At 41.1% G+C, this 242500-nt stretch overlaps 1 gene segment (V, D, J or C); it reads right to left on the bottom strand.

Moving 5' to 3' along the window:
• Positions 1-79202: 79202 nt before the first annotated feature.
• On the bottom strand, positions 79203-184321 carry LOC122800310. The segment is given in 3 exon segments: positions 79203-79552; positions 79774-79857; positions 184186-184321. Coding segments are annotated over 3 exon segments (570 nt in total).
• Between the last annotated feature and the right edge of the window lie 58179 nt (positions 184322-242500).

The following is a 242500-nucleotide window of genomic DNA, read 5'->3' as shown; positions in this document are numbered from 1 at the left end:
GTTACACACTGTGGACGTCACTGGTGTTACAGGATTGGTTGCAACATACCCATATGCAGGATTATAATGTCAAAAGTACAAGTGGACGTAGCTATGTAATGATAGCACTTAACAGAATGCCAGTGATATATCTGAGACAAGACCTGTGTGGTGCACAGAGAAAACCTAACAGGCAATCCTCTGGCCATCATGCGGATAGGCTCACAGTTGAGAGCTATGCAGACAGACTGCATGCAATGCTAAACTAGTATGTACACACAAACCCTGTAAGACCCGCAGTATACAATGCATATAACACTACTCACACTGTCTGTAGGTCTGGAACCTTGTACAAATATGTAGTTGGCCTGTGTCTGCAAGTCCTCTTGTAAGAGGTATTGCTACCTGCTGTCTGTAACACTGCTGCCCACACACAGGAAGAATGTCCTCCATAATTGAAAGGTTAAGGGACAACACTCACATGAGTCAGTAATTTATAGTAGTGGGTTGCCATGACAGTGCTAATTGGAAGTACTACACAGCAGGCTGCATGCAGGTAGCAAGTGTTGGCCACTGACTGGTGTAGAGGCCATCACCTGATCATGTGCATCACCTGCAAAAGCCATGCTGTAATCTATTCAAAGGAGTTCTATCCCTGTAGTGGAGTAAGACACAGAGAGAGACAGGGAAAGAGAAAAAATGACCAAAAAAAAGTAACAGCAAAGGACTACAGGAATTGGTATCCAGAAGAGACAACCATCCTACAGCAGGTATGTGAAATATAAATGCATGTGATTGGATATAGTACTTGGTCTATAATAATGGGATAGATAATGTGGAATGATTTATATGTGCCATCAGGAGTTGTTCTTGTAATGATGTCCTGCTGAACAACTGCTATGGACAATAGTGTCTGTCCCTGTGGGCAGTGGGACATACCTGTCAACTGTGCAGATCAGCTCACCACTTGCAGGACAGTCATGCCAATGTGTAATGTAGCATGCACAAACATCATAGGTGTGTAATAGTTTTACCTGCAATCTCTCCCCATATACACCCACCAAGGTTAGGCTGTGTCCACATGTGACACCTGTCTGAGTTGTAGCAAGGCAGAACAGTGCAGCTCTGCAGAAAGGAGAGTTAGAGAGTGTGGACCTGATGTCTGAATGCTCCCCATATATATGTATATATATATATATATATATATATATATATATATATATATATATATATATATATACACATATATATGTGTGTGTGTGTGTGTGTGTGTATATATATATATATATATATATATATATATATATATATATATATATATATATATATATATGTATACATATATACACATGTATGTCTACAGATATACAGACACCCATATGTATGTATGTATATATGTGTGTATATATATATATATATATATATATATATATATATATATATATATATATATATATACAACTCATAATATATATATATATATATCTATATATATATATATATATATATATATATATATATATATGTATGTAAACCAACAAAAAATAGTAGAACCAGCAAGGGGATAAGCGTTCCTGTGAGCAGAACAATATAAAATAGGAAAGTAAAACGCCAGAGCATACACAGGAACACAAATGGCAGATGTTCTCCAATAAAAAGCACAGGTCCAGATATGTATGCCAAAAATGTAGGTCAAGTCTCCAAGAGTTAGTATAAAACTTCTTTATTGCACATAAAGTAAGCGCTTTCACCCGTAGGCTTCTTCAGACTATTACACTCCATATAAAAAACAGTTCCTTTATATAACAGGAAATCACTGCTGATAGGTCAAAAACTTTCCCACACTTTTTCAAATTCCCAGAGCATTTAAAGCTAAACATTCCCAATAACTAAAAAATGATTCAAAAAAGGAACTATACTACAATATATCTCTTAGGACCCTAAAAATACATATATTTGAATACATTATATATATTCAGATAAACAAGACAATAATAAAATGGATTAAAACATAAATATATATATATGTAAAATAATTATAAAGGCTTAGTGATGTTTGGACTTGGGCAACTTTCTCTTACGTAAAATGGGCTGTAATTGAACCTTGTCATTAAGACCAGGGGACTTATCTGCTCTACAGCGAATGATCCATCTCAATTCGCATTCCTGTGTATAATTATCAATGTCCCCCCCTCTGACATTAGAAATTGTTCTGTGTATAACACAGAACTTAAAAGAATGGAAATTCCATACACATGACATGTTTAGCCAAGGCATTATGTTCAGAGCCTAGGCGTATATGGTACACATGCTCTCTAATGCGTTCCCTTAGTTGTCTACAAGTCTTTCCAATATAAAATGCTGTGCAAGATAAGCATCTAGCAAGATAGACCACATTGGTGCTCAAGCAGTTCGTCTTGGTGTGAAAGAAATACTCCTGCCCAGTAACAGGATGTATAAAACTCATATCAGTGTCAATATATTGACACTGATTACAATCATTACAAGGAGAGGTGTTATAATCACGGACATCAGGCATGCACTGACTGACCATTAAATTATGACACAACATGCGTTTTAGGTTAAGCTTATTCTTATAAACAAATTTGGGTACAGGTCCTACGACGTCACTGACATCATTATCAAGTAGGAGGGTATCCCAGTGTTTTCCTATTACCTCTGTAACCTGCTTCACATCTTTAGTAAAGTATAAAGGCAACCTTAATTCACTAGTTTTAATAGTTTTAGTGTCATATTCGATCTCATCCCACTCAGAAAAGTAAGGACGTGCCCTTGATTGTCTGAGTTCATTCACTTCAACGACAGTCTTATCAATGTCACTTTCATTATAACATCTCTCAGTTAACCTATGCTTAAGCTCAGATAACTCCTGTGAGAAACCTCCATGTGTAGGATTGAGTCTAGAAGCTCGCATCATCTGGCCTTTTACTACATTGTCAAAAACATACTTAGGGTGCATACTGTGCCTGTGTAACAAGGTGTTTCTATAACAAGCTTTCCTATGAACTGAGGTGTTCAAGAGCCCATTCTCAAGTCTAGTAATATTAACATCCAAAAAAGATATATCTGTAGAGGAAAAACAAAAAGAAAACCTAAGAAACCTCGTCAAACTATTTATAGTATGCACAAATCCCAAGAGGCTGGTTTCATCACCCTTCCAAATCAGGAAGAGGTCATCTAATCTTCTATAAAATCCAACATGCTGTTGGAAGCTCCCTAAAGGGAACAACAATTCTTCCTCCCAATCAGCCATTACAATGTTTGCGTAGCTATTGGCACAAGAAGTGCCCATAGCTACGCCATCCTTTTGCAAATAAACATTGTCATCAAAAACAAACAAGTTGTTAGAGAGCACCGTTTCCAAAAATAATGCTAGAAGATCTATAGTCTTATCATCCAATTCTGACCTATTCTTTAAATAATGTTGCACTCTAACCACACCTAGATCATTAGGTATAACAGTAAATAAACTGGTAACATCTAGAGTAACAAGAATGCTCTGGGAATTTGAAAAAGTGTGGGAAAGTTTTTGACCTATCAGCAGTGATTTCCTGTTATATAAAGGAACTGTTTTTTATATGGAGTGTAATAGTCTGAAGAAGCCTACGGGTGAAAGCGCTTTCTTTATGTGCAATAAAGAAGTTTTATACTAACTCTTGGAGACTTCGTACCTACATTTTTTGGCATACATATCTGGACCTGTGCTTTTTATTGGAGAACATCTGCCATTTGTGTTCCTGTGTATGCTCTGGCATTTTACTTTTATATATATATATATGTATGTCTACATATATACAAACACAAACACACACACACACATATGTATATAAATACATGTTCCCTACTTTTGCATGACAGTGCTGCATGATTCATGTGGGGGAACATCACGCATATCAATACACACACACACACACACACACACACACACACACACACACACACACACACACACACACACACACACATGTATATATATATATATATATATATATATAGAGAGAGAGAGAGAGAGAGAGAGAGAGCATTAAGTGTGTGCATAATGAATGGTTATGTCTGGTGTGAACCCCATGTTGGGAACACATTGCCCTTGTTTGCAAAGGTGGGATTGGGAAAATGGTGAAGGATAGCAGGTATATATGTGGAGGTACGTTGAGTTGGCAGATAGAGAAGACAGCCTATGGGGCAGTAAATGACACTTGGTGGGTAAACACCCTGGATGGGGAGTGGTGTCTGTGATGTGGAAGCCCCATGAGCCCCCATATGGAAACAATGGAACTAAGGCCCCCACCCATGGCCAGTCACTACATCAGCTTCATGGCCCTGAAGGTGCCTGGGCTGGAGGCTGAACAGGAGGGGCATGCGGACTACGTGAGTGTGTACAGAGGCCCTCAAGGTGCTGTAGCATATCCCTCATGTCTCTGTGGAGCTCCCGATGCACCAGACCCTGGACCTGACCTGGGTGACAGGATCATGTCTGTGTATGCTCCTGGGGGACACACCATCCCCTGAGGTGTTTCCACCTGAAGGTAGTGCAGGACGAGTAGATGCAGAAGCCCCAGGGTGGGTCACACATGTGATCTAGCCTGGTAACATGGCCAGATGAGGTGGGAGAGGTGGTACTGCAGGCAAATGTTCCCTAAACATGCTATTGTGTCACTGTTAAAGAACATATGTGGGTAGTAATAGTCCACACATTCCCGGATTATTATTGTAAGGATCTGAAGAAGCGTGTCTTGGTACACGTGAAAGCGCTTATCTGTTCATATTAAATACTTTTATCCATTCATTGTGGTGGTCGACTTCCAGTTTGTTTCTGCAATTTCACTTTATTTGTTTCTGGAGAAGACCTTTGGGCAGCAGCGACTGTGTGTTTCAGACATTCCCGGATTATGTCCAACAGCATGCATAGATATCCCCATAACACAAAATGACAGGCTTGCAGCAATCACATAGCAAACAGACCACATGCATATATGGAACCATAGTGGCCCTTACAATTGCATGCAGGTGACATTGTCTGTAACAGGCCACCAATGATAATGTCCCCACAGGGAATATGACTACAAACATATAGCACAAAGAGTTGTACAATACGATATATGTCCCAATGGTAGTTATTCTGTAGACATATCAATCGAGTTGTTTGATCAGATTGTTGTTGCAGATATGGGGAGGGGGCAGAGATTGTATTAAAAACTATGACAACCTTGCTGTATGAGGTCCTCAGACCTGTTTCCATTGTTATGTCTTTCAGGCAAGATGTCCAGGGAAAAGCTCCCCAGTTACATGGCAGGGGAGACAGATGTCATCATATCACAGCTGGTGCAGCACTACCAGGTGTTGTTCGGCAGAACAGCCCATGGCCAGCAGGAGCGGATTGCCCTGTGGAATGATCTTGTCCACAGGGTAAATGATGTCGGACTGCATAACCGTAGTTATGAGCAGGTCCGGCATTGTACCACTGACCTACTTCGCAATGCCCGTTGTCATGCTGCTGCAGTCAGGGGGGATCGGGGGGGGTCATGCCATCCTCCCTCCCCGACACATGTAGAGGAGCTCCTCGCCAGCCTCGGTGCACCTGCCTGCCAGCAAAGGCATGTTCCATCAGTTAGCATTGTGGAGGTGGGTGCTACCCACACAATGGATGAGGAGCATGCAGATAAGGTCCCAGGGCCTATCAGTAGACCACTGTTGCAGATCCATCTGCATCTGTAGAGTTTAATCATGCATATGTGACATACAAAATATGTACTCTGTTGCTGCATTGTAGTAATGAACAGATGTACATAATCCATAGTATTGTGGGCTTGTACTGCTGATGAACTGTAATGCTGCTCCCACCCTGTACCAAAGCCACAGGTGCAGCTACTGACATCACATCTCTCACACACCTATGTAGGTCCTTCTGGTATACCTCCATGGCAGCAACATGTAGCTGGTTAGTGTGGTGTTTGTTTGAGTTTGCCAATACACTGGTAATGTTATGGCCATGGTATATTCCATGCATACATTTAACACACCTACCCATAATGCATGCCATACATGTTCACATATTATTGCTGTTACCTTCACTGCATCACAAGGGTCACCATGATGATGTATCTGAGGGGAATGTCAGACACCTGCAGTATAACTAATATCCTGTTATTGCAAAATGTGTGCACAGAGATGAACATAATGATGGGACAAATGGCCTACAGTAGGGACATATGTAAAGCATCACCCTTATACAGTGCTAAAACACTGTGTATACCAGTATTAGAATGGTAACTGTTACAGGTCTACACTACAGCATATCACAATACTGCAGTCCACAAACCTTACCACATGCGATGTATTCCTAACACGAGCAATGAGTGTGTAATATGGAACCGTATGTTAGGACAGCAACTATGGGGAATACATACCTTCACAAACACTGTAAGCATATGTGTGCACACACCCCAGCTACAATATAGTGGAAGCAGCTGTCGAGGTACTGAGTGCTTCCAAGGGAAGGGGCATCACTTACTAACACAGCCCATGCATCACACATATGTATACTGTTGCTAGCATGGATTAACTATAGCTGCACTGCATGCTATTGAGTACCATATGTTATGCATGTTGACAGATGGGTAATGGGAGGAATGTGTGTAACACCTTCATGCAACTTCACCTGTAAGTGTGTGTGTGAGAGAGTGGGGGGTTTATTCTGTCTTTAAGTGCAATCTTGTGGAGTGGAGGGGGTTGATGTATGTAGGATGTGTGTGTGTGTGTGTGTGTGTGTGTGTGTGTGTGTGTGTGTGTGTGTGTGTGTGTGTGTGTGTGTGTGTGTGTGTGTGTGTGTGTGTGTGTGTGCATGCGTGTGTTTGTGCGTGTGTCCATCTATGCACATGTGTGATAGTGGGGTTGTTCATACATCCCGACTTCCTTTTGAAATCATGCAGTACATGGACATGGACTGACACATGAGACACCAGGAGTACTTGTCTGATATGTAATTTCAGGGCAGCTGATTGTATAATAAGGTCTGTAGCATGGAACATGCATTGGGAGTGTATCAAAACACTAGGTATACTGTTACAAGTGCAATCAGCAGAAAGGTGAAAGAATACCCACCTATGCAGCACTATAGGTGCATTGGGGAATTAGTAGACAACACCAGTGAGTGTATCCAATTATTACTGTTGTCCACATAATGGGTTAATAGAGCAACAGATCTTGCATCTACTGAGCAATAGTTACATATGACACTCCAGTGTGTGACATTATTGAGTGACTGTAGTAGCCCCTAACATATGGGGGCCATGCTCACAATGTATGGACAAACTCAGGGTGAACACTGGATGACAGCAGTAAGTCCTTGTAAAACCAACTCCAAACATGTCAAAGAGGTAATGGGGTAACAGCTCATGTTTTGTGATCACTTGTCTAGGCAATTAGAAGAATGATATGTTAATGATTGGTATTAATGAGTGTAAGTTTTCAAGTGTGATGCAGGATGGAGAACGCAAGTTAATAAACCCGGGACAGTCTGCAAACTCAGGGACAGGTAGGTATTATGGTGGAATGTCAGTGTGTGTGTGTGTGTGTGTGTGTGTGTGTGTGTGTGTGTGTGTGTGTGTGTGTGTGTGTGTGTGTGTGTGTGTGTCCATCTGTGTGCACGCGTGTGTGTGTGTCCGTGTGCACACGTGTGTGTGTGTGTGTGTATATGTGCATTGTTAAGCAATGATGTACAGGTCTTAAAGTGCATTTCTTGTTTCCCCCTCACAGGTGGTGAGGTGGGCCAGGGTCCCTCCTGCAGGCAATCAGATGTTGGTGTCCATACAGGCACTGACAATGATGATAGGTGTGTTGATGCACATGCGGGGCTGTCTGATGCCACAACTGCACCATTAGTTGACATTCCCCTTGTTATCCACCCGATCCCTGCACACAGTCACAGTGCCTATAGATACACCATCACCAGTGGCCATAGCAGAGAGACAGTTGGCTTTTGGTGGCAGTGCACAGGACAGTGTGGTATCTATGGTTGCTGTATCTGGACATAGCTGACATAGCTGGATGTCTGGCAGGGTACCACATAGGCAGATGTACAGGGGTGCTCATGGGAGGGCTGCTGGTCATCATGCCTCTGGTGGACATGCCACATCTGGTACCACCGGACGCATGTTTCAGGCTGTCATGGAGGTGCAGGCACATTTGGAATGGTACAGCAGACAGGGTCTGAGGCTGCAGAGGGCTGCTGTCTCGTCTGTAAGTGACAACATCCATGAACCTGCAGGTGCCCTCAGTGAATTTACACAAGTCATGCATAGACAGTGCGGTGAGATGGTGGGACTCCTCCACCGTGGAATGTCCGTGCTAGAGCATGTGGTGGGAGTGGTGTGACAGCCATGTGGATGTAGGCCAGGAACACCAGCATCTGGAGGTCTACGTGGACGTGCAAGGACATCAAGCCACTCCCGTAGTAGCAGTACCAGCCCCGGGGGGCGCTGTCTACACCATAACACAGCAGGCCACATGCACATAGCCCTGTCGAGTCTCAGGAGGGACCTGGTTCCAGCAGATATATGTCATCATCAGGGGAGAGTACCATATTGTGGCTTTTACCTGGCCATGCCCGTGGAACCCCTGGCATGCACAGTTCTTGTGTCCATGGCTGTAGGCGGTGAACTGCACACTCTGCCAGGTATGGTCTGCAGCTGTCCAACAAACATCTGTATAGGGCAGCAACATGGCAGAACTGTGTGCATGCATACTTACACACAATACAAACACACCTAAGGCAGCCCCATACCTACACACACCACATCACCATGGCCATATCTGTGATTAAAATCCCTCACTAACACACATGGTGTCAACTGTATGGCCCAGCCTAGGTCTCTGGAAAAACACCACCACACAGTCTGCATATGATGATACCTGTGCCACATCCCTGTCATTTATAACATTGATGCAGAGACAGGCTACTATGTTCCTGATGCACACCGTGATTGTTCTACAGTGTACCAATGTACTGCTGTGTAACATGTTGTCAGTAGTAATGTTTAATGCTTACATGTCAGGTAGGGTAGCTGTCCAGCCATGATGCGTTATAGCTGTTATTAACACTGAGTGATTGTAGTCTCCATAATGTTATCCATTTGTGTTGTAGGTGTCTGTGTCAGCAGGGGGATGGTCTGCTGCCAAATCCCACAAGGGGTATGACAGTGTGCTGACACCTTGGCTGTGCCATATCCTGGGTACAGGTGAACACATCACAGGTCTGTATAACAGTTACCACCTGTGCCACATGGCCGATAGGTCTCGGGGTGGTGTATACAGGTGAGTGCATTGTGCCTGCTGTTAGCAGCCCTTCTACATTGGACAATGGTAGTTGTACTGTGTGGTACACACACCATGTTTGTGTATGACACATGCAGAGGCTTAAGTGTTGATGCACTACACAGGGAATACTGTACACATGGATGCATGTATCTCTGCAGGGAACTCATTGTAGCCTATGCAATTTCACCAAGCCAGACTATGCAGAACAACACATTGTGGGATAAGCAGTCCACTACTCGTATGTCATTGATGATGGTACCGGCAGGGTATATGTTCCTTTCCCCAATGTGGTGCAGTCCTCAAGACAGTAAACATATGTGTGCTACTGTGGGTGGCACATCCCTACCCTTTGGAGGGTGAGAGGTGCTGTAGATCCACAGATAGTGTGATAGACAAATACCTAAACTGTTAACATAAACTGTACAGTATTATGGACAGCTAGATGGGTGGATACACTGAACATTAACAGCAATAATGTTCTCTGTGTCCCCAACAGCCACACCCAGCTACATATACCAACCCCTGTATTGCTGCACACCTATACAGTGAGTAGAGGCCATTTACACAACTAACCGTAGTTGAGATGGAATACGTGTCCACAGGATGATACCTGTGACATGTTAGCATATGCCACACAGTTCTTGGACAGATGACCCCCTGGGACATGTATATTCTGCAACCTGAAGTGGATCCCTCCACATACATGCACACTCTTACTCGGCAAAACCGGAACTACACCCCTATCTAGGTATGTAATGCTACTGATGTGTGTGGCTTTAATTGCACACACCACACAGCTTTTAGGATGATGTGTGTTCCAGGTTACATGTTACATGCAGAAAATCCCCAGGCATGTACTGTATGGTAATGGGGGATGTGATGGTTGCATATGGGCAATACATAGTGTGACATACCGTCATGTACACATTGACAAACACATAACAGTGAGAAACACATCTGAGAGACCTGGGCCTGTCAGTGCTAACTACCTTGTCAGTGTGTCCATTGTGTTACAGGTGGGTTGCACACAGCACATGCATAACTGGCCTGGATAGAGTTCTCAGTCACCTGTATGGTTGATGGTGACAGTGGTCACAATACAGTGGTACATGGAACATGTACCAGGGGTACCATGGTGTAATGACAGTATATCCAGCACCCACACCCCACTGTAGATATTGTTCGCACTGGTACCCATGATGACACTCTGACATACCCGCCATCACAAATTGACCATGGCTGCAATACAACGCATTGTCCATCCCAAGAGTGCTACTACAGGGATATGCATCTAATGCACATGCTATAGGCATAGTAGGGAGATGCATTGTCATGCCTCTCTTATGGGCAGCAACATCACTAACCCTCATACTGTGTGGCAATGAGTATTGTAATAAGTGTATGTGGCCTCGGAATGATGTACCCCACATATATACTCACATGCACACATACACACACTTGCCCCAGATCTCAGTGGGTATCCCATGCCTATCAACACATTTGTACAAACGTGTTGTGCTGGTACTGCAAGGCTGAGGTAGCCCTCAGGGAGAGGGGTGTAACAAGGTACATGTAATGTCCGGTACAACAGCAGCCACACCTAACTATGGCAATGGGAGGTGGGTTGTGTGTGAAGGGCCTCAGGGTATTCCCAACTACAGGTCTACAAACACACAGGCACTGATATTCTCAATAATGCACATGTACACATTTGTCAATACTGGGGTGCATCAGTGCAGATGTTCATAGGTGTGTACCAGGGTATTGCCCATGGAGAGATGTATGTATATACCGCGGTGGTGCAGTGGTAGCATTGTTGCCTCACAGCAACAGGTTTTCCCGTTTGATTCTCGGCTGGAGTGGGGGGAGTGCCTTCTGTGTGGAGTCTGCATGTCCTCCCCATGGTTGGGTGGGCATTCAAAAGACATGTGTAAATGGGCGTGCCTTCGTTGAAGGTTGAACGTCGAGCTGGCACCTCGGCGTTCCTGAAAATCTACTGCCAATCATTAGTAGACCGGAGTTCTGCTGTGTTGACCCCTAACCGGGAAAAGCCGAAAGACAACAACAACAACATATGTATGTACATCATATATGTTTATATATATCTATTTATGTTGATATATATCTAGATATATGTATCTATATGTCCAGATATATTTATATATCTGTATATGTGTAGACATATATAGATGTGTGTGTGTGTATATATATATATGTATATATTTGTACACACACACACACACACACACACACACACACACACACACACACACACACACACACACATATATATATATATCCATATATGTATGTAGATATGTATATGTGTATCTCTCTCTCTCTCTCTCTATATATATATATATATATATATATATATATATATAATATATATAAATATATATATATATATATACATATATATATATATATATATATATATATATATATATATATATATATATATATATATATATATATATATATATATATATATATATATATATATATATATATATATATATATATATATATATATATATATATATACACATATATATATATATATATATATATATATATATATATATATATATATATATATATATATATATATATGTGTACATATATATATATATATATATATATATATATATATGTACATATATATATATATATATGTTTACCATATGTCCAGAACATGGAGTGGAGTCATACCACAGCAGCAATAGTCTCAACCTCTTAGTGCAAGGGAATGTCATGTATCTATGGCAGGCATATATTTAGACTGTTGCTACTGTAACAGGAGTTGCCTTATCAGACATGTTGTGTGTGGGAGGTCACGTCTGCTATTGACATATATGCCATCAGTTACTGGCAGACATCCTAGGGTCATGAAAATACAGTACCACTGATATCACGGTAATGATCCTGTGCACTACAGCGGAGATATGACCGATACATGTGGACAGTCTGGAACACTCTGGTCAGTCCAGAGGTATGCATAGATCCCCTTAGTGCAAGGCATGTGGACCACGCCTGAATATGTGGATGTTATCAACCATGTAACTGGGTATATCACGTAAATACTGAACTACATATGCACACACAGTTCATGCATTCACACACTCCTGCCTGTCCTGACACATAATAACTGGTAGTGCAGAGGTCACATGGCCACATACTATCCACTAGTTAGTGACATACATCTGTACAGCATCCCACTGCTTTGTCAGACATACATGACAGTTATGGTGGCCTGGCAACAGTGCATCTGGCAAATTTCCGGACATAACATCACACTGGGTAATTACACTAAGCTGCTAGGCATGTAACACAGCACTGTGCAAACTACAGGCAGACTGCCACAGCAGTGGCCTACATTTCTTATGGGGGAATACACATGCACCTGCGCATATAGCAGGCTATACAGGCATGTCACAGCACAGAGTAATAGACACTTGTGTGAAAGTGCATACCCACAACAACTGTGAACACAGCCGCAGCCACATATAGTAAGCAAGGTTAATATTAAAGTATATGGACTGTGTGATCAACACCATACTCATATGTGCCACTCACACACTAACCCTACATGTTCTGGGGTGCAACACAGTGTGGTCTGATGCCTGTCTGTGGTATGGGACATGTGTGTGTTTGGCTCTACAAACATGTAAGCCAATAGGGTACCATACACTGGAGCAGCATGTAATATCAGATAGAACAGTACCAAGAACACTGACATCTACCACAGTATGTACACAGACCAAAGTACATATTCGCAATACACACACTGTCAATAGTCACCATAAGTACACAGACCTCACTATTGTACACATGACCACAGATTGCCCAGGTTATGTCCTGAAATATAACCCCTACTATACATGAATTGTCTCGCAGTCTGATATCTCACTGGCTTGTTATCAGGTATGATGTCAAAAAAATAATAGTGTATAGACCATATCCACCTCTTACTGCATGACATGTGTACAAAGGTTGACAGACTTGTGGCTGGAGGCACAGGCACAGGGCCAATATTAACATGTCGCTGTGATAACCTCATACATTTACTGTTATAACAGGGTTTGTTGTGACATATGTCTTATGAGGGATATGAAGTCAGTAACACTCATGGCTATCACCATGTACTGACTTCAATCCTCAGACTATGCCTCTGTAGTTCTGAGATAGTTAATATGTGAGTAACACATGGCACATAAGACTACAAACACTGGCCAGTCTGCAGATAACCCTACAGGTGGGAGTTTCCCCAAACACATTACACAATAATGACAGGTTTTAACTCATGTAGACCAGCTATATCCACACAAACTGTGTTAAACCAACATTACTTCACATGCAGAAGAGCAACACTTACATTCTGTAGTGATGTCTGGAACACCCCCCCTCCTCTTTGTTAGTCTGTCTCCAGAGTGTATGTTGTTAGAGTTATATCCCACTAACATCTCTGATGCTGTTTGTCAAACACCAACATGAAGTCCTGCTCACAGTGACTGAAAGGGCCAACACCCACATGATGTTCCTGGTTATAGGTGTGTGTTTTCATGCATTTGGCTATGGGAATGTTACCACAGCTGTTCCACATGCAATCAGCTAGTGGGGGACTGCAATTCATGCAGAGGCCATCAGCTGATCATGAGCATCACTTACAAAACACACACTGCTGCCTAAGCAAAGCAGGTATACTTTTCCACATACACCAGAGAGGGGTGAAAGAGACAGGCAGATACAAAGTAAGACAGGGAGGGCATGGGTGAGTAAAAACTAAGCATGTTTGTGTCACGCATGTACCAGCATAGGGTTTCAAACCCCTGCCTGACTATGTATTGCTATACTATGTCTATGCAGTCATTGCATGCGCCACATAGCTTACATGTTGGGGAGCTGTCCAAATGTACAATTGACGGTGAGTGACATCAGCAACAGTGATAAAGGAGGAATAAGGTAGGTGAAGTACACAGGCCTGTCCACATTTACAGGTGTCAAGGTCGACACAGCTACACTCTCTCAGGGACTCACACACATTATCACAGTTGGCAGGGTCAGGATTAGACCTCATAACTAGCTAGTGAGCCACAATACAGTAATACGCAGGTATCACATGCACCACAGGGGTTATCCCATTCAGCCACCCAATTCCCTTGAATGCTCACATCCATACCATACATACAACTAGCAGAACATACTACTCCATTAAGTGATTGATAGGGGGGTGACTTACCTTGTGTCTGTGCCAGTATTGAGGATAGTGCTGGAGGGCTGACTATGTCAGATGCACATAGTACAATCTCTATACATGGTAAAGTACAGGTAGTGTCATGTTTGGCATCCCTTTTACTGTATGTGCGAGTCAGAGAGAGTTTACATTCCCTGGGTTCCTACTGTGTCAGTGTATGTGCTATGCATTGCCTCTTTGCCAAAGCCTGGGCATACTGGGCATGCCTCCTTCTGCCTACAGGGCAGGCTCAGGTCATTCCACCTATGAGTCACTCTGTGCCTGTGCTGGCCTTGGCAATGGTGGGGGGCTGTGTGGCCTTGCCCCGTGCTGTTCCTGCTGCAGCTGTTTCTGCAGGATCATATTGTGTAGCATGGCACATATAATGAAAATGTGGGTACATATAGCTGGAGAGTACTGCAAGGCTCCACCGGATATGTCCAGGCACTGGAAATGTGACTTGAGCATCCTAAACACATGTTCTATTATGATTCTGGTTTGTGTGTGTGCCTCATTATGGAGTTCTTGTTCAGGTGTGTGTGCATTTCTGATGGGTATCATCAGCCACGGCACCAGTGCTTAACCAGCACCCCCCACTAGGTGGCCATATGGGATGTCCCCACTGGCAAATCTCTGGTACAGCTGCATCAGATGCCAGATGTGGGAGTAGTGATAGCTTCCAGGGCTGCCAGCACACACATTCATTATAATGTCCTGGGCATTGCACATGATCTGGCAGTTGATGGAGGGGAAGACCTTGCGGTTTATGAAGGCCCTACTCCACTTGCTGATTGGTGCTTTGATGTGTATGTGCGTGCAGTCCATAGCACCCACTACCTCAGGGTAGTCTGCTATTTGGTGTAAGAGACACATATTGCTGGTCAATGCCACATGGGTGTTGAGGAAATATATGTGCTCACCGGGATGTGCGGACATGGCATCCAAGTACTGATGGAGTACCCTGGGCGCTGATACCTGTGAGATCCCCATGATATCCCCAGTTGTCCTTTGGAAGGTACCTGTGGCTAGTTAAGCTCTTAAGCCTACACATACCTTGGTATCCACTGGGATGGGTTCCCCTCTGTTGGTTCTGTGTGTGAGATGTGGCTGGCACAGCTCAACTCTGCACACTCTTCTCCTTCTCCTCACTGTGGGTTGGTTGTCAGCATTCTCATCCTCACCAACCTCAGCCTCTTCCACATTTTGATTTATGAGAGCAAAAGCAGCCCCTATCATTTTCTCTTGCATTCGTTTGGTAAAATTTCCCCATTCATGTACACCGGTGGTGTAGAGTTTCTGGGAAAAAACAGAGGGAAAGGCGTTTGCATAGTTTATGGTGGTGTGGTGTGCTGGGCTGGCCTGCTGCCTGTGTAATTGGCTGGTTCTGATACATTTCACTTGCCAGTTATCCTAGTTCACCTTGATTACCATCCTACTGCCAGTTTCCTTTCCTATTGCCTTCCTGTTTAAGCCCCGAGGTGCACCACACAAACCCAGTGCTGAGATGTGCCAGAGCTGCTATTTCCTGTTGTTTTTTTTTTCTAGTTTAAAACCCAGTGCAAGGTGCACACACCCATTTAGGCACTGTACATAGTGCTAGGCAGCTGCAGACATACCCCCTTCCTTAGCTTTGCTGAGCTAAGGGCAAACCCTGGCCACAGAGCTCCAATAAGCTTACAACATGCCTGACACACCCCTTATGATGTCACCTAACTCTTAGGCTTGCACCATGGTTTTCCTATTCCTACACAGTTGGGTGCTGGCTAGCACTGAGGGGAAATCTGTGATTCAGTGTAATTCTCCTCATTTGCATAGGATTGCCTGCTAATGCCTAGTTACAAGTCTGACACTGAACCTTCCCCCTTAGCAATCACTATTCACTGGCCATGTTGTCTTCTACCTGCCATTGAGCATAATGGCAAAATTGTGATTTTGGATAGAATGCTTATTTTAAATTTCTTTTTTATTTTTGGGATTGTCCCATTTGCGCGCCACTGCTCTATGCTTAAACGGCTGACATCAGCCAAAAAAAAGTTAATTTTTTTTTTTTTGCAACCTTTTTCCATGCCTATTGCCATATATTTGGCCATTGGCATGCCTAACCCTTCTAATACATGCATTTGTATGAGCTGTCATGCCTCCATTTTGTAGTTTGCAGAAATGTATTCCGCTACTGGCTGAATACATTTCTGCAAGCTACACTATTCCTGCATGGACAACAGGCAACTTCCTGGATCACAGCTTCACCTCATTTGCATGGTTTTCACTTACAAATGGGGTAATTTGCATACAGGAGCTGTGTCCATGCAGGAATAATGCAGGAGCGCTCGTGCACATCCCGGGAGCTTGTTCCTGGATCTCTCGGTTTGCCATATTGCATCCAGCAGCTACTGCACTACTCCTGCATGCTGTGCAGAGCTTGCTGAATCCCGGGATCTGACTGTCATGGTTTTGAAATTTCATTTTTTTTTTAATGTTGGTTTTCCTGTCTCGAGATTTTGAAATTTGAGATTCTGGTTGTTAGGTATTTGAAAGTAGATCTATATATATATATATATATATATATATATATATATATATATATATATATATATATATATATATATATTTTTTTTTTTTTTTTATGAGTTTATTATGAAACATTGCATACACACTTTACCAAAATGTATTAATCTAACTAAACTGAGGCTAAACTGAACAAAAGCAATCAGCTAAGGAAAATAATTTAATCTTATTTTTGGTTCATTTTATTTAACATTGATTTACCAGGACAGTCCCATTGGGGCAAAGCCCACTTTCAGCAGAGGCCCAGGGAGAAATTCTCCAGACACATTTCTTCAGAATGTGGGAGGAAACCCACATGAACACACAAAGAGCATGCAGACTGCAGACAAGGCACCACAGCCAAGAAGTGAACTGGAGAACCTCTGGCTGGAAGGTGCCAACACTAATTGCTGCACCACTGGGCCACCCTTCATGCTACAAATGAAGTGACTCCAGGGCTAGGAAGTTGACAGAATAACAGTTCCATGTCAAATGAAAGGCAAGTACTTAAGAGGATTCTTGTATCTCATTTGTGAAATTGAAGCAAGTCAGGAGATATAATGTATTGGTTGGGAGTGTTGACTCAAACAGAACAAGTAATGCGGTGTTGAATCACGTACAGTGGCTACCATGACAGCTCAGAAGAAGAGATATTAGCTGATATATTCCTTGGATATCATAGTTGTGAAGAACATTTTATGTTATGTAGTCAGGTGAGTACTAATTTGTTCCAGTTCACAGAAACAATATAAGTGATATGTATAGATTAATATTCCACTTGCAATGTAATACTATCTATACATAAGAAACACAGGTGTAATCAATGCTGAAAGTCTATCTTCTCAATACAGAGAGCATCTGATGTTATCATAGAGAATGCCGATGTCTGTGTGGTCACTGAGACATGCCCCCAGATTCACTAACATTCCGTGCAGGGCTAGCTTAGTCCTGCATGGAAGTGGCCATGTAGGAGCAGGATGGCAGTGCGCCATGCATATTCATTAAGGCGCACTGCCTGAGCTCCTACACATACACGGAGCGTGTACGAGTGCAAGGGGTGTGTCTGAGGGTAGACCTCTCAGAATATACACGCCCCTGCAATGAAGAGAGCAGAAGGCATAAAACAAAGAGCGAGACCGCTCATAGGTGTCCGCATACCCCCAGCAACATCCCCTCAAGTGTACAAGAGCAAATAACAACTATAAAAATCTTTTCCTTTTTTTTTTTATGAAACCAAATAAATTTAACCGTAGGTGGGCGGGCTTGCCCATCACTTAGCTACAGTTAATGCAGCTTAAATAACAGAAGAGGATAACAAGCAAGATATATGCAAATGAAGCAGTACAGCAAGAGTGTAGTGGGCAGGGCATTCGCCTTACGAGCAGTCATTCCCGGTTCGAGTCCCCACTGCAGCACATACCATTTTCCATGTCAAATCACTTTATGACCAAAATTTTTAGTTGCATAACCTACTAAATAACATATTTCTGAACTGGAGTACTGCATGAAGTGCAGATGTGAAGTGTCAGTGTCATAATGTTGCAGAGTCCATAGATAATCACACGTGCCCCATACAGTATATGTACATAGGAATCAGGGATACAAATGGAAGCTAAAATGTGTAATGAATGATAACTCCATACAGCTTCCAAATTCCCCACCTCCCCAACAACCATTAGACATTACCGTCTAAATTAGTTTAGTGGTAAGCGAGAGTAAGCACTAGTAAGCAAAGCAAGTGTAAGCACTATTAAACAATAGTAAGCGGGTTTAAGTGTGTTTGCACTGGGGTAAGCAGTGTGCACACAGGTTAAGCAATGTAGAAGCTAACTGAGTGTAAGAGACTGTAACCGGTAGTTAGCAGTGCTTACAGTCATGCAAACCCATGCACAACTGCTTAAAAGTGTCTAAATCACTCTGTATCCAACGGTCCTTGTTCTGGCCAGGAACAAAATAAACAGCCTTTGCAAGTGTTGAATCCAGGACCATGCACCCTATAGGCCAAGTGGTTTACCACTAAACCAAGGTAGACATAAATAAATCTGATGTTTCCCAAACATATCATGCAGCACAGTCATTCAACATTAGGGAACATGTCTTTATATATGTAGCTGTATGTATATAGAAAGAAATATTAATATAAAGATATAAAAAAATAAATATATATATATATATATATATATATATATATATATATGTGTGTGTGTGTGTGTGTGTGTGTGTGTGTGTGTGTATATATATATATATATATATATATATATATATTATAGATATAGAGAGACACATGAATCAGGGATACTGGAGAACGTTATAGCAGGTAATGAATGCTAAACCAATGCCATACAGCAAGTAGTATGTACATTTTTTTATAAAAATTAAGCAACTCTATGTGATGCACACTTAGCTTACCAGGTGTAAGCAATGAGTTGCCTAGCTGAACATGTTTGCCCATTGTTAATACCCTTTTAGCACTGCCAACCTTAGTTAAGCAAGTTTTCCCATAGCTTAGCATTTTCAAAAGGGGCCAATCACAGCAAAGTGTGGGAAATCGGCCATATTTAAACCTGACAGGTGGGAATACATCTCATAACCGGTGGCAGCTTCCTCCTGTAGGCAGAATGGCAGGAGAAGGTACATGCTTTCGAGTGCAGTGCTAGGCCACCCAGGAGTTCAAGGTCATGGTAGGGATCCTGGTAATACACCATGATGAGAGACTGATGCAGGGCCAGTACCAGGGCTCCCAATATAAAGTGGAGGCCTGGGACCGTCTCACCCGTGACCTCACCAGTCTCACTGGAATCCCTCGAACTGGTGAGCAGGTCAGGCATCACCATGCTGACCTGAAGTGGAGAAAGAGGGAGCTATTGGATCACTGGATCCAAGAAGCCAGGCAAATCTCCTAGGTCCCAGCAGTGTGTAAGTAGTAACTTTACTAACTTTTTAAAAATTGCCTAGCTGGTGTATATAGTGGATAGGTATGGCTAAATATTTCACTATTCCTTCAACAGCTGCAGATGAGCGGGCTGTGAATATCAAAGTTCATGCATGTAGACTACTACGATTGCATCGCGAGGCAGGTTAGTAATAATCTTGCATGTACTGTCATAAGAAATAACTATAAAAGTAGTAGAAAGTTAATTACCAGTATACTAACTGTATATCTTAACTGATGCACTAAATAAAGAAGGATAATATGGCAGGAAGAGTGTCATATAGGTAGTATTGAAATAAAAGTGTAATAGCCTGTCAGTAATGGTCTAACTCCTAGACTGCTTTTGTGTAGACTTTGGTATCATATGGGAATGTATAAAAGTGTTGCAGTCTCCTAATAGTACTGTTGTACTAAGCACGTTTACCCACACTGTGCTACATAGACAAGAAATGTGTAGGACGTCTGTATAAGACTGTTGTAATCACAAGGTCATATTGTACAACTGAAGGAGATTTACAAAACTATGAAAGATACACAGCAATATTGAAATAGCACACTCTATGTTGTAAAGTGTCGTATTTTAGTACGGACACCCATGGTTTGGATCCTGGGAGTGATAGTAAGCTGTATGCATCATCATACCCCAAGCTGTACAGATATTGTAGACTGTCCTGATAATTGGCCTATATCTCCCTCCTGTCCCCCTGTCCCCCTGGCAAATCAGTGTGATGATCCCAGATGTTTAGTAGCCAAATAATGGCAGAAAACTGATTGTCAGTCCCCATAACTGTCAGACTATGGCAATGAGAACAAAGTGTTACTCTAGCAACTCACCAAAATGTTATGAGCGCACTATGCAAATTATCTCCCATCTCATTCCCCATGTTGTTAAGTTATAACCAGGGCATGTGCACTAATAGAGTGAGGCGTATGTGCTTAATAATAACCTGGGATCTGCCAATATGTGTGGCAACAGACAGGTAGTGTTGACAAACATCCCCTCCACAGGTCGGTCACAGAAGTACAATGTGCATGGAAATAAAGATTAACATCCTGGACTGTTACTGTTTATCCTGGTATTGTATGGTATTGTTAGTGTTGCAGTACCTTTGAATAATAATGTAGTAGTAATTACTGTCACTTGCACTGTGCTGCATAATAAAAATGTCTAGGAATGCCTGTATATGACTGTTGTAATCAGGAGAGGTCAGATTGCCAAACCATGGGAGATGTATAGACAGAAAACACTGAAGACAACAATATCTAAATACTACACACACCCGTGATGTAACCTGTGTTAATTATTAGTAGACACAGCCATGGTCTGCATCCTGGAAGTGGAAGTAAGCTGTATGCATAATCATACCCCTTAACTGTACAGAATGGCTCAGAATGTTAAGAGAATAGGCCCATATCTGCTGCCTGTTACCCTGTCCCCCTGGCAAATCAGTGTGATGATCACAGACATTTAGGCAGCTGTTAATGACACACTGATTCTGTGACTTGTAAACATTCAGAACATGTACATGAAAACAAAGCTGTCATTGTAGCAACTCATCACAATTGAATGAGAGCAATTGTCGACATATTTCCCAGTTCCACCTGTATGTTATCAAGTCTTGACCAGAATGTGTGCAATAAGAGATTGACAGGTATGTGCATAACATCAACCTGGAATCTGGGAATATGTGTTGAAACAGTCAGGTAGTTGTAACAAACACTCTCTCCACAGGTATACAAGGTAAGTGGTTTATAAACTTTTAGGTAAAGCACAATTTCACGTACATACCTGTTTACAAACTTTCCAAACTAAGCCTATAGGGTACTGTAATTATACCTGTAAGTCACAGAATACAGCAATTACTATGAAAGTTGTGAGAACTACAGAGATGTATAAGTTGTTAATTGAATCCACCCCCCCCCCCACCATATCTGCCACAATAATCTAAATACACAAATCAGTGGGTATGTTCTACATGAAACCACTGTAGGGACATATGTCCTTCTGGTTGATAAATATTGAAATATGTTTCTATGCATGTCCCATGTTAACATTTTTTGACATTGGTGTCCTGTTGCCATCAATATAACATGCATGCTGTTGTAAAGGCCACTGTGGTTCCATATATGCATGTGTTCTGTTTGCCTTGCAACTGTTCCTAATCTGGTATATGGGTTAATGGGAATATCTTTGCATGCTGTTATACCTAATCCTGGAATGTGTTAACTATTACTAACCCACATATGTTTTAAAATTGCATCACCATAGCACATTTGGGAAGGCTGGTCCCAGCGGACCCACCTCTCCCACCTCATCTGGCCATGGCACCGGGCACCAGCACATCTGGGGCCCAACCGAGGACCTCCTCATCCACTGGTCCTGCACCATCTTTGGGTGGAACCACCTCAGGGGACGGGGCTTACCCTCCCCTCTGGGAGTGGGCGCGGACAGGAACATGTCACCCGTAGTCAGGTCTGGGGCCTGATGCGTAGCGTGCTCCGCAGGGAGTTTGGTGAGATGCTATTCCAGCTTGAGGGCCGTGTGGTGCAATGAGAGGGTCAGCCTGCCCCTGCTACCCAGCCCCAAGCACAGCCACCTTCCGGGATGCGGAGGTGCAGTGGTGACTGCCCATGGGTGGGGATTTCAGTCCCTCTGTTTCCATTTGGGGGCTCATGGGCTTCAGAATTCTAAACATCCCTCCCCGTCCAAGGTGTTTACCCCCCCACATGTGTCATATACCGCCCCTGTATGCTGTCTTGTGTGTCTTGTCTGTTTTCCTACCCAAACTACCTCCCCAAATATACCTATTATCCTTCCCCAACATCCCACTCTCACCTTAAAAAGAAAAAAAAGGGCAATCTGTTCCAAAAAAAAAGTTCGCCCCATACATAGCTGCCCGCTTAGCACATGTCTACTGGACACATAATCTGGCGTAATTGGCTTCACAACATATTTTATTGTTGTCCTCACCCCTCTCTCAGAGGTTTGAGTGTCCAAATCTACCTCCAAATTCAGTGTATATGCACAGCTGTTGCTGTAGAAGAAATGGGAAGATATGGACCTTCCCTACACCCTTCATGCACATCCCTAACTATTTTCCCTATTGTCTTTCCCTCTTTGTGCCCCTTTTTCACCACTTTCCTATCAACCCTTTTTTCTTTTCTTTTAAAGAAACTAGCATAGGGGTAAGCAGGAGTAAGCACTTTTAAGCAGTAGTAAGCGGGTTTAAGTTCATTTGCACGACAGTAAGCAGTGCTTACACAGAGTAAGCAATACTGAGGCTAACTTTGTATAAGCAGATTTCACCAGCGGTTAGGAGTGCTTACCGTCATGCAAACCCGCGCAAACCTGCATACAACTGCTTAAAAGTGCCTTAATCACCCTGTATCCAAAGGCCCTTGTTCTGCCCAGCAACAAAAATACAGCAACTGCAAGACTCGAATCCAGAACCTCGCACACCACAGTGAATTACCACTACACCATATCAGATGTACATAAATCTGAGGTATTCTCAGACATATCATGCAGCACAGTCAATCTGCATTACAGGAAATGTACTAATATCATACCACTCAACCTCTTAATGCAAACATTCTGGACAAAGTGTGACAAAATGGGGGTACAAATAGGGATACATGTCAAATATTGTTCTTATACGCTTAAAACATTGCTAGTTAAATAGTTATATGTTTTAATACACATAATTCAAAGGATTTGAAGTCTGAAACTCAAATGTATCGTCATTCCTTAGTGACTTCGATCCTACGATAATCCACGTCATTTGCCAAGAAAAATGAGGGATAGGCCAAATTTATGAGCCAAACATGCATGGACATATGAACAGATATATATCTGTAAATGTAGACAGATAGTTACATATATATGTATGACTCACAAATAATCATATCACATCAATTGTATATAGATAGTTAAATATGTTTTATATATATATATATATATATATATATATATATATATATATATATATATAGAGAGAGAGAGAGAGAGAGAGATACATATATATACAGATAGACGTGTATTGCATTGCCACATTGTAACATCATGAACCTCTCACTACAAAATAACTGACCATTTGCACTGTTATTGGGGGTGGGGGCTCAAATGAGGGATACCTGGTAATCAGTGCTATTTTCCCCCCTCCACAGCCTTAACAGATATGCTGTGCAATGCAATATCCAGCACATGCAGTTCTCGACTCCAGGACCCTCCACAACACAGCTACAATGGTTTAACAGTAAGCCAATTCACCTGTAAAATGTCAGGGCAATATCTGTGACATATCATGCAGAAATGTCAGTCGACTGTTGGGAATGTCAGTGTGGAAGGACTACACATTACAATGCTGCAGATATGCACGCACATCTATACATATACATATATATTCAGGTATATATATATATATATATATATATATATATATATATATATATATATATATATATATATATATATATATATATATATATATATAGATATATGATATATATATATATATATATATATATATAGTGTATACACATATACACAGACAAAATATATTAGTAGCCATACATATGTAGAAGTACAGTAGATGTACTGGGTGCACAGTATATCCCACAACCATAACCCCTGTAACTGACACCTGTGAAAAGTGTAGCGTGGCAACCATTCCCACAAATGAGAATACTTAACAGTAAACATATACCCACTCATAATTCAAAGGTCATGACACCACACACAGGTTTGCATACTCAGAAAGCCTTTAATTTGTGTACAATACAATAATACCACAAGGAAAATCCAAAAATGCTGCAGGTACAGAGTCACCAGGAGTCGTTCATGTAAAAAGCTTTATTTTGATTTTATGAAGCTACTGATAAAGAAAAATTATGAGAAGCTTTGAATTTTAATGAATGAAGTTGAGATTTTAAACAATAGAATCGTTAATTATTTACTATTTATGCAATGGGAAAAACTGTATTGTAAACAGTATACTATGGCTGATAAGAAAGCAGAGGACATTTATTCTAAAAAATGTAAAAAGCTTAGGAGGGATTTGGAACATTATAAAAGTAATACAGTTTATCCATGGAGAGAAGAAGAAAAGATGGGGTATAATGATGAAGGGAAAGAGTATGATAGAGATAATGGTAACAGGTATCACAATGGAGGACAAACTAATTATAGGAATTCACATTTTCACAGGGATTGGGAACAATGGGAACCCAATATGGGATGGCAGAAAGACAGGACACGGAAATGGTACAGTCAATCTTGGGAAAAGAAACAGAATATAGGTCACAATTGGAAAGGGGGCACGAGGTATTAGCCCATATTGGTCACTTGAAAGAGCCTATTATTAAGAACTCCGATGGAATTGTGTTTAGTTTGGACAACTTTAATATTTACAACTATACTAGTATGGTTTTAAATAACAATCATTTTAAACTGTTTTCTAAAGGTATGAAATATATACCTAATGGAAAATTTCGGGTCGTAGCCTGTTTAACAGAGATCAAATTGTTTTTGAGGAAAATTAATTTGGCTCTTACATTTCAGAACAAAACCATAGTTAGTTGTAATGAAGGTTTGAAGAAAAAAAGCACCTACATTCCACCCAACCATCCTAATGTAGCCTTATATGAGAAATTGGTAACGAGAGATATTTATAAGTTACAAAATGGATTGAGATAAAGAAAATGTGTTAATAATTTATCCGAGGAAGAAACTAAATCTTTAGAACAAGTTCGAACTGATTCCAATGTTCGAATTATGAAGCCGGATAAGGGAGGGGTGTTGTGCTTTGTGATAACATGGATTATATTAATAAAATGTTCAAAACTTTACATGATTCTGGTAATTATGAGACAGTGGCTGTAAATGAAATTAACATAGGATAGAGGCAAACTGATATGTATCTCGAAGAGTATTTATTAGACAACAGAATATCCAGTGACCTATATATTTTTTTAAGAGTGGAGTATCCAGTATTAGCTACCATTGTAGGAATTCCAAAAGTTCACAAAAGTATAGTGGACCCACCCTTCCGTCCAATTGTTTCGGGTAGTCCTTCTAAGACTTTTCCTTTGGGTAAAACCATTGACCTTATAACACATATATACAAAAATTCCACATTTAATAAAAAACTCTTGGGTCTTTTTAAGTAAATTAACTCCTGATTTATGGAAAGAAGAATTAATATACATTACTATTGACGTAATTGATTTGTTCTCATGCATCCCAAAAATATTTGGATTGGAAGCATTTTGTAACAGTATAAGACAGTATTCGGATATGAAATTAATGTCTATAGTACTTGATCACAATTACATTTTTTTTTGAAGGAGAACATTATCGACAAACCAGGCTGATAGTCACCTATCTGGTACCTGCCTTTACTAACTAAAGTGCTTTAGCTACTTTAATGATTATTAAAACCACATATGGCACTACCTAGACTGCCTTAGTTCAGTATAACTGATGTATGGTCGATATATAGTGCTAACTCCTTGTATAAAGTGTTTTTATCTCGCTGTCCTTGGAGAACTATATAGCTGCGTTTTCCTTGTTTAAAGTAAATCAATAAGAATATAATACAATATGTACATATGTATAGCTGTAAATATATCTATGTGAACCAAATGGGTATGGTTAAACTGGTGAACTGCATCTGCCTAGGATCCTTACCTTTAGTAGATATTCAGTATATTTAGAAAAGTAACTGACTTTTTACCTGGCACTTTTGGGTTTATGTATTCTAGTATTTATCTACAGCTGTTATTATAGGAGTAAATGTGGTCAAATCCTTTCTGTTTTTTCTTTACCAGTCTTTTTTTGTTCCCCTCTATGTAACCAGCTCTCCAACCTGCCTGTCCTGTATAAGGAATTTGGGAACTTGCCCCATCTGAAAACCCAAAATCCTACTTTACCTAATACTAAGGGGATAATAATAGTGCAAAGCCTCTCCCTTAGCTTCTTTCCCCCAAGGAAACAAGGAAGTACATTTACCAGAACACTGTGTGTACTCAATTAGACTTGCCTAAACATATATCTGGAAGTAAATTGTAGGTTAGTGTACACTCCCTAGGCAGGACAGCCAGCAGCCAAAAGCCATCTCTTGCCCTACCTACCATACCCTTCCCTCTCACTATCTCTGTATATTTTTCTCCCATGTTTTCCCTCCTTTTACTTCTTGCCCTGTTAGCCCCTATGAGTAGCCAGATTTGCAATATATCCTATTGATCAGTAAGTGGTACCCTCTACCTTGACTAGTCGCCTTGAACACATATCTTACAACCTTAACTTATAACTCCCAGGCATTCCAGCTTCCCCTACACTTATCTCTCCTGCTGTCCCACTCTATTCCTTTTACTTTACTTTGCTCATTTTGCTACCAACCCGCCCAACCATCTCTCCCAAACTTACCTTAGCATTCATCACTCTACTGATTGTTCTCCTAGGGTTTAATCCCTCACTTGCTCTACCCGCTCCGTTTGCCCTGCGGACTCACTCCGCTCCTCTAACCTGCCCCCAAATTCCACCCGCCCCCAGTACCTCTACATTTATCCTCCCTAGACCACACCCTCATTAACACACTCCCTTATATGAGCCACCTCCTTAAAGTGATATAACCCATTACCATTTCTGTTAAACACAAACCTAAACAGATACCTTCCCTCTTCACTAAGTTATAACTACTACCTCATTATGCTACCTTCATCAAGCTCACCATTCCCAAAGGTGCTTCTCTTAATACTACTCTTACCTTTCCTTTCTATACCTTACTTACATTCTATGAATACCTTTACTGCCTAGGATTTTATAACTCCATAAGGCAAACCTCTATACCAACACTTGAAGTCCCTCTCAGCAATACATTTACACCCAGCACAGCTACCTACCTATCATCTAAGTATCATAGACTGACCCACATTAAATTCTATAGTCTAAGAACTAGGAAATTCCAGGAGTACACAAGTAGGTTCTTAAAACTTTCGATAAGAGTACAATTTCACCCCTTAATAGGTGGTGATATCCACCCAAACCCTGGACCAACCTATACCACTACTTCACTGCCCCACACCCCAATTCCTGTTAATTCACAATTGCTAGACAGACCCTTTAACTCACTCATGATTGCTCATTTTAACACACGAAGCATAAACAACAAAGTTGCCCACCTACATGCACTCATGGATGTAAATTAATTTGACATCCTATGTCTTACTGAAACATGGCTCAAGAACTCAACACAAGATAATGAGATTATTCCACCTGGCTATAATATCCTGAGGCTAGACCGTAAAGCTAAGAAGGGTGGGGGAGTAGCTATTCTATACAAAAGTGAATTACAGGTGACACCTATAGATTCTCAACCTCCACCTATAAATAAGGCTGAAATCCTTACTTCCAAATTACAACTTAATAAACATAAATCCATCTACATCATCTGTGTTTATCTTCCCCCAGGTAATAACTCCAGCACCATAGAGGATATCCTCAGTTGGCTATCTAATACTTACCCACAGGAAACCATAGTGCTTGGTGACTTCAGAGGAACAGCTCTTCCAATTAATATTGAACAACCACCTACTCATATTAACCTATATGGTTTTACCCAAACCATTAACTCCCCTACTAGGACCAGTAAATGTAATGGTAAGGAAAGCACCTTAGACTGGATTCTTAAAAACAGTCACCATCAAACTTACAACGTAGGAACCCTCCCTGAAGATGTAAGTGACCATTCACTGACCTTTATAATCAGATATAGAAGGGATATTCCAAACACAACAACCTACAGGACAATAACGACCAAAAAGAATTTTAACACTGATAGCTTTCAAAATGAACTCTTGGCATACGATTGGTCACCCCTAAAAAACCTACCTCTAGATGAAGCAGTGCAATACTTTAATTCAAAATTCTTAACTATTTTAGACTACTACGCCCCAACACGTTCAATTAGAGTCAAGACTAAACCAGCCCCATGGCTCTCAAAAACTACCAAACAAAAAATCCTCCATGGAAACAAATTACGGGCAAATTCGTGTTCAACTAAAAACCTTGTTGATCAATTAAAGTTTAGACAGCTTAGAAATGAAACAAAAAAGCCATATTGTTAGACAAAAGGAATTTTACTTTGAGCTCCAACAAACAAACCAAAAATAAACCACAAAGATTTTGGTCTGGCATTAATAAACTCTTACACCTCGGGCATTCAGTCACACCTATCCCTTTAGGCTCGGATCACAATAACCCTACTCAAATAGCGAATACCTTTAAGACTTTCTTCACAAAGACTATTCAATCTCTTGCTAATCAGCTATCCCTGATACATCATCATCAAGCACTTCCATCACAAATGCACCCCCTTCATTTCACTTTCAAACTGTTCCTACATCCCTTGTCTGTACACTCTTACATAAGCTTAAACCTACCACCCTCTCTGCATATCTATTACCTGCAGAATGCTTGCAAAAAGCTGCAAAAGCCATAGCCTTCCCAGTATCCATCCTGATAAGCAAAACCATTACAGAAGGAACTATCCCATCAATCTGGAAAATCTCTCACATTATCTCCTTGCATAAGGGAGGCAACTCGAATGAATTATCAAATTATAGACCTATAGCCATTTTATCTCCACTAGCTAAGATCACGGAGAAATGCATTCATAAACAGCTGTTAAACCAACTAATAGAAAACAATTTACTAGCCAACTGCCAACATGGTTTTAGACCATTTCATAGCACCATCTCTGCTCTTTTATCATTCACAGATTGTATTAATAAGAATCATAACAAAGATACGTTATCCTCAGCCCTCTTCATTGACCTTTCAAAAGCCTTCGATATGGTTAACCACCACCTACTCATTAATATACTCAAAACCCTGTCTCTAGACACACTAGCTATTCAATGGTTCCAATCATACTTAGATAACAGGCAACAGGCTGTCCTATGGGAAAACAACCTATCCTCCCACCTTCCAATTGCCCTTGGGGTCCCTCAAGGCTCCATATTAGATCCTCTCCTATTCTCTATTTTTATAAATGATCTATACTCTGTTATACCTAAGCTACTTGTATCCAATATGCAGACGATTCTACGCTACTATGCTCTGCCACCACACCATCTGTCTTACAGTCCATAACCCAAAATGTGTTTAACATAGTTGAAAAATGGCTTCTACATCGATGCCTCATTCTGAATCCCAAAAAAACAAAATTGCTTCTATTCATTATTTTACTGTCACATCAAGCAATGGCATTATTATACCTCCTGATTGCACTACTAAACTTCTTGGGGTTCTTATTGACAACAACCTCACCTTTAATTCTCATATTAATAGTACTATAAAAACAGTCAACAAAAAACTAGGATCCCTATATAGGATAAAAATCCTTTTTGTCACCACGAGCCAGGACCACCATTGCCTGTACCCACTTAATCTCTACCCTCCTCTATGCCTCACCTATATATACAAAACTGTGTAAAAACAACATCAACAAACTAGCAATATCCTATAATAACATTGCTAGATTTGAAACTGGATCTGCCTTTAGACCCACCATTGTGATAATCTTAAACAGCAAGGATGGCTAGAACTGCCAAATATAATACTATTTAATCAATAAACAGTTGCTCACAAAATCCTGTACCAACCTACTAACATACCTATACTTACTAACTTAATCACCCCCTATAACAACCTCAAGACCGTACGCTCAACAAATAAACCACTTGTACAAATAGGCAAAGCTAACAACTTGGCAGGTGACTCCTTGTTTGCCAACACAGTTGGAAAAATCTGGAACTCCCTCCCAAAAGACCTATCCACCATTACCTCTATAGCATTATTTAAAACCAAATTGAAGCCATACCTTAAATCACAATGGTTATGCCCTTGTTCTAACCCAGACTAACTACCCCTAATTTCTCAAGGCATTATTGTCATTACTGTACAAACTACCTACTTGTCTGTTAACTTCTAAGAGAGTGTATAACCTAGTTACTTTTTAAGTCAAATAAAACAAAAGTATTTCTCTTACACTATATTGTTAAGAAAATATTTGCATGGCTAACCATAGCTGAAATGTATCATGATTCTGTTTACAGAAATGTAACAAAATGCAATGTATAGGATGACTATCTGTACATTCACCTGTGCTTGTAAATGTCTCATATTATATATGATAGTGTGTTTATTTTGTTTCTTGGAGCTTTTCTCCCCGGGCCTCCACTGAAAATGGACATATATCCAGTTGGACTAGCCCGGTCAACAAATGTAAAATAAAAATAAAATAAATAAATGTTAACAAATCTAAGATTACATTTCAATATGGGACCTGCAACTCTAAAATATCATTTATTTAGCTAAGTGTATGGTATGCTCATGCTTCTACATAGGGAAAACAGAGAGAATGTTTAAAAAAAGAATCTATGACCATCTTTACTGTATAAGACGTAAAGATAAAAGTAACTCCTTATACAGACATATAGACAGACATGGCGATATGCATACAATTAAATTTTCCATAGTAGAACAAGATACTATAAGAGCTAGAGGAGGGAATTTTAAGGCAATTCTTGGGCAGAGAGAAATGAAATGACAGTTATTAATGGACGCATCAAATGAGCCCGGATTGAATGATTACATTACCATTAAGCCCACTTTACAACTTAGGGCTTAGTGTTTTGGTAACAAATACAATTTTTGACAGTGACAATTGTTCACAGGGAAAATTGAGTTAAAGGAACTATTTATTGAGCCACATGTTTTAAAATTTTTGAGACATTGTTTAGTATACATAAATATTCATTATTTTATCTTTTACATAACTTATTAACATTTTAAAATATGTTTTTTTACATATACTAATTATATTGATGTTTTTTACGAACTAGGGAAGATAGACTATATTTCATTGCGTATTTGTTTTTAATGAATTGAGTATATCTTTAAATGAAATGGTTATACTGTTCACGTAAAGTTGGCGCCAAAAGTACTATTTAAGGAATTAAATTAGTTATATTGTTGTTCTGATGAAGTCCAGTGTTATATGGATGAAAGCACTTAACCAGAGGTGTTTTACGGCTTAGTTTGTACCAAATAATGCTTTTTACACGGACCACTCCTGGTGACTCTGTACCTGCAGCATTTTTGGATTTTCCTTGTGGTATTGTTGCTGTGTTATGCTGCTTGGACTGTTTCTACAATACAATAATGTATGCCATTTGTTACAGCACATAGATTTCGAAATACATAATCCGTGATGAATGCAAGGCCCACACAAAACAGTAGATGCAAGCAATGTGGATATATAACATACTATGCTGTCCAAGCCAAGGCCTGCAATTAGTACAACAGTAAAAAATTAGCCTTCAAGATAAGAAACAATCAACAATTGCAGATGTTGTTCAGCAGCCTCCATTTATACCATGTAGTCAAGCCCTAGGCGGAAATGCAGTAATTGTGATATGTCAATGTATTTGTTACATAACATTTTGCCTAACTTAACATCTCACTATCACACTGACTAACTGAACTATGTGTAACAACTGTAAGCTGTAGCCCACCAGTGTTCCCATGGAGGAAAGTATGACAGTATATAGTCATATACCTCAACGTGTCTTAACAGTTATATCCCTGACATTGTCACAGTCTAGGTTAATAGCATTGAATACCCCTCCACCATAAAAGGCTGTACAAGGACAGAGAACACTGTGTACCACACACTGACTCTGGAATGGCTAAAGGCACACATGTGTTGTCCAGCTGTTGCCCCCATGTATATATATATATATGGACCCTGCCCCACATGTCTTGTGGGAGTCCACGACATGACTGGGATGATAGCAGGAATGCTATCAGTAAATAATGATAGGCTATTTCCTAACAACCCCTGACTGTTTCACAGCAGGACAAAGCCTGGCATATATGTGGAGGACAGAGTCTGGAATACAGGGCTATATTTGCAATAGTGATGTTACACACCCTGGAAATTGCCGGTGTTACAGGATTTGTTGGAACATACCCTTATGCAGAAATAAGACATCAGAAACACAAATGGATGTCGCCATGTACTGATAGCACTCAACAGACAGAACATCAGTGATATATCTGAGACAAGACCTGTGTGGTGCACAGACAAAACCTAATAGGCAATTCCCTGGCCATCATGTGGACAGGCCCACAGTTGAGAGCTATGCAGACAGACTGCATTCCATGCTAAACTACTATGTTCACACAAACCCTGTAAGACCAGCAGCATACAATGCATACAACAGCAGTACTCACACTGTCTGTAGGTCTGGAACCTTATATAAATGTGTAGTTGGCCTGTGTCTGCAAGTCCTGCTGTAAGAGATATTGCTACCTGCTGTCTGTAACACTGCTGTCTACACCTAGGAAGGATGTCCTCCATACTGGAAAGGTTAAGGGACAACTCCCACATTAGTCAGTAATTTATAGTACTGGGTTGCCATGACAGTGCTTATCTGAAGTACTACACAGCAGTCTGCATGCAGTTAGCAACTGGTGGACACTGACTGGTGCAGAGCCCATCACCTACAAAAGCCAGGCTGCAATCTATTCAAACCAGCTCAATCTCTCTAGTGGAGAGAGAGAAACAGAGAGAGAGAGAGAGAGACATACATATAAAAAAAAAAAAAAACAACAACATAACCAGCAACATCAAGCTGTCACAGCTTTCCAAAAAAAAGGTATGTGAAACATATATGTATTTAATTGAATGTAGTATTTGGTATAGAATAATAGGATATATGATTTTGAATGATTTATATGTGCCATCAGTACTTGTTCCTGTAATGATGTTCTGCTGAACAACTGCTCTGGACAATACTGTCTGTTCCTGTGGGCAGTGGGACATACTTGTCAACTGTGTAGATCAGCAATGAATGACAAAGATGTAAGACATAATATATGTGTTCTGTATATTACTGTGGCCAATAGCTGGTGGTGGAAGTAATGCTTTCATGATGGACACATGGGTGTCAGAGCACACCACTCACAGGACAGTCATGTTAATGTGTAATGTAGCATGCACAAATGTCATAGGTGTATAATAGGCTTACCTGCAATCTGTCACCATATATATCCCCCTAATGTTAGTCTGTGTTCACATGTATTGCAGCCAGGTAGAACAGTCCAGCTGTGAAGGAAAGAGAGTTAGACAGTGTGGACCAGATGTTTGTATGCACCCCCATATAGATAAATATATGTGTGATATATATTTACAGTCCTGTATGTATACCAATATACAGACACCCATATATATATATATATATATATATATATATATATATATATATATATATATATATATATATATATATATATATATATATATATATATATATATATATATATATATATATATATATATATATATATATATATATATACATATATATATATATATATATATAGACCCACACACACACACACACACACACACACACACACACACACACACACACACACACACACACACACACACACACACACACACACACACGCACATACACACATACATAATTTGTATACATATATGTATGTATGTAAATACATGTCCCCTTCCATATGTGTGAGAGAACATCACACATATCAATACACAACATATATATACAGCAGCAAATGGGTGCAAAATGGACTGTGATATGTGGTGTGTAAGCCATGTTGGGAACATATCAAACCTGTCTGTGAAGGTGGGATTTGTATGGTGGTTAAGGGTAGTAAGCAAATATTGGCATGTAGGTTTGGTCGGAAGACAGATAAAACAGCATACAGGGCTGGTATATGACACATTTGGGTAAACACTGTGGATGGGGAGTGTTGTTTGGAATGTGCAGGTCATTGAGCCCCCATATGGAAACATTGGGAGCAAGGTCCCCACCCATGGATAGTCACAACAGCATCTACATAGTAATAAAGGTGCCTTAGCCGTGGGCTGGGCAGAAGGAGGAGGTATGTGTACCCTGTTTATGTGTACTGCAGGCTACCAGGTGATGTAGCACACCCCCCATGTCTCTGTGGAGCTCCCATGCACCAGACCCTGGACCTGCCTTTGGGTGACAGGATTCTGTCTGTGTGTGCTTGTGGGGGGGTGAACACCATCTCCTGAAGTGGTTCCACCTGAAGGTAGTGCAGGACCAGTAGATAATGAGGTCCCATGGTGGTTCCCAGATGTGATGTGGCCTGGTAACATGGCCAGATGAGGTGGGAGATGTGGTTCTGCTGGCTACTATCCCCTACACATGCTATTGTGTCACTGTTATGGAACATATGTGGGTTGTAATAGTCCACACTATACCGAAACATGTCCAACAGCATGCATAGATATCCCCAATAACATAGAATGGCAGATGTGCAGCAATCACATAGCAAGCATACCTCATGCATATGTGGAAACATAGTGGCACTGACAATGGCATGCAGGTGAAATAGTCTGTAACAGGCCAGCAATGATAGTGTCCCTACAGGGTACATGGCTACAAAGACATAGCACAAAGTGTGGTACAATACAATATATGTCCCAATGGTATACAAGCTGTAGCCATACCAATTGCGTTGTGTGAACAGTTTGTTGTAGCTGATATGGTGGGGGGAGACAGACATATGCATTGAACTATGGTAGCCCTGCTGTATTCATTGCTCAGACCTTTTTCTATCTTTTTGTCTTTCAGAGAAGATGTTCCACAGCCATCCCCCAGCGTATAGTGAGGCAGAGAACAACATTGTCATCAATGAACTGATCCAGCACTACCAGCTGTTGTTCAGCAGGACAGGCCAGGATCTGCAGGAGCTTATCGCTCTGTGGAATGATGTAGTCCACTGGGTCAATGATGTTGGCCTGCATAACTGGACTTATGAGCAGGTCCGGCATCATTTCAGTGACCTGCTTCACAATGTCCGTCAGTGTGCTGCTGCCATATGGTGGGATCACCTCGCAACAGGGGGGTCCATAATATCCACCCCCCCCGACTCGTATGGAGAAGCTCCTTACCAGCCTTGTGGCACCTGCCCACCCCAAACAACTGCAACATTCATGGAACATTGTGGAGGTGGGTGCTACCCAGACTCCGGCTGAGGAGCGTGCAGGTAAGACCCCAGGGCACATCAGTAGACCACTGTTGCGTATGCATCTGCATCTGTACAGGTACATCATGCATATCTGAGTTGTCATATATAGAGTCTGTTGCTGTGTAGCAGTAATAAACAGTTGTGCATAAGCTGTAGTACTGTGGACTTGTACTGTTATTGAACTGTAATGCTGCACCCACCCTGTAGCAATGCTACAGCTGTGTCCACTGACATCAACTCTCTCTCATTCCTATATAGGTCCCTCCGGTATACTACTAAGGCAGCAGCTTGTAGCTGGTGAGTATGGTTTATGTTCATGCTTGCCAATACACCAGGCATGTAATAGCTATGGTATATTCCATGCACACATCTAACACACCTACCCATAATGCATGCTGTACATGTTCACTGACAGAACCCACACCTCACTAAAAGGATTACCAGCGTCAAACACATGCCATACACAGACCATATCAGAAAACTGCAGCTATACTCCATTGCATATTGCCCATTCAGAGGTGATATCTGCCTAACATACAAAGCTATGTGAAATTCATAACAGTTGGACATGCTACACTTAAAGAAATCCCAAACACATGTTCCAGGGACCTAAACCTTGTCACCAAAATAAACAGAACATACTGGAGGGATAGACTCCTGTCCCAGAGACTTCCCATACTCTGGAATAGACTACCCATTCATGTCAAGCAAAGCTCCTCATTGGCCCTCTTAACAAAACCTCTTGACAACTGGATGGAAAATGGGAAAGTCACCCTTGGGATTACTTCTGTACCACTGCTTGACAGGGGCATAGGAAAATAAAGTTCTTGGGTGGCGAACACCAGGGAACCTTTTTGGCTAGGCTTATATAGGCCCCAGGACCAATAGCCTAGTACCTACCCATGAACATATGTGTACAACAGGCAACATCAGCCAGGGCTCTCTACAGGTATTATCTGCATAACAGCAGAAGAGCGCCAAAGCCATGTGTTACAATGTGTTCTGATGTACCAGGACCATGTTTTGAACCTACAGACAGTAGCAGTTAAAATACATGTGCTGCACAATCAACACCTCACCCCAACCCAGGGATGACATCCCCATCTGTACCTTGCTGGTGTCACTGTACACCTGTATGTTTGCCATGCATTAGCATGGAATATCTCATTACACATGGTGTTTATAGTTTGGGACACTGCAATATGACGCACATGTGTAGGCCATAGATGTCAAGCATCTGCAATGAAGCTGGGGATGGTGAGGGGGTGTTATCCTGAAACACAACAGTGCACTGAGGCAGAGAGACAAAGTCCACTAAGAATGTCTGTATCTGGACACAGTCAAGGTCATGAAGTGTGGCAGACATAACCCTGACTCTACAGCAATTGTGATGGCAGTGTGTGACATCCAAGGGCTGTGCACATGAGTTGACCATGCAATCATGCAAGGATGGGGAACATTTGCAGGGATGATTGACTAAATACTGGCAGATGAAGAAGGGCCATGCTACTATACCCCTTCCAGGAATAGTGACCGCTGTAGTACACATAACAGTTGGTGCAACACACCATCATGATATGGGTGTGCACACATATGCACCCACAATTTGTATGCATTTCAGTCAGCATCTGCATAACTAAACATATGGCTCATACTGCATTTGATTGCACAGGTCATATGTCACATATCAGGTATATGTAACGTTGACATATGCAGTAATGTGGTGCCATGGCATATCAGGGAAGAGGATGCCATGTCAATAATGGTATGTACACTTACCATAGGTACGGTAAGGTGTGTCTGTTGTCAGTGTAATTGTTTTCTATCACCAATACATGCACCACTGATGATGACATCTGTAAATCAGACATCAGGCATTCACAAATGACATGTGTCCACATATCATCGAGAAACACATAGAGGCTGTGAGCAGCAGAGGAAATATAACTGACACACATATACACATCCTGCAATGGTGTGTACACCTGTGAGGTATGGTACACAGTACCTGTCAGGGTGCTGAACAGGTGCACAGCAATACTGTGTACATGGGTGCAGTGTGTTCCAGGGGAAGGGGCATCACCTACTAACACAACCCATGCATCACAGGCATGTATAATGTTGGTAACATGGATTGACTATAGTTGCACTGCATGCTGTTGAGCATCACATGTCATGCATTATGACATATGGGTAATTAGAGGTCTGTGTGTGATAATGTAGTGCGACATCACCTGTAATTGTGTGTGTTGGGGGGCCTGTATTTGTCTGTAGGTGCTTTCTGGTGGAGTGTAGGGGTTTTCATGTATGTAGAATGTGTGTGTGTATGTGTGTGTGTGTGTTTGTGTGTGTCCATGTATGCACATGTGTGGGTGTGGTGTTGTTCATACCTCTCAGCTTCCCTTAGGAATCATGCAGTAGATGGACATGGACAGACACATTAGACACCAGGAATACTTGTCTGAAATGTGATTGCAGGACAGCTGATAGTATATCATTGTCCACAGCAGGAAAGACACATTGGTAGGGAATAGTACACATCAGGGATACTGTTTTATCTGGACACAGCAGAAAGGTGAAGGTAAACCCATGTATGCTGCAGTAAGGATGCAATGGGGAATTAGTAGACAACACCAGAGAGTGTTTCCATATATTACTGTAGTCCACATAGAAAGTTGTTAGTGCAACAGATCATGCAGCTACTGAACAACAGTTAACTATGTCACCGCCGTACACGACATTATTGCCTGTAGTAGCCCATAACATATGGAAGCCATTCTCAACATGTCTGGACAACACCAGGGTGTAAAGTAGGTGACAGTTGGGTGCCCTGGATAAAATGACTCAATAAAGTTAAAGAGGTAATAGAGTAACAGGTCATGTTCTGTGATTACGTCTGAGTAATTAGAAGAATGATACTTGAGTGATTGCCATCATTGATTGTATTTATTCAAGTCTGATGCTGGATGGGGGATTTAAGACAATTAACTAGGGACAGTTTGTATACCCAGGTAAAGGTAAGTAGTGTGGTGGAATTCCAGGTTGTGTGCATGTCTGTGTGTGTGTGTGTGTGTGTGTGTGTGTGTGTGTGTGTGTGTGTGTGTGTGTGTGTGTGTATGTGTGTGTACTGTTAAACAATGATGTACTGGTCTTACAGACCATTTCCTGTTTTCCTCTCACAGGTGGTGAAGTGGGTCTTGGTCCCTCCTGCAGGGAATCTGATGTCAGTGTCGATACAGACACTGAAAATGATGATAGGTGTGTTAAGACACAGGCTGGGTTGTCAGGAGCTGAAGCTGGGCCATCATTTGACATCCCACAATTATCACCCCATCCCCGCACACAGTCACACTGCCCGTACATACCCCATTACTGTTGTCCATAGCTGAGGGACATTCTGCAGTTGGCATGGGACAGGACAGTCTGTTAACCATGGCGCATGTGTCTGGACACAGCAGCCATAGCCAAATTTCCAGCAGGGTACCACATAGGCAGATATTTAGGGGTGCTCATTGGAGCACTAATGGTCATCATGCCCCTGGCAGAAGTGCTGCATCTGCTACTACCAAATGCATGTTTAAGGCCATCATGGAGGCACAGACATGAATGGAACGGTACACCAGATAGGGTCTAATGGTGCAGAGGGCTATTCAAACCTCTCTTAATGACAACTTCCGTGACCTATCAGGTGCCATCTGTTATTTCACTGAGGTCATGGATAGATGGTGGGGTGAGACATTGGAACTCATCGACCATGGTATGTCCATGCTTCAAGACATGGTGGGAGTGATGTGATGTCTAGGTGGACATAGGCCAGCAACACCAGCAGCTGGAGGTCACCGTGGATGTCCCAGCAGTCAGAGCCACTCCCGTAGTGGCAGTACTAGCCCCAGCACTGTGGGGGGTGCTGTTGACACAACATCATAGCAAGCCACGTGCACATGGCCCTGGCCAGTCCCAAGAGGGACCTGGATCCAGTGGACAATTGTCATCCTTGGGGGAGAGTACCATGTCCTGGCTTGTACCTGCTCATGCTGGTGGGACCCCTGCCAGGTACAGTTCCTGTGTCCATGGCTAGAGATGGTGAACTGCAAACCCTTCCAGGTACAATCTGCAGCTGTCTAACAAATCCCCGTACAGGGCAGCCACATGGCAGAACTGTTTGCATGCATGCACACACACACACACACATCTACAACAAAGCTAGGGCAACCACATACTTGCACACACAACATCACAACAGGCCCATAACACTTGTCAACCCCCCCCCACACACACACACACACACGCGCACACACACACACACACACATACACACACACACACACACATGATGTCAAATGTATGGCTCTGCCTAGGACTCTGGCAAACCAACAACACACCCTGGTCATATGATGATACCTGTGCCACATCCTGTCATCTGTAACATTGATGCAGGGACAGGCTAACATGGTTCTGATGCACAGGGTGACTGTATAACAGTGTACTAATGGAATGCTGTGGAGCATGTTGTCAGCAGTAAAGTTCAATGCCAACATCTGTGATAGTGTAGCTGTACAGCCATGATGCAATATAGCTGTAATTAACACTGAGTTATTGTGGTCACCAAAATGTATTCTGTTTGTGTTGTGGGTGTTCATGTGCCACATGGCTGATGGGTGTGGTGGTGTATACAGGTGAGTGCATGCTGCAGGATGTCAGCAGGCCTTCTACCAAAGACAATGGTAAGTGTACTGGGTGGTACACACCACATGGCTGGATATAACACACAGAGGCTTTGGTGTGGATGCAGTACAGATACAATACTGTACACATGGAGGTATGTACCTGTGCAGGAAACACATCTGTTGCCTGTGTAATCCCACCAAGACAGGATAGGCACAACCATACATTGGGATATAAGCAGTCTGCTATTTTAATGACACTGATGATGGTAACAGCAGGGTATATGTCCCTTTCCCCACTCTACTGCATTCGTCACCTCAGTAAATATCAGTGTGCCAGTGTGGGTGGCACAGCCATACCCTTTGGAGGGTGTGAGGTGCTCTACTAATGCAAATGGTGTGATTGAGAACTACTTAACCTGTTAACATACACTGTACAGTATTACAGACAGCTAAGTGTGGAGATAGACTGAACAGTAACTGCAATGATGGTGACTGTGTCCACAACAGCCACACCCAGTGAGTTATAACAAACCCAGTATTGCTGTACACCTCTATAGTGGGGATGAGGGCATTTACACATCTACTAGTTGTGAAGAACTGCATGTCCATAGGATGGTACCTGTGGAATTTTGGCATTTGACAAGTAGTGCTGGGACAGACATATTCTGCAAATGGAGGTAGATCCTTCAACATGTACATGCACTCTTACATGGCAATACTCTGAATAGACCTCTACATAGGTAGGTAGCGCTACTGATGCATGTGACCTTGATTACTCATACCACACACTTTGTAGGATGATGTGTGCTCCAGGGTACATGTCACATGAAGAACATCCCTAAGCCCTGTACAATACGGTAATGGGGGATGCAGTGGGTGTTTCTGGACAATACCTAATGTGACATACTGTCTTGTATACATTGACAAACACATAACAGTCCTACATACATCTCAGACACACAGGCTTATCAGTGCTAACTACCTTGTTAGTGTGTCCATTCTGTAGCAGGTAGGTTGCATACAGCACATGCATAGCTGGGGTGCATAATGTTATCAGTTAGCTGTATGGTTGCAGGTGACACTGGACCCCATACAGTGGTACATGGGATATGTACTGGGGTACCGTGGACACAGTATACCCATCACCCACACCCCACAGTGGGTTTAGTATGGAGTGACACCCATGATAATAGTCTGCCAAGCCCACCATCATACATTGCTCTGGACTGCAATACAACCACATGTATATTCCAAGAGTGCAACTACAGGGATATGCATGTAACACACTTGCCACAGGGATTGCAGGGTGGTGCATTGTCATGGCTCTCCTACAGTCAGGACCATTGATATACCTAATACTGAGGGGCAAAGTGTATTGTATTAGGGGGCTGTGGCATGCAAATGCTGTATCCTACAAATATACACACTTGCACACATACACACACTTGTGGGAAGTCAGAGGGTATTCCGTGCCTATCAACCCTTTGGTACAACAGTGTAGTGCTGATACTACAAGCCCCAGCCAGCCCAGAGGGTAGATAGTGTAACACGGTACACATAATGTACCATACAGCACCAGCCACATCACACTATTGTAATGGGGTGTGTGGTGTGTGTGAAGGAAGCCAGGGTGTTATCACCTGCAGGTGTACAAACACACTGACACAGCAATTGTCAGTAATGCACACATACAGTTTTGCCAGTACTGGAGCTCATTGGTGTGGGTGTTCATAAGGGTGTACCAGGCTATTGTCCATGGAGAGAAGGAAAGTGTAGGGGATGTGTATACAGTGGTATCATGCCACCTGTCATGTGGCAGCAGACCATCTATTAACAGATACAATAGGTGTGTTCATCATGGTGAGAGTTACATGCAACATCCAATTATCTGGTTGCCTGTTGAAGAGGGCCACCAAGATGCTCCAGGAGACATGTATGCAACATGTGTTACAACACATGTTTAGCATCTGTGATTGAGACCTGTACACAAGCATGTTCTGTTGACTGTGGTAGGGTACTGGAGGTACCCATGGCATGTGGTGCGTACAGCATGTTGTCTCCTATATATGTGCTTGTTATTACACAGCTGGGCAGACATGTCAGTGTCAATCAAGCATAGGTTGCCTGTACGTATCCAAGCTAGGTACCTGCCATCTGCACATCTGTACAGGGACTGACAGACATCAGCTTGGCAAGTAGCTATGCAGTAGGAAGAATGCGTCAACAGACATTTGACAACAATATGTATGCCATTAGTACATGTTGGAAGCCCTGCACTAGGCTGCTAGGCATGTCACAAAGCACTGTGCAAACTGCAGGTAGACTTCCACAACACTGGACTACACTTGGTGTTGTGGAATACACATGTACCTATGATTATAGTGGGCTCTACATGCATGTCACAGCACAGAGTAATAGACACCTGTGAGAAAGTGCATACCCACAACCAATGTAAACACAACCACACATATGGTACACAAGCTGTCTGATAAACACCATCCTCATATGTGCCACTCACACACTAATCCTACATACACTGGGTCATGGCACAGTGTGGTCCGATGACTGTCTATGGTATGAGGCACGTGTGTGTCTGGCCCTACAGACATGTGAGCCAATAGGGTACCATACACTGGAGCAGCATGTAACATCAGATAGAACAGGACCAAGAACAATGGCATCTACCACAGTCTGTGCACAGCCCAAGGTACGTATGCACAATACACATACTGTTGACAATCACTCATATTACACAGACTCCAGTACTGTACACACAACCAGAGAATGGCCAAGTTATGTCCTTAGAAACAACCCCTACTATACATATCATGTCTAGCAGTCTGATATCTGACTGGCTTGTTATCAGGTATGATGTCAATAAATAATGGTGTACAGAACATATGCACCTCTTACTGCATGACATATGTACACAGGTTGACATAGTTGTGGCTGGGGCTATGAGCACTGGCCAATATTGGCATGTTGCTGTGATAACCTCCTACATTTACTGTCATACCAGGGTTTGTTTTGACATATGTCCTATCAGTTATATGAAGTCAGTAACTCTCATGGCTGTCAACGTGTACTGGCTGCAATCCTCGCACTGTACTTCTGCAGTTCTCAGATAGGTGTTCTGTGAGTAACACAGGACACAAAAGGCTCCACACACTGTCCAGTCTGCAGGTGACCCTACAGATGGAGTTTCCACAAAACATAGCACTGTCATGACAGGTAGTAAAACATGTAGACCAGCCATATCCACACACACCCTGTTAAACCGGCATTACTACAAATGCTGAATAGCAACACTTACATTTTGTAGTCATGTCTGGCACATCCCCTTCCTGTCTGTTGGCCTGTTTCCACAGTGTATGTTGTTAGAGGTAAATCCAAAACCATCTGTGATACTGTTTGCCAAACACCAGATCTAGGTCCTGCTCACAGTGAATGAAAAGGACCAACACCAACATGATTTCCTAGATATTGGAGTGTGTTTCCATGCAACTGGCTATGAGAATGTTACCACAGCTGTTCCATGTGCAATCAGCAAGAGGAGGACTGCAATTCATGCAGAAGCCATCAGCTGATCCTGAGCATCATTTACAAAACACAAGCTTCTGCCTAAGCAAAGCAGATGTACTTCTCCACATCCACCAAAGAGGTAGTGAGAGAGACAGACAGAAACAAAGTGAGTCAGGGAGGGTGTGGGAGAGTAAAGCCTAAGCATGTTTGTGTCACACACCTACCAGTACAGGGGTTTCAAACCCCTGACTGACTATGTACTACTAGCACACGTCTATGCAGTTATTGCACGCACCACATAGCCTACATGTTGTGGAGCTGTCCAAAGATATATGTGATGGTGAATGACATCTGCAACAGTGATATAGTAGCGATACAGGAGGTGTAGTACACGTGCCTGTCCACATGAACAGGTGTCAGCATCAACACAGCCACACTCTCTCAGGGACTCAAACACATTGACACACTTGACAGGGTCAGGAATACACTTCCTAACTATTTAGTTTGCCACAATACAGTAATGCTCAGGTATCACCTGCACCACAGGGGTTATCCAGAGATTAAATGGGCAAAGGGTATGTGAAAGCATCTGACAGCAGACAGCCTGCTTCAGTCTGCCAATGGGAGTTGTGGTTTGTGTGAATGTGGTCGACAGCATCATGCACCTCACACAAAGACACAGGGTGCCAGTACTGACATGCATGGGTGCATTACTTCATGGGTATGTAGTGGTTGACTGTGCCAGAAGGCTGTACAAGGCTGAGTAAAGGTTATACCTTGGCATCAGGCCACATGACAATGGTCTGCAGTGTGGCTCAGCGGTGTAGTATTTGGATTGGCCCACACAGGTGGGTATTGTAGTCACCATCCACTCACCAGGGTTACATTTGTGTTTAGCCAGTGCTGTGCAATGTTTGCCGTGTATGTGTTCTATATTCCATGACATGGGCGGTGCCTGGGATGTGCACACATCCCACATGCATGCACAGTGACATGTGGAGCTGTCCTTGGGGTGCCTGGCCCATGTTGGGTACACTGATTGCAATCATCAGATGTGCGAGACCTGACCTCATGTACTGGGAACTGGTAATGGACAACAGATTGACCATGCACCTACATTGATAGCATGATACAGGTATTCCCTTGTGTCATTGGCATCTGTCCATACTGGGCATGTGTTTAAGGCATGGTATGTCCTTTGTGGGTCACATTTGATGGCACCACAGTTGTTGCAGGTGTCCAGTGGGGAACATGGTGAAGGTGCCATTACGTGCCTATTGTACTGATGTACAAGGCGTCATGCCTATTGTAGTCCACTGCAATCACACCATGGTTAACATCTGTTGGCAATATGCAGGGTACTACCAACATAGCGGTTGTTGCCTAGGCAAGTGTGTTTGTGTATGAGACATGGGTTGGGAGTGTTCTCTGGGTAATAGAAGCGGTGCTTACTTTGTTCAGCAGGCCTTGATGTCATATGTAGGATTATGGATTGGCACCCCAGCCTCTTGCCTATTTGACATATATCATCCTTGTAGGGTGGACATTGTGACATATAATAGACCACCATATAACTAATTTGCAAAACCCACTCCACAGTGAGTCCAGTTGTTACACACTCACAGCCACCTTCCACACAGGAAACAAATGACAAACACAGACGCACAAACACACAGTTGCCATGTCTGGGATTTGAACTCCTACCTAACTACTGCATCACACTACAGCATTACACAGTTATAGGACGCGCCATAGAGATTGCTGGGCTATTCCTCTCCCAAAGCTGTATTTCAAATTGAGTGACATCAGCAGGCTTGCCAAAATAGGGCATTTGAATTGTAGTGAGTGTGACTAGCCTAAAAACATTGCTCTCTACACAGACAGAGACAGACATACACACACACACACACACACACGCACACAAAATTGCCATGTGGGGGATTAGAACTCCTACCAAACTAGTTTATCACACTACAGCATTACGCAGTTATAGGACATGCCACAGAGATTACTGGACTATTCTTCTCCCAAAGATGTATTTCAAAGTGAATGACATCAGCAGGCTTGCCAAAGTAAAGCATTTGTTTTGTAGTGAGTGTGACTAGCCTATAAAGCATTTCTCCCTACACACACACACACACACACACACACACACACACACACACACACACACACATACACACACACACACACACACACACAGTTGCCATGTCTGGGATTTTATCTCCTACCTAACTAGTTTATCACACTACAGCGTTATGCAGCTATAGGAGGCACCACAGAGATTACTGGGGTATTCCGCTCCCAAAAGTGTATTTCAAAGTGAATGACATCAGCAGGTTTGCCAAAGTAAAGCATTTGTTTTGTAGTGAGTGTGACTAGCCTAACAAGCATTTCTCGCTGCACAGACACACACACACACACACACACACACACACACACACAAAACACAGTTGCTTTGTCTGGGATTAGATCTCCTACCTAACTAGTTTATCACACTACAGCATTACGCAGTAATGGGATGCGCCACAGTGATTACTGGGCTATTCCTCTCCCAAAGTGTATTTCAAAGTTACTGTCATTAACAGGCCTGCCAAAGTAGGGCTATGGGGAGGGCAGTGTGTGTGCATAGGCCATAACCCCTTCATCTAGAGGTGGGCACACACAGGTTTATATTCCGCAGGTATGTGTATACAACTTCTAGATGACTACTACCTTGTACAGTCATGTTACACAGCTAGCACTAGCACCACAGAGTCTTTCATGTTGAGGGATACCAGTGGCTAATTTCTACAGTGATACAGTGAGTAACATTTACACATCATGTGGTTGTAGCCATTTGGCTGTGTACTGGGTGGGTCAGGCCTCATGATGGAAGGCTCTTTGTCACTGTCACTTTCTTCCACACATCTATGTATGCTTATTTTTGGCATATTATAGTGTGTTGTCCTTGGATATATGTGTGTATTCCTATCCAATGTGTGTGCAAGCCATGACTGCTTCATACTGAGAAGTGTATGCACTAACATCTGAAACTTTCAGATATGTATGGTCCACTGTTGTTGGCAGACATGGGCTTCATTTGTAAGTGTGTGAGCATGCCCAGTATGACCTTTCAGTATGTTGCTGTCTGAAATTGCCTTTGTTTCTCTAAGTGTGTGAGCATGCCCAGTATGGCCTTCTGTATTTCATGTGTGAATCCATTCCAGGTAGATTGTACTCCAGTGCAGACTTTTGTGTTTACACCCACAGCTAGCAAACTGTTTCTGCAGGATATTTGTGGATCATTTTGCAATTTGGGTTGAAACTGTGCAAGGGATAGTGTGTACTGCAGGTTATTGTGTCTGTGCTGCTTCTGATACATGGTACTGGTGTTAGCAGAGATATTCAAACATGTGTACTGTTATACACGGTCATGTTTTATGTCCTTAAGTACTGAGAGGTAGATATGTTTTCTCTTGGTGATGTCCTGAGGAACACAGGGTGAATTCAGGTGTGTCCAGTATTATGGTCAAACGCTGCCATATTCCTGGCAAGTTATGCCTTTCTGGAGGGGGAGCTGCAGATACTTGCTGCTGGGTCTGTGTATCCAGTTCAGCACCTTGGCACATTGATGGCAGAGGATCCCATATGTGTACATCTATCGTCATGACAATATGGCCTTATCCTGCTATGGCAATACCTCACAGCTGTACAGATTCATACAGGTTACCTAGAAACAGTGGTCCTACATCATGACATTACCCCTATTGTGATGTATGGGCAGGTTTGTAGCCACCCATTTTTGTGTTTGCAGCCAGAGATAGTATGTGCACACAACTGTCTGTCGGACTTTGGATATTCCATGCTGCCCATGCTCCCACCACCTCCCTCAATTATTCTACCCACTTCCATACATTATGCTAACATTCTCTGATACTTTCCCATAAGTTATCACCTCATCACAGCTCTGTTTTTGTGTTGGTCCACAGTTCATGCAGAGGGACATGGTGGACTTGTTACTGTGGTTTGCACATGGTCTTGCATATGGGTTATGTGGAGTGTGTTATACTGTTATTTGGGCGTCCAGAACATAACATGCATTGGCAGTACGGGTAAGATGCAGGCCTTTGGCAGAGGCCTGTAGGCCATTTGGTGGTGATGCAGTTGAGCTGTAGCAGGCCGTTGCACTCTGTCACTCCTACAGTCCCAAACTGCAATACAGTATATTCCCCTGGGGTGACAGGGTTAGGTGTGCTAGATGTTCACGCCAATAATTTTTATCAGTAGTGATCAGGTGGTGTGGATGCTTGCAGGGTGCTGCTTACAGCTAGGGACACACCTGCATGGGACACCTGCAGTGCATGCTGCATACCTTCGCTATTACTATACACAGGTGGGAGTCATATTGTACCCATTCCCAAAAGTAGGGATAGGACCGGTGAGGTACCTGTGGATGGTGTTTGGGTGCACTGGTTGCACATGTGCTATGGACACTACTTGCATCTGACACACAGATATGCATGGGGCATTCCAGTTATGCAGGCTTGTGCTGGGACATCAGCTGTTTCCCAATAAATCAGTTCTATCACCTTTGTGATCTGCAAGTGTTTGGCCAGACAACATCAGTATTGCTTATTACAAGCCCTGATCATGTGATGCATACCTGTATGTACAATTCCAAGGGTGTGTCCATTTCACGGTTACACATTGCACACTGTATGTCTGGGGTACTTTGCCCTGTGTACTGCTTGTATATGTAGCCCAACAGTCATGCCATGCCCATCTTTCAGATGTTGACACATATTACCGCCATACATTTGCAATGGCTTACTGCTAAAATGTGTTGTACTGGGGAGCGTTGTCTTTGGCACTGCAGCTGTGAGGACTTGGCACTGTCATCGGCATTAGTGGGCAATGGCCACCAGGTCAAACCTCAACATGCATACATACTGACCACTCTCACACAATTTGAAACACACACCAAACTAACACACACATACCTGCCTATTGTACAAATGCTACAATCTATCCTGCTATCTTGCCCACCTCATGTAATCTGTGCTCCACTGGTATTATATCTACACAGACATGTTACTACATGTCTACATCAGATTGGAGAGGGGGCACACCTGACTGTTACTACATTTCTACATAGGATTGTGGGGGCACACCTGACTGTTTCTACATTTCTACAAAAAATTGGAGGGGGCACACCTGACTGTTTCTACATTTCTACACAGGATTGGGGGGGACACACCTGACTGTTTCTACATTTCTACACAGGATTGAGGGGGCACACCTGACTGTTACTACATTTCTACAAAGGATTGGGGGGGCACACCTGACTGTTTCTACATTTCTACACAGGATTGGTGGGAGGACACCTGTCACTTGTACACATTTGCTATGACAGCACTTGTATTTCAGGTACTTTGTTGACTTCCATTTCATTCTGTATTCTGACGTATCCTGCAGACTACAGGCATATCAGTGTAGTACAGTTCTTAGGTTTTATTGAACTACATTTCCATTACAGACATCTTAGCCTTCAGGACAGACATCCCACATCCTGACCTTATGTAGTCTGTCTGTGTAGGTCTTTAGGGGGGCTGTTCTCCACTGCCATCAATTGGAGACCTTAGCACAGCCTTTCTTTGTGTTTGTCTACACCTGTCCTTCTAACTGGGACTGTTGTTGGGTATGTGAGCCTCACTGACATGCATGTGTGTGTCCTATGGACATAGATTTGGCCCACCACATGTCTTGCAGTGGTTTTTGCCACCTTGTCTTTTACTGCCTACTTTGTTGACACCAGTATTTGCTGTGGATTTCATGCTGCACATATAGGTGTCCACTATCTGCTGCCATCCGATTCAGCCATCCAATTCCCTTGCATGCTCACATCCATACCATAGATTCAACTAGCAGAACATACTAGTCTATTCAGTGAGTGATAGGAAGGGTGACTTACCTTGTGGCTGTGCCAGTATAGAGGACGGTGCTGGAGGGCTGACTATGTCAGATGAACATAGTACACTCCCTATACATGGTGTAGCATGAGTAGTGTCATATTTGGCATCCCTTTTACTGTATGTGCGAGTCAGAGAGAGGTTCCATTCCCTGGGTTCCTACCTTGTCAGTGTATGTGCTATGCATTGCCTCTTTGCCAAAGCCTGGGCATACTGGGAATGTCTCCTCCTGCCTACAGGGGCAGGCACAGGTCATTCCTCCTCAGAGTCACTCTGTGCCTGTGCTGGCCTTGGCAATGTTGGGGGGCTGTGTGGCCATGCCCCATGCTGTTCCTGCTGCAGCTGTTTCCACAGGATCATATTGTGTAGCATGATACATACAATGATCATTTGGGTACATGTAGCTGGAGAGTACTGCAAGGCTCTACCGGATATGTACAGGCACCGGAACCATGATTTGAGCATCCTGAACACACTCTCTAGTATAATTCTGGTTTGTGCATGTGCCTCATTATGGAGTTCTTGTTCCGGTGTGTGTGCATTTCTGATGGGTGTCATCAGCCATGGCTCCAGTGTGTAACCAGCATCTCCCACTAGGTGGCCATATGGAATGTCCCTACTGGCAAATGCCTGATACAGCTGTGACAGATGCCAGATGTGGGAGTCATGATAGTTTCCAGGGCTGCCAGCACACACTTTCATTATAATGAGCTGGGCATCGCACATGACCTGGCAGTTGATGGAGGGGAAGCCCCTGTGGTTTATAAAGACCCTACCCTGCTCACCGGGTGGTGCTTTGATGTGTATGTGCATGCAGTCTATAGCACTCACTACCTCAGGTTATTCTGCTATTTGGTGGAAGAGATGCATATTGATGGTCAATGCCTCACGGGTGTTGAGGAAATAGATGTGCTCACTGGCATGTGCTGACATGGAATCCAGGAACTGGTGGAGTACCCTGGATGCTGATGCCTGTGAGATCCCCATGATATCCCCAGTTGGCCTTTGGAAGGTACCTGTGGCTAGTATTCTTAAGCCTACACATACCTTGGTATCCACTAGGATGGGTTCCCATCTGTTGGTTCTGTGTGTGAGGTGTGGCCGGCACAGCTCAACAACTTGCTGTTGGAGGTCCCTGTCCATCCTATAGCGCTCCACTATCTTCAGCTCATGTAGCCCCTGGTAGGTTTCCCTGGGTCTGTACACTCTTCTCCTTCTCCTCACTGTGGGTGGGTTGTCAGCATTCACATCTTCACCACCCTCAACATGTTTTACATTTTCATTTATGAGAGCAAAAGCAGCCCATAGCATTTTTTCTCTTGCTTTTGTTTGTTAAAATTTCCCCGTTAGTTTACTCCGGTGGTGCAGAGTTTCTGGGAAAAAATAGAGGGAAGGGTGTTTGCATATAGTTTATAGTGGTGTGCTGGGCTGGGCTGCTTCCTGTGTAATTGGCTGTTTCTGATACATTTCACCAGCTAGCTATGCTAGCTCACCTTGATTAACTTCCTACTGCTAGTTTCTCTTCCTATTGCCTTCCTGTTTATGCCCCGAGGTGCACTGCACAAACACAGTGCTTAGATGTGCACAGAGCTGCTATTTCCTGGTTTACTTTGTTTTTTTCTCTTTAAAACCCAGTGCATGGCATGCACACCCACTTAGGCTATGTAAAGAGTACTAGGCAGCCTCAGACACACCCCCTTGCTTAGATCTGCTAAGCTAAGGGCAAACCCGTGCCACAGGGCTCCAGTGCACTTACAGTATGCCTGACACCCCCCATGATGTCTGCTGACTCCTAAGCTTGCACCGTGGTTTTCCTATTCCTACACAGGGTCTATATTAGAACACCGAACATTCAAAATGTCGAGTGTTCTAATATCAAACCCTAGCAATCGAAAAAAAAAAACATCAAACATTCGGAACAGAGAATTTTTTCCTAGGGAAAAAAGTTGCTGTTCCAAAACAAATACACAAAGCACAAGCACACAAAACAAACAGCAATCCACACATATACACCTAAACTCTTACACCTAACCCTAAACTAAACTATACATACACCACTAACTATCCACTTTCCTTAACCCAAACCCTAACCCTAAGGTCCATCACTATCGCACAGTCACCTCACCTGCACCGTAACCCTAACTCACCTAACCCACCCTAACCCACATGTCCACACAATCGCACACTTACCTGACCCGCACCCTAACTCACCTAACCCACCCTAACCCACACATCCACACAATCGCACACTTACCTGAACCCGACCCGTAACTTTCCACCAGGGAGCTGAAAATACCGAAGCAACAGAAATGGACAACCAAATTCTTTCCCTAGGAAAGAATTCAGTTTCCTGTTACTTCGATATTTTCAGCGTTCACTGAAAATGGGTCAATATTAGAACACTCGACATTTCAAATGTTCGGTGTTTTAATATAGACCCCCTACACGGTTGGGTGCAGGCTAGCACTGAGGGGAGATCTGTGATTCAGTATAGTTCTCATTTGCAAAGGATTGCCTGCTAATGCCTGGTTACAGTTCCCACACTCAGCCTCCCCCCTTAGCAACCACTATTCACTGGCCATGTTGTCTTCTGCCTGCTATTGAGTGTAATGGCAAAATACTGCTTTCGGTTAGAATGCTTATTTTATTTTATTTGTTTATTTTTCGCCTGATCCCGTTTGCGCGCCGCTGATCTATGCTTAAACTGCCGAGATCAGCTAAAAAACTAAAGTTCATTTCTTTATTTTTGCAACTGTTTTCCATGCCAATGGCCATATATTTGGCCACTGGCATGCTTTCTACATCATATCTACCCTTTATTTGGAGCTGTCATGGCTCCGTTTTGTAATTTGTAGAAATGTACTCGGTTACTAACAGAGTACATTTCTGCAGATTACACTAGTCCTGCACGGCCGGCTTCCTGGATTTCAGATTTACCTCATTTGCATGGTTTTCACCTGCAAATGGGGTAATTTGCATACAGGATCTGGATCCATGCAGGAATAGTGCAGGAGCCCTAGTGCACATCCCATGAGCTTGTTCCTGGATCTCTCATTGGCCATATTGCATGCAGGTGCTCCTGCAATATTCCTGCACGCAGTGAAGGGCTTGCTAAATCCAGGGGATGGTTTACAGCCATGGAGAGTACACCAACAGTTCAAGGTTATAATGCCTTCCACACATTTAGGCCAGCTACTTCACAGACAGGAATTAAAGCTGGAGGTATCTCTATTTACATAAAATATATATATATACTTAAAGGCTGGTCAAACGGGACAATGCACTTGAGCTGCTCCATGTTCAAGTAACCATAGGTAAAATCCAATACCACTTCCTTGCAAGCTATAGGTCCCCCTCTATAACCCAGGAAACCCATACCATGTATTTAAACTTATTAGAAACACAAACCTTCCAACCCAATACCATATTCATGGGTGGCTTTAATTGCCTCACTATTAACTCGGAATCCTATATAACACCAAATGCATAGACACAGAGATTCCTGGATTTTGTAAACACAAACTCTCAGAACCAGATAGTCAATACACCATCCAGGCATGCAACTATACTGGATCTGGTCCTCACTAATATGGGAGACTGCTGCACACCCCCTACTGTAATACCTTCCCTGGTAAGGTCAGACCACAGAATGGTCTCCTTTGAAGTAAAAATAAAACCTGGACCCCCAACTAAACCAGGAATATTCAGGAAGTACTGTAAGGTTAACCTCCTGCTATTAAGTGAGAACCTGGCAAAATGTCAAGCCCCAATAAACCCTGAGAACACTTCTACCTATGCAGAACTGTTCACAGAAACCCTGTACAACATGTTAATAGCTGCATAGATGCAGCTGTACCCACCAGGAAGAAGTACAAAACTAACTTAAAAAATAAGCCACCCTGGCGGATTCACAAAATCAATTGGCTGTATAACAGGAGGAAGAAAATCATGGCAAAAATTAGGAGGTGCAGCACCCAACAGGATAAAAGCACTCTCATCAATCTAAACAAACAGCTTAAAGGACAAATAAAGTTTACCAAAGCCAAATTTAAGGTAAGTTTAGCCTCCCAGACCAAGGGCACAAAGCATTCTTTAGCTATGTCCGCAACCTCAAAGGCAATACACAGTTGTGCAGAGCTCATTGTAAATGGAGCCACTTATACTGAGCCAGAAGATATAGCAAACCTCCAGGCTGATACATTCAGCTCCAATTTTCCTCCTCTCTCACCCTCAGCCTTCCTTCAGGAAGGATCATCAAATATGAATCCCTCTACTACCACTAGTAAACAGGTCCTTAATGCTCTCTCTAAGACCAAGAACACTGCATCAATGGGCCCAGACAACATCCCAGGATGCCTTCTAAATAGCATGAAACATGATCTATCAGGGCCTCTGGAATTACAATTTAATTGTAGCCTCCAAACAGGCTTTGTGCCTCCCTCTGCACAAAGGTGGGCCATCTACAGACCCTGGAAACTACAGACCCATAAGTCTCGCTAGTCTTATATGTAAAGCCATGGAAAGAATTATTATGGAGATGATCAACAGAGATATAGCAAACCTAAAGACACTGGACCCAAGCCAGTTTGGTTTCGTCAAGGGCAGATCATGCCTACTCAACCTGGTGGGCATTTTTAAGAAGGTCACCAAAGCAATTGATGAGGGAAAAATTGTTCACACTGCCTGCCTTGACCTGGCCAAGGCATTTGACACAATACCCCACTCGGGCATTGTTGGCAAACTCAAGAGGTTAGGTACAAATCCGTATGTCACCCCGTGGATAGCCGACTGACTCACAGACAGGACCCAGGAAATTAGAACTGGGGAGTACACATCTACAAAGAGGGCAGCCACAAGTGGAGTCCCTCAGGGATTAGTCCTTTGACCGCTACTTTTTGGCATTTACTTCTCGGACGTCAAGGCCAATGTCAGTGGTTTCTGGCTTACTAAATTTGTAGATGATTGTAAATTAGGAGCTGTCATTGAATCTCCCACTGGCATAAATGTTCTCCAGTAGGTTCTGACAGACAAACAACTGGTTTTAGAGCCATGGACTAAAACTAAATGCCAAGAAATCACTGCCAAAAAATGGAAAAACACAAACTACTAGGCGAAAAAATGAAAAATGGAAAAACACAAACTACTAGGTGAAAAAATTAAAAAAGAACAGCACATGGTGGTACAAAGAAATCCAAGGAAACATTAATGAAATAGAGTAAGTGCTTTCGTATAGAACAGTGGCAATATTCTCTTCAGACTTTAACCAAAGATATAAGAAACAGTGCCTTTAAATACCCACAGCATGTAGTCACATGGTACAATTGATTAATTAATTAAAACCATCCAGAAGTATTGACACTGTTCTGTACGAAAGTGCTTACTCTATTTCATTAAAGTTTCCTGGTAGTTTTTTCTACCACCGTGTGCTGTTCTTTTTTCATTTTTTCACTTAGTAAATGCCAAGAAATGCTTAAAAGTATCCTTTGGGAAGTCATCCATCCCCGTTAACTATCATATTGACAAGACACCCCTTAGAGTTGACCCAGTAGTCAGGGACTTAGGGACACACATAGATAGTAATCTAGCCTTTGATCATCATGTGTCTACAGTGGTGAGGAAATCATTCAATATTGCACAATTTATAAACAAAGGAATAGCATCTAAGTCCAAGGAAGTCATTGTTCCACTCTATTCAGCATTCATCAGACCTATCATTAAGTACAATGCTCCCTTTGGTATGTACCTAACAAGGCATATCCAACAATTGTAACGTCCACAGAGGTTCCTCACTAAAAGAATACAGGGCATGAGTAATATGTCCTATGCAAACTACCTCAAGACCCAGTGCCTGTATTCTGTCTCCTACAGGCTAGTGAGGGGAGATCTATGCCTGGCATAAAGGGCATTGTCAGACCCCACTCGGATGGACCTCCTGCATATCCACAAAACAGACAGCACCAGAATTACCCATTCTAAAGACTTAAATCTTGCCTATGATATAAATAGGACCTGCTGAATAGATAGGTATATATCCCAGAGACTACCATGTCTATGGAACAGGCTCCCTATCCATGTGAAGCAGAGTTCCTCCCTAATCCAATTCAAGTGCAACTTGGTCAATTGGATGGTACACCGTAAATTCATCCCTGGTTTGGCACCTTTGTCTCTAATGGACACAGTAACCTGTAAATGGTTCTTCTCCCAGGTCCATGCTTACACTTATCAAGGGTATCAGAACTTGTCAGAGATTAGGGATACATGGCTAGGCTTAAAGGGGTCCTTGTGGTCATTAGCCTAGTAAACACCTATGAACCTATGAACCTGTAAGAGTCAGCAGTATAAAAGTCATAAATTCAGAAAATTAATGAGTGAATGTAAATTTGGAATTTCGGATACATATATATATATTTACATTCAGAAACCACTACCTTCAGTCCAGTGGAAAAGTCTCATGAGACCGCCTTGTATAAAAGCCTATGAGGACTGTCATCTTCTGATTTCTGACTATAGGACTGTTCCACTGCAGGGATTCAGCCTCCCACTGGCTCATTTTTAATGGGCAGGAGGATAGGAAGCCAGTTACCTTATCTATGTGTTACTGATGCCTGTCAATCAATTAAAATGGGGTGTGTGTGAGAGAGAGAGAGGTTTCTAAGGCAGACACTACATGAGACTGTCAGACTTGCAATCTAGTTTAGGTGTAAAGAAAAAAAAAGAAAAGTCATGGGAAAAGTTTGCAGCCTGAAACTGAAATATTTGGTCAGGCAGCCAACTTTCGTTCTTATATTGTTCATGGTAAAGATCAAAAGATGATGTTTATATAAGATAAATATGTCAAAATCTATGGAAGATGACCAGCGAGAGCTCACAGACAGTCCTGATGCAAGAAGGAGAGTCTGAGAACAGATTGCCAAGGAATACAGAGAGAGAGAGAGAGGCAGAAAGGTTTCTGAAGTCTGTCCTTCATACAAAGCAGTAGTACATAAAGAACAGTGTCAAAAGGAAGTTCAGACATTCATAGCAAACAGTCCTGTTAACATGTTCTAGATCGGACAATCAATCAATCACTCAATCAATCAATCAATAAATAAATAAATAACTCGAGAAAACCACCCCCACACACACACACACACACACACACACACACACACACACACACACACACACACACACACACACACACACACACACACACACACACACACACACACACACACATACACACACACACACTTTTTGACAACTGATCCAAGATATCAAAAACTGATAAGTAGCAATTATTAAACTGTCTTTTGAGGGTTTACATAAATTATTTCTTTGCTGTAAAAAAGTCCACAGCATCTTTAGTTTAGAGTTATGGTTAATGTGTGAGGCATGGTACCTCAAAGAATGTACGTAGAATATTAAAAATACAATATATTGGGTTATGTAGTTTTAAATCCTGATGACCTAGCTTCATGCCAAATAATGTTTTGTTGTTGTTTCAGTTTGATTACATAGCTTATGAAGAATGAAAGCTTATACATGCTATATGTTTATTTACTTCCCATCATGAGGAGCACCTGCGCATCACTCACAGATCATCAGCTAAAAAATAATGTCTTTCTTTTTCTTGGAAACTGTTCTTATTTTTAAGACATTGGTTTTCATCTAGATCTATGCAGAAAAAATGATCCACAGACCACCACGCTAAAACCAAATATAATTTATTCACCAAAGGATGTGAGCGCTTTTAGGTACAAGACCCTTCTTCAGACGTAAAACACAAATCAACTCACTTGATATTTAAATACATACACACCAATCAGATCTTAGAACCAATAAAACTATTAAAAATCAATATTTCTGAATATAAGGTCTACACCTGCTCAAAATAGGTCTTAAAGGCACCACACCATTGAGTCCCAGGTATCTGGTAGCCCTCAGTTCAATGATCCATCTTGTTTCACTATATTCTGTATAACTAGCTATATGACCTTCCTGCCATCACCATTTATCTGTTGTAATACTTGAAATGAGAAGCAGTGACCTGGGTATTTATATGTAGGGAAAGTGCATTCCTCTTATCCTTCAATCTAACAGCTGACAGATGCCTCAGAATCCTGTCCTTGAATCTGCAATCTGTCTTCCCCATATAAAATGAGGTACAACAATTGCATGTCACTAAATAAACAATATTTGTGGTCAGGCATGTGGCCATGGTTCTAAAAGTATATTTCTTCCCTGTTGTAGGATGAATAAAGTTGGACTTCCTGCTAATGTATCTGCAAACCTTACATCGTTGGCATGGAAAGGTTCCAACTTTACTAAAATTATTAATGTTATTCACTTTGGGCTGCTTGTCACAGAGAATCTTCTTTAGATTTTTATTTCTCTTAAAGATAAAGTCTGGGTATTCACCCACTAAATCTTTCAAAGAGACATCAGTTTGCAGGATTTTCCAATTACTCCTAATCACATCTTGTACCCATCTTATGTCACTACTATAAGTGACATATAAAGGAACCTTACTCTTGTTCCTACTGACCACTTGTCTCCTATTACATTTCATATTGGACCTGTTCAGTATTCCTTTAGAGGAAAACCAAGTTGCTGCCTCTGTTTCCCTAGAGCCTACCACATCTTGCATAATATGATCAGTCACTGTTTGTTTGCAGCCCCTGGCCATTAATCTAGTGTTAAACAGATTAAGTTCATCATATAGTATATCATTATCTGTACATAACCTGGATAGATGCAGAGTTTGTCCCTTAACGATGTTACAAAATACATATCCTGGATGCATACTATATTTTGCCAGAAGGCCATTCTTCCAAAAGGGTTTCCTGTATACCTTAGAATGGAGGGTGCCAAGATCTCTCTGTTCTAACTGAATATCCAAAAATTCTATCTCAGTATAAGAATGGTTCACTGAGAACCTTAAAAAATCAGTAGATTGTTCAATGTAAGTGATAAATTGCATTAGGGACTCAATGGTTCCTGTCCACAACATAAAAACGTCATCTATAAAATGTGTGTAAAAGGCCACATATTCTAGCCACTGGTTATTAGCCTTAAAAATAATATCATCTTCCCATAGGGCAAGGACTAGATTGGCAGAAGAGTTGGTGCAGGGGGTGCCCATGGCTATCCCCCACTTCTGACAAAAATAATGCCCATTGAGTAAAAAAGCATTATGTCCTAGTACTAACTCTAAAAGACATTTAATTTGTATGGCTTCTTGCTTACAGATTGAACTATCTCTATGTAAGAGTTTGCTAATAGCCTCAAGGCCATACCTGTTAGGTATGATGGTAAACAAGTCCCTCCTTACATCTAGAGTAACCATTAAATACAAAGTATCTGAACTGTGTTCGTCTAAAAATGCATATAAACTAGTTAGAAAATGTGCATTGTCTTTCAATATCCTAGGTGCATCATTAACAACAGGTTTTAATTTAAACTCTATCCACATAGAACAATTATCAGTGACCCACCCTCTCCCCAACACAATGGGTCTAAAGGGCGGGTCATACAGATCTTTGCCTTAAGCAATGCCTTAAAGATGGGTACAACGGGATGCTCAACATAGACAAAATTGAAAATGTCTTCTGTAATAATAGCTGACTCCTTAAGTTCATTCAAAATATTTCTAACATACAAAATTATACAATTGATTTTATCTCCATCAATCTTAACATAAGTAGAACTGGTGTTAAGCATATGTTCAAATTTTATCTTTGTAGTAAACTGAGTCCATTAATACAATTGCCTCACCCTTGCCCACAGGCCGTATCACCAAGTTGGGGTTATCCTGTAATGCTTTGAAAGACAGCCTCTCATCTTGAGTAAGGTTATAAAAACAGTGGTTAGAGTTATAATTCACTAGACTGTGCAACTGGTCACCACAAGTCTTAATAAATACATCCACTGTGGAATCACCATTAGGGATAAACATACTCAGTTTCCTCAAACTGCTACCCGATGGGGTGGTCCTCTCACCCTCAACAAACATTTTCTTTAATAGTAAGTTCCTGCCAAACTGCTCTAATTCAATAATCAAATCAGTATAACTATGTTTAATTGCTGTAACAAAATTTAGGCCTCTGCTTAATACATGTAGTTGAATGTCAGATAACTCAAAACTGGATACATTAAAAACCAGATTATCAGTACCTGTAGTCATATCTAGGTTTTTCTTCATTTTCTTTCCCGACTGTTTGATCTCTTCTTGGACTCCTCCACCTGTATTTCTAAGTGTTTCTCTTTCTGTTTCCTAATGGGGACCTGCAGCGGGTGAAAAACCAGCTGCGAATAGAGTATTTTTGGTTGAGCTTCTGGTTCTACGGTAGAGTCCCTTCCCTCATGATCATTCAATGGTGTAGTTTCATCAGCATTAGGTGAGGGCTCATTCCTGCAAATGATAACATTATGCTGGCAAGTTTTAACTACCCCATTTAACAGCTCTTCTTTATCATTATCTGACAAAACAGCAAGCACTGATGCGTTTGCTGAAACTACTTGCTCCTCCTGAGGCAATTGTACAACCACCTGTTCAAATGGCGTCTCATTCCTGCTTAGCCCGGCAGGTGTAGACCTTACCCTCTGTACACCTGCCCAATTAGCTGAGCTCCTCATTGATTGGCTATCAATAGATGAAGGGCTTTGCGAACTACCCAGTTGTGGTTCATTCACAGTGGTTGCCATATTTGTAGTTCTCCTGGATGAGAAAGAACCATTCCGCAGCCATACAAAAATATTGCCGCGTTCAAAATCAGAGTAATCTCTCATTAATTTTTTAATTTTTACTTGTTGTAATTTAGTATCGTAGGCACTGACCGTACAATACAGAGCATCCATTTTAAGCACATAGTTCTCACTACGAAACTTGGTTTCAATCTCAAGTTGCTTTTGTTCTGCTAGTTTCACCAGTTCTGCTCTTCTGGTGAAAAGAACTTAACCAAGAGATGCATATATTGGAAACTCGTCTCAAGGTTTATTTCCTGCCATTGAGCCAATAGCTCAGGATAACGGTCCTCATATTTAGGCATGCCTCATGGGACTACATGGAAGTGCAGACAGATTTCTAAATGTAGCCATTGCCACTGCAACCATTTCAGTTGGTACAAGTCATTTTCTAATGAAGTAAACAGTTCTACGATAGACTCACTGTTTTCAACTTCAAGGGGTTCAAGCATCCCATTTGCATTGCCGGAAAAGACAGTTCTCAAAAGCGGATCGCTCTGTAGAGAAATCAAATTCTTCATTCTTTCACAAAAAGATTTAGCTACAGGTGTAGCTGGTCGATAGTCCAGTTCCACAGTATCAGTAAAATGTGTCATGTCTACCTCCACTCAAGAATATACTTAGCGAATGAAAAAAGTCCAAAAGTGGTAGGTAGCAAAGGTCTGTAGTCCAACAAATAACAAAATGCAGAAAAAAATGATCCACAGACCACCAGGCTAAAACCAAACATAATTTATTCACCAAAGTATGCGAGCGCTTTCAGGTACAAGATGCTTCTTCAGACATAAAACACAAATCAACTCACTTGATATTTAAATACACACACACAAATCAGATCTGTCTAAAGCAGAATCTAAAGCAGATTCTCTGTGATAAGCAGCCTAAAGTGAATAACAGTAATAATTTTAGTAAAGTTGGAACCTTTCCATGCCAAAGATGTAAGATTTGCAGATACATTAGCAGGAAGTCCAACTTTATTCATCCTACAACAGGGAAGGAATATACATTTAGAGCCATGGCCACATGCCTGACCACAAATATTGTTTATTTAGAAACATGCAATGGTTGTACCTCATTTTATGTGGGGAAGACGAATTGCAGATTCAAGGACAGGATTCTGAGGCATCTGTCAGCTGTTAGATTGAAGGATAAGAGGAATGCACTTTCCCTACATATAGAGAAATACCCAGGTCACTGCTTTTCATTTCAATTATTACAACAGATAAATGGTGATGGCAGGAAGGGCAATATATCTAGTTATACAGAATATAGTGAAACAAGATGGATCCTTGAATTGGGGGCTAACAGATACCCGTGACTCAATTGTGTGGTGCCTTTAAGACCTTTTTTGAGCAGGTGTAGACCTTATATTCAGAAAGATTGATTTTTAATTGTTTTATTGGTTCTAAGATCTGATTGGTGTGTGTGTATTTAAATATCAAGTGAGTTGATTTGTGTTTTATGTCTGAAGAAGGGTCTTGTACCTGAAAGCACTCGCATCCTTTGGTGAATAAATTATATTTGGTTTTAGCCTGGTGGTCTATGGATCATTTTTTCTGCATTTTGTTATTTGTTGGACTACAGACTTTTGCTACCTACCACTTTTGGACTTTTTTTGATTAATCTAGACCTAGTCTGGTTATCTAAGCACATTTCACCATAGCTCCCCCAAAAAAGCAAAAGAGACTTGGGGTCCTATACCGAACCAAAACTTAGATACCATTGACACCAAATGCAGTGTAGCCAGGGCAGCCTTTGTGTTCCTTTGTGTTGCCTTGAAGTAGTGGTTCTGAATTCTCTAAATAAATGGTGCATTCAAACGATGGAGGTCACATACCATTGCATTGTCAAGTTCCTTGCTTTCCTTCCTGCCACAGCTTGATATTATCTGTGAAATAGCCAATGCCACCAGCAGGTCAGCACTATTGATAGATATAATACCAGAGATAGCTGTTACTACCAGCTGGTCAGTATCATCACTATGTATCATCTATAATCACTATATACCATCCCTGAAATAGCCAATGCTACCAGCAGGTCAGCACTATTGATAGATATAATACTGGAGACAACTGTTACTACCAGCTGGTCAGTATCATCACTAGGTATCATCTATTATCACTATATACCATCCCTGAGATAGCTGATGCCACCAGCTGGACAGCACTATTGATAGATATAATACTGGAGTTAGCTGTTACTACCAGCTGGTCAGTATCATCACTAGGTATCATCCATTATAACTATGTACCATCCCTGAAATAGCTGATGTCAGCAGCTGGTCAGCATTATCAGCAGGTATCATCCATGAAATGGCTATTGCTACCGGCTGGTCAACACTGTTGCTAGTTATCTAACCTGAAATAGGTGTAATAGCCAATGCCACTACCTAGTCAACACTGTCACTAGTTATCATACCTGAAATAGCTGCTGTCACCAGATGGTCAGAATTATCACCAAGTATCATTCCTGAAATAGACAATACCACAACCTGGTCATCCTTCAAACAGCTGATTCCACCAGCTGGTTAGTATTATTGCTAGGCTCCATCCCTGATATATACAATACCACCAGCCTGTTAGCATTATCACAAGGTAGTATCACTGAAATTGCTGATAGTACCAGGTAGTCAACCAATTTCTGTCTCAGCCTGGGTGAAATACAAACATTTCCCAAAAAATATAGGAATATATAGTATAGTTCAGACTAATTACATAGAAAAATGTGTCTATATATATATATATATATATATATATATATATATATATATATATATATATATATATATATATATATTCCAGTGAACAAGCAAAGTGCAATGCACAATCAAATAGCGTGTAATGTACAAAATATACATTAGTTTCCAGAGTGGGTCAATCTTCAGTGAGTCTTGAGAGAGGAGAAGAGACTCAGGCAGGAGATGGGTTAGATAATATGTCTTGTATTGAAGCAGAAGAATTTAGCCTGAATGAAGTGTTTTTTTTTTTTTATTTTTATCCTGAATTTGGAATAAGTGTTAATTTTCTTAGTGTCGATGGGAAGAGCTTGCCAAAGAGTAGGTGCCTCAGAGGAGAAAGTACATGTAGTGCTGTGGAGTTTGGTTCTAGGGGTAATGAGAGCTGGTGTGACAGAGCATGTGCAGTGCTGTGGAGTTTGGTTCTAGGGGTAATGAGAGTTGGTGTGACAGAGCATGTGCAGTGCTGTGGAGTTTGGCTCTAGGGATAGATAATAGGAGTTGGTATGACATAGGATGTGCAGTGCTATGGAGCTTGGTTCTAGTGATAGTGAGAGTTGCCATGGCTTGTGAGTAGTGTCTCACCATCCCTGAAGCAGCTGGTGCTACCATCTGGTCAGTATTATCACTAAGTACATCTGGAAGTCCCCATCAGCCAAGCACACAGTATGTAGTGCCAGGACTCTAGACCAAAGTCTCATAATAAAGGACATCTCATTTAAACCATTCCATTTAAAAAAAAATCTAACCATTCAGCTCACAAAAAATCAGTGAAATGCTTTATATAAACATGTAAAATAATTTTAAGGTCATCAGTTCAGTTTTCATTTCTTAGATAAAGTTGTTGTTGACCATGGGGTACAGTGGGGTAAATGGTTAGAATTTTGTGAACTCAAATGGTGAGTAGTTACTAACATTGAAAACACCCCAGGTTTAAATGAAATGTCCTCTAGTATGGGTGTTTTAAAATTGTGAACACTTAGATTGTAAGAGTGGATCATCTATGAGTTATTTGTGTGATGTCTATATGTAAATGTTATTAAATGTAGATGTATATGTTAGCATTATTGCAGAATGCATGTGGTATGCCTTTAATTTATTCCTTAGGGCTACATTTAATAATGATTAATTGATGTTCATTATTTAATTGCAGTTTCAGTTTGCATTTACTTGGTTCTGATAAAGTCCTGCTTGTTATTAGGGATGGACTGCTTAACAAGGATTAATTTTATTGAAGGATATGTATTATTTTTATGCCTAATTCATTAAATTTTGCTTTTTTTCACCATTTGTGGTGTATGATGTCTCTGTTTCCCCTCTGTGGACTACTTCAGTTGTTCTTTTTATTCAGTCTCTTTGGTTGTTGGAGTCTATAGAAAAGTCAGAATGATCTATATTTACAGATGGCATGTTGTCTCTCCTCCTTCTGGGAGTAGCATAATTTTGCAGATCAGGAACAGAACTCTTTTCTCAAAGTGAAGATCTGGTTGCTTTGTCAGCCAGTTGGAGTCCAATAAAAACATAACATCACTGACTCATTAAAATAACTGAAGAAGTCATTCGCACTGACAGAGCATATACATTCCACATCGAGGCTTGTGGGACAGAGTAAATGAAGACTGTGTGAAGGGAGACAGGACATGGACTACTTTCAGGGCCAAAGGCAATAAGAAAGCAAGGAATGTTCTGCTCTTAACAGGCTTTTTGACTGCCTACTATGTGGTTTCTTTGGCTTCATACATGCCTGCACTGAGAGTGGTAGCTTTCCCAGTGTTTCTTTGTAAATCCAACAACATCCTGTCTGTATTTTACCAGCTCCCAGGTCATACTTACTATAGGTTCATAGGTAAATACTAGGCTAGCTGCCCTTGCAGGCCATTTTAAGTCTAGCCAAATTCCATTTTTTTGTGCTTGAATTGCCCTCTCTCATTTGGTGTTACATTGGCCTATATTACCCCTAGTGAAGATAACTGGGATTATACCATAGATAATTTGAGGGGATCTAAGCATGGGATAAAGCATTTAAGAGCTGCCTCTATCCATTAGTAGTTCAGGAGGTAGCCTTGGAGTAAATTTTCTGTTTCCCATTCATAGATCCAAGCTATGTCTGAATATGGACAGGGATGAGCTTCAATTTACATAGATAGGGTGTCTGTCCCAGAGCAGAGGTATCTTCTGTGAGATAAACCTGTCCCTCCAAAACATTTTTTTGATGCTGCAGAAGAGGTTTAGATCTCTAGGCTGAATATTTCTGATGCAAGTAAAACCATAAGTACCAACCCGTAATAAAAGAAGAAAAGGAAAGCATCTTCAGAGTTGAGTGCCGCAAAAAGCCTTTATTTACAATAACCCACATTGAGCACTTTCGTCCACAGGTAACAGGGCTTCTGCAGAACAATACAAGTTACGATAGACTGAATTTTTATACCTGTAGGTTGCAGCCTTAAATAATTAATGACATCCTCACCTAAGTAACTGTTTAACCCCTCCCTTTCACAAACAAGTGTCACCTTTAAAATCTCTTTAAAAACTAGTCAAGACAACATAGAACATTTTCATTTGAAATAATGTGTTGGCAATTCACAATAACATTATGCAACTATAAAACCCCTTGAAAATAAAATGCTTTGTCTTTCAACTAAGCATTATGAACAGAAGAAATATTTTCAGACGATTGGTGACCGTCTCATTCAAAATAGTAAGATGCCTTCAGTCTAAGTAAGCTAGAGATGGAAACACAGTTCATTGAGTCCTTGGGGTTGAGTGGCATTGGTTTTAAGTTGCCACTTCAATTCTAGGAATTCGAGGTAGTCATCCAGAGGATCACCTCATTTCCCTAGTTGTGCCTGGTCAGTAACAGTAAATTTAAATGTGTGTCCTGGGTTTTCTTTGACATGTTTTGCCAAGGCATTGCGTTCATCCCCTTTCTAATGTCATATTGAGACTCATAGACTCTCTGCCTAAAGGTTCTCTTAGTTTCCTAATATAGAATACAGAGCAATCAGAGCAGAGCTAAATAAATCACTCCCCTACTGTTACACGTAAATCTATTTTGGAAATAAATCTTTCCAAAACCAGGCACTGTGACAAAGGGCCCTTCCATCATGAACTTAACAATAGTTGCAGCTCCCACATCTAGCCATCTTCCCCATTTGTTTAGTAAAATTTGATCCTTCCAATAACACCTTAAAGCAAGGGGCTTTTTATAGACCAGCCTGGGTTTTGGTCCTACTAACTCATGATGTTCACTATCAACAGGAAAAACAAATCAGATTCTTTCTACTATTTCTTTCAGACCATCAAATTGATTGGTAAAGGGCAGTACCAACCCATGCTCAAAGCCCCTTTGTCACAGTGCCCAGTTTTGGAAAGGTTTAACTAGCAAGCTCTTTGGTAGCCTAATATGGAGCTTTCTAGGTTTCCTACAATCCTGGACCGAGATTGGTAGGTTTCCCAGGGTTTTCTTTCAGTCTAACCATATTCTGCCTAAAGTTTAACTGTTCCCAGCTCATCAGTGCTCCCTAGCTGGGTTACAGCATTTATTATACTCAACTTTAGTGTTCAATGTTCAATGTTAGGACGATGAAACTCACGAGTCACTAAGGTCCATTTAAGAGTTTGTTAAAAGATAGTCTGCAATCAAAAACTCAGTTATTAAATGGAGAATTTAGAGAATTCTTAAAATACTCAACACTTTCAGTACTTCTAATTTATAAAGGAAAGGTATTCTATAATCTGCCAACCTTATGTTTTAAAAATGAACTCAGAAATGAAGTATTAAAATTTCTTATTTTTGCACACTCATTCCTTGTAGCAGTGGTATGTTTGGAAAAAATACCTCATGCCATAGCAAAATCTTCATTATGAAGATATTTGAATCTGATAATTAACTCATCCATCAGCAATCTATATCTAACAGAGTACAATGCTGAATGTTTCAAGCACCTCTTATAAGAAAGATGAGAAATCCTTGAGGTAGACTTGTGGATATTTTTTGCACATGTTCTAGTTTATTCAACTGACCTGAACGGCATGAGCAAAAAGATCCAGAATATTCAATAAAAAGCCTAAAATCAGATTTATATACTGAGACAAGAACTTTTTGATGTCTGCTAGATACACTCTACAGGATATCTTTTGACCCATAACATCTTAATATTCCTTTTAAATGTTCCTTAAATTTAAAACAAGATTCAACATAACCTCCATGTTTCACATATGGGTAGCTGATATAGAAAGATGGTTATTCAATGCATATGTGCATTCAATATTATGTCTACCATATTGTACTGCAACAGGCACCAACACTTTCTTAGTCTCTCTACTAGACAAACCCTTGCAACTACTTTTTTATTACCCTCTCTCCTTTATGGTGCCCCTCTCCTCACTAATATCCGAAATTCTAAAAAATCCAAACTTGCTATGTATTACAACAGAATAGCAAAATTTGCTACCAAGGCCACATTCTCATCGCACCATTGTAAGTCACTGAAACAATTGGGGTGGCTGGAACTCCCCCACCATCTCTCATTCACCCAACTAACTACTGTGCACAAAATAATCTACAGACCCACAGTCTGTCCTGCTCTCTCAACTCTACTTGCCAAATACCATTCCAGCAGGCATCTAAGATCTGAAAATCATCTACTTCTAAAAGTAGATAAGCCCACCTTACCTGCTGGTCAACTCCTCTATGCCTTCACCGTCGCCAAACTATGGAAATCACTTCCGCCTTCTATAAGAAACACAGGCAGCACCACCACCTTCAAACAAATGCTGAAAAATCATCTCACCCTTTCCTGGCTATGTTCCTGCTCTATAACCTAACCTCTTCACTCTCCTTATATGATTACTAAACTCCTATGTCTTTTGCTACTAGTGACTGATGATATTTTCTCCATATTTATGTTTATCTTCACTTATTGATTCTGGTACAATAATACTGATCTCTGTTTATACCAATCTGATTGAATTCATTGAATTCTGCTTTAATGTATATTTTCTGTATATATCGCTGTAATCAAACAAACTAGATTCCTGCTTTTACGTATATATTCTGTATATGTTACTATATTTACTATCTGTAACACTGCTTCTGTACTAATTAATGTTAATATTTTTTCTGTATCTCGTTGGAGCTTTTCTCCCCGGGCCTCCACTGAAAATGGGCTCTTTTAGGCCCAGTGGACTTATCCCGGTAAACAAATGCAATAAATAAATAAATAAATAAATAAATAACTAAAATACATTTTTGGCATTAAATTGTATACCTCCTTTTTTTCTCTCACCATTGAATAAGGGTGTCTTGATAACCTTGAAGGATACCATGGCCATTGATATTCATTACTACATCCCAGTGTTGGCATCATCTGCAAATTTCCTGAGCAAAAGCTTCTTGTGAGTTAGAAACTATGACATAAATTGGCCAAATAACAACAGGCCCAAAACAGAATGCTGGTGTAAACTTCTACCAATAATTTTACTCATAGAGAAATATTTCTCGATTCTCACTGTACATTTTATATATCTTAGCCAATCAGCTACTCATCTTGTAATATGATTTTTTTCTACTTGCTGCACTGTTTTTAATATTAAAGTAAAAATACAATTCCTAGGCACATCAAAGGTCCAAACCCACATGAACCAGATGAACCAAAATCAAAAATAAAATCGGGTCGGACCACCATGGTAAAAATAATAAAAACTCTAATATAAAAAATCATAAAAAAACCACAAGACGATGGCCCTTCATCAGATCTATTACACTAAACCATTCACTCAGCTTAAAAATAACAACCATCCAATCAAATTCACATTATGGGCCTATGCCCCATCAGCACTGGTTTCAGCGGGAAAAAAACATTCAGTCCAGGGGGCAGTCTGCTCATAATTCCAGTATCCATCTAACCTCACTTAATTCCATGGAATTGGGTAAATCTCCACTCCTTGGACTGGGATTCTGAATCTGTAGCACCATATGTCCAAGAAACTTCTCAATATGCTGAGCGAGAGCATTACTCTTTACCATATGTTTAATATCATTCAGATGCTGTAAAATCTGCTGTTTAAACCTCTGATTCATCTTGCCAGTGTAAAAATTACAGCAGAATACACAAGTAGCAGCATATTTCACATTCATCGTACAACAGTTTGCATACACCTTAAGTTCATATTTCTTCTTAGTAACAGGATGTTCAAAATATTTAGCAGTGGCTATGCTAGAGCATGCCTTACACCCGTGGCAAGGAAATATTCCGCTCTTATTTATAATCATTCTGTCAGGACCTTGGGTAAAATCTCTACATATCAGTCTCTTCAGGTTCAAGCTGTTATTATAACAAAACCTTGGAACTTCCCCAACATTTTTACAGGTTATCATCTGTCAATAAGATCTTCCAATTATTTCTAATCACCTGACATATCTTCTTCATGTTATTGTTGTACCTTAAAACAACTCTAGGAGGATCTGCTCTACCAGCTAAATGCACCATGTTACAGATATCTCATTCACACATTATACTGGTAAGCAAAGGTTGCCCTCGCTTATCTCTTAAGGGCTTATGTCCCTTGTTTACATTCTTTAAATCAACTTACTTATAACCTCAAGCCTCAAAACAGAAAAAAAGTATTTCAATCTCTCGTTACCCCAGGTTCTGACAGAATGATTATTAATAAGAGTGGAACATTTCCATGCCACAGGTGTAAGACATGTTCTAGCATAGCCATGACCAAATATTTTGGTCATCCTATTACTGTTGTATGATGAATGTGATATATTCTGCTACATGTGTATTTTGCTGTAGTTTTTACATTGGCAAGATGAACTGGATATTTAAACAGTGGATTTTACAGCATCTGAATGATATTAAACATATGGTAAAGAGTAATGCTCTCACTCAGAATATTGAGAAGTTTCCTGAACATAAATTTGTTTTTTATTCAACATCCCAGTCCAAGGGGTGGAGATTTATCAACTTACGTGGAATTAAGTGAGGTTAAATGGATACTGGAATTATGAGCAGCCCACCCCCTGGACTGAACAGGGTTTTACTGCTGAAACTGGTGCTGAAGGGGCGTAGGCCCATAATGTGAATTTGATTGGATGGTTGATATTTTTAAGATGAATTAATGGTTTGGTGTAATAGATCTCATGAAGGTCCATCGCCCTGAAAGCACTTATCATCTTGTGTCTTTTATGATTTGTTATATTAAATTTTCTTTTTAATTTTTACCGTGGTGGTCCATCCCAATTTTATTTTTTATTTTGTTTTTAATATTACATTATGAGGCACTGTAATCAAAGGCTTTTGCAAAGCAAAGCTCAAGCACACCACAATGGGTACAATACCTAGATCTAGACTAATACTTAAGGTAAAAATGAATTACACTCTTTAGACTCGATCAATCTGTTAGAAAAGCATCTTGGAAAATATCTAGTCCTTGCTCATAAACTTACTGGAAAAGATGACAAGTCGAATGCTCATAACATTTTACATGGATGCAAGTTAGACTGATGATTCTATAATGATCAACCCTGTTATGAGCTTGGCCTTCAAGGACAGGTACTGCCACTGCTTCCTTCCAAATGACTGGTACATACCTGCCAGTTAAGCTTCATTAATACAGGTTGGTTATATAAGATGTCAAATTAGCAACTTCCTCTAAAGGTTCTTTTTTTGTTTATATATGAGGGAATTTTTTTAGATCATGATGGGGTAACCGTTTCCTTCTAACATTTGTTCTGCAGGAATGAACAAACTTGTCAATCAGTTTATTAATAAACTAATTTTTTAACAGCTGTTCATGAGGGTGTTCCTTTACTAGCAAACTTTTGGTAGTCTGCTGTGGGGTTTCATAGGCTTCATACAAGCAGACATGGTCCCAAGATGTTGTGTCCCCTGTATGTGATGCAAAGATGTCACCGCATATCCTGACATCGCTTCTTGATGTGTACAACAGGTGCGGATGCGAGGGAGTAAGAGCCACATTCTACCATTTTCAGTTGTATTTTTTAGTCATCGAGGGATTGTAGTGACTTCTAATATGGTTAAATTAGCTCAGCCTTGGTTATCATCCCTACTTGAGGAAAATGCTATTTGCAGCTACTGTAAATTGTTTTACGTACAGCACCAAGAAAGTAGCTTTTCTGAATTTTCATATGATCATTTGTAGCAAATGTGCTAACCTAGAAGACTGCAAAAATGAACTGATAAGCCTGATAAGAGAAATCTAACAAAAGCTTATATTTTATTCAAGTATTAATGTGTCCAAACAGATTGGATTCTAATTGCACTATCAGGTTAGTGAGTTCATAATAGCCTAGCTGCCCTGAAGGGCCATCTTAAGCCTAGTCAATAACATGAGATCAAGATTAAACCTTGTACCTTGAGTCTATGAGATGAAGACTTTAACCATTATGCCAAACCCAAACATGTCCCCTTATCCTTCCATCAGTTTGATTTGTCGCTCCACTCAGACTGAACTTGAAATCAGTGGTGTACCCAACTGCCCTAGCTCTGATGGATCTGGAGTAAGTATCTTGCTGGTACATCAGAGATTTTGGACAATGCTGTTCATGTAACTAAACCTATAGTCCCTTGTAACTTTACTAAAATAATCACAGATGTTATACATACCAATCAAGATGCAATGTTTCAAAGTTTATTTGTGGATACTATATGTACAAATTAGGATAGGTGATCAAAAAGACAAAGTATTAACGATAATGACATTCAAGATTCAAGGAAACTTAAGAGATGAGCGGTGGGAGGCAATTTTGTTATTCACAATTTCAGTCCAGTCAGGAGTGGTCTGCTTTCTGACCTCATTTCCCTAAGGATTGTACTTTTTCTTGGGGACTCCATATTTAAGAAATTGACCAGACTTATTTCTTCTCTTGACAAGTCAAAAATTATAATCTGCAGTCTGGGATGCCTAAAAGGGACTGAGATTCCTAACATGCTAAAAAATGTTAAAGAATTGATGTTCATTTGACACACTAGCTACTCATGCAGGTGTAAATTGTCTGTTCAGAACTGCATTATTCCATTTACAAAAAGCAGTTTCTGTGATATCTGATAGTTGTATAGAGCTAGTGCAGCAGTCTGTTTTACTCAAATTTTCACCTTCCAAACTGACAGACTATCAATATGCAAATGCTGTTTTTTCAACAGCTGGCTTGCTGATTTCATGTAATATGATGCTAGTACCAGGTTGGGAAGGTTTCTTATAACACCCTGAATTCTGTTCCCCTAATGGACTCCATTTGCATTATTCTGATGATAAACAATTTACAAAGCATCTTTCAGCCATTACAGAGCATTTTGTAGACCTGTCAATAAATTAACTTATATCAGTATAAAAGCCAGGGAAGCTAATGACCCTTCAAAGGTTCATTATGCAAGTGCCTGAAGTCTAAATAAGAAAGCAGTCAAGCTTCAGATTATTGCTCATGTATTTAACTTCAAAATTCTGGTTATTTCTTAAGGCTGGCAATATAACAGCATCATTATTCCAAAATATTTTCCATAATCTTTATTTATTTTATACAATAAAGTGCATTTTTCAATAAAGGTTGACAATAACAGTAACCTGCAAGAATAATTAATAACATAATAAACCTATTACATATATTTACAAAAGTGTCATTCACCTTAATAAACAGAAAAAGCAAAAAATATCTGTGAGAATTAATAAAGATACGAAGGGAGGACCTTAGTTAACAGAAAGGAGAGGGATCAGTAAATCTAGAAAATGACTTATTAATGTACCTTTGAAATAAGTAGTTAGTTATTTAAGAGTTAATTAAAGTGTGGGGAGATTGGAGGAAACTTGGGAAGAAATAAGTTTGGAATACTCTGGGTTAGATAATTATTGCAGAATCTGTTTGAATAATGAGTCCCAGTATTCAGTGAATGGAGAATATACTTTATGGTTAAACACCACAAGTTTATGATCTGTCAGATGTCTGATTCCCATTTGTTTAAACCCTCCCCATGTAACAGATGATCTTTCTACCCAATTTAATGTGGTATATAATTTAACTAAAGATAAGCAGGCACAGCACCAAAAGGTAAAGAATCCTGTGGAACAATTCAAAATAAAAGTTCATCCACAGGAGTCAAGCAGAACAATCCAAATTTAAATTCAACAAGGATGTAACACAGGAATCAAGCAGAACAATCCAAATTTGAATTCAACGAAGATGTAATAAGAACGCGGACAGTTCATATAGCCCAAATTTATTAACAATTGTAAGCGCTTTCACCTTTCGGCTTCGTCAGACATAGTATAAAGTAAAATAAAATTCATAAAACTTTTAAATACTCAGCACTTGAACTTCATTGGTTCAACAATAATGACATCATTTTAATTTAAATAAATAAATTATAAAAATCTAATATAAAACATCTACTGAATACATTTGTATAAAATGATGTAAAATAAATACAAATAAAAATAAAAAATTAATTCAGCCTTACATAATATTAATAAAACATGAACATATAATTACTTAATATTTAAATATTTAAATTTTAGTCAATTAATATGCACCAAATTCAACATTATATGTGTGCATATATCAAAAAGCAAAGGCATAGTCTCTGCATACATTTAAACAGAAACAATAGCCCTTCTTTTCCGTAACAATGGTTTAAGGGATGCTTTGTCATTTAACCCAGGTTCCTTGTCTGCTTGACATCTAATAATCCACCTTAATTCATTCTCTTCGGTTAATGTTTCTATGTCCCCACCTCTTATATTTGGTTTAAAAGATTGCATTACAAGAAAAATAAATGTGTGATTTGGGCCTTTCTCTTTATAGTGTTTTGCTAATGCATAAGTTTGAGTTCCAACACGCATGTGATATAGATGTTCCCTGACACGTTCCCGGAGTCTTCTATTAGTCTTGCCTATATAGAAAGACTCACAGGAGATGCACCTAGCCAAATATACTAAATGCTCACTCTGACAGTTGGTTTCAGTGTGAAATGTGTATTCATGGTTGGTGACAGGGTGTATAAACGAAACTCTTTCATCTATATAGGGACATTGTTTACACTTCTTACAAGGTGTAGTGTTGACTGTGTCAATATTATGGTAGTTGCATGGCTTATTCAAAGGTCGTTGGCAAAGGATGCGTTTCAAGTTCTTCCTATTCCTGTAAACATATCCTGGTTTTAATCCTACAACTTCCTTAATATTGTCATCTAATAAAAGTACATCCCAATGCTTCTCAAATACTTTCTGGATCTTTACTATGTCCGTAGTATAAAACAACGGGACTTGGTTTAAAAGATTGCATTACAAGAAAAATAAATGTGTGATTTGGGCCTTTCTCTTTATAGTGTTTTGCTAATGCATAAGTTTGAGTTCCAACACGCATGTGATATAGATGTTCCCTGACACGTTCCCGGAGTCTTCTATTAGTCTTGCCTATATAGAAAGACTCACAGGAGATGCACCTAGCCAACTTGACCACTTTTCTTGATTTCACTGTTAATTATTCTAGAGATAGAATTTCATTTTTAGATATAGATTTAGTAAGGTTAGAAAGTGGCCTACTAAATACGTCGGTACATCGTAAGTTATGCCATAGGAACACCTTACTTCACAGGGAAAGCATGCATCCTTCATATGTCTTTGGAAACGTGGTAAAGGGACAAGCAATGAGAGCCTCGAGGCTTAATCCCACTCAGAATGGATATACAATGGAAGTTTTAAAACTTAAAGAAAGACTTCTTGATAGACACTACAAAGAACATGAAGTGGATGCTGCCATTAATTATGTAGACTCCCTTAGATTAACTAGGGCAAAACCATATTTTTCTGATGGTGATGTAAATGGGGAACAACAACAAGGTTCCTGGGGTACAGGACCTCTGACAGTCCCGTTGTTTTATACTACGGACATAGTAAAGATCCAGAAAGTATTTGAGAAGCATTGGGATGTACTTTTATTAGATGACAATATTAAGGAAGTTGTAGGATTAAAACCAGGATATGTTTACAGGAATAGGAAGAACTTGAAACGCATCCTTGAATAAGCCATGCAACTACCATAATATTGACACAGTCAACACTACACCTTGTAAGAAGTGTAAACAATGTCCCTATATAGATGAAAGAGTTTCGTTTATACACCCTGTCACCAACCATGAATACACATTTCACACTGAAACCAACTGTCAGAGTGAGCATTTAGTATATTTGGCTAGGTGCATCTCCTGTGAGTCTTTCTATATAGGCAAGACTAATAGAAGACTCCGGGAACGTGTCAGGGAACATCTATATCACATGCGTGTTGGAACTCAAACTTATGCATTAGCAAAACACTATAAAGAGAAAGGCCCAAATCACACATTTATTTTTCTTGTAATGCAATCTTTTAAACCAAATATAAGAGGTGGGGACATAGAAACATTAACCGAAGAGAATGAATTAAGGTGGATTATTAGATGTCAAGCAGACAAGGAACCTGGGTTAAATGACAAAGCATCCCTTAAACCATTGTTACGGAAAAGAAGGGCTATTGTTTCTGTTTAAATGTATGCAGAGACTATGCCTTTGCTTTTTGATATATGCACACATATAATGTTGAATTTGGTGCATATTAATTGACTAAAATTTAAATATTTAAATATTAAGTAATTATATGTTCATGTTTTATTAATATTATGTAAGGCTGAATTAATTTTTTATTTTTATTTGTATTTATTTTACATCATTTTATACAAATGTATTCAGTAGATGTTTTATATTAGATTTTTATAATTTATTTATTTAAATTAAAATGATGTCATTATTGTTGAACCAATGAAGTTCAAGTGCTGAGTATTTAAAAGTTTTATGAATTTTATTTTACTTTATACTATGTCTGAACAATTGTTAATAAATTTGGGCTATATGAACTGTCTTATTACATCTTCGTTGAATTCAAATTTGTTGATTCCTGTGTTACATCCTTGTTGAATTTAAATTTGGATTGTTCTGCTTGACTCCTGTGGATGAACTTTTTATTCGCTTTGCGGAACACTGTGACGAGATATAATTTAACTAATATAAAAAGAGTAATCAAAATGCAGATTTGTACTGCAATCAGACCAGGGGGAGGAATGTGAAGCATGGTAACTTCCCATGACAGGGTTGATTTTTCACACCCCATCTTCTGTAGTTGTACCACTAAAAAATTCCAAAACTTATAAACACACTTGCAGCTCCAGAATATATGGAGGATATCAGCTCTTTGAGAATCACAGTAAGAACTAAAGAGTTAAATTGAGGGGTTAAATTTATATAAAACTGTAGGAGTGAGGTATGCATTATTTAGAATCATGAGTTGTGTATATGAACGTTTTTTCAGGGGAATTCATTTGGAGGTTTATTTTATAGATTGTGTTATTTAATAAGTAGAGACAGTAGGGCTTGTTTTAACCCAATAGTTTGAAAATAGGATATTATTCTGGCATTTGATTGCTACAGTCAGGTTGTATGTACTTGAGATCATTTTTCCAGAGGGTTTTACAAGTCTCTATATCTTTATCTGCTAGGTTATTATTAGATAAGAAACCAGAGTACAATTCTATTACCTGTCTTAAGATAATAATATAGCTGTTAAGTAAATTTAGTTTGGATCTTATCTCAGTGATGGTAGACTTATGAAAAGGAAAGAAGTCAAGCACTTGTTTTTCTTTTAACAGCAGAAATTTGAGAAAAGTGAGAAAGTTAAATGTGATAGGCAAGTAGATTATAGAGTATCGATGCAAATTGCAAATAGTGTTGATGCTGAGGCCATTAAAATAATTATTAGTGTTAACTGGAATTTATTGAAGTGTCACTCTGAAGTTAATAAAGCAGTAGGTGATGCTCCAGTGTTTGTACAAAAAAGAGGGAAGAGTTTAAAAAATCCTTTCCAGAGTAAACTGAAGCTTGTGGATAATAAGTGTTAATACAGGCATGTATAAGTGTCACAATTGTAATTTATGCCACCCTTTATTAACAGATATTAACAAAGTATGTATCGATGGTTTTAGTATAGAAATGAAGGGGAGATATAATTGCAAATCAAGGTTTGTTGTTTATTTAATGATTTGTTTCTCTTGCAATCCATTTTATGTAGGGTGTACTACTTGGAACTTATATACGAGAATATATGAGCACAAACATGCTGTAATAATGAAGGGTGAAAGAAATGCACTTGGGAAACATTATAAATTTAGTATGTGTAAAGTGGATCTTAAATTATTAGTGTTGGATGAAATCAAAAATGTTGAAAGTATATTTAATGCTGAGGTTGAAGTAAGGTGGCTTGTGTATTCCTGGCAAGTAAGGTAGCATGCCTGCCACCCACCTGGTCTTAATGATAGGGAAGACTTTGTTCCCTTCCTTAAAAGGAAAGGATTAAAGCATTAATTTGTAGGTCATGTTATGTTACTAATTAGTATTTAAATGTATGTATTTTAGAGCATTTTACAGTCTGATGAAGTCTTATGTTACAAAACGAATGCGCTTACTCTTTAATGTTTTAAGAATAATTTTTTTTGCTTGTTTCTCTTTCCGGATTTTTATTTTATAAAAAAATAAAACCTTTAAGGTTGCACTACCTCATGACAGATTAGTGAATTTTGCTTAAGCTTGTTTGCTTAGACAGTTTTTCAATTTTATAAAAGTTAGCATCTAATCCATGCATCTGTCAGAAGCCCTGTTCCAATTATTTTATACCGTATACATTTATAAGGCTTGAATAACTAATGTTTCACTTTATTTTTATCCACATTGACTCAAGCCCTTTGCATTTTGTCCCAAATGCCGCATTTTCACTGTTCTGTAATAAAACTTTTAGAATCTCAGTTCTATATGGGTGTTTATAACAGATCTTTTTAGCAGACATTTCTTTGTAACTTTTCCTGTAACTTGACGTTAGTTACTTGCTCCTTCTACATCTTTTTATTTATAGCCTCTATTTAATCTCAGCTTTATAAGCTTTTTTTTCCATTTCATACTTATTCATTATAACTGTCTAGACTTTATTATGAGCTATGATATATTCAGTTTAATTGCACTGAATAGTTTACCTTTGGGCTGTTTATGTGTTCATACTAATCTTTTGGAGCATGCTTATAACTCTGATTACATTTAATTTTTATATCCCAGTTATGTGATTTACTTAACAGTTAATAATCTGTGTATAAGGTATATGGTATTTGCGATCATACACATTATATCTGCAGCATTAGTTACAGATGCCTATTCCCTGCTCATTGTTTAGTGTGCGCTGTTCCTGTTAGCCATGGGCACTACTGTAGGGAATATTCTGTCACTCTTTGGCCTGGATCATGGTTGTAAAGGATTCTGGAATAAGTCTGCAAATGTTGTTATTAAAACTAAAAACTTCATGGTATCTCCTGCTATGATAGTGCAGCTCTGTTTAAGTAGTACTGCCATACACACAGATCCAGTGATGCGGAAAGTTTATGTTTCAGTTCCCCATGTAATGATATCACTGTGTGCATTGTTGTACCAGATGGCACAGTAATAATCGGCCTCATCATCTGTCTGGACACCAGAAATTGTTAAATACCAAACATTCTGAGAATTGTCCTTGGATCCAGTGAACCGATCAGGGACCCCGGAGCCCATGTTTGCAGAGCTGTAGTAGTACAAAAGGTAGCGAGGTGCATTACCAGGTCGCTGTTGGTACCAGGACTGGCTATAGCTTGTCACTGTGTAACCACTGCTCATTGTGCAGGAGAGTTTGACTGTTTGTCCCAGAGACACTGACTCTGAGGGAGGCTGAGACAGACTGGGCTGGGACTGGCAACCTGAGAAGAAAAATTTCATATCAGCAGCATTTAATACAAAACCATTTATACATTAATCTATTATGTAGACACGGTTAAAATTACATAGACCTGCTTGAATAATAATAATAATAATAATAATAATAATAATAATAATAATAATAAATAAATGAAAAAGATGACACTACAAGTCTAATAATTGTTTACTTAAAGAAAAAGCATTTTGTGAAAAAGCCTCTTACATGCCCAGAAGTTTGCAATCAAGATTAGTACTACAGCCCAGTACATTGTGGGAATAACACAACCAGTTAAGAGTAGTGCACAGCCTGGATGAACTTTTATATGTTATTAATGTTCAGCTGTTTCCTTAAAATCTTATAAATCACTAAAGCCTGCCCTTCATGCAAATGCAGGTTTCTGGTGATTCAGTCTCCTATCCTACTTCTGTCAATTTCATACGACTGTGAACAAATGTCATGGTCTCCCTCTTATAAGTAAAGTATGCCATCTTGTGAAATATTCATTCTACTGCATTCAACTAAGAAGCTACCATTCAGATCAAAACTTCCTGAGCTGCATAATAAATGCATATATCTATTTCACAGATTACAACCTAACTGAATGATATAGGATTGTGGGCTTATAGATCATCATAGAAGTAACAGCTCAGGATTCATTTTTGCATCCCAGTCATCAACAACAGTTGATGGTGATCTTTACTCTTGGAAACTTGGCAATTTTTCTTAACAAAACATTACTTGTTTTTTTTTTTTTTTTATTCTTTCATGTTTATGCTGATGATTAAATGTTTTCTAGCTTTAAGTTTATTCCTGTACCCTGCATAACTGCATTGTGACTTTAAACACTACAAAAATCCTAAGTGTTTTGGGGGGGCATAGGAAGTGGGGAGATTCAACAACAGACATACTTGTGACTTTGTGTTTGCTGGGACCACAATTTATCCTCCCCAAGGCCACTATTATGAGGACTGAAACAGTTGTATTAACCACACCCAGTCTGGCCAAGCCAGACAGGATTCAGAGGGGCCACAGTGTAACAGAGCCCAGGGGAGTAGTTGATGTTGTTATAACCATATTAATATTCTGTCTGCCTTCAGTACACTAAAGTGTGGGGTAAAGGCACCTTCCCTCTGCACTGCCATTCTTATTCAGTATCATGAAGACCCGTCTCACTTGAAGCATCCTGACTGACTTACTGCACACTGTCTGGAGTCACTGACAATAGGATGTTTTCTGTGTCACTTGCCATTTTCATAGTCATTCTGTCAGAAATACATGGATTTTATACTGGGATGTAACCATAGCAACCATACGTCTCAACTGCTCCACATTTGGTGGTTCCTTCCAATTTAGCAGCCTAAGGAGTATTTGCTTCTCTGCTCCACTTTAATATTAGATGGCTCCACTTTGCAATCTCACAGTTGCTGAGTGATAGCACCACTAAGAGAGACATCCTGGAGCTCTTCATGTTCAAAATTCACATGTTGCATATGATTAAAAAAAATGGCTGTCCAAAGTGCAGACACTTTGATCTTTCAACTTTTCAGACTTCATCAGAGTTGCTCATTTGAATGTTTGTTATTCCAATAAAAGTGTCTGCTCTTTTGTTTACCATTTGTTACTGTTTTATTTAAAGGCTCTTTCAATCTTTTATACCTAATGTAAGTTTCTCTGAAGCAGATGATGAAATAGGTTCCTTAGTGGTTACTGGGCTATTGACCCAAAGGTCTTTATAAGCCTAGTCATGTTTACCCAGTATAATACTACAGAAACCCAATATAAAGGAACTTGCCAAAACCTGAGATCTTAGTTAGCAATGACTGCCTATATCGTTTCCCATCCAATCATCTAGGCTACCGTTAAACAATGTCACAGAGGGGCTCTATTTGATGTGAACTGGTAGTCTATTCCAGAGGAGTGGCAACCTCTAAGAGACATATCTGTCTCTTCAGCAGGTCCTATTTATATCACAGGCCAGGTTAAGATCCCTGGAGTGGGTGACACTTCTCCCATTTGACTTGCAGATGTGCAGCCTCGCCATTAGGGTTGGATTCAAGTTTGCTGTGTAGGCCAGGCACAAGTATCCTCTAAGTAGTCCATATGCTAATGAATACAGTGACAGTGACTTCAATCTGTCAATGTATGACGTGCAGGAGACCATGAATTTTCTTGGTTAGAAATCTATGAGGTCTTTTAAGCTGCTGCAGGTGTCTGGTAAGGTACATACCAAAGGGAGCATTATACTCAACTATTGGCCTGATGAGGGTTGAATACTGCAAAATTATGACCTCTTTCACTCAAGAAGCAACGCCTTTGCTAATGAGGTATGCAACATAGAATGCTTTCCTTACCACAGCAGACACATGATGGTCAAAGTCTGGGCTACAGTCAACTTGCATTCTCAAATCTCTCACTACTGAGTTGTTATTTAGGGTATTATTATTTATATGATAGTCCTCAGGTTCATAATTTTTACCAAAGGGAGTAATAATGCTTTTTTTACCATTGAGTTTGAGTCCATGACTTTGGCACCAATCATTGGTTTGTGTAAGTCCCTCTTGAAGTATAGTGACATTGTTTGGGGATTCAATGATTGCACCTAATTTGCAGCCATTAGCAAACTTAGTCAGCCACAGCCCCTCTGTTTTGGTCTGAACTTCTGAGAAGTATATTGCAGACAATAGGGGCCCAGCATTGACCCCTGTGGAACCCCACTGCTGACAGGTCTGCTGGTTGAGGTAAAGTCTCCATGTTTGACTGAGTGGGATCTGTCGGTGAGCCATTTAGCAACACACCTGATGACATAAGGGCTGATATTCAATTGGGATAATTTGTCAATGATGCCTGAATGCGGGATTGTGTCGAAGACCTTGGCTAAGTCAAGGTGGGCTGTATGCATAGATTTGCCTTTGTCTATGGATCTGATGATGTTTTCAAAGTAGTCCACCAGGTTTAACAGGCATGACATGCATTTGAAAAAAACAAACTATGTTGGATCAAGGATTTGGAGATCACCTATATTCTTATTTATAAGGTCCATGATGATTCATCCCATGGTTATTACAGATAAGGCTGGTTAAGCTTATGGGTTTGTAGTTCCCAGGGTCTGTTGCTTTACTCCCTATATAAAGGGGGTGTTGATTGCTGTTTTCCATTCAGCAAGGACAATACCAGTACTCAGGCAGTGGCTAAAGAAAGTACCTAATGGAGTTGCTAACTCATGTTTTAGACCATTTAAAACACAACCTGGAATGCCATCCAATCCCATAAAGACTGTGTTTTTGGCCTTGGAGAGATCATTAATGACTTGCTCTTTGGATATGCAAGTTGGGGGAGATGTAGAGGGAATGCTTTGTGTAGTGTTTGAAGGGGACAGGTGAAATTTTCACCATACCTATCAGTTAATAGGTTAGCTATTTTTGCGGGGTCAATGGGTGTGATGCCATCCACAGGATATAGCTGAAGAATGCCTTATGGTTATCTGTAGCTATGGTTGCTGTTTTTTTTTTTGAAGTTGCCCTTAGAGGATTTTATAAGTTGTCTTATTTGCTTGTTCAAGCAAAGGAGGGTATTCTTTCAGTGCTGGGACCTCTCTTCTTTATTCTTAGGCAGAAACTTCTTCCTCTTGGTGTATATCTTATTAATGCTAGATACCCATCAAGGAGGTTTGTTTTTTCTTGAGGATCTTGTTTTGATCCTATTAGGTACAGCAGTGTCAATACATTTGTATAAGTGATTGTACAAGGCATTTGTATCTACCTTAGTATAGCTGACAATGCCCTTTGTGGAAACAGGAGCTTGGAAATTATTTATGCCAACCCTTAGGAGAGTATAATTAGGTTTGGTGAGCTTTTTTAGCCTGATTTCACCTAAAAGAAGTTCAGGTGTTATGGCTACTTTAAATGTGACTGATTTGTGATCAGATTTAACCAGTGAAGGTCCTATATTTGTTATGGTACAAAAGTCATCCATGTTGGTGAGCACCAGATCGAGAATATTTGAGGCCCTTGTGGGGTTGCATACTACTTGTTCCAGGGCATTAGTGTTAAAACAAAGTCCAGGAACCTTTGTGTGAGTATGTTGGTACTCCTATAAGTTTCCCAGTCAATGGAGGGATAGTTAAAATCTCCCTTGACTGGAGTGTTTGGTTGTAATTTGATTGACTCAAGTAGGTATCATGGTTCATTAAATGGGGCCTATAGCCAATGATGACTTGAAGTGGAGTCATACCCACTGTTAGTTGAACTTGGAGTAGCTCCATGGAGTTTTTCTGTCTAACTAGTCTAGCGGTGTAGTTAACTTTGATGAACATAGATACTCCTCCTTTGGTTCTCATATGTTCAGTTTGTGGTCTGAAAGTATGGAAGGCATTGTAGCCTTGTAAGGCCAGTGTACTCTCTGCAGCCCTGAAACAAGTTTCTGTGAATTCACAGATGGCAACATCCTCCAGGGAGAGGAGTGTTTCCAGAGACTGCAGTTTCTGATTTAAACTCCTAGCATTTAGCAGCACAACATTTAATTTATTTGTGAATGATATTTTCACAATGAAAATTTTGTTCTTGAGACCTTACCAAAAAAAAAAAAAGGCAAGTGCCTTAGCCAGTAACAGAAAGCCTAGAGCTGACAGGTGAAGACCATCTCTGGGAAAGCAGTGTGGTTTCTCAACCACTTCATCCTAGGCTGACAGGAACTAGACCACCTTAGAATGACACTGAAAATTAAGCCAATTGTTGAAGTCAACAATTTTTTGTTTATATTGTGGTATCATCCTAGGTGAGTTTACAATGCTGCTCAAGCTTTGGGACATACCTGCCTGGGACACATATTCAGAGAGCTCAATCATGTCTCTCTTCATATAATCCAGAGAGATACATCTCAAGTCATTCACACCAACAGGAATTATGGCAGAGTCATAACGGTACTTCTTGCTGAGAGACCTGAGTGCATGCATGATCTGACGGATCCTGGCACCCGATAGACAGCTGAAATGGAGGGAAACTGACCATCCATAATGCTACTTTAAATCCTGTTTTCACAGTGGGGAGAGAAAATGAAGGGGTGTGACATAGCTGGGTGCTGTAAGTGGGGTCTATACTAATAGGTGCTCTATGAAGGGTTTATACTAGCTTGGGTTCTCTAAATGGGATGAGACTAACACTCAACACAGGTGTTCTTCAGGGTTGCGTTCTCATCCCTCTATTATTTACTATCCTAACCCATGACTGCACAGCAAATGTCAGTACAAATCATATCATCAAGTTTGCTGATGACACCACAGTCGTGGGTCTCCTCAGGAAAGAGGAAGAAAATGCATACACAGAAAGAGGTTAACACACTGATTGCCTGGTGTGCAAGAAACAACCCTGACCTGAATTTAAGTAAAATAAAAGAGACCATCATAGACTACAGGAAGAGGCAAACACCCCATACATCACTCCTGATCAACGTCGAGATGGTGGAAAGGGTATGCAGTACCAAATTCCTTGGAGTTCATATCTCTGATGATCTCTCCTGGTCAGGGAACACCTGCCACATAGTAAAAAAAGCACACCAATGTCTCCACTTTTTGAGAAGACTCAAAAAGGCGAAATTACCATTGTTAGCACTTTCCATCTTCTATAGAGTAGCAATAGAAAGCATCCTAACACCCAGTTTTTCGGTACGGTATGGGAGCTGTTCAGTCACAGATAAGAAATTCCTGCAGAGAGTGGTGAGAGTTGCCAAGAGGATAATTGGCATTAATCTGCCCACAATCCAGGATCTTTATACATCGAGGAGCCAGAAGAGAGCCACCAAAATACTAAATGATGCAACTCATCCTGCAAACAGTCTGTTTATGAACCTGTCATTGGGTAAAAGATACCACACTATTCGATTCAGGACAACTAGATTCAAAGACAGTTTTTATCCGAAGGTGATCAGACTTCTAAATTCCAATACTAGGTCTGAGACAGGTCAGGAATTTGGGACATTCCATTCACTTTGCAATATCATTTTATCTATTATTTATTAAGCCTAGCCAACCTTTATAATTTATACTACTAACCCAGGTGCAATATTTTTTCTTTCTTCAGCTGCTACTGATATGTGCTAGTTCACCTGTAATGTCATACATAGTTTCTGTGCAATACTATTACCTGGGCTTTGCTGCTAGATGTGTATTTTTTGTATCTTAACAAGTGTGTGTTTCTAGGACTATATACAGCTATATACTTAAGTGTACAGTTGATTTCTAAGATGGTGGTAGTATTATTATATGGTGTTTTAAATTATGTCTTTCTATGTATGTGATTTCTTTTTTGCCTGTTCTATGATGAGCTGATTGCATGGAATTTCATTTAATCTACACTTGTGTAGATCTAAATGACAATAAAGTTAATTTGGACTTTTGAGTTTTAACTTTTGACTACTGTAGATTTGGTGGTTTTGGGAATGCTTAAGGGGCAAAAGTACATCTGAGGTGCTCTCTGAGCAGGTAAGCACAATTTAAGGACATCCTGGCTGGATCACAGGCAACTACTTTGGGAAAATTTATTTACTGAAGCTTTTGTGTCTTTAACAGACAATGGTTACCCCCACTGTGAGGTAGTGCGCGATATTGCACTGTGATGCACTGTACGTAAACAAATGAATACAGCAGAGCAGTGGCTGGTTGCCAAACTCTGTGGAGTTGTATAAAAACAAGAGCAAACCCACACAAATGTGGGGCTTATGCAGCAGCATTGAACACACTGAATTAAACAATTTAACCAATAAAAAAAATTCAAAACTGAGCCTTGTGCCAGCAACCGTCAATCAGATGAGTCCTAACTGCACTCTCCTGCCACAAGGTTGCAGGGGGAAAACAGCTGAATTTCAGCTTTAATCTTATCTCTCAACTGTATACATTTTCATAGAATGTCCAGATTTTTTTCCTCATATTTTTGGTCTGTTCCTCATAAAATTTGTTTTTTTCCTCTACCAAATCACTGACAACGGAAGTCACTAAATAATGACATACTACATTTGAGTTTTCAGACTCCATGTCCTTCAGAAAATGCATGCTAACAAAAATCATGTTATTGTAGTAACTTTCCAAGTTTATAAGAACAACACTTAAAATCGGTGCCTATTGTTTGAGCCTTTGCCCTCCCCCTCCCCATTATTTTAGGTTTTGTCCAGATTTTTTGTGCTAAGAGATTGAAAGGTATGGTTTCAATTTCCTAGAACAGACTGTACTAAATCTTATTTACTTCTTTTTGGCACCTGCATGAACAATGTGATACCACAGTGCAAGCTTTCAAGCTGGCAGGCTGAATAACTATGTTGTGGGCCTGTAGAGGATTAATATGTTTCATTAGGTTCCTTCTAATTTAATTATATTTTATTTTTTAAGTGTTAATTGCAAAGGTCTACTCAGCACATCTCTTCATGGTAGTGCTGGACAACAGTATTTTTAAATGACTTTATCTCTGTCATCTGCATCTAATGCCTCCACATTCTTCCTAGTCGTAGCTGCTGCCACTCACTTCCCTTTGCATTGTCTTTCTGAAGCCATCAGAATATTTCAACTTTCTTACTTTCTGGTAGAGGAAAAAAATGATTACCACAGGGAAAACCTGTAAAACAAGTATTATTGACAGTCTCAGGAAATATTGATGTTATAAAGCCTAACATTGCTCAGGAAAGCAACTCTTTTAACAGTCCAAGTGAAAGACTAAAACCAGAAAAATTCACAGAGCACATAAAAAATATATAAACGATAAAATCAAGGTAGTTCACTGAAATAAGTGCTTTTATCCTATCTTTTTCAGAACTTCATCAGATGGAATAACCATTTTTACAACTGTTTAATTAACCCCTTGACTCACATGATCCACAACCAATTATTTGGTCACTAGAAGCTTGTAAAGTCAAAAAGTGTTTTCACTGGATCAGAAAAATAGAGCTGTGTCTTTCTATAATCACACCATACCATTTTAAACATGTTAAAAATATATCCACATCCATAAAAAACCTTCATCCTTTTCGTAAATAAAATAAAATGAAACTGGACTTCACCTAGTCAGTGATTTCAGTTTTGCTACACATGTCATAGAGCATATCTAATTTAGTCAAGGCCAACTATCAGAGTTAACCATTAACTGCCAATATAGTTATTGCCTTTCTGAATATAAGTGCCATGAACCTCCCCTTGCCTTGGAGGGACATCAACTGGCAATGAACAAACCACTTGTTGCTTGGAATATTAGTCTTATCCTTCAAATCTTGAAAAGAAAGACATTTTCTGTGGGTCGAATGCTGGAAAACATTCCCATCACATAACTGCAACCAAGTACCCCTTTTCAGCCAAGTTTTTTTTATCTTCTTTGGAAACTATATAAGCTACCCATGCATCTTTCCAGATTTGATCACCTGCTAATATGCCCCATCTCTTAGGTTTATAGGGTCATAGATTGTTACTATCCTAATGACTACTAGGGCCCTTATAAGCCTAGCTGAGCAACTCCAACCATTTGGGTCCCAAGTGTCATATGGGGGCATGTTAGTAGGCAGGTAGCTAAGGATTTGTAAGAGGGTGCTAGTTAGGATAATACTTTTCTTATTAACAGCTTCTGTTCGTAAGGGACGTGGGGGCCAGACCAGGGGTAAATTTATGATTTCACATCCAATTGTCAAGGTATTGTTTGAACAGGGTCAGGGATGAACTCTGTTTTATGTGGATGGGGAGCCTATTTCATAGCATGGGGATCCTTTGGGACACATACCTGTATCTCCAGCACATTCTCTTTCTGTCACAAACAAAGTTCATATCCCTGTATCTAGTGTTTCTGGTTCTGTTTTTTTTTTTTGCATATGTGCAACAGATCCATTAGGTCTGGGTCTTCGGAAGCCCTGTAAGCCATGCAGAGAACCCCCTCTCATTAGCCTGTAGAAGACTGAATACAGAAACAAATCCTTTAGGCAATCAGTGTAGTTCAGGGTATTCATGCCCAGAATTCTCCTGGTGAGAAACATTTGTGGGCATTCTAACTGTTGCAAGTGTCTGGTTAGATACATGCCAAAGCAGGCATTGTATTCAGTGGCAGATCTGACGAAGGATGAGTAGTGTGGTACTATAACTTCCATAACATCTTTATTTATATGCTGTATGACATAGAATTATTTTCATATTATCTTAACTACATGTTGGTCAAAGGCCAGATTGCTGTCTACATGTGTTCCCAGATCCCTTACTACTGGGTCAATTCTTAGGGGCATTTTATCTATGGAGTAATTAATTTGTGTTGGCAGTTTTCTAAAGGACAGGGTCTATATCACTTCATCAAAATACTTATTTATCAAATCACCATTCCTCAACCTCAAATTGTGGAATCCTCCCTTTGTCAAACAGTCATCTCAATTAACTTTTTCACAGGGAAAAGAAATGGCCATCCAACCTAGCACCCATCACTAAACTCAAAAAATATTAAACCAACCCAAGTGGGAGTGGTTTGCCCTCCCACAACCCCCAATGTAGGGGGGGCTACACTCCCCATACACCCCCTAACTAAATATACCAACTCCAAGATTGCTCTACAGTGGAGAAAGGGGGGAATTCCCAATGATGACCAACCATTTCTTTTCTCTGTGTTAAAGTTCACTGAAACAGCCATTCAACAAAGAGAGGATTCAACAATTTGGGGTTGACAGATAGTGATTCGATAATTATGTATTTCAATGAAGTGATATAGACCCTGTAGGACATTATAATAGATTTTTTGGCCATGGCTTTGGCACCAGTCATTTGTCTGTGTTAAACTCACTTACAAGATACTTATGTCTGGGAGATACCTATAATAACTTTCATTTTGCATTCATCTGTGAACTTGGTGAGCCACAGGCCTTTATCATTAGCCTTGAATTCTGTATAGTAGATGCCAAACAGGAGCAAGCCCAGCACATAGCCCTTGGGTTCTCCACTGGTGACCAGTCTCTTGGTGGAAGTGGTCCCACCTATCCTGACTTCTTGGGTCCCATCTGTGAGCCAGTCAGCAATCTAGTGAGTTATGCAAGGGTTTACATCTTGCCTAGAGAGCTTGTCAACAATGCTTGAGTGGAGTATTGTATCAAATACTTTAGACAGGTTAAGATATGCTGTATGCACTGCTTTACCCTCATCCATTGCCTTGGTAACCCCCTCAGAGAAGTCTACAAGGTTAGGTAGGCATGGCTTTACCTTAACAAAGCCATATTGGGATGGGTCGAGTGTCTGTAGGTTGCTAATGTGCTTGTTTATCATTTCCATTATAAAATGTTTGATCCTCTGGTTGGAGCATGCATTATCTGTTCCAGGGAGTTTGTGTTAATAAAGTCCATGAAATGCTGTACTTGTGAGTTTGAGACAGTGTATATTTTCCAGTCAATAGAGGGGTAGTTAAAATCACCCATGAATAGGGTGTTTGGTTGGATAGTGAGTGCCTCTAGTAGATTTAAATAAGAGTTGTAAGACTCTGTGGATATAGATGGTAACCCATAGCTAGCCATGATATGGTGAGGGACTTTATCTATGGTGACTTACACATGGATCAGCTCCATGGTATCATCCTGTTTAACTAACCTGGAATTATGTTTGCTGCTAGCATAGATCAAAGCACCTCCACGTTTTGGCCCCAGTCTCTGCTGTTGTTGGTCTAAACTTCCTGAGTACTTTTTACAGCTTTAAATCCAGTCTTGGTCATGGCACAGAAGTCTGCATTCTCCAGAGTGAGGAGGGTTTGAAGGGTGTGGAGTTTTTTGTTTTGGCTCTGAGCATTGAGTAATAACACCTAAATATTGCTTGTAGACTTTTTCACCATGTTGGTAGTTTTGTCTTCTTGGCATACCCTACAAAAGGGTGGATGACATTTTAGCCAATATCCAAAAGTCTAGGGAGGGAACAGGTGTAACCCATCTTTGGCAAAGCAGACTGGTCTTTTGACCATGTTCTACCATGCTGACAGACATGGGATTCTCCTGGAATGACACCAAAAGTTAAGCCAATTATTAAAATCAATCATTTTATGTTCATACTGTCACATCATGCTTGGTGAAGGTAGAAATCTGCTCAATGCAAGACTTATAACCTATCTTTGACACATATTCTGAAAGATTCATTATATCTCTTTTCATATAGTACAGTGAGATGTGTCTGAGATAATTTGCACCCACATGGACTATGATAAAATTATTCTGGTACCTGGGGTGCAGTAACTTGACTCTGTGCATGTTATTGCAAATCCTGGCTCCAGACAGGCAACTAACTGTTATCTTCTTCTAGTCCAGTCTGGTATGTAGGGCTTCTGTGTGTCTCGCAATGGAGTTCCCAATGACAACAGTACTAGGTAAATTGTATGCTTGCCTTATGGGCTTTGCACTTTGGGACCATTAGATGTAGGCTTATGTGACATGTTTGGTGTTGCTTTTGGTGTGTGCTTTAGTGATTGCTGAGGATTAGTACTGCCATTAGGTGGATTTTGAGGTCTTTGAGATTTGGGAATGCTTCTTTTTAGTGCTTCAGCATAAGACAATCTGTGGATGTGGTTATCAGTATGTGTAAGTAATGTAGCAATGGTATTCCTGACAACCTCATTTGTATGTGAGTTTTTTTTCTTCCAAGGGAGTTGTGTGTGTTTATATCTCCCACATGCCATGTTATTTTCTTTAATGATCAACTGGTTGTCTGACAACATTGCTACATTGCCATAGGATGCCCAATCAACCAAGCTGGCCACAGAGACATTTGGAAACTGCCTGTCCATATTGCTTGGTCCTGTAATAGGGTTGATTGTTTATGATTAAGGACTGGGTTTTAAAAGGGGTCTCCTAGGGTAGTTTTTGGGGGTTAAGAGCAAGATGTTATATAATGCTAGGCTATGCTAGTGCTATTCAATGCACACTCTAGATGCTTTAAGCATATTTCTGCACAATTCAATACTGTTTAGCAGGCTTTGGATCTAATCATAACTTTACAGGTAAATTTTACTGTCTAGGTGTTTCCTGCTATACATGGCACTGCTAACCACTATGGCCCAGTAGAAAGCTTCGCACAGGGAAACAAACTTGAAAACTGACTTCTATGCCCTCTAACAAATAAACAAACACACTTTGAGCTTCCTGCAGTGATTCCCAACGCAGAGAGACCAAGTAAATACCTTCTGCCACAAGATGTCTTATTCTGGAATTTCTTAATATAAAAGTATAGCAAAAAAAGCTCACAAGCACTGATTAAACAACAAACACCTACCAAACAACTAAATCCCTGGCTGATTCACCCTTCTGCAAGTGGATTTGGAGGAACACAGAATTAGAAAAGCCAGCAAACAGACAAATGACTATTTTTGCCACAAAATTAAATAAATGCTTTAAAATGCTCAAAAAGAATAGCAATTACAGTTTAAACAAGTACAAGTGCAGTTAATTAAGAAAATATTCTTGTCTTAGTTTGGATGGCACTGGATTCAGTTGAAGCACTGGAAAAGTGTTGCAGATATTTCTGTAAGTGAACAAAGAGCATTGCAACTTATTTGATATGTAGTAGAGAAAAATGCTTGTAAACTGACTCCTATGCCCCCTAGACAATAAACAACCACACTTTGGTCTTCGTCCAGTGCTTCCCAACTCAGAGAACTCAGGTAAACACCTTCTGCTACAATATATCTGACCCTGGAATCTGTTAATGTATAAGCACAGCAAAAGCATCTCTCAAGTGCAGATTAAACAACAAACAATTAGCAGTGCTTCCCATCTTAGAGAGACCAAGTAAACACCTCCTGCCACACAATATCTGACCCTGGTATCTCTTAATGCAAAAGCACCTACCCCACAACTTAGTCTTACTATCTGCACCTATCCTGCAACTTAGTCTTACTATCTGCACCTATCCCACAACTTAGTTTTACTTAAGTTACATCCTAACTTAGATGCATTTTTAAACTTATTGAAAACACCCAGAACAACAGGGAGGGCTTTGTCTGCATTATCAACCTGGAAATGCAGTCATCCTCAAACAAGTTAAATTTTCCATTGTCTATTGGCTGTTGTTATGACTTTAGTTCCTTTCTAGTCCTAACTGGAAGCTACTCTGTGGCCAGTAAAAATAGGGGAGAGGGTGCAACCTTGTATATTACCTCTGCATATATTACCTGCCTCTGAGGATCCCCATTGATCAATACTTCATAAATTGGGTGACTATAGAGTATTTTATCCATTTTAAGAAAGATCTGCCCACCTTATACCCAGCCAAGACATCCAACAAGTAACTCTGGCTGACTGAGTTAAATACTTTATGAATGTTAGACATATCAACCCCAGATGACTCACCTTGACCTAATGCCTAAATATAAAACCCATTAATTCCCATCAGTTATCCACTGATTATCGGGAATGAATAAAGCCAGTCTGGCCAGGCTGTATCAAAGAAGGGAGAATCCAGTCCAATCTTCTTGCCAGCACCTTGGCCAAAATTATTAAATTAGTATTCTATAAGTAATATATGAGATAATTAACCTGATCTGAACTGAATGCCTCAGCCATGGGAATGGCAATTGCCTTGGCGTGATTCATAGATGGCAACAAATCTCCCACTACTCTAACCATATTAAATAAGCATGCTAAAGTATCACAGTATTAAAATATTCCACCCCATCTGTAAAATTCAGTAGGGAATATGTCTGGGCTTGGAGCCCTTGATTGACCCAGAAATTTTTAATTATGTCAATCTGTTGTGAAAAAACACCCATATTAAGCTTCTCCTTATAGTAACAGTTGAGCACCTTAAATATGGGAAGCACAGAGTTGAAAACTGAAATCCCTGTGACTGCACGGTTTTATATAACTCATCACAGAACTACATAAAGACCAACCTGAGCTCGTTAACCTCCACCCAGGGTTCTCATAGCTTATCTTTCACCACCAGGACCTACTGTTTCTAGTTTGTCTTTTCAGCTTTTCCCGGTTAGAGGTCACCACAGTGGAACTCCAGTCTGCTAATGATTGGAAGTAGATTTTTTTAGGGTGCCGAGTTGCCAGCCCGATGACCAACCTTCAGCGAAGGCACACCCATTCACGCATGTCTTTCGGAGGCCACTCGACCGCGAGGAGGACATGCAGACTCCACACAGAAGGCACTCTAGCCATGAATTGAACAGGAGAACCTCTTGTTGTGAAGCAACAACACTACCGCTGTACCACCGTGGCTTCTATTAGCCACCAATAATCCCCTTTGTTCATACTCTTGGCCTCTACTTGAGATGTCACCATACCACTAACTCACACTAAAGTATATTGATTACTATTTTTAATAGATAGCATATCCTGATCTGATGAGGGAAGAATATTTTTCAAGTATTGCAATCTCTTTTCCTTGGCTGACTATGGGGAGCATGTGGTTTTCCTTTCCTTTCCCTCTTCCGCCATCAAGTTGGCTCAAAAAGCTGCCTTAGTACCATCCCACTGGAAAGACTTAATTCCTCCTACATTCTTTAGGATTACCTTCTTGACAATGTTTGACAAATGTTGTCTCCTTTCTGGGGAGCACAACTTGTAATGTGCCCACCTCCAGCCCCTGGACTTATTAAAAAAAAAAAATCTGGACAAGAGCAATATCCAACGAGACCAAATAATGATCTGATATATATCTCACTTTAATTTCACATGAATAAACACGCAAAAGGTCACTTTCCATAATGAGGAAAAAATATCTGACTGACTTCCCTGAAGAGGTTCATTCCATGAGAAACAGTACACAATGTCCTCATCATGAAGGGACCCCAAACATCAACCCACACCTCCTCCAACAATTCCTTGCAAATAACATTCTGACTCTGATATTATATTATTTCCCTCTATGTAAGTCTTATTGTATTTGATTTTAAGCTAGTAATAGTTTTGCAACTGCTCCTTGTGATTTATTTCAACATTTCTTTTTAACTCAATAGATGATTTTCCAGCATCAAAAGTGGTGACAGTAATAGAACATAAATTTACAAATCTGGGAGATACTGGCCAGAAGCACTGTAACTCTTGCATATTCTAGCCAGATTTGCTCTGTAATGTGGTTATAATTCTGTAATGTTGGAGAGAGGCATCATGTAGAGAGAAATATCTTCCAACAGTGCAGTAAGGATACATTTCTGCTACAGCTATGTACTTAGGCAGCTGTTAGCACCACAACAGCCTTAATACTAAAGGTCATTCTTCCCCAAAAAGGCAAATTTATGCATTATGTCCCTAGCCTCAAAGACATGAACTCACACATAAGAAAATTTGGGATGCTATGATTTTGAACCCTCTGCTACTATTTGTGATGATTTGTCTGCTGTAATATTGAAGGATAAGCTGTTGAGAAGGTATGGCTTCACCTAACTGCAAAGTGATAAAAACATTTATGCAAAAAAGGTTAGTCTCCTATTATGAAAATAAAATAAAATGTGCTGCACTCTTGTAAACTGCTACAATAAGATGAACCTGAACCTCACAATCTAAGTACATATATAATGACATGAATAAGGTATAGCAAGGAGGTGAGAAAACTGTATTTACAGAGGACAATTGCTAAAAAGTGTTATCAAAATATGAATAAAATATGTTTATTTACTACTTTTATGGAACTCTGATTCAAAATGCAAATGATTCCACTGTTATCTGCACTTCTCCCACACTACCCCATCTTCTCTCCATCACAAAACACACATTTTCCACCTTTAAATCCTGGTTCACTAATTTTTGATTTTATAACACACCATGCCTTTATTTCACATTTCAACTTATTACTGACTCTGTTCTTATTTTTCACAATTCTTTTCATTATGTAATTCCTTCATCAGTGCACTGTTTATTTCACTTCCTCTGGAAATATCCACACCTCATGATTAAGTCAGATCTGTTTCTCTTGTTAGCCATATCCTTGTTTCACAGTTTTGTATACCACAAACTATTCTATATCTTTGTAAAGAATCAAACAGCTCACCAGATTCCGTCTTTGGCTTTGTTCTTCACATAAGTAATATAGCTATATTCTCTGTAAAATCGTATGTTCATATAAAGAACCAATGTCTAATAAATGGTAATTTTTTTCTGGTCTGACAAGACTTGCAGAGTTTATCTCTTAAGTACAGCTGCTTTGACTTTTTTTTTCATCAAGGGAAAGTGAAATGCCTAAATACTTAAACTGTTTCCTCTCTAGCAACTTGTAGGAATGTGGCACACTGAAGCTCTTCGAAATTTTCAACTAATCCTCTGCCATGCTAATCGTATTAAGATTAACTAAGAAATATTCAAGGAGCAAGGGGTGGTGTATCAGTATGTTTAATAATTTAGAATATCAATCCACAGATAGACAAGCCTATGGAAATTCAGAGTGTGGCCTGAAGAATATGCACACACAATTATAAATCTCACACACCCATACTCTTCGTGAATAGTGGGCAGTCAAAAGAGTTGTAATCAATTTGATATTTTCTTTAAGTTATTAATATGCATGAAAGATACCAGGAATAACAATACAATAAACATGACATTTGTTCCTTTACTAGAAAGGAAAAGTAATGAATTTTGCAAACTATATGTACCAGAGTAACTTTTAAAAAAACATATGTTTTGTGACTGAATACTGTGTGTATGTGTGTGTACTGTATGTGTAGATATAGAAATAGCTATAGATATGTATATGTAAAGCAAGAGACATTGGGGCTTGGTAATGCAGAAGGTTTTGTCTCAGTTCCCTTTTATAAATGTAACACCATGTACGAGCTTAGGGTTTTGTCACATGTTCTACAGTAATAATCAGCAGTATCCTCAGCTATGACCCCAGAGACACTTCACCAGTATATGATGACGTGCATCTTTGTAACCAGAAAGCATTTCTGAGACTCTGGAGGATCTGCTTTTGCTAGAAGTAAGGAATCTGGGAGCGCTCCCAAGTTTCTGTTGGTACCAGCTTAGATAGTAGCTGCTAATGATACTGCTGTCTCAGCACAAAAACTTAACCTTCTGTCCCACAGAAATGGTCATAGGTGAACCCCAAGTCAAATCAGCCCCAGCTATGTTCCCGGAGAGAATTATAAGCAACAAATGTCAGCATTAAGTTATTTTTTTGAGCTAGTTCTGTTAATTGTTATACTGTCTAAAGTACATTTTTTGAAAATGCACTAAAATAACTGTTATTGGGATTGGGAGGGTAGCCTATTAGTTGAGGTGTTTGCCTTCCAAACACAGGGTGCAGCGTTTGAGTCTCACAAGGGATAATTGTCTAGGCTTAAAATGGCCTTGCAAGGGCAGTTAACCTAGAACTAATCTATGACATATTCAAATCTATGAATCCATTATTGTGCTTATGTCTTATACTTTTATAAGGCAAATAAAAAAAAAACAGTTACATGTCCAGCTTGTCAAAATTAGGGTAATATGAGAAGCCTAATACATGTTGTGAAAACAGCTGAAAAGATCTGAATCAGGATACCTGCACATAAATATCCATCCTTCTCTGTTCATGAATGAACTTTTTTCTTTTGAAGCAGTGACTCTTTCCTTTCATGCAAAATCCATCTCATTTTATCCGTTCAGCTCTTCCCTTTCTGACCAGCTTACAATTTGTGCTTGAGAGGAAAGCATAATATCTTTGTACTTTTATTGCCCTCCATGGATGTTTCAAAAATGAAAAAAGGAACCATTGTCTTCATTTTAGGTTCATAGGTGTGTACTAGGCTAATGGCCCTAGAGCCTTTACAAGCCTAGCTCTTAGGATTACCCTGGCATCATGCCACCCAACCTTAATTCACAGTGCCTCTGTCAAGTAGAGCCACTGGAGTGATCCCCGGGGTGAATTTTCTATTTCCCATCCACTCGTCAAGATTTCTCTTGAAGATGGCCAGTGAGGTTCTCTGCTTGACATGTATGGAAGTCTATTCCATAGCATGGGCAGTCTCTGGGTTATGAACCTGCCCCTCCAGCTTGCTCTGTTGATTGTGGTAATGAGGTTGAGGTCTCTGGAGTGTGTAGTGTGGAGGGATTGGGATTTCTTTAGATGTAGCATTTCTAACAGAGCTGGGTCAGACATGGCTTTGTAAGTCAGGCAGAGATCACCTCTAAGTAGGCGATATGAGACAGAGAATAGTTGGAGTTTTTTGAGTCTGTCCATATAGGACAAGTGTTTAAGGCCTAAGATCCTCTTTGTGAGGTATTTTTGTGGCCTCTCCAGTTGTTGTAGGTGTCTAATGAGGTACATGCCAAATGTGGCATCGTACTCGATGATTGGCCTAATGAAGGAAGAGTAGAGGGAGACAATGACCTCTTTCTTCCTGAATGCAAAACCCTTAGTAATGAGATGTGCCACATAGAAGGACTTTCTCACCACAGTGGCACTGTGGTAGTCAAAAGAGAAGTTGCTGTCAACCTGTGTTCCCAGATATCTTATGGCACCTTCTGTGTTCAGTGGACTACCATTGATGTGGTAATTCATGGGAACCGGGTTTTCCCAAAAGGGATGATGACACATTTTTTGGCATGGAGCTTAAGGCCATGGTTCTGACACCAGTCATTGGTCTCAGTGAGGCCTTTCTGTAGGATGTCAACATCATTTGGGGAGTTAATTATGGCTCCCAACTTGCAATCGTCTGCAAACTTTGTCAGCCAGAGTCCCTTCGTGTTGGCCTGGACTTCAGAGAAGTAGATATCAAACAGGATAGGACCCAGGACCGAACCCTGTGGGACTCCACTCGTGACTGGTCGACAGTCTGACTTAGAGTCAGTTGCTTTCACACTGTGGGTTCTATCTGTGAGTCAGTTTGCAACCCACATAGTGATATAGGGGTTGATGCCTAGCTTAGTGAGTTTTTCTATGATTCCTGAGTGGGGAATGGTATCAAAGGCCTTGGCCAGATCAAGGTAGGCTGTATGAACCACCTTGCCTTCATCCACAGCTCTGGTGACTGACTCAAAGAAGTTGACCAGGTTGAGCAGGCATGATCTACCTTTCACAAAACCAAACAGTGTGGGATCCAGAGTTTGGAGGTTCCCTATATCTTTGTTTATTAGGTCCATGATGATGAGTTCCATAGCTTTGCATATCGGACTTGTCAGACTAATGGGGCAATAGTTTCCAAGGTCTGTAGTCACTCCTCCTTTGTGGAGAGGGATGACTGTAGCAGTATGCCATTCGATAGAGACAAAGCCTGAGATGAAGCTGTGATTGAACAGAGCACACAGGTGAGTTGCCAGTTCACTCTGTAGTTCATGTAGAACACAGCCAGGGATATTGTCAGGTACTATAGAAGCTGTATTCTTGGCCTTGGACATAGCTGTTTTAACCTGTGCAGCAGTAATATTGGGTGCCTGCCAATCTACTGGTATTGTGATTGGTCATTTGGTGAGAGAGAGGGATAAAGTTTGCACTGAATCTGTCGGACAGTATATTGGCAATATCTGTTGGCTCGGTATAGGAGGTGCCATTGTGCAACAGCTCCGAGCAAATCTGGGTATTGCCATGGAGATTCTTTACATAACTGTAGAAAGCCTTGTGGTTATCTTTACTATCTGCTGCAATTCAGTTTTCATAGATAGCTTTAGAGGATTTGATGAGGGATCTCAACCTTTTGTTGAGGCTGATAAGGGAGATTTTCCAGTCTTGGGACTTCACCTTATTTCTCATCAGTTTCCTCCTTCTGTTGTAGAGTTTATTTATGGCAGGGGACTACCAGATCATCTTCCTTTTTTTGGAGGAGAGCGTCATGGTTCTATTGGGTATGGCAAGATCCATGCATTTGTGTACGTGTTCGTACAGAGTATTAGTGTAGGATTTGGCGGTCATGCAACTGTTCTCCAATTGCATTGGTGGTGTGAAGTTAGCCACCTCTGTTTTTAGGAGCCCAAAGTTATCTTTGGAGAAGTTTTCCATGGTGGTTACCTTTGCGGGGTGGGAGGGATGTGGATTTTCTAGGTGATTAGTTTGTGGTCTGATCTAACCAGGGAGGAGATGACTACTGGTACAGAGCAACAGTCACCTATGTTAGTATTTTATCAGAGAAATGTTCACCCCAAAACGACAAATACATTTTATGAAGTACAGCTTTCACAGATTCATAAATTGTTACCAGGCTAATCCTCTGGGGGGAGGGGGGGGCTTTTTAATTCTAGCCAAGTTTTCCTAAAAGAATAATGATGTCCTGTTTACAAATAGGACATTGAGAGCCAGGCACTTAAAAGCTACCTTTGTCCATAAGGTACATGGGTGCCAGGCCTGGTGTGAATTTCCTACTCCCCATTCACTGGTCTAGGTTGTGCTTAAACTGGATAATAACTGAACTCAGCTTCACATGGATACAAAGTCTGTTCCATAGGAGGGGCATTCTCTGGGGCATGTATCTGTCTCTCCAGCATGTTCTGTTTAAGACACAATCAAAATGCAGGTCCACAGACCTTGTATTTCTGAACTGTATGACTTAGGAATATGCAGGAGATTCATAAGCATGAGGTTTGATAATGCCTTGTAAGCCAGGTGTAGATCACCCCTCAGTAATCCATAGGAGACTGAGTGGAAGGAGAGGACTTCAAGGCACTCTGATCAAGGCAGGTTTGTTATGCCTTGTATTCTTTTTGTAAGAAACCTCTGAGGTCATTTTAGTTGCTGCATATGCCTCTTCAGGTGCATACCAAAGGGAGCATTGTGCTCTATGATTGGCCTGATAAGGTAGAGTACAGTGGAATAATGACCTCTTTGGACCTAGATGCCATACCCTTACTTATAATTTGCACTACATAAAAGGATTCCCTCTCCTCTGTGGCACCCTGATGGTTGATGGTAAGGCTACTGTCTTAGTGAGCACCCAGATCCCAGACCACTGGGTCATCTCTTAGGGGCATATATCAACATGGTAATTAGCTTGGATGGTTGACTTCCCAAAGGGTTCATTTATGCATTTCTTAGCATTGAGTTTAAGACCATAGCTTTGGCACCATTTGTCAGTCAGATATAGGCCTTCTTGAAGAAAGCTAGTGTCTGCAGGGGAGCCAATTGTACCACCAGCTTGCAAACATCTGCAAACTTAGTCAGCCATAAACCTTCAGCATTTGCTTCCTTTTCATTGAAATGGATGCCAAAAAGGAGTGGCATAGTACCAAGCCCTGAGGGACACTGCTAGTGACTGGCCTGTGGTGGAGGTGGCCTAAACTATTTTGACCTCCTTGGTCTTGTCATTGAACTGGTTGGCTATCCACTGGTTGATAAAAAGGTTTACACCTAAATTAGTGAGATTGTCTATAATTCCTGAATGAGGTATTATATCAAAAGCCTTGGCCAGGTAAAAGTAATCTATGTGGATAGTCTTGCCCTTATCCATTACTTTGGTGACCCTCTCAAAAAAGTCCCATAAATTTAATAGGCATGACATTCCTTTAACTAAGCCAAACTGTGATGAGTCCAGCATTTGAAGGTTACCTATGTCCTCATGTATTATGACTATGATGATTCTTTACATGGCCTCACATTTAAGGCTGATCAGAATTATGGGCCTGTAGTTACCCGGGTCAGTGGTTGGACCTCCTTTGTGAAGGGGAATGACTGTAGCCATCTTCCATTCCTTGGGCACAAAACCTGACTGTAGGCTCTAGCTGATCACTGATTAAACTGGACCAAAGAAGTCATGTTTCATGCTATTTATTAAGTACCCGTGATGTTATTGGAGCCCACTGATGCAGTTTTTTGGCTTTGGAAAGTGCATTAATGACTTGCTCCCTAGTAATGGTTAGGGGGCTATTGTGTTATGCAGTATTTCTTTTGGACTACTGGGGGGAAGTGGGGGAGAAATTTCAGCTGAACCTGTCATTCAAAAGGTTGGTAATGGTCTACAGTTCAGTGTGGGTGATGCCATTTACAATGCATTTTGTGCATTGTTGTGTATTTCCCCTGGGGTTAAGGACAAAGCTGTAGAAAGATTTGTGTATGTCCTTTGCCTGAAAAGTTATTTTTAATTGAAATTTAGCATTTGAAGTATTAAGTAGCCCTCTTAACTGCCTGTTTAGATTGGTCAGGTGGGCTTTTAGTATGTATTGGTTTGTTCCTCCTACTCTTGGCCAAGATTTTTTAGTTTTGTTGTATAACCAGTTGATATTGTGATTCCACAAAGAGTGGCCTGTCTTTCGAGTTTGTCTTATTATTAATATGAGTGGGCACAGCTTGCTCTATACAACTGTCAATATGTCTGTACAGAGATTTTATAAATAGCTCAGCATATACTATGGTTGTTTAGTGGGTTTATGTGTCCTTGGAATTTAGCCAAGGTGTCACTTAGTAGAGAGAGATTAGCCTTGGAATACTTCCAAAAGGTTTTTGGTTTTGCTGGATCCCAGCATTTAATTTTTATTTCAAGCAATACTGCCTTATGGTCAAATCTGATCAGAGAGACATTACACTGGGTGAGGAACATTGCCCCCCCACCCCCATTCATGAGTATAAAGTCAAGGATGTTTGTACCCCTAGTAGAAGAATGGACTAACTGTTCCAGGATGTTGGTCTAAACAAAGTTTAGGAATCCCTGGGATTTTTCTTTATAAGTGTGTAGGATTCCCAATCTATAGAGGGGTAGTTGAGATCCTCCATGAATATTATTTTGGGTTGGATGGTGAGGGACTCTAGCACATTCAGATAGTTAGTATGGGTTTCCAGGGACATGCAGGGGGACCTGTACATTGATAGGATATGGTATGAGTCCATGTTTCTGGTGAATTGTACATGTATGAGTTCCAGTGGGTCATACACTTTAACTAGTCTGAATGTGAGGCTGGTTTTAATATTGACTGAAACTCCTCCACATTTAGTCTCCTCTTGTGCAGTAGCTGGTTTAAAGGTGTAAAAGGCATTATAATTGTGCATTGCTGTGGTGCTGTCCATGACTTTAAGCCATGTCTCCATTACTACACAGATGTCTACACTCTCCAGGGAGAGGAAGGCTTGCAGGGAGTAGTGTTTCTTCTAACACTGAGCAGTGCCACCTTCGGATAATACTTCATAGGTACAGTTAAGTTGGAAAGTTTATCAGTCTGGCATTGCCTAAAAACAGGCACTATGTGGGTGGAAAATGTCTTTGCTAATATCTGAAAGCGTAGAGAGTTTAAGTGTAGACCATCCCTGGCAAAGCAACATGGTCAGTCAACCATGTCCTCCCAGGCCATCGAATATTGTACCCCCTTGGAATGACACCAGAAGCTAAGCCAATTGTTAAAATCAATCATTTTCTGTTGGTAATGTGGCATCATATTTGGAGAAGGTAGTATGCTGCTCAGTGCTAGGCTCATATCTGCCTGAGACACATAATCAGTGAGCTCAATCATGTCTCACTTCATATAGTCAGGGGAGGTATGTTGTAGGTCATTACCACCCACATGGACTATGACAGGTCATACTGGTATCTGTAGTTCAATGACCTGAGTGCCTGTGTGACTTGATGGATCCTAGCCCTGGAAAGGCAGCTGACTGTTACTCTTTCCTTACTCAGTCTGGCGAGGGGGATATTGGTGTGCCTTAGCATAGAATCACCAATGACCAGGAAGTTTGGCTGTGTACTGGTTTGCCTTAAGGGCTTAGCAGTAGAGGCAATGAAAACAGTGTTACTATGTGTAGCTGTGGGTGGTGTTTTAACGGATTGTTTACATGATGGCTTTTTTAATTGTGCTGTGCAGGAGGTCTTAGTGTTTTAGGAAGGTTACCTGTAAGTGCCTCAGCATAATATATGTAGGATCTTTACCTTATGCAGTAGGTGTGGTGCAAGTGTCACTGGAAACCTCTGTAGGATTAGTTTTGGTTGTATGAGAGAATTTTGCCTTCAGCATTAAAGTGTATTTACACCTCTGTCATACTTTATCTATTTTATTGTGAATAAGTTAGTTGTCAGTGTACATGTCCTTTGATCCTATACCTCACTGACCCTCTTCAAGCACAACCTTGATGAGTGGATGGGAAACCACAAATTTGTCCCAGGGGTTCCACCTTTATCCCTCATTGACAGGGGCAGCAGGTGCTGACTGAGGTTTCTTTTTGGGGAGAAACTCCTGGCTAGGCTTGTAAGGACCCCAGGACCATTAGCCTAGTAACCTCCTATGATCCTATGAGGCAACTGTTACAATGCCTCAGAATATCATATCAGCGGGACAGGCCAAAGAGAGAGAGAGTCATGAAGTGCCTATTAATGACTACTGATCTACCAGGGAGGAGTGAGGGAAATTTAAATATTGAATAGCTCAATAAGACGAGGAACTTGATAAGAAGCTCTCAGCTATGCACAAACCAGATGATCTAGTAGTTTATAAATTTGTCTAGACAGTAAGGGTATAATTAAGGGAAACATACAATGTGAGAGATTGGCATCTATGTAGATTACAAGTGGGAATACATTATGAGACATCGGCGACTTAACAGACCATTACTGGGTGCTACTGTACTGAGAGCAGCAGTTCTAACTAAATTCTGTAAAAATGTAAACAAATATCAAAAAAGTGCAGATATTCAACACAGAAACAATTAATGCAGCTGTGACAAAACAATGTGAAAAACAAGTCTGAAAACAATGGTCATGGTGATGTAAATCTTAGCTTAGTAGTAGGTTATAAGCCAAGCATTGTGCAACTGTGGCACTTAAATAACAGGGGAGATTTGATAAAAAAACAAAAACAAGGCTTTATGACCAGTCAAAAACAGCACATTCTTCTTTCCTTTACACAATCCTGCACTAGAAAATAACTGGGACACTCCTCTACTTTCACTAAAGTTGAACCAAGGCAGGTATAACTAAAGACTATAGAAAAGGCCAAAAAGTGCAGATCTTCAAAACAGAAACACAGATTTTCAAAACATAAAAACTCAATTAATGCAGCTAATGCATGCACTCAAGTCACTCCACAACAAGTACAAATATGACTCTGTCATTGTCTATGTTGGAGTGAATGACTTGAGACGTACCTCACTTGACTACATGAAAAGAGACATGGAAGAGCTTTCAGATTGTGTGACCCAGGCAGGAATGACCCTAGCCCTGAGTAGCATCCTGCCTTCACCCAGAATACCACACTATAAGGGCAAAATGATTGAGTTCAACAATTGGCTAAGCTTCTGGTGTCATGCAGAGGGGATCCAGTATCTGTCTGCCTGGGACGATATGATCGACAGACCACGAGGCCTTGCCAGAGATGGTCTGCACCAGTCGCCCCTGGGATTCAGATTACTGGCTAAGGCTCTTGCCACCCCTATAGTGCCTTTTTTAGTCAAAGTTCAAAGGACAAAACCACCACCATAACAGATACAAGCATGCAAAATCTGAAGATAATGCTACTTAATGCTAGAAGTCTAAACCTCAAAATGCACTCTCTCGAGGCACTCCTAAAAATGGAGAACATCAATATCTGTGCAGTAACTTAGACCTGGTTCAAGGCTCCAAAGAGCAGCCCTGCAATATCAGGCTACAACTCTTACCACACTTTTCGGCCAGCAAACCAGGACCAAAACACTAAAGGTGGAGGAGTGTCCATATTCACCAAGGATATTCACACCACCAGGCTAGTTGCCCAACACAATGCGTCTGAAATTCTCCAGGTTTAACTAACACTAGGTAAGACTGTAATCCAAATTGTAGCTTGCTACAGATCCCCCACCATACCCCAAGATTCACACTACACCTTTCTAAACATACTGTAAAATATTAAGATACAACCAAACACCCTAATAGTGGGTGATTTCAACTACCCTGCCATTAACTGGGGAAACTACTCGTGTACCATCACCTTTGCCCAATGGTTCTTGGAATTCATAAATTCCAATGCCCTGGATCAACTAATCCATAGCCCCACCAAGGGCTCCAATATCCTAGACCTGGTCATTACCAACATGGGAAATCGATGCTCCACACCTATGGTCACACCCTCGTTGGTTAGGACTGACCATATGCTAATCACCTTTAACATCCACATCCCACCCCCACCCCCCAGTAAGGAAACCTCCATAAAAACCTTCTCCAAAGCCAACTTAATGCTATTCAAGTCAGAAGTGACAAACGTCATGACACCCATGCAGACGGGAACTGAAAGTTTGACTGCTGAATTCTACACTAAGGCACTGTACGAGCATATCCACTCATGCATGAATCGTGCCATCCCAAATAGAACCAAGATGCTATACTTCAAAAAAAGGAAGCCAATCTGGTGGTCCCCTGCCATAAACAAAATTTACAACAAAAGGAATAAACTGTTGCAGAAAAGAGAAAAATCAGAGGATGCAAACAACTCCCTTACCAGCCTCAGTAAGAAGCTGAGATCCCTCATAAAATCCTCCAAAGGGAGTTATGAAAATAAAATTGCCAAGGATTCCAAAGACAACTGCAAGGCATTCTATAACTATGTCAAGAATCTAAATGGCAATGCTCAGATCTGCTCTGAGCTGCAACAGAATGGCATTAAATATACTGATCCCAAGGATATTGTCAATATCCTGGCAGATCAATTCAGTGCCAACTTCATCCCCTCTCACCCCCTAAACAGCCCATCTCAATACCGAAAGATTGCCAAATTCTGGTAATAATGGCCACACAGGTAAAAAGCGCACTCTCCAAAGCTAAGAATACAGCATCCATGGGACCAGATGACATCCTGGGCTTTGTACTACATGAACTACAAAATAAACTGGCACCTCACCTAAGGGTCATCTTTAATCATATCCTCATCTCAGGCTTCATGCTCACTGAGTGGCGCACAGCTACAGTTATCCACAAGGGGGGATCCACCTTGGATCCAGGGAACTACCGCCCCATCAGTCTGACGAGCCTGATCTGCATGGCCATGGAACGTATTATCATGGAACGTATAAACAAAGACATTGGCAACTTTCAAACACTGGACCCCACTCAGTTTGGGTTTGTAAAGGGATGATCTTGTCTCCTGAACCTGACTGACTTATTTGAATCAGTATCCAGAGCCATGGACAAGGGTAAGGTGGTCCACACAGCCTATCTGGACCTCGCCATGGCCTTTGACACCATCCCCCACTATGGAATCATAGATAGACTTACTAAACTGGGAATTAATCCCTACGTCACTCGATGGGTTGCCAACTAGCTTACTGACAGAACCCACACTGTAAAAGTAGCCAACTCCAAATCCAGCTCCAGACAAGTGACAAGTGGAGTACCTCAGGGTTCAGTCCTGGGACTGCTCTTGTTTGGCATCTACTTCTCTGAAGTACAGGGCAACACTAAGGGACTCTGGCTAACAAAGTTCACAGATGACTGTAAATTGGGAGCCATTATTGAATCCCCAAATTACGTGGATACTCTACAAAAGGGCCTTACAGAAACAGATGCTTGGTGCCAGAGCCATGGGCTCAAGCTCAATGCCAAGAAATGTATAGTTATCCCCTTTGGGAAAAAAAACATGTACCCGTGAATTACCACATAGGTGGCAGTACACTAAACACTGAAAGTGTGATAAGAGACTTAGGGACACAGGTGGACAGTGGCCTCACCTTCACTAACCACATCACCACAACAGTCAGGAAATCCTTCTATGTGGCACACCTCATCATTAAAGGCTTTTCATCCAGAAGAAAGGAGGTCATTGTCCCACTGTACTCATCCCTCATTAGACCCATTATAGAATACAATGCCCCATTTGGTATGTACCTCTCAAGGCATCTGCAACAACTGGAAAGGCCGCAGAAATACCTCACTAAAAGAATCACAGGCCTAAAGATGATGCCCTATGCTGACCACCTTAAAAAACTCCAGCTATACTCTGTCGCATATCGCATACTCAGAGAAGATCTCTGCTTAACATACAAGGCCATGTCAAGCCCAGAGGTGTTGGACATGTTACACTTAAAGAAATCCCAATCCCTCATAACCACATGCTCCAGGGATCTAAACCTTGTCATCACAATAAACAAAACATGCTGGAGGGATAGGTTCCTGACCCAGAGACTCCACAGACTATGGAATAGACTGCCCATACATGCCAAGCAGATCGCCTCTTTGGCCCTCTTCAAAAGAAACATTGATGATTTGATGGGAGAAAGGAAATTCACCCGGGGATCACATCAGTCGCCCTGCTAGACAGAGGTCCAGGGAAGTAAACAGTGTGGGAAGAAATAGCCAGGGAATTGTTATGGCTAGGCTTGTATAAGCCCTAGGGCCAATAGCCTAGTACCAACCTATGAACCTATGACAAAACAATGCAAGAAACAAGCACTGAAACAGTGGATATGGTAAGTCTTAGCTTTTGTAGAGTTTAGCAGAAACCAGCAACATGCTTCTTCTCAAGTAGTTTTATTGCAAAATGCCTTAGAGCTCATAGGTTATGAGCCAAGCACTCTGCAACTATGATGCTTAAATAGCAGTGGAGATTTGATACAAAAAAACCCACAAACAAGGTCCTGTGGCCAATCAAAAACAGCACACTCTTCTTTCCTTTATACTATCCTGGGCCATAAAATAAATCAGGTCCATTCTACTCTCACTAAAGTGGAACCGAGGCAGTACTGAAGACTATAAAAAGTGTCAAAAAGTGCTGATATTCAAAACAGAAACTCATGTAATGCAAATGTTATAAAAATAATACAAGAAACAAGTACTGAAAGAGTGAATAGGATAATGTAAGTCTTAGCTTTTGTAGTTAGCAGAAATCAGCAACACTTTTCTCAAGTAGCATGGTTGCCAAACATTTTCAAACACCCTTTGTGCTTGTCCCTGTAGGCACATCACCATTTTTTAGTATAGGCCATGTTTACAAAGACACACAAAATTTTAATGGTTGTTTTTAAAACTACACCACATGTTAACTTCATAGTTAAGGGTTCTAACATTGTATAGTTTAATACTTTTGCTGAATACAGCCTGTTTCTAAGAAGTGCTTTGCTAGACATGGTATTACCAAACATATCTTTAATCGTGACATGCACAGTTGGCAATTTCCTATATCTGCATATGGTAAATAGCACCACTGAGTAATTACATATGTGATAGAAACTTGCAGCTTGAAGGAAGCCATAAACTGCACTCTGGATTGTTGTGTCATTGCCAACACAAAGCTGATTATATGTGAAAATATATAAATATATAATCCCTCAATAAATATTAACATATCATACCTGCACAGACTGCTACTAATTTATGATTAAACAGCATTTTCCAGTGTTTCTGAAACACACAATAGTTCCAAGTTATAACTTATGAAACCATAACCATCACCACCGTGTTCTGACCTCATGAAAATGCTGTAAATCTAATATGTGTAAACAGGGTATTGTAAAAGGTTGTGGTACTGTCTTTGCTGGCAACAAGGGCTTTGATTTGTTTGGGCAGTTTCTCTTTCTGCTGTATTTTTCTATGTAGTTATCATTAATGCTACAGACATTTGCATAGCCTATTATAAATACTTGAAACTTGCCACTAAATTAGGTGACCTGTCACATGTATGCCTTTCCTGGGTCCTTATCAGAAGTTTGAGTTTTCAGAAACTTGAAATTCAAATGGTGCAGACCATATGAGCAATTTTCTGAAAATTCAGACTTCATAAAACAATAAAAATCTACTTTTTTTCTACATTTTTGAAGGAAGGCAAGCCCCTTGTGTGCTCCCACCCCTTGAACATTATGTACACCAACTGCGAGATACCACTACAGTGGGGAAAAGGGTAAATTCCCTGATCATCACTGTACGGCAATCTCCATTCAAAAGTTTTGAGGTTTTGGAAAATTGAAAACTCACTCATATGGTCTTATTAATTTTGAGTTTCTGAAAACTCAAGCTTCTGATAGGGATCCCCTCTCCCAAAGGTATCATGGTCAGCTGTATGCAGAGTCTTATATCTACCTGAGAGAAAGGTTGCTTCACAAAGGCCTTTTAAAACAGGACATGGGATGGCTGAATTCTTGATATATAGGTTGAGTTCTCACTCAGCTAGAACCAGAAGCTGTTCTTGTGAATATGTGTGGTCTTTATAAGTACTGAAACAACACCATATGATACAAAGTTAAGAGTTAAGGTGCAGAGGTTAATCCCTAGGAAATAAAAGTATGGATAGGACCCATAACCAGACGACAGCCCAAGCACAGATCATTAGCAAAGCCAGGAGATTAGCATTCTTAGGAGTCACATGACTCACAGTACCTCTACACCTAGGCCCATAAAGCATACCACCACACAATCCAACATTTTGGTCATAGGAGACTCCATTGTGAGAAACACTGATGTCTTGCTCACCTGTCTGAGCAATGAGAGAGTTATGATTCACTGCCTGTTGGGGCCAGGATCGTGGCTGGTCTTAGGCCAGTTGGACCAGCTTGTTCCAATAAGCCCCCACTCCCTCAAGGGGGACCACAGTAGGCTATGACAGAATCAATATGATTTACATGATCCAGAGATTAGCCTAAGAGACATTACAGCAAAGTATTTTCTTACTGCAATCTTGCTCCCATAATACATATGAGCCCAGTATTATTAGGTACCGTATTTTTAGTAACTTCATCTCCATCACTCTTGTATGGCTCAAAGTGTTAGCTGTTTGCACTCCCATAGTAGCCAACTGCTGTTACTGAGTGCAAAACAGGGTTTTTAACTCACAACTGGTCAGATTAACTTTCTGGTTTTGTGTAGCACTCCTGTTACTGTATCAAAAGATAAGACCAAGTTTATTTTGAAGACTGATAGAGCAGTACTGTTTTCTTTTGCTTCTCTTGTTGATATTGGGTTTAGGAATGGTGATTAATGAATAAAGTTACAAGAAACAACTGTGGAATAGTCAGTCTCAGACTGCATGAAAACAATTACGTACCAAGCATAAAAAATGTAGATGTTGCAATTTGAGGTGACTTCTGATCACTAAGACTTCTTACAGAATGTTACCAATTCAGCACTATGGCAGAAAAATGCTTGTTGCAGTCGCACATAGCATTAATATTATGAAACATGAGGTGTATGTGCCGAGTGGTAGGAGGCAGGCATGGACGGAAAAAATGGTTCATTTTGCTGAAAGTGTTAAAACAGTAACATAGTGGAAAACAACCAAAGAAATAAACTTTAATCAATATCAGTGCAACACTAGTAAAGGAAAAGCTAGCATGCAAAGAAGTAAATTCGGGACAGTATGTAGCATAAATGATCACAATCATAAGTAGACATGACACAAAAATTCAGTCTGTAAAATAAGTAGCAAAATAAATAAGAGTAGAACATGTATACTTGTCAGCATAATGCAGGATAATCTTTCTATGCAGAAAATAATTTACAAAGAACAAAGCAGTTGCAGTATGTAGAATTGTTGGGCATGAGATGTGAAGGAAAGTAATGCACGAGTCAAATGAGGGGAAGATATGAAAAAAGAGAGAGACAGAAAATAAAGAATGTGGGGGGGGGGGATGTGCATATAGCTCATACTTAAGTTCAGGAGATCTAGGCAGTAATATGGAATTTAGGAGCATGTTTACTACTAAGCCAGAGTGCAGACATTTTGGGACACATCATGTAGACCATGACCTCAGTAGCCTATCAAATATTTCCCTTACAATGTGCCTAAGTGCATTACACAACCCTGCGAGAGGAACTCTGGAAAAAAGTAGAAATGGGGTGTGTGTGTGTGTGTGTGTGTGGGGGGGGGTAATCCAGGAGTTTAGTAGTTCCTATTTTAGCATGTCTTATGACAAAATACTGATTAATAAATAAGCACGCCATTTTGTTTTTACACATGGTAATAGGATACATTCTTGATATCTAATCTGAAATAGTCTTAAGCTCAAGAAACCAGCAAGTGGAGGAAGGGTTGGGGTGGTACCTAGGTGGTCAAGTGAGGGGGTCCCACCAAAGTGTTCCATATTGAGGCCCGCAATTATTAAGGCCAACCCTGGCCAAGATTCACCAGGTCAAACATGCATTCTGGTCACTGAACCATAAATACCAGAATGGCTCAGTGATAATCTAAGCAGGAGTAGATGATATGAGACATACCTCTCTGAACCATATGAAGAGGGACACTATGGAGCTCTTGGACTATATGTTCCAGGCCAGTATAAGCTGAGCATAAAGCAGCATTCTCCCTTAGCCAAGGATGACACCACAGTATTTACAAAAAATAATTGATTTTAATAATAGGAGTAGTTTCTGGTATCATTCAAAGGGGGTACAATATTTGTCAGCCTGGGAGAATACAGTTGACAGACCATGATGCTTTGCTAGGGATGGTCTGCACCTGTCCCTTCTAGGCTTTTGAATACTGGCTAAAACCTTGTCTATCCCATAAAGCCTTTTCTAAATATTGCCAACGTAAAAAAAAAAAAAAAAAACATCCAACATATCTAAACCAACCCAGAAGTACCAAAAGGTGATACTGCTCAATGCCAGGAGTCTAAACAAAAATCTTCACTGCTTGTAAGCTCTCCCCACCCTGGAGAATATATACTTCTGTGTAGTTACTGAAACATGGCTTAAAACTATGAAGAGCATCCTGGCACTGCAGGGCTATAATGCCTCCCATATATTTAGACCAGTTACTATATCTCTCAACCTCTTAACAAAAAAATCTGGACAAACCCAAAAGTAATGGAGATACAAAGCTCTCAAAATTGCGACAAATCTTAAATATTGCTCTTATAATTTTAAAAGGTTGCTAGAATAAAAGGCCTTGTGTTTGAAACTCAAAGGCCTGCCATTATTTAATTAATTCAATTCTCACTAATTTGCCAGAAAAATCCAGAAAAACACAAATTTATCAGGAATAGACTAAAATTACAAGGCAAAGATCTAGACATTCTGCAAAAATCTAGACAATTAAGAGGTATGCCAGCTACTGCATAGAAAGGGACAAAAGGTGGACATTTCTCAATTTACATCAAAAACAATCTCACCTCAAGGCTGGTCAGGCCATAGGATGTACTTGACCTCCTCCATGTACAGCTCACCATAAGCAAAGTCCCCAACTATATTTTTGTGAGCTATATATCCCTCTCTGTGACCCGGAAAATCCATGCCACTTACTTAAATGAATGTCAGTCACTTTCCATTCAACCCAACGCCATACTCATGGGTGACTTCTACTACCCCTCCCCAAATTAGGAATCAGACACAACCTCAAACTTGCAGACACAAAGATTCATGAACTTTGTCAACAAGAATGCCCTAGACCAGCTAGTCTGTATAAGCAATAAGACAGCAACACCCTATACTTAATCTGCATCAACAAGGGTGTATGTCGCATGCCCACAAATGTAATGTCCTTGCAGGTCAGGTCAAACCATAATACTCTCTCCTTCAAAATAAAAATAAACTGGATACCGCGGATCACCCTGGATTTTTTAGGAAATATTCCAGGAAAAACGTCTTACTTTTAAGTGACACACTGGCAAAATGTCAAGCTCCTTCTAACCCAGGGAACACTGCTGGTTATGTAGAGGCATTCACAAATTTTTTTACAACCATGTATATAGCTGCATAGAAGCAGTGGTACCTACCAGTAATAAGAACAGAACAAACCCAGAAAACAAGCTACCCTGCTGGAATTTCAGCATCAATAGGTTGTTTAACAAAAGGAAGAAAACTATTGCCAAAAATATGAAATGCAATAACAATGTAAGAACTCCCTCATCTAACTAAACAACTCAGAGGAATAATTAAGTCTTCTAATGTCAAATTTGTGGTAAAATTAGTCTCCTAAGCTAAGGGCAACCTCAAGATATTCTTCAGTCGTAGCCTCAAAAGCAGTACACAGCAATGTGCTAAGGTAATTGTAAATGGAGACACTTATTGTAAACCAGAGGACATAAATCTACTGGCTGAAAATCCAGCTCCTATTTTACCCCACTTTCTGTCCCAGACACCTCTCAAGTATTACCCCCAGCTATCACTCAGGGACAGGGCCTCAATGCACTGTCCAAGGCCAAAAACACTGCATCAATGGACTTGGCAATATTCCAGGATGCCTCCTTAACAGCATGAAACAAGACCTATCAGGGTCACTAGAAGAACTATTCACTCATAGCCTTCAAACATGCTTCTTACAAGTGAATGGAGGATTGAAACCATTATCCCTTTGCACAAGGGTTGGCCATCCATGGACCCTGGAAACTATTGACCCATAAGCCTGACTAAGGTCATATGTAAGGCCATGGAAAGAATAATCATCAACATGAAAAATAGTGATACAGGAAACCTTCAGACATTGAATCTAACCTAGTTTGGTTTTGTCAGGGGCAGATCATGCCTACCCAGCCTGGTGGACTTTTCTGAGAAGGTCACCAAAGCAATGGATGAGGACAAAATGGTGTATACTGCTTACCTTGACCTGGCCAAATCATTCAATGCATTGTAGACAAGCTCAATAGATTTAAACCCTTACATCAACCTCTGGATAGACAGTTAAAACATAAGATACACAAAGTCTGGACAGGGGAGTCTACCTCCACAAAATGGCCAGTCACTGACAAAGTACCCTAGGGTTCAGTGCTAGGGTTACTTCCTTTTGGCATCTACTTCTCTGAAGTCAAGGCCAACATCAAAGACATCTGACAGACCGAGTTCACAGATGATTGCAAGCTAGGTACAGTCATATAATCCCTAAAAGGCACACACATCCTCCAAGAAGGCCTAACAAACTAGTAGTTGGTACCAGAGTCACAGTCTAAAAAATGCATAACAGTATCTCTTAGGTTCATAGATTCATAGGTTCATACTAGGCTATCTGCCCTAGGGCATTTATAAGCCTAGCCAGAATGTGTTTGGCTTTCGCCACCCATTTTAAATTTATTTTGCTATGCCCTTTTTCGAGGTTAGTATACTATGCCTCTATCTAACAGTGACACAGAAGTGATACCCGGGGTAAACCTACGATCTCCCATCCACTTATCAAGATTCCTCTTGAAGAGAGTCAATGAGGGACTCTGCCTAACCTGGACTGGGATTTTATTCCAGAGTGAAGGGAGCCTCTGGGTTATGAATCTGTCCTCCAGCATGTCCTATTTATTTCAGTGCTGAGGTTCAAGTCTCTCAAGCCGTAGCTCGATGGGATTTGGATTTTCTGAGGTGCAGCATGTCCATTAATTCGGGTTGGACATGGCTTTATCGCCAGGCACAGATCTCCTCTGAACAGGCGGTATGCCACTGAGTAGAGCTGGAGTTTCTTTAACCGGCAGCATATGGCATCTGTTTGAGCCCTTTGATCCTCTTGGTGAGGTACTTTTGGGGTCTTTCCAGTTGCTGCAGGTGTCTGGTAAGGTACATCCCAAAAGGGGCATTGTACTCAATTATGGGCCTGATGAGGGATGAGTAAAGAGGCACGATGACCTCCCTGATCTAGATGTGAATCCCTTCATGATTAGGTGGGCTATATAAAATGTTTTTCTAACCACTTTGGCCACGTGGTTGTCAAATGAGAAATTGCTATCAACTTGGGTCCCCAGGTCCTAATTACTTCTTCTGTACTTAATGGATTTCCACCTATGTGGTAATTTGTGGGCACTTTGTTTTTGACAAAGGGGATGACTATACACTTTTTGGCATTTAGCTTGAGGCCATGGCTCTGGCACCAGTTGTCTGTTTCTATGAGGCCCTTTTGGAGGATGCTTGTGTCGGCTGGAGAGTCGATTATGGCACCCAGTTTGCAGTCATCTGCGAACTTGGTCAGCCACAGTCCTTCCGTGTTGGCCTGTACCTCCGAGAAATATATACCGAACAAGAGAGGTCCCAGGACTGAGCCTTGTGGGACACCACTTGTAACTGGTTTGGAGTCTGACATGGCTCCAGCAATTCTAACCATGTGGGTTCTGTCCTTGAGCCAGTTTGCAATCCATCTAGTGACATAGGGGTTTATATTTAAGCTGGTGAGCTTATCTATAATGTTAGAGTGGGGTATTGTATCGAAGGCTTTTGCGAGGTCCAGGTAGGCTGTGTGGACCACCTTCCCCTCGTCAATGGCCTTGGTGACTGTTTCAAAGAAATCAACCAGGTTTAAGAGGCAGGATCTGCCCTTAACAAAGCCAAACTGGGTAGGATCCAGTGTTTGTAGGTCCCCAATATCTTTATTTATGAGGTCCATGATGATCCTTTCCATAGCTTTGCAGACCAAGCTAGTCAGGCTTATGGGGCGATAGTTTCCAGGATCCGTTGAGGCACCACCTTTATGGAGAGGGACCACTGTTGCTGTACGCCACTCTTTGGGCACATATCATGTAGTAAGGCTGAGATTGAACAGTAGTTTTATGTTTGGGTTTAGCTCTTCTTTGAGTTCATGTAGGATGCAGCCCGGGACACCATCTGGTCCCATTGATGCTGTGTTTTTTGCTTTGGAGAGGGCGGCTCTTACCTGAGCATCTGAGATGTCAGGGGGGCAGCACTCTGCTGGGATAGATATTTGCCCTTTTGGTGGAGAAGTTTGCGCTGAACCTGTCAGCTAGGATGTTGGCAATGTCTGTGGGTTCGGTGTATTTTTTGTCATTTTGGACTAATTCTGAGCATATCTGAGAATTACCACCCAGGTTCCTAACATAACTAAAGAAAGCCTTGTGATTATCCTTAGTGTCCTGTGCAATTTTTCTCTCAAGCTGGCCTTAGACAATTTTATGTGTGCCTGTATTTTTGCTAATACTGATCAGTGATGCCTTCCCTTTTGGGATTTTGCTTTATCATTTAGTAGCTTCCTCCTTCTATTGTATAGTTTGTTTATGGCTGGGGTCCACCAGACAGGATGTCTGCCTTTGGAGGATTGGGTCTTGGTTTTATTTGGGATCGATGATCCATGCATTCCTGAAGGTGTTCATAGAATGCGTTTATAAAGGATTCTGCGGTCTGGGCTGTATTTTCCACAGGCCCGGGGCTTTGAAGGATTCCACCTCAGTTTTGAGGAGTGTAAAATTTGCTTTAGAGAAGTTTTTCACTGTGGTTTTCTGGGCAGGGTGGGGTCGGGATGTGAATATCCAGTGAGATTAGTTTATGGTCTGATCTTACCAGTGAGGGATACACTTCTGGTCTGGAGCATAGAGTCCCATGTTGGTGATGATCAGGTCCAGTATGTTTTCCCCTCTTGTGGGAGTGGTAACAAGTTGTTCCATAGCATTTGAGTTTATAAATTCTAGGAACCTTTGGGCTAGGGTGTTGGAGCTAGAGTAATGCTCCCAGTCTATGTTTGGGTAGTTGAAGTCGCCCAATATAATGGTGTTTGGAGAGACCTTCATATTTTCCAGTGTTCTCAGGAAGGCGGAGTGGGGTTCCTGGTTTTGGGAGGGTGGTCTGTAGCAGGCTATAAACTGGAAGGCAGTTTTACCCACTGTTAGTTGCACATGGATAGTCTCTGATGCTTCGTGCTTTGCCACCAACCTGGAGGTGTGGGTATCTTTGATGAATATCGATACTCCCTCCTTTTGTGGTTCGGTCCAAGTTTTGGGGCCGAAAAGCATGGTATGAGGTATAACCTGGTAGTGCTGGGGTGCTCTCGGGAGCCCTGAACCAGGTTTCTGTTACTGCACAGATATCGATGTTCTCCATGCTAAGGAGAGTTTCGAGTGCGTGCATCTTGAGGTTTAGACTTCTGGCGTTGAGTAGCATTACTCTTAGTTTCTTATCCCTTGTGATACCTATGGAGGTGGGTTTGTCTTTTGAGCCTTGCCTAAAAAGGCACTATGGGGGTAGCAAGAGCCTTTGCCAATATCCGAAAGCCCAGGGTGACAGGTGCAAGCCGTCCCTAGCGAAGCATCGTGGCTTGTCGAGCATATCATCCCAAGCTGACAGGCATTGGATCCCCTTTGAATGACACCAGTACTTAAGCCAATTGTTGAAATTGATCATCTTGTCTTCATATTGTGGCATCATTCTTGGTGAGGGTAAGATGCTACTCAAGGTCAGGGTCATACCGGCCTGGGCTACATGCTCAGAGAGCTCCTTTATGTCTCTTTTCATGTAGTCCAGGGAGGTACGTCTCAGGTCATTCACACCAGCATGGACAATGACTGAGTCATATTTGTACTTGCCTTGGAGTGACCTGAGTGCTTGTGTTATGTGGCGGATCCTAGCACCCGACAGGCTGCTCACCGTGACCCTCTCCTTGTTCAGCCTGGTGAGTGGGACGCCAGTGTGCCTGACGACAGAGTCACCTATTACAAGTGTATCAGGTGTGTTGTTTAGTCTTAAGGGCTGTGACTGTTTGGCACACTGGCTTTGTGAGATATGTGTTGCACGTGTTTTGTTTTGGGGTAGCGGCTGCTTGGGCGTCTGCTTTGGAGGTCTTTGCTGCTTGCAGATCTTTATTTAGAGCCTCGAGTATGTTTTTGTGTGATTATGTGTTTGGTTTGCTGTCGTGGTAGGTCTATGAGACTGGAATTGTAGTGAGTATGGTTTCCTTCTCCTCCTGACTGGTTATGCCAGTCCTGAGTTGAGAGAGCTTAGCCTCCAGTTTGGCTATATGGTTGCATCTCTCACATGTGTTGGAATTTGTTGGGAGGAGGAGAGGGTTGTCTGTGTACATGAGGCAGTTGTAACATTGCCTCAAGATTCCCAGATTCACCAGCTGGACCGGAAAGGAGATTGACAACTGACCTTTGGACATGCTAGAATAATATTGGGAATTCCTTAATAATTGAAAACCAGGGCCAGTGGGGAGTGAGGGTGTAGTGCTTTTAATTTTTAGTGCTGACTTATATAATTGCTTTAGTGAGCAAGTGCCAGGTAACTTAAGTGCAATGTGTTACAGGTAACTTAAATGCAAAAACGACAAACAGTAACTTTCTTTCAAGTGAAACAAGGAAATAAGTACAGTAAGCAATGCAGATATCACTAGTGAGCCACAGAAGCACTGAGAAGCCAGACAGGGTGGAATTAGCGTTCCAGGGAAATAACAAGCAAACAAACAATCATCCATGGAAATTACTGCATAGATAATAAACCCCAATGAATTGACTCTGTGGTCAGAGATTTGGGAACGCATGTAGACAGTGACTTGGTCCTTGGTAATCATGTGCCTGCTGTAGTAAGAAAATCATATTACATTGCACAGCTTATAAGCAAGTATATGGCATATAGGTTCAAAGACTTTTTTGTTCCATTGTATTCAGCCTTCATTAGACCAATCATTGAGTACAATGCCTGTATCAGTATATACCTGACCAGGCATATGCAACAACTGGAGCATCCACAGAAGCTACTCACAAATAAACAAACAAACAAAACAAAAAAAAAAATACATGGTGTAAACAACATGTCCTATGCAGACCACCTCAAACCTTATCAATGTACTAAGAATTGTACAGACTACTGAAAGGCGATATATGCCTGGCCTTCAAAGTATCTTCTGATCCAGCGCTTATGGACCTATTGCACATCCACAAAACAAATGGCATTAGAAACACCCAATCTAGGGCCCTAAACCTCATCTGCAACATAATGGAGGGACCAGTATGTGTCTCAAAGATCACGACTTCTCTGGAATAGGCTTCCCATCCACATGAAACAGATATCCCTCCTGCACTTATCCAAGCACAGCTTGGATCATTGGATGGGGAATCATAAATTTACTCATGGTCTGCCACCTATGGCCCTGTTAGAAAGTGGAAGCTTGTAAGTGCTCAATCACCCATACCCAAACTATAGCCTATTAGCCCCCAATAAAAATGAGTGCTATAAAAACTTGCAAAATACATTTGGGAAGCATGGCTAGGCTTAAAAAGGCCCTTTAGGGTCATTACCCTAGTAATTACCTATGGTCGTACAAATTTATAACACTGCTGTGTACAATGCGCATATATTCATTAAGCAGGGACCATGACAGTGTTGTGCATATAGTTCACATGCAGGGTCACATGACCATGACACATATGTACAATGCATATATTCTGTAAGTAGAGTCACATGACAATGACACTTCTGTGTATGATGTGTGCATTCTCTAAGCAGGTTGATGTGCTGTAGCCAGTATTCTTTGTTACCATCCTACCACCATCCCTTCATTTTACACAAACTAGTCCTTAATTCTGTTTGGTAGAATAATGTAAAGATTTTTACTTCTGGTTAGTGCCCCTAATCCACAACCCAGTAGGTAGATGTATATTTCTGAAATACTGGAACAACATTATCCTTTTCACAATGGAAAAGTACCCATCTTGTACTTTTTATTGATTTCCAACAAGGGTAGGGGGTTAGCATAATGGTTAGGGTACTTACCTTACAGACAAGAAGTACAGGGTTTAATTTTTTCACTAAGGAAAATTGAATAGGTTTAGCAAAAGACTACATGGGCAGCTAACCCAGTACTTATCTATGGAGGTATGAAGAAGGGGCACATTCATAAAGGTGTGTTAACTATTCCTATCTGGAGCATGGTACAGTTGTAAGATCAAAAGCAAATGTCTCTCAGGACCTTCTGGTATGAGGAGCATGTCAGGTCACCAAAGGTCATTTCAGTGAACACCTAAAATGCAAAGTAATCTCCACTGTTATGTGACCTCAGAATTAATACACATAAATTCAGAGGATGTGGGATGGGTGTCTGTCCACATGGTGGGTACAAAGGAGCTTGCCTCTCCTCAAAATACTTTCCTCAGTGTGTTCACTGAAGGCAGTTTTGGCAAACATTGTTGTGTTTTTACATGCACTGGAACTGACTTCAGTAGCTCGACATGAATTAGTGGTATGGAGGTACATTTCAGTATCAGCTAGTCTGTAAAACTCCCTGTGTGATTAATCAAATAATGAAGCAGAAAAGAAATGTGCCAGAAATAAAAGGGATAATAAGACACTGACTGCTAAGGCCACTGAATGTCCCCCAAACCAGCAAGGAAAAGACAGCCTGAAAAAGAGAAATGAATAAATAAAACCCTGAGGATGTGAGCTGAAGGTGAACCAGACATGCCAATTAAGCTAATGGCAATATGGCATGAGATAAAACATCTAAAAAAACTTGTAAGGATAACTTGAAAAGCAGGAAGAAAAGTTGGAAGAAATGCAGCTGGGGTTGAATAAATGGGACTGTATTACTATGTTTAAAGGCCTTTACATCAAACATCTTTCATCAGCATGAAATCATCATAATTCACTTCCACAACTTTGCCCTTTTCCACACTGTAGTGTGATCTCGGAGCTGGACTATATAGTTAGTAAGGGTGTGGGGCATAGCCCCCCACCTGAGTGGGTTTGATTAAGTGTAGTGTGTGTTCTATTGCGGTATGAGGCAATTGTTTCATTGCCCTGGGAAAAATTCTGCACTTCGCAGAGGTGAATTTCAATGTTTTCATGTCAATGGAGAATTGTTCAACGTAAAGGTCTTTCGAAGTAGTAATATAGACCAGAATAAACATGCAAATATATATAGTCACTGCTGTCTGAGAATAAGGAACTAAAAGTAAAAACGTGGTGGAGGTGAGACTGGACTATGCATAATTGAAGTTAATTGATCTGGAAGATAGAACCAGTCAAAAAAATTTAAAGATAGTGGGGGTTCAAGAGAAATTTAAGAAACAGGACTTTAGAAAAGCAGTAAAAAATGTATTGGCATAACTGACTGGTATACAGGAAGGGGATGAAAACTGAATGGGCACACAAGCCAACATGGAGGCCAGAGGTAGAAAAGGCAAGACCAATCATAGTAAAGCTGCAAACGTCAGCAAAAGGAAGTAATATTGGGAATGGTCTAGATACTGGAAAAAAAGTAATGACTGCAGACAAAAGAGTATTAATAGATCATGATTTTTCACATAAAAGAAGAAAGCAGAGAAGGGCATGCATTCCTGTAATAAGAGTTTCCAATATCTGACTGCTATCAGGATAATTATGCATGGAAATATGAAGGCTTTTGACAGTCCAAATGAGGGAATACTATGCTCCAAAAGCCAGAAAATCATAGGAGGGGGCAATGCAGGAGGAAAAGAAGAAAGGAACCATAGCAGAAAAGAAAGTTCTGAAACAGAGTAATAAAGATGGAATGAAGAGAGAATATGTTCCACTCCTCAGAATGCAGCAATGGCTGAGCAAGACAGTGGCAATTATTGGAGGGGAAGTGCCAGAAAGAAAGAGACATTGAAAGAATGATCATTCTATGGTGATAGTCAGATACTTTGAAGATATGGAGTGCCCCAGTGACTCTAAATGATACTTGAAAAAACTTGAAAAGAAAGATGGACTTTTTCATGCTAAGAAGCATAGACACATAGCCTTAAGTAAGTTGAACAAATGTACCATTTAAATGGTGGAAATGTTTTTGGGTTCTGCTTCATCCATACCTCTCAACTTCTTAGCAAAATAAATCTGGACAAGTCCATAAATAAAAAAATGCCCAGAACTAGTGTTAATTTCTAAATATTGCTCTTACAAATATAGAAAGTTGATGAAATAACAGGTTTTTATTATTTTGAATTTTCTGAAGGGTATGAAGTCTGAAACTCAAATGTCTGTAATTATTTTCTGACTTCAATCTTCAGAAAGGCAAACATTTATGAGGGATAGACCAGGAATATGAGGCAAAAATCTGTCCATTTTGCAAAAAGAGAGTAATGGCTTCAAATTTATTTTTACATGGATATTGAGATGCTAAAAATGTAACTTGTGGGCAATGAAAAAGTTTGAACAGAGGCGCTTTCCTTCACTGTACTTCAGTTGGTGAGCTGAGCTTAAACACTTGCAGATAGATATGAGAAGGACTAGAAATGTGGCCAATAGGGGGAGGAGCATTAATTATGCCCCCCCACCCCCCCACACACACACCCTTTATGTTCTTCTCTTTCTTTGGTTTCTTCTTGTTATTGTTGAAAGGGGAATAGGCCTGAAAAATGGACTGAGTAGCATAGGCCAACACATGTGTAAGGTGGGACCACTACATGTGGAATTAAGCTAGTAGGATGTTTGGGCAATTTTTAGGACTTTGGAGATGGGGATACGATTAGTAAAATTAAAGAGAGGAGTTACAAGGGAAGAAGTAACAGCTTTAGAACATAACTAAACATGCACTGACAGTTAGATGAGGAAAGCTAAATAACTTCAACAAAACTAAGACCAAGACAATGTATGAAGAAATTAAGCAAGATAGACCACAAAGTGTAGTGCAGATGAGTCCTCTAGAAGAACTTAGAATAATGTGGGTAAAGAGCCTAAAATATGGCAAATGGTCATTCAGATACTTCCTTCTGGTGGTGAAGTATATATATACTAGTACACAGGAGGACCTGACAATCACTGCCACACTATTTTTCCAAGGGAGGCCTATATACAAGGTTGGATAGTCTTCCATTGGTCCTTTCTTTTTAAAGGATTTACGGGGGAGGGACAAACCATGTGTTTGGCAGTAAGTGTAAGGAAACCTACAGTCAGCAAACTAAGCAAAGCAACTAGAAGGAATTAGATAGGGTGAAGCTTCTGGATATTGAGAGATAGCATGCAGAGCAAGAAAGAAAGCAAACAAAAGTTGTGGCAATGGCCATTTAGGAATTTAGAAACATTGAAATAAGCAATTCACGTGACACGAAAACACACAAGGCTGAAGTCCAAGCACCTCTGTAACAATGTTCAAATGTTGAAATGAAAGGAACCACAAGTTGAAAAATATAAAAACACCAACCCCCGGATTCATGAATTTTGCGCCAGGCGCAGGCGTAGCATGGACGGAATAACGCCAAATATGTCCACCAAGTGATTCAGGTACGAACCAATCCCACGTGCACTACCGGCATACGCCAGAGCTACGCAGCCCTCAGCATAGGTATGCAAATCACCCCATGCACAGTGTCGCACCATGCTAATGAAGCATACAGCAATTCACAAAGTGGTGCAGGCATAGCGCAAGCCCATGGAAATGTAAACCAAAAAACACGGTTTACATTTTCCCAAACAGAACATCGGAGTTATGAAAGCAGACCAGACGCATGTATTACAAAGTTAACATATGCCAATGGCCAAATACACAGCCAATGGCACAAGAAAAGATGCACAACACCTAAAAAACAACATTTAATGTCATGTCCACAGTAACGCACAGTACAACCACAGGGCATGTGTGTGCAAACAGGAATACAAAGGAAATATATAAAAATGGCAGAAAATCGCAATGAAAGACAAATTAGGACTGCACCATAATATGCAATGGTAGGCATGGCACACCACAAGCAAGACGCAAGGGTTGCCAGGGGCCAGCAACAGTGTTTGGTGCTGTAACTATGAATTAGTAGTCAATGCCATGCAAATGAGGCAGGTAATACTGAATCGCAAACGTCCCACCGGATTAAGGATGTACCTGACGGCACAGAGCTATAACACCGAGGAGTGTATCAAAGGTGATACATGACATCAGCAGAGGGGTGTGCCACTGTATCAGTAAGCACATTGGAGCAATGCAAATCTGGCCTGGCCATTGCTAAGCAAAGCTGAAGGACAGGGGTGGGGAGGAGGGTATAGAACCGTTTAGCTGAGAGCACACATGGTGCCCAAAAGTGCATGTGTACGGGGATGAACTCGTGCCCGAAACCCGGTAAGTGGATGCATGTGCCGCGAACAATAGCACAAACAGGAAGGTCAGGGGAAGAAAAGAAGGAAATGCCGAAGCAGGGTAATTGGCGTACTAATGAGCAATTAACACCAATCAACTCACGGCGGCCAATCGACGGCAGTAGACAAGCCTGCATGCAGAAACCTGCAAAACAGGATAGGGGAGGCATAGAATTGCAAAGAAAGGTGGGAGGACCTGGAATGCAAAGATAGGAGAACTGTCATAGCAGAGCAAAGCAAACCCACAGTAGATTGGCAATAGCACACATTACGCAAGATAAGCCAGGTCAAGGAAAGTACAAATGAAAGCAGGCAGCTGGATGCATGCCAGCAAATGGTAGGTGTAACGTGCACAAATGTAAAGGGAAGGGCAGGAGGTAATTCACGTCATCCAAATGTAATGCAACACCAAAGGCAGCACAATAGTGGTTCCGTTAATAAAACACAGAAGATACCCTGTAGCCACGATCGTACATACACACCCTATGACATCATCAGTGTTCACAACAAAACAGTATAAAGTGGGAAAGCACCCAACACACACCTGTGTATTCCCAAACACAGCCCATAGGTGTAAACAGACGGGGAACTTTTAAAATGTATATGTTGGGAGCTGCCATAGCTGTGATTCATCAACATGTGTTACAGACTGACGGTGTTGTGGAGGATGATGCTGACAACCACCGTAGGCCTCAGAGGAGGAGAAGAGTGTTCAGACCACGGGTAACCTACCAGGGGCTACATGATCTGGAGATAGTAGAGCATTACAGGGTGGACAGAGACATCTTACAGAAAATAGTAGAGCTGTGCCGGCCACGCCTGAGAACCAGAAACAACAGAGGGGAACCCATCCCAGTGGACACGAGGGTATGTGTAAGCCTGCGAATACTAGCCACAGGTACCTTTCAAAGGCCAGCTGGAGATATAATGGGGATCTCACAGGCATCGGCATCCAGGGTACTACACCAGTTCCTGGATGCTATGTTACCACATGCCAATGAGCATATAAACTTCCCTCGAACTCAGGAGGAGTTGGCCAGCAATATGCGTCACTTCCACCATGTGGCAAACTACCCGGAGGTACTGGGTGTGATAGACTGCACGCACATACAAATTAAGTCACCACCCGGTGAGTATGGTAGGCGCTACATAAACCGCAAGGGATTCCACTCCATCAACTGCCAAGTCATGTGCAATGCCCAGGGCATTATCATGGATGTGTGTGCTGGCAGCCCTGGAAGCTACCACGACTCCCATATCTGGCATACCTCACAGCTGTATCAGGTATTTGTCAGGGGGGACATCCCACAAGGTCACCTTGTGGGGAATGCTGGCTATGCACTGGAGCTGTGGATGATGAGCCCCATCAGAAATGCACACACACCAATGCAAGAACGCCATAATGAGGCACATGCACAAACCAGAATCATCATAGAGCGTGTGTTCGGGATGCTGAAATCACGGTTCCGGTGCTTGGACACATCTGGTGGAGCCTTGCAGTACTCTCCAGGCACGTGTGCCCACATCTTCATAATATGTGCCATGCTACATAATATGATCCTGCAGAAACAGATGCAGCAGGGTCAAAATGGGGGAGGGCCTCACAACCCACCACAAGTGCCAAGGCCAACACAGGCACAGAGGGATCCAGACCGTGGACACACTGTGCCAGCCCCAGTAGGCAGACAGAGGCGTGCCCAATAGGTTCATAGGTTCATAGGTTCATACTAGGCTATCTGCCCTGGGGCAATTATAAGCCTAGCCCGATTCTGTATGGCTTACGCCACCCCTTGATTTGAGTTTACTGTGCCCTTTTTTAAGGTTTAGTTTACTGTGCCTCTGTCTAATAGTGACACAGGAGTAATCCCTGGGACAAACCTACGATCCCCCATCCACTTATCGAGATTCTTCTTGAAGAGATTCAGTGAGGTGCTCTGCCTCACATGAACTGGAATTCTATTCCAGAGCGAAGGGAGCCTCTGGGTTATGAACCTGTCCCTCCAGCAAGTTCTATTTATTTCTGTGCTGAGGTTCAAGTCCCTCAGTGTGGCTCTAAGGGATCTAGATTTACTGAGGTGGAGCATGTCCATTAATTCTGGATTTGACATAGCTTTGTATGTCAGGCATAGATTGCCTCAAGTAGGCGGTATGCAACTGAGTAGAGCTGGAGTTTTTAACCGAGCAGTATATGGCATCTGTTTGAGACCCTTGATCCTCTTGGTGAGATACTTTTGGGGTCTTTCTAATTGCTGCAGGTGTCGGGTAAGGTACATCCCAAAAGGGGCATTGTATTCTATGATGGGCCTGATGAGGGATGAATAAAGGGGCACGATTACCTCTCTTGATCTAGATGTGAAACCCTTCGTGATGAGGTGGGCTATGTAGAAGGTCTTTCTAACCACTTTGGCAATGTGGTTTTCAAAGGAGAGATTGCTATCAACTTAGGTCCCCAGGTCTCTAATAACTTTCTCTGTACTTAATGGGTTTCCGCCTATGTGGTAATTTGTAGGCACATTGTTTTTGCCAAAGGGTATGACTATACATTTTTTGGCATTTAGCTTTAAACCATGGTGCTGGCACCAGTTATCTGTCTCTGTGAGACCTTTTTGAAGGATGTTTGTGTCAGCTGGAGAGTTGATTATGGCGCCCAGTTTGCAGTCGTCTGCGAACTTGGTGAGCCATAGTCCTCCCACGTTTGCCTGTACCTCGGAAAAGTATATACCGAACAAGAGTGGTCCCAGGACAGAACCCTGTGGGACGCCACTTGTAACCGGTTTTGAGTCTGACATGGCTCCAGCAACTCTCACTCAGTGGGTTCTGTCTTTGAGCCAGTTTGCGACCCATCTTGTGACATAGGGGTTTATATTTAAGCTGGATAGCTTATCTATGATGCCCGAGTGGGGTATTGTGTCAAATGCCTTTGCAAGGTCCAGATAGGCTGTGTGGACTACCTTTCCTTCATCTATGGCTTTGGTGACTGTTTCAAAGAAGTCAACCAGGTTCAAAAGGCAGGATCTGCCCTTGACAAAGCCGAACTGGGTAGGATCTAGTGTCTGTAGGTCCCCAATGTCTTTGTTTATGAGCTCCATGATGATCCTCTCCATAGCCTTGCAGACTAAGCTAGTCAGGCTTATGGGGCGATAGTTTCCAGGGTCCGTAGATGCTCCACCTTTGTGGAGTGGGACCACTGTTGCTGTACGCCATTCTGTGGGCACATATCCTGTAGTGAGGCTGAGATTGTATAGCTGTTTTATTTGAGGGATTAGTTCCTCTTGTAGTTCATGTAGGATGCAACCTGGGACGCCATCTGGTCCCATGGAAGCAGTGTTTTTTGCTTTGGAGAGGGCAGCTTTCACCTGAGCATCTGAGATGTTTGGGAGGCAGCCCTCTGCCGGGATAGATATTTGCTCTTTGGGGAGGGGTGGAGAAGTTCGACTGAACCTGTCTGCCAGGATATTGGCGATGTCTGTGGGTTCAGTGTATTTTTTGTCATTTAGAATCAACTAAGAACAAGTCTGGGAGTTGCATCCCAAGTTTCTAACATAACTGAAAAAAGCCTTATGATTGTCTTTGGTGTCCTGTGCAATTTTTCTCTCGAAGCTGGCCTTGGAGGATTTTATGAGGGATTGTAATTTTTTGCTAGTACTGATCAGAGATGCCTTCCCTATTAGGGATTTTGCTCTATCATGTAGTAGCTTCTTCCTTCTGTTGTACAGTTTATTTATGGCTGGGGTCCACCAGACTGGACGCCTGCCTTTGGATGATTGGGTCTTGGTTTTGTTTGGGATAGCATGATCCATGCATTCCTGGAGATGTCTGTAGAATGCATTTATATAGGATTCTGCAGTTTGGGCTGTAGTTTCCACTGGCCCTGTGGCCTTGAAGGATTCCACTTCGGTTTTGAGAAGTGAGAAGTTCGCTTTTGAGAAGTTTTTCACTGTGGTTTTCTGGGTTGGGGGTGGAGTCGGGATGTGGACATGCAGTGAAATTAATTTATGGTCTGATCTTAACAATGAGGGATATACTTCTGGTGTGGAGCATAGAGTCCCCATGTTGGTAATGATCAGGTCTAGTATGTTGTCCCCTCTTGTGGGAGTGGTGACTAGTTGTTCCATAGCATTTGAGTTTATAATTTCCAGGAATCTTTGGGCTAAGGTGCTGGGGCTTGAGTAGTGCTTCCAGTCAATGTTTGGGTAGTTGAAGTCGCCCAATATAATGGTGTTCGGAGAGATCTTCATGTTCTCCAATGTTTTCAGGAAAGCCGAATGGGATTCCTGACTTTGAGAGGGTGGTCTGTAGGATGCTATAAACTGAAAAGCAGTCTTGCCCACTGTTAGTTGCACATGGATGGTCTCCAATACTTCATGCAATGTCACTAACCTGGAGGTGTGGATATCCTTGATAAATATGGAAACTCCCCCTCCTTTTGTGGTTCGGTCCGGGTTTTGGGGCCAAAAAGCATGATATGAGGTATAGCCTGGTAGTGCTGGGGTGCTCTCTGGAGCCTTGAACCAGGTTTCTGTCACTGCACAGATATCGATGTTCTCCATACTGAGGAGAGCTTCGAGTGCGTGCATCTTGAGGTTAAAACTTCTGGCGTTTAGCAGCATTACCCATAGTTTCTTGTTCCTTGTGCTCTCTATGGGGGTGGGTTTGACTTTTGAGCCTTGCCTAAAAAAGGCACTATGGGGGTGGCAAGAGCCTTTGCCAATATCCGAAAGCCCAGTGGTGACAGGTGCAAGCCGTCCCTAGCGAAGCAACGTGGCTTGTCGAGCATGTCATCCCAGGCTGACAGACACTGGATCCCCTTTGAATGACACCAAAATTTTAGCCAATTGTTAAAATTGATCATTTTGTCTTTGTACTGTGGCATCATTCTAGGTGAGGGTAAGATGCTGCTCAAGGTCAGGGTCATACCAGCCTGGGCTACATGATCAGAGAGCTCCTCTATGTCCCTTTTCATGTAGTCCAGGGAGGTACGCCTCAGGTCATTCACACCAGCATGTACAATGACTGAGTCATATTTGTATTTGCTTTGGAGTGACCTGAGTGCTTGCGTTATGTGGCGGATCCTAGCGCCCGACAGGCAGCTCACTGTGACCTTCTCTTTATTCAGCCTGGTGAGCGGACGTCAGTGTGTCTGACAATAGAGTCACCTATAACAAGAGTATCAGGTGTGTTATTCAGCCTTAAGGGCTGTGGCTGCTTGGCACACTGACTTTGTGGGTTATGTGTTGTATGTGTTTTGTTTTGAGGTAGCGTTTGCTTGGATGTCTGCTTTGGAGGTCTCTGTTGCTTAGGTAGATTTTTATTTAGAGCCTCCGAGTATGTTTTTGTGTATTTATGTGTTTGGTTCGCTGCTGTGGTGGGACTATGTGATACTGGAATTGTGTTGTGTGAGGTTACCTTCTCCTCCTGACTGGTTACACCAGTTTTGAGATGAGAGAGCTCAGCCTCCAGTTTGGCTAAATAGTTGCATCTCTCACATATATTTGAACCTGTTTGGAAGAGGAGAGGGTTGTCCGTGTACATGAGACAGTTGTAACATTGCCTCAGAATTCCCAGATTCACCAGCTGGACTGGAGAGGAAACCATTGACTGACCTTTGGACATGCTAGAGTAATAGGGAAACTGAATTTGAGATGGACCAATAGAGGACAGGGTAATCGTAGAGATTATAAGAGTAAGTAGTGCTTATGGTTTAATACTGCTAACTTGTAGGATTACTTAATTGGACCAGTGAAGGGCCTTAGAATGAGAATATGGTGTTTAAATTGAGAGATAGAGCAGATCTAAGGCCAAAGTGAAGTGCAGACTTTGTGGGGCCAGGAATAGTTTAAACCCAATTAGGCGGCGCTGCCCGTTGTTGCGCTTATGCTCAAAACGCAAAAACCAAGAAAAGAGGGTTTTAAGAGAGGAAGATGAAGGAGTTTTGGAATTGACCCAGAATGGCCAATAAAACTACAGTTTCAAGTCAGTAACCACTCCCACTGGGGCAGACAGGCTGCTCAATGTTTTTCACTGCCACTGATCAACAGAGAGACTTTCCTTTAGCCCAAGCAAAAAATGGCCTCACAGAAACTTACAAACAGTTCAAGAACAGCAAGCCTGTAAATGAACTTTTTTAAATCTCAGAAAAGTGGGAAAAAAGCTAGATTTTTTTTGTTTTTTTGTTTCAGAAATAGCAGAGGTTAACAAGTATCAGCAAGTTATAACAGTGCAGTAAATGACCCCACACAAGAGTGCTAGGCCAAAGACAGATAAAATGCAAGTTTTGAGAAAAAACGATTTTAAAAATAAGTGCAAACAGGAAATTCAGTAAACAGCTCTAGGTAGTGCTCTAAATACAGTTACTAATGCAGAAATCAAATTTAACAAGCCAGAAAATGCTCAAAATAGGCGGCTATGCAGAAAAACTTAGCAAATAAACAGAGGAAAAATACTTAAAGTCTCAAAAGTGGCTCCTTTCTTCTCTCAGCATTTTCTCCTCTTGGTGGGTGCTTCCCCAACAGCCAACAAGCCTGAAAAGACGCCAAAACCACGAGGCAACCAGGTTTTAAGAGAGGAAGATGAAGGAGTTTTGGAATTGACCCAGAATGGCCAATAAAACTACAGTTTCAAGTCAGTAACCACTCCCCCAGGGGCAGACAGGCTGCTCAATGTTTTTCACTGCCACTGATCAACAGAGAGACTTTCCTTTAGCCCAAGCAAAAAATGGCCTCACAGAAACTTACAAACAGTTCAAGAAAAGCAAGCCTGTAAATGAACTTTTTTAAATCTCAGAAAAGTGGGAAAAAAGCAAGATTTTTTTTTTTTTTTTTTTTTTCAGAGATAGCAGAGGTTAACAAGTATCAGCAAGTTATAACAGTGCAGTAAATGACCCCACACAAGAGTGCTAGGCCAAAGACAGATAAAATGCAAGTTTTGAGAAAAAAACGATTTTAAAAATAAGTGCAAACAGGAAATTCAGTAAACAGCTCTAGGTTGTGCTCTAAATACAGTTACTAATGCAGAAATCAAATTTAACAAGCCAGAAATTGCTCAAAATAGGCGGCTATGGAGAAAAACTTAGCAAATAAACAGAGGAAAAATACTTAAAGTCTCAAAAGTGGCTCATTTCTTCTCTCAGCATTTTCTCCTCTTGGTGGGTGCTTCCCCAACAGCCAACAAGCCTGAAAAGATGCCAAAACCACGAGGCAACCAGGTTTTAAGAGAGGAAGATGAAGGAGTTTTGGAATTGACCCAGAATGGCCAATAAAACTACAGTTTCAAGTCAGTAACCACTCCCACGGGGGCAGACAGGCTGCTCAATGTTTTTCACTGCCACTGATCAACAGATAAACTTTCCTTTAGCCCAAGCAAAAAATGGCCTCACAGAAACTTACAAACAGTTCAAGAACAGCAAGCCTGTAAATGAACTTTTTTAAATCTCAGAAAAGTGGGAAAAAAGCAAGATTTTTTTTTGTTTTTTTGTTTTTTCAGAGATAGCAGAGGTTAACAAGTATCAGCAAGTTATAACAGTGCAGTAAATGACCCCACACAAGAGTGCTAGGCCAAAGACAGATAAAATGCAAGTTTTGAGGCCTTTTGCCAATAGGCCTATGCCTTGGCAAAGATGGAATGTATAGCACATACCTTGACAGTGTAGGCTCCCACGGACTGACACCCCTCCCCACCTGCACACACTGTGACATGGATGGCACACAAACACGACTACCTGTAAATTGTGATGTATAGGTGGCCCACTGTGTAATCCTACATAGGCAGCCCTCAAACATTGTACACGCAACAGCCATGGGAACACGGAAATGTGAACACCTGACCAGTAGATGCGCCCATCAGCATCTGTCGGTGCTGTGTGTATAGGTTCCCAGGTACATCGGTAGGTACATGCCCGATTGTCAGAGGCAAAACACCAAACGGGTCAAACAGTGAATCCCGTCACCACAACATCGAGTAAGCAACTGTCGCGTACTGGAGCAGAGGCAATCGATGGAGCACATGTGTGTAAGCACTGTCCTACACACAGTCATTGCAGATTACTCACTGCGTTACTGAGGGGCTCCACAAAATGTAATCATGGATGTTGTGTCAAGGCAGGGGATGTACCCATGACAGGCATTCGTCACCCTAGCATGCTGCATCCATGGTCGTATGAAGGTGTAGCAAATTATCGGGTGTAGCTAATTGTGATATACATACCCAGTGCCGGAGTACAGCCAGTAAACATCACATGGACATACCATTAACTGGACCCATCAAGTTGTAAACTAACGGAGTCATCCATGTGAGTGTAGTGTGGAGTAACTGCTGTAGTGTACTGCACATACAAATTGACATAATTCATGTATAACCCCCAGATGTCCAAGTGGTACATGCAGTGACTGTCATGCATGTTCCCGGTCCCATGTCCCGCAAGGGATGTAACTTAATCCCGACAGCACGGGTAATGCATTCCGGATGCAGGTCATCAGAATATGTGTAGCACACGTTAGCAGGAATAAGCGTTGCCCACAGCTGGTAAGCGATGTTTAAATATGACTATACGGATATGCGCAAAACAGGGCTAAGCGTCACCAACCACTGCGCAGATCACGGTCAATGATGTACAGAACAGATGACACCAGCATTAGTCACCCCTGAACAAATAGCACCTGCTCTGAAGGGTAAAATGACCACTGCCAGAAGTGGAACAGGCAGTCATGTACACAATCACCCAACACTATTGCTAGGCAAGATGTACATACTGTAGGGTTGCCACAGTTCAAATGAACAATGTGGGACATACGCCAGATGTCAGCAGGATGACACACACTCGGCCAGGATGAAAATCAGAATGTCAGTGTTTTGCATAGATAAAAAGCTTAGTCTAGTAATGGTCGCAGATACGTGTTTCGTGTCCTGTAACATGTAGGTGGGTGAGATACAGAATAAGTGTGTTATGCAACTATGACATAAACTATATGGAATATGTTTGTCCCAAAGTTGCAGGACATTTGCTATGTTCACAAATATTTCGCAGGACACAACTGCACAAAGAGGGACTGTCACTCGCAAGGTGGGATGGGAGGTAATCTTAACCTATGGCAGGTGTGTAATGTGACAGATACAGACACAAATGTGCGGAGTCCAGGAAACACAGTATACACTGACAAACACACAATGAAAGGCGTAGCATGCCTGTCACCACCCCTGTCCGATATATGTGTATGTATATATATATATATATATATATATATATATATATATATATATATATATATATATATATATATATATATATATATATATATATATATATATATATATATATATATATATATATATATATATATCTACACATATATAATACAGATAGAAAGGGCGATAGTGTGATATATGTTGGCATACAAGGGGTCACTGGCATCTGCAAATATATAGATATGTCGACGACATTCCAAACACCTTTGAGGTACAAATAAACAGGATACCGCCAACTATGGAACGTGTCACACACCGACACGCGTAACCGTGATTTCTCCTGTCCACCTGGTGAATCTGGGCATACTGGGGCAATGCAGCAATTGCCTCATGTACACAGACAACCCTCTCCTCCTACCACCCAACACTACAACCTGTGAGAGATGCACTTACATAGCCAAAATGGAAGCAAAGCTCTCTCCACCCAAGATTGTGCTAAACAGTCAAGAGGAGAAGGTTAACACCCACACTACATCTCAAGCAACACATAGCCCTTCTAAACCCGCACCACCAACACCCACATATAGCAACACTAAATCCACATATGCAGAGGCCCTTAACTGTAACCTGCCCAAGCAACAAAGACCTCTGAAGCTGAAACGCAAACAAACACCAATCACAACCAATGTGTCACATAGTTCACAACACCACTGTGCCACCCAGCAACAGCCCTAAGGCAAGACAATGTACCTAACACTTTAGTCATAGGTGACTCTATAGTCCGGCACACTGATGTCCCTCTCACCAGGTTGAATAAGGAGAAAATTACAGTCAGCTGCCTGTCGGGTGCCAGGATCTGCCACATAGCACGATGCACTCAAGTCACTCCACAACAAGTACAAATATGACTCTGTCATTGTCCATGTTGGAGTGAATGACTTGAGACACTCCCTGGACTACATGAAAAGAGACATGGAAGAGCTCTCGGATCATGTGGCCCAGGCAGGTATGACCCTAGCCCTGAGTAGCATCCTGCCTTTACCCAGAATGATGCCACAATATAAGGATAAAATGATTGACTTCAACAATTGGCTAAGCTTATGGTGTCATTCAAAGGGGATCCAGTATCTGTCTGCCTGGGATGACATGATTGACAGACCACGAGGCTTTGCCAGAGATGGTCTGCACCTGTTGCCCCTGGGATTCAGGTAACTGGCTAAGGCTCTTGCCACCCCTATAGTGCCTTTTTTAGGCAAACTTCAAAGGACAAAACCACCACCGTAACAGGTACAAGCATGCAAAATCTGAAGGTAATGCTACTCAATGCTAGAAGTCTAAACCTCAAAATGCACTCTCTCGAGGCACTCCTAAAAATGGAGAACATCGATATCTGTGCAGTAACTGAGACCTGGTTCAAGGCTCCAGAGAGCACCCCTGCAATACCAGGCTACAACTCTTACCACACTTTTTGGCCACCAAACCAGGACCGAAACACTAAAGGTGGAGGAGTGTCAATATTCACCAACGACATTCACACCACCAGGCTAGTTGGCCAACACAATGTGTCTGAAATTCTCCAAGTGTAACTAACACTAGGTAAGACTGCAATCCAAATTGTAGCTTGCTACAGATCCCCCACCATACCCCAAGATTCTCACTACACCTTTCTAAACATACTGGAAAATATTAAGATAGAACCAAACACCCTAATACTGGGTGATTTTAACTACCCTGCCATTAACTGGGAAAACTACTCATGTCCCAACACCTTTAAGAACGGTTCTTGGAATTCATAAATTCCAATGCCCTGGATCAACTAATCCATAGTCCCACCAGGGGCTCCAATATCCTAGACCTGGTCATTACCAACATGGGAAATCAATGCTCCATACCTATGGTCACCCCCTCGTTAGTCAGGTCTGACCATAAGCTAATCACCCTTAACATCCACATCCCACCCCCACCCCCCCAGTAAAGAAACCACCATAAAAAACTTCTCCAAAGCCAACTTCATGCTACTCAAGTCAGAAGTGACAAACTTCATAACACCCATGCAGATGGGAACTGAAAGTTCAACTGCTGAATCCTACACTAAGGCACTGTACGAGCACATCCACTCATGCATGAATCATGCCATCCCAAATAGAACCAAAATGCTCTCATCCAAAAAAGGAAGCCAATCTGGTGGTCCCCTGCCATAAACAAACTTTACAACAAAAGGAAGAAACTTTTGCAGAAAAGAGGAAAATCCCAGGATGCAAAAAACTCCCTTACTAGCCTCAGTAAGAAACTGAGATGCCTCATAAAATCCTCCAAAGCTAGTTACGAAAATAAAATTGCCAAAGATTCCAAAGACAACCACAAAGCATTCTATAACTATGTCAAGAATCTAAATGGCAATGCTCAGATCTGCTCTGAGCTAAAACAGAATGGCATTAAATATACTGATCACAAAGGATATTGCCAATATCCTGGCAGATCGATTCAGTGCCAACTTCACCCCCCTCTCACCCCTAAATGGCCCATCTCAATACCGGAAGATTGCCAAATTCCAGTAATAACGGCCACACAGGTACAAAACGCACTCTCTAAAGCCAAGAATACAGCATCCATGGGACCAGATGACATCCCGGGCTGTGTACTACATAAACTACAATATGAACTGGCACCTCACCTAAGTGTCATGTTTAATCATAGCCTCACCTCAGGTTTCATGCCCACTGAGTGGCGCAGAGCTACAGTTATCCCAATCCACAAGGGAGGATCCACCTTGGATCCCGGAAACTACCGTCCCATCAGTCTGACAAGCCTTATCTGCAAGGCCATGGAGCGTATTATCATGGAACTTATAAACAAAGACATTGGCAACCTTCAAACACTGGACCCCACCCAGTTTGGGTTTGTGAAGGGCCGATATTGTCTCCTGAACCTGATTGACTTCTTTGAATCAGTCTCCAGAGCCATGGACAAGGGTAAGGTGGTCCACACAGTCTATCTAGACCTTGCCAAGGCCTTTGACACCATCCCCCACTCTGGAATCATAGATAAACTTACTAAGTTGGGCATTAATCCCTATGTCACCCAATGGGTTGTTAAATGGCTTACTGATAGAACCCACACTGTAAAAGTAGCCGACTCCAAATCCAGCTCCAGACAAGTGACAAGTGCAGTACCTCAGGGTTCAGTCCTGGGGCCACTCTTGTTTGGCATCTACTTCTCTGAAGTACAGGTCAACACTAAGGGACTCTGGCTAACAAAGTTTGCAGATGACTGCAAACTGGGAGCCATTATTGAATCCCCAAATGATGTGGATACTCTACAAAAGGGCCTTACAGAAACAGATGCTTGGTGCCAGAGCCATGGGCTCAAGCTCAATGCCAAGAAATGTATTGTTATCCCTTTGGGAAAAACATGTATCCATGAATTACCATATAGGTGGCAGTACACTAAATGCAGAAAGTGTGATAAGAGACTTAGGGACACAGGTGGACAGTGGTCTCACCTTCGATAACCACATCACCACAACAGTCAGGAAATCCTTCTATGTGGCACACCTCATCACGAAGGGCTTTTCATCCAGAAAGAAGGAGGTCATTGTCCCACTGTACTCATCCCTCATTAGACCCATTATAGAATACAATGCCCCATTTGGTATGTACCTCTCAAGACATCTGCAACAACTGGAAAGGCCTCAGAAATACCTCACTAAAAGAATCACAGGCCTAAAGCAGATGCCCTATGCTGACCTTTAAAAACTCCAGCTATACTCTGCATATCGTCTACTCAGAGGCGATCTCTGCTTAACATACAAGGCCATGTCAAACCCAGAGCTGTTGGACATGCTACACTTAAAGAAATCCCAATCCCTCAGAGCTACACGCTCCAGGGATCTAAACCTTGTCATCACAATAAACAAAACATGCTGGAGGGATAGGTTCCTGACCCAGAGACTCCCCAGACTCTGGAATAGATTGCCCATACATGTCAAGCAGAGTGCCTCTTTGGACCTCTTCAAGAGGAACCTTGACAATTGGATGGGAGAAAGGAAATTCACCCCAGGGATCACATCAGTCACCCTGCTAGACAGGGGTCCAGGAAAGTAAATAATGTTGGAAGAAATAGCCAGGGAATTGTTATGGCTAGGCTTGTATAGGCCCTAGGGCTGATAGCCTAGTACCAACCTATGAACCTATGAACCTATGAACGATATCAAGGTATGTAGAACACTAACTGTATAGTATGTTCTGTATTACGTAATGTCAGTGTATGCATAGCCTGGTTTGCAGTAATTAAAAGTGTCCGCCATGCATAAAGTGGGGAATGGGATTTATGTAGTGATGTCTCGCTGATCGTACTAATGCTTGTAGAAGATGTGCGTCCAGCAGTGGGCCACGCAGTAAACAACACAGACACCACAAGGGATGCAACATGACGGCGTTAAACAGAACAATGTCATACAACCTGCCATCAGTGGCAGGGTATGTCCAATAAGTACGTGCCATAGCAGGGGATAGTATATGTAGATATACTGTAACAGTACGCATGTGTATGGGCATATAATGTCAATGACATGTCTAAGGTGGACCCTCTGTGCAAGTATGCGTTGAATTATGGGATACCATGTAAAACATGTGTAATGTATAGTACAGTAGATTGATATGTCAGATATGTTACACAGGAGAACAGGCATATGATGCATAACAAAGGTATCATATAGTGATGTGAGTAGTATGTAATTAAGATATGTATAACCAGTTATGATGAAATAACTATGTACTCCACTCTGTGCAAAGGATGCAAACATTACTCACATACTAGAATAGCAAAAGAGATGTGACAGACAAACATGAACATGATTGGCGTGTACAATAACAGTATACATATGGCCCAATCTAACTGGAAGGGCTATACCAGTAACCATGCACAAAGGACATGTAATAGCTCCACAGGTTCATAGTGTGGTATCATGCAGTCTGGCAAGTCAATGTGTAACAACAACTACAGTGTGCACACCAGTGGCACCTCTCTAGGGTAGTGTCCTGTGAACAGAAGAGCCATGTGTAACCTGCATCACTGCACAGTACAGCCACTGCAGTGATCCCTGGTGTACGTGTCCACCATCCACCAAGCGAGGTATCACGTGAACACTGCTACTGACTGTCCCAAAGCATGGTGAGTGTCCGGTCTGGGAATGCAACCCCCAAGCACATGCCACACACTGTCACGTGTGTGCACATATCCATGAGTATCATGGTCATAGTGGCTATTGTGTATGTCGTGTATGCGGAGTATATCCATAAACATATTTGCAGACATGGGCCCTGTCCTTGCAGAAGACATCACCCCTGAGTATGTAGTCTGCAAATGTGTACAGATGTGGTGTCTGTACATAAGCCACATACTTTAACAGTTGTAGCTCAATAAACATCATGGCGTTTTAATGTTGGGTTATGTAAAGCTGTTGTGTAAATTACACCCTACGCGGAGTGTTGTACCCATGGATATGTGTATATGTCTGGTGTTCAGAGGTACAATGGGTGCCTATGTACCAGCTACACACCCAGTACAGACATGTGTGGACACGTAGAAGGATATCCATGCCACAGTGGCAATGTGGTAATCACAGGAATGTGTGCGACATACATGTGTCTTACAAACATGTACAATGCAACATGTATGTAGGGGACTAACACCTATGTGATAACCAGTGGGTGGATGGTGTACTGCAAACGTGATGTTCACAACAAGTGTCAGGCAGGTAGAGGCCATGATGTTCATATCGGTATCTGTCACAGTGACACCTGTATGGATGGGGTCTGTATCAGCTGGTGGAGCAACAATGGTGCTGGGTATGCAGTGGTCTGTAAAGCTAGGCAGGGAAGTCCCCTCAGTGGTAGCCTGTACCTCAGGGAAGCATATACCAAACATGAGGGCCCTATGACTGAGGACTGTGGTAAGCCAAGTGTAACTGGATTGCAGTATGTAATATGGTATGCCACCCTCAGTGTGTGTGTGTCCCATCCATTAGCCACATTGCATAACATCCGGAGACATATGTTGTGATGTGCAGGTGGATGTGTACGTAGTCAATACCAGAATGGAGAACGGTGATGAATGGCAGTGAGAGGACAATGCAGGCTGTGTGGAAACCCGTGTCGTCATCAACTACTCTGGCGACTATAGGAAAGGTGTTCAACAGGTGTAGGAGGCATGCTGTGGCCCCAACAAGACCAACCCAGCTGGCATCAAAGGACTGGAGCACAACAAAGACTCAACAAATGATGTCCATGATGATGTGTCCTATAGCTGTGCATAACAGTCCAGTGAGGTGTGTAGGGCAATAGTCCCAGTCATGCAGTCTGGTGCCACCTGTGTGGAGTGTTACTGTCGCTGTGTGCCAGTCAGGGGCCACAATGTCTGGTACAAGGCTATTACTGAATATGGTGTCCCAGTGGGGAGACATGCTGTTCAGAGTTCTGTGGACATCACAGCCTGGGATATTGCAGGGTGACAAGGGGCCTGTATCCTAGGACATATAGAGCGCAGGTCAGTAATGTGTAGGTGTGACTGCAGGTACACCGCAATGTACCTGCAAGGAATGTGGACCTGCAGGGAATGAGAGGGTGTAATGTTAGCAATGAAGCCATCAGACAGCATGTTGCCAACATCACCTGTTACTGTCATGTTCCAGAGTGACAGTTGTATGATTTAGCAGATGTGGGTATTGCATAGGACAACTGACAAACCACCATAATACCTTGTGGTACATCTTGGAATGTGTCGCAGTAATGTGTATGTAGCTAGTTATGGAGTATGTGATGAGGGATCCTGTGGCCCTACCGAGGCTGACCAATGAGTCACCCCACCCATGGGAATGTACACCACTGTGTAACAGCCCCCACCTGTTGTTGTAAAGTATGTCTGTGGGACCGCACCCCCAGAGTGTCGTCTGTAATCTGGTGTGTACCATCATGGCTCTGTGTGGAATAGCATGAACCACATTGTCGTGTACGTGCTATTGAAGTGCACTGGGGTATGTCTCAGCGTTTGCATGTGCATTGTCCACCTGCATGTGTGTCACGACAACAACTACCCCTGTCATACGAAATCTGTAGTTGGTGTTGTAGTACTCATCTTCTGTGTAAGCTGTGAAGTGTGTGGTGCTGGTATGTGTCTAACAAGGGTGGGTAGCAGATGTTCGGATTCCACCAATGAGGGGATAACCCCAGGTGTGGAACAGCAGTCACATGTTGGTAGTGTCCATGTCAAGGATACTGTTGGTCTTGGAGGTGGTGTATGGGTTGAACCAGCTGACCGGAGGTTATGACTCATGCACAGTGTACACCTAATGTGTCAGTACATGTGCGGCTATCACAGTGAAGTGTGGGTTACTGTCAGTCTCACATTAGTAGCAGCAGTAGTTCTGGACACAGTTATATGCACGTGGAGCACCTGTGATGCATTGTGTGAAGTAACTAGCCGGGATGTGTGTACAACATAGTGGAATATGGGGACACCTCAGCTGTGGGTGTGCCAGTCCAGGTACGTGCCTGAGAGGTACGGTCTGTCTATAACCAGTCATTCCAGGTGTGCTCTGCAGAGCCAAGAGGCAGGTCCCAGTCACTGCAGTGATATAGCAGTGGTGCACTATCAGATGTGCCTTGCCTGCGTGCATCACAGAGGATGATGTCAAGTATTGTGTGACATGACCACATGCTTCGCTAGCCAGTTCCCATTCTGGTGGTGACTGTTATTGGACACTGTGCAAGACAGGCAGTATAAAAGCAGCAAGAGTCCAACATGTGATCCGTACTCCCAGGACTGACAGGTACAGGTAAACTGTGCCACAGCATCATGTTGTTTGACCAGGTCTGTCAAAGTGGACGTATACTAGATGCTTGTGGAATGACAGCAGAAGCATGGACAACTGTTGAGAGTGCACAGTCGTTCGTAGTACAGTGGCAACAGGTCCGGATGACCGCAAAATGCTTCCCAGGGCGTGGACCTCACCATCAGGGCGACAACACTGGTGAGCTATTGCATGTCCCTGCACACATAGTCTGTGCCCTGAGTGACAACTTCAGTCACACAAACATGGAAGATGAGTCACATCGTACCTGCTGACTTGTGACATGTGTGCATAGGTTATGTTGCAGAACCAGTTACTGGACAGCAGGATGTAAGTGACTATCGCCTTGTGTAGCCTGCTGAGTGGAACAGCAGTGTGACTGCTGACAGTCACCCAAGACAGGTGTGTTGTGTATGTTATGACACGCTATTGGCTGTATGTGATGGGCACACGTGTCTGTGGGATATAGGTTGGTGTGGTTGTGTTTGGCGATGTGGGCTGTCATTGGTGCCCACACAGAGTATGCAGGGGTACTGTACAAGGTGTCTCCGTATGTGTGGCCTGTGGTGGGGATCATGTGGGACTATGTGATGTGTGGGGTGCGTTGCCAATGTTGCACAACCCCACATGATTGTCAGGTGCAGTCAGGGTTGGTGACAGTATAACCCCCAGCAGGGCTGCATATGTGCTTTCCCCACAAGTTGTACTGTTGTATGTTGGGAGGTGTGCATTGACTGTGTACATGACAATAGCTCTATTGCCACATGTGCAACATAGTCATCATAGTGACAGGCAATAGCACTGGTACATGCCAGTTGGACATGCCTGTATATAAGTGGTACATGGCAGGTGGACAGGCCATAGAAACCACCATGTCTCACGAGGTATGTGAGTGACGTGTGTACGAAAGCTGTTGTACAGTTATCAGGCTGGAAATGTATGGACAGACAGTGTACCTGTGAGGACTGGTGTGAAATGGGTGCTAAACAAAGCAGTAGCTCATAACGTGCCAAGAAGCTCTGAACAAGTGCTGAGCATGCCCATACATTACAGATAGGGTTCATAGGTTCATAGGTTCATACTAGGCTATCTGCCCTAGGGCATTTATAAGCCTAGCCAGAGTGTGTTTGGCTTTCACCACCCATTTTAAAATGAATTTTGCTATGCCCTTTTTCTAGGTTAGTATACTGTGCATCTGTCTAACAGTGACACAGAAGTGATACCCAGAGTAAATCTACGATCACCCATCCACTCATCAAGATTCTTCTTGAAGAGAGTCAATGAGGTACTCTGCCTAACCTGGACTGGGATTTTATTCCAGAGTGAAGGGAGCCTTTGGGTTATGAATCTGTCCCTCCAGCATGTCCTATTTATTTCAGTGCTGAGGTTCAAGTCTCTTGAGCATGTAGCTCGATGGGATTTGGATTTTCTGAGGTGCAGCATGTCCATTAATTCCGGGTTGGACATGGCTTTATACGTCAGGCACAGATCGCCTCTGAGCAGGTGGTATGCCACTAAGTAGAGCTGGAGTTCTTTAACCGGGCAGCATATGGCATCTGTTTGAGCCCTTTGATCCTCTTGGTGAGGTACTTTTGGGGTCTTTCCAGTTGCTGCAGGTGTCTGGTAGGTACATCCTAAAAGGGGCATTGTACTCAATTATGGGCCTGATGAGGGATGAGTAAAGAGGCACGATGAACTCCCCTGATCTAGATGTGAATCCCTTCATGATTAGGTGGGCTATATAAAATGATTTTCTAACCACTTTCGCCACGTGGTTGTCGAATGAGAGATTGCTATCAACTTGGGTCCCCAGGTCCCTAATTACTTCTTCCGTACTTAATGGATTACCATCTATGTGGTAATTTGTGGGCACTTTGTTTTTGCCGAAGGGGATGACTATACACTTTTTGGTGTTTAGCTTGAGGCCATGGCTCTGGCACCAGTTGTCTGTTTCTATGAGGCCCTTTTGGAAGATGCTTGTGTCAGATGGAGAGTCAATTATGGCGCCCAGTTTACAGCCATCTGCGAACTTGGTCAGCCACAGTCCTTCCGTGTTGGCCTGTACCTCCGAGAAATATATACCAAACAAGAGAGGTCCCAGGACTGAGCCTTGTGGGACGCCACTTGTAACTGGTTTGGAGTCTGACATGGCTCCAGCAATTCTAACCATGTGGGTTCTGTCCTTGAACCAGTTTGCAACCCATCTAGTGACATAGGGGTTTATATTTAAGCTGGTGAGCTTATCTATAATGCCTGAGTGAGGTATTGTATCGAAGGCTTTTGCGAGGTCCAGGTAGGCTGTGTGGACTACCTTCTCCTCGTCAATGGCCTTGGTTACTGTTTCAAAGAAATCGACCAGGTTTAAGAGGCAGGATCTGCCCTTAACAAAGCCGAACTGGGTAGGGTCCAGTGTCTGTAGGTCCCCAATATCTTTATTTATGAGGTCCATGATGATCCTTTCCATAGCTTTGCAGACCAAGCTAGTCAGGCTTATAGGGCAATAGTTTCCAGGATTCGGTGAGGCACCACCTTTGTGGAGAGGGACCACTGTTGCTGTACGCCACTCCTTGGGTACATATCCTGTAGTAAGGCTGAGACGGAACAGTAGTTTTATGTTTGGGTTTAGTTCTTCTTGCAGTTCATGTAGGACGCAGCCCAGGATACCATCTGGTCCCATTGATGCTGTTTTTTGCTTTGGAGAGGGCGGCTCTTACCTGAGCATCTGAGATGTCAGGGGGGCAGCACTCTGCTGGGATAGATATTTGTCCTTTTGGTGGGAAAGGGGGGGAGAAGTTTGCGCTGAACCTGTCAGCTAGGATGTTGGCAATGTCTGTGGGTTTGGTGTATTTTTTGTCATTTTGGACTAATTCTGAGCATATCTGGGAATTCCCACCCAGGTTTCTAACATAACTAAAGAAAGCCTTGTGATTATCCTTAGTGTCCTGTGCAATTTTTCTCTTGAAGCTGGCCTTAGACGATTTTATGAGTGCCCGTAGTTTTTTGCTAATACTGATCAGAGATGCCTTCCCTTTTTGGGATTTTGCTCTATCATGTAGTAGCTTCCTCCTTCTGTTGTATAGTTTGTTTATGGCTGGGGTCCACCAGACAGGACGCCTGCCTTTGGAGGATTGGGTCTTGGTTTTGTTTGGGATTGCATGATCCATGCATTTCTGAAGGTGTTCATAGAATGCGTTTATAAAGGATTCTTTGGTCTGGGCTGTATTTTCCACAGGCCCAGGGGCTTTGAAGGATTCCACCTCGATTTTGAGGAGTGTGAAATTTGCTTTAGAGAAGTTTTTCACTGTGGTTTTCTGGGCGGGGGCTGGGGTCTGGATGTGAATATCTAGTGAGATTAGTTTATGGTCTGATCTTACCAGTGAGGGATACACTTCTGGTCTGGAGCATAGAGTCCCCATGTTGGTGATGATCAGGTCCAGTATGTTTTCCCCTCTTGTGGGAGTGGTAACAAGCTGTTCCATAGCATTTGAGTTTATAAATTCTAGGAACCTTTGGGCTAGGGTGTTGGAGCTAGAGTAATGCTCCCAGTCTATGTTTGGGTAGTTGAAGTCGCCCAATATAATGGTGTTTGGAGAGACCTTCATATTTTCCAGTGTTCTCAGGAAGGCCGAGTTGGGTTCCTGGGTTTGGGAGGGTGGTCTGTAGCAGGCTATAAACTGGAAGGCAGTTTTACCCACTGTTAGTTGCACATGGATAGTCTCTGATGCTTCATGCTGTGCCACCAACCTGGAGGTGTGGGTATCTTTGATGAATATTGATACTCCCTCTCCTTTTGTGGTTCGGTCAAGGTTTTGGGGCCGAAAAACATGGCATGAGGTATAACCTGGTAGTGCTGGGGTGTTCTCGAGAGCCTTGAACCAGGTTTCTGTTACTGCACAGATATCGATGTTCTCCATGCTAAGGAGAGTTTCGAAGTGCATCTTGAGGTTTAGACTTCTGGCATTGAGTAGCATTACTCTTAGTTTCTTATCCCTTGTGATACCTATGGAGGTGGGTTTGTCTTTTGAGCCTTACCTAAAAAAGGCACTATGGGGGTGGCAAGAGCCTTTGCCAATATCCAAAAGCCCAGGGGTGACAGGTGCAAGCTGTCCCTAGCGAAGCATCGTGGCTTGTCGAGCATGTCATCCCAGGCTGACAGGCATTGGATCCCCTTTGAATGACACCAATACTTAAGCCAATTGTTGAAATTGATCATCTTGTCTTCATATTGTGGCATCATTCTTGGTGAGGGTAAGATTCTACTCAAGGTCAGGGTCATACTGGCCTGGGCCACATGCTCAGAGAGCTCCTCTATGTCTCGTTTCATGTAGTCCAGGGAGGAGTGCCTCAGGTCATTCACACCAGCATGGACAATGACGGAGTCATATTTGTACTTGCCTTGGAGTGACCTGAGTGCTTGTGTTATGTGGCGGATCCTAGCGCCCGACAGGCAGCTCACCGTAACCTTCTCCTTGTTCAGCCTGGTGAGCGGGACGTCAGTGTGCCTGAGGATAGAGTCACCTATTACAAGTGTATCAGGTGTGTTGTTTAGCCTTAAGGGCTGTGACTGTTCGGCACACTGGCTTTGTGAGCTATGTGTTGCACGTGTTTTGTTTTGGGGTAGCGGTTGCTTGGGTGTCTGCTTTGGAGGTCTCTGTTGCTTAGGCAGATTTTTATTTAGAGCCTCTGAGTATGTTTTTGTGTGTTTATGTGTTTGGTTTGCTGTCGTGGTAGGTCTATGTGAGACTGGAATTGTAGTGAGTGTGGTTTCCTTCTCCTCCTGACTGGTTATGCCAGTACTGACTTGAGAGAGCTTAGCTTCCAGTTTGGCTATATGGTTGCATTTCTCACATGTGTTGAAATTTGTTGGGAGCAGGAGAGGGTTGTCTGTGTACATGAGGCAGTTGTAACATTGCCTCAAGATTCCCATATTCACCAGCTGGACCGGAGAGGAGATTGACAACTGACCTTTGGACATGCTAGAATAGTATTGGGAATTCCTTTATAATTGAAAAAAGGGCCAATGGGGGAACAAGGTACTCAAGGGGAGTTTGTGAGGATGTAGTGCTTTTAATTTTTTAGTGCTGACTTATATAATTGCTTTAGTGAGCAAGTGCCAGGCTTTAGAGTAGGAATAGGGTGTTTATTATGAGAACTAGATCAGTTGTAAGGGAAAAAGTGAAGAGCAGACTTTGTGGAGCCGAGAATGGTTTAAACCCAATTAAGCGGCTTTGCCTGATGCTGCGCTATGCACAAAATCACGCAAAGCCGCGCTAAAGCGGGTTTTATACAGGGGGAACTTGAAAGAGCTAGAAATTGGCCCAAAACGGCCAATAGACTGCCAGATTATTGTGCTGGGAACACTCTTCCAGGGATAGATAGGCTGCTCCAAGCTCCCCACTGCCACTGGTGAACAAAGAAGCCTCCCTCTATCCAAGAAAGGAAATGGGCAACACAGGAACTTTCAACAACAACACAGGAAGGGTGTTGTATAATATCAACCCACTTGTTTTGACAACAGCCGTGATTGGTTGACCGCATCAGAACACTGCCGGGTATGGTCTGCAGGTCCATGAACCATTATCAATGTAGATGTTAGCAGTACAGATGTACAAGACAGTACGGATGTTTGGCTACAGATGCCTGTGTATGTCACAGGAGTGTTCTACTAGTGGCCTGTTGACAGACTCACAACTACCAAAGGTGCTACAGTGACATGTGCATATCACACGGTGTCAGCTACAGTAAACCAGGGTTAATGTGTTGTACCCCACCTGCATTGTAGCCCATACCACACAGACAAATGTCAGCCATCTGTGTATGTGAGGATGTGAATGGCCATGACCTATGAGCAATTGCTGTCACAGTATTGTGAACAACATACAGTATGGGCTGTGTGTGAGATGTGTGTGACATATGTGCACATTCTGGTGGATGATATCAGCAATGACACCACTAGGGGAATACCCCCATACCCATTAAGAAACACCTAGGCTGTGGTCAACAGTATGGACACTCTGTTAGGGATGGAGTAGTATAATACACTTCCCTGAGCTGGAGACATCTCCCTGGCCCTTTAGGTAGTCATTTGAGGTACCCATGACATGACAGGGTGGTATCCATGAGCACGGAGATCATTGGCAGGCATACACAGCACCTGTATGACCAATATTGGAATACACATCACCCTCCAGGGGTAGGGCCCATGCGTGGATGGCTGATACCAGCCTCCACAATACTCACCTCCAGTATGCAGCATGCTATCCACCTTGCATACAGACATATGCCACACTATGCTGTTAGACATGCTACATAGGTTCATAGGTTCATAGGTTCATAGGTTCATACTAGGCTATCTGCCCTAGGGCATTTATAAGCCTAGCCAGAGTATGTTTGGCTTTCACCACCCATTTTAAATTAATTTTGCTATGCCCTTTTTCGAGGTTAGTATACTGTGCCTCTGTCTAACAGTGACACAGAATTGATACCCGGGGTAAACCTATGATCTCCCATCCACTCATCAAGATTCCTCTTGAAGAGAGTCAATGAGGGACTCTGCCTAACCTGGACTGGGATTTTATTCCATAGTGAAGGGAGCCTCTGGGTTATGAATCTGTCCCTCCAGCATGTCCTATTTATTTCAGTGCTGAGGTTCAAGTCTCCGAGCGTGTAGCTCGATGGGATTTGGATTTTGAGGTGCAGCATGTCCCTTTAATCCGGGTTGGACATGGCCTTATACGTCAGGCACAGGTCACCTCTGAGCAGGCGGTATGCCACTGAGTAGAGCTGGAGTTTCTTTAACCGGGCAGCATATGGCATCTGTTTGAGCCCTTTGATCCTCTTGGTGAGGTACTTTTGGCGTCTTTCGAGTTGCTGCAGGTGTCTGGTAAGGTACATCCCAAAAGGGCATTGTACTCGATTATGGGCCTGATGAGGGATGAGTAAAGAGGCACGATGACCGTCTCTAATCTAGATGTGAATCCCTTTATGATTAGGTGGGCTATATAAAATGTTTTTCTAACCACTTTGGCCACGTGGTTGTCAAATGAGAGATTGCTATCAACTTGGGTCCCCAGGTCCCTAATTACTTCTTCTGTACTTAATGGATTACCACCTATGTGGTAATTTGTGGGCACTGTTTTTGCCAAAGGGATGACTATACACTTTTGCTTAGCTTGAGGCCATGGCTCTGGCACCAGTTGTCTGTTTCTATGAGGCCCTTTGGTGATGCTTGTGTCGGCTGGACAGTCGATTATGGCACCCAGTTTGCAGTCATCTGCGAACTTGGTTAGCCACAGTCCTTCCGTGTTGGCCTGTACCAAAAAATATATACCAAACAAGAGAGGTCCCAGGACTGAGCCTTGTGGGATGCCACTTGTAACTGGTTTGGAGTCTGACATGGCTCCAGCAATTCTAACCATGTGGGTTCTGTCCTTGAGCCAGTTTGCAATCCATCTAGTGACATAGGGGTTTATATTTAAGCTGGTGATCTTATCTATAATGCCTGAGTGGGTATTGTATCGAAGGCTTTGCGAGGTCCAGATAGGCTGTGTGGACCACCTTCCTTCACAATGGCCTTGTGACTGTTTCAAAGAAGTCAACCAGGTTTAAGAGGCAGGATCTGCCCTTAACAAAGCCAAACTGGGTAGGATCCAGTGTCTGTAGGTCCCCAATATCTTTATTTATGAGGTCCATGATGATCATTTCCATAGCTTTGCAGACCAAGCTAGTCAGGCTTATGGGCGATAGTTTCCAGGGTCCGTTGAGGCACCACCTTTGTGGAGAGGGACCACTGTTGCTGTATGCCACTCTTTGGGTACATATCCTGTAGTAAGGCTGAGATTGAACAGTAGTTTTATGTTTGGGTTTAGCTCTTCTTGGAGTTCATGTAGGATGCAGCCTGGGACACCGCCTGGTCCCATTGATGCTGTGTTTTTGCTTTGGAGAGGGCTGTCACCTGAGCATCTGAGATGTCGGGGCAGCACTCTGCTGGATAGATATTTGCCCTTTTGGTGGGAGGGGAGAAGTTTGTGCTGAACCTGTCAGCTAGGATGTTGGCAATGTCTGTGGATCAGTGTATTTTGTCATTTTGGACTAATTCTGAGCATATCTGGGAATTCCACCCAGGTTCCTAACATAACTAAAGAAAGCCTTGTGATTATCTTTAGTGTCCTGTGCAATTTTTCTCGAAGCTGGCCTTGACGATTTTATGAGTGCCCTAGTTTTTGCTAATACTGATCAGAGATGCCTTCCCTTTTTGGGATTTTGCTATCATGTAGTAGCTTCCTCCTTCTATTGTATAGTTTGTTTATGGCTGGGGTCCACCAGACAGGTTGTCTGCCTTTGGAGGACTGGGTCTTGGTTTTATTTGGGATTGCATGATCCATGCATTCCTGAAGGTGTTCATAGAATGCATTTATAAAGGATTCTGCGGTCTGGGCCGTATTTTCCACAGGCCCGGGGGCTTTGAAGGATTCCACCTCGGTTTTGAGGAGTGTGAAATTTGCTTTAGAGAAGTTTTCACTGTGGTTTTCTGGGCAGGGGGTGGGGTGGGATGTGAATATCCAGTGAGATCAGTTTATGGTCTGATCTTACCAGTGAGGGATACACTTCTGGTCTGGAGCATAGAGTCCCCATGTTGGTGATGATCAGGTCCAGTATGTTTTCCCTCTTGTAGGAGTGGTAACAAGTTGTTCCATAGCATTTGAGTTTATGAATTCTAGGAACCTTTGGGCAAGGGTGTTGGAGCTAGAGTAATGCTCCCAATCTATGTTTGGGTAGTTGAAGCGCCAGTATAATGGTGTCTGGAGAGACCTTCATATTTTCCAGTGTTCTCAGGAAGGCCGAGTGGGGTTCCTGGGTTTGGGAGGGTGGTCTGTAGCAGGCTATAAACTGGAAGGCAGTTTTACCCACTGTTAGTTGCACATGGATAGTCTCTGATGCTTCGTGCTTTGCCACCAACCTGGAGGTGTGGGTATCTTTGATGAATATCGATACTCCCCTCCTTTGTGGTTCGTCCAAGTTTTGGGGCTGAAAAGCATGGTATGAGGTATAACCTGGTAGTGCTGGGGTGCTCTCGGGGAGTCCTGAACCAGGTTTCTGTTACTGCACAGATATCGATGTTCTCCATGCTAAGGAGAGTTTCGAAAAGTGCATCTTGAGGTTTAGACTTCTAGCTGAGTAGCATTACTCTTAGTTTCTTATCCCTTGTGATACCTATGGAGGTGGGTTTGTCTTTTGAGCCTTGCCTAAAAAGGCACTATGGGGGTAGCAAGAGCCTTGCCAATATCCGAAAGCCCAGGGGTGACCCGCAAGCCGTCCCTAGCAAAGCATCGTGGGCTTGTGCATATCATCCCAAGCTGACAGGCATTGGATCCCCTTTGAATGACACCAATACTTAAGCCAATTGTTGAAACTGATCATCTTGTCTTCATATTGTGGCACCATTCTTGGTGAGGGTAAGATGCTACTCAAGGTCAGGGTCATACCAGCCTGGGCTACATGCTCAGAGAGCTCCCATGTCTCTTTCATGTAGTCCAGGGAGGTAAGTCTCAGGTCATTCACACCAGCATGGACAATGACTGAGTCATATTTGTACTTGCCTTGGAGTGACCTGAGTGCTTGTGTTATGTGGCGGATCCTAGCGCCAGACAGGCTGCTCACCGTGACCTTCTCCTTGTTCAGCCTGGTGAGCGGGACATCAGTGTGCCTGATGATAGAGTCACCTATTACAAGTGTATCAGGTGTGTTGTTTAGCCTTAAGGGCTGTGACTGTTCGCACACTGGCTTTGTGAGATATGTGTTGCACGTGTTTTGTTTTGGGGTAGCGGTTGCTTGGGTGTCTGCTTTGAGGTCTCTGCTTAGGCAGATCTTTATTTAGAGCTCTGTATGTTTTTGTGTGATTATGTGTTTGGTTTGCTGTCGTAGTAGGTCTATGTGAGACTGGAATTGTAGTGAGTGTGGCTTCCTTCTCCTCCTGACTGGTTATGCCAGTACTGAGTTGAGAGAGCTTAGCCTCCAGTTTGGCTATATGGTTGCATCTCTCACATGTGTTGGAATTTTTTGGGAGGAGGAGAGGGTTGTCTGTGTACATGAGGCAGTTGTAACATTGCCTCAAGATTCCCATATTCATCCATAGCCTGATCTGAAAGACATACGTCATGGACAGCCACGGTCCTACGACTAGGATGGCCACATGCTGGACAGATCCCTGTGCCATACCTGTGACATACTTCCACCATACCATGCAGCCCTGTCCACATAGCTGCACATATCATCCCTGTCATACATGGTGTGATGGCCGTATGGTAGATGTAGTATCATCTATCTGGATCAGTAATGTGTCACTGATGCCCCTCGTGGTGGTGTAATGGGTGTCAGATACAGCTAGGAAACCCAGCCCGTACATGCTATAGCCGATAACCTTACCTGCGAATGACGTCCGACTAGCCATTGTCCCATGTCTATCACATGTGCAACACAAGAGATCCGTGGCAGGATGTTGAATAGCTGTACAGTGCAGTGTAGATGTCTATGGAAAAACAGATGCATGTACAGGTTTCCATGCGTACTTGGTGCATTGTGACTGCCCAAGTCCAGTAAGGCTGTGTCTGTGTTGATATGTGACATATCCACAGCATCAAGGTCAACAGCATTACCGTGGATACATCAGGCATGAGTAGATAGGTAAGACCAGTGCAGTTAAACAGACATGCCCACATGGAGACTGACGTCACATGCAGTAGGAACACTAATGAGGTGACACACATATATGGGGATGATATCCAATGCATACTGGGTGTTACATGTCTGTGACACATTCATGCCAGTCGTGTTAGTGTCATGTTGATTTGCAAAGATAACTGTGTGAATGTACTAGAATGTTTGTGCAGCAGTATCACTGTACATGTCTGTAAATGTGACCTGTCACCTCCATCATGTCTTACAGATAATGCCGCGTCCACGCCTACCAGCATATAGCCGACAGGAGGATGATGTCATAATCCCGTACCTCCATGAGAACTACGAGGTGTTATTTAGCCATGTGCCACAGCATGCACAGCAGTGGGATGACCTGTGGCAGGATCTTCACAGGAGGGTCAATGAAGTGGGTGGCCATAACCGCACCTACCAGCAGGTGTGCATACACTGCACGGACCTGATATGTCATGCAAAACAGCGTGCCACTGCAATCACCAGGGAACACGGTGGAACGGGTGGTGGGCCACCAACCCAGCCTCCACTCGCACACACAGAGGAGCTACTGGCCAGTCTGGGAACACCCTTGGAACAGCCCCCACAAACACTAGCTGCCATCGTGGAGGTGGGTGTCTCCCAACCAATGAGCCTGGAGTTGCCTGGTAAGTCAGTACTGAACATATGGCCAGTATATCCCACATACGTGCATGTGTCAGTGTACATCATGTAATGTAACAACATATGCAAGGTATGTGGACACACATGCTTTATGCTACCCTGTGTATGCACCATACCTCTGAACTGTACGGGTATTTACAGGATGTCCAGATGTCTGCCTCATATTGTCGGTGTGTTCCCCTTAATATCTGTCCCTTTCTGGCAAATAGCTGAGGAATGGAGTCATTAAATGATGACATACAGTTGTGTTTACTACTGCATATTCCGTGTCAAACCCATGTGCATGCAAACCTATTGGTCTAGCATATTTCTAAGTTAGTAAGAACAATATGTCACAGTTGTCCCTATATGTCCCCCATCATAGTAGGCTTTGTCCACATTTATTGTTCTAAGAGGTTGAGAGGTATGGTATGCACACATGTGCTGACAGCATGCTATTGTACAGGCGAATGTGTTAACCTGCACTGTGCACCCTGTGGCTGTCATACAGTCATGGATAATGTTCATACTGCTGTGTCACCTTATACAGGTTCCTCTGGCATGCCACATAGACAAGAGTCCGTTGCAGGTGGGACTATCATTGGTATCAGGCATGTCACAGCATAGATCTATTCGCCATGTGGCCAGTTAATACATGGATATACAGGTCGCATCACCCATCATCCACACAGGCCACCCATGTGCAATATATACAACTGAAATGATACACAGACATGAAACTACAGTATTTGTCATTGCTACATGTGTGTCCAGCTGTGCATACAACGGTGGAGGTGTTCTACAATGGAGGCATATGTACTACACAGTGGAATAAAATGTGTGGTACACAAACCAGTACCGCACAGTGAGCAGTGATTTGGGCAGACCACAGGCATCACCAATGCGTTACATGCCCTGCAATGGTTTCACACATTGTGATGTTCCATCCGACATGTCTGAGACACGTAGCGTTTTGGTTGCAATATTGTCACAATTTCCCATAACCCATACCCCACATACCACACATACACCTGTTGTCTGCATAGCCCTGTGGATGGTGACATAACCAACATCTATGGGTGTATGTCATATGGGACAACACAGACATGTGTGATAGATGGCCATCACATACATGACCAACACATGTGCACACATGGCCATGGGGGATGTCCAGAGACACGTAGCCACACAGAAGATGGGATGTGGATACACCCTGTCCCACTTTGTCCACACATGGTCCAAGTACAGCCATACTAGACTGATTGTACAGGTGATGTGGTACGCTGCACATCGTAAATGTCTGTGCACAGCTAGTGGAGGTGTCAGTGACATGTACCTCATAAGATGTATTGAACATGATGTCTGTGTCATAGCATGATGGTAGTCACCTTCCCAGATTCCACTGACAGTGACACCAGACCACAGAAACTGTACTTTTCCCCCCTGCTGTAGGACATCACTGTTAGCTGTGCAACTTGTGTGCGTGGTACATCAATGTCATGTGTGAAATGGTGACGTGACAGGTCCGCTATGTGTGGACATGGTTGCCAGGCAGCTAACACTCTGTAGTCATCATGCAGGGATGTCATCTGTACGTCCTCCAGTGACCAGTCACATGACACAACATGGTTGGGTTTGTATACACCTCAGCATCGTAGGTCACAATCCACAGGTATGTCATGGGTATGCATGCAGGTCTGGATATGCAATGTGTACATAACATGCACTGTTTAGCAATATAGACACCTCATGATGCCATGCAATGGCACAGTGTCTGTACATCACACTGTACATCAATGTAGACGGCTCAGTCCCCTACCATGCCCATGCGCATTTGCTCAACATGCATTCTATCAGTAGGGCATATGGACAACACCGCAATGTGATACCCAGTACGATGCTGTACATGTGTCAGGACAACATTGTGTCAGGCATGCATGCATGTTAATGCACACATCAGCAGATTACATGTCAAGGTCACATCAGCCATGTGTACTGTTATCCCGCTCTGGTCCACATGGTGTATCACGGGGATGCATGCATACTATCATGATCGTGTGAATTGCATGGATAATGATATGACACCTGCCTGCTGCAGTGTGCATTCCAGGGGGTATGCTTACAAACACTATTGATGTCTGAGCTGCATGCTGACAGCTGTATCACAAGCATGCTGCATGCCATCTGTCATCTCACATGCATGGTGTGTCAGTGTGTGTGTCCGTGTGTGTGTCAGTGTGTCAGTGTGTGTGTGTCAGTGTGTGTGTGGGTGTGTGTGGGTGTGTGTGTGTGTGTGTGTGTGTGTGTGTGTGTGTGTGTGTGTGTCAGTATGTGTGTGTCTATTGTAATTTAGAGTCTTTCTTTGCATTCACAGGTGATGTAGGTGCGTTACACTCCTGCAGTCCATCTGATAGTGTCTGCACAGATGCTAGCAGTGATGAACATATGCACGAGGTGCAGGCAGGGATGTCAGGGGTGGAATCTTTGCCAATGGTTGCCATCCCAGCTATGTCCCCCTCTTCCCTGCACACAGTTCAGCTGCCAACACATACCGCATCTACAGTGGCCATAGAGGAAGGACAGTCATCATTTGTTAGCATTGAACAGGAACGTGTGATGGCTACAGAAGGTGTGTCTCCACACCATGGTGGCAGTATACTGACTGCAGATGTGCCACACAGGCATGTGGCTGGTGCTGCCCATAGGAGGACCTCTGGCAGACATGCACCTGCAGGACATAGTGCAGCAGCTGGGATCACCAGACGCATGTTCCAGACTGTAATGGTGGCACAGGCATGTGCCGAACGGCAGAACAGAGAAGGGCTGAGGCTGCAGAGGGCTGCTATCAGTACCCTAAACAACAACATCCAGGCATTGGCAGGTGCTCAACAGCAGCTTGCTGATGTTCTGGACAGGTGATTGGGTGACATGGTCAGAATCCTCGACCGTGGCATGGCAATCCGCGAGTGTGAGCTGTCTGTGCTGGAACATCTGGTAGGGGTGAGGCATAGAACACATGGACATAGGCCAGCTACACCACCTAGTGCAGGTCAACGTGAGCGTGCCATCTCACATGGCTGCTCCCATAGTGCCAGTAGCAGTAGCAGTGCAGCTGGTGCTGCGATGTCCACACCAGGTCACAGCAGGCCATGTGGACATGGCCCTGGACATCCCCGGTGGGGACATGGTTCCAGTGGCCATGTGTCGTCGGACAGTAGCCATTCTGTACCTCTGCTTGGTAGTGCCCATGCAACCCCTGGCAGGCACAGGACACATGGCCGTGTCCGGTCACAGTGAGATGTACAACCCGGTCTGTACAATCTGGAGCTGTCCATAATACCCTTGTGTAGGCCTCACAAATGACAGAACTGTGTGCACACATACATGCACACAGCAAACACAACTGTAGAGCCTCACAACACCCACATGCATACAGAACAGACATGTCCATTCAAATCACTGGCCCTTACCTGCACACATGATGTCATCCATTGGTACAGCCCATGCCCTTGGCAAACAGTATCACCCTGTGCATATGATGAAGCCTCTGCTGCATCCCTGTCATCCACACCATCGGTACAGGGATATGCTCATATGGTCTGATGCACAGGGTGAACAGAATAGTGAGAGGTGTATCTAGCATTACTTGTGTATGCATATTGCAGGATGTGTATGTTGTATTGGTCGTGTGTGAATACTGAGATGTGAGAGGTGTATCTAGCATTAATTGTGTATGCATATTGAGGGATGTGTATGTTGCATTGGACGTGTGTGAATACTGAGAGATGTGTATGTGACATCAGTGGTGTACTGTCGACGTGCACCAGTCATACCATGTAGTCCAGGTGCAGCATGCATTGTGATATGTTCACAGTATGTGTCTCGGTTACAACGGTAACAGCATGTTGGTAATGATGCCCTGGTTCCCTCCTATGGTGTACTGGCATGTGCCTACAGGTAGCAGTGTTTGCAGTCCCCCATGTGTAACTGTGGAGTACTCACAGGCACATATGGCAATATCAGCATGCTAAACTTACCCTTAACCTGACTGTTGGACAGTCGAACATGACACAGATGTCCGCACATATACTGCACCTGAAGCATGTGGTCAGTTGAACAGGCTACAGCAGACAGAGATGTGACATACATTCCGGGAAACATTACAGGTATGTTGACATGGTGCAGGGGTTGTACACAGTGGTCTGGCCAATGATGACGTTAGAGGCCACCTGATAGCATGAGGCCACACTGTGTAGCAGTAATACCCTGTCACAGTACAGGAACATGGCCACATTCATGGGGTCTACAGCACTGTAACGTACACCCCATAATGGTGAGGTGTGGACCCTTGCCTATGTGGTCATCACCCTCGCAGTACTTTGCACCCACACGATGTGCCACAGAGAAGGGACATGCACAGGCAGCCAGTATGGCTGGGACTGATGGCATCAACTGGGTAGTAGACTGCATCACCATGAGGGGTTAGTGATCCTGTTTCCACAGTATGGTAGCATACACCCTCACACCAAGCACCAGACAGCCATACATACATACATACACACACACACACACTGTGGTGACCAGATATGTGTGTACGGATAGCCGATGTGTGTGATGCACCGCACCTGCCGACGTCATGCTTTCCACACTGCAGTATGTACAGATCTCTACAACGGTGTACAGGGATGTGTTACATCTGGGATGTAATCCCCACCATATGTGGCATGTGTGGTCACACAAGCGGACACACATGGCAGTGCTGGGAATGATACACCTGCCATATGATGAGCCATTTGATAGACATGCAGGTGTAATGTCCACAGTATGTGTACCAATGCTATGTCTGGCAATTGTGTGGCTATATGCACACGGGAGGATGTCAGTGATACAGGTGTCACATGACATACAGTTGGTTACACCTGACCACTGTTTATGCGTTAAGTCATCACCATTAAGTAACAGTAACATAGCGTATTGTTTGCACATGGCATGGTAGGATGGTGTGTGACACACCTGTGAGCCATCCCCGGCACACAAACATCTACACAGGTGGATCACCACTTTATGTACACACATCCCTCCATATGTGATGTACAACCAACCGTACTGTCTGTATGTCACCATATACTTGTGTCAATGATGGGGCTGCATTGCGACTGCATGTTGTAGTTAGGCACAGCTGTGTTATGGACATTGGCCACTGCACATGCATGGCTGCTGTATGCACAGTACAGATTGTACATGTGCGTTGGTCCTACATGTGTTTCCTGTAGCCATGTTTGTATGCATTGCTATTGGTGGACATGTGTGTTGACATACATAACACATGGACTGTGGTATGATATCACGGGTGTCATGGGCGACTACTACAGGGGAATGTGTCCTCCATCAACACTGCTACCTCCTGTACTGTGAGCATTCAACAGACATGGACCTACCTTCCATTTGCATGCGTATGATTGCTTAGGCCACTGTTCTGCACAGGGGACAGCAAAAGCTTAGCTATGTACATATGTGTTGTGTGTGTGTGGTCCATGCACACATCCACTACAATCACATGTTTGACATATCCAAACATGTGAGTTCGTTGGTTTACAGCAACACTCATCTGTCACAGCTGTGTAAGACCCGGGGCCCCTGGTATGTGTTGAGCTGACCTGGTCATGTATAGTGGTATACTTACAATGCATAACACCTGTTGGAACCCTATCAGTACATGTGTACTCTGCACAGTTGTTGTAGACCTCTGTACAGTCCACTGGTCATGTGTCACATGGTGTTGTGGTAATGTATGGCTGTGTTTTGCTGCAGCAATGACATGGTGATGTCTCGAGGGCTACAGCGTAGACTGCGGTGTGTACGTCTGGGATCTGCACCTGTGACAGCTGTGATGGCAGCTGAGTGTGCACTGGTCACTGCATGTGTGTGATCGCTCTGTGCGTGGGGACAGTTATACCTTTCTGTGCCCTTCCGTGTCTAGACTCAGTCTGCATGCAAGATGGCCCTTTGCAACTGCTAAGTGTGTGAGCATGCCCAGTATGCTGTTGTGTAGATGGACACACATGACAGTCCAAACTGAGCCCTTGCGAGTTGAGACTCTGTCTGCATGCAAAACAGCCCTTTGCAACTGTTAAGTGTGTGAGTATGCCCAGTACACTGTTGTGTAGATGGACACACATGACAGTCCAAACTGAGCCCTTGCGAGTTGAGACTCCATCTGCATGCAAGACGGCTCTTTGCAACTGCTAAGTGTGTGAGCATGCCCAGTACGCTGTTGTGTAGATGGACACACATGACAGTCCAAACTGAGCCCTTGTGAGTTGAGACTCCGTCTGCATGCAAGACGGCCCTTTGCAACTGCTGTGTGTGAGCATGCCCAGTACACCATTGTGTAGACTGACACACAGTACAGTCCGAATGGACGTATATTACTAAGCGTGTGGCCATGCCCAGTGACACCTTGTGTCGGTGATGTCCCTCTGTGCATGGCCGTTGACATCCTGTATAGCCATGGTGGTCATCCAGGCAACAGATGTCCATTTTCAACGTCACGATGGATGCCTACTGAGTACACACTGGTCGACTATCTTGATGGGTGTACTGTCTGTGGCGCGTCCCGTGACTATGTCATGTTGTCACGGTGCACCATAAATCTCACATTGCCCCGATCACACCACTGCCGTGTGTTCGTCTACATGTACCGTGGGACAGTAATATGTCTGTATGCTTTCAGAGTGATCACTCTCTATACAATCCCTGTCGGCATCCTTGTCAGTGTGGATGATGACACACGCCTAGAAGTATGCCTCTGGGACAGCTGTGTTTAGTAACCTTGGTAGCGCGTTCTGTAAATGTGTCATACTGTAGTGTGTTAGGGTAGTTAGGTGTATGTTCAACTCGCAGCCCTGCCAAGTGTGTGTGTGTGTGTGTTTGAGTGTGTGTGTGTTTGTGTGTGTGTGTGTGTTTGTGCACATGCCCCCGTCCACCTGGGGACTCACTCTTGCTTTTAGATGCCTCACACCACGGAAATTTCGTACCGACGTCTTTGCCTTTACGGATGATGACACGCACCTAGATGTCTGCCCCTGGGACTGCTGTGCTTAGTAATCTCAGTAGCATGTTCTGTAAATGTGTCATGCTGTAGTGTGTTAGGGTAGTTAGGTGTATGTTCGACTCCCAGCCCTGCCAAGTGTGTGTGTTTGCCCGCAGCTCCCGTCCGCCTGGGAACTCAGTCTTGCTTTTAGACACCTCACACCACAGAAATTTCCAACCGATGTCTTTGCCTTTGCGGATGATGACACGCACCTAGATGTCTGCCTCTGGGACTGCTGTGCTTAGTGATCTTGGTAGCACGTTCTGTAAATGCGTCATGCTGTAGTGTGTTAGGGTAGTTAGGTGTATCTTCGACTCCCAGCCCTGCCAAGTGGGTGTGTGTGTTTGCGCGCATGCTCCCGTCCGCCTGGGGACTCAGTCTTGCTTTTAGATGCCTCACACCACAGAAATTTCCTACCGACGACTTTGCCTTTGCGGATGATGACACGCACTTAGATGCCTGCCTCTGGGACTGCTGTGCTTAATAATCTCGGTAGTGCGTTCTGTAAATGCGTCATGCTGTAGTGTGTTAGGGTAGTTAGGTGTATCTTCGACTCCCAGCCCTGCCGTGTGTGTGTGTGTGTGTGTGTGTGTGTGTGTGTGTGTGTGTGTGTGTGTGTGTGTGTGTGTGTTTGCGCGCATGCTCCCATCCACCTGGGGACTCAGTCTTGCTTTTAGACGCCTCACACCACAGAAATTTCCTACCATCGTCTTTGCCTTTGGAGATGATGACACGCACCTAGATGTCTGCCTCTGGGACTGCTGTGCTTAGTAATCTCGGTAGTGCGTTCTGTAAATGCGTCATGCTGTAGTGTGTTAGGGTAGTTAGGTGTATGTTCGACTCCAAGCCCTGCCAAGTGTGTGTGTGTTTGCGCGCATGCTCCCGTCCGCCTGGGGACTCAGTCTTGCTTTTAGATGCCTCACACCACATAAATTTCCTACCATCGTCTTTGCCTTTGGAGATGATGACATGCACCTAGATGTCTGCCTCTGGGACTGCTGTGCTTAGTAATCTTGGTAGTGCGTTCTGTAAATGCGTCATGCTGTAGTGTGTTAGGGTAGTTAGGTGTATGTTTGACTCCCAGCCCTGCCAAGTGTGTTTGTGTGTGTGTGTGTGTGTGTGTGTGTGTGTGTGTGTGTGTGTGTGTGTGTGTGTGTATGTGTGTGTGTGTGTTTGCGCGCATGCTCCCATCCACCTGGGGACTCAGTCTTGCTTTTAGACGCCTCACACCACAGAAATTTCCTACCATCGTCTTTGCCTTTGGAGATGATGAGACGCACCTAGATGTCTGCCTCTGGGACTGTTGTGCTTAGTAATCTCGGTAGCACATTCTGTAAATGTGTCATGCTGTAGTGTGTTAGGGTAGTTAGGTGTATGTTCGACTCCCAGCCCTGCCAAGTGTGTGTGTGCTTGCGCGCATGCTCCGTCTGCCTGGGGACTCAGTCTTGCTTTTAGACGCCTCACACCACAGAAATTTCCTACCGACGTCTTTGCCTTTGCGGATGATGACACACACCTAGATGTCTGCCTCTGGGACTGCTGTGCTTAGTAATCTCGGTAGCTCATTCTGTAAATGCATCATGCTGTAGTGTGATAGAGTAGTTAGGTGTATGTTCGACCCCCAGTCCTGCCAAGTGTGTGTGTGTGTTTCCAGCTGCATGACAACAGTACATTGCTTTTACAGTATTCACTCTCCATAACATCCGTGTGGTGTCTTTGCCTTTGATGCTGCTGACTGCTGGCTAGACGTATGCCTGTGTAAATCATGTGATCCAATAATCATGGTAGCACGTTCTGTAACTGCTAACACTGTTGTGTGGTACAGTGGTTACGTTTGTGTTCTGCTCCCAGCCCTGCCACGTGTGTTGTGTGTGTGTGTGTGTGTGTGTGTGTGTGTGTGTGTGTGTGTGTGTGTGTGTGTGTATCTATATATATATATATATATATATATATATATATATATATATATATATATATATATATATATATATATATATATATATATATATATATATATATATATATATATATATATATATATATATATATATATATATATATATATATATATATATATATATATATATATATATATATATATATATATATATATATATATATATTATATATATATATATATATATATATATATATATCTATATATACACACATGCAGAATCTTTATAAACGATTCTATGAACACCTTCAGGAATGCATGGATCATGCAATCCCAACTAAAACCAAGACCCAATCCTCCAAAGGCAGATGTCCTGTCTGGTGGACCCCAGCCATAAACAAACAAACTGTACAATAGAAGGAGGAAGCTACTACATGATAGAGCAAAATCCCAAAAGGAAGGCATCTCTGATCAGTATTAGCAAAACTACGGCACTCATAAAATCGCCTAAGGCCAGCTTCGAGAAAAATTGCACAGGACACTAAGGATAATCACAAGGCTTTCTTTAGTTATGTTAGGAACCTGGGTGGGAATTCCCAGATATGCTCAGAATTAGTCCAAAATGACAAAAAATATACCGAACCCACAGACATTGCTAACATCCTAGCTGACAGGTTCAGTGCAAACTTCTCCCCCCCTCCCCACCAAAAGGGCAAATATCTATCCCAGCATAGTGCTGCCCCCCTGACATCTCAGATGCTCAGGTAAGAGCTGCCCTCTCCAAAGCAAAAAACACAGCATCAATGGGACCAGACAGTGTCCCGGGCTGCATCCTACATGAACTCCAAGAACAGCTAAACCTAAACATAAAACTACTGTTCAATCTCAGCCTTACTACAGGATATGTACCCAAAGAGTGGCGTACAGCAACAGTGGTCCCTCTCCACAAAGGTGGTGCTTCAACGGATCCTGGAAACTTTCGCCCCATAAGCTTGACTAGCTTGGTCTGCAAAACTATGGAAAGGATCATCATGGACCTCATAAATAAAGATATTGGGGACCTACAGACACTGGATCCTACCCAGTTTGGCTTTGTTAAGGGCAGATTCTGCCTCTTAAACCTGGTTGATTTCTTTGAAACAGTCACCAAGGCCATTGACGAGGGGAAGGTGGTCCACACAGCCTACCTGGACCTCGCAAAAGCCTTCGATGCAATACCCCACTCGGGCATTATAGATAAGCTCACCAGCTTAAATATAAACCCCTATATCCCTAGATGGGTTGCAAACTGGCTCAAGGACAGAACCAACATGGTTAGAATTGCTGGAGCCATGTCAGACTCCAAACCAGTTACAAGTGGCGTCCCACAAGGCTCAGTCCTGAGACCTATCTTGTTCGGTATATATTTCTCGGAGGTACAGGCCAACACAGAAGGACTGTGGCTGACCAAGTTCGCAGATGACTGCAAACTGGGTGCCATAATCGACTCTCCAGCCAACACAAGCATCCTCCAAAAGGGCCTCATAGAAACAGACAATTGGTGCCAGAGCCATGGCCTCAAGCTAAATGCCAAAAGTGTATAGTCATCCCTTTGGCAAAAACAAAATTACCACATAGGTGGTAATCCATTAAGTACAGAAGAAGTAATTAGGGACCTGGGGACCCAAGTTGATAGCAATCTCTCATTTGACAACCACATGGCCAAAGTGGTTAGAAAAACGTTGTATATAGCCCACCTAATATGAAGGGATTCACATCTAGATCAGGGGAGGTCATCGTGCCTCTTTACTCATCTCTCATCAGGCCCATAATTGAGTACAATGCCCCTTTTGGGATGTACCTTACCAGACACCTGCAGCAACTGGAAAGACCCCAAAAGTACCTCACCAAGAGGATCAAAGGGCTCAAACAGATGCCATATGCTGCACGGTTAAAGAAACTCCAGCTCTACTCAGTGGCATACTGCCTGCTCAGAGGCGATCTTTGCCTGATGTATAAAGCCATGTCCAACCCGGAATTAATGGACATGCTGCACCTCAGACAATCCAAATCCCATCGAACTAAGCGCTCGAGAGACTTGAACCTCAGCACTGAAATAAATAGGACATGCTGGAGGGACAGATTCATAACCCAGAGGCTCCCTTCACTCTGGAATAAAATCCCAGTCCAGGTTAGGCAGAGTCCCTCATTGACTCTCTTCAAGAGGAATCTTGATGAGTGGATGGGAGATCGTAGGTTTACCCCGGGTATCACTTCTGTGTCACTGTTAGACAGAAGCACAGTATACTAACCTTGAAAAAGGGCATAGCAAAATTAATTTAAAATGGGTGGCGAAAGCCAAACACACTCTAGCTAGGCTTATAAATGCCCTAGGGCAGATAGCCTAGTATGAACCTATGAATCTATGAACCTATATATATATATATATATATATATATATATATATATATATATATATATATATATATATATATATATATATATATATATATATATATATATATATGCATATTGTATATAGATATGTATGTTGGGATTATCACTCTTGAATGTGCTGCATTATCTGTACGTGAGCACCTTGGATGTATGTACATCTGCTATGGCTCTGTGATAGTGCACATACTGTGTGCTGTAGTGATCATGGGTTATACTTGTGTAGTGACCGGTTATTGTGTTGCTGGGTATTACACGGGCATTGGAAACAATGTTAGTACAGCACCTTTGAATTGTCGTATACACATCTCGGCAACAGTCAGCAGTGGTTATTACATTGGAGTGTGAGTATGTCACGTATCCGTCTGTAGTAACAGACAATTCTATGCACCTCAGGTTAACATTACAGACTCACATTTATCCACAGGCTGTGGTACAGATCATAGGACTGTATGTGTATACATTGACAGGTGCAGGACTGGGTTGTGTTGGATCCATGGAGGGGTATCCATGGCCAGTAATGGGGATCTCTACAGCCTGGCAGGTACGGTCTGTGACTGTCCCACAACCTCCTGTATATGACTGACACATGCTGTACCTGTGTATATGCAGACACACACACTTACCACAAACAGCTACGGCTATCACATACACAAACCCATTGCACCACCACTGGGCCATGTAATAACCGTTGTCCCTCACACACACACACCTACGTGTACATTGGATGGCTCAATGACAGCTCTGGAAATGTTAACACCACACCCTGTGCATATGATGTCACCTGTGCCACCACCTGTGATGTGTAACATTGATGCAGGATCTGACTAACCTGGTGCTGATGCACACGGTGGCTTTATTCCACTGTATTGATGTTAGCATGCTGTTAACACACAGTGTGTTACTTCTAGGTGTATATCAGCAGGCATGATGCATTGCAGCTATGACCATCACTGTAGCATAGTTTACAGCACTGTTAATTCTGATGATGTACTCTCCATCCATGTGCCATTTCACTGATGTGTGTAGTATTGGCAGCATGTGTGTCTGAGTGTGCAGTATGTGTGTGATGTGTGTAGTACACATGTATACATGCTTACAAACGCATACACGACATTACACGGGCTTCACCATTCGTACACTAGCTTACTCGTTGTTCCACACTCCACACACGCACATGGGCTAACACACACGCACACATGCTTACTCGGGCTTACTGGCATGCACGGGCACAGACACACTGTGGGGAGGTTTGCAGGTCACATCAGTGGTATCCATGGCGTATGCCGTCAGTCTCCTGACGTTCCCTAGGATAGCTCATAACACGCCTCTTCCACTGAGTACTGACAGCAAACATGTGACACTGCTCTGGTGAGGTTACAGTGTTTTATACGTACACACTCAGGTTGTCACCTATCTTCTACTCTAATAGTCCCCTTAACCTACACTACATTGTAGAGGCTTGGCCCATATGGCATGAAATGTTGTGATTCACTATCCTCAGCCTCACTTGCATCACATTGGCTACAAATGCTTCATTACATCTCTGACAGAGCGCTTCCACACATAAGAACCAGTACGCAGTAGCCATGTTGTCTCCAGCTTGCCATTCATCTGCATGGCGTACTAACATCTAACTAAACCTACATTTTGTATGTATATTATGCATATATGTCTTGTTTTGAAGCACAGCGCGTTCTCGTGGCGCTGCGCTACGCTTCCACACCAGAGATCGGGAGAGGACAACTACTGGTTTATTGATATCCAATGGACAAAGCTGCCACTGGCCTTGGACTTGGACATTGACATGCTTCTTCGACTGTATTCATACTGTATTTGCAGCTGTCATTGCTCCATTTAGCAACGTGCAGAACGTTAGTTGCATAACATCTGGGTACATTTCTACACATAACTCTGCTCTTGCACGGATAGCTTACTGTTTCACGTATCGTGTAATTACATCATTTGCATAGCTTACACATACAAATGGGGTATGTTGCAAATCCCAACATTGTCCGTGCAATGTTCGTGTTATGGGCGGTCTTGCATGCCCCTACGGGTGTTTGCTGAATACCCTGGCAGTCATCTTTCCTTGCTGTACTCTCACTCAATCCATACACGCCGGAGGGTCCGTGTATTATGGCCTAGGCTTTGCTGTGTGCTATGTCTATTTGTGGTGTATGCATGGCTGTGGGTATGTCCCACTGTCATCACTGGTAAAGGTGACGCCCTATAGGTACTTCATGTAGACCGCTGTGTCATTTGACATGTCAGCACATACCTGCGGCCAATACTGAACTTCCTACTGCAGCGCTTTTCATACCTTCTGAGTTATCTTGCAGTCGATAATGCTGTTTCCTCAGACATGTATCTGTTTCTGATCATACCTTTCAACCTCATAGAGCAAAACATCTGTACAAAGCCGAACATGATGGGGGGACATATAGGGGAACATTCTACATATTGCTCTTACAAACGTAGATAGTTGACAGTATAACAGGTTTTGCATTAGTATGACCTTTCTGAGAGATTTGGGGTCTTAAAATCATATGTTTGTCATTATTTAATGACGTCATTTCTCAGGTATTTGGCAGACAGGTACAGATTGTAAGAGGAACACACTAAACATATGAGGCATACATCTGCACATCCGCATTGTGCAGGTATGTTTCTGATACTGGGAATCAATTTTCTTACACCAATACACACAATATATGGCGCCATCACAGGCCAGTTGCCATTACATTCCTATTGCAGGACACACCCACCCAGAGGGTTATATTCCTCACACAGGCCAACAGGTGCTTATCCACACTAATTATTCTATCATGTACCTTATGTGTACGCCAGTATTTGCGCTTTCCATCAGTGGCAGAGCTCAAGTACGAGTATGGGGGACTGGACACTGTATCGGTGACACTGCATGACACCCTGAGGGACACATGTCTTTTGAGTCTATTAACCTTCCACATTGACTTTCACAGGGCATACGTTGTCATTCACATTTGTGGAAATACATGCTTTTGACTTGTACATATTTTGTCATTTGTCCTGACGTCTTTCTTCTCACCTGTCCACCTACTATCACTAGTTCTGTACATTTATTTAGGACGGGTTACCTTCATACCTCTCACCTGTACACATTATGGGTAAACACCCCTAGGTCTGACCTATGATTCTGTTACATTTGTCATGATAATGTGCCTTTCTGGTAGATTGCTGGCAAGGCATGACGGACTGTGCGGTTAGGTAATAATGACTGACATTTCTATTTCATGATTACTAGCTCTCATAACATTCATATTCCTGACTACGCAATTATTCTATCAATGTTCTGACTTTGTCTGGGGTATATTTAGTATAGTCCCTATTTGTATTTCATGTACTATGCCTTAGTCCAGCTGTCTTATTCTGACATTTTGGCAGGTATGGTTACCATCTTGGTCGTACGCATGTCCATCCATGATAATTGTCTACATGACACTGATATAGGTCCCTACGTCTTCCTCCAATGGTTTACACAATATCCAGTAGATGGGTTGCACCTTTTTGGAGAATATAGGCGTGTGCTACACCCACATAGGTATATTGATCACTCCCATGGGGCGTACCTAATAGATCTGTGCCAACCAACACCTAGGCCCATTTCTGCATACTAATGATTCCCATACCTGACACCCCTCCACAGTACCCATTAGACATGTTTAATGTGAGCGATAATAAAGTGTGAGGACACTTCTGAGCACTCCCCACTCTGCGGATATCAGGTCGTACGTCATACATTCTATCGACCCATGTGTTATTACCCTTACACCTGTTACTGTTGCATGTACACCTATATCGTAGTTGCACTTGTGACGTCTTTTGCATCAATGATGGTTCGCCCTTCATACAGGATCAATTTTTGGGGTCCTGCAAAGGACACCTATATTCATGTTTAACGTGTAAAACTTGCAGGCCCTGTCACACTGGTACTTTCCGGGCAATGGTTTGGAAAGCAACTGTGTATTCTCCTTTCATGCATGTCTGTCTGTCTATCCATAATAGCTATACCGTGACCTATTTATGTACATGTGTTATATGTACAGGGACATATGTTTGTTGTGTATATATCTATTCATGTATCGTGTGTGTGTATATATATATATATATATATATATATATATATATATATATATATATATATATATATGTACATATATACATATGTCTGTACATTCCTCAGCTCATAATTTGCTTTGGTTTATGTCTGTGGGTATATGTGTATATATATCTCCATATCATACCTTTCAACTGTACAGATTTCCACTGCATGTACAGCTGTTTGCCTCTTATCTTTGGTCCATTTTTCATAACCTTGTGTCTATCTGGCAAGTTAGTGGCATATCATTAAAGACTGACGTTGGTAAATAATGACAGACATTTCAGGTTACGACTTCATACCCTTCAGAGAATCCATGCTAGTGACACACCTGTTATTCTATCCACTTTCTATGTTTGTTAGGGCAATATCTGGGGATTGTCCCTATTTGTACCAGTTGTTTTCATGGCTTTGTCCGGTTTCGTACTTTATGGGGTTAACAGGTATGAGCCATGTACATAGAACGTGGGGAAAACAGCATTCATTTTCTATTCTGTGAGCGGATTACACACGCGCAGGCGCACTTGCATATCCTTATTGTGGGTTACATATGTTTCATAGATAATTGTGCTTACGTGAACTTTCATAATTCTGACCGTAACAGTTGCATATCTTTATTCCGGTTTACGGACTGCTGCAAAACACATGTTCACCTTTACATATTTAAATGTGTGTACAGCACGAACGCATTCATTACACTTTCAAGTTATATGTGCAGTGGTCGTAGGTCAACCGGGAATGCATTCACATTGGCCGGATGCCGGAACCACTATTCTGTTGGTGTTCTCCCTCATTGATATGCATACCCATAGTACTTAGCCACATCAACATATGCCTCACCGCTTCACCTACAACACAGGCATCCATTCTCCTGCTGGGAAAAATGCGGTACTACATATTACACATTCCCTATTGCCTACTGCTGTGGACTCCAACTGCATTGTTAATCACTCCGAGGATATGCAGAACAGCAAGGCATATAGTCCAGGCACATGCAGGTCTTTGATTGTCAGGGTGTTCATGTAGTGATTTGGGTTTAGGCTTGTCCACCTGGTGAACGGAACTTCCCTGGCCGACTTCAAATGTCAGATGAAGCATATGGACAGGGATTTTCTCCCTATTTTGAAGTTTTACCTGTGTTTATAGACACAGGTGTTTGGGCACCTGTCAGCAGCTTATTCTGTTGGCAATACATATTATGGGTGGGGTTGTTACAGTCCATACTCCACGGTGAGGGGTGTCCCCATTCACATTTGACTATTGCCTGTATACAGTCATACGGGGATTATTATTTTGGACATGAAGTGACTACAGGTATGCAGTTGTACATTACACAAGTGTGAAGGGTTGTTACTGTAAATATGTACGGACCATACCTCTCAACCTCTTAGAGCACCAAACCTGCGCAAAATCTACATGATGGGGGGACAATTAGGGACACATTTTAACGATTGCTCTTACAAGCTTAGAACGTTGATAGAATACTACGTTTTGCATTAGCATGACTTTTCTGAAGGATGTGGAGTCTTAAACTCAGGATATTTCTCATTATTTAGTGACGTCAATCCTCAGCTATTTACCACACTGGTGCAGATTGTCAGAGGCACACAACAACAATATGGGGAAATCCTCTGGTCATTCTTAGGGTCGCCACCTTTTCAAATGCCCAAAGTGGGACATGTTCTGTAGAGATGTCAGATTTTCCAGGACAACACATACCTACAGCCATGCATAGTACAGAACTTAACCTTTTTTGCACATATAATAGCTTATTCTAGTAACATTTGAATTGCTTATGCTACTTCACATAACATATAGAAGTTTCATATATAAAATAACTGTTTTATGCGACTATTAAAGGAAATTAGGAAATAACTTTGTCCTAAACTCTCAGGACATTTGCTATGGCTTGATTTTTTTCACAGGACACAACTGCCTACAGAGGGACTGTTACTCGCAAAGTGGGACAGGTGGTAACCCTAGTCATTCTGCGAATATCTGGATAGTTGAGTGGTATGGCATGGACCTCTGTAATACGCTGTTGTGTTCTGGCACAGCAGTAGCTCAGCATTAAAGACTGCAGTAGGAACGTGCTGACAGACAGTTGGGTTTCAGACTTCATACTCCGGACATTAATGCCAATGTGCAAACTGTTATTCTATCAAATGTCTCTGTTTCTAAGAGCTATCTTTACAGATTGTCCCTGTTTTTTGGACCTTTGTCACACTTGTATTCACGGCTCTGTCCAGATATCTTGCTCACACAGGTTGACAGGTATGGTCGGTCATGCATGCACACAGTCAGTGTCCCTCACACTTGATCAGGGTTGACCTGTTTACGTCAGTGTCTTCCTCACCCTCATGTCATTTTCCACTTTGCAAATGTGTGCATTATATTCTCCCTCCTATTCGTGTCTGGACATGTGCATCACGGGAAGGTATTTTATCCTGGGTGGTAGGTTATGCATGCCCACTTAGGGCTGGACAGTGTCATGGACCTCCACTGCACGTTCTGACTTGTGTCCAGATATCTACAGGATTGGACATCATGTCGTCATACCCATTCTACTATTTACACAAGTTGGTAATCCCATGAGGGATATCCCAAAAATTGGACTAGACAAAAACAAGTTAGATAACGGAGAATTTTGTGGCTTTACGAAAATGTGCAGGGGGTTTTACATGCAGGGGATACATGGTTTGCAATCCTGACACTGCCTAGGGTGACAATACCTACTACATATGTGTAGGGGTCACTGTGTGTAGCTGTGTCTGCAACAAACCAGTGGACCAAGTACGGCTGGATTTGGTGGACGTTCTGGTATAGAGGCAGGTTTTGTGTTGTGGAGGGTATGCTGGGTAGGCCATTATGCATCCAGGTGTGTTGCGTTTGTTATGGCCAGTTCCATCAGGACCCATCTGTGGGTATGTGATGGTGCCGTATGTATACATTTGTCTCGCACATTTCCATATTCATATGTTTGTGGGATTGTGTTCTACACTATGGCCTGTCTGCTTATCTTGCAGCTGTTTCTACATATGGTTGTGTTTCTTTCCACTTCACCCGCTGCCCCCTCATACACCTCCGGTTCACCTTTTCTGCATATGACACAGTATCGCCTTTGAGGAATTTACCATTAAACACCCACCTCTCACACGTGAATATCATCACACCCCATAGAGCACTACTTTGGTTGTTGGCCCATGACACGGCCAGAGTTGCACATTGACTACCCTACATGTGTCGGGTACCTTTATGGTTGAGTGGACTACCCTGCCATGTTTCCTTTCCACAGGCTATACCTCACGCACATAGGTACACACCCATACTTCACTTTCATTACTTGGTTGGTGTATCTGGGTACTACCCTTTCGACTGTGTCACATACACGTTCGAATTATACAGCTGCCTTCTGGATTTTGCCAGCCTGTTGTACTCATTGGTAGGATGGCACCTTTTCCTATGTCCAAGCTATTCCTTACACATGTCCGACTGTTGTGGACAATGCCTCCTCACAGTCGACGGTTGTGTTTCCACCTTTTCAATTGGCCACAGTGTGACATAGGGTTGCCACCTGTCCCACTTTGCGAGGGACAGTCCCTCTTTGGGCAGTTGTGTCCTGACATGTAATTGCAAACATGGCAAATGTCCTGAGATTTTAGGACAAAATTATTTCTTATATTTTATGTAATAGTTGCATAAAACAGTTATTCTGTATCTGAAATACCTAAATGCTATGAGAAACAGAATAAGCAACTAAAATGCTACAAGAATACACTTTTATTTAGGCAAAACAGTTAAGTTCTGTCCTTTGTACTGGCCGTGGGTATGTATCGGCCTGTAAAATCTGATGTCTGTACCAAACTTGTCCCACTTTGGCCATTTGAAAAGGTAGCAACCCTAGTGTGACATTTGCGGTGAGCACAGCATATTTTACAGGCCGACACATACCCACGGTCAGTTCGGCAGATAGAACTTACAATTCTTGCCTATATCTAAGCTTATTCTTGTAGCATTTCAGTGTCTTATTCTGTTTCTTATAACATTTATGTAATATACGTTCAGTGAAATATGTTTAATGCAACTATTACATGACGTCTACGGAATAATTATGTCCTATATTCTCTGGACATTTGCCAGTTTTACATGTTTGTGTCAGGACACATCTGCCCACAGAGGGACTGTCACTCGCAAAGTGGGACAGGTGTTAATCTTGGTCAACGGCATGGATCATACTGTTCCTTTCGGCCTACATGTGTCCGTATTGTTATGGCTGTTTATATGCTCCTTCTGTTTCGTTTACATGTGTATGCTATTTCCTATCACATTTGGTATGTGAAATACGGACATACCTTTTGTATGTGACTATTACATGCCTTGTGGGATATGATTCAGACATACGGTCACTACATATATCTACATTTCTCCTCGTGTATTTTATTATGGACACATCTGCACAGCTATGTTCCCTCCCTCACATTATGGGTCAGCTGGTGACCCTCTCCGTTGGACTGGACGTACCTACTGGTGGCGCGCTAACATATGATATGTTTCACTTCCACATGGTATAGCTATCAACACTACATTGGACTACAGGCACACGGTTTTCATGTCATTTGTTCAAGGGTAGGGACCTGTTATTCCCTACCGTGCATTTGTTTGACTCTTCATTTTCTGTTCGCAGGGACTATGCTTTGCATACATTTCAGTATCCATGGACTCTGATAGGTGCGATTACTATTGCTGGTGGAATATAATATTCAGCAGTTTAGGTTGCTCCTCAACAGCTGACATTGACACACCTCCCTGCGCAACTTCGATACGCCCCTTGCACTCGCGCATGTTTCCTATGCACGTGGCTGTGGTGGCTGCGTGCCTTCATTAATATGCATATGGCATGACTACTCCATATATACGCCACAAGGCCAGCGCAAGCCTTACGCCGGCCTTGAATCCGGGGGCAAGTATTTAATGCTTCCAGTAACAAAAAAACAGCACTTTCGTTTGAACAAGTTTCAAATTTCATCAGAGAAACTATTCTACATGCCTTCACCTTAAATACCCTAACATTTACTTCTATTAGTTAAAAACAGTGTAGTCATCATAATATACAGCTGAACATAAAACTGTTGCCTCATATAAACCAAAAACTGTCAACACTACATTAAAAAAAATTTAATACAACTAATATTCAAAAAGAGTATATATATGTATGTATATTTAAATATATTTGAATACTCATGTGGGTGATAAAGGATAATGACGGAAATGTACTCACAAGCAAGGAGAGTGTGTTGAGCAGATGGAAAGAGTACTTTGAGGGGCTGATGAATGAAGACAATGAGAGGGAGAGAAGGTTGGATGATGTGCGGATAGTGAATCATGAAGTGCAGTGCATTAGCAAGGAGGAAGTAAGGATAGCTATGAAGAGGATGCAGAACGGAAAGGCTGCTGGTCCAGATGACATACCTGTGGAAACATGGAGGTGTTTAGGTGAAATGGCAGTGGAGATTTTAACTAGATTGTTTAATGAAATCTTGGAAACTGAGAGGATGCCTGAGGAATGGAGAAAAAGTGTTTTGATACTGATTTTTAAGAATAAGGGTGATGTGCAGAGCTGTAGTAACTACAGAGGTATTAAATTGATCAGTCACAGCATGAAGTTATGGGAAAGAGTAGTGGAAGCTAGGTTAAGAAGGGAGGTGATGATTAGTGATCAACAGTATGGTTTCATGCCAGGAAAGAGCACTACAGATGCAATGTTTGCTTTGAGAGTGTTGATGGGGAGGTACAGAGAATGTCAGAAGGAGTTGCATTGTGTCTTTGTGGATTTAGAGAAAGCATATGACAGGGTGCCTAGAGAGGAGTTGTGGTATTGTATGAGGAAGTCGGGAGTGTCAGAGAAGTATGTAAAAGTGGTACAGGATATGTAACAGGGTAGTGTGCCAGCGGTGAGGTCTACGGTGGGGGTGACAGATGCGTTTAAGGTGGAGGTGAGATTACATCAAGGTTCAGCTCTGAGCCCTTTCTTATGTGTAATGGTGATGGACAGGTTGACAGACGAGATCAGACAGGAGTCCCCGTGGACTATGATGTTTGCAGATGACATTGTGATCTGTAGTGAGAGTAGGGAACAGGTGAAGGAGACCCTGGAGAGGTGGAGATATGCTCTAGAGAGAAGAGGAATGAAGGTCAGCAGGACTAAGACAGAATATATGTGTGTGAATGAGAGGGAGGATAGAGGAATGGTGAGGATGCAGGGAGTAGAGGTGGCAAAGGTGGATGAGTTTAAATACTTGGGATCAACAGTTCAGAGTAACAGTGAGTGTGGAAGAAAGGTGAAGAAGAGAGTACAGGCAGGATGGAGTGGGTGGAGAAGAGTGTCAGGAGTGATTTGTGACAGACGAGTACCAGTAAGAGTGAAAGGGAAGGTCTACAAGAGGGTAGTGAGACCAGCTATGTTATATGGGTTGGAGACAGTGGCATTGACAAAAAGGCAGGAGTCAGAGCTTGATGTGACAGAGTTGAAGATGTTAAGATTTGCACTGGGTGTGACGAGTATGGACAGGATTAGGAATAAGTATATTAGAGGGTCAGCCCAGGTTGGAAGGTTTGGAGACAAAGCCAGAGAGGCAAGATTATGTTGGTTTGGACATGTGATGAGGAGGGATGCAGAGTATATTGGGAAAAAGATGCTAAGGATGAAGCTGCCAGGTAACAGGAAAAGAGGAAGGCCTAAGATAAGGTTTATAGATGTGGTGAGGGAGGATATGCAGGTGGTTGGTGTGATAGAGCAAGATGCAGATGACAGGAAGAAATGGAAACAGTTGATCTGCTGTGGCGACACCTGATGGGAGCAGCTGAAAGAAGAAGAAGAAGTCTCATGTATTTTTGGAATCCCAAAAAATACTGGTATTCGTGGGGTAATGATGTTCAGATAGTTATATAGATCAATGTCAATTCTTCTCTCTAAGAATATATCAGTTAACTGTGCATGAATCTTTCTGTATGCCCCATTTAATTCATTTAGAGACACTTCACTATATGTGTCAGTTTCTAATAAAAGTTGTAACCTTTCATTGTAACTGTCTATATCCATAATAGCTACCCCGCCCCCCTTGTCTGGTTTCATTATTCTAATGTTGTTACCTTGCAAGTGCTCCGTGGCTGCTATTTCAGTCTCTGTCAAAGTAAAATTGCGAGACTTGTTCTTGTTCTTTTGTAAGTTTTTTAAGTCAAGTTCACATAATTTTTCATATATGACTAAGTTTGGATGGAAGCTTTCAAGCAGACAGTTGACCTGGCATCAATGATCGCACTTCTATCTCGGCCATATTGAAACTAAAAGCACTTGAAAGAAAAAAGATTTTAAAACAACAAAAATAAGGTTGTTTGACAACTGGCAACAACATGCAGTCTTATACATTAATTTATACATTATTACACATATTTAAATATACATACATATATACTCTTTTTGAATATTGTTGTTTGTCTTTCGGCTTTTCTCGGTTAGGGGTTGCCACAGCGGAACTCCAGTCTGCTAATGATTGGCAGTAGATTTTTTCACGAACACCGAGGTGCCAGCTTGACGTCCAACCTACAACGAAGGCACATCCATTTACGCATGTCTTTCGAACACCCACCCAACCATGGGGAGGACATGCAGACTCCACACAGAAAGCACTCCCCGCACTTCAGCCGAGAATCGAACAGGAGAACCTGTTGCTGTGAGGCAACAACAATACCGCTGCACCACCGCGGATTACTCTTTTTGAATATTAATTGTATTAAATTGTTTTTAATGTATTGTTGACAGTTTTTGGTTTATGTGAGGCAACAGTTTTATGTTCAGCTGTATATCATGATGACTGACACTGTTTTTAACTGATAGAAGTAAATGTTAGGGTATTTAAGGTGAATGCATGTAGAATTGTTTGTCTGATGAAGTTTGAAACTTGTTCAAATGAAAGCGCTGTTTGTTTGTTACTGGAACCATTCAATACTTGGTGTTTTTATATTTCTCAACTTGTGGTTCCTTTCATTTCAACATTTGAACATTGTTCCAGAGGTGCTTGGACTTCAGCCTTGTGTGTTTTCGTATTAGTTTGGTGACTTTGTGTTTTATCAATTCACTTGATAGATTGCTCTAGGGGAGAACTTTGCCCTTGACAAATCTAAGGAGAACTAAGAGCTTTATAAAGAGAGAGGGAGTAAGAACAAGCTAGGACAATCATGATAGCTATGAGATAAATGAGCTTTAGAAGAAAGACAAGAAATACAGGAGGGGAATAATAATAAGGATAAAATGGACATAAACATCAAAAGTGAGATAATGGGGGATGAGAGGGACAAGTCATTGAAAGTGAGTTGGTACCAGATAGACTTAAGGGAAGATGCACAGGAAGAGAAGTGGGGAAGTAAAGTAAAGATGAAGCAAAAGAAGAAAGATCAGGCAAAGAATTAAAAAGGACAGAGAAGGGAAGGAAGAGAGAGAGTGAGAAAGGAGAAAAGGAAATAAAGCACATTAGGCACAATGTAGAAGGAAGTAGACAGGGGAGTCCAGCGGTGGGCCCATATTGCTGGAAGTACACTGTCATGGTTATGACAGAAGTGTGGGTTGCAAGACAAAACATGCAAAACAACTATGTATATAGTTAACGTTAGTCTTGTGGGGCATGGGGAATGAGGTATATCACTACCTGATGCAATTGTCTAGTGAACTATTGGGAGTGTTTCCCTTCTCCTTCTGTTTAGCTAATATGCAGCCGGTGACTCCTGTACTGTTTTCTTAGACCTGCATGCTATATTCTATGTACCATGTGCGCATACTAATGTTAGTATAGCGTATGTGGGCAGTTTATCACGTATTAGTATTGCTTTGATCTGTTTGTGCAGCATTTATTCACTGGTATGCTTTAAACTTCTACTAAATGTTAGAATTGCACTCTTCCCCGATAGTAATGATTTTGTTTCACATTTTATGCTTGCATGTCTCACCTATGGTATTCTTTCTCTTCTGTACTTCCCTCCAGCTTCTTCAATGACCCTACTAACTGCAGCTTTAGATTTCCACAGCCCCTGTGAATGGGTTGCTCAGCCATTCCCCTCCTACTGGTCCATGGCAGTTTTTACCTGTTCTAGCAACTTCATGAACCTGGCCACTAAACAATAAAAGGAAACAATCATCCTGAAAGAAAAAGGACTAAAAAAGCATTGAAGGTGCACCTGACTTCCACAATATTTTGGGCTTATCCCCGTATTAAGTGCATAGTGTAATTTGTTAACTATAGGCTAGAGAAGGCAGCTGACTCCTCCCCCATTCACAAGCTAGCATTTCTTGTAATCTGTAATTACAAAACTCCTCAATATACAGTCACATACCCTTTTAGTAGTTGTTCCTGACTCCCAGCTAAGCCAAACACACTAAAGTTAAAATACATACAAATACACAGCACAAGATTTCTGAATTGGCTAAACAGCACATTGTAAGCAGTAAAGATATTACTTTTGTTCTGTAAGGTCCTGCATATATTCAAAAGAAAACAAATAAAAAAAAAAACAGGCAAGGTACATTTTCTCCAAATAAACATATCTACAACCAGTCTGTGGATTGAGTGATATTTTTTTGTCTGACTCACTCCTACCCAAGGCCAACGTACTCCACTCCCCCTTGCTTCACATGGGCTCACTCCACTCCCCTACCTTACCCCATTCCCAACCACCCCATCTCATTTTCTTTATACCTAAGCTAACCACACCCCCTGTACAATTCTCCAGTCCATGTCTCTCCCACCTCAACTAACCACAACCTCTAACTTCAGCTCTTATACACAACTTCCCCACTAATCCCACCTAGACTCAACCTCTCACAATACCATACTACACTCTACTTTCCTATACTTCACTTCCTGATTCCACACCCAATCTCCAATCAGAATGAAAGTCCAAAATTGCTTGCTCTACAACACTCTATTATCAGACATCCTCCTCCTTGCTTACTATGCTACCAACCCCGATAACTTCAAGCTCACCAAACACCCATCCCCAACACTCACATACACCTCACCACACCTTCCATGCAAACCTTATCATTATATCATCACCAAAATTTACCCTAGATTTAATACTAATGTCTTCCTTTCAAGACGAATACAAAAAAAACAACACTCAGTTGTCCTTCTATAGGTATAAACAACTTATAACCAAACTGAAGCACCTAATTTTGTACTCTCTAACAAAGACAAAACTAAAATCAGATATCCATCCCTATCCTGGGCCCATATGTACCTCTCATGTAACCTATCCATTACTCCAAGCTCCTGTTCTCCACATACACCCAAAATCTTACAGACACCGCTACCTATACATCTTTACCTATTACCAGAAACTCTGACCTTCTCGTTACATGCTTGCAAACAAATTACCTGAATTCCATGCCACCCTTGTCTCCTGCTCCACAGACATTGCAGTGATAACTGAAACCTGGTTAAAGCCTCACATCAAAGACTCTGAAATTACTACAAATGGTGACAATATTATAAGACATGACAGGATAGACAAAAGTGGTGGGGGTGTAGCAATTATCTTTAAAGAATCACTTAATCTAGAAAAACTAAACTATTCCCCACCAGACATCTCTCATGCTGAACTCCTTATCACTTGCCTCCAAATTAATCCTCACAAATCCATTAACATCATAGCCATCTACCTACCACCAGGCAACAACCTACACAACATAGAATCCCTCCTATCCTGGTAATCCTTTACTCCATCCCAAGAAGCCATCATGCTAGGTGATTTCAACCTAGAATGGTTCTCCTGCTCCTCCAACTCCCCTACCTCATTTATAAACTTATACAACTTCACCCAAATTATTAACTACCCTGCCTGCATTGACAAGCACTCGAATAAAAAATCACTTCTAGACTGGATTTTAACCAAAAAAACAAACCACGGGTACCAGGCAGGCTGTCTACCAGTCACGATAAGTGACCATGCCCCTACATTTCTAGTTAGGAAGAAAATACATATCCAAACCAGCACCTCATACAAATACACCCGCAGCAAAAAATATTTTTCCTCTGACACCTTCAATTTACTACTACAAAACTGTGACTGGTCCCCATTAAAAAAACTGTAACTAGACCTAGCTGTAGAATACTTCAATAGCAAATTCCTTGAAATACTAAATAATCTTGCCCCCCCCCCTCAGGAAAATTTGTCAAAAAAAAACAGCTACCATGGCTTTCTAAAGAACCAAAAAACTAATGAAACAAAGAGATAAGGCCTGGTCAATATATCATATGAACAAAAATAACAACTATCTCACCCTTTACAAACAACTTGGAAACCATGCTAAGAAAAACATCATCAAGGATAATAGAACATATTTCCTCACCTGCCAACAAAAATAGAAGCACTATCCACAAAAAGTATGGCAGAATATCAACCACCTCCTTAACCCCAGTAAACCCCCTACCCCTGCCCCCCTCACTACTAGCTCCTCTGTGCCCTTAGCCTCATAATTCAATTCCCACTTCAACTATCACTTCTCTCCAAGACAACAAAACAATCCCACCACTCACTGCCCCCTCCCCTACCTCTAATGACACAAACTCCTTCTGCTTTATTCCCATTTCAACTTCCTACATAAAAAAACTGTCATGTAAATTAAAACCCTGCTGCTTAGCTGCTGACCAACTTCCAAATGAATACCTAAAACTAGCAGTCCCATCCATTGCCTACCCCATATAATTACTAATAAACTGCTCTTTCTCCGAACATTAGGTTTCCTAAATTATGGAAAATCTCTCATATTTATTTATTTTATTTTACATTTGTTAACCGGGAAATTCCGACTGGACCAGGTCCATTTTCAGCGGAGGCCCGGGGAGAAAAGCTCCAACATCAAGTTATACAAATACAGTACATCCAGCATAATACACAAAAACAGGTTACATCATGTATACTGAGCATAGTAATATAACAAGAATTAATAAAAACACTCCAGGTAAAAGATATAGAACATGGGTAAAAAGACAATGTCAGTCATACTTTTGTAAGAAAAGAAAATATATCAAGTAGGATTCTACAGTTAAAAGTACCCTTTCAGATGACCAAGCCTACAGGGATCAGAGCTCCAGCATGTGATCAGAGAGGAATTTGGGGAGTTAATAGTAGTATGGGTAGGGTTATGTGATACAAGGGCATAACCATGTACTAAGAAGGTGCGATTTGAGGGAGTTTTGAATATGGATGTGGAGGGGCAGTGGACACAGATAGGGAAGAGAGTTCCAATTTCTGGCAACGGTGTGGGAGTAGAGCTTTCCTGCATTATTGTTAGCCTTGGTGATGGAGAGGAGAGATTTTTCACTGGATCTTAGGTATCGGTTTGTAGTATAGATAGTAAGTAGGTTGGATAATGAGGGTTTTCAGGATATTTGAGAATATTGTAGGCTGTGCCCAGCTGGTGATAGTTAAGTAGCTGTGGTAGCTCAAGCCATTTTAGTTCTTTTAGTGCAGCACAGTGATGGGTTCTATAGGTTGAGTTAGTAGCAAACTTGGCTATTTTATTGTAGCATGATTCTAGTTTGTCTAGGTCACATTGTCTGATTTGGGTAAAGATTGGTGCTGCGTATAATAGAGTTGAGAGGAGGTGGCTTTGTGCAAGAGTGACTCTTGCTTTTGTGAGAGAAAGGACTTATGCCTGTATAGGGAGCCTAGTTTTTTGTGTACTAGTTTTATGGTATGTGAGATATGAACATCAAAGTGGAGATTATTGTCTATTTCAATGCCCAGAAGTTTGGTGTGGTTAGAAGGGGAGATGGTGGTGCCATCATTAGAGGTTATGGTAAAGGAGAGGGTTTTTTTTGATCTATTAGGGGTAAATAGTAGCAGTTTTGTCTTTTTGGGATTTAGAATTAGTTGGATCCCAGATATCCATTTTTCTACTGAGATAAAGGTATCTTGAGTGAGTGTACGTAGGGTGGTGGGAGATGAGGCGGAGCAGATCAGAGTTCCATACCATATCATACCACTTCATAAGGGCAGCCCATCTAGAGACATAACTAACTACCATCCCATCAGCATTCTATCTCCCCTTGACAAAATTCTAGAGAAATGTATCCACCAGCAACTCATGAATCACCTCACTACCAACAACCTACCCTACAGCACCCAGCATGGCTTCAGGCCTAAACACAGTTCTAACTCAGACCTCATAATCTTTACAGAGATCATTCACCGCCTCAAAAATGAAGGACTTCTAGTCTCAGCCATTTTCTTAGATATGTCAAAAGCTTTTTTCACAGTGTCCTATCAGCTGCTCCTCAACAAACTTACCACTTACAATCTCAATATCACACCCCTAACATGGATTTACAGTTATCTATCCAACCATCAACAGGCCAGTAAATGGGCAAACAGCCTCTCCCTACTATTACCAGTCACCACAGGGTACCACAGGGCTCCATACTTGGGCCCCTACTTTTCATAATATTTACCAACAACATATATATTGCCACCCAACATGCCACCATCATCCAATATGCAGATGCCTCCTCCCTTACCTGCTCAGCCCACTCCCCACAAGAACTCCAACACAAAATGCAATCATTCCAAGACATTGAAAAGTATCTCACCAGCCACCAGCTCTTCCTAAATCCAAATAAGACCAAGCTCATAATTTTCTCTAATAAATATTCCAAACCCAGTACCCAACCCCTCTCCATACTATATAACAACGGTACAAAAATCAACCCCATCAATCAGATCAAGCTGCTAGGGTAACCATAGATGAGTCACTAAAATTTGATAAACACATCTATCTGACCATCAAAAAAATCCACTCTAAACTATGCGCTCTATACAGGGTTAAACCTTACCTTATACAACAAGCTAGACTGGCCAGCGCAAGATACCACTTGCTATCCACCATCCAATACTGCTCTGAGGTCTTTACTAACCTATCAAAAACTGACCTAAAAAAACTAGACTCCTGCTGTAATAGAAAAGCTAAGTTTGTCACCAACCAACCCCACAAAACACACCACTGCACTGCTCTCTGACAGCTTAACTGGCTAGAACTTTCCAACTTATTATTACTAAAACAGCTTTTCCTTGCCCATAAAATCATATTCAACCCTACCGAATGCCCAGCTCTATCAAACCTACTCCAGTGAAACACAAACCGTAGACTCCTCAGGTCATCCAACAACTAATGCTAAAAGTAACCCAGTCTCACAACTAGCATGGAGACTCCCTCTACTCCCATAAAATAGCCAAAGATTGGAACACTTTTCCTCAACTGATAACTAAAAGCCCCACAGTGCAATAAATCAGGATGAAGACAATGAACACCAAAGCTGTATGAACACTGTTTTAATAACAACTAATAAGCGCTTTCATGAAACACTTTATCAGACCATGACTCATAGTAAAAAACAGTTTATTTAAATATAAAACAATTAACAAATAAGCTCTTAAAATCTATTAGTGCAACAATCTTCTAGTTTTTAAGTATGGTTTTAAAGGGACACTGTCATTCAAACCAAAGTTCTTGATTGCCTGCAACTTCAGATTCCATTTCAGTTCTTCATATTCTATTTTATTAATCAGGCTCCCTCCCCTGACATTTTCATATAAAATACATAATACCATAAATTCAAAAGTATGCCCTTCCATAGCTTTATTGTGCTTATTTAGACTGTGAGAACATCCCTTCCGGTGTCTCCTATATGTTCCAGCACCCTGTCATTTAATTTTCTACCTGTCATACCCACGTAAAACATGGGCATAATTTACATGTAGCCAAACAGACTAAATTAGCAGTGGCACAATCAGCATAGAAATTAATCTCATATTTTACCTCAGTAGTTGGATGAACAAAAAATTACTTTTTAAAATGTGGGGACAGGCTTTACAGCTGCGACAGGGGAATGTGCCTATTCTATATGAAACATTAGCTCTTGACAACTTTTTCCCATAGCATAGTCTCTGTTTTAATGATAAACCATTCTTAAAGGCAAACGAGGGACTTGCGCCAACAATACCTCTAATTTTATCATCCACTAGCAGTACCTGCCAATTACATTTAATTATTTCACATACTGCACCGATATTGCTCACATATGTCAAAGAAATTTTGAGTTTCATGTCCGAAGCACCTATACTGGTAAATCTGGCCACACCTTGCTCAGAGTAAAAAGGTCTTCCTGTATTGTCCCTCAAACCTTTCATTTCTCTTAAGACTTCCAACACCTCTTTTTCTTTATGTCCCCTTCCAACAAATACCTTACTTAAATTATCAATAACCTCATCTAATTCTTTTTGATCTGTATGCAGCCTAGAGAATCTCAAAAACGGACTTTTCATGGAACTTTTAAATACATGCTGGTTGTACATACTCGAACGGTGAAGCTTGCTGTTCTTCCAGCAAGATTTTTCTGAACAATCTCATTCCAAACCCACCCACTGGATCTTTAAATATGTTGACATCCAAAAACTCTGTATTTAAAGCTGAATAAGTGGCTGTGAACCTTAAAAAAATCTGTTGTTGCGTTAAGAAACTGGACAAAGTCTAGTAGACCCATTTTTTCTCTATCTCATAATAAAAACAAATCATCTACAAATCATTTATAGAAAACTACCTTCTTTCCATAAACCTTATTTTTATATATGTAAATATCCTCCCAATATGCCATTGTCAAGTTGGCATAGCTATTGTCACATGCTGTGCCCATAGCTATGCCCAAATTTTGAAGGAAGTAACTATCCTGAAAGAGAAAAACATTGTTATCTAATACCATACTCAATAAAGAGATAAAAAAATCCACTTGCATTCTATCAATACCATCTTCTAACATTAAAAAATGTTGCACTGCTTGTAGACCATATTCACTTGGGATCACCGTAAATAATGTCTGCACATCCAAAGTCATTAACCACAAGTCTGCCTTACATGGAAAACTTTCTGCAAATTTAAATAAGATAGCCAAAAATATTCTGTGTCTTTAAGAACTGCTGGAGCTTTATTCAAGGCCCTCTGTAGTCTATCTTCCACATAAATCGATCTGGATTCGATTATCCAACCTTGCCCAGCTACGATTGGCCTCACTGGGGGATATGTGCTATGTTTGTGAATTTTAGGCAGTCAGTTCATAGTTGGAATGACAGGGTCCTCTACAGAAAAATAAGAATACAGCTCATAACCTAATCTACCTGTAACTAACAATTCAAATAACTCACTGTTAATAGAGTTCATAATCCTCTTAACAGCCAACAAATCAATTCTTAAATACACATCACTCTCAGATAAATGTTTCACCATGGAATCAACATAGAAATCTTCATCCATCACTATAATTGCACCGCCTTTATCAGCAGGGCCTATGTGAATTAAATCCTGTTCACTCAAATGTTTCAAAGCTAAATGCTCATAGAATGTTAAATTGTAAAAAACATTTTTCTTTTCATGTCTTGAGTTATAAGGTCATTTTCGCACAAATTCAAAAATGCTATTAGCAAGGGGTGCAAAACTGGATTCATTAGGTTAGGCTTCTTAAATTTACTTACAATAGTCACACAGCCATCAAACAAGATTTTGAGCATTATATTCCTAACAAAATAATGCAGTTCGAGGAGTACATCTGTGTATACATACTTGCTAGAAGGGACAAAAGCTAAACTCTTTTCTAAGAGTTTCAGTTGCTGTTCCATTAACTTACAGGAAGAAATGTTAAAAACAAGGGAGTTCACTGCTTTCCTTTCTTCCTCCCTTGCAATACAGTCTATTTGTTGCTGTACGATGCTCATCTCTTGGACCTCCCTTGACTGGCTGATCTCTGTGGTTTCCTTTGCCACTTCAAAGGGGCAGTGAGAACTGGAAGTGCACCGTTTTTTGATGTTTTGAAACTTAAAGGAGCCTTAAACTCCAACTGTTTTGGTCTCACATCTCCCATGCCCTTGCTACTACCCTCTAATGGGGAGCTAGCATCAGGCACAATATTATCAGTCAAAACTTTAACAGGAGCATTCATATCCACAATTGGAATGTTTCGCTTAACAGTCCCAATGGTTGCCAAAGTAGATTTCACACCTTGTGCATCTTTTTTCATTCCTATAATCTGCTCACTATTCATATTGGTACTGTTCACCAGATTGTTTGTAAAATTATTCCTTGGCCATACAAAGACATTGCCCATACTGAAGTCATTATAATCTCTCATCAATTTGCATTTTTTCTGCTGCTGCATTTTTTGGCCAAATTCTGCTACATTGTTCAGTACTCGATTAATTTCTATAATACAAGGTTCTTGTTTAAAAGTTTGCTTAATGTCATTAAGTTCTTTTTCCACCTCATTAGGTAACCCAGTCTCTACTGGCTTAAAGAAATCCAACAGTAGATGTATATAGCTGAAGCTAAGCTCCGGATTCAGAGATTGCCAGAGTTGCAAGAGTTCGGGATACTGATCTCCGTAAATTGGCATGCAAAAGACACCTAGACCCCTGGGAATTAACTTACGGTGCAGGCAGGCTTCTAAATGAAACCTCTGCCGTTGAAGTTTCTTCAATTTGAACATTTTAATTTCTAGACCATTAAGTCGAGTTATAAATGCTGGCATATCAATAATAGTGTATTCTAATAGCACAGGTGTTTGTGAGAGGTTCAACGAGATTAAAGGATTAATGTCCATAGACAGAGTCTTCTCTTGGTATTCTTTACTCACTTGAGTTGTAGAGTTCATAGGTTAATAGGTAGGTACTAGGCTATTGGTCCTAGGGCCTAGATAAGCCTAGCCAAATGTTACCCTGGCTTTTGCCACCTAAGAAAATTATTTTCCTGTGCCCCTGTCAAGCAGAGCCACAGAAGTGATCCCCGGGGTGAATTTCCTATCTCCCATCCAACCATCAAGATTTTTCTTGAAGAGTGCTAATGAGGAGCTTTGTTTGATATAGATAGGTAGTTTGTTCCAGAGCATGGGAAGTCTCTTGGACAGGAATCTATCCCTCCATCATGTTCTGTTTATTGGGGTGACAATGTTTATGTCCCTAGAGCATGTAGCTTGGAGGGATTGGGATTTTTTTAGGTGCAACATGTCCAACAGCTCTGGGTTTGACATAGCTTTGTATGTTAGGCAGAGATCACCTCTGAGTAGGCGATATGCGACAGAGTAAAGCTGGAGTTTTTTGAGACGGTCTGCATAGGGCATCTTTTTGAGGGTAGTAATCCTCTTTGTGAGGTATTCTGTGGCCTTTCCAGTTGTTGTAGATGTCTTGTGAGATACATACCAAAAGGGGTGTTGTACTCTATAATGGGTCTAATGAGTGATGAGTAGAGGGGAACAATGACCTCTTTTTTCCTGGATGAGAAACCTTTTGTGATGAGGTGTTGGAGTTAAATTCCAGGTTCAGACTAAACCCTTCAGCATTGACTGAAAGCACACCAAACCACCAAGTATATCAAAAAGAGTATTTCAACAAACAGTCAGCCTCCTTCTACAAACATAGCAATAATTCAGGATGAAGACAACAACCACCAAAGCTGTAACAACACTCTTTAATAACAACTGATAAGCACTTTCATGAAACACTTCATCAGACCTTGACTCATAGCAAAAAACAGCTCATTTAAATATAAAACAGTAAAACATTTAAATCAGCTCTTAAAATCTATTAGTGCAACAATCTACTAGTTTTTAAGTATGGTTTTAAAGGGACACTGTCATTCAAACTAAAGTTCTTGCCTGCCTACAACGTCAGATTCCATTTCAGTTCTTCATATTCTATTCTATTAATCAGGCTCCCTCCCCTGACATTTTCGTATAAAATACTTAATACCATAAATTCAGAAGTATGCCCTTCCATAGCTTTATTGTGCTTATTTAGTGTGTTTGTGTGAACATTCCTTCCAGTGTCTCCTATATGTTCCAGCACCCTGTCTTTTAATTTTCTGCCTGTCATACCCACGTAAACCACGGGCATAATTTACATGTAGCCAAATAGACTAAATTAGCAGTGGCACAATCAGCGTAGAAATTAATTTCATATTTTACCTCAGTAGTTGGATGAACAAAAAAATCTTTTTTTGAAATGTGAGGACATGCTTTACAGCTGCAACAGGGGAATGTGCCTATTCTATCTGAAACATTAGCTCTTGTCAACTTTTTCCAATAGCAGAGTCTCTGTTTTAATGATAAACCATTCTTAAAGGCAAATGAGGGACTTAGGCCAACAATACCTCTAATTTTATCATCCACTACCAGTACCTGCCAATTACATTTAATTATTTCACATACTGTAGCAATATTGCTCACATATATCAAAGAAATTCTGAGTTTCATGTCAGAAGCAATTATACTGGTAACACTATCCATATCTTGCTCAGAGTAAAAAGGTCTTCCTGTATTGTCCCTCAAACCTTTAATTTCTCTTAAAACTTCCAACATCTCTTTTTCTTTATATTCCCTTCCTACAAATTTCTTACTTAAATTATCAAAACCATCATCTAATTCTTTTTGTTCTGTATTCAGCCTGGAGACTCTCAAAAACTGACTTTTCATGAAACTTTTAAATACATTCTGGTTGTACATACTCGAATGGTGAAGCTTGCTGTTCTTCAAGCAAGATTTTCTGAACAATCTCGTTCCAAACCCACCCACTGGATTCTTAAATATGTTGACATCCAAGAACTCTATATATGAAGCTAGAATATATATGGCATACTGGGAGGATACTTTCATCTTTAAAAATAAGGTTTATGGAAAGAAGGTAGTTTTCTATAAAAGATTTGTAGATAATTTGTTTTTATTGTGGGATGGAGAAAAACTGGGTCTACTAAACTTTGTTCAGTTTCTTAACACAACAGATTTTTTAAGGTTCACAGCCATTTATTCATGACTTATGTACCTCATATATATTGTAAAAAATAGTATTCCTGTATGCCTGAAACATGCATGTTTATATTGTATTTTGCTATGATATTTTTGTTAAGCTCATTTGCATATTGTCAGCAATGTACTACTTAAACTAAGTTTACTGCTTGTACCTTAATAATGTTCTTTTTGTTGTGGAGCTTTTCTCCGTAGGTCTCCACTGAAAACGGGTTTTTTTCAACCCAGTCGAACACTACCCGGTTAACAAATGTAAATATATAAATAATTACTTGGAAGGAAAATAAAAGAATTAGAGAGGCAGAAAGAGAAGAAAGGGAGGAAAAAGAGCAGAACACAGGTAAAGAACAGTGGAAAGAAGCAGGAAATTGGAGAAACAGACTTAATAAATGGGATATGAAGTGATAAAAATCAGATCATGGCATGTTAATGAACTATGGGCCAGGATAAAGAAACAGTGATGGGATACATAAGGAGGACTAAAGCACAATTCCTCGACCTGCAGGAAACACATGTAACACAAGGACAGCATAAAGCACTAAGAAGAGATCATTATAACTTAGTATCAAGTTCATCATGGGAGATCATGAAGCAAAGAAAGACAATGATGTTAATACAGAAGACACTTTCCTTTAAAATGTAGAATGGATCAGAAGATGGAACAAGTGACAGAGGAATTAGAGGAGTAATGGAGGAAAGACGATATACAATAATAGCAATGTACATATATTTACAACCAAAAGACTGATGCTGAATGAAATAGCAGAAAATTGTAAGATTTCAGGAATGGGTTGGTGTAGTGGTAGGTGATTGGAACATTACTTTTAATAAATAAGAAGTAGACAGAAGCTGAGCAAAAGAAAATTAACAAAATAAGGAACATTTCTTAAGAACTACTACAAGTTACTGGAGTGGGTGGATACATGGAAAGTAGTCAGAGATGGGATAGTAGGAGAATGTAGATACTATTCCTCAAGGCATAACTATTGGTCAAGAGTTATCTGGGACATCTCATGATAAAACATAAACAGTAAGCAGAGAAAGCTGAGCTAGATCCCATCACTTTGAGAGATCATGTCATGATAGGGTTGACTTTACACAAAAGGGGGCAATTAATGTTGGGGAGGCATTGAAGATTCCTGCATACTTGATAATGAATGAGGAGGAAGGAAGGAAGGATAGCAAAACTAATAAGAGGGTTCATTGCTAAAGATATGGAAGCAAAAGGGAAGCAGTGGAATGAGATGAAAATGTGGATAAGAGAAAAAAATTCAAGGATACGTAAGAAAGGAGCAGAAATGTAGGGAATGAAACAAAAGGGAGATGATGAAGGAACTGAAGGGCATACAAAGAGAGAAGAGAAGTGGGGATGTAAGTCAAAACAGCATGGAGAAGGAGAAAAAATTTCAGACATAGGAAGATGATATGAGAATATAGTAGAAATAAATGACAGTAGAAGAACATGTTCTAGTCATAACTTTAAAGTGCCTAAGGCTTTAGCAGTAAGGTTAAGACAACAACAGATTGACAGAGCAGTATGCAAGATCAATGTAAAAGTATTTACAAGCACTGCACCTATGAGGAAAAATACAGGCAGTTAGAAGAACAAGAAAAATAAATGATCAGCAAAGCAAGGCATCCCAGGGTCATTACAGTTTTTAGTATTCCTTGACTAGCTAATTTGGCTGACTGGCTCTCTGATCATGTATCTGACTTGGTTTACTGACAAAATACACCAATGAGTACAGGACTTTTATGCAGTTCTTGACAAATGCAGTCCTGCCTCTTTAGGTATACATTGTGTCCTAAGGTGGTCATGCAATGTGTCCTAAGTTGGTCATGCAGCTATTTTAAAAGTTGTTTTACAATTACAACAGACTATTTCTGTAGAATTTCTATACAAAAAGTTTTCCTTTTTAGTAACAAGTACAGATTAATCATTTCTTGCTTCAGCCTGCTTTGTCATCATATGTTCTTACTGCTTAATTGTCTTATCAGAACATTTCTAATGAGAAAGAGTATTTATTATTGTTACAGCTGCAGTTTACATTATTGCTACTGTTGAATAATTCAGAATTAATGAAAATTTGCAACTTACAAAGTAATATAATACAAAAGCCTAATAAAATCTTCATATAAAGTCTGCAGCGTTTATATGCAATGCACAACTGATTCTGCCATTCATTCTATAGATAATGTATGAAATAGAATAATATACATTTCCTGATTCTTTGATATTTATGGCATATATGTACAGTTTACAAATCATATATTTTACATTATTTGCATTCTTTACACATATAGTTTAGGAATGTTTTGATAGAAGTAGAACAATACTGATTAATACATATTTTATACAACTTCTAATAGAAGAGCCATTCCTGCTGTTACAATACATCAGTGTGCGACCCTTGTTTCAGGCTGCTGTGACCTTTCCATTCTATTTTTTTCCTAACAAGTAGCTGAGCTAACAATTCTAAAAAAAAAAACTGTGAAGTCTTATAGCTAACTTGCATCTGATGTCTGACATTTGATTATTAGAGGAATTCTTTTCAACATAAATATTTTCTTATATTAATAATTATGCCTTGATAAAGAGAGGAATTATTCATAAGCACTATCTTATCTTGGCTGATGCTCTTTTAGCCAGGCATTGTATTTTTATGTAGCTTTACTTTATTTTCAGTCACTGGCATTCACATAAAAGATTGTTCACACATGCTGCTCAGATAAGATTTCTGTAAGCTGCTGTCCCAACATTGCTTGAGATCCCAGTGCTATAACAGTTCCCCCTGAACAGATATGAGAACTCATGTTTGTTGATTTCGTTTAGTGCATATTATCAAGCTTTATTGGTTCAGAGTACTTCATAAATCGTACAATGTCTTGGACCTGATGCATTTGGTCCACTGTCAAAACCTGTACTGCTTGCCATCTTACACATTTGATTCCACACTTGATGACAACGATTACTAGGCTTATACATCTTAAAATGCCAACTATGACCAGTATAAGCTGCATTATTTTTCCTCCCCAACTACTGATAGAACCACTCAGCCAAGAGAACCATGTTTCTTTTTCTAGTTGTGCTTTTTGAGCAACTTCCTTAATTAGCTTAAGGTGACTCCTGATTTCTGTTTCATTATCAGGAATATAAGTACAACATTCCCCTCCTAGTAATGCACAAAATTTAATGCCATGTTGTTTTGTAAGACCATAGTTTTTATGGCAGTCATTTTTATGGTAACTTTTAATTCCTCCAATAGACCTGCCAGTTTTTTTATTTTCCAAATAGCTTTTCCTGCTCCATAGAATGGAAAGACTGATGGTTCTGCAAGGACATTATTTCATACATTGATTTTTTTACTATGTCAATATATCTTTTTAATCTAACATTTTTAATATTAGAATTAAGCAATGTAGCAGTATGTCTAATGGATGGAATTGCATGTCCCAAATAACACAATCCAGTCCAGTTCTCAGGAAGCCATTTGTAGGCTTTATTACCACATATGTAATATATGCCTGTTAAAATTGGAACCATCCATGCTGTAACCCAATGTTTAGTTTTTGCTTTTTTAAATGTCCAGCAAGTTTCAGTACTAAAACGCTCAAAACATTGTTCACTGGTATTTCAGGTAGCATAAATAATACTACAAGAACTTTTCTTGATAAATGGGTGATTACTTGTTTCTTCTCCTCATACACAAACATCAGCAGTCACATTTGTATGGACAAGACTCAAAAAAATTGTGACTTTGGGGAAAAGTTATTTCTTGGAACCCAGTCTTGGTTTGTGAGCTTCAACATTTCCAGAAGGGTAGATGGAATAATTCATATGGAATTCCTACTGTTTGTGTCTTGTGGTATCTCAGCACATATCCAGCATTATTTAGTATTCAAGATTTCTGAGTACATTTGCAGTGATTTGGTAAAGGTATTGAAGTTTATCTTTCCTTGTATGAAGGAGTAAAAACTTGTCAGGATCACGATTGATATCAGGATTTTCATGATTCGATATTTTCTGGAAGAGAAAAGAATTGTGTTCTTATAAGTTGTATCTGATATTATGTCCCTTTATACAAGTTAATACATTTATAAGTTATTCAGTTTTCTCCCCTCCATTTTAATCTTTTAACATGACCTTTATGAACCCAGACATTTTTTGGTGGCTGATTTTTATATGGCTGGATTTGTACAGCCACTAACCCCACTTTGGTAACAATGCAGGGTTCTATCCATTTTGAATCCCATTTACTTGTGTTTCCAAATTGGCAGAACATTACAAGACCTCCTTGTTCCAATTGTACCTACCTCAATTCCCAAATCTCATTTAGTTTACAGAGTTCTAGGTTATGGGATTGTCCAGCTTCCCAGACTCACCCTTTTGCCCAACTGATTTGGTCTTGGAGCTGGTCCCACAATTTTGTTTCTTCTAATGGTATCCCATAAGGGATTTCTCCTGTTTGTAAATTAATAGGTCAACCTGTCATTAGTTCATGTGGAGTTAACCTACATCCCTGAGGAGAATTTTGCATCTTAATCAAAATGTTAGGTAAATGTTTTACCCAATGATTCCCATACTCAGAAATCATTTTCTTTAATCCTTCCTTCAGAGATCTGTTAGCTCTTTTGACTTTTCCAGAACTCTGAGGATGGCAAGGAGTATGAAACCTTTGCTTGATTCCTCAAGTTTTACACATTTGTTTTGTCACCTTTCCAGTAAAGTGAGTCCCTTGATCACTATGTATTTCTTGAGGCACTCCCCATGTTGGAATGATCCTTTCATTTATTATTCTAACTACTGAGTTTGCATCTTCCTTTTCTGTTGGATAAGCTTCCACCCATCCAGTATATTCATCAAAGTAAATAAGATACAAAACCCTCCTGGTGCTGTTGGAATAGGTCCTACAAAATCCATTTTTACCTTTTCCCAGGGTCCCAATACTTGTGGGAGTCTATATTGTTTTCTCCTATTTCATTTTCCCACATTGTACATGGCACATGTGACACATCTATCTATATGATTTTGGATATCTGTTGTCATTCCTTCCCATTTAAATCTAAAAACTAAAACAAAGAGTGAGAAGGTCATTGTAAAACCAATCAGTAAAAACAAAATGAAAACTCCAGCAAAGCTTGACCTTCCACCGAGTGACCTCCCAAACCTCTTGTATCAGAGCCACATGGGATCTGGGTACATAATCATTATGAATATCAGGTGTTTCAGTTAATTGGTGATTCTGAATGGCTATGACTTGTTTCATCATTTTAATGGACAATTTCAGGCCAATAAAGCCAAACCCCACTAACTGTGGATATGCATATTTCAGCCTTGTTATGACCTCATCAGCAAAGCACAAGCAGAGTGTTTGACTAAGCATTAGAAACACAGGGCTGTTATACCCAGCTGATGTCCATTATCATTAGGGTCACTGCAAAAATATCCCAAACAACAAAGTAAAACAATGAGTGAGAAGGCCACTGAGAAACCAATCAGTAAAAAGAAAATGAAAACTCCAGCAAATCTAGATCTTCCACTGAGTGACCTCCCAAACCTCTTGTATCAGAGGCACATGGGATATATGCAAATGATCCTTAGGAACATTGGGTATTTCAGCTAACTGGCGATTCTGAATGTCCATGACTTGTTTTGTCATTTTAATGGACAATTTCAAGCCAATAAATCCAAACCCCCACTAGTTGCTGATATGCATATTTTGGCCTTGTTATGACCTCATCAGCACAGCACAAGCAGAGTGTTTGACTAAGATTAGAAACACAAGGCTGTTATACCCAGCTGATGTCCATTATCATTAGGGTCACTGCAAAAATATCCCAAACAACAAAGTAAAACAATGAGTGAGAAGGCCACTGAGAAACCAATCAGTAAAAAGAAAATGAAAACTCCAGCAAAGCTAGATCTTCCACTGAGTGACCTCCCAAACCTCTTATATCATAGGCACATGGGCTATATGCAAATGATCCTTATGAACATCAGGTGCTTCAGCTAACTGGCAATTCTGAATGTCCATGACTTGTTTCTTCATTTTAATGGACAATTTCAGGCCAATAAAGCCAAACCCCACTAGCTGTGGATATGCATATTATGGACTAATGATAATGGACATCAGCTGGGTATAACAGCTCTGTCTTTCTAATGCTTAGTCAAACACTCTGCTTGTGCTGTGCTGATGAGGTCATAACAAGGCTGAAATATGCATATCCACAGCTAGTGGGGTTTGGCTTTATTGGCCTGAAATTGTCCATTAAAATGACAAAACCAGTCATGGGCATTCAGAATCGCCAATTAGCTGAAACACCTGATGTTCATAAGGATCATTTGGATATATCCAATGTGCCTCTGATACAAGAGGTTTGGGAGGTCACTCAGTGGAAGGTCTAGCTTTGCTGGAGTTTTCATTTTATTTTTACTGATTGGTTTTCAGTGACCTTCTCACTCATTATTTTAATTTGTTGTTTGGGATATTTTTGCAGTGACCCTAATAATAATGGACATCCACATGGTATAGCAGCCCTGTATTTCTAATGCTTAGTCAAACACTCTGCTTGTGCTATGCTGATGAGGTCATAACAAGGCCAAAATATGCATATCCACAGCTAGTGGGGTTTCGTTTTATTGGCCTGAAATTGTCCATTAAAATGACTAAACAAGTCAGGGGCATTCAGAATCACCAATTAACTGAAATACCTGATGTTCATAAGGATCATTCCCATTTAAATCTAGAACTAACAATTTGTCGTAGTCTTTCCCTTCCTGGATGACCTAGAAAATTATGATAATAAGTTAAGAACATTTTTCCCTTTTTCAGGTTCAGTTGTTTGTTACTCTATGTAAAGGACCTTTTTTGAATTCTCCTGGTAGCGACCAAAGTTCTGGAAATCTAACCCATTTCCATTCATTTCTTTGCATTATTTCAAATTCTTCTATTTTCTTTTTCTTAATGATGTCTGGCTATTCTCTTAAGATTTTACTAAGCTTCCTAACTGCTGATTATCTTTGTTTGTTTTTGCATTTAAGGTCATATGAGCACCTTGTTCAAATTCAGGACTCCATAACGGCTTCATTTCATCTGTTCCTGTTACTGTTAATCCACATACAGTAGGTGTTAGGATGATCTCATCACACTGGATTTGGGTAATTTTACCTACCTCACTTTCCTCTCTATGTTCATGCTCTGTACGCTGATCTTTACAAAAGTAAGCTGTACAATGTAAAGGTAAATAATTTAGAGGTAAGTCCATTTGTATTTGGCACTTATTCAAAATATTTGTACCATTTGCCTTATTTGTTTTTCTTCCATGTCATTTGTTTCACATGCCCAGTATTGAGGAACATTTTGTATTGGATAAGTTTCTTTGGAGTCAAGGGCACCTTCTTTTGCTAGCTGATCTGCTATTTTATTAGCCTGACTGTGTACCTCATTTTTGATGTGAGCTTTGACCTTATTTATACTCACTGTAGAATTGTCATCTTTCATCAAACTTTAAATTTCTGTCAACACTTCTGATAACTGATTGGTTTACCATCAGCTGTAATCAAACCTCTCCTTGCCCAAATGGGAAGAGATGATGTTAAGACACGGACTACGTATTTACTGTCTGTATAAATGTTTACAGGTCTGGGCAATAACAAGGCTTGTTTAACTGCTTTTAGTTCATCTCTTTGTGCTGAGCATCCCCCTGGGAGACCACCCTTCTTGTGTTCTTATGTCTCTCCATTGTAAATTCCCCATCCTGTCACAAAACACCCTCTTTCAGAGCTCCAGAATCTGGATCCATCTGTATACAATTCTGACGCTCCTTCAATAGTTTTGGAGCCCACCCTTAAGTGTTCTTCATTTTCCAAGTCAGGACACTCATGAGATTCCCCTTGGTAATTAAACAGTTCTGGTAAAAACTTAATCCAAGGGATTTCTACTATGATTCCTCCTTCCTGACTTGCAAGACTTGCAGTGATTCTACCAAGTTGTGCATTATTCATGCCCTTTGGTTTTCCTTCTAGCATGTATTTCACTGGAGTATGTTTGGTCTGTAGCAGGATTTGAGAGCCCTGAATCATATGGCATGTTACTTCAGTACACCATTCTGCTATGATGGCTTGCTTCTCACATTCTCTCATTCCTTTCTCAACTGGAATCATAGCTCCGGAATAATAACCCAAAACCAGATATTGAGATCCTCTTTTTTGTAACACTATGGCCATCATAGTTAGACCATTGTGTCCAAACTGTATGAGGAACTCTATCACTTTCTGGGACACCCAAAGCAGGTGCAGAAATTAGTTCTTCCTTGACCTTAGAGAAAGCTGCTAGTGATTCATCATTCTGGTTGAGAAGTTCATCTCCCTTTTTGTTTCCTTTAAGCATATTAGTCAAGGGTTTTGCTTTTCCAGTATAATCTGGTATCCATTCCCTTGAGAATCCAAAGATTCCTAGGGCTTGCCCTATTCCTGTGACAGTAACTGGAATTGGTAACTGTCTGATTAGTTGTTTTTTGTCTTTACTAATGCTTCTTTGTCCTGCTGATACAGTGACACCCAAGAAGGTAACAGAATCTTTCATAAACTGACTTTTTTTAGGGTTCAGTTTTGATCCTGATTGTCTTATTGCTTGGAAAATTTCTGCTAATGCATTTAAGTGCTGCTTTTCAGTTTCTGTTCCTACAAGGATGTCATCCACATATTGAATAATAGAAGGTATACATTCTAGTGGTTTTAATATTTCCTGCATTACATGATGAAAAACTGTTGGAGCATTATGAAAGCCCTGATGCATTCTTGTCCAAGTATATTGTTGGCCTTCTACAGTAAAATCAAATTTCTATTGTGAGTCTTTATCTAGAGTAATACTCCAGAAACCATTACTCACATCTAATGTGGAGAAAAGTTTCATTTTTTTCCTGAATCTGAGCAATAAGATCAGTCATGCTTCCTACTATTGGCAAAAAAAAGAGGTATCACCTTATTAAGTTCTCTGTAATCAACCGTAAGATGATAACTTTCATCTGGCTTTTGTACAGGCTAATATGGACTATTAGGCTGTGAACTAACGTTTCTCACTACCCCTTGAGCTACTAAAGCTTTCCCATTATTTAGTATTGCCTGTTCTGCCTCTTTCTTTACTGGATATTGTTTTATAGGTTTTTTGGGACTGCCTCTTACTTTGGGAATAAAGTCAGGGACTTATCCACAATCATTCCTATGTTTGGCAAAAACATCTTGATAGCAATAAATTAGCTGAGCCAACTCTTGCTTTGGTGTTTTTAATAACTCGACTAAGTCATACTGTCCTGGGTCTTTGACACTGTATTTGCATAATGCTTCAGATATGATTAATATTTAATTTAATGGTCCCTTAATCAATTCTCTGATACACAAATCTATAATGTAACCTCTTTGTTTTAAGATATCATTTCCAATGATGTTTTGTAGATGAGGACCTGATACCCATGCATGCTGGAAGGTATTTTCCCTATCTTTGTTTTTACAGGGAGACTTACTTGAGCTTGAAAGATTTTTCCTCCCAACCCTTGTAAGTTTATAACTCTTGTTCCTGGGAATGTTATTGTAGTAATGCTAACTGCAGCTCCTGTAACTTATAAAAAACGTATCTAAGTGGTTTCTTATCCAAATTTGAGAAGTTGGCCTTAGTGTTCTTTTTCTTTAATTTCATTATGGAAAGCTGTTAGTTCATCTGCTGTCCCTTTTACTTGTCTGTTTGATCCTTTTACACTTTCCTGTAAGTGAGAACATATTTTTTTACAAAGCTTCTATAGCCATGTATTGTTCTAATGTATCCAAAAACAGTTGTAACAGAGCTGGAATGAATGTTTTCTTAACAAAAATCTCTTTTATTTTGATTTGGTTTTCCCTACTCTGTAAACTAATAGATCAAAGAAGGCAGTTTATAAATAGGACATCTCTTTTTCCATCCTTCGGGTATCTCTTTTCCCCTTAACCTTTGTTGCTTCTGACTGACCCATTCATGAATAATATCTAATAAAAATTGTGGATCTCCTGTTTGTAAATTCTCACTACCTTCACTATCTGCTTAGTTTATAACTTCTTCAAATCTGGGAAAATTAGGAGATAAAATTAACCTTGATGCCATAGCTTTCTCTGAGGTATTCTTTTTAGAATCTGACATCTCTATTCCTTCAGAGAATTAAACAAAACTGTCAGATTTTTCTTGAGACCTTTCTTCAGTAACACTTTCCTGAGACTTTTTTTTCTTGATATGGTTTAGTAAATCTTAATAAACATCTGCTTCTAGTTCTGGTTACAGGTACTTTTCCTAGTATAAAATCCTGGTATAAGTCTCTAATACTGTTACTTTTAAAATTCAGTTTCTCAGGTCTAATAGTTTCTGGTTGCAGTAACATCTGTGATGCCTTAACCCTACCACATTTAAAAATCTTATTACCATGCAAATTCCTTTAACTGCATGCCTCAGAAATTACAGATTACACATGTAACTGTAGGAGAACAAAGCTTTAGTGCATTCTACAAACAACAGAAAGACTAGAGTCTCACCCTATTTCAGCAGTGTTGGGAGTTAGCTGCGCAGCCTTTAATTTCCACCTTCCTTTTCCTGTAGATGAGACTCCACGGAGGAAAACGGATCCAACATTTTTGATTCTCTTTGTTCTTCCTTCACCCACTGACTTTTAATAGCCAAGACCTTTCTGCAATATTTCAACTTTACTTCAAGTTTCCAACCTCTGCACTTTCTGCTTTTGCTTCCTTCTAGGTTTCAGCACCAAAAACTGTAAAAGCAGCTACAAGCACTGCACCTATGAGGGCAAAATACAGGCAGTTAGAAGAACAAGAAAAATAAATGATCAGCAAAGCAAGGCATCCCAGGGTCAGTACAGTTTTCATTATTCCTTGACTAGCTAATTCGGCTGACTGACTAACTGATCATGTATCTGACTTAGTTTACTGACAAAATACACCGGTGAGTACAGGATGTTTATACAGTTCTTGACAAATGCAACCTGCCTCTTTCGATATACATTGTGTCCTAAGTTGGTCATGCAATGTGTCCTAAGTTGGTCATGCAGCTATTTTAAAAGTTGTTTTACAATTACAACAGACTATTTCTGTAGAATTGTTATACAACAAGTTTTCCTCTTTCGGTAACAAGTACAGAGTAATCATTTCTTGCTTCAGCTTGCTTTGTCATCATATGTTCTTACTGCTTAATTGTCTTAGAACGTTTCTAATGAGAAAGAGTATTTATTATTGTTACAGCTGCAGTTTATATTATTGCTACTGTTGAATAATTTAGAATTAATGAAAATTTGCAACTTACAAAGTAATATAATACAAAAGCTTAATAAAAACTTCATATAAAGTCTGCAGCATGTACATGCAAGGCACAACTGCTCCTGTCATTCATTCATTCTATAAATAATGTATGAAATAGAATAATATACATTTCCTGATTCTTTGATATTTATAGCATATATGTACATTTTACAAATCATGTATTTTACATTATTTGCATTCTTGTTTTGATAGAAGTAGAAAAGTACTTATTAATACATGTTTTATACAACTTCTAATAGAAGAGCCATTCCTACTGTTACAATACATCAGTGTGTGTCAGTGTGTGACCCTTGTTTCAGGCTGCTGTGACCTTTCCATTCTATTTTTCCTAACAAGTAGCTGAGCTAACAATTCTAAAAAAAATACCCTGCGAAGTCTTATAGCTAACTTGCATCTGTTGTCTAACATTTGATTATTAGAGGAATTATTTTCAACATAAATATTTGCTTATATTAATTATGCCTTGATAAAGAGAGGAATTATGCATAAGCGCTATCTTGTCTTGGCTGATGCTCTTTTAGCCAGGCATTGTATTTTTATGCAGCTTTACTTTATTTTATGTCACTGGCATTTACATAAAATATTGTTCACACATGCTGCTCAGAGAAGATTTCTGTCAGCTGGTGTCCTAACACTGCTTGAGATCCCAGTGCTATAACAATCAATATTAGAGAAGAAGGATTAGAGGAGACATGGCTGGAGGGAATCATGGAGAAACTTAGGAGATACTATCAGGAGCTATAAACAGATGAAGCACAGCAGGAAAGGAGGGAAAGTGAGGACTGGAGTAACAGGGGGAAGTCTTTGAAAAGCGTAGAATGGAAGAGGCAGAATGGAAGTGTTTGATGAGAGTAATAGAGAAAAAGTAATGAGTGAGTGGGAAGTCTCTGGGTAGTAATGGAGTACCCACAGAGGTATAGGATTTGTAAGAAGGGAGTGCTAGAAGAAAAGTGAGTGCATATCTTTAACAATATAATGAGAGGAGACCATCACCCCTTCAGAGTCATGCACGGAAGCAGTGACAATGGTGATACATAAGGAAGGGGAAGGGAAAGATCCACTATCTCTGTCCTTTTACTGGCCAATATAAATTTTAAATCATAACTCTAAAAGTTTTATACAGATACTGGTAGATATACTGGGGAAGATACTGCCCAGAGTTATACATAATGATCAGACAGGGTTTGTGGGACAATGGAGGACAGCAGATATTCTAGTAAGAACAATGCTGATACCGCAAAATGCACAAGAAATAAGGAAAGTGATAACCCAGATGTCTTTTGATGCAGAAAATACATTTGAAAGACCTGGGTGGGCATATCTCTTTGAGACTATGAGTAAGTGGGTCCTAAAGAATGGTTGAGAAGAGTTAGAGCTATGCATGAGAGGATCTCAGCTAGGATGAAAATTAGAGCTAAATTATTAACAAAAATAAAAATGCAGAGAGGGATTATACAAGGGTGTCCTCTGCTCCTGTTGCTCTTCGTCATGAAAATTGATCCACTGGCAGAAAAGATAAGGGGTTCAAAGCTGAGAGGAGATAGGTGTGAGGAAAAAGACAAAGACAGAAAAAGATTACACTATATGCAAACAAATTACTATATTCTATGGCACACCCAGTTGAAGATTTAGAAAGACTTTGGGATATCATAGACAGGCTTGTAAGGATATCTACATACAAACTTAACTAGACAACAATTCAGGCATTTGGGATAAAGAGTGAAAAGGAGAGAAGAGTGGAAATGTGGAAAAAAAATGAAATCAAGTATTTGGAAATATGGTTGGATGATAAAGTAGACAAAATTATGACAAGTAAATAAACGAGTATATATGAGAAAATTAGAAACCAGAGAGAGAAATGGAAAGGATTATGATGGATATAGACTAGAGTACAAAAGTACTGAATATATTTATAGCACTACAATTTTTATATCCAGGCAGGACTTCTGGAGAATACAGGAAATTCAGATCTTGAAGAAGGTAAATAAGCTGTAGAGAGAATTCATCTGGAATAGAGGAAGGCCAAGAATGCTATGGCAAGAGTTAACAGATGTGGTAGAAGGGAATGGTAAATGAAAATGAAGAAGACTGGAGAAGAACGAAAGATACAATAGAAACTATATGGGAAACACCAGGAAAGAATTTAAGGCAGGCATGGTCAAAAGAAGTCCAAAAACTGTTTAACATTTGGTTGTATAAACTGGAGTGGAGAATATGGAGGGATAGACTAACACTGATAGAAAGAGCATAGAGGAAAGATGAGAGAGAATCAACATTTTTCAAGTGGAAGAGAAAACAAGATAGAGTAGGGTTTTGGTATCAAATTTGGGAGGAAAAAGGAATACAATGTGGTAGAACTGAATTAAGAATTTCACTTAGATGATAGACTAGAATGACATTATCAAACAGATTTAGCAGGGTGGCTGAATATTTGATAGAAGGATAGAAACTGGGCAGTAGGAACCAAAAATTGTAAGAGTGATAGATGCGCAAAGAATACAGGAAATGCTAATAAAAGGCCTTTTGAAGATAGGAAAAAATGGTTAAACAAAGTAGAGTGTTTAAGGAAAAATGAAAAGATACAAAAATAGAAAAAAGGAGCTACAGGAACAAGTTCAGAAGAGGAATAAGAGCAGATTCAGAGACTGATGAGGTATGTGTCTAAGGCACAAAAATTTAGGATATTTGCCAGGATGTGTCTGTATAAATATTTTTACATGGCAGCAATGTTAAGCAGGATATATCCAGGGACAAGTGAAGTATACTGCAAGTGTCATGAAGAGAGAGTAACAAGAGCACATACCTTTTGGAGTTACGTAAAACTAGCACAATATAAGACTGAACTACAGGAAACAGTAGGAAAAATGTTTTCAGACTTGGGAACATTAACGAAGAAATAGAAGAATAAAAAAAAGGGAAGAAATGTGATAGGTGAGAAAAGATGAAGGGAATTTAGAATTAGAAAGGGGAGGAAGCAACAAAGCTGAAAATAGAGCATCGTGAAGGATGGGCTTATTGATGAAGAAAAATGAAGTGTAAGGCAAGAGAGGAGAAAGGTAGGATTGGCAATAGAAGCACAACAGGAATAAGAAAATGAAATACTTTGGATATAATAAGGAAGAGAGAAATAGCAAGAGCGGAAATGAGGAACACATGGTTTTGTTAGTGTTTGTAGTATTCTTGTTTTATATCAATGAATGAGGTATACAAACTACTAATTCCAATAAAATAAAGGACCTAACACCATGTAAATTCAGCTTTTCATTTTCTCATCCTTCTCTGGCTTTCTACAGTAAAGCTGTTTGACACCTGAAATGGACTGGAAATGTTTTAATCAACCTATATTGTTTCAGCATAGACATGAATTAACATAAAAGAGCACATATGATTTACACTGCGAGAAAAAATTAACAAATGGGGTTTCAAGCATTCACATGATTGCAGATTATTTTTTTGAAAAAGAGAGTTTGACATCAGCTTCTTAGGACCACATAAAGTTATTAAAAGGTCACTCAGACCATAAGAAGTGTAGACCTTAAATGCCTGTAGAAAAAGATGCTTAATCCTAACATACTGCTTAGAAAAACACAAACTTAATGCTAATGTTCCCCTCATTTTTCAAGGAGGTCATACAAATAATGCCTGGGATAAATATCATTGTTACTCATCTATTCATCTAAATTTGATTTCAAAGGTAGCCACTGCATGCTCTGCTCTGGTTGATATTTAACAGAAGTTTATTCTGTAGATGAGGGATGCATTGGATTATTATTCTATCTCTCTGTAAGTGAATTTTCTTCATTTTTTCATATAACTTGAGGTCTTTTGTATGTATTCTCTGCTCTGATGGTGCAGATCTGTTTATGTAATACAGCTTTACACATGATGCAGAACATTTTTGTTTCAGTTCCCCATGTAATGGTATCACTGTGGGCATTGCTATACCAGATGGCACAATAATAATCAGCCTCATCATCTGCCTGGACACCAGAAATTGTTAAATACCAAACATTCTGAGAATTGTCCTTGGATCCAGAGAACCGATCAGGGACCCCGGAGCCCATGCTTGCACTGCTGTAGTAGTAGAGAAGGTAGCGTGGTGCTTTCCCAGGTTGCTGTTGGTACCAGGACTGATCATAGGTTTGAACAGCGTAACCACTGCTCATGGCACAGGAGATTTTGACTGTTTGTCCCAGAGATACTGACTGTGAAGGAGGCTGAGACAGACTAGGCTGGGACCTGCAACCTGGAGAGAAATATATCATATCAAAAACATTTCATAACAGAACCATTTAAATATGCATGTTATTCAGACCCAGTTCATAGGTTCATACTAGACTAACTGCCCTTATGGGCCATTTTAAGCCTAGCCAATTACCCCATGTGAGAATTAAATCCTGCACTTTGTGTTTGTAAACACCTTAACCATTATACCAACCTTCCACCTCATTTAAAATGTAATAGAACTTGAATACATAATAAATAATAATATAAAGTACAGTAGCAATACTAAAAGTGAAAAAAGATTTTAGGAAGCAGCTCCTTACATGTCCAGCAGGTTATGATTGCAGTAAGGACTATAGCCCAGTACATTGTGTAATTAATACACCCAGTCAGAGTAGCGTACAGTCTGGATGACGAGTATCTGTTATTAATGTTCAACTGTTTCCTTAAAATCTTATAAATCACTGAAGCCTGCCCTTTATGCAAATGTGGTTTTCCATTGTGCTTCTAGTGCCCATCCCCTACACTACTAGTAGGACTCTGAACAACTGTCACAATCTCCTTGCAATATTTTATAAATAATGCATGTCAGCCTGTGAAATGTTTACTACATTGCATTCAAGTAATAGACTAACATTACAAGTTCCTTTTTCCTTAGCCATGATAATTTTCACATATAAATTATATCAATTTCACTGATTACAGACCATTAGCTAAGTAACAGCATTCTGATTTATTTATGCATCATTAACAGCTAGTAATGCTTTTTAAACAGTCTCAGTGCACACCTCTCATCTGTCCAGATTTTTGCCTCATATTTGTGGTCTGTTTCTTGTAAAAAAAAATTTCTGGCAAGTCAATGAAGATTGAAGTCACTAAATAATAATAAATAATGACAGCAATTTGAGTTTCAGACTTCATATCTTTCAGAAAATATCTAACAATACAAAACCTGTTATTCTAGCAACTATATAGGTTTAGTGCAGCAGTATTTAAATTATATTCCTATGTTGGGCCTTTGTCCTCCCATTATTTTTGGCTTTATCCAGATTTTTGGCTTTGAGAGTTTGAGAGATATGTCAGTGCCTTAACGATTTTTCTAAAAAAAACTGTCCTAGTTTTTTCTTTTCCTTTTTTTTTTTGTTCTTTCATGATTTATGCTGACAGTTTAAGAAGAACATGTTAACTTTGGTGTTCTTTCATTACCCTTGCAAAACTTATTGTGATTTTAAAACCATTAAGAATGTTTGGGCTTTGTTGGGGCACAGGAAGTGGGACTGTTCATAAGTTCTCAGACTTGCATCCTCATGTTTGGTGGGACCACCATTTAGCATCTCCAGTACCACCACTGTGAGGACTGACCCATTTGCATTGACCACACAAAGTCTGGCCATATCTGGCCAAGATTCTGAAGTAGTAAAACACACCAGAAACACTCACTTCTCTTTCCACTGTCATTCTGAATCTATCAGAATATTGCATTTCTCTTACTTTTTAGTGCAATAAAAAAAAAATAAATAAATAAAATGAGCTGTACAAAGAGTACTTGCTAAACAGGTGGGATTACTAGTCTCTGCGAGTATTGCTATTGTACTGATCCTGCACATGGTCCCTGGTCATCCATATTCCTATTATTTTCCACCACACTTATCAGAGCAGGAGAAGCAGAATGATCATATCTTACTGTTTTACCTAATAAGTATGAATGTCGTGCACAAAAAATAATAGCCATGATTAAATCACTATTTCACCATTGCAGGGCTAGCCACATGGTGGTGTAAACCCTGGCTGTAGATGATTGTCACTGTTGAAGTGGACCCCGACATCATGAGCAAAAATGGGAAAAGGGGTTTTGAATGGATGGACATATTAAATCAATTTATTTCAAAAAGAGTACATTATTTAAAACAAATCAATGTACTGCAACAGCAACAGAATCAAGCAGTATATCAGGTTTATTAAAAAAAAAACATGAGCATAAAAGAATCACAAACTTACACTAATGCTCCAAGTTAATATTCTAAAACACTGGTAAATTGGTGAACCACTGAAATATAAACAACAGGTTCTGTATCATCACAAGTAAAAAAAAAAAAAAAAAAAGAAAACGTTACTGATGACCACCCAAGATCATAAGAATTTAGAAAGGCCTACTTTGCTCAAGTTTTCTCCTTAAGCAGTTAGCACAGAGGGTAAAGCTGAATTTTAGTTCCTGTGGTATAGGGTTTGATTTCTTCAGCCCTCATTTGCTACCCTGTGACCTTTAGAAAGGCACTTAACCAGATAGTTCTTGCAGATGGATATTTGGGATAGACTTCTCAAGAGACCCCTGGACTGCAAGTCTAATTACTACCTATAAAGATGGCTGTCGCTCATTGATGGGTTTAGCATAATGGTTAATATCTTCACCTTGCGGATACAAGGTACAAGTTTTTATTCTAACCTTGAGATATTGACTAAGCTTAAAATGGTAGAGCAGCTAGTCCAACCTTAATTAACAAAAAGCAAAATGGCTTTCAGTCAAGCAAAGCCCTGTCCTGGTCTTATATTTTCTACTGTATAACCACACAATTATTTCCCTGACAGACAAACATCACTAAAGGGTCCTCTTCTTACAACCTCAGAAATCAAAACTATACAAGTCCTGCCCTACAAGCTACTGAAACTAAACTACAATGCTCAGATCATTGCTTTTCATTACTAGGACCTAAAGTGTGGTAATTCATCCATGTCAATCTCAAAGAAATATCTTAGTAACTAAAACTCCATGCTCAATTAAAATATTTATGCAAATGTCAGCACTCTGAATATATTACTTAACAGACCCTTGCTCTGTTCTATTCATCTACTTCCTAACAACCTGCAAATTCAGCTAATTGAAGAGTCACTCTGAGTGCCCTGCACATAAGTGTGTGTGTGTGTGCGTGTGTGTGTGTGTGTGTGTGTGTGTGTGTGTGTGTGTGTGTGTGTGTGTGTGTGTGTGTGTGTGTGTGTGTTAATTGACATTTGTTTACCAAGAAAGTCCGACTTGATAATTGTATCCTTTTTCACCCAAGACCAAAGGAGAAAAACTCCACAACTATAAGAACAGAAGATACATATACATAGGTGAAAACTGACATCGATATACTGTAAACACAAAGATTAATACAAATATTAATACACACATGGCATGTAGAATAGTACACATATAACATCAATAAAAAACATAAATTCAGTATCATGCAGTGTTGAAACATAATGACATGTTATAAGTGAGTTTATTACTCACTCATAAAGTAAATGTCAAAGTACAACATTCACATAGTGGATAAGGAAGAGGAGAGGATGAGAGGGGAGACTGAGAAATAAGTATCAGCTAGAGGTGACAAATGGAGTAGATATGGGAAGAAGGAGAAATAAAGATTAAAAGTATGGACAGTAAGAGTAAGAGAACTAAAACAAGTAAAATGAAACATAGGGAGTAAGCAGGTATTAGAGAATTAGGAGCTGAAATTATATGTTAATAAATTAAATAATATAGTGGGCTGGATTCAATAACTCTACATAATTCAATCACACCATATTTGTGTCCCTACATGACATGCACACAATAACATGCAGAAACCAGATTAACATCATGCTATGGTAATTAGTGCAAAACAGCTAAGCTGCATGCTAATCAAGCAATCCAAGATGGTGCAGTTATTCAGCAAGCTATATGTATTCTGTTTAGCCATCTGCCCTGTACTCCAATGTCTTTTCAAATACAGCCACAGAAAATGCACAGAAAGAATGTTAGGGTCTGTTGCTGCTTCTCTTCATGTGTAAGTGTAACAGGCTCAAGTCTATGCTGCTGCTGCTAATAGACCTTGAGCAAGGAGGAGAAGGGTATTTAGAGTATTTAGACCTTCTTTAACTTTTCATGATCTGCTTGCACTGGAAATAATAGAGCACTACAGGGTGGATACAGACACACTACAGGAACTCTGCAACCTGTGTCATCCTCACCTGAGACCAAGGGCAAAGTGAAGGGAACCAATACCAGTGGAGACCAAGGTATGTGTGACTCCTAGAATTTTAGCTACATGAACCTTTCAGAGAACCACAGGAAACATTCTGGTGGTATCACAGGCATCAGTATCTAGGATTATACACCATTTCCTGAATTCTATACTATAGCATGCCAATGACTATATGTATTTTCCCCTGTACCCTTGAGGACAGAGCTAGAACTATGCAGGTGTTCTACCCCACAGCACACTGCCCTGAAGTCTTGGGTGCCATAGACTGCACACACATTGACATCAAATCATCACCCAGGGAACAGAGAAGGGTCTATATCAGCAGAAAGGGCATCCACTCCCTTAACTTCTAGGTCATGTGTAATACTAGGGAAATCATCCTGAATATGTGTGTACTAGCAACCCCAACATTACCCATGACTCCCATATCTGGCACACCTCATAGCTTTACCAAAGGTTTACAAGGTGTAATGTACCACAAGGCCATTTACTGGAGGATGCAGAGGATGCACTGGAAGCACGGCTAATGATGCCCATCAGAAATTCACATCCACCAATAGAGGAACACTATAGTGAGGCACATGCTCAAACAAGAAACATCACACAGCATGTGTTTCAGCTGTTGAAGTCACAGTTTTGAAGCCTAAATGCACGGGGGGCTGCAGTATGATCCCAATACTTATGCTGAAAATGTTACAATCTGTGCTATCCTGCACAATATCATCCTGTAAACACAGCTGCAGCAAGAACACCAAGAGGTAGGAGCATACATTCCACCACTACTGGCAGGGTCACCACATCCACATGGTCATGAGGAGTCAGAGGGGGAACACACAGCTGCTGTGGGAGTAGAAAGACATAGGCATACACACCCTCACTTTGGTCATGATGCAATGGATAGCACACATGCTGACCACCTAAGTGGTACACCATTCATCCTATGCACATACATAGATTACAGTTGCTATCATGCAATGCTTACTAGCTTTACATCCCCATGTAATGCCTGTGTACTACTGGCATCAGACAGAGTCAGCCCTGAATGACAACAGTTCTAACTGAAGATTTGTTAATGTAAGTGTTGACGTGTATAGGAAACATACATGTGTAAGAACATGAATGAATGGCAAATATCTGCATAACTGGTACTTGTAAATGTACCTAGGCAGAATGTGAGTGAGTTGTCTGGCAGTGCCATCAATATCTGACATGACTGACATCTATAATATATACTTATGCAGTTTACCAAATAATCTGCCCCGTGTAACTAAAATATTCACTATCCAAAAAGTCAACTTACACCTACATTCTCACAAGTGGAGCAGTAAGCCTGACTGCAAACAGTATCCTCATCATCAGGTTCCCTAGCTATATGGTTACTTTTCATCATAGATTCAGCCCTCTGAGTACTGTGAAGATGCAAATGAAGTATGAACTCATTAGAATTGCTGAATACAAAACTTTTGACTTTGTGTAGCACATGTAAACATAATGTGGCCTCTGCACCATTGTCAGGTGCTAATGGCTTGCAACTGTGAATGATCACTGTGATTGAAAGCTGTAAGAAAAATCCAGCCAAGCTAGAGTTTTCACTGTGTGATACCTTAAACCTCCTGTAGTGCAGGTACATGAAATACATGCAAATGACCCCCTTATGGACATCACGTGTTTCAGCTATATGGCTTCTGTATGTCCATGCTATGCTGATGAGGTCCATAAAAAGGCCTTATAGACCCTGTATTTTTGAAGTATAGTCAAACTATCCCCTTATGCTGTGCTGATAAGGTCAATAAAATGGCCAAAACATGCATGTCCACATCTAGTGGGGTTTGGCTTTATTGGCCTAAATGCAACTATAAAGATTTAAAAAGTAAAAACAAAAATCATGGACATTCTGAAGCCAAGTACATGAAATACTTGATGTTCTTTAGGGGTCATTTGGATACGCCCCATAGGTCTCCACTACAGGAGGATTAATGTATCACACAGTAAAATCTCTAGCTTGGCTGAGTTTTTCTTACAGATTTTATTGAATGGTTTGTCTGTGTGTCATTTTTTACCCTTTGGTTTGAATGATTGCTCTGACCAAAGCAAGATACAGTAATGCACAGACATCCTTACCTGATCTAGGTGTGTCAGTGATATACACTTACAGAGTATGAAACTAGCTGCAGTGATCTTTCAAACAAAATCAAACACTGGATATGTATATTTCTTTGGCATAATAGCAAAGTTTCCTGCCTTTTCTGAAAACTGCAATGTATCTGTATCACATGAAAGGATATGCACTAGAGATTGCATGTCGGATAGTAAAGCAGAGATAAGGGAAGGATTTCCAGAATACAAAGGTAAGACAGAGCTGCAGTTATGAAAACATATTCATCAATATTGTATGATCACTCATTCTACTAAATATATTATTATGTGCACATATACAATCAACTGAGATCGCCCAACTGTATGAACTGTTTAATACTGGATATGAAATGGGAATTGCTCGTATGCACATTATTTGATTGCTATTGCAAAGCTGTGCCTGTGGCAAAGAGAGATAGCCTACTGCAACTGTATTGTGAAAGTGTAGTGATCTGATGGCTCAAATCTGGAGCTAACGGTTTAACCTTTGTTTCCTTTTTTAATCTAGTTTTTATGTTTTTTTCCCCTTTACAATGTGTGAGGCACATGGCAAAGTGCAAACACAGTTCACTGTTTAAGGAAAATTTGAAAAAAATTAAGTTCAGAGTGCAAATACGTTTAGAGGCATTGCTTGGTGGTCAGCACCATGGATGGTAATGACTGCAGAAATTCCACCTTTTAGCTGGCTGTCTCCATGACACAAGGTGTAAATACTGTAAATTAACAAAAGGAGAACAGAGGTAAAGCAGGGTTCTAGTCCCACAGTAAATATTTTTATTTGGGGGGGGGGGGTCAAATGAGCACTTATACAACTAATATATGCTCACCGTTACCTTTTCCATTTTTGTTTTGCCTACATGAGTGAAAACACAGTACAATGTTTAAGGGAAAAAGTAAACATTTTAATTTAGTTCACATTCATTCACACAAACAGACTCAGTAGCGATGCATGGCTGTCAGTACTCTGGACAGTACTGAGTGGACAATACATCTTCTGCCTAGCTTTCCCTGTGGCACCAGATGTAAGTGCAGTAAGGTCATAGTAAGAACACAGGTGAGCCAGGGTTCCAATCCAACAAATGCTACATCTTAGTAAGAGTGTTCTACTGTTATTGATCACAAAGCTTTGATTATAAAGGTAATACTAAATACCAATAGCTATATAAAGTAGGTTAGTTCACAGAAAGGTATAATTACTGCTTGCTTACACATACTTTTGTAGGAATCATAGCTCATTAATGAACTGCATATGAACTCAATTTGAATAGGTGCTGATCATGGAAATAAGGGTAAGAACTTGGCTAGGCTTCTAAAGGCCACAGCCATTAGCCTAGTAACTTGTTATGATCCTATGATGCTATGTGTGTAAATGGTTTAGCATGTCAGTGATGATTATATAATAAAAAATGCAGTTGAGTACCTCTGATGGACACAATATGTTACTGACAATCAACTAGACTCCTCCAATAATCCACTTATAACTGTAAAACAAAATGTATTTTAAGGTATGTATCACAACTCCAAACTTACTAAAGCCATGCACGTCTATCCATTTTCAATATATTGTCAGACATTAGTCCTGCATCGCAGCTGAGAATGCACACGCCAGGACCTTTTAATGTCATAGATCTACAGGCCTAATTGAAGTAGAGCACCAGTCACTCTTTATGCTGTATATCTTTAATGACCAAGTTTGAAAAACACTTCTCCTGTGGCATTACTGAATAATCACCAGTGTGAAAATGTATGCATTATTTTTTACATGTTTAAATCCTGCCTTGTACAAATTACTTTTAATAATATGTGAGTTCTGAGAAAATGTGTGCAAAGTCATCCATTTCATCCCTCCAAATGAAGGCTTAAAAGCCAAGCTATTAAGTATTTCAGGGTTGACCAGTGGATAAAGTGTGACCAGGTATAACATCACACATGTCAAAGATCACTGGCAAATTTCACATCATCATTGCTGTTTCATAAACTCCCTTCCTCTTTGTTTTGCAATGTTTCTCTTTGCTTTCCATTGCACAAATGCAGTTGGCATGCTTGTGTGTGTTTGCACACTGGTCTTAAAGCATGAGATCACAATTTGGGGGAAACACTTGCTATTGTTGTTGGAGGACCTTTATAGACATTGCATTAGGTGATGGGAAGGATGGTGACAAATTCAGGCACAGAGGTGGGGCATAGAGGAGTTCAAAATCTTTGTTGCACTCCTTGTGAAGCGCTACAGCCATAGGTTGCTGTAAGGGTACTATACTGGGTCTCAGAACAAGGCTTTGGCTTGGTATAGCCTAGACAAGGTTGTCTTTAGTGTGACTGGCATACCACACATTGGGGAGCAGTGTAGCACCAGTACATTGACCTTAAGAGGTGCAAGCATGCAGAACTTGACTAGTGGTTGGCTGAGTTTACAACTGCTGACACCCTCCAGCTGTGTAAGTCTACAGATCAAGCAACTTGAAACAGTATGAAATGCTCTAGATAGTCATAAATGGCATCCATAATGCTTCATGTCTCTTCTTCTCTCATTCTCTATTTTGCAGCTGCAGAGGATAATGCAGAAAACAGGGAGGCACATGGTCCAAGATTGGTTCGACTCAGAAAGGCAAGCGGTATGTCTGTAGCAGAACCGACTCTAATTCTAGTAATTATTGTGGCTCCATAGATCAGAAGCAACTTCAGCATGAATACCTGAACTGTAACAGAAAATATGCATGCTTTCTGCTGTTGATGAGTGTATTAAGCAAGTGTATTAGTGTATTCAGATTATGTGAGTTCATTTCCCACAATTAACCTATAGATTCACATTCAACAAGTATGATTATTAAAGCTGCAATGTAGCAATATTGGCATAATGCCATGTGTTAACTTACTGTTTAGTATCTTTGAAAGCATCTATGGAATATACATATATTTCAAGGATTATGTATAATAATTCACAATCATTTTTCTGAGTACAAAAGCTGTTAGCTAGAATAATAACAAATGGATTTTTATTGTAATAAAGAATGACGGTGGCATATCATGGTTCCAATCCTCTCTTTAGTTTTTTGTCTCACTATACCCCTTATCTCTCTCTCTCTCTCTCCCCCTCCTTTTTTTGGGGCGGTACTTGGAATCATACCATTCTGAAGTCATACATTTCTGCCAACAAATCAAAAGCATTTCAACACAGGGAAGTAGACCAACTGCTGTGGCTTGGCCTCCCACCCCTTTCCCGGCTGCCGTGCAAACACTGCATATCTGGGATGCAACCTTGCCGTACTGCTTCCACAACCACTACCCTGCCTGGTCCATCTTTGTATGGTAGCAGTGCCCAGCTTGTGGTGCAGTGGTACCTTCCAGGAGTACTGGTGGAGGCAGTGATTATGTCACCCACAAGGAGATGCCAGGGATAATCTGCAATTTAACAGAGAGTGGCTTTGGTGTCCGCATCAACCAAGTAGAGAAGTTACTCCTAAATACTGAAAAGAGACTGCTACATCAAACAGTCTCACAAGGAACTGAAGAAGGGGACAGTGATGCAGTTCTTATGGTGAGGAGCAGATTCTCACTGTTTCCATGCTTGACAGCATGTGCCTCCAATGTCTCCTACCTATCCCCAATCATGGGGTCCCCAACCATTTTGTGTACATCACCATCTCTTTGCCTGTCATGTATATCCTGCCTTTGTCTTCACCTATTTCCTCACCTACCCTACCTATCTGACCCTCCACATTCCTAGGTCTCTTCCCCAATATTCCTCTCTTTTTGAAAACAAACAAAAAAATATATAAACAACGGGCACTTGTCCCCCTACTGCAAATACATGTATTGCTTCCCCTTAGTTCTTTCCTCTGTTTGGCCCCATTTCCTCACTTTTGTATCAACCCCATTTTCACATGTTTAATCTGGTCTAAAAATAGCATCAAACATAACATACATTGCCAGAAATGGCCCATTAAAAAGCCTACATTTTTTTGTCTTCTGCATTTGCTCGGAGGTTGGCATCACATATCAATGCTAAGTGATGGTGATTGGCTGTTCATGTCCTATAGCAAAACCTGGTGAGTTTTAGCTATTGGCTGCACTAGTCATGCAATATTCCTTAAAGATGTGCACTATAGGAATACAGAGTTAAGGCAGAGTAAAGGCACTAGTTTGAAACAGTTACTCTGACAGTTTTTTAGACTGCTGTCTGTAATAGAGTGCAGCTTCCCATGTGGAATGTTGACATAAATCACTTGACTGAAGATTTTTTTTTTTTGCCCATAGCATCAGAGTTTGATTCCAGATGTATCTCTCATCATTTCATAGGTTCATAGGTTCATAGGTTGGTACTAGGCTATCAGCCCTAGGGCCTATACAAGCCTAGCCATAACAATTCCCTGGCTATTTCTTCCCACATTATTTACTTTCCTGGACCCCTGTCTAGCAGGGCGACTGACGTGATCCCTGGGGTGAATTTCCTTTCTCCCATCCAATCGTCAAGGTTCCTCTTGAAGAAGTCCAAAGTGGCACTCTGCTTGACATGTATGGGCAATCTATTCCAGAGTCTGGGGAGTCTCTGGGTCAGGAACCTATCCCTCCAGCATGTTTTGTTTATTGTGATGACAAGGTTTAGATCCCTGGAGCGTGTAGCTCTGAGGGATTGGGATTTCTTTAAGTGTAGCATGTCCAACAGCTCTGGGTTTGACATGACCTTATATGTTAAGCAGAGATCGCCTCTGAGTAGACGATATGCGACAGAGTATAGCTGGAGTTTTTTAAGGCGGTCAGCATAGGGCATCTGCTTTAGGCCTGTGATTCTTTTAGTGAGGTATTTCTGAGGCCTTTCCAGTTGTTGCAGATGTCTTGAGAGGTACATATCAAATGGGGCGTTGTATTCTATAATGGGTCTAATGAGGGATGAGTACAGTGGGACAATGACCTCCTTTTTTCTGGATGAAAAGCCCTTCGGGATGAGGTGTGCCACATAGAAGGATTTCCTGACTGTTGTGGCGATGTGGTTATCGAAGGTGAGACCACTGTCCACCTGTGTCCCTAAGTCTCTTATCACACTTTCTGTGTTTAGTGTACTGCCACCTATATGGTAATTCATGGATACATGTTTTTTTCCCAAATGGGATAACAATACATTTCTTGGCATTGAGCTTGAGCCCATGGCTCTGGCACCAAGCATCTGTTTCTGTAAGGCCCTTTTGTAGAGTATCCACATCATTTGGGGATTCAATAATGGCTCCTAGTTTGCAGTCATCTGCAAACTTTGTTAGCCAGAGTCCCTTAGTGTTGACCTGTACTTCAGAGAAGTAGATGCCAAACAAGAGCGGCCCCAGGACTGAACCCTGAGGTACTCCACTTGTCACTTGTCTGGAGCTGGATTTGGAGTCGGCTACTTTTACAGTGTGGGTTCTATCAGTAAGCCATTTAGCAACCCATTGGGTGACATAGGGATTAATGCCCAACTTAGTAAGTTTATCTATGATTCCAGAGTGGGGATGGTGTCAAAGGCCTTGGCAAGGTCTAGATAGGCTGTGTGGACCACCTTACCCTTGTCAATGGCTCTGGAGACTGATTCAAAGAAGTCAATCAGGTTCAGGAGACAAGATCGGCCCTTCACAAACACAAACTGGGTGGGGTCCAGTGTTTGAAGGTTGCCAATGTCTTTGTTTATAAGTTCCATGATAATACGCTCCATGGCCTTGCAGATAAGGCTTGTCAGACTGATGGGATGGTAGTTTCCGGGATCCAAGGTGGATCCCCTCTTGTGGATTGGGATAACTGTAGCTCTGTGCCACTCAGTGGGCACGAAACCTGAGGTGAGGGTATGATTAAAAATGACACTTAGGTGAGGTGCCAGTTTATATTGTAGTTCATGTAGTACACAGCCCGGGATGTCATCTGGTCCCATGGATGCTGTATTCTTGGCTTTAGAGAGTGTGTTTTGTACCTGTGTGGCCGTTATTACTGGAATTTGGCAATCTTCCGGTATTGAGATGGGCCATTTACGGGTGAGAGCGGGGTGAAGTTGGCACTGAATCGATCTGCCAGGATATTGGCAATATCCTTCAGATCAGTATATTTAATGCCATTCTGTTTTAGCTCAGAGCAGATCTGAGCATTGCCATTTAGATTCTTGACATAATTATAGAATGCTTTGTGGTTGTCTTTGGAATCTTTGGCAATTTTATTTTCGTAACTAGCTTTGGAGGATTTTATGAGGCATCTCAGTTTCTTACTGAGGCTAGTAAGGGAGTTTTGTGCATCCTGGGATTTTCCTCTTTTCTGCAAAAGTTTCTTCCTTTTGTTGTAAAGTTTGTTTATGGCAGGGGACCACCAGATTGGCTTCCTTTTTTGGATGAGAGCATTTTGGTTCTATTTGGGATGGCACGATTCATGCATGAGTGGATGTGCTCGTACAGTGCCATACTGTAGGATTCAGCAGTTGAACTTTCAGTTCCGTCTGCATGGGTGTCATGAAGTTTGTCACTTCTGACTTGAGTAGCATGAAGTTGGCTTTGGAGAAGTTTTTTATGGTGGTTTCTTTACTGGGGGGGTGGGGGTGGGGATGTGGATGTTAAGGGTGATTAGCTTATGGTCAGACCTGACTAACGAGGGGGTGACCATAGGTATGGAACATTGATTTCCCATGTTGGTAATGACCAGGTCTAGGATATTGGAGCCCTGGTGGGACTATGGATTAGTTGATCCAGGGCGTTGGAATTTATGAATTCCAAGAACCGTTCGCAAAGGTGTTGGGACATGAGTAGTTTTCCCAGTTAATGGCAGGGTAGTTAAAATCACCCAGTATTAGGGTGTTTGGTTCTATCTTAATATTTTCCAGTATGTTTAGAAAGGTGTAGTGAGAATCTTGGTGTATGGTGGGGATCTGTAGCAAGCTACAATTTGGATTGCAGTCTTACCTAGTGTTAGTTGCACTTGGAGAATTTCAGACACATTGTGTTGGCCAACTAGCCTGGTGGTGTGAATATCCTTGGTGAATATTGACACTCCTCCACCTTTAGTGTTTAGGTTCTGGTTTGGTGGCGAAAAGTGTGGTAAGAGTTGTAGCCTGGTATTGCAGGGTGCTCTCTGGAGCCTTGAACCAGGTCTCAGCTACTGCACAGAGATCAATGTTCTCCATTTTAGGAGTGCCCCGAGAGAGTGCATTTTGAGGTTTAGACTTCTAGCATTGAGTAGCATTACCTTCAGATTTTGCATGCTTGTACCTGTTATGGTGGTGGTTTGTCCTTTGAAGTTTGCCTAAAAAGGCACTATAGGGGTGGCAAGAGCCTTAGCCAGTAACCTGAATCCCAGGGACGACAGGTGCAGACCATCTCTGGCAAAGCATCGTGGTCTGTCAGTCATGTCATCCCAGGCAGACAGATACTGGATCCCCTTTGAATGACACCATAAGCTTAGCCAATTGTTGAAGTCAATCATTTTATCCTTATATTGTGGTATCATTCTGGGAAGGCAGGATGCTACTCAGGGCTAGGGTCATACCTGCCTGGGCCACATGATCCGAGAGCTCTTCCATGTCTCTTTTCATGTAGTCCAGGGAGGTACGTCTCAAGTCATTCACTCCAACATGGACAATGACAGAGTCATATTTGTACTTGTTGTGGAGTGACTTGAGTGCATGCGTTATGTGGCGGATCCTGGCACCCGACAGGCAGCTGACTGTAATTTTCTCCTTATTCAACCTGGTGAGAGGGACATCAGTGTGCCGGACTATAGAGTCACCTATGACTAAAGTGTTAGGTACATTGTCTTGCCTTAGGGGCTGTTGCTGGGTGGCACACTGGTGTTGTGAAGTATGTGACACATTGGTTGTGATTGGTGTTTGTTTGTGTTTCAGCTTCAGAGGTCTTTGTTGCTTGGGCAGGTTACAGTTAAGGGCCTCTGCATATGTGGATTTAGTGTTGCTATATGTGGGTGTTGGTAGTGCGGGTTTAGAAGGACTATGTGTTGCTTGAGGTGTAGTGTGGGTGTTAACCTTCTCCTCTTGACTGTTTAGCACAATCTTGGGTGGAGAGAGCTTTGCTTCCATTTTGGCTATGTAAGTGCATCTCTCACAGGTTGTAGTGTTGGGTGGTAGGAGGAGAGGGTTGTCTGTGTACATGAGGCAATTGCTGCATTGCCCCAGTATGCCCAGATTCACCAGGTGGACAGGAGAAATCACCGGAAGCTGACCCTTGGACATGCCTGGTTTGGGGCTTTTTTTCTTTGTAAAGTATAGGAGCTGTTTCCTTAGCAAGGTACTTTGCAATTATAGGCTGTTTAGTGCCTACTATTAATTTCTCCTTGTTAACAAGGAGAGTTCAGTGTTTGTATGAGTTTAAGGCTTCCTAGTGCTTTCCAGCAGGTATTAGAGAAAGTGCTAGTCACAGGGATGCTTAAAGGTAAGATTGAAAAGAATGCACTCTGCAGTCTGCACTAGAGACGTTAGATGTGAAAGTAGGTAACTTGAGTTTTACCTGTTTAAAAAGTTAAGGTTTAGTGGAGAGTTACTATTTTTAAAACAGCAAGATGGACTGAAAGGGGTGGTCACTTTTGTATTTTGGTACTATGAAATACAGTAGGATGGCCAATAAATTTAAATAATTGAAGGGGTGGGATTTCAAAAGTGATGATTTTGTGATTACTCACATAAGCCAGTGAAAGTAGAGAGAAATGAGATATATGGTCAGATTAACATAAGAGGCGGGCAACTAGAAAGACAGTGGTATTTAACAAGACAACTTAAATGGGTGGGAGTGCGGGGAAAAAATTCTGCCTGACTCAGAACAGAGAGAGCTGTGGTCTCTTTTGAAGTTTTAATATGCTGTTAAAACAGAATGCAAGCAAAACACAAGGTAAAGAAAACAAACTACAGTATTCAAAATATAGAAAGGCAATACAGTAATACAAAAAATAACAGCAAACTAACCTTTCCTTAGTGTGATGTTATATGTCTATGAAATATTTAATCACCCATATATTAACATTTGCCACACTTATGAGTTCTCATAGAGATGTATTGAATACTGGTGAAAAAAAAGTATTTGAAGTGACGTCCATTCCCCACAACTATGAGGTATTTATCCAGCCTTGTTCTGCTTGTCATAAGCCTGTTGCCTCTCTCTTAACCCATCTTCGCGGCTATATCAGTCACTTTATGCTTCAGAGCATGGCAGATTAATAATTACTAATGAGAACACACACATAAAACATGTCTATGAATGTTCCATTACACCAGACATTGTTATGTGTATGTCTAGCTCTTTGTGTATTCACCCCTTCACCCCCACCTCCCTTTACGTGTGTGTATCTATTAGGCTGATGGATGTACAGGTCATCCCACAGGTTCTGCATACTGACATGACTCTGATAATGGATAATACCAAGAGAATACCTTGATTCAGTACATTCTCAGTGCTCCTTTACTGTGCAAGGTTTCAAAATCTGCTGTAGGATTTCCTTTGTGTCATGTTCAGGTAATGATGGATGAAACATTCATCTAATATGATGTTGAAGATGTTCTTACTGTGAAGAAGCATACTGCACACACATTTTAGGATATCTAGCAATACAGAAACAGTTAGCATTTCTGCTGAGTCATCCTAATCATATCAAAAGCTGCACCAACTCTTGCCATTTGTAGCAAGCTGCATACACAATGAACTTGTGTTTTCCAGTGAGGCATGCAAAACAACTACTAGTTGTAGAAGTGCATGGAGGTAGGCATTACTGACACAATCTGGGGAAGACACATACTTCATTGTAGCAAAGTGATAGTCTCATTTGCAGTCCTGATCACATTTACTTAGCTAATGACATACTGACACCATTTGTAAAAAATGAATCATTGGGATTTGAGCATAGGCTCACATGTGCTCTGACGACAAGCTCATTGTTTTTATACCATGTGCTACATAGAAAGTTACACTGGGGGAGCATTTCTCACACTCAGTACTGTCCGGAATGCTGACTGCTGTGCATCAACACTGAGCTTGTTTGTGCAAATGAATATGCACTACATTACCTTTTCCATTGTTTTTCTTAAGCAGGGAATCACATTTGCTCAGCACCTAACATTGCACAAACTGGGAAGGCAAGGTCAACAGTTATTTATATAACAAACCCTTGGCCCCAACATTTCAAAGATAGACTACAGCGTGCACATCATACTAGCTGCCCACAATGTCCCACGTAACATATCTTGTAAACCTAACACATGAAACATTTACACCAAACAGATTTACTTTGCAGTTATCCTCAATAAGGTCAATTACTATATGTCCCTATTTGCACACAGTTTGGCAGTGAACACCAATGGACACTGCTACTTCACAAGTCCAAGTTGAATTCCTGAAATTTGAATCCTGTATGCACTAATACTTTGCCATCATCCACACAAATCACCTTGTCTGAGATGTGGTTTGTGAAGAGGTGTACAGCATATCTAACTCCGGTTACTGGGCTGTATTCCTCCAGTACATGGAAATGCATTCTTAAACATAAGAGAAGGGCAGCGACATGTGTCCTTGACTGAACACATACTTTCTGATATTCATGATGTATCAGTACTTGGACCATTGTTAAACAGATTCTAGAATTACATAGCTTAACTCCACTGTTACATTTGATATGGGTTTATAGTGACAGTGGACATTGGTCATTTGTGATCATATACTGATATTGTCAGTAACTTGAATTAAAGTGGACATACCTTCATTTGATTATGAAGACGTACGACTCCATCATTGTACAACTGGTGTTTCCAAAGTGTGCGTTAGTGTGTGTGCGTGTGTGTGTGTGTGTGTGTGTGTGTGTGTGTGTGTGTGTGTGTGTGTGTGTGTGTGTGTGTTTGTCTCATCTACACAACATCCTGAAAAACAGGTAAAAGTCTGTCTCACTTCTGCAATATGCCTTCATAACAACTTAACTAACCTAGCTTGCCAGGATATATTCATAAGTACTTTTATGAATTGCGATCACATAGTCATATCACAAGTCCGGGCTTTGCACCCAAGTATCGTAACAGTATATCTTACCTGTGACACTATGATGATGTCATCCTCTATAAAGTGCACTTGACACTACACTCTTAAAGCTAAACTTCTGTGGTGGCACAAGCATTAAGTACTGTGTTTTCTAGCTTGTATAACTAGATCAGTAAGGATCTAATCTCATATGTCAACTTGTGTGTGCATATCTATGTCTGAATGGGTGTGTCCGTAGTCAGAAGAGTATGTGTCCATTTCCTGTGGCCCTCACTAAAGTAGTATTCAGAAGATACTTTTACACTGCTACATGACTCACAGCAATTTCATACAGCCCTCTCAACATCCTGTTCTCAGCATACACTGATGATGTCATCCTCTATAAAGTGCACTCTGACATTGCTTGAGTCAAATATCTCTGGTGGTGTTAGTCTTACATTGTATGAAATTTAACTTGTATACCTACAGAGATATGGTGTCTGAATCTTACCTCAGTCAGCTGGTGTGTGTGTGTGTGTGTGTGTGTGTGTGTGTGTGTGTGTGTGTGTGTGTGTGTGTGTGTGTGTGAGTCTGTGGTATATTATAGTCATAGTATGGCATTTTGAATGTCTTTTCATTTAACTCCCACTCAGCAGATCCTTTTACATACCCCCTGAATCCAATATCCCCCTTTTCCCCTCTGTCCACATAAAATAGTTTCTATGGAATACTGAGGATGTCAACATCTCAAAGATGCATACACACATCATGAAGCAGAGCCCCTCCATGATCCTCTATAAGCCATCTCCAGAGCACTGGATGTGCGATTGCTAATTTAGTCATGGGGTGATGCCCATGTCACATATGGACATAGGCAGTCTGTAATAACATCAAACACATACACAAATATGTACATACCCATACTGTCTTTCCTCACCTAGCTGTAGCAATTTGGGTTTAAATGGTATAATACTGGATAGGACTGCATGTGCTCTTGGCACTCAGCCTAGTAATGTCCTATGACCCTATGATCATTGCACATGTCAATGTTGTCATCCTAAGTTGCTGTGTTGAGGTGTGGACATACTGTAGTCCTACAGCAGTGTATCCCAATCTAGGATTTGAGCTACTGTGTTGATGGCCACTGTTGCCATTTAGTTACATGATCCTTCCATAACAACTGTAGTAATATGCTTCCTGAGGACAGAGAACACGGGATGGTACTTTGTATATTGTTGCCTTATTAGGACATGTGATCTTGTAGTGGAGTATATCCATATTTTACAAGGTTCTCATTCAACCATCACAGTGATAGCTGCAGTATGGCACAGGTGTGCATGTGTATACCTAACATGACACAGTTGTGCATTTGTATACCTAGCGTGGAACATATGTGCATGTGTGTACCTAGCATGGCACAGGTGTGCATGCGTATACCTAGCATGGCACATCAGTGTATGTCTATACCCAGCATGGCACAGGTGTGCTTGTGTGTACCTAGCATGGCACAGGTGTGCATGTGTATGCCTAGCATCTGGAAATATCTGACATACAGCGATAGTACATCATACTAATTACATGGGCACATACTCCTGGGTTCATCAACATATTATAATGCTGTTATATACACAAACATGTTACATATTGAGATTCACTTGCGGCTTTGCTGAATTCATTGTATGCACTAATGTGTTGCTATTCATAAAGATTATCAAGGTGTTCCCCAGCAGCATTGTGTGACTGTCAGCATTTGTGTCATTAACTGTTATGCATTCACCTCAGTTGTAATGTGTCCATATATGGTTTCAGGGTCATCACTCACACATTTCCACTGACAAACATATAGACATATGATGTACAACTGATGTAATGAACTGAAATAGGTAGAGTTGTATTACAAAAAGAAGCCAAGGTTTTATTTGGAGGTGATGTACAACCTGAAGTCCAGTTGTAGCATTGGTACAGCTATTGTGTAACTGTACTACAATGCAGACATGCCACTACATCACATCAATATTACCACTTGATAGATTGCATGAACACATATGAATGTATGTTAGGATTTCATGTCAGTATAACATTTTCACTGGCAATGTCAGTGAGACAGTGATCATGTGGCATATATGATGAGCATGTGACACTTGTGGTTTGCCATGTACTTACAGAGTGTGCTCCATGTATTGTTTGGTATGTGCACAATATCACAGCGACAGCATCCTCGATCATTGACACTTGACTGCACTGCTGTAATTTCTGTGCACATGGGCATAACTGATGCATTGGCATCAGTGTCACATACTGCTGTACCATTCATTATAATGGATCACTTCTTAATTCTCACATCAATTACAGATGCTTCAGACAACATCCATTGCTATTACATGTGACTGAATCATGCAATATTCAGCTGTGTGTATAGAACCTACTCATAATAGTGTGGTGTTTGTATGTGTTGTTATATCTATGGCCAATAGCTACATTAGGCAGGAATGCTTAGTCAAGTGTATCGCATCTGGCATAGTGAGCTCCCAAACATCTGGTAGGCCATACAGAACTATTCTTTGGGATGTATACTCCATTAGAATTTGGCAGTGCAGACTTCCCTTCAAGGTGTTCTTTACTTCTGTGATATGTCTTTTTGTGTTACACCCAGTAAATACACAGCTCAGTGACAACATTGTTGGCATGGGTTTGATTCTTGCAGAAGGGGATTGTGGCACATGTATCATGCAAACCTCTCAACTGGCCAGTATTGCTCCTGATTTCATCTCTGAATTTAACACTGTCTCTCTTAACCCCTCCAAAATGTGGTCATTTTCAGGGAAGGGATTGTGAATTCCCTTATAGAATGCTGACAATCATAGGACAAATCTGTTACTGCAGAGCATGTATAATAAGTTGCAGTCACATATTCTGTCAATGCCACAACTCAGTGGTCAAAATATTTTAAAAGTGCCCATTATTGTGCTTGTTTCTTTTTGCATTTATCCAGGAGTCTGTTGCTATGTGTCCCTAATTAGCTGATACCTATGATGACATGTCAGTCATATTCAAGCAAGTCATTTTGCAGACCTTCAGAGTGTGCACATACCACCTTTTGGATATACTGTCCTTGCTAAATGTCCTCTCCATTGAGCATGTCAGTGATATTTATATTACAACCATTCACCTCCATTGGCATGCAACCTTGTATGACCATCACATATACACTATTATCTGTGTTGAGATCATGATATAATTGTGCAGGTATAAACAACAGTATATACTGTGCTATCTACATATGTGCTTAATGCTATGCGACTGACTTGTCTTGGAAGTGTACATAGATTGAAATATCCTATTTAGGGGACACTTCCATAGTTACCATGCCTTTTCCTCTTTATTCATTCCTGTCATTCATTTCTGTGCCCATTTTCATCAACACACTTTCCCTGCCCAGTGTACCTTTTCTTGTATTTGGCCTTGCCGTTTACCCTCCTCCTCCATTCTGTCATTCTGCAAACACTTGTTTTAGCACACATTGCACTCAGTACACCTTTCTTTACTGTGGTATTGCTGCTTTTATTGTAGTACTTTCAACCTGGGTAGTCATTGTTGCTGTCCATGTGATTTCATGGAGCATTCTTGCCCATAGCCAAACTTTAATGCTTTTTCTTTCTGTACTTGTGCTGCCCTGCACATTTTCTTGGCCAGCAACACTGCTCATATTTATATTTGCGTAAGCGTGATGAGCAACATGCATATGTGATTAAGTGCTGCTGGTCATTGTGCTAACAAGTAAACTTAGTGTAGGCTTTGTGAGAAGCCTACATGAAATGTATTGAATCGCTGGGAGTATCTATATACTTCAGTAGATTCATGTATTTGTCATGACTGCCCCTCTCCATACTGTATTTAGTGATTGTTTCTGTCTGCATTTTTTAATAAAATGAAATGTATTTTAAGGCCAGAGCCTATGAAAGTCAATTAAGGCCTTGCTTAATTTTTTTTCCCCTGTTACAGATAATAAGAATTTGTTGAATTTCATACCCTTATGTTGTACCCACATAGTTAATCTGTCCAAGTCTGCCCAAATAGTTTTTTTAAGCGCTGTTGATCTATTAGATTTATCACCACACCAACAACCTTCAAATCATCAGCAAATGTACTAGACAAATTTGTTTTGATATCGGACAGTCACCCATTAACAACCTAAACAGAAAATGCCCAAAAAATGATCCCCTGGGAACCCCACATTTGAAGGATACATATTTTGAAAAGCTGTTCTTAATTGTTACTGCTTTTCTGATCTCCTAACCAATTTATAACCCATCTCTTTAGAAAATCATTCATATCTGTCCTATCCAAAATATCAACAAACAGAATATGGGACAGTCAAAAGCCTTAGCCAGATCTAAATAGAACACATCTGTAGCTAAACCTTTGTCCAACACATTTACTATATATATATATTCCTAAAAGTTGACCAAATCAGATAGGCTAGATCTTCCCAATGTAAATCCATGTTGATGTATATTACAAGAGAAATTAAACATATTTAAAGGATAAACATAGTGCCCTTTCAAAACATTTCCCCAGGATACACTTCAAACTAATTGATGGAAACAGTTACTTATACCTCTCAGAGAATATCCAATGATACCATCTGGCACAATTGCATAGTTCTTTTTAATGTAATCTAGGGATAACTAACTGTACATGTTCTTCCATTAGTGGAGGACATCTACCAACTAAATTTGATAGAAAATGGAAATCGTAGAAAACATATCCTAATTATCTTTCCATACAGTAATGTATATACATATTTTTTGTTTCTTTATTTTCCTTGTTTTCTAGGTTGAGACAGAAACTCGTCTTTTGTGATCAGTGTTGAAGCTTGGATAACAAATTCAAATGAGCACACACACATACACATAGCATACTTAGGAGTTTAATTTTGAAAACGTAACTCTGAGCTGAGATTTACACACAACTAGAGGCTTCTCAGCTTCCAATAAACATGCTGCATGTTTTGTTTTCTGCTTATTTATAAAATTTGCTGTACTTTTTTATTGCCTGCTGCCTACTTTAATACTGTATTTATATACTGTACACTAATCTACACTGCTGTACTGCAGTTGTCTGCCTTACTGTGCCTGCTCATCAAATTGTATTGAAGTTTTCACTGTTTACTAAGGTCTTTTTGTTATTTTCACTGTTTAAGTATCTAGGGCTTGAAATAAGCATCCTCACTGGTCCTTTTGAGCCTTTTTAATTTTTTTTTCCAAGTTTTTAGCTTCTGGTATTTAAGCCATGCATTTGAGCAGATTTCTGCTTGTTTGTGCATCACACAGCATCCTGCACTGCTGCACAATTGTGTGCCATAGCCGAACAGATTAGTTCAACAGATTTTCCCATAGTTACAGTTGTAGCACATTAGTGTAGCCTCATCCTTAGTACTTTCTCAGTTAAAGAAATACTGCTAGTGAACTACAACCTATTAAATTACCAACAACAAAAAAAGTGGCATAAATATCCATCCACTGAGCTCCTCCTTGATCGATCCTAAAAAGCCCCCCCCCCCAGTGATAACAGTCTTCAACCTAGCATTATAGACAGTTGGACCACCCTTGCTTTGAAGCAGTGTAGCAATTGCCTTATGTACACCGACAACCCTCTACTAATAACTTTTCCATTATAGTCTAAACACAGGCTTTGTTCCTGCCAAATGGAGAACAGCAACAGTTTTTCCCCTCCACAAAGGTAGGCTAGCAACAGACCTAGGGAATTACAGACCCATAAGCCTGACCAGCCTCATCTGTAAGGCCATGAAACATATCATTATGGACCTCATAAATAAAAATATGCGTGACCTCCAAAACCTGGATCCTACCCAATTTGGTTTCGTCAAGGGAAGATCCTGTCTGTTAAATCTTGTGGATTTTTTCAAAAATGTGACTAGGGCCATTGATGAGGGCAAATCTGTGCACACAGCATATATCAACTTGGCAAAAGCTTTCGACACAATCCCACATTCAGGCATTACCAACAAACTTAGCAAACTGAATGTAAACTCCCCCACTGTAAGATAGGTTGCTGATAAGCTTTTAAACCATACATACACTATCAAAGTGGGTGAATCCACATCAACCAGCGGACCTGTTACCAGTGGGGTGACACAGGGTTCAGTGCTGGGCCCCCATACTTCTCAGAAGTTTAGTTCAAAACTAAAGGCTTGTGGCTGGCCAAGTTTGCAGAAGACTGCAAATTGGTTGCAATTATTTAATCCCCAAATGATGTCAGTATACTCCAGGAGGGTCTTATGCAGGGCAACGACTGGTGTCTTAGTCATGGTCTCAAACTGAATGCAAAGAAATGCATCATCATTCCCTTCAGCACACATAATGTTCCTTCGCACTATCAAATCAACAACAGTATTCTAAGTACCCACAAAGTGGTAAGGGACTTAAGTTAACAAGTTGATCTTGACCTTACCTTCGACCACCATGTGTCTAATGTAGTAAGGAAGGCTTTCTGTGTAGTGCACTTGATTAAAGAAATCGCCTTGAGAGCAAAAGAGGTTATAACCCCTCTCTACTCGACACTAATCTGGCCCATAATTGGATATAACGCCCCATTCAGCATGTACCATACAAAGCACCTACAGCTAGAGGAGACACCTCAGAGGTTTCTAACAAAGAAGATCAAGGGACTCCAGAAAGTGCCATACACAGACCAACTAAAGTCCTTGTCACTTTAGTCTGTATCATATAGACTTCTTAGGAGAGATTTATGCCTGGCTTGCAGAGCAATCTCAGATGCAAACCTAATGAACTTGCTGCATATCTTTAAATCAAATGGGACTAGGGCCACCCATTCCAGGGACCTAAATATAGCATGCAACTAAAATAGGACATGGTGGCAGGACAGATTTATCTCCCAGCAACTGTTGTGTCTCTGAAATAGCCTATCTATTCATGTGAAACAGAGCACCTCTGTGACACTGTTCAAAAGGAACCTGGACGAATGGATGGAGCACCATAAATTCCTTACTGGGAATAGCACCCACAGCCCTCCTGGACATGGACAGTCATTACTAAATGCAGTCTTGGGTATTAACTAACATTTCTATGGCATTACATTTGAATGAAACAGCTAGACTTGAAATGACCTCTGGGTTAATAGCCTAGTAATCTGCTATGATCCTATGATCAGGCATAGTCAGTCACACACTCATTTACATACTCACACATAGCAAATACCATACCTATAGGCCATTTATAGGACTGTCAGTTTGTCTATCATATATTTTTGAGATGTGTTAACAGATGTCTAAACTGAAATCAATGCTGTGCGCTGGCACTAGAACAAAGCTTACTGCTCTAACAGTCATTTCACCACAATGACATGCATTCTGAAAGTCAGTGGAGCACTTTTTTCCCCTCATCTTCTCCACTGTGATGAAACCATGGAGTTGCTTTATATATTTTAGGGTGGTGCAGTCCTGCACATAGGGGTACGGTGGAGCTTGGTAACTGCAAAAATATTTTTTTAGTTTTTTGGATTACTGCATTTGAATTGTATTTTTCAATGAACTGTGATTTGAAAATTGGTGTATTGATGGTAGAAGGTAAACACACACACACACACACACACACACACACACACACACACACACACACACACACACACACACACACACACTACATTGGAATTATGAAAGAAATGGTAACATCCAGCACTGCTGTAAATTGATATTATAAAGTGAACCTGAACCTCACATTCTTAAATACATGTGCAATAACATGTATAGAACATCCAAATACAAAGAAAACACTAAAATGTTTTCACTGACAAAATAAGTGTCACGTCTCAAAAGCCCATAATCAGCAAAAATTCTTTAATATCCACAAAAGGTTGAGCGCTTTCATCTACTGATCCGTAGATTTCATCAGAACAATTACAAGTTCTTTGTCATCCATTTAAATAAATTCATTTTTCCAATCAAATTCAATGATGTATAACATATTAATGAACTGATATCTGAATTAATGTCTATACTCATGAATCACACTAAAAACATATTATGTGTATATTTACTAATAAAACACCAATAATTAAATAAAATGAAATAGACTTTATGTTATCATAAAAATGTATATTAATACATGACTTTCTCTAATAATAATACATCTAACTAAGTTTAAAAATTATCCATATAATTAAATATTGTGTGGCTGATATTATAAAATACTGTAATTCCTTTAAGTTCATAGATAGGTAATGTATAATAAATATAAAAATGTATATGAAAATTGTTGTATAACAAATTATATGTATATCAAGTGGGAGACTCTTGTGTGGCTGAGAATTGTGTGTAAGATATACATTCTAATTAATAAACATAATATACAATAAACATATTATGAAACATAAAAAAAATGTATAACTTCTAGAAATTACAGATTCGAGCAGTATATTTCCATATGTGTTGTCAAAATGAATTTTATACCTGTAATAAAGGTTTGGTGAGGATACATTCATTCATTCCTGGGGGATTGGCTGCATTTAACAAAATTTGTCATTTAACCTCTTTCTCCCCCAGTTTAGCCTTGATATTTCCCCCTCTTAGACTTGTCGTAACACAATCCAAGATAGCAAACTTGAAAGTATCACAACAATTACTGAATTCCAGATGCCTGTATAGGTATAGAGCATTGTTTTTGTCCTTCTTTTTTATACAGTATAGATGATCATATATACAATGTCTAAGTCTTCTGTCTGTTTTTCCTACATAGAAACTAGGACACTTGGTACACATACCTAAGTATACCACATGTTGGGTCTGACAATTCCCCTTCTTAAATCTTGTCTTGATTTTGTTAAGGTTTCCCAATGTTATGGTGTTCTCTTCCATTATTGCGCGACATTGGTTGCAGTGCCCACATCTACTAGTACCTTCCCCTGAACCATTAAAGTTGTTACCCTTATGTGAAGTCCTCATTTCTATCATTCTTTTTAAATGTGCTCCTGTCTTGTATACAAAGTGGGGGACATCTCCTAGTTTATTGTGAACCCCTTCATCACTCCTTAAAATGTTCCAGTTGTTCTGTATGATGTTTTTCACATCCACCACTGATGGGTTAAATTGTAATATACATGCTCTACTGTATTCCTTATTATTATCAGGGTCCCTCTCCTTAGTAGTTTGCTTGTCAATAGTCATGTCTCTGCCCAATAGGGGTATATATTTCTTCCCCCATTCCCTTTTGACATAATTAGTGATGTCCTGTATAAGATAGTCTGAATATCCCCTCTTACTAAACATTTCTCCTATGTTGTTAATTTCCACTACCATTTCCAAATACTCTGAAGTCGTCCGCACTGCTCTTATGCATTGTCCATTCAGAATTCTTCTCTTTTGGGATTTGGGGTGACTGCTGGAGTATTCCAAATAAGAACTACAAAATGTGTCCTTACGATAAATCTTTGACTGGAAACCATTCCCATCACTATAAACATATGTGTCAAGATAATTAATACCCTTGTTGTTGTGTTCATGGGTAAATTTTAAGTATGAACAAGTACTATTTAGATAATCAATAAACTATTTAATAAGATCCACTGAACCATTCCACAAGATGAATATGTCATCCAAAAATCTGACATAACAATCAATGGAATCATGCCAGTGGGTATTGATGATGGGTTCTTCCTCCCATTCTAATAGTACTAAATATTTTTTATGTATAGAACATCGCATGAGGTTAGAATATTAGACTTACTGAGGACAGCTGCTGAAACAAGACATTTAAATATGAATAAAATATGATTATATAGTCTTTGGAGGTGATGATGCAAAACATGCCTCTCAAATGCACTTCACTGTGAGGAATTTTCCTTATTTTGACACTTATATAGTCCATGTTCTACACAGTTCCACATTGAAAGGGTATGGCACAAATTATTTGTGAAGACCTTTTTTACATATATCTATGGTGTTTAAAACAAAGAGTGGGAAGGTCACACTGAAAAAACAATCAGTAAAAACTAAATGAAAACTCCAGCCAAGCTAGAACTTCCAATGAGTGACCTCCCAAACCTCCTGTAACAGAGGCACATGGGATATATGCAAATGACCCTTATGAACATCAGGTGTTTCAGCTATATGGCGATTCTGATTGTCCATGACTTTTATGTTTGAAGTCCTGAGTTCTATTACCATACTTTCAGTGTTTAGTCAGCTACCGCCTATGTGGTAGTTCATGGGTATTGAGTTTTTCCCAAAGGGAATGACAATGCACTTCTTGGCATTGAGCTTGAGTCCATGACTGACACCAAGCATCTGTCTATGTGAGGCCCTTTTGTAGAATGTCTACATAATTAGGTGATTCCATTATGGCTCCCAGTTTGCAGTCATCTGTGAACTTTGTTAGCCAAAGACCTTCTGTGTTGACCTGCACGTCAGAGAAGTAGATGTTGAACAGGAGAGGACTCAGGACCAAACCCTGTGGTACTCCACTCATCACTGGTCTGAAGTCAGACTTGTAGTCAGCTACTTTTACTGTGTGGGCTCTGTCAGTGAGCCAGTTGGCCACCCATCTTCTGACACAGGGGTTTATGCCCAGTTTAGTGAGTTTATCTATAATTCCAGTGTGGGGGATGGTATCGAAAGCCTTGGCGAGGTCAAGATAGGCTGTGTGCACTACCTTGCCCTCATCTACGGCTCTGGTGACTGCTACAAAGAAGTCAATCAGGTTTAGTAGACATGAGCTACCTTATACAAACCCAAACTGAGTGGGGTCCAGGGTTTGGAGGTCACCTATGTCTTTGTTTATAAGCTCCAAGATGATACGTTCCATGGCCTTGCAGACCAGGCTCATCAGGCTAATGGGGCGGTCGTTTCTGGGGTGCGTGGTGGCACCGCCTTTGTGAAGTGGGATAGCAGTCGCTGTGCACCATTCAGTAGGCACATAGCCTGAGATGAAGCTATGATTGAACATGGTACTTAGGTGGGGTGCCAGTTCATTCTGTAGTTCGTGCAGTACACAGCCTGAAAAGTTGTCTGGTCCCATGGATGCTGGATGGATTTATTTTCGAGATGATTTTTTTAAAGAGGCTTTGAAATGGGTTAGGCCAGGCACAGACCTGGTAGCTAGAGGTAGTGAATTCCAAAGTATAGAGACAGAGTATGAATACAGAGAGTGACCTGGTTTTCTTGTGGGTTTTGAGATAGCTAAGAGATTTTTGTCTTCTGATTGTAGGGATCAATTTTGGTGTGTAAGGTGTGACTAGACTGGCTAGTGCAGGGCAGGCAGTAGGCTTGAAATAAGGTTCTTCAAGGTGGATAGCTGAATAAAGGTAAGCTGCTTGGGGAGTTCAAGCCAGTTTAATTCTAGAAGTGGTTTACAGTGGTGTCTGTGATATTTAGAGTTTGTGGCAAACTTTGCAACTGTTCCATCTCACTTAGGGTAGAGGTTTGTAAGTTAGTTAGGATAGGGGCACCATAAAGAAGGGATGGAAGTAAAATGTTTTTGAAAGGGTAGTTTTGGTTGCTGCAGTAAAGAAGTGCTTGTTTCTATATAAGAGTCCCAATTTTTGATGAGTTCGTTTTATATTTTGCTGTATATGGGAGTTGAATGAAAGTTTTTTGTCAATGATAACTTCTATGAGTTTGGTTTCCTGCACTATTTCTATGACAGTGTGTCAGATGCAAGGATGTTAAAATGATCAGTGACAGGGGAGGTATTTCTGGGATGAAACAAAACTAGTTTTGTCTTCTTTGGATTAATAAATAGTTGGGCATATCTTAGCCAGTATTTGACTGCAGTAAAGGACTTCTGAGTTTTTGAAAGCAGTTCTATTAGTGATTGAGCAGTACAGATTATGGTGGAATCATCAGCGTATTGGAGGGTCCCAGGGTGAGAGGCAGTGTGAAGGTTGTTTCTGAAAATGTTGAAGAGTAGGGGTCTTAGGATGAAGACTTGAGGGACTCCGGTAGGGTTGTTGAGAAAGGGTGAGAGTTCATTGGACCATTTTGCTGCTTGTTTATGACTCTTAAGGTAGCTCTGAAACCAATTTACTGTGTTATTTGAGAAGCTTAAGTTTGACAGTGTGTTCAATAATAAGGGGAGAGACACTGTGTCAAAGGCCTTAGAGAGATCAAGGAATACTGGGGCTGTATAACATCCTGCATCTCTGGCCTTGTTCACTGTATCTATAAAAGATAATAGGGTTGTAGCTGTGCTGTGGCTAGGTTGGAAGCCATGTTGGGTTTTGGTTAAAAGATTGTTTTGCAATAGATATTGCATTACCTGCTGATGGATACCTCTCTCGACAATTTTAGATATGGTTGACAATATGGATATAGGACGGAAATTGGATGGTTCAAAAGACTTGCCTCCTTTGTGGATTGGGGGTGATGTGAGATTGTTTACCTATGGTAGGTACTTCTGATTCAGATGAAGACCTATTTATAAAGATACTGATTGGGTAGGCGATTGAGTTAGCAGCCAGTTTGAGGTAGTGTGGTGGAAGATTACCAGCTGAGGTAGAGCAGGGTTTTATTTTTTGTAGCAGTTTCTTAATGGTGTTGGTGGGTATGGGCTGAAATGTGATTTATTGATAATGAACTATCCTTTGATCACCACTTGTCCATTGTTGTTAGCAAATCCTTTTATTTAGCCAGATTAATCAGCAGGAGTATATCTTCTACTTTCAAAGAAGTTATGATCCATCTTTACTCCTTCTTCATCAGCCAATTATTGATTAACACCCTTCCCCCCCATTTGTATGTACTTGTCTAAGCAGATGATCCAGGTCAAGAGACGGCAGCATTTCCTCATTAAGACAATGAAGGGCATGTCCTCCATGAGCTACTCATTTTTTTCTTTTTTTCTGTTTCCTATGAAGATCTGAGACAGGGCCACTCTGTTCTCTACAGACCCTCAAAAGAACCAGTCCTATGTGACCTTCTGAACATCCACAAAACAAATAACATTCTAATCAACCACTCAAGAGATCTAAACATCCACTGAAACATAAATAAGACATGCTGGTGAGACAGATATCTATCACAGACAATCATTTATGAAATACACTCCACTTGAATGTAAAGCAAAGTAGCTCCCTGGCCCTTTTTAAGTGAATCCTGGATAAATAGATGATTAATAATAAATACACCCCAGATCAGACATCTTAAGCCTTTACAGAAAATGGCCAAAACTTAATATAAATTATTCATTTTTATGCACACCTATGAGCTAGCCATCCCAAGCTCTCATTTGTAGGGCTCAGAATTAAGTATTAATTCATAAAAATGAGTAACTATAAATCTGTGATCTTATGACCAGACTACAAATGGTCTCCTGAATCAATAGCCTAGCACTAACCTATGAGCCTTTCCTGTATATCATTCAGCTAGATGTGATCTGCATGCATCTTCACACTCTAGCTTTTAGCCTAGTCAGTCTACTGTGCTTTTGTGGAATGACTGCTGATGCATTTCCTAATGCAGTAGTGTCCTTCCTTGATTAATGCAAACTTAACCTATGTTTTATTATTTTTACAGAGGCTATTGTGTAGCCATTAAGAAATTGTAAATGCAGCTCCGACACCATTTGTCTGTACTTTCTTAACCATGTCAGTTATTTTCTTTCCCTGGCTTTTTTGGTTGTAGGTTCTATTTCTGCACTTTCTCAATGTCTACTTAAATGACCGTGTCTACCATTAAGACACTGTAAGACAAGTGTAAGAAGCTATGCAGCTTTATTCTTCAAATCCATCAGTCTGCTCTTAAAATGAAGAGATGATGAAATCAGCAAGAAAGGGAGTGTAGTACTGCTGGAACTGAAATCACCCTCAAGTCTTGGTGAGTATCTTTACATAGTGGACCCTGTTTTCACAAAATCTCACCATGGCAATACAGATATATAGACTTTATATTGACTAGCATAATTCAGAGAGAGAAGTAAGTTAAAAAAAGAAAACACGTGGGTGCAGAAGTCCCAAAATAAAAAAAAATGCCCAATCCTGGTATGCACACTAGTACCAGGACTGGAAAAATGGCAATGTAGAAGACATGGAAACATTCCTACAATGGAGTTAGGCCAGACTCAGAGGGAGGATGCCCCCCCCCCCCAGTTCTAGAAGGAAATAGCAGACCACAAAAAAAACAAACAAAAAAAAAAACATAAAAACTGACAGGCCAAAAATGATCTATAAAGATGATAGAGAGGACTGTTGATGATAAGGAAGAAAGTAGGTGTTGTTACTAATATGCAAGAAGTCCAGAATTCCCACATAGAATATATACAAAAAGATTCTGAGAGAAAAAAACTACTTGCAGAAGGACAACTGTCGAAAGCTTCAAATGATGCAAATGTACATTCATAAATAGAACGGATCCATGAAAAACATTACATAAACAAAGAATCTTTGGGCTGCCTGGAAAAAGAAGCGACAGAGGAAGTGCAAAAAAAATAAAAAGCAAAACCCAGAGATTTTTGAAAGTTAAAAAAGAAACATGGAAATGCGAACAAAAAAGAGATCTGATATAGTGCAATATTTATGCAAAGGAAAAAGCCAAACTAATCAATACAAAAAAGTAGCTCCAAAGACAGCAAGAGATAGAAAGTTTTACAATACAAAAAAATAAGGACACTAAGGTGGAACATATAACAGGAGATTAGTAAGGTAGAAGTTAAACAAACAGCAGCTGAAGTTATGGAATACCTGCAAAGTGTAGGATTTAGTATAGAAGACATTCTAACACAGGTTATGTCACCGAATGGTGGAACAATGAGTCCCCAAAATAAGGAGAAATAGGTAGAGCAGGAGACATCTGAAGAAGAAATATGGGCATGGGAAAGAAAAAGAGATTTGATATGGTGAAATATTTTATGCAAAGGAAAGAGCAAAACTAAAGAGAAATAAAGTAGCACTGATTATATTTGAAGAGAAATACTGGCAAAAGCACCCAGGTATACAAAATTTCACAATATAAAAATAAGAAAACATGGGGAGGGGGTAGAAAAGAGAATAAGCAATGGAGAAGTTAAAGAAATAGTAACTGAAGTTATAAATTACCCTTGAAGAGAAGGACTAAGTGTAAAAAATTCAACTTGAGTAATGGCACAGCATGATGGATTAATAACTTCCCCACATCAAGGAGAAACTGGTGGAGTAGGAAGCATCTGATGAGGCTCTGGAGCCTTCAGTAAGAAACCAGTACAAAAGTTTAGTTGGAGTTATACAGCAAAGGAAAGCGCAGGAAACAGTGACAACTCTGACATAAGCAATGTTGTGGAGTGATAGGCTGATGAGCTCAGATGTAGCTGAAGAAGATAAGATATGTTACAGAAAAACATTCTGGAACTTTCTATAGAATGCCTGCAGGAAACAGAGAGAAAAGAATGTGCCCTCAATTTAGATGAAAATGGGCTAAAGGAAGAGTAACTTAATTTAATAGAGATAGATATACATACTAAGATCAAGGAAGGAAACAGATTACAGAAAGTAAATAAGACCGAAATGTTAGAACAGATGAATACAGTAATCAAGACTATTAACAGAAATTTATGTGATATAACAGGAGTAAATAGGATATATTATTGTGCATCTAAATTAAGAAAAGTTAAAGTCTTACCACAAAAATACAAAGCAGTAAGGGAAAGGAAGGGAAGAAATAAAATGCTAACATGGAAGCACTGAATTGGGAAACTATAAAGCAACTAAGAGAAGGGGGGGATTCAGTAATCCTCCATGTAAGACTAACTAAGTCTTACTCGGAAACGGCCGCCTAAGAGTATGATGTCAGTGCACCATGCATATTCATGAGGGCGCGCTGACTCAACTCTAAGGCTAACACGGACCGTGTAGGAGTGCAGGGGGCGTGTCAGACTGCCGAGCAGTCAAAATATCCACGCCCCTGCAAGTGCCTAAATCTGGAAATGTCAGCAGATATAAGCAAGTCCGCTCAAATGTGTATACCCCCAACACTACACTCCCCCACATTCAAAACCCCTGTATGAATGAAATAAAATGTAAAACAATTTTTTTTTATTATTCCTGAAATAGCTGCCCGTATTTGCACGTGTGTGCACGGGTGTGCCCATTGCTTAGCTACAGTAAGCAGTTTAGGCATTGAAAAGGATAATAAACTACTAATATGCACATTAAGCCAAATAGCAATAGCGTAGTGGTAGAGCCTTCGCACAAAGAGGAGGCATTCTTGGTTCAAGTCCCACCACTGCTCTTTCCATTTTCAGTAGGAAATCTGTGCATAAAAATAATTCCTGACATTTACCTTTTAAATTTTATTAAAATGCATTGAAATGGCCTATGTAGTAGTGAACGATATTTTAAATATATATAAGAAGGTGAAACGGTCATGCATACTAATGAATGCATAAGTAACCTATCTTAAGCAATGCAAAGCACTGCTAAGCAACATTTACCAGTATTAAGCACATTTAAGAATAATTGCCCATAGCTTAACACTGCTTTAACTAGCGCAATGGCTTTGCGCATAGCTGCGCATCGTGCCAACTAGTGAAAACAAAACATGTTTGCGCAGAGCTGTGCACAGCGCCAAATAGCGCGTCGGGCAACGTAGAGCAACGTACAGCAACGTTGGGCAAAGTAGAGCAAAGTCGGCTAAACATAGCCACACCTCCTAGCTGGTCAGGCCAGTAGTAAAATAAAAAGCAATGACAGGCTTCAAACCCGGGATACTGTGCATCATAATCAAAGTACAGAACCACTAAGCCATGACAGCTTTTGCTGTTCATGCACTGTTAACATACATATACATATTAATAAAAGTTTACTCAGTGCTAAGCAATTTTTGCACTCAGCTGAGAATTTTCAAAACCGGTCAATCATAAATAAGTGTGGGAAATGAGCCATATTTAAGCCCCATAGGCAGGAATAATCACCATAACTGGTTGTAGCTCCCATCTGCAGTCAGAATGGCTGGTGCTGGAGAGGGTTCTCGCTTTCGAGTGCAACGGTGTGGCACTGAGGAGTCAAAACTGATGGTTTGGCTCCTTGTCCATTATCATGATGCAAGACTCCTGCAGGGCCAGTTCCAAGGCACGGAGTACAAAGTGGAAGCTTGGCACTGTCTAGCACATGATCTAACCAGTGGCACAGGCGTCTCTCGGACTGGTGAGCAGGTCAGACACCACCATGGAGACCTGAAGAGACGGACGCAGGACCAACTGAACCAATGGATACAGGAGGCCCATGGAAATGACAATGCCCCACTACTAAGTAGGTAGCCATGGAATGGAGTATGTAAGAATAGCTATTGTAGTCTATATAATCGACAGGTATGTCTCAATATCCCTTCATTTACTTCACAGCTGCAGGTGTCCGTGCTGCGAATCAGCAAGCCTATGCAGATAGGCTGCTAAGGCTGCGCCACCAGACATGTCAGTAATTATTCAGCATGTATTGTTATATAAAATAAATGAGAGAGCCTAAAAAAAGTGTTGTAGCCCAATAATAAAAGCATAAAATGCCCTGAATAATTTCTCTGCATGTACTGTTATATAAAATAAGTGAGAGAGCCTGAAGAAGAGTGTTGTAACCCATTAATAAAGGTAAAATAAGTCCTGAATAATTTCTCTGCATGTACTGTTATATAAAATAAGTGAGAGAGCCTGAAAAAGAGTGTTGTAACCCATTAATAAAGGTATAATACATCTTGAATAAGTCTTCTGCATGCACTGTAATATCAAATAAATGAGAGAGCATCTAGAAAAGTGTGTAATGTAATTAATAAAGGCATAATTCTTGGAGTGTGTCCGTGTCACTTACTTCGAAATGTTGTTGTACTCTTGCATTATATAAATAGTACTGTTGTATTAAGCGCTGTCAACCCACAGTTGGGCAGGCCCATATAAAGTGGATGAAGGGAGTGCCAGTAGCTGTGAAGCATATATATATAGTCCTCAACAGTTGGTTAATGGCTGGCATGCAAAGGTAAATCTGGCACACAAGTAGCTTGTCAATGTGTTCCCCAGAAATGTGAGTGTACTACATGAAATGTAGGGTTCTGTAGAAATTTAACTGAAAATGTCACGTGAACACATCCAGATATGTAGATATATAAATATAAATAAAAAGTATAACTATGTAGCAGTAACATCTGCATCTTGGACAGTTAGTATGTCAGATATAGGTCAGGTATATAATGAACTAGCCAAACCCATTACACAACTTAATGCATGTTGCCTAGTGTAATAATACATGTAGGGTATATACACCTGCAGTCAATAGGAATGTAGTGTAGACTAAAAGTACTTATAAGATGTTAATGGAGGTTTCTTTTTACACCCTACTGTATGTGCATAAACAATGCAATTCCACACCTCAATGGGTATGTCTAATCTCAAAACATTTGTTGGGACATATGTCCTATTCAAACACCACAATCCTGGTGGCCTGTTGCCACCAATCATCCCTGCATGCTGTTGTAATGTCCACTGTCGTTCAATATATGCATGTGTTATGCTTGCTGTTCAACTGTTGGAACCCTGGTGTGTTGGGTTAATGGGAATATTACTGCATGCTGTTACAACTAATTTGGAATGCTGTTGTCTATGTTGTAATTAAACACACCTAATCACAGAACATATGGGAAGGCCGGTCCCAGCGGACCCACCTGTCCTTCCTCAGTTGGCGATTGCACCTGGCAACAGCATGTCCGGTGCTCAGCTCGGGCTCCCCTCCTCTGTTGGTTCTGTGCCACCTTTGGGTGGAAGTACTGCAGGGGATGGGGCTTGTCCCCCTCGCAAGCGCGCATGAGAAGGGCCACCTGTCACCCCTTCAAGGGTCCGGGTTGTGGTGTGTAGGAGATCCAGCGTTTAGTCGCTGATCCCTTACGCCAGCTTGAGGCGAGAGTGGCACGACTCACGGGTGAGCCTGCCCCTCCTACACAGCATCCAGCACAGCCACCCTCGGGGCTGTGAAGGTGCAATGGTGACTGCCCATGGGTGGGGATCTTAGTTTCACTGTTACCATATGTGGGCTCATGGGCTTGCGATTTCCAAACATCCATCCCCGTCAATTGTGTTCACCCACCCCATGTGTCATACTACGCCCCTGTATGCGTCTTGTTTGTCTTGTCTGTTTAACTCCCCAACCTACCTCCCCAAATATACCTACTTCCTCTACCTCACATTCCACTCTCACCTGAAAAAAAAGGGCAATCTGTTCCCACAAAAAAATTATGCCCCATACATAGCTGCCCATTTCACACACATGTCTGCTGGACATGTAAACTGATAATTATAACTGGCAGTACAACATACTTTGTTGTCCTCATCCCTCTCTCAGGGGTGGAAGGTTTCAAATTTCACTCCAAATATGTAACATATGCACAGTTGTTGCTGGTAAAGAAATGGGCAGCTATGGACATTCCCTACACCTGTCCTGCATATCCCGAGCTGGTTTCCCTACTGTCTTGCCCTCTTTGTGCTCCCTTTTTCACCACTTTCCTATCTCCCCATTTTCTTTTCTTTCAAAGAAATTAGTGTGGGGGTTAGTGAGAGTAAGCACTTTTAAGCAGTAGTTAGCAGGTTTGAGCGAGTGTGCACATGTGCGTGCTTAGCTAAGCATTGCTAAGCATTGCACAAATTCACGCAAACTTGCTTACAACTGCTTAAAAGTGCCTTAATCACGCTGTATGTCAGGACCCTTGTTCTGCTCAGCAGCAAAACAAAACACCTCTGTTAGTCTCGAACCCCAGACCTTGGATACACTTGACTGCATAAAGTACCACTAAGCCACAGCAGATATACAATAACTTGGTGCTGAAATAAATATATCATGCAATACAATGAGTGAATGTAAAGGAAAAATAGGAAGGCCATAACACAAAGCTTGTTCTGTGGATCTTTACCAGCAATTGTTGTGGAATTGCATTACATGACTGTGATAAGAGAAGTAGCCATTCTTGCAGCAAATAATGTTATAGAGGCACTTTATAACCCCCACATAGTATCATAGCAGGACAAACACTGGCATATCTGATTAGGGCAGAGGCCATACTTCCTAACTGTGACTACTTTTCAGGGATGTCCCTGATTGTGAAACATATTTTAGCTGTGTTCCTCTGAATCCCTCTGAAAAGTACTGACGTTAGTCAGAGACGTGTTGTATTACACAATGAATAATCACAATAATAACAGTAGACACCACTTGTACTTTATAAAAGGTGTACTAATCCATATGCACTGCTTCACTCAAGTCACACTTACTGTCTCTATTATTTGGAAGGTGTACCTCACTTTTAACTACCTATCCCTGACTCCAAGCAAATATGTATCTGAGTGTTTCATAGGCCTGGCAGAGGCACAAACACACAGGCATATCAGCTTATCTGCTGTTACACACTCTGCAAATAGCTTTGGGAGGACTTCCACAAGCATACCCTTATGTAGGAGTACAACACAGAAATACCAAAGGATCTAGCCATGTACTGGTAGCAACTGACTGTAACAATGCCATTGTACCAGTGCTGAAAACACCTGTGGGTTGCACAGACAAAGAATAACAGGCTAACATCTGGCTACCATCTGGATAGGTTCACATTTGGGAACTATGCAGACAGACCACCTGCCTTGATAAACTAACAGGTACACACCAATCCTTTAAGTCCAGTAACATAACACTCACACAATAAGACGTAATGTTCTCTGTATGTCTGCACCCCCCCCAAATTTTAAATATACGTGTGTTAAGGGTCTACCAAGGATGTAGGTAGGCATATGCAGTAGTGGAATTGTCCAGTTTAGCTGAGAATCCTGTGCTAATGTCAACAATAAAAATACATAAACCCTGCAGAAGTGAGTACATCAATATGCACAATATAACAGTTTACAAACAGTTCATGTGCCAGAAGAATACTTCTCAATAACTACTTTTGTATGGCAGTTAATTACATAAGTAGAAAAGAAACTACATACTCACATATATCTTGTGTAAGCATTTGTAGGGGTGAGCATGATAAGGTTAAGAAAGTTAACAGCAAAGGGACTACTAAATGTGGCGCCTGTGATTTTTGTAAACACATTATAAGAACTCCTTCTGTTGTACTGGGACCCTACAACACTGTGGTTAAATTCAGGGCAGGTTCTTGTACCACTACAGGTGTGGTCTATTTAGCTGTATGTCAATCTTGCAACCATTATTACATAGGGAAGACCGAGAGAAAGTTGAATAGGAGGATTTATGAGCATTTATATAGTATTTCTAGAAAAGATGAGAATAATGCTCTATTTAAACATGTTAATATAAATCCTGACCACTCCTTTTTGTTTGGCATACTTGAAGTGGTGGGCAAGGACATGAGAGGTGGAGACTGGAATAATAAATTGTTAAGGGCTGAGGTTAGATGGCAACTTGAGCTAAACGCTATGGTCCCACCAGGGATTAATGACAGTGTTAGTATTAAACCTGAGCTTAAATATAGGGCATATAAATTATAACATTCAAGCATTTAGTTACACTTTGAAGCATTGTGTTCCACTAGTCTAGTTTTATAATTACCTTTTAGACTCATACATTAAGGTTTTTAAAAAGCAGTGTATTACAAATAATTGGATTTTATTGTCATAAGGGTTTATATTGATAAACCATTTTTACAAAACTTTTCTCATTTAAGAGGTGGTTAATAACTGCACATGACTAATTAATTTTTATTGAATGACCTGTGTTATATATAAAAGAGAGTGTTTTATACATTAGAAACAGTACTAATGAAGTCTACTGATGAAAGCGCTTAACTTTATTCTTGTGTGTGGTTCAAAAAATTGGGGTTTTTACTTTTTTTTGGTTTTAATTTTAAAATTGGTGTTTTTTTTAATTTAGGAAAAAATTTTTTTTTTCCAAAGTTGGGGGGTTTTTGGTTTTTAAATTACTAAGGGTTGGAAAATTTTTCACTCCCCCCCCTGCTTTTTTTTTTGGGGGGTTTTTTTTTTGTTTTGGAAAGGT

Source organism: Protopterus annectens, chromosome 4.part0 (assembly GCF_019279795.1).
Source record: "Protopterus annectens isolate FY-2018-M chromosome 4.part0, PAN1.0, whole genome shotgun sequence".
Classification (NCBI taxonomy): domain Eukaryota; kingdom Metazoa; phylum Chordata; order Ceratodontiformes; family Protopteridae; genus Protopterus; species Protopterus annectens.
The sequence above is the reverse complement of the archived record's forward strand: the minus strand, read 5'-3'. Positions and strand labels throughout refer to the sequence as shown.